This window comes from Erithacus rubecula (assembly GCF_903797595.1).
Source record: "Erithacus rubecula genome assembly, chromosome: 3".
In the NCBI taxonomy this organism is placed as follows: Eukaryota; Metazoa; Chordata; class Aves; order Passeriformes; family Muscicapidae; genus Erithacus; species Erithacus rubecula.
Genome location: NC_136689.1, coordinates 54,253,053 through 54,513,823, shown reverse-complemented (window position 1 = coordinate 54,513,823; position 260,771 = coordinate 54,253,053). Strand labels below are relative to the sequence as shown.

The 260,771-nt window shown below is 39.4% G+C and overlaps 2 protein-coding genes across 6 annotated transcripts; one reads left to right on the top strand and one right to left on the bottom strand.

The window, feature by feature from the left end:
• Positions 1 to 22,570: 22,570 nt before the first annotated feature.
• PDE1C (phosphodiesterase 1C) lies at positions 22,571 to 222,891 on the top strand. 5 transcript variants are annotated; one of them, XM_079301996.1, is made up of 18 exons: positions 22,571 to 22,800; positions 44,206 to 44,256; positions 54,811 to 54,982; positions 148,434 to 148,547; positions 149,072 to 149,254; positions 151,344 to 151,410; positions 153,403 to 153,519; positions 155,920 to 156,060; positions 163,390 to 163,490; positions 164,855 to 164,983; positions 170,604 to 170,705; positions 171,992 to 172,112; positions 181,311 to 181,392; positions 186,480 to 186,600; positions 187,776 to 187,951; positions 191,025 to 191,327; positions 194,632 to 194,706; positions 207,673 to 209,771. In XM_079301996.1, the coding sequence occupies exons 1-18, from the start codon at positions 22,716 to 22,718 to the stop codon at positions 207,684 to 207,686; spliced, it is 2,154 nt and encodes a 717-aa protein (XP_079158122.1). In that variant the 5' UTR covers positions 22,571 to 22,715; the 3' UTR covers positions 207,687 to 209,771. The 5 variants fall into 5 exon arrangements, with proteins under 5 accessions (XP_079158122.1, XP_079158119.1, XP_079158118.1 ...); XM_079301993.1 differs by lacking the exon at positions 207,673 to 209,771 and adding an exon at positions 220,968 to 222,891 and having other exon boundaries at positions 22,602 to 22,800; positions 191,031 to 191,327; XM_079301992.1 differs by lacking the exon at positions 207,673 to 209,771 and adding an exon at positions 220,968 to 222,891 and having other exon boundaries at positions 22,602 to 22,800.
• A 13,834-nt stretch (positions 222,892 to 236,725) lies between these two features.
• On the bottom strand, positions 236,726 to 255,418 carry PPP1R17 (protein phosphatase 1 regulatory subunit 17). Its single transcript, XM_079301118.1, has 6 exons — positions 254,852 to 255,418; positions 247,608 to 247,720; positions 244,594 to 244,743; positions 243,010 to 243,171; positions 238,199 to 238,457; positions 236,726 to 237,717 (listed from the first exon to the last, which is right to left on the bottom strand). Exons 2-5 carry the CDS (start codon positions 247,687 to 247,689, stop codon positions 238,378 to 238,380), a joined length of 474 nt encoding a protein of 157 aa, XP_079157244.1. The 5' UTR covers positions 247,690 to 247,720; positions 254,852 to 255,418; the 3' UTR covers positions 236,726 to 237,717; positions 238,199 to 238,377.
• Positions 255,419 to 260,771: the final 5,353 nt, after the last annotated feature.

Here is a 260,771-nt window from a genome sequence, read left to right as displayed (position 1 = left end):
AGGTAGCTGAAACTTCCAGGTGATAGTAAACAGACAAGCTGTGTGGGTTCTTCTCTATGAGGTACTGGCAGTTACCATTATTTTGCACAATTATACCAATGATGAAACATAAGAGTATCCAACTCATAGAAAGGCTACGGTGCAGAAACTCCACATGGTTCCAAATATAATTAAACAGTTGATAAACCACAGCAAGGTGGTTAATGAAATGCAGTCTCTTTTTTTCAGATATGTATATTTTGAAAATGTTGTATGTATGTGTTACTGTTTGAAATAAAATCTGCTTTTCTGAACTGAATGAGCTCCTGAGTATTTCTTATTTGAAATTGTTGAGTAGCTTAGTTTAGGAGCTCAACAGAAATTTTTGCTTCTGTTACTATTCTGTTCCTTTTTAGGAACTCTAACTCTAGTTTTGAAAATTTTGTTTAAGATCTGAAGTGTATCAGAAGGTTGTTCTGGTCTAAAAAGATGTGTCTATTTAAATATATAAGCTATTATTTTGGTTTTTCTTTTTTTTATTCCTTATAACACAATCAAGATGTCTGTTGCTCAGACTAGAACAGCAGTGATGCAGTGCCCAACTCTCTGGCTAGGTTCAAGGGCAGTGTTTTTATTGATGAATTAATGTGCAAGGCTGGTCAGGGCAAAATGCCAATGAGGCCTTATTTCTGATAATAGTGTGTTATATTTCCTAATGATCTCATAAGAAAGAGCTACAGGACCATTTTGCACCTATTCTCACCTGCAAATTGCTGTCTCCTACAGCCTTTATATATATTAGGAAGTGAGGTAAGAATCCATTAACTTATGGCAGTAAATATAGATCACGAGCCCACAGCTGCTGAATTCCTGAGATTTTCATGCTTTTTAGTGTCAGGTAGTAAATGCACCATGATGGAGGAGGAAGTAGGAGTGCTCTTGTCTGTTGGGTATGTAATTATTGGATTTTGGTCACAGTTGCACAATATTAAACCTTACATGTCATAAGTGACGAAACACTATGACTTGAGTGGTGAATGCACATGCTAGAGTGGTCTGAAGAAAAGGATTGTGCCCATCTTTATCATTTGCTTTTTGTGGTATTTCTTAATGAGTTTGTGAAGCTAAGCTTAAATCATAGAATAGGTTGTCTGTAAATTTCAGAGATGCAAAGGACTGTGACATAGGATTTAGGAAGTAGAGCAAGCTCAGAGTTCCTGTGATGCTAGGGCACTGAAGGGGCTGCCAAGAAACATCTGGATCTTTGAAAATGAGAGCAAGGAAAGCTTCTAAGTCCTGGTCACTCCTGGAGCTGGTCTCTTGAGGTTGAGGGTTTAGCTGCAGGAGAGGCTTAGGTGGTAGAGCAAGTGGAGAGCTCCAGTGTTGGTCAGCTAGTTGGACTAGGTAAGTGATGTAGGTTTATTCCAAAACAGCTTGCCTCTCTCCTCACCTCAGAACTCAATGACATTGAATAAAATGAGACCATTATTTGTCTGAAATACCAGGTGTTTTTTTAGCTCTAAATCTCTTAATGGTACAAATAGAAAAAAAGGATGCAAATGGAAAAGGGATTTTATTATATGGTGAGGATTTTGTTCTTTTTTCCCCCTGTATCCTTCAGAACCAACACCCACAAGCATTAACACAATGCACGCGTGTAGGTGGGAGCAGGCTGATGAGTTCTTCAGTTTAACTTGAAAAAAACCCTTGCAGTGTGGCAAAGAAAAGCCACCAAGAATAGCAGCAGAAATCCATGCCAAGCAGTCCATATTTCCTGAAAAGTGAGAATGTGGAGAATGAGGATCAGTACTGACCACACACAAATGTAAAAGAGGTGTGTAGTACTGTAGAATATTTTCAAAAGCATGACATGAGTAAATGGCAAGCACACTTTTTACTTTTCAGAACTTGCCCAGCTGTTGTTCTTGGCCAGGGATACATGACAAGTACTTGTATTGCATGCAGGAAGAGCTGAGATGCAACAGCTCCAGACAGTGCAGCAAGCCTGGAGCCCCTTTAGAGCTCAGGCTCTTTTGTGTAAGCAAGATTCCCCTGAGGAAATGGAGCTAAGGTAGAGCTGTGCTCACTCCCACTCCAAACTTGCATTGAGCAAGAGAAGCAGGACACAAGTTGATAGTGTAAGAGCAGCAGGTGTGCACTTGCCTGGCCACAGTGGGACTGGTGCTGTTGGAAGCCTGTAAATACAAGGTGGAGGACTGCCCTGATACTTTCTGCATGGGAGCCAGTGCTGCACTCTGGAGGGAGTGAGGGAACATGGTGATAGATTTGTTTGGTAAGACAAATACATAGCCCCAGGATTGATGGTTCTATTGAAAGGTTGCCAGGAGAAGATGAGGGCCAGCTTTCTGTCCTGACTCCTTTTGTGTGAGAACAGTTGCTGGACATTCTCAGTTTTGGAGTTGCACTTGAGGTGAGTTTGAGTGTGTGATGGTACTTTTAGCTGGCAAGGCAAGGACATGGCTCTAGCTGATGGTGCTGTTGAACAGGGACAGAGGGGAGGTAAAAGCCAACAACAGCTTTCTCTCCTGGCACCTTTAGTGTGGGACCCATTGCTGGACAATTTTAATTCTGCAGCTGGGCACTGTGGAGACTGAGATAGTGATGGTGCCCTTACTTTGCAAGGGAAATGCATAACAGTAATGTTTTTTGTGCTGAGAAAAGTCCTGCCAGAGGAACACCAAGGTCAGCAATACCAACACCTCTCTGTTCTGGCACAATTTGTGTGGAAGGAGTTACTAGGCATTTTCAGTTTTGGAACTCCTGCAATTTTTATTCTCTCAAAACATTTCTCCTCTCAGAAGGGATTTCTGTAGCTAACTGTACACATTCTACTCCTGAGAGTTATTAATAAAGAAATCTTAATAAAGAAACCTGTCCCAGCAGGGACAGTCCTGTCCTCGCTGTGCACCTTTGCACCTGGCTCACAGATCATTTTCACCAGGCGTGATCTGGAATGTGGGCAGATACAAACCCAAGAGTTTTATCTTGCCTACTTTACTTTTAAAATTCTGATTGTGTGATTATTGCATTAATTTTGTCCAGAGTATCTGAAATAATTTACCATGCAATTTTGAACACAGCATGAATATATATAATTATAATTTACTCTTAGAAGAGAGAAAATCAGTGAGGTCAACTCTCTCTCTCTCCCCCTCCCACCTCTCTCCTGGCACATTTCTCTGTGTGAGCCATGGCTGGAAATGTTCAGTTTAGATTCAGGCTGCAAGAGTGCCCCAAGGCCACTGTATGTAGAACTGAGAAGGAAAGCATATAGCACCGTTCTATTCTAGGTCTGGTGGCAGTGTCATCTGAGTATGCTCTTCCTTGCTCAGGCCCTACCTCATGGCTGATGCACTGTGTCACACAGCCTGGAAACCTGCACGTTCCCTCAAGCTCTAGGTACCAGCGGGGTCTCACTCTTACAGATACCCAAAACCTTGAAACATTCAACAGCTGCTTCCACACAAGTCCTACAGACTCTGCCAGGTGTACATGTGATTCTACCTTCCCTTCTGTACCACATGTGCTCTCCATGTCACAGAGGCCACAACAAAACTGCACAGCTTTTCCACTTTGAAAAATGGAATGCACCAAGACAGGAAGCTTTTGCTGACCTGGCCCCTTGCCTTTTCCTCACAGCCTTTCATCTTTGGAGCAAGCACTGAAGCTATGCATTTGGCTTCCCAGACGAGTGCACTGTTGTATTCTCAAGAGTCCGATATGTGTCAGGAAGGGCAAACTCCTTCTGTCGAAATGCACTGATGCTCTGAGCTTTCCTTCCCATTCTCTGTTGTGCTTACCAGCATGATCTACTCTGAAAACTTTCCAGCTACTTCTCACATGGATAAATGTGCCAGGAGAAAAACTTTGCTCGACCTTGCCCCTTACATTCAGAAACATCAATTCGCTCCATCCTGCAAACCTCACTCTCACCGCCCACCTTCCCCCCCAAACCCCCAATGCCCTGTGGCCCCAATCCCCCAGGGCTTGCCCTTCCCCATGGTGCTCCATGGGAGCTGCTCAGAGATGCACCGAGGGCACTCAGTCCCAAAGAGAGTCTGATGTGCTTCCCACATAGAAAAATGTCCTATTCTTTCTGTCTTTAAGCTTTTCAGAAAACCCTTTTTAAACTGATGGAGATTTGGGACTCTGAGAGAATTAAAGTTGGTGATCCTACTTTTAGGTGAGATTTAATTTGCAGTGCAGCATGCTCTTTTCACATTGTAGAGGGTTTAAGAAAAAATAAGAGCTACTTTTTTTCATGGGTACAAATTTGGAAATTGAAAGCCAGTAAGTTCTCCATATTTGGGGGAATTTTATATTAGACTTGGACTTAGGTGCTTTGCATTTAGTTGTTTGCTGGTAAGTAGGGAACATTTTGTTTATTAAGTCCATCTAGTCGAGGTTTCCTATGTTGTTGTTCATCATCAGCACTAGATAGCGCTGTGTAAACACATAATCCCCCAATGTGCAAATTCATATTCTCCAAATATGAAAGTGGCACTCAAACAACATACATGTATGTTTTTCTGACCTTCTTGGTCCATGTGCAGAGTCTTAAGTGCAGCACACTCAAATGGGCAGTTATATGTGCTAAATATGTTTTGTAACTCTTAGAGAGACAGTATTTTGTAACTCTTAGAGTGAAGTATTTGACAAAAAAATAACTCTTGCAAGTGCCAAGTGAGAAAGTTGTTGCTAGCTCTACCCTTAGCTGCATCTATTGAATTGCAGCACACAGCCTTTTATCTTTGCTTTCCTTCTGAGATCTATGAAGTACATAATCCTTGAGTCTCGCAGAGTCAGGATGCAGCGTTTCCAGTGAAACTACCACTGAAATTTGATTCCACCTCCAAAATTCTGTGCATCCAAGGATTGCTCCCAGAAAGTTTGAGTTATTATGTACTTCGAGCAGCCTCTCAATTGTACTATAAATACTGCGTCTATACACTTTCCTTCCTATGGAAAAAAACAACTTAATCCTTCTCTTCTAGGAGTCAACCATCAAAATTTACATTCTACTCCTGAAATTCAATATATTCAAGTATTTTTCTCAAGAGAAAATCTGCCAGAATAAAATGGTCTTGCCTGTTATTACCCCCTGGCCTTTCCTTCTTTTGTCAGTGTTCTTTAACATTTTTGTTTTGCTCATTTCTTATATATATATTTAGAGAATATTAAATTATTCTTAAGGCTTACAAGATGGATTCAGTTAATAAAAATGGTCTCTGGGACCATTTATATTAATAAAGCATCTGCTACCCTTTCCTCTAAGAATCACCATGGACAGCATCATGTTCCTTCTGCCATGTTTCTTTGCAATTACTGCACATTTGGCACATATTTGGTTGTTACTCCTCTCTCTCTAGCTACTTTGTCTTGTTTGAGTTGGTTGTCTTTGTTATTATAGATGGCTATAACCCAGAAGTTTCAGATCTCCCTAGCAATATGGTCATTAATGCAAGCTGTACAGTCACTTGATTCACATACAAAGAAGGCCAGCATGGAACTGTGAATGCTACATGTTGGGACATCACAGCATTCTGCCATATATGATCTGTTGCTCCTACTTATATTGCCTTAAACATCTAATTTTCTTAATAAAAAATAAATAAATATCATCTTATGGATCTTGAAAGTCTTCAGATCTCATAAGATCTGAAGCATGTGATTATCCTCTCATATTAACAGAGCTTTACACTGTATATGCTTAAAGAGGATTATTCTTAAAGGCTTGGCTTATTCACTGCTATAATATGATGTTTTCAAACACTTTTCTAAACAGGTGAAACTTAATAGTGCAATTCTTGTACACCTCTTTAAGCAGTGGGGAAATTGATTTTGATTTTTGTTCTATTGGTTCGGATTTATAATTGAGAAGAGAATCAGTACTGGTCACACGGTAGTTACTAAGAACTATTTTTAGGTAATACTTTTCTGTTTAAACACATTTTGCTGAAGTTCTAAATCCTTTGTTTTGGTTTCCCTGTCAGGGAGAGATGACTATTTACCAAGGGAGGTTGCAGCAGGTGTAAATGGGTGAAACCTTCCATGTCTTTTCCACATGTTAATTTGTATATGTAGAAGGTCTGCTTTCTTTTAGTACACAATGCCTCTCTTTTTTTGGTTTAGGAAATGATTATTTGGGAATATTTGTAGTTTCACACAAGCTTTATCTTTGAAATACACAGGAATTTTAGACATAGACTTTTATTAAACAGAAAGTAGCTTTCTGTTAAAAAATATCTTCTGATTTAATACATGATTTTTTATTCTACTGTCACTACATTTTCTTGAGGCTTTTCCTCAAGCAATTGTACTATCTTTATTGACAGTCTCGTGAAACAGTGGTCTTGAGTCTTTTATATAGAATCCCAATCAATTACAGTTCTTTTCTTGTCCCAGTACACTAATCTTCACAGCATGGTTTTTGTTTGGAAGCAGCTCACAGACCAGGTAGAGATCTCTGATCAGTTTGTCACTCGTGTCTCACAAGTGACTTAAATAGAAAATATCATAGGAATGATTTAATGATTTTAATTACCGTTTTGCTGGTTTCCCCCCGTCCCCTAGTCATTCAAAGTAGTTAGCTCCTCTCTTTGAAAATGCTGATAACTGAATTAATAAACCAAGTAAATAATGAATTCTTCTCCTAACACCTGGTGTTCAACTGGTTTTATTCCTATTGGTACACATAAGCAGGAAAGACTTTCTGATAAATTAAATATCCTTTAAATACCCTTTTTTCTCAGAAAGCAAAAATGTAGTTTGCTACCACCTGAATACACGAGTCATTAATGAAGAAATCACAACTTGCAGAACATCTAGTGCTCTGAATAGTACTATTTGCTGGCAGTTTTTCTCTCTTTTTCTCTAGTACAAAATGAACTAGTAAAAGGGTGACAGGAAGATTATTCAGCACTGAGAAGCAATAAAAACATGTCAGGAAACAGAACAGAATAGAACTAAAGTTTCTCTGTACAGCTTTGTCTGTGTCTTATGTCCTTCATCGTCTTCCCTTGTTCTGTATCTTTTTGGAATAGCAATGTACAGAAGGTTGTGGGCAGACTTCTGGTGCTCTAGAGAGAATTGTGCCTGCTTATCAGACAAGGGCCAGCCTGTGGTTTGGCCAGTTCTTGGGGCTGAAGCCACTGAAGGGAGCAATTCTGGCACATGGCAGATCAGTGGCCAAAGGCTGGGTCTGGGTCTGCATGTTATTAACACCTAAACCTCTCCATCTCTGAGATGTGAGAACTGGCTACACACTGGGCAGGGTCTAAGGTGGAGACTTATGGCCAATGTGTGAGCAGAGAAAGCAGATGAAGTTATTTTGTGTGGGTGAGGCTGAGTAGTTAAAAGGTGGACACATCCCAGGAATAATTTGGGCTTCCTGAATGGACCACTTGGGGTCCCCCATCTGTAAATTAATTAGTAAACTCCAGTTTGATCGGTCTGAATTCATTTCTTAGAGCTGGCGTAGGTATTTCAGTGTGTGGCAATTAAACAGCTGAAAAGAGAATGGTAAAAGTTGAATGCAGCCTTTTGCTAATGGTCCTCCAGAGTGTTAAACAGGAATTGTTTGCTTAAACTATGACTGGTCCCTTGTGAGTAGCTTCAGCCTATTAATTGGTCTATAGATGTTATTCTCCTGGTTTTATTTAGTTCTCAGTAAGACAGAGAGAGAGGGAGAAGTTACATGGCATACTTCCTATTATTTTTTCAATTTTTTTCATATGTCAGGGTTTTCTATGCTCTTCAGAGAACATTGAACTTTAATAAATGCAAGGACAGAACGAAATAACTCTGAAATTTATTTTGTCAGAGATTAGGAGAGAAATGAAAAAATATTTTCTTTGTCTATAAATGCAATAAAAAAAAAATTGTATTACCTGCTGCGATTTTGGATTGTTTTCCAAACATACATAGCATCCCTCCTCACTAGGAAAGCATTGCTATCCCTGTTTTATATTAAAGGCTAGATGTCAGAAAAAACTCTGAAAGTCTCTGCTACCCAGACTTGAATTTTTGCTCTCGTTGAGGGCTACAGAGCACTTTCTCTTGTGCCACTTCTCTTGAAATGCTTTCAAGCACAAAGTAACCCTTTCAGAAAGTCAATTACACCATTCAAGGCAGAGTATAATTGGACTCAAAAAGCTTGTCTGGCCAATTCAGTCATTATTTAAAGGAGTGAGGAAGAAAAGAGGCTGGGCAGTGGATATTCTTCATTTGGCCATGAATATGGAGTGTGGTAAGGGGATTTGCTGTGTTGGTGTGACAAATGTGATGAAATCCTAATTCTTTCTTCCACTGACTCTGCTTTTAGAATGTGTGTCCAGCTCAGCTGAGGAGAAAACCCAGGGGCCTGAACACTACATCTTTGTATCCTAATGTTCCACCCTAGGTGGGAAGCAAGGCCTGTTGCCTGTGAAGGGCAGATTGACTGTTCATAGTGGAAAATTCAGCAGCTGACATACCTGAGCTTCATTCCCAGCAGTGCCCTGAACTCCTCCAGCTGGTTACTCATTATCTTCTGTACCAGTGAAAGCCCCTGGGCAGAGTGAGGCTACGTCTCCTGGGAAGGGAAGACAACATCAGCCCTGGGTTCAAAGAAATGGGGAGTGTGAACAGTATAGAACCCAACCTGGTTGCTCTTCTGCAGAGTGGTCTAAGACCTTCTAGTTAGAGCTCTCTGTTACTGTGAGGTTTTTTAATTCCCTCATTGCCACGGTTACACTGCAATTCCCTTCCTCAAAAAAAACTCCCAATAATTACACTTGATCTCCTAAGTTGATAACTATGGATCATTTTGTTCAGCTTCAGCTGTAAGGGGTAAGGGTCAAGCAATCTGAAGACAAGGGTGTTGGAGAAAGCTTCTGTTGAGGCATTAATATCTGCAGATAATTTGCAATGAAATCTTATAATTTATAAAATTTGTTGGTTAACTCAGTAGTCCTTTAACATACTGTGGACCTGAAGACTGCAAATTCACTCTGCAGAACCCAGCCAGTGTGTGTTCCTGTTAATGCTGTGCGCTTTTATGTGGGTCATGGGGCAATAACATATATGGTTTACTTAGTTTATTTACATCATATGGTGTTGGACACCATAAAGCTGATTTTGTGCATTAGATGAACAGTCATGTATGAAAGTTTATAATCAGGTAAAAATCTTCTGTAATTGAAGAAGCAAACCCTTTTTTTTTTCCCCTGCTTTTTTGTTGTTACAAAAACTTAATAAAAAAAGTAGCACATTTATCCTACTTATTTTCATAATGATAATTCTTGCTTGGAGTCTTTTCTTGCAAGGTATTGAATGCTCTGGCTGTAATCCAGCAAGATTTAGGCAAGCAATAGAACTCTAAAGTTATAAGTTGTCATACTTTGTTGAAACCATTTTAGTGCTTAAAGAGCGCAGGTGCATTAAGTGCTTTGCTGGATTGAAGCCAGAATGCAAAGAGTTATCCAAGCTCAAATCCTTAATTAACAAATTGATTCAAAGCAGTTCTTGTATCCAAGGCAACAATAGCAATGAGATGGTTGGGTACTGAACTCACTCAGGGCATCTAAGGACAATGTGTTTTGTTAAAATATGGTTAAACATGGCTAGGTATGGTTTGCTGTAATCTGTTCTTCTCAAACAGGCAAAATCTGGCTTGATGATTGTGTGTTTATGAATACAAATGAAATGATAGATATAAACATTTATGGAGTTTTACTATTTGTTTACTAGCTTAATATATGTCTTTATATTACTACTTCAAAGGTTAGGGTATTTTTCTATTTGATTAGAAGGTCTTTTTCCTTAGAAGGATGTTACTGAACCTCTATATGATTTGAGAGACTTTTAAATGGATGCTTCTTTTGTCTCTCCTTCCTGGATTTTGTTTAAATTGAGAAAACTTTCTCATTTATTCTCTAAGATTCAATTTATCTCTATTATGCTAAACTATTAAGTAATCCAAAACTATTTAAATATTGGACAAATAGTGATAGGCCCTCCTTTTTCTGTGACTTTGCACCTGAACAGGTGATCAACCCTGGCAAACAGATGCATCCCCTGATAGAAAGGCACCTTATGCCTTGCCAACTGCAATGAAAATCAGCAGCTTCTCAGCCTGTGCTGGGGCCTGGCCACAGCGCCTATTGGGGCACAGTTCAGCACTCTCAGAGGACTGCAGCAGAGGCAGGAACCCAAACTGCCTTTGAGGATACTATAGCTGAGACAGGGACTCAAACTACAGCAACTACAATAATTGCTCTAGTAGTGAAAAAGAAAAAATGGACAAGGCAACCTATGCATCTGTATCATCCTCCTTTCTGTATATTTAAAGAAGTTCTTAATTTTGGAGACTTTCTCATGGGGTTTTTTTGGGCAGGGTTTCTGTTTTGTTTTGTTTTTCATATAACTAGCATCACAGTTCATAAGAAGCAGAAAACTGAACTAGTTATTCAGTAATTTCCTCCAAATGCTCATCTGCTTTACAATAGCTAAAACATAGTTAATCTCAATGGCCAAGAGTCCAGTAGACTTGACTGATAAACGTCATGGTAGGCTCTTCCACAGTTATGTATTCTGTAATGGAAAACAGCGTGCAATCTTTACCTGGTGTTTTCCAAGCTAGCCATTTTAGGATTGTTCTGTCTGTGGTTGTATGTCTTGTACAGTAGATCTGTCTGATTTGCTGTTGATGTTGCACAGCATCAGGATTGTCTCGTGAAGCACTGCACAGTGGCCACGCTGCTGGTTCCTGCTGCTATAACCTCATCTTCAGCTAGCGAATAGTTAGAAAAACAGTACCCAAAATAACAAGGCTGCTTTAGAGATGATTCAAAACCCAGTGGCTCCTCTTGTCCAACTTGTATTTTAGCGTTTGTAGTTTATTTTTCAATCTTTTCCCCAGACTTGCTGTTGCTGATGGAATTTGAGGCCCAGTGTAAGATACTCAGACAATGGGCCCATTTCATTCTGTACAACTGCAAAAGTCCAAAAATTGAGATTGGTACAAGAAAGGGAATTTACAAAAAAAAAGAAAGTGCATGTCTCTTCCAGGTGCTAGAGATCAGCTGCAAAAAGACTTTGATCTTAAACTACTACAGTGGAGGATCAATTTATTGAGATTGGGAGGCAATTGTAGCATTTATACAAAAATTGTCATAACTGGAGGTTGCTGTGTAATACCAGATATATGGTAGTTTCTGCTGAAGGTGATGGGAGTTAGGTTTCTTTCTTTTTGTTCCATTTTACTTATAGAATTTTTTCCCATAAATTGCTAGGAAAGACTAATGACTGAGTACTTAAGAAAAACAAAAGAAGTGGCCAAGCTCAGAAGAGGAGAGCATCTGGTTTCACTTCTCTTATCTGGGCAGAGATACCTCCTGGATTGGGCTGATAAAGGACAAAAGATGGAGCTGGGGCAGCTTCTCTCTCTCTCTCTCTCTCTCTCTCTCTCTCTCTCTCTCTCTCTCTGCTTCAGAGGCAGATGGTCAGACCTTCTGCTTGGGAAAAGGAATTTGCTGCCACTGCTGGACCCCAGCCCACAGCTGCTTCTTCTGTGGGGTGAGTTTCTGCTTGTGAGAGCAGCCACAGAACTGGGACCATATTAACACTCACCCCACTAAAAAAAAGGGACCTATCGCCATCTGCTTGGGTGTTCGGGATCCTGAGCTTGCCTCTCCCCGCCCTGCTGGGAGCTGTCCCTGCTGTTTCTTTACCACTGCTCTGAGTTTTTCGCTGCACTGTAGCCCCACAGCCCCTGCCTACCAAGACACCCTGCCCTCCCAGCTTGCTGCTCCCATGTCCTGCTGGGGCACTGGGACCGACTGCCCCAGGGGTTTGTGAACCAAATCCTCTCTCCCATTCCTTCCCATCTGGGCTGAGCCGCCATCGCCGTGAGCTGCCGAGCCCACGCCACAGCGCCCCCTGCAGGCGCGGGGGAATCATCGCACCCGCCCTGCCCGGCCGGGAGCCACCAGCGCCCCTGGCGGCTGTGACCGGAACTGCACCAGAGGGGAAAGCGCCCCACAGCCCACAGAAGGCTGGCACTGCACATGGGGGGTTTCTGTTTGTTGTTAATGCTGCAGTTGTTGTTGTTTGCTTTATTATACACACTAGTAAAGAACCATTATTCCTATTCTCATATCTTTGCCTGAGAGCCCCTTAGTTTCAAAATTACAATAATTTGGAGGGAAGAGGTTTCCATTTTCCATTCCAAGGGAGGATCCTGCCTTCCTCAGCAGACACCTGTCTTTCAAACCAAGACAGAAGGCCTGTGATATGAAGAAAGCATATAGCTATATATTAACATTTCTCTGCTGGTGAGTAGTTTGACTAGGGAGCAGAAAGCTACTGAAAACTTGAAATTTGGATGTTAGGGATTTCTATCTGTGAAATGGCCTGAAATAAAAGCCAGGTAATTTATTTGCTTTTCTCTTTTCTTTTATTGTTTGATAAGCTGCTGAATTCTTGCAGTGCAGAGAATGGTACTACTCATTGAGTGAAACAAATTACTCAGGGGGAGACATGGGACAAAATGGGTGAAAATCAACTCTTCATAGAGCCCTTATTTTAGTATCTTAGTGATTTCCATCCCAAGTAGAAAAATGTGCAAGGACAAGATTGTGGAGGATGAAGACGTGAAAGAAGCTAATAAGAGGATAGAACTCAAAAGTGCTCCTGGAAGCATGGAAAACAGACAACGTGAAAGAGTGTAGGAAGAAAGGAGGCATTATGATCCTCCCCAGTGTGGTGGGATTGAGGAATGGCAAGCCACTGGTTAGGGGCTACAACTGTGCAGGCACTAAAACCAGTGACTCAGAAGTTACCCCAAGGTGCCTCATTCCAGGTAGTTATCACAGATAAGAATTTTGTTCTCTGCAATATACACTAATATGATTGCTGTTTTGTGCATTGGGGACTGAATAAAACTTCTATAATATTTACTGTCTTGTGACATTAAGATGACTATTGAGGGCAGAATGAAGAACAAGGGAACTCTGCTAGGTGAACATACATGATATAAAATATACCAAACAACTGACAGCTGCTTATGCTTTGCTACTGTGTGAATGGTTATTTTTCTGGTTTGGTGATTCACTAAACCAAGCAGGTTCACCTGTTCTCTTTAGAGGGAAGTGAAGTCATGACAGATCTCTTGAAAGCTACTTTGTCATGAGCAAAATATATAATGAGGAAGTCTATGCATTGGTCTATGCCAAAGTGGTGACCATATATGCATATGGAAGTTGATGGTAAAATTTTGGCAGTGATACAGCTACATTAGCACTGCATAAAGCTGGAATATTAGTTCAATGAAGAGAAGCCTGGACAAGGAATCAGGTCTTAAGTCCAGCACTGGCAATGTAAAGAGTTTGGACTGAAGTATGTTCAAGGTTGAAGGTCTAGGAGTAGTTTAAACAATGAAAGCATAGAAAATCTTACATATTTTAGCCTCTTAGTCCCTACATCAAATGAGTTGCTCATATTCTTCCAGTTGACTCCCCTAACACCTATTTTTTTCTCTTTTGAGAATAGTGTATTTTAAAATTAAATAGCCACCATGCCTGTTCTGTAATTAAACATTGGCCACTACTTATTTACGGTACTTATTTGCTACTATGCCTTCAAGGTCATTCCCTACATCCCTGTGCAGTCTGCCAAAACAGTCCAGCCATCTGCCCTGTTGTAAGTAGCTACACATCTTTTTAACATTGTTATTCCACAGCAAAATCCAACACAAATGTTTAGTAGATGTAGGCAGCTCCTGCACAATCTTAAAATAAAAGCAGAATTTAAGATGGAAAAAACTAATTGAAGCAGTTACAGTTGCCCATGTTGGTGGTTTTTTTTTTTTTCAAGTGACAAATTTTAAGAAGAGGGACATAATTTGGTTTTTTTTTGGTCTTTTTTTCCCCTCTTTTTTATTACTTTTTAAAAATTTTTAAACTTTTTAAAAATCCCTCCTTTTTCTTTCCTTCTCCTTTAGAAAATACTTTGACATATATCAGTGTGGTAAAAAGCTGGATTTATATCCATCTTTGGAAGAACATTGGTATGTAGTGTGGGGTCAATTTATTTTTCAGGCTTTTAGTGGAACTGTGTGGGCTGAGATGGGATGGGGTTGAGCTGTGAGCTGTGGAATGAACCTGCAGAAGCACATGGGAACACAAAGGAGCATACGGGTGGCAGCACAGAGAGGCACATGGCAGCACAAAGAGACACATGGCAGCACAAAGAGACACATGGCAGCACAAAGGAGCACATGGCAGCACAGAGAGGCTCGTCTCTGCCTGACCTTGGGGTGAAGAGGTCTCACAGGGCAGAGCCCTGCAGGATAGGACCCTGCTGGAAGCTGACTGACAGGTGAACAGGGTGTGATCACCCCACAGAAGGACATTTAGAACATGGTTGCTGATATGAACACACGAGATAGGTCATGTAGTGAGAAATGCCATGTAAAGAAATACTGTGCCTTGACAAAGTGTATAAAACCAGGTCATTTCTTGAATAAACGACTCAGATTCCCTGCCGGTCACTGAATCCATTCATCAATTATTCACAGAACTCGAAGAAATTATGAAATTGAGGTTTTAAAGAGAGGTGGGTAATAGTTCCTTTTCCTTTTTAATTTGCACTTCACCTGCAGGGTGAAAACCACATCTTGAACAAAGAAAATAAAGTAACTTAGTTTTAGATGATGTCTTTTCCTCTTCTGTGTTTTTAAAAAAATCACATTTAACCACTTATTCAGGATTATCTTATTTGTTTGTTGTGGTTTTCCTAGGCTCTTAAGCATTAACAATATCTGCATTGTGCAAGTGCTTGTGGATCCTGTTGTTATATTACACACTTGTAGGACAAAGCAGCTAGCTCATGTTGCACTGAGATGTGCTTTTCATCTCTTCACATGATTCTAGAGATGGGGCTTGAAGAATGGTGGGGAAGTGAAGATGCAAAGTATTTGAACTCTGAGGATGCAAATTAATACTGACAGTGAATGTTTAGAACACCAGAACCCCTTTAGGGTTGCATATGGTAAAGTAATGCTGGGTATTTACTTAAATTAAACTGTGTATTTATTTAAATTATTATTAAATAATACTGGGTATTTATATTTATTATATATGAGACAAGTTAGATTTTGTCAAGTTCAGTGTTCATGATCTTATAATCATAGTAGTTTAGAGAGAAGGGAAAAAATGCTTCTTGGACATATTGTCTCACAAACCTTGGTGGATAAGCTTAGAACTACTTGTATAAACAAGTTTAAATGCATGCTTCTTGTTTGGAGACTATGGAAAATTAGTTTGAGATTTTAGGGAGTAGAGATGCTGAGTCAGTTATTAAAAAACTCTTCAAGCCTCTGCCCCAAATCAAAACCAAAACCCATCACCAAACAACAACCAAAACCTCCTATAGCTGTTAGGTATTTGGGGTAGATGCTCAGGGATGGGCAGAAGTGTTCAAGTCCTGTAAAAGTTAATGGGAAGTAAATGCTTCACTCCTTTTAAATCTAATAATAACTTTTTGCAAACCTATTGTTTACCAAAATGAGTTGCATTTGAATGGGTTGGTCACAGAAGACCCTGAAGCAGTCCTGAAAATTTTATTTCTTTCTCTTCTGTGCCACATACAACCCTTTCACTCACCCTTTATTGGTGTGCTGTAGACTATTACAGCCTGCAGCTGAAGTATAAAAATTTCTTTGCCAGCTCTAAAATACTATGCCCTTCTGGCGAAACAATCAACAAAGCAAATAGCAAATGAACTTGAAGATTTGAAACTGTATCCTTAAATATTTAATGATCACAGTCTATAAAATATAAAATATGTCTGACTGACTTTAGAATGCCTTCAGCAGAATGTAGCTTTGGGATTGAAGGTGAAATTAAGGAAAGCATTATAGGCAGGGTTATATACTTCTGCTCAGAAACTGAATTGTAATACAGAATAGGGAATCAAACCAACAGCAGTAACCACTGGTTAGACTTTAGAATATGGTTACTTCTATCAGCCCATAAGATGTGACCATATCTGTTCTGGACTCCTGCTCCTACAGGCAGCAGTGGAAGTAGTGGTATCTTGCTATCACCTTAAAATATTTGCTCTTCTTCATGTCTGTAGGTAATGAATCAATGAGGTCTATTTGGAATCTTATCCTAGATATATCCTTTTCTACTGGCTATTATGATATCCATGAGTATGTGGTTAGTGCATGTGCTGAACTTTTCTCTGCCAAAGTTTGAATGAGTGTCTTCTTCTATGCCTTGACACCACTCTATAAGAGGCCTAGCATTTCTAGTGTGGCAAAATCTATGCTCTTTTTATTATAGTTTTGATATCAGGAGAATCATATTTAAATAGTGTGCTGAACAAGACCAAAGAAATAAAATGAAAACATAAAGTCAAATGAAATCTGATGAAGCAGCACTGTTCAGACAAAACTGGAATTAGAGCATTAAAATGTTTTGCAGTTGAAACTATATTATTTTTTAAAACTCTCACCCCCAAAAGGAGAAAATTTTAATTCAAAAAATGAAACTACACCTGGAAGCAGGGCTGCTTTTGGCCTTCATGGTACTAGGGACTGCAAGTTACTGTGTGAAGGAAATACATAGGAATAAATGTATCTATGAGAATCTTTAAGGCCTTCAAATTAACTTTTCCTGCTAGAGCTTCTTTCCCATTGTTTACCTTTGCAAATGGCCAGACCAGATGCTCCTTCACCACTTTGCTTTTCCTGATTGCAAGTTGAACTGGAAAGCTATATGATTACAATAGCTGGCACTGTTTCATTTTTACTGGACACAGGACAAAAGATGGGCATCACTGCTGTTAGCAAATTGCATCTAGTTTGAAAAGGATCAGAATTACAATATTATTGTTGGCAGGCAATCTGAAGAAAGTGTAAGCTATTACTGGTCATCCTGATGTTCAGCTTAAGCCTCTTCACTAAACTACCTTTTCCAGCTCTCAGATGTTTCACTCTCTCTGGGTGTTTAAGAAAGAGCTTCTCTAGAGAGTTATTCAGATCCTAGGAGCTCCAACTCCCCTTTGGGACTCCCAGCTCACTGCAGTGGGGGTCACAGGGTTCCTCATTTAGGCAACTCGGCCAAGTGCCTGAAACTACATGGTGTAGATTCCTCCTGTCCTTCTTAAGAGAATAATGCATTTTCTCTGAGCTGCAGAGCTGCTTGAAATAGTTAAGGTGAAGTCCAAGCTCAAAATAATATTGCAATTGTTTTTTTTCTTTTCCTGTGCCTGGTACTTACTGGATGAGTTTTGATTTTCATCCATGGTGTGAAGTCACTTTAAATAGCACAAAATGTGTGTTTATTGGGAAGTATAAAGTAGCATAAACCAAGAAAATACTCCAGAAAACTGAAGACTTTTTCCAGCTTGTGGCAAGGAAGAAAATGCCCAAAGCAAGCAGAAAACATCAGTACAGCTGATGTTAAATAGCTATTATTAACAAGTCAGATTGCCTTCTGGCTGCCACACCTAAAAATAACTTAAATGTGGTGAGTACTCCCAACAATGACAACCTCTGATAACACCACCACAACATGCAGATGGAATGCTTCTAGGAAATGGTAAAAGCTTTTAGGGAAGATTAGCATCTCTGCATAAACAACCTGTAATACCTAAGCTCATTGTTGATTGTGAGAAATACACCAAACACCTCAGGTGATTGCAGCTGAATTTCTTCTCTGAAGTTGGAAATTTTCTTAAAAGATTTATCAATTTTTAGAGCATCATGCCCAGGCGTATAACCCTTCTTTGGGATATAAATGTTTTCAGGTGACATTGATACTACTGGTGAGACAGCCTTCTAAAACTTCTCTGAAAATATATGCTTGTTGAAATTATTCAATTCAAGTTTGTGGAAATTCAGTGGTGGAATCAATATTTTCAAAGACAGGAGCTTCCTGGTGCTTCTGTGGTGTCTCTCACTGGAATCTACTGTCTCAGAGGTTCCTTACCACTAGAAATCCTGCATGGTGGGGATGCCTCTGCCACCCATGTGATCACTCCTCACCTTTGGATTCATAGCCAGAAGGCTCCAGAATTGATACCTGAATATTAGGCTAAAGAGCAAGCAGGTAGTGAGAAGGAGAAAGGTTAAAAAAAAACCAATAGCAGGAAGAGTTCATGTGATATTTAGTTAAGCTGTAGACCTCTCTTATGGAGGATGCTGAGGTGCCAAAATTTAAGTTAATTTGAACACACAGAATATACAGACAATCCATGGGGTACCCAAATTGGTGGTGATTAGGTACTGAGTATCACCACAGTCTGCCTCGTTCTTGATAATTTTAAACATCTTCATAATTTTTGAAGTATTTAATTTTGGGCACTGATGGAGATATGATACAGAGCTTGATAAAGGGCACTATTTTCAATGGACCTTAGGTCTTATTCAGGGTGGCTGTATTTGTTTTTTCTTAGTATTTTTCTTAGTATTAAAAGTCAAGTTGTCCATTGATTTAGGATACCAGAGACCATTCTGAAAAGAGAAAAATTCAGAGATCCTAATTCTGATAATTTTAGTGACTGGCACTACAAAAGCAAAATGGGTACCTGAGACCTAAATTTATCACTGCTCCTGTGAAATCTGCTTGTGCTAGGAACAAAGTAAAGAGGAGCACAGACATGAAAAACCAGGAGGATAGAGTTTCAGCCCTGTTGAAGTGGGTGGCAATTTTACCTTTGTCATTTGTGGAGCTTGGATTTTATTTAATGCTCTCATTTTTCATTTCTCACACTACATGAGCCAGGAGACACAAGACTGAGAGAACAAACTATGCCTTTAGTTAATACAAAGAAGTATTTCTTCATCTAAAATAATCGTGGTTATTTTAGATTATATTTGGAAAGTGTAAATTCAATAAAAAATCTTTTAGTCCTGCTGAGGCAAATTTACATCAATAGTATGTCTTTTCATACTGAAGGGCAGAAAAAGACTGGTTAGAAATAGGAAGTGCTTCTTATTTGTTATGGGTGGCTGTTTTTCCACCACTTTCTCCAATATTTATTTTGGAGATTTGGATGTGATAGAAAAGATGTGTATTAATGTCTTTACAAATAATTTGGTGGGTAAGGGTGTTAACTTCTTTAAAATGAGTCCAGGCTTTGAGTAGCAAGATGTTTCCAGGCCCAGAGAGTTTGGCTCCTGAAAGAGACAGGGGTCTGCACAAGCCTGAACTTCTGAATGTTGGGATAAAATAAAAATTTCAAGGGGAGAATGGAGCAGGTGGTTCAAGAAGGCTGTACCTTCCTAGTACCTCAGCCAATGGGGAAAGGAAGAAGGCAACAATAGCTGAGAGTTGGGATAAGAGGGAGGCTGCAACCTCTGAAACCCTGAGTGAGAGAGAGAAAACCCTGTGGGCATGTGCCCAAATGAACTCACTCCCTTTATTTAGATAAAATTGAAGGACTCCTTTGTCTCCTTTTTGGACATAAATCTCTGGTGTCTGTGGATTTTCCTGACAGATTGGTATTTGGTTTAATTTGAGATGATCATTGGTTAAAATAGACTTCCTGAAAACATGCAAATTCTTCTACACATAGGAAAGTAAAAGGCAAAATATCAAAGTAATGTTGTTTTATGGGCTGCCAAATCAAAAGTTATCATATGGACTGTGTTTTTTTAACAGAAATAATAAGAAATATTTTTTTATTCACATTGTGCTTTTCACCTTAAAGAATGTTCAGGTAGTTTACAAATGACACATATTTTGCTCTACATGACAGTGAACTACAGCCACAAGAAGTGCCTGGTAATCTGTATTGGTACTTCCCAGCAGAGGAAGGTAAACCACCTGTACCTTGGATGAATCTGTAGGCAGCAGAGAGAGTTTAATGGCTTACACAGCTCTTACATACCCTATTCAAAAGACTCTGCATTCAAACCTGGTTGGCTGTGAATGGCTACCAAATGCTTGTGTCCATAGTCAGGGATTGGCTCTCTGAAGCCAAACCTCTCCTCCTTTCAGGTTTCACAGACCGACTGTTTTGCTGTCATTGCGGGATTTAAATGCAGGCTTGAGTCCAGCCAAGAACTGAACAGCAAAATGCAAAGAATCAGATAGGATCAGGTATCAAGCTTCTGATACAACTTGGTAATTCTTTGAGCAGCAGGATTAAATTTTAACTCGAGCTGGGGATAAACTGTTTTATTCTTGGAAATCTTGCAGGTCAAAACCTTTCTCTTTTCCCCCCAATGTGATTACTCTGTGGTTTTGAATGGAGGGAGCATCCCTCTGCAACCAGCCAGTTAAGGGCTCTCTCCAACAGTATGGATAATCTGGCTTCTAAACTTATTTGATCACTTTACCCTCCTGAGTGACTGTCTTTATTCTTTGTGGTGCAAATGTTCACTTTGACCTAAATGGGCTACTCAAACTACTGCAAATGTTTGAATTAGCATTAGTTGGACCTTGAACAAGTATCATAAGGTAACTCCAGGGTTCTTGGCCACACAATGGCCAGACCATTTTCTCTCTGGCAATCTGGATAAACTGGCTAAAACACCAGTGAAGATCAGAAATGAGCATCACAGCACTAGCTTGGTGTTCTGGATACTCTTCTGAGAAGAGGAATGAAGATATAATTTTCCTGCTTGTGTGAGTACATGGTCCAAAGCCAAGGAGGAAACAGGGCTGTCTCTACCTGCCTTTTTTTTTAGAAAAACATTTCTCCTCCAACTTAAAAACCTGACTAAAACTTCATCAAATCATCACTGGTGTCTTCTCACAATTTTTATTTATGAATAAATGTTTTATGGCTTAAGGAATAAAATGGTGACAGCAAATAATTAAAATTTTAAAAAATGCCAAACCTGATAGTTCCAAAATATTGAAACTGTTAGGGTTCCTTACCTTTAATTTAGGTAACATTTAGCTCTCCATGCTTTTGCTGTCTGAGGAAGAGCATTGGTGCTTATATGACCAGTGACAGACAAAATCATTCCTTAAAAATATTTTATACTTGATTATTTTCCTACCTTCTTTTGGAGAGGCAGCTATGTGATAGATTTCAATAAACTGCATGAGCAGTCTTCATTGCAGTGGCTATGAAATGTCTACAAAGAGCAGCAACTCTTTTAAATTCCAGAACTATTACCTACACTTTTCATGTCAAAAATAATTGAAGGTGCAAGTGTTGGAAATGTTATATGTAAGTAGCTGTTTTTTTTTTCAAAACAATGACTTATTAAAAAAGCCCAGCAAACACTCACTGCTAGAAGCCCTTTTCTTAATGAACTTGTCTTATATTATTGAACATCCAAATAAATAATTAAAAGAAGTTAACAAAAGAAAGTTCTATTTTGCTGAGGCTCTCCACTATGGTAGAACTAAGTGAAATTTAAATTAACTGCTGAAGTTCAATAGTGATTCTCTTTCATCCTTTGAAGAGAGGGAATTAAAAAAGTGCAGCATTCCTATCTGACTTAAGCTTTTGTTGAGAAATCAAGGTAGGGTTGAGGTTTATATCTTAAACATGACCACATTTGCTGGTATTTTGTAAACCTTCAGGAGTGCATAGAGCAAGCTTTTAGTAAACTCTGTCCTGGCTGTTATTTTGATGACAGTCTTCTTGAAACCTAGTGTTTCCAGGTGGTTTTGATCCAGACCAATGCAAAACTTGATGCATTTATGTGGAATTTACGATTTTTCTCAGGAACATAAAAATTGGAACATTTCAATAGCACATCTATAGTTTTAACCTATATTACAAGAAAAAGAATTGCACAGATTTATGTGTACTTAATGAAATCATTGAGATGTTGACAGTGTTTTCTTAGGTGCTTACTCAAAACTTTGGCTTGCAGCTGGCCTTCTTGTGAAAACTTTGCTAGTCTTTACTCTTAATTTTGTCTATTCTTAGGATTTGCTTGCCTTTTTCAGTGGATTGCTTGCACATGCTCTGAGTAAACATTTCTAAACATTATTAGGGAAAAAACCTGCAGACATGAGTTTACAAACCATGATAAACAACAAGGAGAAGGAAGAGTTTGGAAGGCTGTTTTGTGTGTATGCATGAACATTTTGCTCAGTTTATCAACATTACTGCTAAATTACATAGTTTCTCTGTGTTCTTCTTCACTGATAATCTCTAGTTCTGTGCTCTCAATTAGGTTTCTAGAGACTTGCTGTTTACATAAGTAGCAAATGATTGATGGTGTAATGTATTTGTGTTGATTCATTATATCTTGAATTATTAAAACATACTGCTTCTGTTTTAAGTGCTGAAATCTGAGCACAATTTGCTGCAAGTCAGAAATCCCTAAGAGTAAGAGAAGCCACAGAAACTGATTGCAGCATAGCAGGGAATACAGGGAGCCTCAGTGGGTAGATAACAGCAAAATCTAACCCTTTTTCTTTTTCTGTGTGCTGCCTCCTACGCAGAGATTTGACAGCTACGGCTGGCTTATTGACTTGGTAGTCTAGCACTAATTGACTGCCAGCTTTGATAGGGGAGCCTCTAACCAGCTGAACTCTGAGCTGGCATGTAGGTAACTTGCCAATGAGAGTGTTTGGGGGAGGAGAAAATTCTTGGGTGCACGCCTCTCAGATCTGGCTCCCTGCAAGAAGATGTGAGGCTTGGTGTGTGTGCTGTCACAGGCAGATACTCAAGGGCAGCTAAGAGGGAGCTCGAGTGCTCTGCTTCCACCAGGGAGAGAAAGGCAGCTGCTGGAAGTACAAGCTGGCAGGATCATGACAGACCCAAGTAGCAGAAAGGAAGCATTTAAAAAATGCCGGAGTGCTACATTCAGTATTGATGGCTATAACTTTACAATTGGTGAGCCTGATTTAATTTGTCTTCTTTAATCTATTTTCTTTCTTTTCTTTCTTTCCTGTCTTTCTTAGTAGTTCCAGTAAGTACAAGACCAGCTGTTGTCAACTGCCATTTCTCAATATATGCCTGTAAAAATACAAATGCCCTGAAATTTTTGCCTGCATTGGTTTTGCATTCTGTCTTCTGTATTTTCTTTTCCCCAAGAAACCCGCCTTTGATATGCAGCCACTCTACATCCTTTTGCTGGGTTTTGGCACAGGTTCACCAAGATGTTTGCAGTACTTTTGTTTTGGAACCTTACCTCAGGAAAGCCTGGGCTCCAGGGCTGCAGGTTTCCAGCTTGCTAACTGCATTTCCTTCCTATGAGCCCAGAATGTCATTCTTGGGAGCCTTGGCTTTTATTGTTTACTTAGCCAGTATTTTCAAATTCTGTAATTTTTTGTCATTTCTCATTTTGCACAAAGATACATATGTAACAGTTTGCAAACAGAAAAATAAACTTGCTGAGGCAATGAGAAATATTGAGGAAATTTAGGATGGATTGCTGTGGTTGTTAGGAGAGTGCTGTTTCATGTTTATATTTGCTGTCTTAGGGAAAAGTGAGGCTTCTCAAAGTGAAAGAGCTTTTTCCAATAGATTTGGTACACAAAATTTGAGGATTCTCTGAGCAGACTGCTTTGCTTTAAATGTTAATTTTACTAGGGTATGTGTATATATATCTGTACCCCTATACATTATATACCTATACCCTATACCCCATATAGATCTTAGAAGTAAAACAAGCTTACATCCCATTTGAATTTTTAGATTAAATCCAAGTTAAAGCATATGGATACCTTACTTGTAATAATCAATAAAAATTCCTGCTGAATACCTCTAAGAAGAGAGAGATTCCACCTCCTTGCCATTGTGAAATCAGAAAAGTTTTTCCTGGGTGATACTAACATAATTGGACCAGAATTTAATATTATAATGATGGATACAAGCTTTTATTGGTGTGGAGGGAGACACTCATCTAGTCCTTTGATTGGATAATTTGTTTTGTGATCATTAACATCATACAAACATAAAGCTTGTTTAAAAAACTTGGAGATGTGTTTCATTAAACTATCTTTACATAGTTGAAATATCTTAACTATCTGTTAATGTTCATATAGCACTTTAAAGGTGAAACTGGCAGGCCAATGCTACTTTTAAAATTTCTTTCTCTAATGGGAAGGCCCTCCACAGGTTGTTGCAATATGTTCACTTTTGCACCCCCTATCTTAATCTCTTCCACTCTTATTAGTAGTGGGGTTTTATCAGTTTGTGTCAGTCTGGTGGATGAACATTTTCTTTTTATTTGGATGTGGGGTTATGGGCACTTTTTTTTGTTGTTGTTTTGTGGTTTTTTTTTTGGTTTTTTTTTGGTTTTTTTTGTTTTTTTTTTTTTGGGTATTTTTTGTTTGGTTTGGTTTTTCGGCGTTTTTTTGGTGTTGAGTGTTTTGTTTTGTTTTTTTTTAAATTCATGAACAAACCAGCAGGATTGCTGGGTTTATTGCTCTGCTGTCTTTATTGCTGCTCATGCTCACAGTGCAACTGGACCAATTTTAGGATTAAATGACTCAGGGTTTAGAACTGAAAGTTGTCTTGGGTAATAAAAAACGTTACTCTATTTCATATCTATCTGTGCCCAAAACTAGTTGCTGTCTCTAAGGTTTGCAGGTCTGGAGCTGGATCATGGGGCAGGCAGGTGTGGTACATTTAAAAGGTTGGAGCACACAAGGTAGAGACCCTTTTTTCACCTTTTGGCTTGCTTGCCACACTTCTTGGCTTTCACCTTAAAGCTGAGCTAGAGTGGGCAGAGGCTTCCCTTTTATGTTCTCTTTTGTGTGGTAGCATTTTGCTTAAGGCAGAGGTTGTTTCGGGGTGATGGTGTTGCATTTTGGCTATAGAAGCAGCGGAAAGGATAATGCAACATAGTGCTTTGTTTAATGGAGAAGAAAAAAAGAGCTTTATTTAAAGAAACACTATAGTTATATAGGGTAGTTCGTGCAAAACAGAATAGGAAAGGCTCATTGGTCCAAGAGGCAACACCTCTTTGAAAACATACTTTCTGCCAAACATCACATCTCCAGCAGGTGTTTATGTAACTGTTATAATTTCTTGTCCTTGAGCAAATTTCTTGTCCTGAGAAACCCGAGGCTCCAAGGTGCTTTTTCCCTGGCTCCCAGCAGTATCCAGAGACATGAGGGGGCAGGAGTTCTGGGCTAGCCACCCAGAAAAACAGCATTTCAGCAATCAAAAACTGTTTCAGAGTGAAGCTTGCAAACCTCTGCTGGCAGTGCAAAGCTTGAGCTGGTCCCTCACCAGGCCACACCGTGTCAATTCCAGATGTTTCTCTCTGCCCACAGCACACCAGTGGCTCAGGGGACAGCAGCACCAACATGGTGGAGCGCAGTGGGAGGCAGAAGGAAGAGAAGGAAGTGGAGAGAGGTGGAGCTGACCCCCGCATGTGCTGGGAATTCCCGTGTGACAACAGAACTGCTTTGTAAGCTCCTGCTTTCCCAGGAGGGTTTGCTGCCACGCTTTCCCCTCTCTCTCCCAAACCATGTGGCTGCTGCCAAATGCTGCCATCTTGGCCAGATGCCATTTTGGCTTTGTCTCCCTACATGTGGTGGATGCCATCTCAAAAGGGGTACTTCACCATTTTGGGTTTCTTTTTGTTCTCAGGGAATTCCTAAGATTGGCCAATTTTGTACCTAGTGATTATTTACTGCTGTTTTTTGCTGTTGGAGTTTTGCTTGCTAGTAAACTGTTATTTTTTCACTTATATCTACTTGGAATTAATTTCTCGTTATTGGTGGAAAGGGATTGATTAAAACAGTGGAGGAGAACTCATGTTAAGATTGATCCCCTTTATATTGTCTTAAAGCAAGACTCAGGTTTTTGTTGCTTCTTAGCACAGTTGTTGCATTGGAGCTCCTGTGCTACTTTCTTTGGTGTGCATCTCTATTTGATGCACACAGTGTATTGATTCTATGATCTGTGTATTATATAACATTTATTTTTATATCTGGGCAAGTGTGCATTGTACTGAATGACATAACTGTAAAAACTTTGTAAACATGCTATGCAGTATCACCAGCACTGTGTGGTAGACAGACCTAAACAATTAATGTATTTGTTAATCATCTATCCAAGAAACCCCATAGTGCATCAGGGATGGGTTTGAATGTCTTTTTTTCCATCAGATGAGAATTCTGCTTTTTGCGTCCTGACATTTTTTAGAAGTTCTTGGGAAATGTTGAGCTGCTGCATCTGCTACTGTAGTATTAGCTGAGAGAGAAGGCTGATACCTTTGAGGAACAGGGAAATATTAGTTTGAGAGAAAGTAACTTTCCTTTGGGTGCAAAATGAATCATAGTAGTTCTCATGCAACACTCGCAAATTATTGTCCAACTCTGTTCCAGACAGAGTGGGAACAAGACACAGGGAGTTTGGGTAGGTCCATGATGAAATATCTGTACTATTAGAGGTAAAACATGGTTAAACTGTAACTTCTGTCTTCACTATCATAACCTCTAGCAGCATTTTTGAGAGCACTGGAGAAGGATGTTTGGTCATTCCATTGCTTTTTTGGTGTACCTGGCAGTGTACTGTTTGCAATTGGTCTCAATGGTTTTAAACATCTTTTTCTACCTAAATAACCTGATGAAGAGAAGATATTTTGCATTGATTCACATTTATACTAACTTCTAAGAAATCATGACCTTCAGAGTGTTTTGAAAACTGATTACTGACCATGAGACTATGAAAATTTTAATGAAAACATTTAATGGAAAATTTTAATGGAAGACCTGGGCCTAACATTGAACATGAAAGTATGAGGGCAGAGAAGAAGCCTGGTGCAAGAAGAGCTGCTTGCTGAAGGCTTGTAGTTAGATAGCCTTGTGTCTCTGGTGTTGGCCAGCATATGCTTATAGAGCAGAGCAAACTAGCAGCTTCTCAACTACTCTAATTATCACCTTAGCTGCTGACCACAGTGGTTTTGGGACATGACAGTCAAGTTGGGACACATTGGTATGGGAACTGTACACTTCCCAAGGACTTTACAGATCCCTGCAGAAGAGAGGGATGTTCAGTACCAGAAAGGCAAATACAGGGTGACAATACTTGTGTCTGAAGAAACAAGGTAGTTGCAAATCCTTTTCTTCCAGATGCAACTGTTTTAACAGAGACTCTGAGGAGGACTGGGATGCACTCGCCCAGTGAGGATTTTGAATATTCCACTTTTATGGACTTCTTGCACTGGTAGTTGGTGGAAAGATTGAAGCCACACTGTGAGCCATTTAGTGAGACTACTCAAGAACTGGAATAATGCAACTTAATTTGCTCTAGGAAGTTCAGTCTGTCTCAGCTGAAGGCTTCAAGATCTTGATTTACCATGGTTTATGTCATCAAATTTCAGTGTACATGAAGTTTTGTATACACAAGATACTGTATTTGATCTCTTGTTTGACTTTGGCTAAGTTTTTCTCCACTAAAACATAACAGAGAGGAAGTTAAGGCCTTTTTTCCCCCTGTGGATTGTCTTATCACTGCTATGCAAATGAGAGACTATTAACTCAGAATGCCAGTTAAGTGTTGTACAAGTTGCTGTTGTAATTGACTTTGTAGAGGTTGGTCCACTGTTTTTAAACCTGGGAAAAATGATAAACACAAAATTAACAAGAAGATATTTTCCTTCTATGACGGAGTGCTTAATTTCAGTAAAACTCCAATTTTCTGCTATTTATATCCAGAACCATCTGGCAGCACTGTTTGTCCTAGCCAATGTATAAAATAAACATTTAAAAATAGATTTGTAGAATGAAGTGAAGTGATGAGGAGTTCTGCTGTAACTTGGGTGTTTTGGAGAGGAAGGATGTGGTACTGAAACACTCAGTCTAACTCATAGCAGTTATTTATAAATCTTGTAGGTAACTCTCTGTATGAAAACACTCTCTTATACTTTCAACATGCAAAAGCTGTCCCTCCAGTTAGTATGGAAGCCCTGATTTTTGTTTTGTGATGATTTTTTATTCAAACACAAGGTGCAAATAGGGCAGAAGGTGGAGACACCTGGCTGGAGATGAGGATACCTATGCTCTTTGTGCTGGATCCTAGACCAAAAATTTGTCCCCACATCCAGAAATGCAACCAGGGCTCTTTTACAGACAATGAATGATGGTTACTCCCTACAGGGAGGAGCCCAATCCTACCATGATGAGAAATAACATTGTCTCTGCTTTTTTTCCTCTCTGATCTTTGGTAAACTATTCCTGTTCCCGGTGCTATCTGAATTGATATAAAGGTATTAATTTAAAAATTCATATTTTCTAGAATCCCTAAATTTCAAAATAAATAAAGAGGCATAAACTCTTCTGTGCCTTTTGAGCTCAGTTTTAGGCAGGCTGGCAGCCAGGCCTGTCCCTGAACAGGCAGACTCTAATAGGGAGAACCTTCTCTCAAGACAGTTCCTTCTCCCATGCTGAAAGCCAGAGGTCTTCCTCCTCCTCCTTCTCCTCCTGCTGAGGATCAAAGTCTAGGAGCTTTCAAACTAACTGTCTATAGGGATTTGTGTTATTTTGCTGCAAATTTTCTGTTTTAAATCCTTATGGTCTACTAATTGGTCTATTGTTTTGATGTAATGTAAACACAAGCTCATTTTTTCTAGTTCTGTAGCTTTGCATGACTAAGAAAGCAAAAGGCTCCTGGACATATAATTCACTTATTTGTGTACTAGTACAAATCAAATCAAGGGGCAGAATCCTGACCAGCAGTAAATATTCATCACTCCACTGCAGTCAGGAGAACTGCAATGATTTAAATGAGCAAAGGACCTGTTCTGTTCTTTTCCAGTTAAGTAAAAGTTGCTGTATGTTAGAGAAGGAATTGCCCTACATACAAAGTAGGCAAATAATGCAGCTTTTCCATGGCTTGATTGCAAGAACTTTGTCAAGGTTGTGCTGATATGATTTTGCTCCCTATTTCTCTTTGCCAGGTGACAGAGCTTATATCTAACCAACCTGCTCCAAATTTCTAATAGCTACAGGCTTGGAATTTTTAGGACTGAGAAATGAACCTTCATGATTGTATCCAACAGCTTTGTTCTGTAACTGCATGGAAAGTTAGAGATGTGGTGCAGGGAAGGATGCAGTAATTACTGAATAGATGCACTTAATGAAGTCTCTACTGGTTTCCCAGCTGGTAAGTAGAGTGGTTCACTGGAACAACATGAAACAGTCACTTGGGTCATTATGTCACATCCTCCCTCTTGTTGTCATAGCAGCTGCAGTCAGTCTCCTGAAAATTTTTCTTAGGTGCAAACATCATCTCTCCATTAAATGGCAGTACATGGTTTGTCTCTTGATGCTACTGCTGCATGATGATACATTTAATGTCTGTTGATTTAGCACCCTTTCCAATCATCTCAGTCCTGTTTCTCACTGTTGTGCAGAGTGATGAAACCTGCCAAGTGTATCGGGAAAGGAGAGAGGGTAGACAACTGGCTCAGTCAGTACCACTTAATTCAATTTCAACTCCAAGGACTTAAAGTAGATTTTTCAAGTAGATTTAAAGCTGGAGATGAGGATAATGATTATGGATTCTGGATTAATGTTGCATGTCCTTTCTCTTTTAGTATTGATAGTCAATCATTATTAGGAGTCAAAGTGTTCCAAAATCAAATTTTACTTGTTTCTTCCCCACATACATGGGTAGCTGAGGTCCTTGTAGTTCTCCTATATGGCATGCTGATTACTTTTTATGGACTAAGTTTTTCATATTCTTTCTTTGCTTTCTGTTTTTGGGTATTGCATTCTTGAACTGTGGTAATGGATGTGGTACCCAAATTTTGTGCTAGTGTTTTCTTCTTTATATTTTATAATTTGCTCTCTTTTATTTTGTACTTTGTGAGTGCCAGTGTGATTTAGTTTGAATGGAGTCAATTGAAAACTAGGCTTTCTTGCTCTGGTACCTACACACAGCTAATCACATATAGAGAATTTCCAGGAAATTTGTTTTATTGCTCAAGTTGAGCAAGTCATTTAACACCTTTGGAAACAGACTTGAAGTAGAGATTATAAATATATTCACTTTCTCTGAAACTACTTACAGTAACTTTTGCTCTTTTTGTTTGTTTTTTTTTAAATGGATCTTTAGATGAAGACAAGTGATTTACACATATGAGGCAGACAGCCTTAAGGTAACCGAAAATGAGATTTTCATTCAAGCCATGATTCTGTTGTTGGACTTGCACATGAAACCTTTCTAAAGTAACAGGAAGTAACATCTGCACCAGCAGCTTATGATGCGGTGTAGTGTTACTGCATGGTATGGTTGACTTGCTGTATTGAATATTAATGAGAGGTTTATTTGCCAGGATTATCTTCTTTTGTAGTTTTTTGCATATGTTGTTCATTGTGAGAAACCCTTCCTATTTGCTCCACCTGGCAGGTGAGCCAAAGCAGCATTAGGTTTGTTAGATCAGATTTGATTTCATGGGCTGAAGGTGGAAAATCCTGCCCTGTTCTTGACCTGCTCTTTGAAGCACAGGTAAAATGTAGAGAGTTTGTTCATATCCTGGTTTTAAGGTTATGCAGTACTCCAGGGCAGTATTTATTACTCAGATATTTGGACTCCTGAATGGAATCCTAAAAATCTCCTTAAGTCCGTTGTATCTGATCCCATGCTGCTTAAAAAGTATATGAAGTGTGCATGCACTGGTGCCAAAGTGTTTATGTGGAAATCCTCAGCAACAACTGTGCAGTGACATTGATTGAAGGCAGCTGGAAACTCAGTGCACTGCCATTAATTGAACCACTTTTGCAATATTTCTAGAGTCACTGAACTGTTCTCATTCAACCTCTTGTTCCTGAGACAGTGCACAGAAGAGTGAGAGGGGAGGATTCTCTGATAATTAAAAGTGAGTTGCTGAAGAGTTAAGGAGAGGAATTATGATGAAGCCTCTTCAAAAAAGAGGTTGTAGTGCTCCTTTTCTACTGCCCAAGCAAACCTACTGGTGTTGGTAGATGAAAAAGCAGTAAACTTCAGGGCATTTTCAGCCAGAGCTGATGTACTTGAGCTGTGAATCCACACTGCTGTGTGGCATGTCCAATAATCACCCTTACAAGGTTCCTGTGATTAAAGGCGCTAGCAGGTCTTCTTCTTGTCTCTCTGTCAGCATGCAGATGAAATGTTGATGTTATTGGCAAAGAAAGATGTTTCTTAGGCCTCATTTTAAATATACATGTGTGGGATTGTTTGACTTTATGGAAACAGAAAGATAAAAGAACTATGCAGCAATTGTACAAAAAAATTAGGAGAATTACAAATGTCCAAGGGTAAAGAGAAGAGAAGACCTGGGATTTAAAGAATATGCAGACATATTGTAAAGGAGTTGTAAGGTCATCATTCACACTTAATTGCCTTCCTTGTTTAACTCTTTTGTGCCATTGGCTTTTTGAATTTCATGGGGAAACATTAGAAGGGATGTGTAGGAAAAGAAGAATGGGAAAAACTACATGTTCAGAAATAGATATAGGTGTCCTCCAAGGGAAACACAGAACAAGGTGTGGACTTCCTGGCACATGCTTCCTCAAGTACTATCTAGATGTGCTCTGGGTGCCCTCTGGGCTTGGATGATGCCTGAGGCCCTTTCCTGTCCAGGAAGGGAGGTAGAGCAGGCATCAGAGGAACTTCCTGAGAAGTCCCATTCACAGCCATAGGGCTAAATCTGGATCCCCTGGGACTTCTGAATGAAATAGAAGGGCAAAGGAAATGGTGTATAATGAGTCCATGTTGAAAACAATGGGATTATTGCCTTGTAAACACAAGTATTTTGTAAATAAAACTTCCAGAGACTGCATGTTTTGAAGTTCCTTTAAAGTGAACTCTCCTAGGAGCTGAGAGACAGAGCCCACAGCATGCTACTGTTCTGCAGAGTAGGACCTGTTCATATGTAGGAAGATATCTGATGAAAACCTGATTGGGCTAAGTGATGATCCCAGGGGTGCATACAGATAAAAAATGAGAATAGGAAATAAAATTATGCAGATAATTTCCAAATTCTGCAAATATGAAAACAGTGAGTTCATCTCTTGAGAAAGAAAACTCAGAAATGCCTATTGCCTTTCTCAGTTGTCTCTTTGTCTGGCAAAATAGCAGTAGTTAACAGGAATAGTAGTTCAGCATTTATACAATATGTTAGTTGCAGCACAGAAATGTATCCAACTAAAGAAAAAAAAATGCAGTCAGGTTAGCCATGTTTCTTTTTTGGTAAATCAACTAGCATGAAATGCTTGTCTTTATGAACTGCCACAGAAATCAGTCCAGGCTCTTGAGTATTGCAGTCTTTGTGTAGGGGGAGATGAAAGATGATGTATGTCCTAAAAGTATGTCCTATTCACCTAATGTATATAGAAGAGACAATGCAGAGGAAGATCACAAGAGCTGGCAGGTTTTTTAAGAGCCTATGAACTCTCAAGGAGTCTGTCTGCTCAGTGCATCTTGTAGCTGTTGCAAAAGGTGAAGGTGTACAGAATCACAGAGTGGTTAAGGGTGCAAAAGACTTCTGGATCATGCTTGATGCCCCTTCTCAAGCGTACCGACCTATACCAGAATTGCCTAAGACCATGTCCAGATGGCTTTTTAATATCTTCAATTCTGGAGCCTCCAAAAGCTTCTGAGCAACTTGTGCCAGTAGTTGGACAAACTTGCAGCAAGAAAAAAGAGGTGTTTCTCTGTGTTCAGAGGGAACATCCTGTTCTTCAGTGTGTGCACATTGCCTTTGGTCCTGTCACTGGGTACCACTGTAAAGAGCCTGTCTGTCCTTTCTGCATTCCAGTCCTACAGATATATCTACACACTTAGGAGATCCCCCTAATCTTTCTCTTCTCCAGGTTGAAGAGTCTCAGCTCTTTAACTTTGCTTATCCATGAGGTGCTTTCATTAGCTTTGTTGGCTTGTGGTGGACTCTCTCCAGTGTCTCCATCTCTCTCTTGCTCAGGGAACTACAGACTTAGACCCAGCACTCCAAGTGTGTCCTGATCAGTGCTGCATGGTAGGGAAGTATCACCTCCATTGACTTGCTGGCAATACTTAATGAAGCCCAGGACACTGTTAACTGCCTTTGCTGCTAAGGCAAGTTGCTGGCTCGTGTTCAAGCCCTGTTCACTGTCTTACCCATTTCCAAAGCCAAGCTTTACACTTTGGTGTATGTGTGTGACAGACATACTGTGACATCCCCTCTCCTTTATGAACTTCTGGGCCAGATAGGAAACTGTGGCATTGCACAGTGTACTAGTTCCCTTCAGGTGTCCAGCTGGAAAATGCATTTTCAGGCTGCACTCCTGTAGCTCCTCTCTAGCCTTGAAATGCCTCCTCCCATGGCACTGGGTTATGCAGGACAGGTGTGCACGTCTGTGCTGTAATTGCTGTTGAGGGAATCAATCTAACACTGTGTGACCTCTTGTGTTCTGTTTTGTGGCACATATTTGGCAGAATCAGGGCAGTTGAAAACAATCCAGGGCAATCAGGAGTGAAAGTCAAATGCAAAGTACTATGGTTAGATTTCTTATCCTTTGAATGTTCCTGTCACTGCAAATGTAACCTAAGACACATTTGCTATGCATACAAAGGATCTAGCTCTCTTAATTCTTCAGGAACAACTCGTTTACACCTGGCTGCACTAAGATCATAAAGAGGCATGCTGGTTTTGATAGTTATCAGAACCTTTCTGTCTTCACAGTGGATGAGCTTTACAAAAGCTCCGAATTAAGTGGCAGGTGAGGCTCTGCTGTCAGGTGTGAACACGAGCTCTTAACTTACGTCTCTGTCATCCTTAAAAGTAGGACTTGCCCTTCCAAAGCATCCCTTACTTCGGTGTCTTAGTTCTAACATAGAGTAATGCATCTATCAGTCTTATATTTCTAGGTAACAGAAGTGCTTGTTTGGCTGACTGAGGATGCAATTGTGTCGCTGTCAATTTAAGTATCTATTAATAAAGTGCTCTGGAGTTACTGTATTTTTCCCCATGCTAGGAATAATTTGATTTGATGCTGTATTAGAGCTGGCAGGTACTCGAGGTTAAGAAGGTTTGTTGCTCTGTGATGGTTACGGGATCCTTTATTTTGAAAGCGAGTTCCTTTGATGAACAGGAAACCCCAAACCTCACACATATCAGAGGCTGAACTTCTGGTCTAGCATTCTTTTAGCTGTGCACAGGTCAGTGAGTTGGTTTGTTTTTGTTTTTGTTTTTTTTTTTTTTTTTTAAGGATCATTGTATTTTATCCCTGCAACACACATAATTTCCTTTTTTTGTGTATGTACAGCAAGGGGATAGATGTGCCTGCGAGAAATTAGCTGCTATTATAAATTTCAGATCCTAAGGGTCACAGCCACAAGAGCTTATTGTCCAACTGTGCTCTAACAATGGAAACATTTTTCCATGGTAACTTTGTAATGAATCTGCTTGAGAACCTTTCCAGGAAGAACTTTTCCGCCTCAGATTAGGCATTTATGAGGTTGAGCTCTGCTGCTGTAGCTGCGACTGCACGTGGTGTAACTGGTAGTTTATATGCAGCCCAACTATATTCAAGGGGCGAATCTCGAGCATGATCTGTACAACCTGCATATCCAGGTGAGGGCAGGATTTCACTTAATTTAAGGCATCATCAGCTGAGGTAATCATGTTGGTTTTCTTTATATGAAGAAAAATAAATTCTTTAAAGGTGTTGTTCATCTGACTTATTTTGGACAACAATCTTGGGCTGAGCTGGATCATGCCCTATAAGTGACATCTTCTTTCTATTTTCTATAAAGGGACTTGGATAACTGTATCACACTTGTCAATATCTGTGTCTGTAGAAATACCTGGATCTGTGTCTGCCCCTCTCACTCTCCATATACTTTTTTAATCTAGAGGTCTAGAAAATATGCTTCAGTAAAAAAAGAGTAGGGTGAGCAATAAATAGTCTGTCAAAGATAAAATGAGGGACACTCATGCAACTGTTTTCAAAGTCATAAGTCTTCTGAGAAGAAGGGAAAAGTGATCAAACTGAACAAAAGTAATGGGTTGAATACTTCTAGTAATGATAGTGAGACACTGATGTTTCACTGAGAATTACTGAGTATCTACTTTTTTATTTTGAAACATTACACAATTGATTTCATTTTCTGCAAGTCTGCAAGTTCCAGCCTTCTGCTTGAACAGAAAGTTCCTTACTGATATTATTTTTTCTGTTGTCATGACCACACATGTTTTTGCACCCTCACTTTGTTTCTCAACAATGTAAAAAACCCCAATCAAACAGGTTTTTCTTTTTCTTTTATGTTCATTAAATTTTTTTCCTCTTTCATTGTAAAGGGATTTTATAAGCAAGGGCTTCTGTGTTGGGGTTTTCTGAGGGAGTGGTTGCCAAAGATTTTTGTCCACCTAGAATACAAAAAGTGTGATACAGTCTTTGAATAGAAATAAATTCTGAAGAAGATGGTTACAATATCAAAAGAGAACTAAAAAAAAGTGTATTTAGTATCTATAAACTAAAGTCCCTCATTGGACATAAGGGGGGATGCCACATGAAAAGGGGATGTTTCCCTGACCTTTAATGGGGAGATGTACTTGATCCTTATTTTGATTTAATTCGGCCCCAGTGCCCCAGGAAATTTGAGAACCTTGTGCCCAAGCAGTCTGTCAGCATCCTGTTAGGGGGACTCTTCAGAGAGCAGTTCTGCTGGGTTGGAGGGTAATTTAACAGACTTAGAGAAATACACCAAAACAGCATATGGGACACTCCTCAGTGGGTTTTCCTCTTTGCCTGAGTATGTTATTCACTGCTGCCTGTGAAGGACTCACACTAACAGTGTGGGGAATAACATTCCTTATTAATGTAAAATTGTCACAGATCAGTGGTAGTATCTGACTGCAAAAACATATTCAAAGTAATACACAGACAAGCTCTAATCCTCAGCAAAAGTATTCAGTGTGCATAGAGTATGATTCTTATCCTACAGGGGAGAAGACAGTTTCAGCCCATCAACTGATCTGAGCAGTTATGGCGGAGTCTTCCTTAACCTTGCTCCCATTCTCTACCTACTTTTATACTCTTTTTTTGTATTTTCCCCTCATTCTTCACTTACTTTTATAGTATTTCTTTGTGTTTAGGTGCTTGAGTGACTCTAGTCATGCATACATTTGTTACAGATTGGTGTAAAATTATCTTGCTTTGCTTTTAAAGATACAGCCAGAAAGAATATTGAGCACATGCCCAGTGAGGTGTAGTTGTACCTTGGAGATGGATAACTTTGGGATGGTTAACATTACAATTAGGCTTTAATGAACCATGTTCATCTGAGGAGAGTGATTTCCTTGCAGCTGTTGGCTCAGCAGCAGGACACCTTCCTCTATATCCCCTAGTTAATAGGTATTTTGTGGTTTATTAGCTGAAGAGTACCACTGAGTTCCCCTCCCTGCAAGGATTTCAACAGTGACTGGCCCCAGTGATTCCACTCCACCCTCCATTCCTTCCCACTTAGCAGGAGCTGGGAGTTGCAGGTCACATGTGTAGGGAATCATCACCGTTTTGAGCATGACAACTGTATCCCATCCTGGGAGAAACAACTATATTTTACCCTATAATTTCCATAACTTTATAACTTCTGTTAGGATGAAAATATAACTTCTCAGTTTCTTCTAATTTTAATCCCTAGCCAGCTTTCCACAGGGGAGATTTCACATGGTTCTTAGCTATCAGCAATAGTGCTATTAAAAATAAGTTAAAAACCTCTTTCTCACTCCTCTGGTTTTCCGGTTGTATTAATAGGAGTATCAATCAGTGAGATAATTAGAAATGTGACACTGAATGTTCTTACTCTGTGTATTGCTTTTTTGCCCCTTCTTACCAGCAGAAGTGAGTCAGTCAGACAAAAGTTTTTTGAGCAGGTCAAGGTGTTTCAAACCACTGGTACCATTGAAAGTAGTTCTGCCATTTGCCTTCAATATGTTTCTGCTTTCTCATCACCTTCAGCCACTGTGGAGAGTACTGTGTCTGGGAAAGGCACCAAAACCAGGAATTGATCTTGGATAAAATCAATGTCTTTGCTTTTCTTTCAGTGTCATCTTGGAGCAGATTAGGAAATAAATGCAAGATGAAAGGACAGGACTGCCTCTTTTGGTCACTAATGTCAAGTATTGGTGAAAGCAGGAATCCAGTTGAATGATACTTGTTTATTTTGACTACTTTGTGGTCAGTAGTTGCTACCTTGCTCAGTAGTTGACATATTTTATTAACTTTGCCAAGGGTGCCGTTTAAATATCATTCTTCTAATTACAAAGTATAACTTAGGGAACAAATTATACTATAACAAGAAAGTACATTTTGATCTTCCTTTGTTTTCATCAAGGCATCTTCTGAAAACCAAGGACACTTGACATTCTTTTAATGATTTTAGAGTGGTGGTGGAAATTGCTAAATAAATCCAGCTATTACACATGGGCTTGCCATCTCTTGTCTTCCATGTGCTTACAGATGAAGCAGTATTTAGATTCATTGAAGTGACCTCCTGTTATTTGGAGAGCAAGTAATTTGCTAGTTGACTCACTTAAAGGAAATTTAGCAATTGAGATGACAATTGTGGATGTTACTATTCTGTTGGGTACAGAGCTACTTCAGACCATAGTTTTTAGCATTCCAAATACAGCTGAATTTCTTCTTGAAAGAAAAGAAAAAGATATTATCCTGCTTACAAATGTGTAGGTCATAAATGGTATGATTTTGTTTTTGACAGCCAAGTTCTGACATTGTGTCTCTTAAGCTTTATTTTCCTGTGTGCTTTTTAAAACAAAGCAGATATGTTAAAAATGGTGAAAATGTAATTTCAATTTTGTCCATTGCCCTCTGTTATTTTTCTGTTTGACCCAGAGAACAGTTGCACAACTTGATCTTGGTGAGGATATGCTCATTTCTGCAATACTTGGGTTTCCTCAGAGATTAACCTCTGATTTCTGGATTGCTAGCCCAAAATTTACTGTGCGTTGGTGCAAGCTTTTAATCAATGTGACATAATTTTATTTTCTTAAAACATTTATCTTTCAAACTCCTTTTTCAATTCAGAGTCCCAGTGTGAGAGCAGGAGGTGAGTGCAAAATCCAATGGCATGTATTCTGAAATACTTTGAATGTTATACTTTGTAATTTAAGACTTTCTGACCTTCATCCTTTCTGAGTACTTTTCTTGCCTCAGGTGTCTAAAATTCACAGGTATTATGCATCAACATTTAGAACATCACATGGAGCAAAGATTTACAATCTGGATCCTCCTTACAGAGGAAACAAAGTGGCAGGGAGGGAAACCACTGAAATTGCTCCCACATGTTAAAACCTCAGAAAGACAAATGTATGGGAAGGTCAAAACCTTTTCTTAAACTGGAGACCACAAACCTCTTGTTCATTACAGTGAATGAGGAGATGATAGTGAAACTTGGAGAAAAACAGATTTATGTAGAGGACTTGCTTCTGGGATAGTAGAACATCTTTGTGCAGAGCAATCAGGCACACTTTATGCATCAAAGGCTATTAAATATATGTGATGGAATGTTGACTATGAATGTTGCAGATGGGGCAGACTGGAAGTTTTGGAGAGGGGTAATAGAATTGTACAGGCACCCTCTAATGAGTAGCTGGTGGACTGTGTTGGTTTTGTGTGGCCTAGTTTTGGTAGTGGGGAGCCATAGAGGGATGAAGATATGTTGCCAGGGTTCCCAATGCTTTGGAACACCCTGCCTGGAGAGGAAAGGGTTCTTGCTCCCAAAGATGAGGTCAGTCTGAGGTCATTTGGCCACTCTTAGAAGTCCCTGTGCTGGCCTTATGTTGACAGAGAATGGGGCTTGGGCATCTTCAGGGAGATAGTGGGATGATGATAAAGCAGGTCTTGCCCACGTGCTGAGGGAGCAGCTGGCCACTAGTGCTGGGATTAGAAAGGAATTTTCCCTCTGGACAGATTGGCACTGGTCCTCAGGGGTTTTTGCCTTCTTTTGCAGCATTGAGCATAACTACTGGTCAGGCCTCCTCCAATCCCTTTTGGCTAGGTTGCTGCCTGCTGCTCATGCACCAGGAGGGTGATCTGTCATGATATGGAGCTGTGGGAAGGAATGGTTTTTGGTTTTTATCCCCTCAAGGTGAGCTAGCAAGGGTTTCCAGGTTTTTTTGCCCTCCTCTGTTGCACTGAGCACATGCACTTGCCATTTTGACCAGGTGCTGGCAACTTATGCTTCATGCCTCACATCCCTGCACAAGGGGGCAAGTTTGGAGTGATGATATGACTTGATGTCATCATGTCTACATATATATGACTACTTCATAAATGGTGACTACATTTAAGAACTATATGTGATAGACAAGCCAGTATCTAAAAACCAGATGAGTTGCTGATCTGAACCAGACTAAGGCAGTTTGGTGGTCTGTCACAGATGGCATCCAGAAGTATAGGATGATAAACTTATTTTTGGAGACAGGGAAAGGAAGGGAATGGAAAAGAAGGCTCAAGGAAAGTACTGAAGAAAGGTGCTTCTGCAGATTCTCACTCACCTTGTGCACTTTATTCAAGTCTGTGTCAATCAGACTGGGGTATCTGGGCATCCTATGTCAGCAATTGCTCATGGAGTGATATAGGAAACGACACAAACATTTGATTTTTGTTCTGCATCGTTTCTTCCAGATGAACAAAATAGTCTCTCTGTTGAGGACTATATCCAGTGCTGATAGCTCAAAGTGCAGCTGCAATGCAAGATTCAGGTTGTGCCCTGGGAGAAAGAAAAAGTTGGGAGCTCCAGTCTATAAGCTATGAGCTGGCTCTAATGCTTTGCCTAGAATCCTGTGGTTCTGGCCATGGAGAGAGGTATCCTGTCACCCAGAGACTCTCCAAGAGCCAATGAAGATTAGAAGTCTGCAGAATAAATATCTATATTGGAATGGGCTCACAGACTGTAAGGGGTATATGTTATGTCCTGGTCACTCAAACCTAGGGCTAAACCAAGGTTCTTTTGCTCTGGGTAGACACAAAGGAAAAATTCCAACCAGATATTCTCAAGAGGTAAAAATACACAGAAGTTTATGGGCAAACCATAGAAAGTTAAGGGACATTCGTAAAAGAATAAATACTACATAACACCACATCACAGCATAGACAGCCCAGTGAACATAGAAAATCTTGCAATCCAATTGCAAAGTTACACTCAGTAAGAAGAGAGAAGAAGAAAGGGAGGAAAACAGAGAGACAGGTAAGATAGAGGAACACAGGCATAGCTGCCAGCTCCTGGGTTCCAGTGATGTAGAACTCTAAGGTGAAGGTAAGGTTAAAGGACAACAGGCTTGCCTTGTGGTCAGACTTCTTTAGAAGCCTTGGTCCATCTGGACCCTCTTTTCAGGTGGGACTTAGGGTCTCTCAGCCACTCAGGGACTGGATTAGGCAAAACTGGACGACCTCCAGTGATACTGTGGGGCTGAGGGATATGAGGGGCAGGGGACTGCCTCACAAAGACAAGGTCTGACTCATCCCCAACTGTGATACATAAATAGATGAGACCCACCAGCAGAGAGAGAGTGAATCTGAGTGAACCTAAGGTTTATTCAGGGGCATCAATATATATATCTTTGCTCCTAAGAGCTTTTTTTTGGTTACAGCTTACAGACATGATCACAATCCTACAATAAATCTGTCCTCTTGACATTTTCAGTTGTTCTCTCCAAAGCCATGGAAAAGGAATGTGAAGAGTGTGTGTCTATGTGTGTTCTTTAACTCATTCCTTACACCAACACCTGTTAATCCAACATGCAACCACATATTTCAAGCTCCCAAGCTGTTTCAAAACAGATTGCCTTTTCCAGTCTCAGACAGTATAAAAGCTCAAGGATTTCTTTGTTTAGGATCCCTTCTGAGAGACACCTGCCTTAGGCTTTTATTGTGTTGCTACACCATGATTAAATTATTAGTTTTACTAAATTAGTAGACATCTGGGACTTTGCTATGGGAAACCAAGGGTTGAACAGGTGAGGAAAATTTGTCTGACAGTGTGAGTGTGGGGAATCAAGTCAGTTCACTGGAGCTGTTCACTGCTGCAAAGAGACTTCAGTTCCAGTAGTGATGGTCTGGGATGGTGGGAGCATGACTGGGTGGTCAGACAGGAAAGTTTTCTTAACATCTCAGTTATGCAGGAATGTACCTGGGTCTTGGTACAGGGGAAATATAACTAAAAAAGAGCAAGGGGTGCAATGTGAGAGAAATATAAACACACTTGATGACTGTACTTCAACTCCCCACTGAGATTCCTCAAACCTCCCTCCCTCCCTCCCTCCCTCCCTCCCTCCCTCCCTCCCTCCCTCCCTCCCTCCCTCCCTCCCTCCCTCCCTCCCTCCCTCCCTCCCTCCCTCCCTCCCTCCCTCCCTCCCTCCCTCCCTCCCTCCCTCCCTCTTCCTCACTGTGATGGCTGGAGATGGGAATTGAAGGCCCAAAAGGCCAAGTTAATGGGTTGAGATAAGATAAATTTACAGTAAACAGCAATGACATAAGAAAATGAGTAGTAACAACAACAATAACAAAAGGGTACAAAGGAGAGAGTGATTCACATGCAGAAATGCTCACCATGGAGCTTGTGACCTGACCACAGCCACACCATATCACCCTTCCCTTTGGCTCAGGACTGGCACCATCCAAAGAACCAGCATTACCGCACTGCTGCAGCTGCTACACTTGCTTCCTCAGGAGAAAGTCGCTTTCCCCCACCCCAGCAATGATGTGAGGTGGTATAGAATAACCTTCATGTCCTAGCCATGCCCCCTCCCACTGACTGCAAAACATTTACTCTGTCCTGGCTGCAAGCAGGACCGCTATGACTTTAGAAAATTGACCAGGATTTCCACAGTAAAAACTGCATCAAGTAGAATCTTCTAAGATTTTCACAGTGAGCAAATGCAGAAATGCTCTTTGCTTCTGAATCCTTTCCCTTGCTTACAAAAAACATTGTGTCTGGGCAATTCCCAGGCAGGGAATTGCTCAATTGTACCAGGAATATTCATAGTAATGCAGATTTAGTATCCCCTGTGTTTCTGTCCTGATCTTGCTGTATAGTTCACATTGCACCTTTGTTCTGCATGGCTGCGTTCTAGATGGAAGAGTTTTACTCTGTATGTGGCACCATCTGATGTCATTGGAAAGCACTGCCAATTGAAAACAGACCTGTGCATCCTGGAACTGGAAAATATTAATATTTTAGGGGTTAATGAGACCTGTTGAGCTGGGTGCTGTGAATCTGGGAGCTGAGCTGCCAAACACAGATCCTAGGTGAAGCACTCTTGTTGTAACAACCTGGAAGGTGGCACAAAATTAAGACCTGAAGGCTCTGGTGACCAGGGAGTGCCATCTCTCATCAAAGTGGAGGAACTACTCCAAGGCAAATAATAACACAGTTAAAAGATCCTTAGCAGGCCTATCTAATTGTTCACTTGATGCTACAATTAAGATATCAGTGCATATTATGAATTTGCCCAGTCTCCGCTGTGAAAGAGACACCTAGGACCCCAGAAGAGACTGGCTGGTGATCTCCCAGCCTACCCCTGCAAAGTGTCATCTCTGAGTTAAAGACAGACTAGCCTTGAGCTTTACATATTTGCTATAGCAATATTTTCTGGTTCTTGATGTAATGGATCCATTTGATACCAGCTCTATGGAGGATGCTGCCCCCTTTCCTTCATGCTATCAATTCAGGGCCCTTGCTCTGGCCAGCCTGGTGAGTTTCCTAGGCTGATACAGGCATGCAGTATCTTAAGGCTACCATCTGCTGGCTAATGGGAGCAAAATGAGCCAGTGATTTGTTAAGTCCCTCTGTTCACTGAAGTGAGTGCTAGAGTCACCTTAATCAGCAGATGGAGATTTAAGGGCAAGTAAGAAAGCTGCAGTGGATATGGGTATTAAATAATGCCAAATTTAAACTGACTGTTATAAGACTTGACAGAAGAATTAAATTTTATCAAAGCCTTTTCTGACTTCAAAAGATCCATTGCAGTTTAATTGACATTATCTTGCCAGGAACCTGTGAGTCTCAGTTCTGATCTTTTGCATCCTTTAATGGATTTTATTTGCTTGGTTGGTCTAGAAAACAGCATTTTCAAAGAAAGGAAAGAATTCACCAAGTTTCTATGTGCCCTTATACTCTCTTCCCTATGTGCCTATCAGTGTTGTTCCTCATGATTATTTTAGCTACAAAAAAAAAAAAAAAAAAGTCATGGATAGTAACTATTCTGCTTGGAAAATCCTGTCTTTTTCAACTGTAGTTTAATGTTGGGAGAATTCTGCAGAGTTGATTATGAATATTTAATTTATTTAGATGCAATAATCTTACTTTTTTATTACCATACTCATTAATGCAACAGGTGTTACTGCAAACAGTCTTTTCTCCTATTCTTGTGGGTAGCCCAAAATGATACAGTATTCCATATCTATCTGTTCCCAAAAATTGTTCCTGTCTCTTTGGGAGCCTGCAGCCAGAAAATGGCACCAGGATGGTCGTGGGGCTGTTGCTGTGGTCCCTTTCCAAGTCTGAGGTGGGGAGCAGAGAGCCATCTCCCTCTCCTGGCAGTGTTTGCTGAAGGCTCTGCTTTGGAATGGGTTGCTTTGGGCTGACAACAATAGCCACCCGGAAAATTTGCATTTCACAATCAAAAACTGTTTCAGAGTGAACTTTGCCAAATCTATGAGCAGCACAAAGCTTGAGCTGGTCCCTGCTGCCTGTGGGCTGCTTCTTCCCCCTGACACTCCCCAGCAAGGAGGAGCAGCCCCAATCCCAGTAGAGTGCAGTGGGTGGAAGTGGGAGATAATGGGCAGCAGAGCTGACTCCGTACACGCTGGAAATTTCCATCTCCCACTAGAACTGCTTCGTAAACTCTGCCTTCATGGGAGGTTCTTTTTGTCCATCATTTTTCCCCCTTTGTTTCCCAGACAGCACAGCCAATTTGGGTGCCATTTTCCCTTTGTATTTCAAGCCACACAGGAGTCTGTGGGGGTCGCCATCTTGGAAGAAAGGATTACTCCACCATTCAATTCCCTGAGTTTGTGAAATTTAATGATTTTGTATCTAGTGATAATTTACTGTTACTTTTTTCCTGTTGCTGTTTTGCTTGTCATTAAATGTATTTTTTCACTTACATCTACTCATATTTATTTCTTAATGGTGGAAATGGATGGATTGAAACTAAAGGGAGTAATTTTAGAGTGTTTACTACTTTAAATTTTCTTAAACCAAGACACCTATATATGCATAAAAATTCATATTATCATTAATCTTACTGTAACAATAATTTTTAATGCATTTTTTCTCTGTATTTTCTTTTTTCAGTTGCAAATGAGACAGGTGACAAACATCCACATCCGCTTTTACAATTTGCCCGTAAGTAGCCTTTTTCCTTCTAACTGATTGATTTCTATACTGACTGTAAAAATAAAAAAAATAATAATTCTTTTAATATCGTATTGTGTCTGCCCTGTATTATGTGTAATTTACAGTAGTAAACTGAGGAACCACAGTATTTGTTTGGAAAAGTCACCTACAGAAATTCACTCTTACTGAACAGAGTTGAGGCAAATTTAAAGTAATGGAGGGCATTTTGGCCTTACTATTATTTCAAGCATAAAATGTTATAAATATCTCAAAGCCACTGAAGTTCACTGAAGTTGTGCTTACGAAGAGCTTTGTGTCAAATCTTAGAAATAATATATGAAAAATATTATTAAACCTTACTGGTATCTCTTTTATCACTTTGCTTTGCGCAAAAACATCAAAAACTAAAACTATGGCTTGGGATTTGGAATAACTGACCCAAATTTGAATAAAAAGGAGGAGTATATTTGGTGATATAACACCAACTGACCATGGCTGTGACCGTATGAATTACTTGAAAAATAGGATAGAATATGTAGAAATCAGGATAAAAATAGGACATCCAAACCATAATACATGGAGTTTCATGGTGATTTGTGATCACTTAGCAGGGAAAAATTTTCCATTATGAAAAGGAGGTGAGCATTTGTCATCATCATGGGCAGTGCAGCTCAGAACATTAAAATAATTTACATTTACGGTGCAGTATTTTGAACAGTCACAGGATGGCATTCTGAGCCTCTATCTCAGCTGTAAGGTAATGTACCCATCTTCCACAGGGTACAATAAAGTGGGGGGGAAACATTTCTGCAAATGTTTATACTTATTCACAAGGATTTGAAATTAAAGTTGTTGAGAACTACACCTAGTGCAGGTAGCTTGGTGGGCAGCTGTAGTGCAAGCTGCACATTGTGCTGGGATGGCAGGAGCCAGTAGGAGCCCCAGGCAATAAGCCATGAACACCTGAACAACAGCAAAGAACTCTTGCAGAACAAAGGGCGTGGTGACTTGGCACTAGCCAGGTGACTGGCCATGAAGAGACATGTGGGAGCCTATGGCTCAGCAGAAAGACCTCAGACAATCGAGCACATGGACTGTAAAGGTATAAAAGCCCAGAGACTAGTTGGTTCAAGATCTGTCCTCCTCAACACCCAGCTCAAGCTGGCTTTTTCTGTCTGTACCAGACAGAAAGGATCTGGATGTCTGACACTGCTATGGGAAACCTGTGTCCAAGCAGGTAAGGAGGTCTTCTCTGACTATATGAGAGTGCTGTGTGTAGGGAGTCAAGCAGGGCAGCTTATCAGAGCTGGCTGCTGTGAAGGGGCTTTGGTCCCAGCAGCGAAAATCTCAGGTGGTGGGAGTGTGGCTGCTGGAGTGAATCCAGAATGGTCAGACAGGAAAGTTTCCTTGCAAACACTACGGGATGTTTTGTGGGTCTGGCAGAACTTGGTTCAGAGAGAAAAGGCTGAGTTGTTTATACTTAAGAAAAACTGAGAAAACCAAACACCATCAAGAAAACAACCCAACTACTTCTGGAAATTATTTGTGCCAGTAAAAACTCATGAGCCTTTTACAAGATTATGTGCAAAACTTTTCAAAATAGTGAGCTGTAAACAGTCTTTTAATGTACGATTCCTTCAAGAGTCTAACCTAAAGGTCTATTTGACATATTTGTGGGTTTCTTAAAGGATTTTCTTCATTCAAAACTAACAAATAAGCAATCAGTATAAAGATGAAACATTTTTGGTGAGCACACAAAACCTTAGCTGAAGTGGTTGTTCACTTTCATCTATTGCTACTTTGTGCACATGGAGCCCCTTCCAAAAGATAGATTTGGGGAGACCTGCTTGTAAAGGAACACTCATCTTCAAATATCTGGTATTTTTGTCTTAAATTTTGTGAATTCAGATTTAGATATAATTATCTGGGTATTTATTGTTGGGGTGTAAACTTATAACACTATGCCAAGACTGGGTTTTCAGAAGTGAACATCAGCAGAAGCAGCATATTTTTTGTATGAGACTTTCTGTGAACTATTACTTGCTAATAATAATTATATCTTATGTATAGTTTTTAAAAGCACATTTTTCTACATGTATATTAGGTAAGAGAATAATAAACATGCAAATAATATTTGAAGACTTCCTCCAGAATAAGAATTGTTGTAGTTGCTCTCAAGGAGATTTGATTAATTCTATTCCTAAATGGGGGCATCACCTGTGACCCAGTTTAGTAGCATAGTCACAGCAGGAGGAAGGATTTTCATTTTTCAAAATGATGTTATTTATATTAATTTGGGAAGCATTGTTTTATTTTCTTCTAGGGGAGGAGGCTAATGTGCAAAGAGTACTGCAATATGCAAAGAGATAAGAAAATGCTTTGAATTTCTGTTGTGGCTTTCAAGAGGTAAAGCTAGCGAATCTGCAGAGAATTTTGGCACTTACTGCACTGCAGTTAAAGTATAACATTATTGGTTGTTGCTCAACATGTGGATGACTTATTAGAAAATAGGGGTGAGAATGTTTGTACGCTGGATGCTATACATTTAGATATTGCCCTAGCAAAGAAGGGACAGCCTGCCCCTCAAACCTTCTAAACTTCAGCTCTCTCAAAATAAAGTTACAATATTTAATCTTTATTTTGTAAAGGGACTGTGAATGACAGACTGTCGTGTTCCACTGTGGGGAGCTGTGAGGTGTTCTTTTAAAAATATGTGGTCAGGGATGAAATTAATTCAAACGAGACAAACATTGCATCTGTAACTATAAAACTAAAGGAAAAAGGACTTGCCTAAACAAAAGAGGGCTAGAAAAGACGTGAAAGAAGGAAGGAAAATGGAAAAGGAGTGGAGGAGAGAGAGAAAGGGAGAGGAGACAGAGAGGGAAAGAGGAGAGCTTTGCCCCCTGTGAACTGGGAAGTGCAGTTAGTGTCCCTGCTCGGGGTGGTGCTCACTGCCTACCCTGCCCCGCCCTGCCCTGCCCTGTCCTATCCTGCCCCATCTCAGGATGGTGATCCCTGTCCTGCCCTGTCCTGCCCTGCCCTGTCCCTGCTCGGGGCGGTGTTTGCAGCCTGTCCTGCTCTGTCCTACCCTGCCCAGCCTTGCCCTGCCCTGCCCCGTCCTACTCTGCTCAGCCTTGCCCTGCCCTGCCCTGCCCTGCCCTGTCCCGGCTCGGGGCGGTGCTCGCTGCCCTGCCCTGCCCTGTCCTGTCCTTCTCTGTCCTACCCTACCCTGCCTCACCCTGCCCTGCCCTGCCCTGCCCTGCCCTGCCCTGCCCTGTCCCGGCTCGGAGCAGTGCTCGCTGCCTGGCCTGCCCTGTCCTTCCCCTTCCTGCACCACCCTGCCCTCCCCTGTTGCGGCTCGGGACGGTGCTCGCTGCCTGCTCTGCCCTGCCCTGTCCTGCCCTGTCCCAGCTCGGGGCGCTGCTCGCTGCCCGCCCTGCCCGGGATGCTCCGAACGAGCCCGCGGGGATCTCGGAGAGAGCGCGGGCAGCTGCCAGAGGGCTCGGAGCGGAGCTGCAGGACCCTGGACAGGGACACCGCGAGGATCCGGGGCCGGGCTGAAAGCAGGGAGCTCGGCAGGGACATGGGGCAAAAGGCAGGGCGGCGGTCAGGGACACGGGGAGGCAGGACAGGAGGGAGGGCGAGCAAGAGCCAGCGAGGGCAGGAGAGCCAAAGACAGCCTGGGACCAGGGTAAAGGAGGGAGCGAGCAAACCAATAAACACTGCTTGAACCCCAGCTAGTAGCAGTGAGCCCCTAGCCCCTCTCAAATTCTGCCCGTGGACAGGAGACCAGTCCAACCTTTCTTTGCCTTCTATTGGTGGAGAACTTTAATGACCTGTTTGGAGAAGCCCCTCTACAGTGTCTCCTACTGACTGCCTAATATGAGGTGTTGCCAGATGAAGCCTCAGAGATGAGGCTTCCCCCACTCCTGGTTGCCTCCTGCAAGCTGTATGTGTGCACTCGCTCCCTCCACATACCTCTGACAACCACAACAACCAGGGTTGAGGCAAACTAAATTGGCTGAATCAAAACTATATTGGCTCCTCACACAGACCCAGAAAGAATAGAGGCCATAATTAAACTCCCATGTCTGGTTGTGAAAAAGCAGGTGTGAGAATTTCTAGGAGCTGTGGGACTTTGTTGGCTGTGAATTCCTGCACTGGGAGAATTGATTAAGTCTCTGAGAAGACCAACAATGAAGAGTTAGAGCCTATTGCATGGTGCTCAATGAGAGCTTTTAAAGCTATCAAAGGACTTTTGGAACCTTTGGCATCTGCTTCAGCTCTCAGACTCCCTGATTAGATCAATCCCCTTTAGTCTGTAAGTACATTAACATGAAGTGTAGCCAGTGGACTTCACTATAAACCAGTTGTATATTACTCAGTTCAACTAGATCCAGTTGCAGTGGGATCACCAGCCTATACCAAATGAGTGGCAGAAAGAGCAACAGTATTGGAGAAGAGCTGCCTCCTTATCCTGAATCATTCTGAAATAATCCATATCCCAGGTAAGCTGGAAATAATGTTGACACATTATGCAACCCAAGCTTTATGGACGCAATGGGCACATAGATATGAACTAGTCCTCCTAATGGTCACTAACTTTATCTCAAAAAGCTGTAACACCTAGAATTCGGCAAGTGTAATAACTTTGCCTGATGATTTGAGGCTGCACCTTGAATCCTTGCTATAAGAAAGTCATTGAAGTTCTAGAACATGGCCAAAGAAGGGCTTCATTAGGCTGGTGAAGGATTTGAAGCACAAGCCTTATAAGCAGCAGCTGAGGGAGTTGGGGTTATTTAGCTGGAAGAAATGGAGGCTAAGAGGCTCCAGAGGCTTTATTAGTCTCTACAGCTACCTGAAAGAAGGCTGTACTGACATGGGGATTGATCTCTTTTTACCAGTAGTAAGTAACCAGATGAGAGAAAATGGCCTTAAGTTGTGCTAGTGAATAATTACATTAGATAGTAGGAAAAATTTCTTTACTGATAAGATAGTCAGGTACTAGAACAGGCTGCCCAGAAAAATTCTGGAATCACCATCCTGAGAAGTGGTCAAAAAACATGTAGATGTGGTACTCAAGGGCCTGGTTTAATGGTTTACGTGGCAATGCTTGATTAATGGCTGGACTTGATGGTCTTTCCCAGCCTTAAAGATTTTGTGATGGAGAGCATCACCGTTGTGAACAAGTGGTGTATTTCAGGTGAAACACAGATTGAGTTAACTGATGTTGTGTTAAGTACACAACAATGTTAAGTACATATGCTGTTGGCATATGAATGCAAAACACACAAGCTGAGAGCAAAATGAATCTGTTTATTGCAGAGTTAAGACAGTTACACACTTAGTGTGAGAATCTTTGTTCAGTCCTTCACACACAACCCGGCTGCAGGCCTGTGATAAATCCATCAGCCTGACAGTTTGTTAGTTTTCTCAAGGTTTGCAGGCTTCAAAGAAACAGGATGCCTTTCCTGTTCTCGGATAGCGTGTAATCTACTTTCTTATGTGATCCCAGGAATTTTTTGCAGTGTCAGGCTTGTTTCTTTCTCACATAACCCAGACCTAGTTGCTTTTGTGAATGTTTCATTCTACTACCTGCAAGGACAGTCATGGCCTGGGTGCACTGTGGTAAACCAGGGACAAGTAATAGAAGCAGAACCACTCCCAGCAAAGATAAGCATGCAGGGAGCAGAACTTCTAGTCTTGTGTCATGCAGCACACCTGAGAAGAGGGTCAGGAAGTTAACATCTATACAGACTTGCAGAATACTTTTGGGCTGTGTCACACATCAAGAATATAATGGAGAAAACAGGGATTTTTCACATTAGCAGGAAGAGACTATCTAATGGAGAGCAAATATGCAATTTACTATAATCAGTCAAGTTATCTCTAGAAACTGACCAGCCCACATCAGAAGTATTACAGAAACTGGAAGAGGGAATCCTGCAAAGGCTGCAGCCAGGCAGTCTCTAATGCAATGTAACATTGACTCTGGTGGTTGACCAGAGTGAATGGCTAAATTTGGGACACGAGAAGACTACTTATGAGAAGGGCTGCTCAACAGAAAAGCCAGTGGGAAAAGTGGGAGGAAACTCGAAATAATGATGGAATATAGTCAATTAGAGCAAAACCAATTCTGCCAAATAAAAATTTAATTACCATAACTAGATGAAAAACACACAGGATAATGACAGTGTAACCCACTTAGTTTGTCTTGGAAAGCCAGTGGATGTAATCTTTTTTGGGTTTCAGCAAAGCTTTTGATACTCTCTCTCACAGGATCCTTCTTGACAAAATGTCCAGTATACAACTGAATAATCAAGTTACACTCTGGATGAGAAACTGGCTCACAAGTCAGACACAAAGTGTTGTAGGGAATGCAGTAACATCTGACTAGTGACCTCTCTAATGGTGTTCTTCAGGGCTCAATCCTCAGCCCAATTTTCTTCATTAAGGACTTAGATGCAGGACTTGAGGGAATATTATGTAAGTTTGCTGATGCCCCTAAACTGACAGGAGTTGTTGACTCCCTTGAGGGCAGAGAGGCCCTGCAGAGAGCCCTTGGCAAATTTAAAGACTGAGCATGGTGTAAGGCCCCCAAAACTGGCTTGATAAGCCACTTAAATGGGCTTACTGTTTTTAAAATATTTGGAGTTAGATGTGTGGGAGATATACCAGCAAGATATTATCAAAAGGTCAAAACAGCAAAGAAACTTTACTGGCAACTTCAGAAAATCATAGAATTTCAGCAAAAGACTAAAGTAGCATTCAATCAACATAAAACATTTCACCAAGCAATAACTTAGCCCATTCAACTTAGCAAACTCCAAACCTATCTGATTTTATTTTATTAAAAACTCTGACAACAGGGAATTAGAAGAAGGAGAAGATAGAGAAAGAGTGAAAAAGATAGGGAAAATAGCAAATATAGAGCCAGTCCTGGTTCCAGAAGTGTTCCACTGAGAGAAATTCCAAGAGGAAGTAGGGTCAAGTCATGTGCATGCCTCAAATTGTGGGTTAAGTACCCCTTGGCTTTACTGGGCCCTTTCCTGAGGTGGGGCTTCTGGTCATCTGACTACACTGGGCTGAGATTTGGGCTCCAAGGGTGGGTTGTAGCACACTGCCTCCAGTGTGCCAGGGGTTGCCAGCCACTGTGGGGCTGGAATAAAGGTCCACAGGGATGGGGTGTGTGAAGCAGGGCCACCACCTCATCAAAGCAAGGCCCAACCTTCCTATTCCCTGGCATGTGCCTGAAATATTTTGAGTCTGCAATCCTTCCAGTCTCTCACACCAGGCAGCTCTGGTTGTGTGTATACATCAGAGAATGACAGTTTGGAGAGCAGTGCTGCAGAAAGTGACCTTGGACAATGGCCAGTTGATTATGAGTCAGCAGTGTGCTTTAGAGGAATGGAGGGCCAACTGTGTTGGGGTTTAATGGGTTTTAATGGGGTTTAATGGGGTTTAATGCAGTTTCCATTAAGCACAGCATTGCCATCCCTTCAAAGGAAAAGATTGTCCTGCTCTACTCTGCTCTGGTGAGACCTCAGTACTGTGTGTGGTTTTGGGGACTGCAATATAAAAAAGACATTAAGCTATCAGAGAGGTCCCCAAGAATGGTGAAAAGTCTGGAGAGAAAGCCTTAGGAAGAGGGACTGAGATCACTTGGCTTGTTTTCCCTGGAGAAGAGGAAACACAGGGGAGACCTCATTTCACTCTTCAACATCCTCATGAAGGAAGGGGAGGGGCAGGCAGTGATCTCTTCACTCTTGTGACCAGTGACAGGACTTGAGGAAATGGCATGAAGCTGAGTCCAGGGAGATTTAGGTTAGCTATCAGGAAAAGGTTTTTTACCCAGAGGAAAAAGTGTCAGATCGGTTCCCTAGGAAAGTAATCCAGCACCAAACCTCTCTGAGTTCCAGAAGTGTTTGATCAATACTCTGAGGCATGTGGTGTAATCCTTGGGACTGTCCTGTACAGGGCCAGGAGTTGGACTCAATGATCCTGATGGGTCCCTGCCAAATCAGGATGTTCTATGATTCTAAATGGCCCTACTGTTTTAGAGTGTTCCTATTTTGCTGTTAAAATCTTTGGTTAGGAAAATTGGATACACCATTCTTACATCAAATGAATAATGAATAACCAATCAGCTGGGCAATAACTAACTCTGGAGAATGCTTTTCTGTATTGATAATTATTTAAGCACTTGTGCACAAGTAATCTTGTACTCTGCCCTATGAAAAATCTCTTAGCATTAATTTTGCTCTGCTTGTTACTTGTAATAATGTTGTATATAAAAGTAGTGGTCAAATATCTTGAAAGGTTTTTCTTTTCCCTTTTAAAGTATTAGCAGGTGTGCTTAATAAAATAAAGTGAAGTCTGTTGAGGACTATACCTAGTGCAGGTAGCCTGGTGTGCAAGTTAAAGCTTGTGGCTGTGGGGTAATAGAGAGCCCCAGGCAACAAGACATGGCCATTTCCACAAAAAGGAGTGTGGAGACCTGGGCCATAGTCCAGTGAGGGGAGGATAGTCAGGGTAGCCAGTCACTCTTGCAGGAGCCAGTGAAGGACGAGAAGACCTCAGAATAAATATCAGCATTGAAATGGGTGCATAGACTGTAAGGATAAAAACCCCAGGGATTTCTATTTTGGGGCACCTTCCTAGAGGCTTCAGCTGTCATAATGTTGAGCACCATGGGAATCAGGTGTGCTATGGGAAACGTGGGGACAAGCTGGTGAGGGAAATCTCTGACTGTGTGATTGTGATGTAAGTAGTGAGTCAAGTGGGGTGCTGTCAATTCACTGGAGCTGTCCTCTGCAAAGGGGCTTCAGTTCCAGCAATGAAAGTCTTGGATGGTTGGAGTGTGAGTGGTTCCTGGATGGTTAGACAGAAAAGCTTCCTAAACAGTTGACGAAAGAACAGTCATAGCATTACAGGCCCTTGAATAATAATATTGTATAGATATTGCATTTATTTCTGCTGTTATTGTATAGTTATTACTTGGCTTTGGACTACCTGGTGTGAGAAGTTATATTTCTAGGTATTGTAGCACAGGGCTTGGCACAGAATCTCAAGGCTACCTGTAACTCTGGGTAAGCATAGTTCTTGTACATTAGGTAGCTGCTTCTATTTAAAACCAAAGAAGAGTATGGAGTTTTCCTGATTATCTGGAAAATTGTCTGAATATAACTAGGGAATGAGGAAAGTAGATGAGAATTATTAGTGATCTTCTCTCTTTGTAACATTTAGACTGTGTGAAAATAAGATATTTAAGACAATCAACAAAAAAAATAGTGCTGCTGGCTCCTGTCCACAGCAGCAGATATTACTGCTTCTGGCAGCATAGTTTTTTTGTGATTTATTCTCCTGAGGCATGGGATAACAGCTCTTCTGGTTGGTTTTGTCTTGTATATTTAGTGTGTATTGCATAAAAAGTAGTCCTTAATCCATGTAACAGGTCCACTGGATAATTGATCTGAAAGCTGGGAAAATATTAGAAAATTCTAGCTGTATAGTCCCTAATTAAAATCTGTTGCTGACTTCAGAGGTACCCCATTTTCCAGATTTTAAAAATATTTTGCATATTGCTATAAAGCTCTTGGAGGATGACTACTAGCAGTGCTGGTTTGTATTACTGTTTTGTAGTGTGGTAAGACTTGCTGCACCTCTGTTGTGGGAATTCTGAAATAATAATCAGCATTTCAGTACCTACCTGTTCTTATTTGGTCTGCTAGTTCAGTCATGTATAATTCTATAATGCTTGAAAATTAGAATATAAATTAGAATATTAGAGGTGTTCAGTACGGAAGTATTGCTGGGATTGCTGGGAGAAGTGCCTGATTTATTCAGAAACTCTTTGGAAATATTTAAAAATGTGAAACAGACACTTTACAAAATTTAAGTCATGTATTGTCTTCTGAGGCATGGTGGAAAACTGACTGAAGTATGCTACTTGCACTTTGTAGGTGGAACCAGACTTACAAATAAGGATGTATTCTCTGAATGACGTGCAAGAGCCACTTGATGGCACTTCTAAATAAATGTAAAAAACAAAGAAAATCCATAGAAATATTTTGGCATTTGAATGTCTACTGTGAAAAGCTGAAAATTTGTCAGAAAAGAAATATATTTTCTGGTACTAATCTTGTGGTCATAGTTTATCTATAATTTAACCACTACTAACTAGTCTAAAGAGTGTCAATGATGAGTATTTTATTGATTTGGTACTTTGATTTTTTGCCAGTTCTTTGGCTAAAGACCCACATCAACTCATACTAAGTTAAACCTTAAGTGTGATGTAGTGAGGATGTTTTTTACTGAGATGTGAAAGCCTCATGCTCTATAATAAAATATTTTTATGTGAAGTATTACAGTTTTTCCTTTGGAATGACCCTAATATTTGTGCTTATTTCCACTTCTGACTTTTTTTTTCAGGTTTTCAGGCTTATTTCCAAACTGTGGTCATGCAAAGGTAAATTGATAGCAGACCACCTTTGCTTTTCAGAATTCTGACACACTGGGCAATAAACCTATGAATTTATTTTCCTTCTCATTCTGTTTTTTCAGGGTCTAAATCACAAAACTGCTTGTGGAACTCAATTATGGGTGGGATCACCAGCAACCGCAAGGAAAGGCCAAAGCTGACCATTGTCAACGACCCCAGACCTCCTGCAGAAATTTTAGCAGAGGAACTGCCACCAGTGGACAGTCCTGAGGCATTGGTGAAAACATCTTTCAGGTCTGATTGATATGAGTTTACTTCATTTATCTTCGAGAAGATATCTTTTTAAGATTAAATCTGCAGTGTGGGTTTGATGACAGAAATTGATACCGAAAGATTCTGTAATGCTGCATATCTTTGTATTGAAAAAGAGTGCAAAATGAAATACATAAATAATATTGCCTGGATTTGCCTTTAATTTCTTACACTTCATTAGCCCCCCTAAAAGATTATTTACTAGGCAGAAACTGTGTAACTAGTCAAAATAATATGCAAAACCAGCTCATTATATGAAGATGTCTTTGAAGGTTGGTATTGTTTCATTTGAAGGTTGGTATTGTTTCATTGGGAAGTGGTGTAATGATGAATAATTGAACTTTAGGTCAGATCATGTGCTTCATTGATGCAAGGGTGAGTTAGAGCTTTTCCTATTGATGTAATGACTTGAGAATTTGAGCATTACTATATGATGGGGAAGACTCTGGCCAGGGACTTGCAAAAAAGTGATTTCTGCTGTTTGTAGAGTGATATAGCTATGTTTTTGAAGTGGGATATATATATTGCTGTGTTTTCCACTGTTTTATTTATTGCTGTGGATGTGCAGTTGCCATATGTTTCTTGGAAACATGTTTTCTGAAAATTGCCTCTCAAAGCAAGGTAAAATAGAGAAGCCATAGGGCATACAATGCATTTTTGACTGAACTGTGAAAAATAGTGTTATCCCAAAAAAAGCAAAGTGAGTGGCAGAATTTATGTTTTTTGATCTTATTTTTTGATTGTTGAAAATGCATGCTCTACTTTTCTTTTGTATTAAATATATCTGTGTTTAAAATAATGTTCCTTGTTTTAGATAAATTTCTCTTACTACAGTGATTTTGATTATACCTGAGTCTGTGAAGCTTATTTCACTCTTCATACAATTATTATTTTGAAGATACTTGATTGAGTCATTATATTAGGTAGTAATTTCAGGTGTTTGCTCATACTGCTTGATGTTTATGTTTAAAAGCATAATAACATAAAGTGAGTTTATGCCAGTCTATGTAAGTAACCCTGTAATTTCATAGTGGATTTTAATTTGTTAGTATTCATATTTAAATGATTCAGGACAAGGGTTTCAGAACCTGGATCCTCCTTTTATGATGAACTGTGGTATTTAATGAATGAAAACTTTGTATCTCTGATATTTAAGTCTATGATTTCAAGAGCTCTAAGTATTTGTCAGCTTTTACTTCTGATAACAATATATGGGCAGCAGCATTCATTACATTGCCATTGTGAAGATAATTTCAAACATTTAATGCAGCAAAATAGTGTCATTGCATGTTAAGTGGTATAGTATAATAAGGACTGATGTGTTGGAAAATGTAATTTAACAAAACAGCTTTGCTAATACTGGTTGAAAGGCTTTAAAAACATCACAGAATCTTTTTATTATGTCAACATAGATATTACTGTATAATGTGGCATTTTGGGGGGATTTATAGATGGAAGTACAAGCAAGTTGTTGTTACAAAATAAATAGCAAATGCCTAGTTTTCCAAGGAAACAAAACCTTGTGTATGCTGGAGAACACTGAACACACATCTCTTGTGTGCATGAAATATTAGAAGGAGAGTGGGGAAGCAAAGCATTTCCCTCTGTAAATGAATATCAGGTTCATGACCACCTGAGGAATGTGATTCTACTTAAGTCCATGGGACTTAGCAAAATGCATTGCAAGAATTGGCCAATGTAATTGCCAGCCAGCTGTCCATGATGTTCAAGAAATTTGGGCAGTGAAGTGGGACCCAGGTGAAAAAGAGATACATTGTACCCATCTCAGAAAAGGGTAGAAAGGAGAATCCTGGGAACTACCAGCCTCTCTATCTCATCTCTGTGCTTGGGAAAATCATGGAACAGATCCTCCTAGAAGCCATGCTAAAGCATGTGAAAAGGAGGTGAGTTGAGACAACCAGCACAGTTTCACCAAAGTAAAGTTTTGCCTGATTTAGAAACCTTAGTGACCTTATTTGACAGAATGATTTCATCAGTGAGCAAGGGAAGGGTCTAATCGGGGTTTAGGAAAAATCTATCTGGATTTATTTAAGGCCTCTGTTATGGTTTTCCACAACATCTTCTCTCTAAATTGGAGAGATGGATTTGCTGGGGAAGCTGTTCACTGGAGGAGGAATTGGTTTGACAGTCACATCCACAGGGTAATCAACAGCTTGGGGATCCAATACGAGCTCCTGAGGGAGGTGTCCATATGGAGGCCAGTGCTGCTTAATGTCTTAATGATCAGGGACTTATACAAAGGGATTGAGTGCACCCTCAGTGCTCTACAAGGTTCAAAAGCTCAAATGCCAGGTTCTGCACCTGGCTTGAGGCTACTCCCAGTACCATACCAGCTGGAGGGTGTAAAAATTGACAGCAGCCTTGCAGAGAAGGACTTGGGGAAGTTCTGTTGGATAACAATGATCAGAGGGATGGAACACCTCTCCTAAGAGGAAAGGTAAAAGAATTGGAGATGCTCAGCCTGGTGAAAAGAAGGCTCCAGAGACACTTCTTCGTCATCTTACAGTACTTAAAGGGGGCTTATAAGAAAGATAGGGACACACTTTTCACTAGGTCCTCTTGTTACAGGACAAGGGATAATGGTTTAAACTGAAGGGGTGTCAATTTAGATTAGCTAGAAGGAAGAAAATTGATATACTATACAAATGGTGAAACACTGGAACAGTTGCCTAGAGAGACAGTAGATGTCTCATCCCTAGAAACATTTAAGGTCAGGTTGGACTGAATTCTGAGCAACCTGATTTAATTGAAGATGTTCCTGGGGCTGGGCCAGATGACCTTTAAAAAATCTCTTTCAACTCACACTATTTTAAAAATAAATAAATAAAAATCTATAAAACCATAGAACATATGGTTTTAAGGTGGTGCCAATGGGAATAACAGCTATGAGCCTTACTTCACTGTCTTGTCTGAGTCATAGCAAGAGCCTTTTTCCAGTCACTTAAGAGAGAGAGACCTGCAGGACTTCTCCTTTACCTCCTTTCACATTTTGAGACTCTGAGCATCAAAGCTTGACTGTGTCTACTTTAAGCAGTATGTGGGGAATGAAAATTGGAGAGGGAGGTCATGTTGTGCAGGACAGCTGTGACTATTCAAAGGCTAACTGATGGGTAGAACAAAGCTCACATCGTCTCCTTGCTGGGTGTCAATATTTGTTTCTGCCTGTTTTATTTGAATGAAAAAAACCAAAAACCCAACACACACACAAATAAGAGACATGAGTAAATCACTGCACAAAGCTGAGCATGTGAAATATACTTTCTTGTTGTATTTTAAACTCATCTACAACAGATCCAGGTCGCACTTATCATTAAAACATTGTTTGTCTCCCTTTTATCATGTTTCCCTTCTAGGTTCATGTTATGCTTTGTGAAAGCAATGTGCCCATTTCTTGTAGATTGAGATTTACAAGTCAGAAGGGGAATTAGAGGAGAAAGACTATCCAAAGGCTGCATTTTCTCCTTATCTTTGTGTGTATCCACATGGAGTCCAAGAAGGTGTTTTTTAGGCAGTCAAAATAGAAATGCTTTTTTTTTTTTTTTTTTTTTTTTTTTTTTTTTTTTTTTTTTTGATATCACTGTCTTCTTCTACTTCATAGGATAAGTATATAATTGATGATAAGCTAAGACAGTGACTTGTGGTTGTTCTAACAGAACTGTGCCTCCGAATAGCAGGGAAAAAAACATTTCTGAAATGGAAATAACAGTTTGAGCTGAAGTGAGCTGATCCTCTATGGATAAACAAAGGGGTCAGAAGGTCCTAGTTTGAGGACTGTCCAATGCCTGTCCGTGACCACACTTCTCTGCCTGGTGTATATCACTGAGCATTTGTTTTGTAGCTGTGCAAGATTTCCAGTTCTGATTTGGCCAGCATCATATCAACTTGACCTTGACATGGATAGATTATGTGGGGGACCTGACACACAGAGAGGGTAGATATATTTTTAAAGCCAAATGTTGTATACTTGTATGAGCATGAATGTCTGTGTGACATTAATGTATACAAGACAGTTCCAGGGACTGTTAGTTGCCTGACTTAGTGAATTTGCCAGCCCAGGCTTCCCTTCAGATTTATAGAAGAAACTACCTATGGGTGGGAAGTTGTGTATAGGAAAATACATGAATTTAAGTACAGTCTTTATTTTGATAAGGAAGTGTTTAATAAAGTATAACTTAGTTATCTTTACCATGAGAGTTTAATAGCCTCTAAATACTAATACCAAACTGGTATGGCTTGCAATTCCTGTTGCCATAATTTTTAGCCTGGCTTCCTAAGGCAAACTATCTTTTGTGTCCTGAGCAGTGTAATTCCTCTGGAAATGTCCACCCAAGGAGACTTGATGTGTATGTGCAGACGCCTGAGGTGTCCTGGGATTTCTGAAGTGTTATGGCTGCAAGGCAGCAGGAACATTTCTTTCCTGCAGTTTGATGTAGAGGCTGCATGCTGTAATTTCAGAAACATAATACCACACTATAGATTTTTGCAGGTAGCAAATCTGACCCAGGCACTATTCTGCTCATTGCTCTTTCAGGCAATAATGGGGCAAAGGAACAGATCTTCATAACCATATATAATCTGTGGGTTTTCCTTATGGGCAATGAAAGGATTCACCTTCATATTTTTAAGGTTTTCTATTTGTGTGTTTTTCCATCCAAACTGAAATTTCAGTCATGCTAAAGCATCCTTTTAACTTCTCTGGGAATGTAAAGGTGTTTACCTGGGCACTTATTGCACACCTTGGGACATAGTGCTTGGCTCAAGAGTGAAAGACCCGTGATGCAAATGAGCATCCCACTGGCAGATTTACAGATGAGAGATATTTTGAAGTTGCATATATGACTGGACTGCTCTAAAATTTAGAGCTCATGTTTAAAAATAGAAATAATGAGTACAATGTAAAGCAATTATAATTATAAAAATGAAGGATCTTGCCTAACTGGCTTACTAGTGACAGAGTGTTATGGTCTCGTTTTTAAAGTTATTAAAAATGCCTCTGCCCAAATTAAGGTGCAAATGAGACCATATGCCAAAGTCAATAGTATGGATTTTATTTGATAGTGAATGGAGGGAGGGGGTGGGGGGAGAGAGAGAGTGAGAGAGAGAAAGAAATTGAGAAGAGATGGGGTGACAGAGAGAATGACAGAGACAGATTAAAGAAAAAATCACCACTCTGTGGATCCCAGTGGTGTTCTATTAATCCTCTCCAGCTGGTCTTCTGGGTGGTCTTGGTCCCTCAAAAAGCACAGAATCCAGTGGATTAAGATGCTCAGGCTGGATGGGAATGCCCAGGTACCTCCCTGGTGGGGGAGAGGAGGGAGTGCAGTGTGACAGAGTCTCTTGAAGCAAACTCTGGATCTGTTACATCCCTTTCATCATGTGCAGTCCTGTAGTGCAAGGCCTCAGGAATAAGTCTGGGAGTGTCTTGGGGGGTCATTGATGGATTATGACACCCCTCAGATGCCTCCCAGGTGAGTGTCCTGTGGATGTGGCCTGTGGGGCTGGGGTTTCACAGCTGGGCTGGTTTGTGTAAGGGAATATGGATATTCAGTGCCTCTGACCAGAGGTTGCACCACACCCCCAAAACCTCCTCCTCCCCCCTCAGTTGGGGGAATTCTGTGTAAACTTGGCTGTGGTGTCCCCCACACCAAACCCAGCCAGGAATGACTTTCTACTGTGTTTGGCTTTCTTATGGATGCATTCCTTTTCCTCAGCCTTGTTTGTTTCTCCCTAGACCTGAGATGATTGTCCCCTTTATCTTATCTGGGTGGCTTATCTCATAGTCCAAAGTTCCAGTCAGGCATCTTCAAGGGCTTCTGTGGTTGTCTTTATACAGGTTTTGCTATAATGGGTAAAACCCCCTCATAACAGTGTTTAAGGCATGAAACATTTCAGTCTCTGACACAGAGGTGTAAGGAAAAAATAAAACAAATCGCAAATTAATGAGTTAGCACTTCATTGTGTAGTAAACAGATCATCAATCTGTGCTGATTCACGTTTATCTATTATTCATGTACAGAACCTCACACTCTTCAGAGTGCATTCAAGATGGCCACCCTTTCAATCTGTATTACAGTATAATCTTTGTATTAGTCACACAGCAATAATTTGAAATAACTTTCTGGATCAGTGAAAGCAGCATTGTAATCTAATATTTCTCATGTCATCTTCTCTGGAAATAGACTATACAAGGTGAGTTGCAGTGAAGCTTATACTCAGCTGAGTGAGTAGGTGTTATACTTGTTTTCTCACATTGAGATGTGTTTCCTCAGCTGTGAAATAAATAACTGATTATTTACGAGGAAGACATGCATATGTGTTTTATGAATTACAGGACAGGAAGTTCCATGCTGCTGGGTAGCAGTGTACTGACAAAATATAGCACATATTGCCAATAATAGTTCTGCTAACTTTATGACTGGAAAACTTCCTTTCAACAATTGCAATCTGGGTTTCATAAGGAAAAAAGAAGCTGTCAGTGCAGAGTGAAGTATTTTAAATGCAAAATTATATGCAAATGTTTTTCCTTTGGTGGGAGGTCTACAAGAAGACTTGTTGGCATTTACTTTCCTGATAATTTAGTCTGGAAAAACAAACAAAAGCCAGTTAAGCCAAAATATCTTCTAAGAGGATCCTCTAATAGACTAATAGACTCATCTTTGTCAAGTGTGTATAAATGAAGAAAGGACTGTTAAATACTCATCTCAAAAGAGGAGTCCTCTAAGCTGCAGGTATTTTCAAACAGTAATATAAGTGGCAATTCTTGCTTTTGAAGAGAATGTTCCAATTTCAAAGGGCAAGTCCTCTTCTTTTTTCTTCTTTCTCACACAGTAAATTCACTGTATCATGTATTAGTCTCATGCTTTGTCTATGCTTTGGATAGACAATACGGCATTCATCTTGGATGCACAAAATGAGACTCGTGTCATACCTCATTAGCACAGGTATTATCTCACAAATTCCATATTCTATATGTGCAGGTACCATGGGAATCACATGAATAGCTAGGGTTTGACTAGTTAATGCTGACAGTGAGATGGTATTCAAAGAAAGCTGTAATGAAAATTGTTTTAATAAGTTACTTCACATGGAGATGCATTTCTGAAGGAGTGAGTGTTGATAAGCAATACAAGTACTTAGGACAGTGTATAACAAAAGTCCCTTTATGTATAGAGTTTGTTGCACATATACCTGTTAGAACCTACACATCAGGTAATCTTAGCAGAGCATGAGCTAAAGCAGTCTATTTTTATACTTTTTTAAAACACAAAAAGTAGTTTTTGTTAATTCATCAATATTTTAATTAATTTTAGAACTTAGGATCTCTGCATTGCATTGGTTTTCAAGCCAAAGAGGGCAAGGCTAATCTACAAATATTTATCTTCAACAACCTACTAATACTACCTACATCACGTTTCATGATATCCAATCTAATTATGAAACATCTGTGATGAAGGCTGCATAACATCTTGCCTTAAATACAGTTTTACAAAAACAAGACCAGTTTAGGAATACTGATGATGATATTTAGAGGTTGTCAATGACGTTTTGCTTACTGAAGGAGACATGCAAGACCATGCTGTGGTCTTCATCTTACATGAAGATATTGTAAGTGTACAAAGGTGAAATAGTTCTGTACCCTCTGAGGGTGTTCTGTGGTAACTCTAGTAATATAAGAAATAGTTATATTCATTTAGCAGTGCAGTTTTTCTTTCTCAAAGAAGATGCTGTTGCCTCATAATGGAGGAGTCCTAGTTAGATAATGGCCCAACATTTTGAAACTTGTGGCAAAGATCTGCTAGTGCAAATACTTAATCTACAAGCAATACTTGGTGGGAGTGTGTTGGTGCCTCTATGTGCAGTGGACAGTGCTGACAGCACCCTGCTTCTTTGGCAGAGAATTGGGCTGTTTATCTTTGCACATGTTTTGTCTGAGATATTTTTAGAGGAAGCTAATTTCAAAATGCAGTGCTGTGCTTGGATATGCTGGTGAAGTACCTTATGGCTTTTCCTTCCTCTGTAAAGAGAAGCAGGTGACAGTGCAGGGCAGAGTGCTGTGCATAGGGTAGCTGTGTAAGCAGGGGGTGATATGACAGTGAGCCTTCTGCCTGCATGCTCCTTCCCAAAGTGTGCCCCTGTTCACAGGTCTCCAGAGGCAAGTGTGGCGTGGAGGCTGCAGTTCCTGTTCCCTTGAGCTTCTCATGCACTGCTACATCTGCATTCCTTGCTGCTCCCTTAGATCCCCTTTGCAAACCTCATGTCTCTTACACATCCTCTTCCAGAGTGCTTCACAGAGGGGAAATCTTCCCACCCTTCTCCTCCCAGAAGGCAGAAGGGGAGTGGTAATATAGATGATAGTCACTAAATGTAGACTTGCCCAGGGAGTCACAATCTCACATGCCTTTGCAATTCCCACTGGCTGGCATCCCCTTCTTCTTCCCCCCTTCTAGGGTTCCACACTTCTCAAAAATCAAAAGCTCAAGCTCAAAAATCTTGTCCTCTTTCAGCTCCAGCTCCTGGCACAGATTTCCAATACTTATCTATCAGCTGTACTTACAAAAAAAATTCATTCATAAAAGACCCCAGTAGCTAACCCAGTAGCTTAAAAGAGATGACCAGGATGAGCAAGATGGACCACTGTAGACTTTCTCAAACCCTTGTTTTTAATTTGAAAAAGATGCTGTGATAGACGTGTCAGACTCTGAAGAGGAACATCGCTGCTATGGAAGAAAGTGCTTCAGAAGTATGAGGCAACTGGAGCCTGCCTAAGCAACATTTGTCCAAGGGAAAAGATTATGAGCAAAGGAGTATCTGTTGTATGGTGTATCTGAGTATGGAGACCTCTCTGGGGTTGTATTTATCACAGGGTCACTTACTGTTTTGTTTCCAGTCTTCATGCTTTTAGAGGAGTAGGAAACCAATGGTGCTTTGGATTACATTTCACACCTTGATTTCTTGTTTTTTTCTTTCATATAATCTGCACTAAAAAAGTGCAGTCTAGGCTTAAACAAGGGCTATTTTTCTCCTGGAGGCTGATGTAATTCTCTCTTTATATACTCCCTTTATATACTGAGCATGATGTTGTATGGTATTAAACATCCCTTTGGTCAGTTTGGGTCACCTGTCCTGGCTGTGCCTTCTCCCAAGCTTCCATGCACCCACAACTTGCCATCTCTATATTATCAGCACTCTCTTCAGCACCACTATGAAAACATTTAATTTTACCACATACAAAAACAGCACTTTTGCATTAGCATTCATGTGTCAAGATTTGAAAATACGTAACCACACAACAGACTCCAGGGTTCAACACGAGAAAAGGTTTTTCTGAAAATCAAGTTTCCTTTACAGTGCAGGAATACATTTTCCTTTTGACTGTTGTGGGAACTGGAAATCCAGTAACTTGCCTGGCAGTACTGATTTTGGGCTAGATTTCTTCACCCTTACACTGAACACCTTATTTCAGAGGGCTTGCTTGTGAAACTAGCAGTACTGCTCACATAGGATACTCAGATGATGATGTTCTGTTCAGTAGAGGAGGCAGAACCATTCCTTCTGACGCTCCTTGAGCTATTGCTTTATTTGTAAAGAAGCACTTTCATTCCCATTTGCTGTTTACTTTGTGGAATTTATTTATTAAAAGTGAAATGAGTGCTTTGTGGAAAACAGAATACTGGGGAAAATATTTATCTTCCTGTCATCCTTGGGAATCCATTTCTCACAGTATTGCAATTCATTGTTTTCTCTGGCTGAAGAAATGGTATTATTATATTTAAGATAAATGCTGAAATGATATATCCATTAAATAAAATTTACATAGCATGTCTCAATATATGCTGTCTTTTACCCAGGAAAATCAGAATGTACCTTCTGAAAAACAATGTAGTTGTAGAAGACTTCATTTATTCCTAAATAGAACTAAGTATGCTTTCAACCTAAAGCTTTGTCTAAGTTAATTGCACTTCTCTAAAATATAATATTTTCATGTTAGCAATAATGAACAGAAGCAGATAAAGAGCACTATGCCCAAATGAAATCATAGGGTTGATTTTCAGGTAGGAATACTGAATTTGGTAAAATTACAAATATTCCTGCATAACTGGGTTAGTATCTTTCTTATTGCTTCTGGATCACTTGCTATGCCACTAGAATGGTGACAATAGGTGTTTTCTGCCCTTGGGGTATCAGTGTTGGAAGAATGGCTGGAGGAATCCTAAGACTTCTGGATCCATTGCTGGGATCACTGTACGAAAAGATTTTCCTAAATTTATCCTTTTAAACCCAACAAGTCTGTGTTTTAAAAATACCTATCAGATGTGGTACCATATGATAAATATAATAGGAATTATAAAGGAAAACTTTACTCTCTTAGATACATTATAATGATATTTCATTATTCGTAACAAGTGAACTCGTCTTAAATTTGAGCATCTGTAGTTTCAAAGGAAACTATATCACATGGGCTGCCTTTCTGAGAGTTCATAATGATAAAATACAACACAAATCTGTTTTACCTCAGTAGCATCTTCCCTAGCTAACATGCCCAGGTAAACAACAAACACGTTATCTGAGGCACCACATGTTTGCTTGAGATTCCTCCAGTACTTACTGAAGCCAAGAGAATATTTGAAAGATGAGCTGATGTTTCTAACTCTGAATTTTCCCCTGGCATTATTTGCTGTTCAATGTGAAAAAAAACTTTTTATAGGCTGCCATGCATAAAGAAATGTTTGCACAATTTCAAAATACTGGGACAGATGACCGGGCACACCAGGAATTTAATTTCATTGGTAGGACTTTCTTGATTACTTTTTAGCTGCTTTGAGCTTCTTAAAAGGACTGGGAAAACAAATGTTCTGCTGAACCTCTTCCCATGTATTTTATAGATCTGAGGACATGGTATGAGATGCAAACTACTTGGTGGCTCTTGTGCCAAGCCTCAGCTGCTTTCCACCTGCAGCTAGGCTTCAGCACTGTCAACAGTAAATGAACTCCCATAGGGGGATGCATGAAGCCAGCAGAAATTCCTGCAAGGAGAGGGAGATTAAAAATAAAAATCTCTTGGAGTTCTGCCCCATCCTCAATGTTTGGGGGTGCATAAGCAGTCCAAACATCTCCCACCTCCTTTTTGTGTCACATAGTCATTGTAGGCACCAACATAGGTTCTTCAGCTAGGTACATTCATCAGGGACTAGTTATTCCTTCCCTTCTCAAGAGGCACTTTGTATCTTACCTTCTCCGACTTTTGCAATGAAATCATAGCTGTCTTTATTGCTTCTTGCCTTGGTATCAAAGCTTTGGCAGTGGAGGGACTGTTGTGAAAAGGGCACCTACTTACCACATAGTGATCCTCATGTAAACAGCTCAGGAGATTATATGATAATGTTACATGTGACTGCAGTGTTCACTCCACCTGATCAGAGCCTCAGGCAGTCCAATTCCTTTACATGAGCCTGGCAGTCTGTGCTGGGATACTTGTGTCCCTTTCCAGTGACTAGGCCCTGCAGTTTCTGTAATCTAAGGGCCATAGAACATGAATAAACATCATCTACAAAAGTTATATGTGTTTGACATAAATAGTTACTAACTGGAAAATGTAATGCAATTATCTTAAAAATGCCTCAATCAGCATTCAGCAGAAGTGATGTTAGTCCCTCACTTGGTAATAGTCATGTGTAGCCTTATGAAAAGTCCAGCTTCAAAGTGCTATGCTGTAGAAAAGAGTGTGGAAAAAAACCAAGAAATATTAAGAAAGAAGGAGAGGTTTATACTGGAGAAAGGTTCAACCTCTTAACTTTGTGCAGGGAAAGGGGATAAAACCCAAAACCACCCTGGTTTAAATTACCTTTTTTACTCGAAGAAATGGTAGATGTTACAGGTTAGCACAGTCTTGTCTTATTACACCAGTTTTCTTTGCCTCCTTATTTGCACCTCTCCATCTATGATTTAGGACTGATGCAGTCTGAAGGAAGCAGGCTTTTCACAGTTTTAATGCATTTAGCAGCCACTACAGTTAGTGGGGCTAGAGGCTGGTACAGAACTAACACCAAGACCCCCATGGCAAATCATCTGCTACCCCATCTGTCTGCCCAAGACTTAGTGACACATTAGGGTCCTGGGGCCTTGTGGCTGCATTTCAAGCTTCAAAGCTCATTAACTTGGCAATTAGTGGAAAATGGTTTGGCATCTTGCAGACCCTGCCTAGTATATTCTGGGTTGGGATTTGACGGTTTTTTTCAAGAGTCTACCCAATGATTGACCAACTGTGTCTGCAATTATATACCTCTGTGAACTAACTTCCTTCTCAGCTGAGAACTGTTATATAATGTGTTTGAATTTTGTAGTGTCATTGAAAATATCTCTCACTTCAAAAAGTAATACAAGTCTTGCAAGGAGGGGTATTCAGTGATGGGAATTGCAGAGGGAAGAGAGAGAGAGGAAAATACTCATACTCAAGATACTGGTAGGAAGGATGTTTAGGTAAATATTTCAATTTAAAGCTTTTGTACTGTCTGATTGTCACACTGTATATAAACACCAGGCTACTCTGATTTAAGATGCTGTTGCAGAAAAAAATCTTAGGTCATCTTGTGAGTCATCTCCAAATTTTATTTCCACCTATGGCTTCCAGGAATAGAAGAAGGAGGAACCTTCTGCAAGTTCTTGTGTGCTGGTGTGCTGTGCTGGCTTTGTCCTGTGCCTTTTTGCTGCTGCTTAAAGTCAGTACTCAAGAGTTATTTTTTTTCTCCCAAATATAGTATCTATTAAATTTTACACAGTATAATATCTTCCTGGTGTTACAGAATATACTTCTGTCTCCTTATCATGTAACAGATTAGAAGACATATAAGGCTGAAAAATAATTTCTGATATAGCTATGAAGTAATATAGAAATGAAAGCATCTCAAAATTTATGAGGAAAATGATTGCTCTAAGTGGTGTGTCAAACCCAGTTTGACTACCTGTGCAGTATGCTTGTGGGAAAGCTATGTTTTTGATAAAGAGAGAAAAGGGATCTTACCAAGGTAACAGTTATAAATTTATTGGTAAAGTGGTGAGACCAATCTGTTCTTTGCTTTATGTTACTGTGAAGTACAGTTTGGTTTACTTGACAGATAAGGAAACTGAGGAAAAAATATAAAATATATTTGAAATTAATGCAGTGTTATTTTACTACCTCTTATGAAACTGTCCATCTGTGCTTGTTTTCTTAAAGATGCCTGTATGATTAAAAAAGGCCATATGGGGTCTTCATGTCAGACTGGGATTAAAGTTCAGCATGAATACTGAACAGGTTTTTTGGGGTGAACAACCTGCACTTAGATGCAGACTTTGTCAGTCTTAAGCTACTAGGAAATTTAGTTTTGAATCTCACAAACTGTTAGGGTAAATACATATAAGGAAAAACCAAAAGGAAGCAAGCATTTAATAAGTGCCAGTATCAAATTAAATTCTCCATATCTCCTCACCCAGCTCGATTCTCTCACCTCCCTAATTTCCTTCTATGTGTCCAAATTTGTCAAATCAGTCCGCCAGCCAGAAGTTACAGTCTGCAGTAGGAAAAGGAGAATGAGCCCTTATATTGGTGGTCAGAGCACGTGCCTGGGACAGAGTGACATGGCTTTAGAGCCCTGCTCCGAGGATTATTCAGGTATTCCTCACAAAGCAGAATAGCTGCAATGGGAAAGACTGAGGAAGAGATACTTCTGAGGGAGGGATGAGCTCTTTTTCAATGTGCTAGACTTTCTTCAAATCCCTACATGGAGTGAGGAAGTACAAGTGAAAAAGAGGCCTTTCCCATTGATCAAAACAAGCTGCCCACCCCATTCCCCACAGTATCAAGTTTAAAGTGCAAGGAGAGAACAGAGGTAATTGCACCCTTTTCTTCCTTGTTTTCCAGTCTGCACGTTCATTTCAGTAAGATTCCTCCACTTTTTTTTCCAACTAAGAAAAGCTTTTATTACTTTAGACAAGCCGTCTTGATCTTTCGTGGAAATAAAATCAAATCAATGATATGTCAAGACTTTAAGCTAACAATGCTTTTTTCTTGAAAGTCATCTTCCTTTATATGTTTGTGTTAACTTCTTCCAGACAATATCATACAGTCATAGAATGTCCTGAGTTGGAAGGGACTCCCAGTCAAAGTCCAATTCCTGCCTTGTACAGAACAGCCCAAAAATTACACCGCATGCCTGAGAACATTGTCTAAAAGCTTCTTGAATTCTGGCAGGAATGGTGCTGTGATTGCTTCCCTGGGGAGCTTATTTTAGTGCCCAGCCACCCTCTGGGCAAAGAACCTTTTCCTACCATATCACCTAAACCTCCCCTCCACAGCTTCATGCCATTCTCCTGGGTCTTGTCACTGGTAACCAGAGAGAAGAGATCAGTGCTTACCACTGTACTTAACCTCAACTCGATGATGATGTGTCTGATGGACCCTAGTACACAAGTGGCCCTGCTGACTGCCAGGGCACTGCTGAATCATATTAAACTTGATGCTGGTCAGGACCCTTTTCAGCAAACCCTCCAGGATTGCCCTATCTCAGGTACAGAATCTGGCCCTTGTCTTTTTTAAACTTCATATAGTTGATGATTGCTCAGCCCTCTAATTTGTCAAGGTTTCTCTGCAGTGTCTCTCTGCCTTTGAGGGAGTAAATAGGTCCTCCCAATTAATTATCTTCATCAAACTTAGCATCCCTTCAAGTCCTGCCTCCAAGTAATTAATGACGATGTTTATAAGAACTGGGCCTAAGATAGAGCCCTGTGGAACCCCACTAAGACTGGTCATGAGCCTAGTGTAGCCTCATTCATGCTTTGTGCCTGACCTGCGATCCAGTTGTTTAAATAGGATATTTTTACCCAGCTGTGTGCTGGGCATTTTGTCCAGAAGCATCCTATGAGAGACTATATCAAAAGCCTTACTGAAATCCAAAAAGATTACATCAACTGGCTTCCCTTGATCAACTAGCTGGATTACCTAGTAGATGCAGAGTGCTCCATATACTCTTAAAAATACAGCTATCACCCACACTTTTCCCCTTCTAAATATTATTACAGTTAGAGGATATATGCTGCTCATTTTTTTCCCAAAATTTTTACACATTGACGCTGCAAAAATGTGAAATATAAATACTCCTGATATGAACTGAAACTTGCAAAGAAACAAGATTCATGATCATAGAGGTTCTTTTGCCAGCCTTGGTTTTTATGAGGCGGAGGTAATTTGCAGCAATATCTGATTACTGCAGGAAATACAGGTCATCATATTTAATGAACTGGAGCTGTAGATGTATTACAGCTTCCATCTGTCACTTTTGATTAATATAGAGCACTGAAATGGAATGGAAATAAAGAGCAATGCAATCAAGGACATCTGGGGTATGGGAGGTATTGGGAGCTGCTACCATCCACCATGGTCACTTTGCACTGTTTCTTAAGTTTAGAGCTGTCTTGACATGTGGCACTAAAATATCATATTACTCCAAACATCTAGATCTTCTACCTCATGTACACTGACATGCTCAAGACTGTTTTTCAGCAGCTGTGAATCAACTAAGGGAGCTGAGGAGTGGCAGGGGAGTGGCAAAGGGCATTTAATTCCAGGACCGTTGCTGTACTGGGACAGGAATTGGACATCTGTAACTGCAATGAAAACAACCTGTACCAGTCATTATAGAAAGTCAGCATTCACGCACTGTGTCATAATAGGGTTAGAATTATGTTTTTCATGTCAGTCCAAAATTTGTACCATAAGGGCCTGATGAAAGAGGCCCTCAGCTGCTGCCTTGGGTCCCTGTTCTGATGAAAGGCAGACTCTCAAGCACTGAAGAACAGTGGCCCAACCTCAACCAGCTCTGGCTTCACTCTAGAGAATGAAGAGATATTATAAAATTCACTCTGAAACTGTTTTGAATTATGAAATGAAGCTTCTTAGTTTGCTACTGCTCTGTTGCTTGGGAAAAAAGAAAGAAAGAAAACCAGCGGGGAGCCTCCACCCATGTTGCCTCAGCTCTGCTTCCCTGCAAGAGCAAAAGGGTAAAAGAAAGAGCCAAGAGGCAAGAGAGAGCTCCGCTTGAGTGTCCTTAAAAAGCCTGGGCAACTCGCGGCCCCGTGGTTGTGTTTCCAGCTGCACTTCTGGGTCTTAAAGAGACTGTAGCAATATTTGGCACAGATAGATACAAATACATTTTGGTTTATGCAGGACTGCAATTTACCCAATTCAGTAGCTGTTAAAGGCATTTCTTTTGTGACCACAGCTGGAAAAGCGTCATCATCTCCTTCATACTGCTATTCAGTTTTAAGGTCTTAACTTTTCTATATCCAATTGCTCTAAGAGCTTTTTGGCTTCTTTTATTTCTTTTTGAAAGTAGAGAGACTCGTCATGGACTGCTTTAGAATTCATTGCTTACAGATGCTCAACTAGAGCTGTTCTGAGTCTCTCTGAGTGGCACTAATGCTCTTCTGATTGATCTCAGAGTCCTTTGACTAAATCTCGCAAAGAAAGTATATAATCTCTGCCTCCTTGCTGGTTCTTTGTGATTTTTCCTTTACAGCAGCACTTGATGCCACCCCAAGTATAGCACAAACAATGATTTCGTCTTTCCTTTTTGCATTTTTCCTTTGGCCCATATACTAGTAATGCAACCAGCTGTCACCTGTTCATCATCTCAATTAGCATCCACTCCAAACATTAAACGTCTCCAGGAGAAAAAGCAAAACATTAGTCTTACCCTGGTCCTCCTGGGTAACCATTTTTCCTTCAATATCCCTCAGAGGGAGATGATTGGTCCCCACCAGGCAGGAGAAAGAGCAGTAAAAGTTTGGTCAACCTCCATTAGAGGAGGACCATGCTTGCTGCATGGGAAGAAGAATGCTAAAAGTTTGGTTCAGTTTGCTAAATGGCACTTTGGGTCAGAGAATGGTGTCCTGTCCATGACTCCAATTAAAATGTTGCAATTTGATAGATGTTAAAGTCCTCTACTCAAATTAAGGTGCAAAAGAGACCAAATGTGGGTTCAGCAATTCTGACTTTATTTTGCAAAATTAATTGTAAAAGGGGGAGAGAGGGAGGGGGAGAGACAGAGAGAATGGAGGGAGGGAAGCAGGGGGGAAAGAAAGGAGGGAGGGATGGCGAGGAAGAGAGATATTACAAGAAGAAGATAGTACCCCAGACCCAGTAGAGTCCCAGTGGTCCTTCAGTGCCCTGAACTTCTCAGTGGTGGGGTCCCTCAGATTCACTCCCTGAGTAATTTTTATTTGCATGAAGAGCAAAGGTAAGTTTTCAGTTCTTCATATAGCCTGCTAGGTGAAAGTAGGAGTGGTTTCACTGTGGTGCATGCTTGGGACTTAATTTGGAGATCATTAGAGGTCTGCTGTGGGGAGCATATACTGCAATGGGGTGAAAAGTATCAGCTTTGTCCTGCTAATGCAAACTCAGAACTAAGTAGTTTAAATTAATTTACGTGATATAAAGCAGTGTGAACACATTCTAGAAGGTAGCTTGTGATCTGAGGAAGAAATTGCCACTCCAAAGAAATCCATATATCTCTGAGAAAAAAAATCTACAATATTTCCCTTTACTATCCTTCTGCACTGTAGACTCTTAAATCCTTTCATGCTAGAACCATTCCTAGCATTCCACCATCTCGTTTCTGTGTAATACCAAGACCTTGCAGTTCACATTCAGGGATGTATAGGCTATTCACAGGGATATTAATGTAGCATCCACTTTTAAAAATCTGCTCCATCTTATGCACTTCAGGATCATGTGAAAGTTATACTGTGTTTTCTACATCTCCCTGCTTGAGGTCCTCACTGGTGATGGGTGAAGTAGCAGTATAATCTCAGTGTTGGGACCTTAAACTTACAGCTTGACATGATACCAAAACTCCCAAAGGTCAATGTTAGCTTTTTGTCCTATTCCCTGTACTATTTGGTGTGTCCGGTTTGTTCTGCACCTTGTGTGCTGTGACCGCATCTCCACCTGTTCTCATCTGAATTATGGAGCAAAAATGTTGGTGAGAGTTTAGGCTTTGCCTTCTTACCCTTCCCTATTCTCTGTCTCCTCCTGAGGAGTTGCTAGGAGAAACAGCTGATGCTACAACCTGAGGTCCTTCACATAAGATTGTGTTAGAGGCATCAGAGACAATGCAGGAGATTTTGGTCCTGCTCTGCATTCATGAGGAGCAGTGCCCTTGAAGGGACTGCTTCCCTTCCTCTCCAGCAAGACCTGACCAGTCCAGTCCTTTCCCACAGATTGCAGAGCTGTTATTGAGCCCTTCCAAGGGTCATGGGAGAAGTAGAAGCCTAGACAAGCCTCAGGTTTTGACACCAGTAAAAGTTTAATGAATCACTCTTGTCCACAAGTTCTAAGGATGGCACATCATATCTATTTATAAAAATTATTTTTTTATTAAACAGACAAGAGATAGCAGATAAAGCAAAGTATACAAGTAAAGAACTACTATTAGATTACAGCATAAGATACAACACTGCAGTATATCAAGGTACCTATAGTTAAGATACCAAAAGAAATAGTATTGACTAGGAGTTGAATGCAACTTATCACCAAAATGACAATAATGTTGACATATTCCTTCACTTCACCCCTGGAAAGTAACTGCAAAGAAGGCATCCCTACTCATGGGAAATGATCCATACCTTTCCAGGAAAATGTATAAAAATTTCTGCTTTGTGAAAGTTTGGTGTGGCTTTTGTACTTTGTAAAGCGAATGGTTGTCAGTCAGAAATCCAACTTTCTTGTTGTCACTTCAACAGCAAAAATGTTTATTGGTTGTTGGAACGTTCCAGACCAGTGTTAATCTCCTGGCACCAAAGTGACTCACTAGAGGACGACTTCTCCTCTTTGAGTTACCTGACTGTTTCACAAGATAAGCTCTTGTTAAGGCTGGTGAGATGCCCTGCTATACCCAGGCTTTTGGTAGTCACATACACAGTGGCACTTTTTTAGACAGAAAATTGTGAGTTTCTTTGCAATTCTTTGTCCATCTGCCAGAGGAAGTGGGATCACTGAATATAATAGTAACTTTTTCTTTCTTAAAGAAAAATGAAATGCAGCAAAGAAAAACTAAATTTGCAAAGGAAAGGATGGGGACTTCTTAATTTATTTAAAAAAGGGTCCATGTTGTAACAGGGTTTTTTTGTGAACAAATTGATATTATTCTGCAGTTGCCTGAGTTCCTCAAAGGGATTTGGGTTACTTCATTGCTTTGCTCTTTCCCTACACCACACTTTGTGAATTAACTGCTTCTTCCTCTGATGTAGTATATCAATATCTGTCAGTGTAACAGTGGAGTTGAGAGTCCTACAATCCTGATCTTGCAAATACTTAAAATTTTGAAATTAATATACATGATTAAAAATTGTGTTGAACTTTGCTATTAGGATCAGAGGCTATATTGATGCCTTGGGGATGATTTATGATCTCATCCCATTTTTGGAGTCTTTGATCTGCTTTGCTCTGTTTTGTGCCCAGGGTGGTTGCTGTCCCCTCCCCACCCCCATCCTCCCTGGCTCTAGAGCTGTCACAATGAATGGAAGTGGAGCTGGGGTTTCTGGGGAGATTGGAGGGTGGGGGGACAGGCAGTCTTGTCTCTTCCTGCAGGCAGTTGGACTGGACACACATGACTGGTATCTCTGACCAGGAATCCTGCTGTGGGTTTTGCCTGGTTCTCTTTAGTTTTGTTTTGCTTTGGCACTGTGGCTGAGTTTGCCAGTTGGGCTTCTTTTGTTGCTTTGCTGTCAGGAAGCCCAAAGCCAATTCATGCTCTGCCTGGGGGGGCTGCCCCCACCCTCTGCACAGCCGGCATCTGAAGAACCAGCTTTTCTCAGCTGGTGAGAAAAGCCTGAGGAGCCTTTTACTGTGTTTGGGAGCCAGACTGCTACCACCCAATCCCCACCATACCTCTGCCATTGCTCTGGGTTTGTGCTACACTTTGTGCATTTCATCCTCTGCCTGTCAGGAGGTCCTGACCTTCCAGCTTACTCTTCCAGAGGTTTGCTGCTACAGCGTCTTTTGCTGTCTAGAGGGAGCACTGGGATTGGCCCCCAGAGGTTCGTAGAAGAAGCCCATTCTCTAGCCCTTGCTGCCAGCTGTGCCAGCCATCGCTGTATGCTACCGCACCACAACGCCCCCTGCAGGTGCGGGGGAATCATCGCACCCGCCCTGCCCGGCCGGGAGCCACCAGCGCCCCTGGCGGCTGTGACCAGAACTGCACCAGAGGGGAAAGCGCCCCACAGCCCAGAGAAGGCTGGCACTGAGCCTGGGGCTCTGTTTGGTGTGCATGCTGTAGCTGTTGTTTGCCTTGTTACACATACTAGTAATGAACTATTATTCCTATTCCCATATCTTTGCCTGAAAGCTCCTTAATTTCAAAATTACAACAATTAGGAGGGAAGGGGGTCACATTTTCCATTCTGAGAGAGGCTCTTGCCTTATCCTTAGCAGATACCTGTTTTTCCAACCAAGCTGATTAGAAATAAATGTATTGACTAATTCTATAAGGCATGATTTCACTCTAGAACCTTGCTGTCATTTAGCATTGTTAATGGCAATATGTTCTCATCTGGAATAGTAATGGACATTTGTGCATGGACACAGACAATTTTTTTCATCCAGAAGTCTTTGCAAGGAGTGGTGCATTTGACAATGCATGTAGAAGTTCCTATAGATTATAATTTTGTACTGCAAAAGTTAGGGAAAAAAGCTCATATAAGAAACTGATTGATAGAGTGTGGGGAGCTGTTGTTATTATTGGAAGCTCTGAAGTTAATTTCTTTTAAATGAGCATTTTTAACAGTTGCTACACTAGTAGCAAGCAAGTCACACCTATAGGGACTGTATACCACTGTCCCTCAGAAAGGAGTTTGTGGCCTTCTCCGATAGGGTTTTGTAGCCCCCTGTAAGGTATCACAAGGGTGATTGCTAGCTATGCTTCTACACTGTTGGTTTTGTTACGGGGAGGTTGAAACTACATCTTGAAATGGTTTTGAACTAATTTCTTATTCAGTTAAAGAAATAAATTTTTTTTAAAAAGAGTTCTAATCCATATGTCCAAGTGTTTGCTTCTTGAGTTGAGCTTGCAGTTAATTTTATTTTTCCTTTATTAATAATTTATTAATAATGCTTAAGCAGTCTGCAGTCTGCATGCATCACTTTTGTGTTGCTCCTCCTTGTTGGTGATTTATTTTTATTAACACTTGTTTAAAGCATGTATTTGTATTGCAGATGCTGAAGACTTTATTATGTTAACTCTTTTTATGTCATATACTTTGGACATAGTTATGTCTCTGGCAGCAATCTGCACATATCGTTGATTCACAAGTCTTCCTGCATGGGGAGAATATAAGAGCCAGGAAACAGCAATAATTATTTTAGTACTATAGTGACACAGGAGATTTAAAAAAAAATACACCTATTTGATTTTTTTCAGAATAAGGTTTTTTTTTTTTTTTCTGTGCCTTTTTAATCTTCTGGAAAAAGTGATATATATAATTTAATACTTGAGGGCTCCATATTGTACTTCTAAGGAAATAATACTTGAGAGAAGCTGGCATCAAGAAAGCAGTACAGTCTAGACATCCTGCTAGACATGCAGTCATGGGACTTCTTCCAGTTGAATTCCAGAGTCTGATCTTCCTGCCATGGTGGGAATTTATTCCTTTTTTAGAAGATAAATGCTCTATGCTTTTAAGAAGACACTCCACATGTGATGACACTGGGCTCAAATAGGCAATTGTTCAGGTTAAAATACTGTATTTACACCAGTTTTAACTAGCCCTGCTGATGCTGAAAATGACTCTAGATAAAGTTCCCACCAGGTACTGCAAGTGTATTCGGAGTAAAAAAGGTTAGATAGTTTTTTGAGCAGACTTTTTCTTTTGGGCAGCATGTAGATGTGAGTATGTGCTTAGTTGCCTGAAACCCGGAGGGGCCTTTCTATGCACTGTGTCAGCTAATGGTATTTGAAAATGAAATGCACGTAGTGGACACTCACCTAGGTTCATGGTTGAAAGCTAATTCCAGGGTACTTAATGAATAAGTGCTTCCAGAAAATGATTATTCAATATATTTGGCAAGTGCTGTATGCCTTTGTATGAAACAACTAACTCACTGCACTAGCTCCTGAGCAATAAATAATTCTGTATATTCTACTTCAAACAGACTTCAGGAAGCTGGAAAGGTTTTTACAGATCTATGCATGCAGACTTGCTTTACATTTGAGCTCCTGGGTATTTCTTTCAGATATTTCACAATATAATTAGAAATTATAATCCTGTTAAAATAAGACTTAGAATCATAGGATTGTTTGGATTGAAAGATGACCATGTTCCAACCCCTCTACCCTGTGAATGGGAACCTTCCACTGGACAAGGTGGGTAAAATGATTTGCAGCCCAGAAAGCCAACTGTATACTGGAGTGCATCATAAGAAACATAGCCAGCAGGTTGAGGGAGAGGGTTCTGTCCCCGAATCTGCTTCCATAAGATCCCACAGAAGTACTGTGTTGAACCCTGGAGTTCTCAAGCACAGGAAACACATGGGCCTGTTGGAGCAGGCCCAGAGAAGAGTGGCAAAAATCATCACAAGGATGGAGCACCTCTCCTTATGAGGAAAGGCTGAAAGAACTGGAGTTGTTCAGCCTGGAGAAAAGAAAGGTCTGGGGATATCTCACTGTGGCATTTTAGTACTTAAAGGGGGCTTGTAAGAAAGATAGGGACACACTTTTCAGTCTGTGCTGTAAGCAAAATTTTCAGTCATAATATTGATGGAATTGACCCAGCAGAAGAGCAGGAACTGTGATTTGAGCAAGTAGCAGGGACTTTTCCTGGCCAAATGGTGAAGTTGTTCAGTAGATGAAAGCCAATAGGCCTTTTGAATTATTGCTTAAATGGGATTGTTTAATTGCACTTCAATACAAGTGAGAAGAGTGGAGTTCCTCCAAGAGTTCTCTGTGTCCTAATATGATCAATCTTAGCTGAAAAGCAGGACTAAAACTAATATCCAAAAAAACCCCAAAAAACCCAATGGGCAAACCAAAGACTAGGTTATATATAATTTTGTTTCCTTCTTTTGTATTAACACAATTATGTAATTTAAATCCAGGGGACTTTACAGCTTTAAAGGCTGGGCTCCTTGTTACAATTTTGAGCCTTTTGAGTTAATATGCAGACAAAACATCTATTTGTTTGACCCAACAAGAAGAAGTGACCAGCCTGCTTTGATGGCAATTTAATACTGGCATGTGAAAACGCATTCATATATATATTAGGAAATTAGACATGCAAATTTTATTGTCTAAGACATAACTGAAATATAGTACATTACATTTCTTAAGCTACTCACTGAATTGTTAGTGAAAAAATAAACAAATGAATTCCATTATCTCATGTTTCTGCAGAAACTGAGAGGTTATTTTAAGGTGAGGTGTGGCATATCCTGACATTCGTTATTTCTCTACAATTTACTTGGACACTAAACTGAGGATAAATCAGAACAGCAGGTAGTATCCATTCTAATAATTATTTCTGCATGTGGTAGAAAAAGTTGTCCGCTTCCTTTAAGCACACTTGCAGACGAATTGTTGCAGCAAAATGCTTTTTCTAGGCTGTGATTAAAAGCACAAGTCACAATTTGTCAGATCATTTGAGTTGGAATTGCTCAGGCTCTTCTACTGCCTCCATTTCAGTACACTTCATAAGGGACTATAAAGCTGCTAGAATGAAGGCAGGGCTGGTGAAAAGAGGGAATTTCCTCTTCTTTCTGGCCAAACATATACTTCTACTTAGTAGAAGGCTTCTAGAAAACCCTTTGGATAGTTACAAGGCAGTGCCATGAAAGACTCTCTGGAGAAGGAACCAATATGAAATCAATGGCAACTGGTAACCAGCTGCATGTGGGAGCCAATGAATAGGTTTGCAATGCATTCACTGGTCTTTGGGACAATTAAGATGATTTAATTATGAGTAAAGGTTTTAAATACTGCATGAAATCTGTTTAATACGTATAGGCTGAGATTTATGCAGCATGAATTTACACTGAATCCAGTTTCTGACAAGATTCACAAGGAGTTTTATTAATATTTGTTGGTTTTACAGTGCAGTGGATGCATTACAGACAGGCCAAATCTAAGCACTGTTCTATTGGCACAACAAACCTCAAATCATGCCTGTATACTTGGAGTGCCAGTGCATATTTATCACTTATCATTAAAAATGCAGTATTTTCAGAGTCCATGGGTAATATATTTAGCTAAAAAATCAATACAATAATTATTTGAGCAGAAGATGGGAGAATAAAACTACTTCATACTGGTGCTGGAGATGGAAATGCCTCATGGTAGCCAGAGCAATAATTAAAATGGGATATTGCTTGCAAAAGAAATGTAATTTCCAACTTTTTTACTTCCTAATATCAGTTTCACGTGTGTTTGATTGAATGTGTGGAAATTAAACCAAATGATTAACATGAGACTCCATTTCTAGGCTTTGTACCATTATGCACCTTATCTACTCTGGTTGCTAAGCTGAGTAGTCTAACATGAAAAGAGATTAATATCTCTGAAGAGTCCTCATGAAAGACCTTGGTGTGCAGTGTGGTCTATATGATGCAGTATGAAAATAGGTTTGGTCACATATCTACAAGTTTTCTCAAACTGTTGCCATGTATCAGATGTGCATAGAGCTGTTAGTGTACTTTTATACTGTCTCTTTTTAAACTTTTGGTGCTAGCCTTTTTTACCTTAACATTCTTGTTAAGTCTTGTCCAGTCTTGAGCTTTTACTCAAAACACACACATATTCATGTATGCAGATACAATTTTAGCTTCTGTGCAGCTGGTCACAACTGACATGTAGAAAAATCATAGTTCCAGTCTTGATAAACATTTAAAACAATGGGAATCCAAAAGCAATAATAATCCTTTTAGGAAATACTGAGTTATGATGGTGGCAGATGCTTCATGCATATAATTCAAATATTTTCTAACTGGTGAACCAATGGCTACTAAACATATTTTTTAATAGTCAAGGTAGCAGGGGAGAATGAAATACATTAAGGCATGAATGAAGCTAGTAGATACTTCTTTGAACTGCACAGTTCATATGGATTTATGACACTGAATAATATTTATCTGGAAGAAAGTCAAACAACCCACTTCTCTCTCACAGATAGATCTATTACTTAAGGAAAATAGTGCAAAAGTTTCTTGATTCAGAAGTGATTTAATTGTAGTCTTCTTTCTTATTAAAATACCTCTCCAGGCTCATTTTTTAAATGTTGCAGCATGTACAGTAAAATACTCAATTTTTCCTCAGTTGTAACCTAGATAAGTAATTTCACAAGCCACTTGTGCAGAGTTCCAAAATCTTTTCACATTGGCAATGCAGTGATTTTACTTGAGAGCTCTTCAAAACATAGTTTTCCATTTCCCCCCCCCTTTTTATAATTTTGCCCCTTCCCTACTGCATTGCAGATGCAATTGTTTTGTCTATATGTGAAAGTACAGAGATTTTTATGTATTGGACCTATATGGTGAAACTGAGGCATCTGAAGAGGACATTCATAGTTGATGTTCTGGATATTCTTCCACAGGATTTGTCTGAGACCTTTCTACATATTTTCTGCTGCTTCGGACATGCAGGTGAACAGTGACACTGACATTGAAAGTGAGCAAAAATGGTGGAGTCCAGACCTGTAAGGAAGAAAACTTTGCCAAATCAAAACTTTACCAATAAGCTGTGAGAGGGAGATTAGTGATGGTGATTCACTTGTACTGTGTATAGGAAATATTATGGTAATAATTTTTTTATGACCTCTCCTGTCTATTGCTTCAATTCTTAAATTCTTAAATCTGTTTGGTGGTGACCAAATTTGCACTAATGTGCAGTGGAAATGGGGAAACATGTTAGATGAGAGTGTGGACAAAATATTGCTGAAGTCTGACTTAATGGACCTAATTTAAATGAACATTTAAATAGAAATTGCAGCAATTAGCTTAAATGAGGGTTTAGGAATATCTCTTGTTCTTCCAGTGCAGGATTAGTCATGAAGTATGACTTAGCAAATTTTTAGTTATTGATAACTTTTGATGTTGCCAGGTAAATGCCATAAGACAGTGGTGAATATTATGGGTGAAGTGGAGATGGTAAATAATTTGTGATCTTCTGACAGTGCTTTGAAAAGTCAGTTTAAAACTCAGTCCTTATAGATGGAGAATGAACACTATGATTTTTAGATAACATGCTGCACAATTTATTTTAAACATCCACTGGAATGGATGTTTAATGGAATGGATGTTTAATGGAAGTATAAGGATTTTATCTTAAGTCAGTGAGTTTTCTTTCACAATGTGGACCTGTAACATTGAGAGGGTGATAAACAAACACAAAAGGGAGATTGTAGATCTCTTGCTGTTAAGAAAGCTCTTTATCTATATGCTGTTTATTTATAATATGCAGTGTCCAGAATTTCCTAGATATTCATGTTCTTTGCAGGATGTTAGTTGGTCTATTTTAGGATATTTTTCTGTTCAGCATGATAGTGAAAAGAGGAAACAGCAGTACAAAGCCCATGTAATTTCTCTGAACTATAGAGGCAATCAAATCCCCTAGCACGTTATGTCTGAATGGGCACATGCCTGTGAAACATTCTGGTCAGAGGAGACACCATCCCCTTTTCCAGAAGACAAGGAGGATTTAGTTTCACAGTAGCAGGATGGAGGGTATAAATTGCCTTTGAATCTTATGTTGTGTGCATCCTGAAGTGTGGATGCCTGTTACTTGCCTGCAGAAGAGGACCACTTCAACCCTTTCTCAAACTGTTCTGCAATATTGTTTCCCTGGTGTGACCAACCTCTTTATTTGGAAAGCATCTGGAGTCTGTTCAGCTACCTCCATATATGTGTTTTGCTTGACAAAACTTGCTATGACATTTTCCTGGGTTTTTTAAAAAATATTTATTATAAATGTTACTGGCTTTAAGCAGTGCAAGAATCAGTAATTCCAGAAAGACTAGTTGCAGCACAAGAGGATGGGGAACATGCCACTACAGTAAATTGCTTCAGCTACCTGCAGGCTCACAAAAGTCTTATTTTCATCTAAGGGAAAAGGTAATTCAGGTGTTGAGGACAGACCTTTCCTCCTTCTAGCAGAAGACAACATATGAAAAGGGTGGAAGTTCAAAAACCCTTAAGCTGTTCAAGGCAGCTCAGCCATTGGAGCTGAGAAAAGAGTGGTGTCTCAGGAACACCTTTGAAGACTTTGAAGCAGCACCTTCTGTGAAGTAAAGAGTAATTTGTACTGATAAACTATTTACTAACTTATTTCCTCTCCTCCCAGAAGAGAAACTCCTGTTACCTTTTTTCCCTCTCAGAAGAGTGTGTTGCTCTAAGCTGATTGTCCTCCCCTGTGGAAGTCCATCCAAGACCTCTCTGCAGAGGCATTGACATCTTCAGGGCACAAGTCTTGGCATGGGTTGCTGGGTGTAACCTGCTGTCTACATAACCCCTGTCTAGCTTGGAGAAACTTCATCTCCAAGAAAGTGAGGTGGGAATTTTCTTTTGTGCTGTACCAGCTGGGAGACTTTTTCAGAAACTCAGTGCTGTGGTACAAGTCTTCCAAGATGTACTCAGGATTTGTTTATTTCCTTTTGCTGTTGTGGGAAATTGTTCCTCTAAAGGTAAGGTTTGCTGTTGTTTTTTTTTTCCTGGCATTCACCTCTTATAACTAACAGAGCACTGCAATCCTTTTTAGCCTTCCTTTTGCTCTGTTGAGGCAGCTGATTCTTTAGGGTTTTCATAAGCAAGCACAAGTAGGAAAGATAGGTCAGCTGTGGCAGTGAAGAATACTGTGAAAGGTAATTTACCCAACATCCTCATTTTACTTTAAATCATGTCCCAGCTTGCATTGCAGCTCTCTGTTCCACTGCCTGTTTTTCCAAAAAAATTGAAATTGAGGGCTTCATGAACAGATGTGCTGGATCTACCACATTTGTGTGATAGTAGGGAGTGGATTGAGGAAGGAGACCAGGTTAATCAGCAATGATCCAATGTTGCAAATAGGTGTTGCTTTTTTATTTACTTTCTCTCATACTTTCCTCTGAGCTCTGACACACTCCTGGTACCCAGTCTGGAAAACTGCTGAGAACAGATAGTAATCTTCCATTTTGAGTGTCACTTCAGTAAAAGGTCCCTGTACATTGTAGATACCTGCACTTCTCTGATGATGGTGTTCTGGGCTCCCTGGTTTCAGAGAAATATGGTCTTGCATTTTGCAGAGTGGTTTTGTATTTTGCTTCTACTTTGTGCTTCCACTTCCACTCCTGTCCAATGCATGCTATTCATAGAAAAGCAATGGAAATGTTAATTTAATTGGGGATTTTGGAGTAGAAAAGAATCTACATAAGGTCCTGAAACTAACATGTATTAGTTAGTCTGCAGTCTGCCAGAGATGGTTATTTAAATAAACCTGACTTGGCTATGTCTGCCAACAAAGGCAAGTGGAGCAATCAGAGGTGGATACCTATCTCCCCCAGGAGAAGGGAAAGAACAGCATTTGGGCTCCCTAGTCTCAAAAAGCAATGGTAATGCAAGATGGCAGCTGGGGAATCTTCTCTTTGCACAGCAACTTGGCAGATTTTAAAAAGAAAACAATGGGGGGAATTTGAAGTCTGGTTTATAAATGACTTCCATACACTTTTAAGTTGATAAAATTCAGTTTTATATGTTTTTATATATATTTATATAGATATTCCATGATAGATTCTTTTTTCCTAACTCTGAAAAGGATAATATATGATGTGTTAGAATTTCTGTCTTAATTCAAACAAGAGCTAAACATATATATTAAATGTAACATGTTCATAGTGCAGGGGGCAGTATTGGCCTGTATAATACTATGTGATTTGTGTACGAGACACAGACAAGTGAAAACTCTCCCATTTCCATCTCTCAAATATATAAGTAGTGATTAAAAAACCCTCTGAGGCAGCTTCATGCTTGTTTTGAATAAACTTTGCTGTTTATTCAATCCCTTTGAAGATGTGAGGGATGACTTGGGGCACAAAACTCTGTGAGAAAGATGTGTAGAGTCTTCAGGTCCTCAAAACTTTATACTTTGACCTCATTGAATGTTGGTGAAAAAGGGGAAAAAAAAAAAAAAAGGGAAAAGCTAGAAAACTAGTCTTGTTTATTCCTTTAATTAGGTATTTCTTTTAAATAATTAGTTGATTGGATTACTACTCACATCTAACCTCTTTAGCACAGAACTTTCATAGCCAAGTTTTCAAGCTCTCCTCTTTCTTTTTTTGCAAAGCATTTTATAAAGCTCCTCTCTCCTTAAACATAACTCCTCATTCATGCTTTTTCCTTAGACTGCCATGTATAGTCATTCTGGTGCTGTGGAGACCATTAAAGAAAAACAGATTTTCAAAATTGCCCTTCAAGAGTGATGGCCCTTTTGTCAAAGTTGCAGTACTCTGAGTGAGTAGAATTGGAATCTTTTTGTTGCTATCACAATGCCATGGCTTAAGTAATAACTTCAGCTGTCATCTGTGTAGAAAATTTCTCATTGGTAAGCTTCCTAAGCTGAAGAAGGTTTCTGCATGTTTTCTTAAATCAGCAGCTCTGAGTCAAAAGGGACAGACCACAAAAGAGGCGTGCTTTTGTCTTACTGATAATATTTTTAATAGCATTTGACAGAAAACTTCTGGCCAGTCAGTAGAGCTTTTAATCAACGCTGTCAGCTTGATTGACTTGACTCAATGGAAGTTTAAATGAACAGCACCTTTCCACCAAATTAATCAGTGCCTTTTTTGTTTGGTGCTGATTATTTTACTGTTAATTTTGTAAATTTTTTTTTTTTGTCTAATTTCTTAGATAGAAAGCTAAAATTAGTCTTTGTCTGATACTGCTGCTTGAAATTCTCCACAGTATGCCTAGTCCTGGTGGCAGTCTGATGCTAACACATTATTAAGATGCAGGGAATGCTGCAGTATTCTTAAGTGTCTTATCTTCTGGTGCATCAGTACTTATATATACATAGTTCACTGTTTTTGAAACTTTTTTTGGAAGTGTGGCATTCTCTGGGTCAGCTGTGTCTGTGCTAGTTCTGGACAGAAAAGATAAAACTATCCTTAATTACTGAGAGTAACAGAAATCACAATTCCTCAGCCCTGAGGAAAGTGGATAAGTGCTTATAGTTAAAGATAGTTAGTAGTCTCTTCAGCTGCTACTCCTTGGCTATCTTTAGCCCTTGCAGCCTTTTCTTCCAACTCTCTATTAATGGCTGTGTGGCTATGGGGTGAGTCAGTTGCCATCAAAACCCTACAGTCTAACTTTGAACAGAAAAAGAGATGAAATTTCACTTGGAAGCCACTGTTTAAGAAGCACTAGATCGACTTTAATAAAACTAGAAGGTGAAACTGTGTAAATATCTGCTATCACACTCTTATACCTCCACATGAAGAATAAATAGGGACAATGCAATTCAGTGACATAGCTGAGATTCTTTCCCTTCTCTTAACTCCCTTCCAAAGAAAACAAACAAAAAGTTGTTTTTAACTGGAAAGGAACAAGAAGCTATTTCCTGCTAGGATAAGGATTAGGAAAAAAATCTGCCTAGTTTATTTTGGCATTAGCAGAATTAGAAGACATGTCAATGTTTTACAACTGTTTGAATATAGAATTAGCAAAACATTTTGAAATATGTTACTGGCTGACTCATCACACTGGCATAATTGAAGTTCGGGGATCCAACTCAGAATTACAAAAAAGAAAAGCCAGACAAATACTCTGCTGCAATTTTGGTTTCAGGCATTAGTGGTAAGAGAATAAAATAGATTCTGGATTATTTATACATGGACAGATATATGAATACTTTGTAGTTGTACTAATTATAGAACTTGTTTCAATATTCACACAGGCCATATGTAGGGATCACAATAGACAATATATCAATACATTTCCAGTATCTCATGCTAGCCCTTCAGCATGGGATAACTTCTCTGTTTTTGTTGCAGTCCAGCAAGTACTTTAGATAGCTTGCTGTCGGAAATGATTGCTTCAGTTTGTTCTTGCTCACTGAAGTGCTATTTCTGTCTTGGAAGCATTTTTGGATGCATTTCAGTGGGCCTTTTGATTGGTACTCCTGTACCTGCTTAGCTCTGATGAAAGTAAGGTCTCTGATCTTTCTCACTGTTTTTCTAGTCTTTGTTTAAAAAATGTAAAAAAAGAAACTATAGGTGCCTTTAAGGAATTTTGCTGCTGAGAAGTTTAACATGAGGACAGAGTCTAATTTGCAGCCACATGTGTCAGAGGTGGCTTTGAATTCTCCATGGACTATTCATGAAATACTTGTACCACCATCCTGAGAAAGGCAGACCTACACCTAGACTCCCTGGTACCTTGTTTTACAGTGATGCCTGTCCTCATGGGGGCACAGTGTGGATTCTACTCTTCTCAGCTGCCTTTTACCACCTCTCTGCTGAATGTCAGCATCCTCCTACATCTTCGGTCCTTCAGAACTGAAAGAAATACTTGTAATTAACACCCTTCCTGCACAGGGCTCAATCTAAAGGCTTTTAATGTGGATGGTGACTACTGTCCTCAACTGAGAAAGTGGAGGAAAAGAGGGCAAAGCCTCAATTTTCCCAAATCTGTGTGCTGTGATAAAGGAGACAATCAGTGAAGGGTATAACTGGCCTGCCTGGGACCTCCATCTCTCTATCCCATTGCTCTTTATTCCTTGCTATCACTGGCAGTGTTGACCTAGTGATCTAGGAAGTGAGTGTCTGAGCTGGCTGAGAGGGGTGTCCCAGCTTGTCTCCTACAGGCAAGCAGAGCAGGGAAGAAGGCTGCTTCCAGGGCTCAGGGAGGAATCATCCTGTGCTGGACCTCATTCCAGGTAACAGCAGCAGCAGAGGGAAATCCAGTCTCTGACTCGAGTTAGACCTGTTTGAAGACAACAGCTGTGTCCTGGACCCCTCCTGAAACTCCTAAGAGATAGGTTGGGGAAGTACTTGGATACAAAAAAAAATTACTAGGATTAGTTCAGTTGATTAGAGCATGGGACTTCTGATGCCAAGGTTGTGGGGTTTGAGCCTCATGTGGGCCATTCACTTAGGAGTTTGATCCTTGTGGGTGCCTTCCAATTCAGAATATTCTGTGATTTTGTGATTCCAGGGATAAAGTTTGTACAGCTGTTGCTTCAGCCATAGGGGCTTGTAGGGATATATACATAGTGCTGTGTGCCCTACCAGCTTGTCATCACCTGCATAAGGCTGAACAAAAGATGTTTCTGACAGGCAGGTGGACTTCTGCTCATCTGAGCTCCTCTCTGCTTTAAAGACATGGCTAATCCACCAGAAGGCAGGTTAGTGCTTGTATCCATCAAATGGCAGTCATGGTAGTCACACTCTTTAAGTAGAGTGAAACCAAATTTGGTTGCCTACAACTTGTTGCCTCAATGCAGCAATGAATGCAAGAACTCAAAGAGTGCTGCTACTTGACCTGTAAACTTTGTCTTCTTGGAAGTTGCTCTCTCACCATGAGGTGAGCTGTAAGTTTAAGGAAAAGGCAAGCAATATGATACGCATTCATGTCAGATACTTATGGCACAAGTTCATAATATTTTACAGTCACTGTCTTGATGTTTACTATTTTGATGGCTTCTCTCACAAAATCAGACCACCAGGACTTAAACAAGAAAGGGAATCTCAAACTTCAGCTCAAACCTAGTGCTATCAATATTCTTCATTCCCTTTTATCCTTGTTACTTCCTCTGTACCTTAAAATCAAATGTGAAAAAAAGACAACATATTTTGTAACTGCTTTACTCACCACCAAAAGGCTTGGTGATGTGTGCAGCATGTTTAATGGTGGGCATCAGTGTAATGGAAAGTAGCAAAAGCAGTGAAGAATAGCCCTGTGTTCTGTTATCACTACAGGAGGAATGTAAGAAGATAATATGCCCCAAACTTTTGTCAGAAAATGGCTTGCTATGACTGCTCCTGCAGTTCTTTGTATCATTCAAAAGAGGTTCCTAGAGCAAACATACTGGCTTGTCCTTTGTAATCCACAAGGGGAAAGAGGACCCCCTAGAGAATTATTCATGTTTTTACCTCCAATAAGCTATCCCTTTTCTTTAATGTGTACCAACTTGACTCAGCTGCTTTCTGGTTATAGTTGAGGATTTTACTCAACTGCAGAGAGCTGCTAATGTTAACAATTGCAGCAGCACTCTAACTGGGTAACTCCTTAAGGACTATTCCTAGGAAAGGATTGAAACTGCTTAGAGTGAATTTGGCACCTAGCAATAGGAAGAGTAACATTCATTATACAAAGAGCTTTCTGAAAAGCAGCATCAAGTACTTTAGAGACCTGCTTTGGACCTAGCACCACAGACATACTGGTGAATGCTATGGCAAAGAAGAGGTGACCTTCTCCAGGTCACAGGCTACCTGGCTGTCTGAGGTGCTAATTCTTTTGCTGCAGGCTCTGCTTCTCAAAAGACAGTTTTTGCAATATGCAACAAAATGTGTTAAGGCTGAGACAATATTTTGACAGTTAGTTTCCCTCTGCTCTGATGGCTTTGGCTGAAAGCACCACATCAATAACATTAACTAAAGAGAAGTGTGCAGACATCTTGGCAGAGTTTGAGGGATGACTGATTGGGCTGGTGCAGTGGAAGAAATCCCCATTCTCCCTCGTGCTCAGAGCATGAACCCTGCAGGAGCAGAGGAGAATGTCCCTGGGGGTCGGTATGGGGATGCTCCAGGGGAGCTGGAGGCAGGCATACTATGGCAAAACTGAGTTTTAGCCTCCACTGTGCAAACCTCTTACTCAAAGATGCTGATACATCTGTGACTAATGTGTTGGACTTGATCTCTCTTCAGTGTACTGACTTCCCTTCTGAGCACTTTCGAGCATTGGCACTTTACTGATTTGTTTATTTTAAAAGTGGATTTTGTCCCTGCTGAAGCCTTACAGCCCCTGCTGTGCGACACTCTCTCAGGAGAGCAGACTGACTGCAATGAAGTACATAGCTGTTTGCCAGAAGTGAGTGGCTCACTTTCTGTTATTTCCCTTTTTCTTTTTTTTTTTTTTTTTTTTCAGTCAATGATTTTTCCCTGCTTGGGTTTTTAATCATAGCCAGTTTTTCTCCAATAGCCTGTTCTCCCTCATGTGTCTGTGGATATGCGTGCACATGGGAGAGAGGGAAGCAAAGAGGGAGGCAGAGAGTGAAACAATTCTTGGGCTATGTTGACAGATGAATTCTTCCACAGTTGTTCAGGTTCCAAGCCTGTCGGCAGCACTGCTGGTAAGTGGGAGCAAATACGGGTTAGGGAGGGGAGGGCGAGGCTGCCCTGGTGGGGGCTGGACCGAGAGGGGCCTGTGCAGTGCCTGGCACAGCAACAGGCAGCATGGTGAGGAGAGCTGCAGCCCTGGGGACCCCTGCAGCCACCACACTGCCCACAGCAGCCCCTGCACACACAGCTCTCTTGTCAGCAAGGGATTTTCCTCCCCTCCTCCCTTAATAAAGATCCCTCAGCTGCTATTATGGGTTGTATCCTTGGCTTATTGTGGAAGCAAAACGAAACAAAAAACAAAGGGAAAAAAAATCTGCGTGGTTTTGCAATCTGGAGATGAGCCTTTGATCCTCTTGCTCAGCCCGAGGATGGTGGCATGCTGGCACAGCTGCCCCCTGTCTACACCTGAGCTCTCCAGGGCTGCCTACACAGTTCCCTTTGCAGGGATGGGGGAGAGGTGTGTGCCAGAAATGTTCACTGCTCCCCACCAGCGTTAAAGGTGGAGAGAGAGAGTGTGTGTGTGTGTGTGTGTGTGTGTGTGTGTGTGTGTGTGTGTGTGTGTGTTGAGGCAGCAGCCGTCCTTGCAGAGCTTTAACCAAAGTGGTAACCTGCAGCTATGGAGTCACCGACTAAGGAAATTGAAGAATTTGAGAACAACTCTCTGAAATACCTACAGCCAGAGCAAATAGAGAAAATCTGGCTTCGTCTCCGAGGCTTGTAAGTAGTACTTTTCTTTTCATCTCCTCCAATTTCCTCCCACTGTCAAAATTATTGTAGCACTTTATTTTTTCTTCTTGTTGTACTTTGAAAATCTCCCAGCAGTTTCCACACCTGTTCTCCAAAAATAAAGTGACTTTATCTTAGCAAAAGATCAATTTACTTCCTTAAATTGAGCTGCTTCTTACATTAAACATTTTCTTAGCAAAAAGATCAATTTACTTCCTTAAATTGAACTGCTTCTTACATTGAACATTTTGTGGAAATGCAGAAATGCCATTAATGTAGCATTTTAAGATACAAGCAGTTACTGGAATTACTTCAGGTGTTATACTAGAAAAGTTTTGTTATAGCCTGAATGATACTTTATTGAATCCTGTGTTTTCAGTAATCTTACCCTTAGCTGCAGCATAGAGACTTTTCCCCCACTGCAATGTACACCATTTCTAGCACTGACAGGATGCATAAGGACAAAATAGGCAGAGAAAGCACAATTGGAAAATATTTCCAATAGCATTTGTAATGGCAGCAAATTAATCTTCCACTGATTTGATAGTACTTATTAATTTATATGTTAAGCCTGACTTGCCATGAGATGACTGTATAATGCCTCCTGAGTAGAAAAAAGTATCTGTGCTTAAAGAACTTGGCACTGCAGGAAAGAAAAAGCTGTATTGTCTGCCTAGCTTATTTAGAAACAATGTTTGGTGTTTTTCATATTCTCAGAATGTAAAATTCTGTCAACCATTTGGCCATCATTTCTTGGCCATGGCAAAGAGGAGTGTTACCATGTTAAACTACAACCCTTCCTGTGCTCAGGACTGTTTATGTTTGTACATTTTTTCTTCTGCCTCACATGTTAGAGTTATTAAAATTTCAGCCTCAAGGGAAAGGCAGGGGGAAAGGGGCCAAGGAGATTGGGAAACAGCAGAAGCAAAAAACGAAGAAAGAGTAGGCCAATAGTTAGAAATAAGCAGGTCCAAGTTAAACTTGAGTTGCTTTTTGGGTGTTATTTGTGTGTGCAACTATGGTATAGCCAAAACTTCTGTAGGACTTCAAGCAATATAAGAGATACGACTTAACGTGTTTCTTTCAAAGCATCCTTCCAGGAAGCCTGTTTTTTGAAGGAACCTGATCAAAGTAGCTGACAGCTGTCTTGTGAGACTTCCTACTAGAAGACCCACACTAAACAAACCCTCTATTAGGACTTCTTGAATTTCTGTTCAATACAGAGTTTAGGAGCGTGCTGATTTGGATTCTACCTGAAGTTCATAGAAAAGTAGCATTTTTGTTCAGGACTTCTGCAGTTAGTACAAGGCAGTGCCTGTATATTATGCATCAAGCTTGGGTCTCTTCTACCTTTTAGAAAGTTAGAATAACTGTAAGGCTTATTCTAGATATGTAATAACTAAACCTCACACTGTTTTTCAGTATAACCCTCTTGGTCATCACTGTGTATGAGTGTAACAAATGTCCCTTCTTCCAAGTTTCAAGATTGCCTAAAGAGGAGATAATTTTTTTTTTCTGTACAATTCTTAATCACTCAATGAAAATGGAAAAGAAATTTTTCCATTTCCAGTATTTTGTGGAGGCTTAGTGCATCCATATACACCAAACTGAGGTAGTGCATCCATATACACCAAACTGAGGTTTGGCATAATATTTCATAATTTTTCTTGTCTGTCTTTATGCATGCCTATACATGTAAGAAGAACAATCAGATGTGCACAACCCTCTTAGTTGAAGCTTAAATAAGAGACTTCATCCTAGAGAGGATAAATACTACTTGAGAAAATACCTCTCTCCTCTGCCACTAGTAAACTGACAGCCATATTTCACTGGAATTACTCACAAAGCACAACACTGCTATCAGCACAGTGTTACACAGGCACTGAGAGCATGCTGCTGGCTGAAGCTACCTGAGGAGTTGTAGTCTGCAGCAGGCAGATATCCAGTAGATAACTGGATACTGGGAAGGGCTGTGTTGATTTAAACAATCTGAGGTCTCAGCATTGTGTTGGACATCTCCTTGGTTGGACTTCACCTGTGGCAGCTCTGGTATTTTCCTCTCCTCTTTCCACCCCCAGTGCCAGCTGGTATGTTTATTCACAAAGATTTTGTGGTTAAAACAATTTTCATCACCTGACTTTCCTAGGGGGCAAGGGAGAGGTGATTTTTCACCCCTTCATAGCCTGCTTGTGTTATGGGTTATGTTTTGAAAGGAATGGAAACTCAAAGGCTGCAAAGTAGTGGTTAAGTTGAAGTCTTTTCAGATGCCCTTAATTTTCTGCTGAAGCAAGTCTGGTGAGGGGTTTTTTTTGTCATGTTCCTGATATTGTTCTGTCTTGCAGGATGGCTGGCCTCTGGGGGTTTGGGCTTGAAATGTGTATTTTCAAGGTAAAGGAATGTCTTTTGGATGATGGAGAAGAACAGACTTTTGTGAGGCTGAGGTGTCTGAGGGTGTCTGTTGCAACATGAGTCACATTTTGCTGTAAAAGACAGAGAAGTTATTGAATTTGTCTCTGGAGTGAAAGGGTTTACTTCTCCCTCCTGTTTTGTATCGCTCCAAAATGTGGTTTAGTCAGGACAGCACAGTTGCTTTATAAGCACAGCAGTGTGAGGTAGTGGTTGTTAAGCCATGCACAAGTTTCTTCTGCTTTTACTGTTTAAGAACAGTACTGCATGTGCTGTGTAATGGTACTCAGGATGATCTCTTCCACAACCTTGCCCAGAACCAAGGTTAGGCTTGACAGGCCTGTAGTTCCCCAGATCATCCTTCTCACCCTTTTTGTAGATGGACTTTACATTTACTAATTTCCAGTCAGCTGGGACTTTTCTGGCAAACCAGGTGTTTTGTTTAACCCCAGTCAGCATTCCAGCACCACACAGCCACTTGCTTACTCCCTGCACCAGCAGGATCAGGGACAGAATTAGAGGGGGTAAAAGCTAGAAAACTCCTGAGTTGAGACAAAGACAGTTTAATAGGGAAAGCAAAAGCTGTGACACAGAAGCAAGACAAAACAAGAAATTAATTAATTGTTTCCCAAAGGCAGGCAGGTGTTCAGACACCTCCAGGAGACCAGGCCCCCATCACATGTAATGGTTCCTTGGAAAGACAAAAGCTGTCACTCCAGATGTCCCATATTTCTCCCTTCCCTCTCTTTATATACTGAGCATGATGTCATATAGTATGGAATGTCTCTTTGGCCACTTTGGGTCACCTGCCCCTGCTCCCCTCAATTTCTTTTGCTACCTCCCCACTGGCAGAGCATAGGACAAGAGAAAAAAACAAAACCCCTTGACTTATGATAAACATGACTTGGGGAAAACCCAAAATGTCAGTGTGTTATCAATACCCTTCTCATTTTGAATCCAAAACAGCACTCTTAACAGCTACTGAAATTAACACTATCCTAGACAAAGCCAGGACACCAGGACTGCTGGCAGATGACTGAAAGTGGTTTGGCAAGTGGTTTGCAGTTCCCTCATTATTCTGTGGTGGACTCACACACTTGTAAGGGTGTAATTGGAATAGCAGATCACTAACCATCTCCTCCTGGATTATGGGGACTTCACCCATCTCCCAATTATCAACTTCCAGCTTAGGGAGCTGGGTATCCTGAGGACAACTGGTCTTGATACTGAAGACTGAGGTAAAAAAAGCATTAAGTACCTCTTCCTTTCACCTGTCACTACACTACCCTCTGCATTCAACAGATGGAGACAGTCCTTGACCCTCCGTTTGCTGCCAATGTATTTGTTGTTTTTAACCATAGTGGCCAAATCAAGTTCTAGTTGGGCTTTGGCCCTTCTAGTCTTCTTCCCACATGACCCTGCAACATCACTGTACTTGTCCCAAAAAACCTCACCCTCCTTCCAGAAGTGATATATTCTATTTTTTTCCCCTAAGGTCAAAAAAAAGTTCTCTGTTTAACCAAGTTGGTCTTTTTCCCTGACAACTTGTCTTCATACACATGGGGACAGCCTGCTACTGAATATTTAACAGTCCATTTTAAAGAACATACAGCATTCCTTCACCCTTCAAGGCTCACAAAATCTCTGTCAATCAATGTCCTAAACAGATCTGTGTACAGCATCCAGCTCTAGGGCCCCCAATATCAGAAGGACATAGACTGCTGGAGCATCAGAGGAAGCCATAAGGATAACCAGAGGGATGGAGCATGTCTCCTGTGAAGACAGACTGAGAGAGTTGGGGTTGTTCAGCCTGAAGAAGAGAAGGCTCCAGGGAGACCTTATAGCAGCCTTCCAGTACCAAGGGCTTATAATGATGGGATAAGGGGTAATGGCTTTAAACTTCTAGAGAGAAAGTTTAGTTACAAGGAAGAAATTCTTCACTATGACAATGGTGAAACGTGTTGCACAGAGAAGTTGTGGATACACTATCCCTGGAAGTGTTCAAGGCCAGAATGGACAGGGCTTTGAATCCCTGATCTAGTGAAAGGTCTCCCAACCCATGGCAGGCTGGTTGGACTAGGTGATCCTTAAGGTCTTTCAACCCAAACCATTCTGTGATTGCAAAAAGCAGTCTCTGAACTGTGACATGAATGGGATGTTTGAAATTGAACTCACTAAGAAGTTTGGTGGGCAGATAAGGTATAGACATATGTAAAGCAGTGTCATTGAAAACTTCATGGTTTTACTGAAAATCTGGAACAGTATAGAGAGTTTATGGCATATCCTTATCTTCCTCTGCAAAGCACCCTGCATCCTGTCAACAGTGAAGAGGTCTGAATGATCAGTCTTGCATAAGACCAACTTCTTCTTAAAGTAAATGATGAAGAATCTTCCAATGAAGATTTCATTGGAAAAATATGAGCTTTGGCAACTGAAGATGATCTGGCAAATGTTAGGGTGTCCCTGCTGAGTTACCTGGTTGCCCATCTTATCTGAATGTGCTTTACAATATTTTTAGAATTCCTTAGTTGAAAAATGTCACAAAGGGAACAGCTGGTTCTACCTGTCATAGTATACTGATATGATTAAATTTTATTTATGTGGCCATCATAAACAGGAAAACAGAGAACTCTTCAATTCCAGAAGCACAGTCTGGACTTTGTCCCTCAATATTTTAGCTCACAGAAGACATTAGGGTTTAAAAAAGTCCTACATAAAAGACCACTTTGTTAGTAAGTGTGTAAATATGTCAGTTTTCAAGGGGAAAATAAAAATATACTAATTAGTTTCTGGAGGCGAGAGTCTCAAATGCTTTCTTCGGTCTTGGTTTCAGACGTCCTGAATGTCCAGAGTTTCTAGGTTTGAATTGAAGTCCTGTTTGCCCTGAGAGCAGAACAGAGCTACCTTCAATCACATTTAAGTGCAGCTGCTGCCACCCTTTTTCTCTTTTGGCTTTCTTGATGGACATAGAGAGGAAATACATGCCAAAGAAGAATGTTAGAAAACCTCTCTATAGACACCTTAGGTCCAAGTTTCCCTTTTATTATGGTTGTCACAGTTCACAGAAGGATTAGGAAAGTCTCATTTGTCAGCAAGTGGATGCTGGGTATGTGCTGGAGGCAGCAGTGCAGCCTAGAGATTCCTGGTTTGAGTGAGCTGTGGGTATGGATGTCTTGATTAATTTTAGTTTCCAGGGTGTGGTTGATCTATAATAGTGTTCTTCATGTAGAGTGAAGAAGGGCTCAATTTTATCAGCAGGCTAACATGTAAGTTAGTCTTATTTCCTACTGCCTGTGGTATAGTCCATGAAGGAGCAATGGGAACAAGAGAAGTGTTGTCAGCTTCTAGTCTCATGCCTGACAAATGGACAGAGGAAAGAATATATTCAAATAAGTAAAAGAACAGGACCTTCAGAAAAAGGCAATAAAAAGCAATGCTGTTTGTAACTGCATTTATTCAGTAGACTGATACATTTTGCCAGATACATTTTGCCAGAGTCATTCTGTGACTTTGTTTCACAGACTGACTTTCTTTTGAATCTTATCTCAATATGTGCGTCCTGTAAATAATGAAAGAGGGAAGAGTTTGTGTTAAATAGTAAAATGTTGACCAAGCAATAATACACACTGTTATTTTCCATAATTATAAAACAGCTTTTATTCTTCTGAAGATAGTACAAATGAAATATATTCATTTCAAGTCCCAAATGTCATAAACTCACCACAGTCTTTCACAGAAGAAGGAGTCTCCCGTTGTAATATTATATTCAGTGCTTTTCAAGTATCGTTCTTATGAAGCTTGCAGTCCTGCAACAAATGAAAAAAGTTATGTTTACGAAGATGAACTTAAACCTTAAGTCAAAGTGAAATTAAGGGTCTATGTCTGAAATTCTTTTTTATAACTGTCTTGGTAGGATAGGAGTCCATATAGAAAAAAGCAAAACCTGATGGAAGACATCACTGAAAAATCCTCTGCATGTGTTTTAAAAGCTGTGAGGAGAGGTCCTCTCATAATCTGACAGCTTTTGTTGGATTCAAACACTGTATTAAATCCAGCTCAGACCTTGAAAGGATTTTTATTTAATGTGTTTTTGCTTCTTCCTGCAATCCACACAAAAATTTCCAGTTCCAGTCCTTTTGTCTTGTTTCCTCAAAAATCTCTTCAGATTCTTCAAAATCCTAGAAAAGGCCTGACTCTGATCCTGACTGGTAGGTGAGGAAAGCTCAAGGTTCACATATTAGGGTTGACCCAGTAAAAACTACAGAAACAGTGAAATCTTTACAAATGCAAATTGCTCTCAAAAAACTGGGAATTTGGATAAATCAGAGCTTTTCTAGAAGGGCTTGTTTCATAAGGTTTCATAAGGATTCATAAGGTTGTTTCTGATCTCCTAAACTGTGCTGTATTAGAAAGCATTGATACCAATGTGTTTTCAGGGCTGAAATTAGAATGCAGCTCCTGGTCTTCAGTGTGGTGTTGTTGGTGGTGTTTTGTTGCTGTTGTTTGGGATTTTTGGTTGTTTTTTTTTTTGTTTGTTTTTAAATTTGCTTTTTCTTTGATAAAACTGTGTCTCTGCCAAGAATTCCAATTCATGTCACAGCAGTCTGACTTGCCTTCTTTGGGAGGACTTCCATACCTGTCACTCAGTTACATGGGATGCAGGAGTTCACATGAGCTTAGGTATGCAGCAGGAAAAGATTGTCTTGATCTTTCTTGTCAAGAGAGATATAGGAGACAGTTTAGTTTTTAAGATGAATGTAGAAATGTATGACAACAATATATGTACAAACATCCTGAATGGCTGTTTGTGTCACTTGGGTCACAGGGCAATAGCTGTAGGGTGATTAGGGGTGATTTCTTACAATAATTGAGATAGGTACTTTTCATGCACAAAACTCCTAGCCAAGACAGAAAGCTTCACAATATCCATCTGTAGCATGAATCCTAGCTAGGTGCAAAGCTCATTTCAGCACTAAGATTAGCACAAGTTGGATGTAAAATCTATGCAATTTATAACAGCTAAGGTTATACAGTGCCCTTGAGCTATGGCTGTGGCAGGCAGGGCCAAGGAACAGAGGTAGAGCATCCTTACAAGGCTGAGCAGTTCAGAGGGTTGCTGTAAACAATTCTCAGATCACAGTTCCTCCCATGCCTCTTGTGGAGCAGCTGGTTTTCAGGGATTCACTAATAATAAGCAGTTACTGGTATCTGTTGAGCAATGAGTCTGAATACACAATTTACATATGCTTCTCTACACATATTGATGCAGCAGGGACAGTTATAGCCAGATGGAATAACTGTCCTTTTCCAGACTTGCTTGAAAAGTAAAAGGAGAGGAAGCTGTGGGAATTGAGACTGGGAAGGGAGAACTGGGAGATCATCTACAAAAGAGCATACTGACTCATAGAAAAGTTGGAGAGGACAACCAGACAGAGCCTTGTAAAAAAATTAGAAATTAAGAAAAGGGTGTTGGTGGGAAAAGATGTAATCCTGTGAGTTCTTCAGATTCCTACATGTAAACACTTGCTAGATTTATTTACTTCCAGATTGAAATAGTTCACAGCCCAACATATACACAAGTTATTTAGGAGTTTGAGTTCTGCTGGAAATCACAGTGACAAGGACTGGTTTAAGAGCATTTGAAAATGTGACCCATCTGTAGCATTTTTTGCATCTCTCAGATTTTAGTGAAGGCCTTGAAGGAAAGCCTGGTTTCTGCAAGAACACCACTGGTTGCAACTGCTGCCCAAAATACTTCTGTGTTATGTTCTATGCATGACTTTGTTGAGAAGAATGAGGATCTCTTCTTTAGGAGGCCACTGTTTTGTTTTGTTAGAGAAAGAGGGAAACTTATTTGGTACCTTGGCCATGTTTTTGCTGTATTATCTGTCAAAATTCTTCCTCCCATGTGTTCCCATTAACACTGTCTGGGCAGTTATTTTTTCTCTTCTGTCATTACACTAGTTTTATATGTGCAGAGAGCCTGCAGATTTGGATGCACTTTGACTGGAGGTGTAGAGGTAGTTCATATTGTACAGTCTTCAAAGTGCCTTTCTGAGAAAGGCTTTTGCATAAATGCTCAGCAATCTCTTAAAGACTTGTTTCTAATTAGCTGTACTGCAGTGAATATCTTGCAAACGGAGAAGAATGTAATTTCTGAGTTGTGTAAATTTGCTGAAAAACTTAACGTAAATTATCATAATCATCCTAGCTAGCCTCACATTCTATGAAGTGTCAAATTTCAGTTTGAATAACCTATTTACCTTATGAAGGCATGTCTGCTCCTCTTCTGGGCCAGAGGCTCCTCCCTTACAGCAACCAAGCTTTTAAAAGCCAGATTTGCTGTCCCAACCATGGCACCTGGTATGCAGAAAGGACAGGACTTACTTATTTAAATACATCTTTATATCTGAGGCTTCTGAAGACATATCCCACTCCTTCCCCCATAGTTTCTGTGCCATCTAGATACTTGTGAGACAGCTGATATCAGCATGGAGGTAGGGTCTCAAGAAATAAAAATCCTGCACAGCCCCCTTAATTCTCTGTGTATATGCTCAGCACCTGTTCACATCTACTCACCTGCCCATCCCAGTTCTCTCTCCCAAAATTTCCTCCTGTGTGGCAAGATATTCCCATGTTGAGACCACAGGACAGTGTTTTTGAGCTTGCAGATGGTAGTACTGCCACCTCTCTCCCCGCTTTCCTCACTTCCTTCCCTTTACCCTTATCTCTAACTCAGTGGAGTCAGCTGTGTGCCGTCACATCTGTGTCATTTGTGCCTAGGGAGGGGAGGAACAAAAGATGGGCAACCTTCTTTACTCTCTGCAAAAATAGTGTTGTATCAATACAGAAATGGGGTGAAGTAAGCAACAGGCATCCTTCAAAAGATGATGAACCCTGCTGCAACCATCAATTTTGAAGATAGGAGTCTCTATTAAACCCTTCTCCTCTGCAAACACACTTTCACTAGCTATTCCAGAAACCCATCATCATTCACGTTATTTTCCTCTGTAATGTCTGCTCCTGAAAACATGCAGATTTCTAGGAAGCCTAGAGAAAGAGCATTGGCTCTCCATGAGAAGTTTAAAAGTTGCATTTTCCTAAGAGTGACATTAATTATCTGGCCTGCTAGTGAAGAAGCGTTATTAGACAGCAGCAGTCCTGAGTTGCTACACAAAATAGTGTTGCTAAAGGGTTTGAATAATTTTCAAAGTCTACCATGCTGCTGAAGGAGGGAAAGTTTGAAGGTTGGGATTGGGAAGTGAACCTTCTTTTGGAAAGGGAACACTGCATCTTTGTGTAGGATTTTTTTTTTCCCAGTGTATAGGCTTGTTCAACAGTAATCCAAGTGTTTTAGATTGTAACCCAGAGGAAAAGATCTGGCACAAACCCATGAGATTTAAAATTCTGCGTCACACCAGCTGTCTGTTAACAGACAGAAGGGGTAGGTTGTGTTTGGGGGGAGGAAGATTGGAGGGGGAAACAGTAACAAGCAACATTTAGATCTAAAAATAGCAACAAATAGATTTACTCCAGCTTAGAGCTAGATGCAAATTTGTTTAGTGACTCTACGCACACAGCTTGTCAGGCCTGATATAATTCCATTCTATGTTTCCTGTCTTTGTATTTCCCCCAGAGCATGAACAATGATTCCCCCTCCCCATTTTCATGCATGCTATAACATCACAGAGCCATCCTGCACGAGAAAAGCTGGACAGCTGACAGCTGGCTCCTACAGAATCTGAATATGTTTTACATGGTAGTGATGATTAAAGTAAGTTTTTAACCTATACATGCTTGTTTCTTTCAGGGTCTAACAGATTTTTCCCACTGGGAGAGTAGAATTCATGCTAAGCAATGTTAAGTACTTCATGACACATCATGACACATCAATTTTTTGCTCTGCAAAGTTCTGCTTTGTCTTATTCACAGTACACTCCTTGTGTTGATTCATTTTCATTACTTTCTTCTTAGTGAACAGCTAAATATAGCTAAAGGATGTCCAGTAAAGACTATGTATATCCCTTTTCTGAGACACCTAGCAAGGACGAGGCATCCCACTTGTTGACATTAGTTGTTGCCATGTAAGCACACTGTGCAGCACATTTATGCTCCACACAGCGGTGGGAGGTATTCTTCCTTCTTGGCCCCTCTGATCCCATTGTGCACTAAGTGCCACATTGTCTTCCAGTGGGAGAGACTACAGAACAAGCATGCTGAGGTACCAACTATCCTGTACTTTTTAGGTCATCAACTTTACTAATTTCAAAGCTAAAAGTTCCATAAATAATTTGTACTGGCCACCTAGATAGTAGAACTCAGCCAGGCTAAATATATTTCTATTTTTCCAATAATAAATATGTGGAGGTCATATACTATAATGGTTTGTCTGTTTTTGTTTTTGTTTTTTGTTTGTTTTTTTGTTTTTTTGGTTTTGTTTTGTTTTTTTGGTTTTTTTTTTGGTTTTTTTGTTTTTTTTGGGGGGTGGGGTGGGGTGTTTTTTGGGGTTTTTTTTTGTTTTTTTTTCCAGAGAATGAATACTGAGAGCTGCTCTATTTTCTTTTTAGACCATAGGACCTAATTTTCCTGAAATGTACTTTCCTGTAACTGGATTTTCATGAGCCTGCATTTCTCTTGAGAATGTGATTTGCATGAAATACAAGAGAATTTGCTTGTTGTGTGCTGTGAAAAAGCAGAATGAGCAGTAGATCACATTTGTTCAAAAGGGTTAGATTTTCAGGTGCAGTCTAATTTTCTATTTTACTTCATATTTTTCTTCAGCTGAATCCACACCAAATACAATAGCAGAAGCTTTTTGATGTTGTTGTGGTTGGTTTTCTTTGTTTATGGTTTTGGGTGTTTCGTTTGGTCTTTTGCATGAGAAGTGATGGAAAACAGAGTACAGAAGAAGAACCTCAAAATCTCAGTAGTTGTACTGGCTATGTACAAAATCTACATGAGTGAAATAATATTTTTAGAAGTTTTTAGAGCAAAATTTGCTGACTTCTTTTGCAGTTAAGAAGCCAAAAGCCCAGTCAAGTCTGTTTTCCAGTACAAAGCCATTTCAGTAGTGAATTTGAATTGACTCTTCTGATTTGGTGGTACTGAAATCTTTGGTGATAAAGCTGAAGCACTAAGTTTTCCCTGCAGTGTTTCCTCTGCTCCTTGCAGATCCTTGTACCTCAACCTGCAGACCCTTGTACTTTACCTGTCTTGCTCAAAACCATCCTAAGCACACAGTATTCAATACAGATAAATTAAATAAACATTTCCTATGTTTCTTTTTCTTCTCTTTCAGTATACATACTGTACTGTGAAAAAATACACTGAAGTTAACTTTCCTCTTCTGATAGCTGGTGTTATTTATCAAAGTTTGAGCCAGCCATGATTGCTGAAATGAAGCTAAACAAAATTATGTCAGTTGATCATAAATAATTTTTATGTCAGTGGAAAATAATGTATCTTTTAACTAATACAGCTCTCACACTAGTGCTTGAATAAAAGTATTATAATTACATATAGCCCTGTCCAAGGTCAGGAGGTTGCTTTGGAAGATAAGATCTGGCCATGGGTTGTGTTTGTAGTGCCAAATAGTCCAAGTCAATTGTATTCTTATTATCTGCAGGACCAGATCTCAAGAGCAACTCCCTTCTTACAAGTCTCCTTTCCCCCTCCTTCTTTCCCCCTCCCCATTCTTGAACCTTGCTTAGCTAGGGAGTTGGTACCCAGCACTCTATGTGAAAAATGGAGGAATTTGAACTCCAATGCAATTAAAGATCATCATCTCTCAAAACAGCATATATATAATAACATTGTTAAACTCAGCCCACTCAGATCATATCCATAACAACCATTTGCAATACCTGTAGGCTCTGTTCACTCTTTACTAAAGGGGTAGAGATGTCAGCTGTCTTGATCTTTTACTGTGGAAGAAATTCCTGACTGACTGTGATCACAGAGGCTATTTTGTAAGAAGAATTTAAACTTGTTGCCTTTCCAGTTGTGATTAACATCTACTCAGTACACATATTAGACATGAAATGAGCAAGTAGGATACTGGTTTCTAAGCCACAGGTAAGAGCCCCACAATAGCAAAAGTCACAGCTAAGCAGAGGCAGAACAAAATACATCAACTGATTTTAGGTCCTAATGATTGCAATCATTTTCAAAGCTGTAAGTTTCTTTTTTGTTGTTCTTTAGAAAACTTGCTAGTTAGACTGCTGAAATCCAATGGTCAGTCAGATGAACTAAAATTTGTTAAAATCGTATTTTCTTGGACAAAATCAGACTACATTTTCTGGCTTAGAATTACTTACATATATTATGTACTAACTGTGACCTGTTGATTTTCTTACCTGTCTTGTTTCTATTTCTCCTGAAATCATTCTAACAGTTTCAGGTTGTGAGCACTTCTTTTCATTGTGTACCTCCACCATGCGTACCCATACTTCAGAGCACACAGGCTTTTCTAATCCACTTCAAATGAGGCAAGTGACTGCCTCATCCTCTCTTGATTTCAGGATGTCCCCATGTAGTTCAGGGCCCAATTTTAAAATGATTACCCTCATTTTTTAAAAAATTCCACATAAACCCTCTCATCAAATTTCAAGTGTCAGCTGAAATTTTGCCTTCTTTTCTCATCCAGTTCTTACTGTTTCTTCTTCTGTGCCATTAATAGTCTCTGAGAATGTATTGTTTTTAACATAGCACAGTCTTCTGATAAACAGCCCATGTGGCAGCAAAAAATAAATTACTTTTTTGTTGTTGTTGTTATTTACTGGAGTGTGAATAAAACAAGAAAGGGCCTTATTCTGTTTAAATTAAAGAATTAAAAATCTGTCAGGAACTGATGGCATGATACTATCAGTAAAGTCTGGTCCTCTCAATGTATTTCTGAGCTCTGGTCAGGGCTTCCATGGGATCCTGTGCTTTGCCAGATGCTTAGTCTGTGCTGGGAGATTGGGGTCTTGTGAGTTGATTTATACTTGGTTATTAATATAGACTTTGGTAATGTAACATAAATGCATCTCTAATCCCGTGGTGATGATGATTACTTGGTAATGCACTGGGTGATTGAGAATATTGAGCTGCTGGGAGAGAAGATTTTCAATTTATTTAAGTGATCCCGTCAGTCAACTTGATCTGAGCCTCCAGCCACCTCTCCTTTGGAGTGATGCACGGAGGGACAGTGCCTGCCCCCAATACAAACTGCTGTGCCACTGACCAGAGATGGCACCTGCACCTCTGAGATGGGAAATGCTCTGAAATCCTTCTGTCTAGACGTGGTCACCAAGGGAAAATCCTGGGAATTCTGGACCCATGAGCTGGAAGGGCCTGGGGGCAAGAGCTGATTGGCTCTTACAGAAAAAGATACTAGAGGGATATAATTCAGAAAAAACATAGATTCACCAATGGGAAAAAAGGAGCAGAAAAAAATCTCCCAGATTTGTAGACAGACATTTTTCCATTTTGCCAAATTTCATTGTTTATTTCACTGTTGGTTTGCTAAACTACAAAATAGGATTTTAACGGTGCTATCTTAACACCAATTTTAATATCAGAAGCCCAGCTCTGTCAGGAAAGAAAGAAAAAAGGACCTGAGAGAATGTATGTGCTATGATATGGATATTTCACTCCAGTAAGGTGGCTTTTTTTTCTCTGTTTCCAAATGAGGTGGTCATAGGAGCCCTGCAGGAAGCAGAGATTATTAGCCCTAGCTGGTGTGAGCTCGAATGCAGTGGGACTTCGCTATTAAAGGACATTATCATGTGCTTTTGTTAACAGATGACTAAGCTTCCCCCTCACATCTTACACATGCTAATTATAAACCTTTTTAAATATAGGAGGAAAAATCCTTCTTTCTCCTTGAGCCTATGCACAACTAATTTTAAGTATTAGCTTGTGGCAACTGTTTTCCTAAACATTTGATGCTCCTCTGAAGAAATAGCTTTTGCAATATGATCATCTTCAGGCAGGAGGAACGTTCCCTTTTCTCTAATCAAGCTTTACAGGGTCCGTGACAACACTAAGGGCATGGCAGGCAAGCTCTGATGAGGTTTGCTGCATCAGCTGAAGGAGTTAATGTTCTGGTAGTTTTTCTTCTCTGCAGAATGGGTACTAAGGAGTGTACTTCAGATGTGGCAGTACAAAACCTGACATCTTTGCCAAAAGTCACCATTGTTGGTAGTTTAAGCCAAAAGGTTGAACCTTGCACTGAGTCAACTGATGCCCAGAGGTGTCCTTGTGTCTGTCAGCTGGGCTGTGAGGGTGCTGACTTGTGGCAGAGCACCACATACAAGGCAGCTGGTGCCAATAACTTTTTTAATCACTGCAGCAGATTTATTTTTTCCTAGTATATTGGTGCCCTAAAAAGTTGTTGCCCTCTTTTTACTAGGAAACACAGATCAGCTTGAAAACACACACTCTGCTAAATCTAGACTTGTGCACTCTCAGCTGGTGGTACAGAGCAAGGCCACTGAGTTTTAGGGACTTCAAAAGATCTACCTGGCTTATTAAAATGCCTTGACTACCTGTGTGTACTCTCTGAACTCACTGCAATGGCCAAGCAAACAAAACACATTAGATGAAGCCACTGTGAGTGCTGATTGTAGGTTTTGGCCTTAAAATCGAGCCATTCCACCTCAGCAGGCAAAGGACTTCCTTCTGGCACTTCTCATTGCTGAGCTGGGAAGTATCAACCCGTTGAAATGTGTCATCTGCATTCAAATGTGTGTACCTTAGGCCATCAATCACACATCCACCAACTGGTGGCCTAAGTCTCATCACTTCTGTGAAGGGAGAAGCCTGCAGAGGCTTTTTCCAAGATACAGCCCCTAATCTCTAGTAGAGTGTGAGCAGAGCATGAGATTCTTATTAAGTTTCAAATTTTAGTATAGATTTTTAGGAATGAAACTAGGCTAAGATCCTCCTATTACTTCTGCAGCTCCTACAAATTTATCAATATTCTGAAAATATGCCATTAATACCAAATCCTGTGGAATGAATGTGGAACAACACCATATTAACCAAACCACTATTATGAGTACAAATAATTAAATGTTTAGGTTTGTTTTTCAGAGGCTGTTTAGGAGTGAAATAGCAATTAATATAGCTAGTTGATATTATGGTTTGTATGATTATGGGGCAAAACTAGGTCAGCTGACAGAGTTACTTAATTCCCCCAACCCCTCTGTCCTCACTTCTTGCTGTATTCTACTCAGTTGTACTAACTCACTCAACTCTCTCAGAAGACTAAGAGAACATCACTACCAAATGCAGAAACAGATTTTGTGTTTATATTATGTTTTCTTCATTTCCTAGATGCAGAGGAAGGGCAGGAGCATTTTTGCAAAAACTCTAATGTAATGTTACTTGGGCTCAAGTCATGAATTGTTGTGCAAAACCCTATATAGTTAAAACCACAACCCTGATGACCTGTAGACAAATTATTGGAAAAGTGCCTGAAGGTGAAATAGAAGGAAAAACAATTTGGCTGAGGGTGCACTGGAATTAAATGGCAAAATTAGAAATATAACCCTGGGAATAGGCTACATTGAAGAAGATGATGGGCATCAAAGCACAAAGAGAAATTTTTTATGTCTATTTATTTCAACGGGAATTAAGTGGCCATACAGCTGTAGAAATTAAATACCTTCAAAAATCTGTCCTGATTTTATTTTGGGCCAGTATGCTGTCTTTATTTCTCTAGGTACGAAAGAGAATTATCCTCAGAAGAGAAGATACTGAAGTAGTTGTCTCAACATTCTTGTTAACTTTATGGTTTCTGAGTTAAAAAAAATCATCTCACCTACCACTTCAATAACAAAATATTTATTTTAAGTGTCTTACTGCTTTTTTTTTTTTTTTTTTTGCTTTTTTTTTTTTTTTTTTTATCCTTGGGCTCTAGCAGCCTTCTCAGACTAGGACTGCTAGGACTGACTCACTTCATACTAGACTCCTGCAAGTGTAACTGCATTAAGTTGAGTCAAGTTATTTTTAGTTTACACTGATTGTATAGGGCCTACCTAGTGTGAGTCACTAGCTAATTCTCTTCACCATGAAAAAAAAATCTACTTTGTTCTAATTAATTTTTTTAGTGTAAGCTAAATATAAACCTCTAAATGTATCATTACACAGCCAATGACAGGAATTGAATGGATGTGGCAGTCCAAGTGTGATGTGTGCAGTGAGAAAAGAAACTGAACTTACACAGATTTGGTCATATCAACAAGCCTCTTTTCAGGCATGAGCACAGGGTGGCCCACAGATGTGGAAAGCTGTAACATTACCTCCTTTAAATTCTTTCTCTCCTGGGAAAGAGGTTTAGCTTGGGTTTGCTCAAAATTGAAAAGTCCCTTGGGCTTGACTGGAAGTCTACCTGTTTCCAGGCTTATCGTAGAGCTTCTGCTAAAAGCAATTTCATAGATAGTTTCTCTCTCCATAGACTCATCCTGGGGACATAAATCAAGATATCTTGTCCCACACATTTGTTTTTTTAAAAAACAACCAAACAAAACCCCTCATAACAAATCAACCCCCCAAAAAAACCCAAAAAACTGCAAACCCAAACAAATGTAAATCCACCCCCTCCAGTTTTCTCTTGTTAATGTTAATGTGATTGCTAATTCAAGCCAGTTTCTGATCCTGACTGTGGTATTGAAGAAGTACTTTCTAATTCCTTTGTTTCCAGTGCTCTCATTTAATTAAGGGCATGTCTAAGTGGTGGTCTGCAACCATAAAGAAGATAGATCTTGAAATTGTGTTTCCAAAAACAAACTGAATACAATATTTAAAGTTAAATGTTGTCAACACCATCTTTTTAAAATGTGGTCCGTAGCACTGTTAGACCTTGTTTTATGAAATGTTGGAAGTTCAAGGCTACAGAATTTTTTTCCTGGACATCAGAATTTGCTAATGGTGTTCCTTTTAAAGTATGTGCATGCAGTGTGATATTGAATCTATAGACAAGTGTACTTCCAGTAACATGCTCTTCAAGTGTAAATTGCAAATTCAATCAGTTCTTGGAAAAGCAGTCACTAACTTGGTGCATGTAAACCTTAACTGTGATTGGACTGCAGGTGTGAAAACTGCAACAATAAAAAACTCTGTGTAAGTTTTTAAAAATTTCTATGACTTTGGCAATTTATTATTTTTCTTAGTGCTGTCATCTGTGATAGCACATCTTTCTAATGTATTAAAAATATTCTTGTATGAAAGGAACATTAAAGGTCTAACTGATCAGAAAAGTCATGTTATTAATCAAATGTAAAGAACACTCTAAGACTGGAGTTAATGAATTTTCTCTTTGCTCAAATGTCTGAAAGAGTAACACTTTATAATGTTATATGAAGTTGCTAACCAATGAAGATAAAAATAGTTCTGACACTGTTGGAATGAGCCATAAGAGCCTCTCAGAGGAAAGAAATAACTTGCAAATAATTTAATTTTAAAACTTAAACAAATTTGGATTTCTTGGGAATAAAATATTTTAATTAGTGTGGATTAGAATGGCCAACCAGATGGGCTGTTTTTCACCAGTTGTTTTTATTTTTTTGCCAGAAAACATAATGAAGTTCTGTATTTGTCAGAGTATAAACTTCCCAATGCACATTCTTCAAAGTGAAAGTTCTACTTTTCATCCTTCTGAAATGAAAATGAAGAATTCTCATAGAATAAGATTTGTCCAGTTGGGTTTCTGATTTTATGTGTCAACATTCTTAATGTCAGTAAGCTATAAACTTGATACTGCTATGAATATTTGCTCTATTACTTCTTTGCATAATTTCAAGTTTAAATAAATAATTTTCACACAGTAAATTGTAAATGAAATATTTTTTAAAATATCTATTCAATATTTGTATGATTCCAACATGATCAGAATAGACAAGTGGGTACAACCACAAGTACAATTTGTAAAGATATTTGTTGGGTGAAACATTTTACAGTGAGGAGACATTATTCATAGCTCTTGTTAAGTAGAAAATATCACTACATTCCTTTTTGCCATGATTCTTATTTGTAAGGAAAGTTACTCCTTGTTTAGGCTTCCTAGGTCCACCCTAGGTGCAATTTTCCACATGCAATAGTATCAGAAATCAAAAAGTATACTTGATGGTAATAACCATAGGCCTATTTTAACAATATTACCTATCTATTGAAAATGTTGGCAATATCTCTTAGTGTATTGCTAAATAACAGGGCACACCTCATCATAGTCCACATTGAAACTTGTTTCAGTCACTACATGTGAAGTTTAAATACCGTTAGTTTTACTTTGGAACATAAATGCAGAGCTGAGTTCAAGTAAATTAATGCCCTGCTTTGGCAGCCTCTGTGCAAAGCCTTTGGAAACAGCTGCAGAAGCAGCAGCTCACAGACAACACACAGTGCTGATACATCCCTGCAGGTAGCTGCATATCCATAGAGATAGCTGTGCAGGAAGGGGTGTATTGCCTTTTTGTGTATTGCCTTACTCTGCATTGGCAGCCTGTGTCATCAAAATCCACCATGCTAGGAAGAGTAAGGGGTTTACAGCCTTTGCTATGATTGATGTGGTGTAAGCACTGGGGTAGAGAAGAAGTCCCATATGCTCATCTGCTCTTGCCATTCCTAGTCCTGGGTCTAGGTCTGTAAGGTCTCAAGGTAGGTGCCACGAAGTGGAGCTCTGTGGTAGCTGTGGAATTTGTACCTGGCTCTGTGGAATTTACTTGAGTAGAAAACTTGCTAGGATCTAGGCTTTCTTTTTAGAGAAAGACTGCTCTAAAACCACTAGGGTTTTCCACTGGGTGACCACAGACAATATGGTTGGATACATTCCCTCAATTCATGTTAAGGGGATTTTAAATAGATCTTATCTTTCTTCTCTGTTGAATGAGACACACAAACATTACAGCTAGTAAGTACAAGTAAGTTTCTGACACTTGGACTTCCTGCTGAGTCATTCAGAATAATAAATAATTTTTTCCTAGTTACAGCAACCCTTTCTCACAATAAAGGGCAGTATGTGCATACAAGCAAACACAATTTTTTCTCCTCAATTTAGTGTCAACCACCACTGAAGTTAGTAGAAGGGAATGGCTACATCAGGTTTGGGACAATCTTATGACAGAAGTGACTTCACTGAATCGTTCCTGATTTCTCACCCTCTCCTTTTTCCTCCTTGCCTGTTAAGCTTCTCATCATAGTTGTTCTCATTTTGTTCTTTTCCTGCAGGAGAAAATATAAGAAAACATCACAGAGGTAAGAGTAAATCGCAGAGGACTGGAAGGCATTTGTGAGTCATCATTCTCTTTTTGTTAGGGGGTTTGAAAGAGAATTTTCCTGTTATTGGGTTGGTGTTTTTTTCTTTTTTTTCCTGGGGAAATGCTATTCTACTGATTGTTTCCTCCTTTGAAGGACCACCTTGTGCTGTTGTTGTTCCCAATCTCCTTTGCTGTTAATGGTAGTCCTCCCCTCTGATGTTAGAGGTAGTTCTCTCTGAGTACGGACAGAAATATTTGTCATTGAAGGTGAAATCCCAATAAACATCACATAGTTTCTTTACAAGATCTGCTGGTTCTAACTTGTATTGCTTGCTGATTCTGTAATAACAAAATGAATGGCAGACTCGTAGAGTTACTAATAATCTGTCATTGCAGTTTACTAAAGGAAAATATGAATCTTGTTAATTAAGGGTCCATATTGCAGCCTCCAGATGTACTTAGTCCTTTCTTGTAGGAGGCAGGCTCAATGGCGGTTTTTGACAGATAAAATTTTCTTGCTTTGGAACCCTTGAGTGTGCTGGCAGATGAGCCAATGTGATGCTTTGATCATAGGCACCACTCCTGTTTGCTATCACCCTTTGCTGATGATTATTGCTCTAATGGAGCAGTGACAGGACAGGCTGCATGTGTGCAAGAAACTGGTGTGGTGGCTTGAGTCACAGACAAGGTGGATTTAAGCTATGAGAGCTTAGTGAAAAATACTGATTTGGAGATTTCTGTGCTGATCTGTGTAAGAGGGCATTGGATAATGTAAGACACAAGAACAGGGAGAAAGTAAATATGCTCCCAGGGTTTTTTTCCAAATATGGGGCTGACACTGTAGTTTTGTTTTGCAGTTCTACTTTTCTCCCCATTTTCCTTGCTGCTGCCATGACTGTTAATTAATTATGAACGTATCTCTGGCCACAGGCCTTCAGCTGCTGCAAGAAAATTGTTTCCAGAATGAATGATTGAACTGTGTTTGTGTGTATTTGTGAGTGCCTTGGTCTACTTGCATTGTCAACACACTGCATTGAGTATTGTGTCTTATTTAGGTATCTTTTCTGTGTGCATGATTGTGAATATTAGTGAGATATTCAGCATCTCTTTTCTATGAGAGACTGTAAGCCTCTGAAGAGTGATGTGAATATATTCTACAAGTCCAATACATTCTTGTGTTGATGATGTACAAAGAATACAATATGTTTTGTGCCCAGTGGGATTTTGAAATTTCTGGTTTTTTCTCTTACTCTTACACATGTCAGCTGCCTGCCTGATTGTGTGCATCCTTGCAAATGGTTTCATGACCTTCTGATTTCTGAAATGATGTGAGCTCTGCAGAGGCCAAGAGGCCGCTCCAGGCATATGGCAACTGCTGAGCAGCTGTTCTTGATAACCTTGCCCAGTGGTGCTGACTGCTGGCCCAGAGGGCAATGTAGCACAATGGGCTAACTGTTATTTATGTCTGGGAACCACACACAGGCAGCACCTAGGAAAACCTAGATGGCCATAAGGTTCTGCCTTGAATTTTCCCCCTGCTGAGTGATTAATTACAATGCTAAATGGAAAATTGCACCTACTGCCACCTGTGCAAAACATCCAGCGAAAAGAAGTGGTAGGACAGCAGTTCACTTAAAGTCTGGTTTTAAGTAACATCTCTTGAGTTGGTAATTCCAGCAATATGCATAAACTGATGACTTGGCTTATGTTTCCACCTTCAGTTCTCACATTTGAGAGTTGTAGGTTTTCTTTTTGCCATTGATATGTTTTTTTAAAAACAATCTTTGTGCTTCCTACATCACTGGGCTCTGAGGGTGTCTGAATTAAAATCATCTACTACTTGCTTTTACATCTTCCTTTTGTTTCTATTTGGGGAGTGTTATCACATAAAAATATCTACACGATAATAGCAGCAGCTAGACAGGAGAAACACTACTGTCCCTTGTAGCTTGCAGAGAGTGTAAACAATTTCCTCTGAATGCAGACCTGTTCAGAAGGAAAATCAAATATATGTAAGAAAATAAATGAGGTACACAAGAAAATGTAATGAGAAAGAGCTGAGCTACAATCTGAGCCAGCCTAAAAGTGTAACTAGAAATGACAAACAGTGACTTTCACATTAATCATTCTGTTAATTGAGTTAACCTGAATGCTTTTGTAACAATAATATATCGGTATGATTTTCCTCATAAACTTGGAAGTTTCACATCTATCTAGACAACTCTAACTTCATTAGTCCCAACCTGAATTGCAGCTGAGCTACTGAATGTGATGTAGATTAATCACAGCAACACCAGAGAAGTGGGATATTTAATCTGAACTCAGGGCATTTTATCATTCCACTGTCTAGTTCTCTTTGTAAACAGTAAATAGCTTACTTAACAAGGTGAACAGCAGATAGCTTGCTAGAAAGGAAGCCAAAGCTCTGAACTTCCAGGTCATCAGTTGTTTTTGATTTTTATGGGGTTTTTTGTTTTTTTTTTTTTTCACTTCTGAGACCTCAGTCATGAGGTCAGTTTGATTTGACTGTTGGGATGCCCAGTTGTCCTGAAGACTGCCAGGTTTGGGCTGTCATGTATTTCTAGGAGATACTCAGCATCTTCAGCTTCTTGGAACATTAAAAGGGAAAGGAGCATCTCAAGTCCCTCTTGGCAATCTCCTCCTAGGTTAGGTTTATCCTCTTGGGTGAATTCAGCTTGTGCAGGCAATCTGGCACTTCTAAAGACTCACTGAATACCAATTATTGTCACAAAATTTGTCAGATATATAATCTGTGTTAGTTTACATGGCATAAATTTTCCATAAATATTAGAGTCTACAGTCATGGATTTTTATTCCATCAGTAACACAGAATTGCATATGTTGCTCTTTTTATTTAGCTGCATGTTGGTTAATTTCACAGTTTAATTTTCTATTAAGATGCTAATGTTTCTTTTACAGTGACCTTATTTTAGACAAAAGCCAAGAAAAAGGAGTCCTGATATTTTATCAGGGGTCTTCTAACATCTTATTGAATTATTTCTCAAGTGACCATGCAGGCTGGCCATTAACTCGTCATAACTTGTCAAGTTGCATCTTCTTCTGGTGCCTCTAATCTCCTTATCTTCCAATTTGCGATTCTGTTGCACTTGGTAGCTGGCAGAGCCTAGGAAATCAAAAAAACCCTAGATGCAGGATAAACATTACTTAGCAACAACCAAAACATTGTGTTACCTATACTCTTCTCATACTACAGCCAAGACATAGCACTTCAGCTGCTACTAGAAATTAACACGAATATTAACTGTCCCAGCTGAAAGCATATCTTGAGTGTAACTTCACAGATGAGGCCTAAAGCTTCACCAAATCCAGCTACTCAGGCTAAGCAAGTGAAGCCAAGAAGACTAAATCCACACAGTATTATAACTGTGTGTAACTCATTCTACTTCAAATGTACCTATGCTAAAGATGTAGTATATCTCAGCAGGAAATGTAACCAAAGGGTCTTGGAAATATGACTTTGGCTCTGAAACAGCATCCTAATGGCTCTGAAAAAATAATAATGTGGTTTCTTCAAAAGATATTGTATTCTGATTAAGAAAGGTTGACACCTGATACAAACCACACGGCCAGAATATCAAGACTTCCCTAATCTTCAGAAGGATTTTGTTTTTTCTACTTCAGACAATAAGGCAGGAAACTCATGAGCAGAGATATTTTCCATCCCCTTTCCCATTTTCTTATTCTTTCTCATATACGTATGTTCTTCTTAGTTCCAGCTTGCTTCGGCATTTGGTTAATATATTCTTGGAGAAATATATTTATGCTAGTGTGGGGCACAATAGATGAAACTATAAATGTAATGCTGTTACTTACAAAGTAAGTGGAAAAGTGTGATTTCCCCCAAATTGAGTGGAATCATCAGGGTTGCTTATGCTGAGACCTCTGTAGGTTAAAACAATCCACTGTCACTTTTGAAATATTATTGCCTTGAAAGTCTCATTTTAAGTTAATCTTAAAGTTCTGGCATTTACTTCCTGTGAGAAAACTCTGTGCTGGGATTAATCTCATCCTTGAATGCTGTTAGGCACACTGAAGAGGTCTTTATTGGAATGGAGCATCAGTGCTCTCTCAAAGCTGGTTGTTTGAGTAAGGATGTTGTCACAGAATGACTAAAGCTGGAAGAGACCATAGTGGGTCATCTGTCCCAACTTCCCTGCTCAAGCAGGGTCATCTTAGAGTACATGGCAAAGGATTGGGAGTATATGGTTGTTCAATATCTTCTGCAAGGGAGAGTCCACACTCTCTCTGGTCAATCTATTGCAGTGTGTAAAGTACAGTAACAGAAGTTCTTCTCATATGCAAGTGGATAGGTAGTTAATAAATTTTTTTCCATCAAGCATTTGTAGTGTATGAACTATAGGAACTTCTTGGCAGTTTTCAGTACTGGGTAATTACGGAAATCTGGTCATTTAAATGACTCTAGGATGAAGCATTTCAATGACTAGTTCAGACCTCCTAGGTCTTAGCTGTGTCTCAGATTTGCTTGAATTGATAATGAGTTGTTTTAATCCTTTGATTTAGTAGTCAGACATTGGGGAGGAGTGGGAGGTAAGTAGGAAAGAGGTAGAAAGAACAAAATTGTCAGTGACTGACATTATCTTGGCAGTTAATATGAGAACATGCTTTTAGTTGGGGACATCCTTAGAGGGCAGGTGATGTGACCGAAGTCCTGTATAAGCTTCCAGCCTTCAAAATCTCTCACTTCTTAAGGGTTTGTGTCCCTTGCAAATGATGAAGAGTGAATCCTAAGGCATTTTGTTTAAAAATCTATCAAATGCAAGGGCATTTATCTTTGCTGAGAGAGCTTGCCCTAGGAGAGAATCAGCTATCTCCTGGCAACAGATTATTTTCTCAAGAGAAATCTCTCAACTTTTAGTGTGAATTACACTTGAAACCCACTGGTATCGGTTTTGGCTGGGATAGAATTAATTTTTCTCTTAGTAGCTGGTACAGTGCTGTGTTTTGGATTTAGTATAAGAACAGTGTTGATAACACACTGCTGTTTTAATTGTTGCTAAGTAATGCTTCCTTTAGAACAAGGACTTTTCAGTTTGTCATGCTCTGACAGTGAGGAGGTCTACAAAAACCTGTGAAGGAGCAGAGCCAGGACAGCTGATGCAAACTAGCCAAATGGATATCCCACACCAGACAACATTATGTTCAATATATAAACTGGAAGGAGTTAGCCAGGAGCTGCTGATCACTGCTTTGCAATAGCCTTGACATCAGTCCATTGGTGATGAGCAATGGCATTACTTATTTCTCTTGGGTCTTGTTTCTTTATTTCTTATTCTTATTTTTATTTTATTATTTTATATCTTTATATCAATTATTAAAGCGTTCCTGTCTCAATCCACAACTTCTACCTTTATACTAGTTCTCCTCCCCATCCCACTGAAGGGATCAAGAGTGAGGAGACTGAGTAAACATCTGTATAGTACTTAAGTTGACAGCTGGGGTTAAACCATAACCAGATACTAAAAGCCTTATCAAATCAGTGAAAACTATAAACCCTCTTCTCTCATTTCCACATCAGAAAGTCTATCAGCTTGATTTCTACTGATTTAACTCTGTGTTTACTTCAAAATATTGGCAGTAAACTATCCAAGTATTTTTTCCTCCCAACAAATGCATTTTGTCTTGCCCATTTTGAGATGATAACTTGGGGATGGAATTTACTTTAATTAGATGACAGGTGAAGAAGTTCTTTGTGCAGTTTCTACATAGATACTGCACTCTGAGCAAAAGGATTTATCACTGTTTTCACATTAAGGTGAAAGCATCTATGATAGTCTCATCTGAAAACATTGTCAGATCCATACTGAGTGCCATGCCTTCTCCAGAAAAACAGGGTAGCATGGTTAATAATGTATTTTGATAGGCTGGCTTCCAAGTGTTAACAGCAAATATGGAAAATAAGCCTTATTTAGAACCAAGTATTTGGGCTTCCTTTGTGTGTGCGTTAGTTTAAAAAGGAATGACACATTAAATATTTGATAGATGTTTCAGTGAGCACCACCACAGAGAGGAGTAAGAAGCAATTTATTGTAGCTTTTGCCTGGTATATCTCCTTTCCTCAATCCCATCCATCTACTGATTTCTTAGAAGAGATCCAGACCCTATTACAGAACTTCATGTGTATGTTTCCAGGGTTTGAATTCCTATTATGCTCCAATGGATGATGATGTTAGATTTTCATTATGCAGAAGAATAATTGTTCTCCTGCCTGAGGAGAAGGTTCTCCATCAGAAAGTTCCATTTGTTGATATAGTTAGCTGCACATGTTATGCTCTCAAGGGCTTAATAAAATGTCTCAGGTGGATATAAATTAATCGTGGATTATCTGTTCGACCATACCTAACGATGTGCCTAACTGTGTGGGTTGTGTAAGTGGGTACATGCCACAACGGGTACATTATAGATGAATCTAGATTTATTAAAACTTGATTCTAAGATCTCAGGAATACGATTTGATACATTCATTTCCCCAAAGATTGTAGCATGGATTTTTCATGTATAGTTTTACTTCCCCCCCCCCCCCCCCCCCCCCCCCACCCCCCCCCCCCCCCCCACCCCCCCCCCCCCCCCCCCCCCCCCCCCCCCCCCCCCCCCCCCCCCCCCCCCCCCCCCCCCCCCCCCCCCCCCCCCCCCCCCCCCCCCCCCCCCCCCCCCCCCCCCCCCCCCCCCCCCCCCCACCCCCCCCCCCCCCACCCCCCCCCCCCCCCCCCCCACCCCCCCCCCCCCCCCCCCACCCCCCCCCCCCCCCCCCCCCCCCCCCCCCCACCCCCACCCCCCCCCCCACCCCCCCCCCCCCCCCCCACCCCCCCACCAGGCAGATTTTGGAAATAATTATGGTACAGGAGTGCTCTGTTTTCTCCATGAGAGCAGGATTTTGAACATCTGGACCTCCAATGGCTGGTCCAGGAAAACTCTTTTTAATATTAGTGCTTTTATCAATGCAGCTAACTTATTGCTAATAATTCTGATTCATAGAATACTTAATAACACATGTCCCCTCACCTAGCTACATCATATCTTCAGAGAGGCTATATAACAATTGCCTGAACATAATAGAAGCACTGCATAGTGTGTTCTGAGGTTATTGCTCTAATATATGCAAGTAGCTTATTTCTGAGCTGCTGTGCAACACATAGAGATTTAGTGGTGCATGTAATTAAGGTTCAAACTTTGGAACCTGAATTGACTAATGCTTCCATAAACCAAAATTTCAGCTTGTTTTAATTCTTGTATTGTTAATACAAGCTATTTTTAAAAGAGGAAAAAAAATATTGCTGTTCTCTTACGTTATCTGAAACAATGCTTCATGCAGTATAGAGAATGCTGTTTGAACTTGTTCATCAGTGATACATTCTAGGCTTGTGAAACCTTTGTCTTATTAGGCTGTTTTTGAGAGTCTAGCATGTTAGCAGTAATGAGTGGATAGGATGAAATAGTTATTTCCTGGATTTTTCCTTGTTCTTTCTGGGAAAATTTTGCTGAAGATAGCACTACTTTGATTTTTAATGAAAAACAAAATAAAATTTTAAGAAGTAAAAGATGCTGACAACATTTCAATAATTCCATACATGCAATCTATGTATTCCAATTATTTGTCTGCCAAAGGCTGGTTTAAAGTTCTAGGCTTTTACACTATCAAAACAGATACTACTATAACTGAGTTCCACATGAGCTGGTAATTTCCCTGGAGGTTTTTTCAGCTATCTAATAACATTTATACAAATTCCAGTGTACTGACCTAAAGATTTCTTCTCCACTTCTGTCTCTTAATGAAGACAGAAATGCTTATCTGCTACTGACTGCAAGAACTGTGTGACACACACCCCAGCACAGAGATGGTCCAGTAATTTGTATCTTGTAGTTTGTGAAATAAGTCATTGGCATTGGAGCATCTGGTTAAGCCCTGCAAAATGCAACGCATGTTGATTTTCATGGGAATACTCAAGGAATATGCAGGTGCAGGAGACTCAGCTAATTTACAACAGCTGCCTGAACCAAACTCATTCTAGGTTATGACTAAGCAGAGTGATGGGGAAAAAAAAATTGGACTACAAATGCTGCATATGTATGGGTAAAGAAATGAGTTTGATTTCCTGGGCAGCCAGTCCCAGCACCTTTTGGTAGGAGCTGTTCATGTTCTGAAAAGCAATTAGTTTGTTGCTGCTTTTTTGCTTGTCTGGCTAAGCCATGCAAATGGTTGTACTTCAGCTTTCAGACTGCAGTTGCAATTATTTTTTTCTTTCACCTGGCAATACCGTGGATATTTTCAGATTGTGGTGACAAAATCTCCTTCTGTAAGTTTCTGCACTAATAAACAGTCACAGCATCACAGAAACTCAGAAGGAAGATGAAAGGGACCACAGCAGGTCATCAGGCCCAGCCTCCCTACTCAAGCAGGGTCATCATAGAGTATATAGAAAAGGACTGTGTGCAGGTGGTTCTTCAATGTCTTCTGCAAGGGAGATTCCACACCATCTCTGATCAATCTATTGCAGTGTGTGGTCACCCACACAGTAAAGAAGTTCTTCTTCATGCTGGTGGAACTTCCTGTGCATCAGTTTCTGCCCATTGCCTCTAGTCATGCTTCTTGTTCCCACCGAGAAGAGCCTGGTTCCACTCTCTTCTCTCTGTCCCTTCAGATACTTATAGACCTTGATCATGTCACCTCTCAGATGTCTCATCTTGAGGCTGATGAGGTCTCCCTCAGCCTATCCTTGTAAGAGATGCTCCAGTCCCTTAATGATATTTGTTGGCTTGGACCTGTGGTTATCAAGTTTGACTTGGTGTTCTGTAACCCAATCCTCCTTGACCAAGGGAAGGTCCTCCTTCCAACATTTGTGACCCTAATTCTCCTGGATCAGAGATCCCTGAGGGCTGGTCTTTTCAGTGAGGTTGATCTGACATTCCCTGTTGCCAGGGTTCCCCCTTCATTTAGCAACAGGCCCACATTATCTTTTTTTTTTCCCCTTTTGTTATTGATGTATTTGAAGAAGTCTTTCTTGACAAGCTTGGCCAGATTTAATTCCAGATGAGCCACTTGTAATGTACTGAATATTTAACAACTCATGGTAAGCTACTGAACTTGGCTCAGGAATTTAATAGAAGCTCTTTCCCTGTACACATGCCCATTGCATGATCTCTCACATACCTTCCTCACTGAGAATACTGAATATATGACAGTGGCTTTGTGAGAACATGCTGAGACTCACAGTTTAAAACTAGGGGGAAAAGAACTGTTTCCTATAAATAATCTTGATTCCATGTATGTAAAGTATTTAAAATACATTAATTTAGACATAAGGAAGTATTACACAAATGCTGAACTGGGATGGATGAATAAATAAATGCATGAACATTAGAATAATGTCTTGACTTTTCATCATCATTGCCAAACCTTCAAAGTAGAAGCACAGTCATGTAAATAGGTGAAAATAAAGGACAGTTAAAGTTGTTCGTCTTCAAATTTTGCTCATTTTCAGCCCAAGAAGACTTAAGGAGAAATATTTGCATAGCTAAAGAGTGAAATTTTCACCATACAATCTCTCTAAAAAATAGCTCAGCTGCTCTTATACAAACTATTTTAAAAATTACTTAAATATCATTAACCTGAATATAATATTTATTCTGTATTGTAACCTGAAAGTGGAATTTTAAACCTCTGTACATTAAACTAATGCACATCTCTTAACTCATTTCAAAGTCATAAATGCAGCAGAATAAAAATTTGAAGCGTGTAGAAGAAAAAACTATAAATATAAATATACATGTGTGACATGTGCATGAGAAGTCTAACTGTTTCTCAGTTTCTCCCACAGGACAAGGGAAATGCTTCTTGAAAGCGCTTGAACTCCAGTTTTTCATTAGGGACGTATCCACTAATATATAGGTGTTTTTTTAAATTTACATGCTTTTTTAGTCAATCTAAGATATATAGATGCTTGTGTTAATATGTGATAACACACACCACACATTGGAAGCACAGGGCTTCACTTTCTTCCTGACTATACTCACAAAGCATATGTTGTCTTTCACTAACACTTGCCTTGTTGTCTCACTGCAAAAATGATTTGCACAATAAATGGCACATTGCAAGTGACAGCCCGCAGGCTTCAACCAGTCCTTTTTTGACAATTATCTCCGGCGGTGAGGAAGCAGTCTATTAGTAACCCGGTATTATAAAAAAGGACTTATTTAGGAGTGAAATAGAATTGTGAGCAAATTTTTTTAACTCAAAGTGTTTCCTACAAATTCAGTTTGTAGGATTATGACAAAATAACCCAATGAAATTGTACAATATGAAGCTGTGGTTAGAATGTGAACCAGCCCTGAGGACACATCCTTCTTTGTCTTGTGGTGGGAGAAGGAAGGTGCTCTTTGGCTTCCTAACCCTCTCTCCTGCCACTTCTCTGTCAGGAAGCTGTTCTTGATCACAGGTGTGCAGTAGCTCCTTGATGGGAGTATCGCAGGACAGCGAGTCATCAGAGCCAACAGCTAGGCCAACGCCTGGTCAAGAGACAAAAGCTCAGATGGCTCTGGTGTCTTTCCTGTGATGCCTTTGGTCATGGGACAAGTGCTGAGAGGCTCGAGAGGTCTGAAGATGGCTCCAGGGTGAGGCTTGGTGGATGCTTGGACATGTAAAAGGACTTTGTGAGGCTTTAATATGCAGGGGGATGTGGAAAGGCAGGATGGATGGTGTGAAGCCAGCAGGATGAGATACAAGAAAACCAAGCATGGTCCAGTCTGTGTGTCCCAAGAAGTCCCAACATTGCAAAAAGCTGGGGGCAGAACAGCTAGAAGGCTTAGCAGCAGAGAAAGCTCTGATGATGCTGGCCAAGAGTGGCTAAACTTGAGCTGGTGTGTGCCCAGGTGGGCAAGGAGGCCAGCGGCCCCGTGGCCTGCTGTGCCAGCACTGGTGTGGCCAGCAGGACCAGGGTGGTGACTGTCCCTGTGTGCAGGGCACTGGGGAGGTCACAGCTCCAGTGCTGTGTGCACGTGTGTGCCCCTGTAGAGATGAAATTAGTGTAGGATGTCTCTGCCTGAATCAAGGTGCCAAGGAGACCATCGATCACAGTTAACAACGAGGATTTTATTGAACAGGAGATGTGGGGTAGAGAGATATGGGTGGGAAAGATGAGGGTGAGAAGCAAAGGGCAAAATCAGGATCTGGAATCTCCAGGGTTAGCTGGCACCTTAGGGCATGGTGCTGGTGCTGGCAGCCGGGCTCACTCCTCTGGCTGCCCCCTGAGGCAGCCAAAGGAGAAAAGGCGGTGCATAGGGACACATAGGGAGGGAAGCAGACCAGAGACCCTGTAATCCTGGGGGAAGTCATCAGTGACCTGTGCAGCCACTCCAAGATGTCTGTGTGTCTGGCCCAGAGTGCCCCAGTGGTTTTGATGTTGCCCAATGGAAGAAGTCACTAAGTCAGTGTCCCAAAATATTCTCCCTCTGCTCTGACCTGATTCACTTTATTCTCTATGAAGTCCTGGGCTTCCTTCAGGAGATCTATTCAACTTGTGGTGGTCTTCCATGCTGCTTTTTTTATGCAGTTTGGCTATAATTGCCCAAAGTCCTTCGTCAAGGTATCTAAGCTATGAACCATTAACATTTCAGTCTCTAGTTGTGGGCCATAATGGACTCAATGGCAGTCGGACACCTAGTTATCTGCAATGACTGTCAAAGAGTCCCAAAATGTTCCCTTACATACAGTGTTACGTCATGCATCATGAATCTCTCCACCCTGAGGACGTACTGGGCATTTCCACCTCAACTCAAGCCTATATATTCTTTGGGCTCAGGGACTTGTGTCACCTCTAAGCCATTTTTTAGGTGCTGGATAGGGTCCAGAGTATTATCGGCAATGAAGCTGGTAAAGGGTCTGAAATATGTGTCCTATGAAGAGCAGCTGAGGGAGCTGTGGTTGTTTAGTATGGAGAAGAGGCTCAGAAGTGACCTTAGCATTCTCTACAAGTACCTTGAAAGGAAATTTTAGCCAAATGGGGGTCAGTCTCTTCTACCAGGCAACCAGAAACTGGACAAGAGACACAGTCTTAAGCTGCACCAGAGGAGGTTTAGGTTGGAAATTCTTTTTATAAAAAAATTCTGTAAGATTAAGACTAGTTTTTTGTATTTCCTTTCTGTTTCAGGTATACAGGATTATTAGGGAAAATTAACTCCTCTTCAGTAACTGTGCAAGCAATAATTTGTTGTTATTCAGATATGAATTTGATTCAGCTGAGTGATTAGTAGAGAACATGTGCGTGAATTCCAAAGGGAAATGCATTAGATCTAAAAAATGTGTTGGGTTTTCGTTTTTTTTTTGTTTGTAGAAAGGGGAAATTGATGAGAAAAAAGGTTGGCACTCTATTGAAAATCACAGATGATCCTACACTATTTCAATTTAATTTTAGAGCCTGGAAACATTTTCATTAAAACCATTTTGAAAGCAAGAAGCAGTCTCAGGGTTGAATATCTCATGTATCTCATTATCCAGTGCTGGTTGGTAGAAGGATGAAATGAAAAGGAGAGCAAACTGAGGCCAAGGGAAAGAAGAGGGTTTTAGGCTAGATGAAAAGGAAAAGTGATGTTTTGAATGTTTAACTCAGTTTTCTCATGGGTTTTCTGGATGTTTTAAATGAATTCAGTCATTTGGGCTTGATGGATTGTTTTACAAAGTACTTGGAAATGTCAAAGCTCGTAACTCCAGAAAATTACCATGGAAATGATTTTTTATGTTTCTAATAGGCTGTGGCTTTGAGTGAGACTGAGTTGTCTCATTCAGGCTCCCTGCTATCTTCATACTTGTGTATTCCTATCTCTGCATAAAGAGGCTTCATGCAGAGTGGGGAATTTTGCAAACACAGCAGAATGTCAGAACCTGGCTCTTACCTTTTTCATGTTTTGGTTTCTGTTTAGTATTTTGATGTGTGATTTTGTAAGGTGCTTATTGTCTCCAATCCAAAGTATGTCACAGTATGGTCTTTGGGAAGAGAAGGGGAATAGTTATTCAACCTATTTTTGGTATGAACTGTTGTTAGGTGATTGTAATCAGATTGCATCATCTTTGAAAGGAGGATTATGAAGAAGAATTTTACACAGTGAAAGACTGATAACTATGCAGACATTCTAGCAATTTTCTGCTTTGGGATGTATCAAATTAAGTATTTATCCAAATAACAGTCTCAATGTGTTGGAGAGAGGTGACTGCTAAAATAGAAGATAACTGTCTTGTACTTGTACTGGTCTGGACAAAATACCATGAGTAACTGCAATATTAATGGCCTGTGATGTAACGAGTCTGAAAGGAGAGGTAGTATATTTTAATAGACAGAAAGGTGACAGAATATATGCAATCCCTTAGAAAAACAAGTCTGCTGTCAGGTACATTCTCTACCCTTACCTCTTCATTCATCTGTTACAGCTGCAAAACATTACTTTCACAATCCAGAATAATCAGTACCTTTATATCAGTAAACTTAAGTGGAGTTTAGCTATTTTACATTGGCTGAGAATACAGTTGCAGACATTTTGTATTATACTAATCATATATTAGGCACTGCCTCATTCCAGCTTTTTGATGGAAACAGGGTTAGACTTTTGGTTTTGAGAGTGAAAAGCATTGCAGATAAAACTGCCACTGATTGCTAAGAAAAGGGAATCAGATGCTATCAGGAATAACTGCATACCACCAGGAGACTTAAAATATTGGAAGGAGTTGTCTCTCCCAGGGGAGTTTTTTAGTGGCTGAACTAGTATTCTGGCAAGACACGTGATGAACTCTCCTGGGCACATCTCTGACTCACGAACCAAGCCAGGTTCCAGGTCTGAGCACTGCCTTTTTTTCACCATTTATGAATAATGATTTTTATGAATCATTATTCATAATGATTCACATCTACTAGTTTTAATCAAGTAAATTGAAAAATCACTATTAATCTAGTAAAATGATTACTGTTTGACTGATGTACATAGGCTGTGGTAGTAAACTTTTGAATTCATAGTTGCCTATGTAGCTGCTTAGCTCTTTTCTATCTTGTGTCATTAATTTTACTGTTGTGCTTTTATTCTAGTCATCCATTTCAGCTGGCAAATATTGAGTCATAGGGAGATGGTTCTGATTTATTTAATGGATACAAAAAGATGCTAGTGCAATAATCATCAGATATAATAAATATTTATCAAAGTCATACCACTGTACATTTTCAGCTAAGGTAAAAGTTTAAATTTCCCCCTTAAAACATGTAATCATTAGAGTTCAGTGACCAAAAAATCTCATGAGAACCATAAAATAATATCTACAAATAAATAAAAGTATCAGTTCCAAAAATTTCTCTGTGATTTCTTCTGCAAGGAAATGTCTTCAGTCATGGATGTCAAAATTATTGGCGATGCATGTGACAATAGGTGAATGGTGTAAAGTGTAAATAGACATGATATCTTGGTTTGAAAGACAGGTGTCTGCTGAGGAAGGCAGGAGCCTCCCTTCGAATGGAAAATGTAAACTCCTTCTCTCTGAATTATTACAATTTTGAAACTTAGGGGCTCTCAGACAAAGATATCAGGAAAGGGATTAACAGTTCTTTACTAGTGTGTATATGGATAACAACACCAGCACAGCAAACAGAAAGAAACCCCCCAGGCGCAGTGCCAGCCTTCTCTGGGCTGTGGGGCGCTTTCCCCTCTGGTGCAGTTCCAGTCACAGCCGCCAGGGGTGCTGGTGGCTCCCGGCCGGGCAGGGCGGGTGCCATGATTCCCCCGCGCCTGCAGGGGGCGCTGTGGCGCGGGCTCGGCAGCTCATGGCGATGGCGGCTCAGCCCAGATGGGAAGGGATGGGAGAGAGGATTTGGTTCACAAACCCATGGGGCAGTCAGTCCCAGTGCCCCAGCAGGACATGGGAACAGCAAGCTGGGATTGCAGGATGTCTTGGCAGGCAGGGGTTGTGGGGCTACAGTGCAGCGAAAAACTCAGAGCAGTGGTAAAGAAAGAGTGGGGGCAGCTCCCAGCAGGGCAGGGAGAGGCAAGCTTAGGATCCCGAGCAGAGCAGATGGTGATAGGTCCCTTTTTTTAGGTGATAACGAGGTCCCAGTTCAGTGGCTGTTCTCACAACAGCTTGGAAGCTCACCCCAAGGCAGAAGAAGCAGCTCTGGACTTGGCTCTGGCAGCAGCAGCAAATTCCTTTCCCCTGAGTTTGGCCACTCCTTTTGTTTTTCTTAATGTTTCCTAGCAACTTATGGAAAAATTTTATAGGTCAAAAGGAACAAAAGGAAAGCAACCTAACTCCTTACACATGGCATTGCAGAGTGGGCACAGAGCAGGAGTGTTGTGCTGAGCAGATGTCATTGGGAAGGTTAGGACCACAGCCCACCATTCTCTCCTTGGCATTAGACTTTTGTGCCCAGAATCTTCACACCTGACCACAGCTCATTCTTTTGAGAGATGGGCGTAAACACATGCAGCTTGGAAAGCTAGCTGGGCATTGGTTATGTTTGTTGAAGAGTAGATCTGCTGAACAGGCTGGTGAAAAGCTGCTTTGTTGTGATGGTCTTTTTCTTGCCTGCTGTTTAGTTAAAAGGTTGTTGTGTCTGCGCATCTTCAACTCATCTCCAGTATTCTGCAAAGCACATGTGCTAGCTGGCTATTGTTTGGGTGGTTTTAGCACAGATAATAGAAGTAGTTACAGCTGGGGAAATAACTGCATCCACGTTTATAATGAACAATATCACTGCAAATGTATTAGGTGCTTTCTGGTGTGGATTCTGTCCTGAAGACCCAAGAGGGAAAAGGCCTACCTACGTTCAGAGTAGTGGCAGGCTCATGTCACCTTAGGTACACAATTTTCCTTCCTTCATTTGATTCACTATCTTTCTCCATTTTGCTTTCAGACAAGAATGCATGTCCATTAGCTGTGCAGTGAGTTAACAATACTGATAGGCAAAAGCTTAATAGACAGTGCTCTCTGGAATTGTGGAAATAATGCCCCTTGGGAAAAAAAGATAATACTTCTGAGCATGGACTTAGTCCTTCTGTATTCTGAATCATCATGCAAAGCAATATATGCTGTTTTTATACACTTTTTTTTCTACACTGTATTGAGGAAAAAAGGGATATTGAAAAGCACTTGGACAATTCACTACAGTTTATAACATCAAAACACAAAAATAGTTTTGCTGAGTTAAGTTTGTTACATTTTATGAATCCTCCTTTCTCACATAAATAGTGTTATGATTAAAGATCTGTTTCTCTGCCTTTACAGGCTGTGTTGCTCTTGCTGACCTCTTTTTAATTGTCCATACCAAATAATTCACAGAGGCTGTGAAAGATTAAAGAATAAAATGAATAAATGTTTTGCAGCTGTGAACATTTCATGCTCGGAAGAGTCCTTGCTATTTAGGCAAATGGTATTCTGAAAGCAATCACTTCTACTTTTTGCCAACCCAATTCTGGGAGGTACCAAATAGCACTGATGCTGCTGGGATCAGCCTTTATGATGCCATATGCCAGCCAATTATCCCAGTGTCATTAGGCACAGAACTAGTGTTTTCCACATGTTCAGATCATGCAATTAGCTTGCTTATGCGACACAGAATAGCAGCATAGCCAGCAAGAGTCAGAGGCTAGGTGCAGTTTGTCCAGCCAACTTTCATTTTGACAGGAAATAGAAGCTATTCTGATGGTAGCTGCCACAACTGGAAGTGGAAGCTCTTCTCACTGTGTTGGTCTGAGTTTGCCATACTCACAGAAAAATTTTGATAGAAAGCGACATTTGTAAGCCATGCATATCATGGCTGTATCTCTACTCCCCCAAATGTGATGTCATGCACAAACTCAGATAGGATGGTTGCATCTAATAAGCCAAATCACTTATAATCATCTGGAATAGCTATACCACCAACATCATGCTCTTGGTGTCTTGGGTTTGGCCATGCCTATGCTGCATTCAGAATGGACTAATTTCTCCTATCTCGAGTGAATTTAGAGCCTGTTTTGGGAGAAGTATATCATTGCAGCTGGACTTTCCTAGTACCCAAATTTAAAGTAGATCTGCTGTAGCATGAAAACACACACAGAGTGAGTTGGGGTTTGATGCACAGGAACTAGAAAAATACAGTACTTTCCTGAGACAGGCTGGTATTTTTTCTGAGCAATACTCACATTTTTTCTCCTTGTGGGTTGCTTTTTTTCTCATTTCCCTTTGAATACCATCTAGCTTTATGGGGAAGGGAGAAGATCTAAGGGATCCTTCTTTAATACTGCTGTGAGTATTGGAGGAGAGGATTCAAATTTGTTGAAGTTGTAGATGAATGATTCTGAGGTGCAGAAAGAGGAAAATGGAAACACTAGTGTGAAATGCAATCTCTGAAATACAATCTCTGTCAGTGGATCCTAATATTGCCTGAGAGAATGTTCTACAAACATGTTTGTGGAGTTTTCTGCTTAAAGGGATTTCTGGCAAAAAAAGCTGCTGACCACGTTTTCATCTTTGCTTGCCTCCATGTTCCAAGTGGGGTTATAGAAAAGTTCTCTGCAATTCATTCATCTAAAAATTGCAGCAAAATTTAGCCTGAGATTAAACAAATTCTGAAACCAGTAATAAGTGTTTGGTAAACTATGCAGGAAAGGCAAGTCTTCCAGGTCTCCAACTAAAATCAGCAGGAAGAGAGGCAGAAGTTCCAGAATCACAGAATGGGTAAGGCTGGAAGGGGTCAAAGTGGGTCATCTGGTCCAACCTCCCTGTTTAAGCATGGTTTTCTTAGAGCACATTGTACAGAATTGCATCCAGACAGTTCTTGTGTGTTTCCAGTGAGGAAGACTTCCCAGCCTCTCTGGGCAATCTATTCCAGTGCATGGTCACCAACACTCCTCATATTCAAGGTGAACTTCCTGTGAATTAGTTCCTGTCTGTTGCCTCCTATTGCTTGACATCACCAAGAGGAGCTTTGTTCCAGTCTCTTGTCACCCTCTCTTCAGATGCTTATATACATTAACAAGGTCCCTTCTCAGTCATCTCTTCTCAGCTCTGAACAGGCCCAGGTGTCTCACCCTACTGTTGTAGGAGAGGTGCTCCACTCCCTTAATCATACTTGTTGACTGCCACTGGACCCACTTCAGGATCCTTATGTTTCTTGTCCTGAGGAGCCCAGAACTGGACACAGCGCTTCAGATGTGGCCTCACCAGAGCTGAGTCGAGAGGCAGGATCACCTCCCTCCACCTGCTGGCAATGCTCTTCCTAATGTACCTCAGGATGCCATTGGCCTTCTTGGCCACAAGGGCTCACTGCTGGCTCCTTGACAGCTTGTTGTCCACCAAGAGCTAATTAAGTTTCTCCTGCTGTTTCTGTTTTTCCAAAGGAGGAACCTTCTCCTTCCCTCTTGATTATGGCTAACAATGTTCATTATGCCAAAGGTGGCTTTTGTGAATCTACCCTCAGCCCTCATGATATACAGTTACCACAGCTCTGTTTTTGGACTGTCTGGGTTGTAGTAAGAGAAGGCACAGGCTCCTTGTTCCTTCAGTGGACCCACTCTTTGTCAGGCCATGTTGATTTTTGTTTTTCTCTGAGCTGTTTGCCTCTACTTTACTGTTTAATAATGGAAAGCTGATGTATAAAAAAGAGCAGTTGTATCATAATTGTATAAAGTCCCATTTATTTCTATGTTCCTAGAGAACACCCAATTTCTTGTTATACTTTTGCTTCCATTGCTCATTATAAGAATATATATTTTTAATATATTCTTATTATATATCACCTAGACACTGTAGTTATTATTTATTTCTGAGCATAATAATTTGAATAATTAACCTAAATAAAATTTAAGTCTGAATTACAGGCTTTAATGTCTTTATTAAACAATTTGATGTTTATGTGCTACATGTACTGAGGAGGCCACCAAATTTACAGACTCCAACCTGATGAGAACAAAGCAAAAGTAAACCAAATTTTGGTAAGGGAATATGACTTTGCAATGAGACTATGTGAACTATGACAAAGCTAGCTCTTTTTCACACTAATTCCACGTCTCCACCCTGAGTTCAGGTCTCTTATCTTCTGCTGCTGACACACTTGAAAATCTTTCTTTCTGGTTAAAATCATATGAATAATTAGGCTATTTTTTCCCTTTTTATTTCTTTAGCCAAATAAAAATGTGTTTGGAGAAAAAGTAATTTTCCTAAGCCCCGAAGGGAAGCATTTGGCTTTTGGACCTATGTTGTTCCAAAAAGACAGTGGACTTTTGTTTTTAGTGGACATGAAATTTTTTTTCCTTTAGAAATAATGTATCACTGACTTATGAGAATTTTTTGTTTATATTATGGCATATTTCAAATTGACCAGAATTTCACATCCGTTTTCTTGATCTGGAACACTGATTAAATGAATTATCTGTTCCAAGGGATTTCCCTGCTCTTCTGCTAATACTTGAGCCACACACGCCTTACAAAGCCACTAACATGTTATAGGAGTCTTCTCACCCATTTGATGTACTGAGTCACTTTCTTTACAATGTCTCTATGCAGCTCCTCAGGAGCTGCTCTGACCACTTGTGGGACATCTTTTTTTTTTTTTTTTTTTTTTTTTTTTTTTTTTTTAATAGCAATGAAGATGAAAAGCCTGACAGGTGTGGAAAATCTCTGAACATTCTCTTTCTCACCTCTAGGCTGAGGAGAGAAAGGTGGCCACAATACAGGTTTCCCCACACTGCACCATTCCCAGAGGTGGGCTGATTCCATCATTTTAGTCATAAAAATATTGGGAACTAAACAAAAATATGTGTTCCTTTCTCATCTTGTGGTAGGTCTCTAATATTTTCTTCTCACTTATTAATCACATATTCAATTTTCTAATTCGATTACTTTGCTTTCTAATTTTTCATTACATGCTCCCCTTTTCATATTTGGCCAAATGAATTATTATACATTATACTATTCAGTAGCCTGTGTGGGAAATTCATAATATTAGCTTATGATTGGGAAAGGGACTCTGAAATTACATTATAGGTTTTCCTTACTTGTCAATTCTCAGTGTCTCCCCTATCAAATTACTCCATATGTAAATGGAAAGATTTTCTGCAAATCAAACTGCATGTTTTTCAACTATTGCTGTCTGTCCTGCAATCTCCATGACAAGCTGGTGCAAAGACTTGCCTGTTGAGATTTCAGACATGCAAAAATACAAGATAGATTCTTGTTGGATGCCTTCTGTTTTCCTGTACCCCTGGGGATGAGTTGCAATTTTATAAGTGAACACAAGAAAAATGGATAGAGGCATTAAAAGCCAGCAAAAAATAACAGACTTTGAAAAGTAAGTATACTCTTATATTAATCCACATGCAAGTGAACATTTAGATATAGATTAGTGAGATGCAAACCAAAAAATGAGTATGACAACCACAGACTTTAACAACTTGCTGAATTATCAACTTTACCACCCCTATGTGTATCCAGATTTGAGCCACCTGCCTACAAATGAAGAGTAGGGTCCCAGCAAGATGTAGATGATGCCAAAAATAGGGACAGTTGGGAGCCCTGAACATGAGAGTTTGGAACATTTCAGGTTCTTTTTCCATAGCTGGTTTTTTTTTTCCATTCAAAGCTCTGATCCTGAGTGGCCCCGCAGCTGGATGCCCAAAGCAGGGGGGATATAGCAATACACACTGTGAGGGCCTGAAAGTCATGAGGGGGGTGCAGATGAGGTTATTTGAAAAATGGCCAGCTGCAGGTCATGTCTTTTTAACATATTTGTCTGACTTTTGAGGGCATTCAGCCTACCCATGAAGCCTTCATGGGAGCTGTTTAGTGTGACTACACATCTTGCTCTCATTCTGATGAAAGCACCACCCCAATTCCATTGTAGGTATGCTTAGTGACTATATATTCTATGCTTCCATATCTGATATAAGTACAATCTTCTCATAAATATGTGGTCTTTAAAGTGCATGTAAATATCTGCACTTTATGACCATTAAAATTAGCTTTAAGTCCACCCTGGGCAGAGAAGTTAATATTAATAAATCTATTAAGCCTGTGTGTTTTCCCCTAAAGTTCAGAAAAGTTCAGAGTGTGCTTGGTTCTGCAACAAACTTGGAGGGCTTAATGTTTATAAAGACCCCTTATCCATTCTTCCAGAACCCCATTGATCCTTTCAGATCTAGTAATTTGTGAAGATATTAGCACCCATTTGTCCTATCAATTTATACAGCATTTCTCATTTAGGCTTTTGAGGTGATTGTTAAATGCCTCGTTCATGTTAGCTGTGTGCAGCCAGCTGTTAGACTAGCATTTTTGAGGATGTAGATCACTGTTGAGTAACACACCTAATGCAGTTAACTCAGTGTGCAAGTGGTAGGTTGTACCCTGGGTAGTTGGCAGGACCCCTGTATTTATATTTAGTGACAAGAAAATATTTCATATTTTTATAATGTGGCAGTAAAAGAAAAAGATAGTCTCAGGCCTTGAAGAAGCCATTGTTGAAGTCCCCGTGTAGAGTACTGCACCATCCATACTGAAGAAATTTGGAACAAACACAAAGACAGGTAGATGTAGGCTCTAAGATAAAAGCTTAGAGTGAATGTGATTGATGCCACTAAGTACCTCAGAGAAGTAAATGCAAGAAAGAGAGAGGAGTCATTTGAGCTGATGTACAATATTACTGAAATAAAAGGTTTTTCCTGGCCAAGAATAATATTTAACCTGAAAAATGATGGTGGTAACCACCACAGCAAGGAGGTTCAGGAAATGATTTCTCAGAAGTAATGGAGGGCCAGACATGGTAGTTGTCAGATGGACTTGACATGTTTGAGAGAGAAAATCTCATATCTGATAAGGTGGTAGTTTATGCCAGTGGATGACTGATTTCAGCTCAGTGATTTCTTTTTATTCTATGTTCACCCTGATGTATCTGATTTAGAAAGCAGTTAAGAATGGGAAGAGCACTGTCATGCACACTGATGCTACTTCACTGCTATAAAAATATTTTTTCAACCTAATGATTCATAATTCCCCAGTGGAGGGATAGAGTAGAGCCAGAGTGGTTTTGTGTACTCTAATCTTGTATTACTGGGAACATAATAGTAATTACCAATGAAAAAGAAAATATTTTATATTCTTCATTATGGCCACAAAATTTTCAGTCATTTGAGATAAATGAATCATTACACCTGCTGGAATCTGTGTGGGCAGAGATGGTTTGAAATAATGTCTATCTTACCCATTTATGTGTCATACAGGCTTTTGCCCTCTGAAGTAGATTCTATTGCTTCCAGCATGTGTTCCCACCTTCTGGAAGAAGTGCAATTTCTGTTTAACATTAATGTTTCTGTACAAGAACATTAAATTATAAGATCCAGATTTTTTTGCTGTAGTTACTATTATCTTGAAATTTAAAATTTCAGAAGACAATGGAATAAGGCTATTCCAATAATCTCTGAAGCATCAAAGTTAGAAATTACTGACTCATTTCAGAGAACTTTAGCAGAAGGACACATCACCGATCTGTTTAAATGCAATTTGAATTGGTACTGTGCAGGGAAAATTTCTGTTCCCATGAAAAAATGGATGATTTGTTTATAGTTTCTTTCCTCAATAAAGATTATGTTACAATTAGTACATTTTGTTCTGAGAAAGCAGAAAGAAATTTTTCTCCCCAGTACCTCCCACCCCTACAATAGGTATAGTTTGACAAAGATCTGTGGAAGATCAAGAAGAATGAGCTTAGTTTGGTTATGAAAAAATGCCACAGGAGAACAGTGGATTTGGCAAGTGGAGAAGGCAGAAGACAGCAGAAGTCAACCCTCAGGTTTACTGGTGGGGAAGAAAAATGAAAGAGTTGGTGGGGAGATGGACAAAAAGAAAGGACAGGTAATTTTGAATCTCTTATTTTGGGGGAAACCCTCTGTGGACATTATACTGGAGCAAGAGGGGAGGACTTGCAAAGAAAAGGTACTGAAAAGGGTACCTCAGATTATATGGGTGTGAGAAACAGAGTTACTTAGTGTAGAAAATAGCAGGCCAGAAGGAGGGAATGTCCATCGTTTGCTGGAAGTTGTTGGTTTGCTCTGGGATTTCCCTGAGGGATAACTGAGTATATCCAAGAACTGAGACAGAGACCGTGTATGTCAAGGGAATAAGTAAGAACTAGTGACTGGTGGGACAGGTACTGAAAAATTATAGAAATAGCCTATCTTTAGCAAAGAAACTTTGCAGAGTGTTGTTATCCTGGATATAATAATTCCAGATTGATACCCTCCAGTGACAGACAGTGTCTGCACTTACTGCAGGTACACATGCCAGAGACTTTCACTCATTGTTTACCATGAGTAAATGAAGATTGCTTTCTGAGTTGTTTCTTTAATTGACAGTTATCAAATGAATTTCACTTTTCATGTTGTTTAGTTAAATTATATCTGATATGTCTTCTCTAGACTTTCAATTGCATGAACACTTTTCTTTCCTCTATTCTTAAGTGTGAGAGGAAATCATAACTTCCATGATCACTCCTCAGCCTAAAACATGCAAGTGGAACTTTATGTGATCTTCTCCTTAGTGGTGTGTGAGAGGTTTAAATTCTTATGAAAGAAGGTTTTATTGTGAAGAGTCGGTTAACTGTGAGGAAGAGAGATTTGGGCAGGGTGGTATTTTATGGAGCAGTAACCAGTGAGTTGTAAAGGTATGTGTTATGAATGAGTGAGATTGCTTAAAAGATCATTGGTAAGGGTATAAGCAAAAAGATTATTAAATATTAACTGACAGCATGATGTTTGTTGGCAAGATTCAGTCTACAACTTACTAGATAGGGGCATACTAAGGAAAAAACACAATGAAACAAAATCCAGTCTGTGTGTGTGACAAAAGGACAGTAAAGACAAGGATAAAAAGGAATATGTCCTAAAAGTGTAATAATGCTCAAACTTAACAGTACTTAACCTTAACTTATATCTTAACCTTAACAATTTAACAAAGGAACAACACAGCTTCAACCTAACTTAACTTATAACATAACTTATAACTTGACCATAACTATTTAACAGAAGAATAACACTTAACAGCATTTAACCTAACCTGTAGGTTAAACTTAGCAACTTAGAAAAGAACAACACTTAACAACATTTTACTTAGCTATTAATTTATGACTTATACTCACAGGTCTAATTTACTTAGATATCTAAGATACTTAAAAATCTAGGAAAGCAGTATTTCTCCCAGCTTTGCTATAGCATATGCACATGTGCGTGCACACAGATGTAAAGAGTCAGTGCAAACAAGGTACCTATGAAAAATTCCCCTTGAAGGTAAATGAAATACTCACCTTGCCCTTGTATCTTCCCAATGAGTGAAGGGTTGAATATCGAGGAGTGAAGATACTGGCCCAGGATTCTTCATGGTTCATTGATCCTCCAAGTACAAAAACTTGAGTGCTCACTAGCTCTGAGAGGTGTCCCACTCAGATGGAAACTGCTGGTCACCATATGCTGTGGTCCAGGAGAGCCCAAAGGGTCTCATTTTGGCTGCTTTTTCAAGCAGCCAAAATCTTTTGCAAAGATTTCAGACAGGTCTGTTCTCTCTGCAGTGTCAGGTTGATCAATTAGGTGTCATCCTCTGTCTGTCAACAGACAACTTGTCCATGGACTAGACCATTGACTGACTGAAGCTCCAGGTAGTGGAGGAGTTTCAACTCTCAGCAACTGACCAACTTTATTCTGTACAGCTCAAAAAGTTCAGATCAAGGAACCCTCAGTTTACTAATACCAGTGTTTTATACCTTGTTGCAGTCATCTCTGTGTAATACATATTTTTCAAACTAGAGTAACAAATGCATTCAGTGTTCAATATCACAGTGGAGGGAATGAATTCTTCTGAGCTAACAAACTTGTCATCAGTGATAATGGCTTTTGTGTTACAACTATGTTGTCACTGGGATATACAGTGCGACCCACACACATCCTGCTGTTTACTTGGCATGAAATTTAAATCCAGTAATTCTTAAGAAAGCATAGGTTAGTAGAGAGCGTAGTAAGAATTAGGTACTATTAGTTGTATAAGTAATGGTTCAAACTTACAAGTTTCTGCTGACCTGACACATTAAGTTATGACTCAACTTCTGCTCAGACACCTTTTAATTAAAAAATGTAGACACAAAAACTGAATGCAAACCTCAAACATGTCAAGAAATTAGTAATGTCACTGAGACAGCCAATTCCTTAGTAATACCCATAAATTCTGGTGTCTCTGCAGCTCTGTTTTTCTAAGATAATTAAAAATCATCTTTGTACTGCATCTTTCTATCATCTTCTATGCTTAGGGAGATGCAGAGGTTTCTTTTAAAATACAGGAACTTCATAGTTTTTTAAAAAAGAAAGAGGTCTAAAGATTTATTTTGAGATTTGTTTTTAATCCTGGGACCTGCTCCTTGACCCAGGAAAGTCATTTGCTTACTCTCCTCTCTGTGGAGGATTTACTCATCAGGGCTGTCTCATTGAGATCAGTGCTGCCTCTTGTTTCCATGCTGATGGACCTGGTTCAAGGTCAGCTGGGACCACACAGTCCTGGAAGGTGGAAGCATTTGTTCATCAGCTGAGGGAATTGCAACAGGAAGCAGTTGGGAGCCAGATAGTTGTAAGGCTGCTCTACTGTGTGGTCAGAAATACTAAGTGATTGGCTTGACATAAAACACAGCTATATAGAGAAGAATTTTTTCCACCTGTACTTATTTTTTGTTTGTTTTTAAATGAGTTGTTAATTTTTGCCCAACACCGCAAAACTGAATGGAAATATGAAAACAGGTATTTCTAAAGGAGATATTTCTATGGAATTTAGAGAAAGAAAAATGTTAGGTTAAATCTGTGCTTACACTTGCCTTAATCTGGTGATTTCAGTGGTGTCCTTCTGTTCTCTGATGATTTGTGGAATACACAGTGTTTCATGTTGTAGATAACTCCAGCTCAAAGCTGGGACATGTTGGTTTTAATAAAATGCATCTAATCCTTAGAGCCATTTAACATCTGGAAAGCAAGTTGTTAAAAACCTAAAGTACATTTAATCCTGTGAGCTGCTCAGAGGCTAGAAGAGGAGCTTTTTCTTTATGGAGTGCTTGAAAGATGTGAACTCCTGTGATATTTAGTCTGGAGTGCTATTCAGGTTGTTAGGATTGTCTACCAGGTGCTGGATGAAAATGTTTATAGCATTGTCTATAATTTTCTTCATTTAACATATGTATAACTAATATATATATATATTTAGAAACAGAGAAAGATAATGAGTTTAAGAATAAATAAGCATTCTTTTTCAGAGTACACAAATAGAAAATGTGAGAATATATGAACATGTACACTGAAGATTTTTCCCTGCATGTATATTATTTTCCTGGTTAATGAAAAGGACTTTGATCTTCTCATCAATATATTCATAATCTGTGGATTCAAACCACTTGGTTGGTCAATATATTTTTTATTTTTACTCTAGCAAAAAGCTAAAAACTAAGAGCCCTTTGATTTGTTTTATTCAACAGCAGTATGTAATTCTCAAACCCTCCAGTCAGACTTGAAGACATTCATCTCATTAGAAGTCAGACACATAGGTGAACACAACATAAAACAGTATTTTTAATTCACTCTTCACATTGCTAAGATGAGCCTGTCTTCCTTCTCAAAATTTATCTTTTCACTACTTTATTAATCATGATTGCACACAAAATTGCACAGCCTGTTTTTTGACATCTTTCTTAAATTGATTTCGCTGTTATAGCCTCTACTCAAGCTTTCTGTTTGCTTCCTTTCAAATTATAGTTTATATTAGGGATACACTGCTATAAAACCTTCTCTAAAAATGAGGTTTAGAATTGTGTGATACGTAGTAAATACACTTTTACTCCATCTATGCTACAGAGAATTTGTTAATATTTTTCAAAATGTATTTGATAATACATTTTGCCAAAAAAAGTGTTTTGTTTTGTTGTGTAGGAAGTAGGGAAGCAAGAAAGATTAAATGTCTTAGCACTTAGAAAATAAACTTCAATATTTTTAAAAGTTGCACAAAGAGATATATAAAAATTATTCACAGTGTCATGGAATCAACTATGTTGGAAAAGATCTTTGAGATCATCAAGTCCAATCTATCACCTAACTCCATCTTGCCAACTAGACCATGACACTGTGCCATATCCAGTCTTAAAGACCTCCAGGGATGGTGACTCCAACCACCTCTCTCACCAGCTCATTCCAATGCCCAATCACTCTTTCTGTGAAGATCTTCTTCCTAATGCCCAAGATAAGCTTCTCCATGTGCATCTTAAAGCTTTGTCCTCTTGTCCTGTTGCTGGTTTCCTGGGAGAAGAGACTGACCTCCACTTGGCTACAACAATTTTAGGCAGTTGTAGAGAGTGAAAAGAGAGAGTGAGAAGATCTCCCCTGAGCCTCCTTTTCTCCACCTCCCCCAGCCACCCCTCACTGGACTTGTGTTCCAGACCCTTCACCAGCCTTGTTGCCCTTCTCTGGACATGCTGCAGCATCTCAACATCCTTCCCAAATTGAGTGGCCCAAAACTGGACACAGCACTCAAGGTGTGGCCTCACCAGTGCTGAGTACAGGGTAAGAATCACTTCCCTGCTCCTGCTGGCCACACTATCGCTGATACAGGCCAGGATATACCATTGGCCTTCTTGGCCATGTGTGCTCATGTTCAATCTGCCATCAGCCAGTCCTCTCACGTCCCTTTCTGCCTGGCCTCTCTTCTCCCACTCTGTCCCTGTCCTGTAGTGCTGCAGGGGGTTATTGGGGCCAAAGTGCAGGACCCAGCACTTAATCTTGTTAAACTTCATATTTTTGGATTCAGTCCATCTGTTTTGTCCAGGTCCCTCTGCAGAGCTTCCTGCCCTCCAGCCGATTGGTATTCACACCCACCTTGGTGTCATCTGCAAATCTGCTAATGGTAGACTCAATCCCTTCATCCAGATCATCAGTAAAGATATTAAACAGGACTGGGCCCAACACAGATCCCTGTGGACACCACTAGTGACTGACCACTGACTGTATGTGGCACCATTCACCTCCACTCTCTGGGCTCTGCCATCCCACCATTCTTAACCCAGCACAGACTGCTCCTGTCTAAGCCATGGGCTGCCAGCTTTTCCAGTTATTCCATAGGAGACAGTGTCAAAGGCTTTGCAAAGTCCAGGTAGACAATATCCACACTGCAGCCAGGTGGGTCACCTGGTCATAAAAAGAGATCAGGTTGGTTAGTCATGGCTGGCTTCTCCTAAATTCATGCTGGCTGGGTCTGATCCCTGGGCTGTCCTGTAGGTCCAGCCTGATTGCACTCAAGATGAACTGTTCCATATCTGTGCTGACTGGCCTGTAGTTCCATGGATCCTCCTTTTGGCCCTTCTTATGGATGGTCCTCATACTGGCCAGCTGCCAGTCATCTGGGACCTCCCTGATGATGATAAATGATGGAGAGCAGCTTGATGAGCCAGCTCCCTCATCACTCAGGATGAATCCCAACAGGTTCCATAGACTTGTGAGCATCAAAGTGGTCGCTAACAGCTTCCTCTTGGATTACAGGAGATCTATTCTGCTCCCTGTCCTTGTCTACTAGCTCAGGAGGCCAGTTGTCCTGAGGAACACCTGCCTTACGGTTGAAAATGGAGGAAAATGTTTTAAGTACCTCAGCCTGTTCCTCACCTTTGATAACAATATTCCCTGCCATGTCCAATAAAGGTTTAAGGTTCTCTTCGCCCCTCCTTTTCCTATCTATGTGTTTATAAAACTGTTTTTATTATCCTTTACAGAAGTGACCATGTTAAGTTCTAATTGAGCTTTTGCCTCTAATTTTCTTTCTACATAGCTAACGACACACTTAAACACTTCCTGATTTGTCTGCCCCTTTTTCTGGACTGGCATGTCTTCTTTTTTCCCCTGGCTTCCTTCAAAAGCCCCCTTCCCATCCAGGCCGGTCATTTCCTCTGTCAGCTCATCTTTCAATACATAGGAAGTGCCTGCTCCAGCCCCATGAAGATTTTTCTGAAAGTGTATCTGTTCTTCCTGGATCCCCTTGTTTTAAGGGCTATTTTGCATGATACTCTCTGAATCAGCATCCTGAATAGGCCAAAGTCTCTTCCTGAACAGCATGTAGCCATCCACGGCAGCACTGCTGTCAGGCAAGTCATCCCACCACGTTTCCGTGATGGCAACTACATCACAGCTTTCCTGCTGTACCGTGGCTTCCAGCTCCTCCTGTTTGTTACCCCTGCTGTGTGCATTAGTGTACATGCACCTCAGCTGGGCTGCTGATTTCACCCCTGGCTCTGGCTTACCACCCTTATTCTCCTCTCTGGAGACCCTAGCTTAATCCCCTTTCCTCTTCAAACCTAGTTCAAAACCCTCTCAATCAGATCAGCCAACTCATGGGCTAGAATCCTTTGGTCTTTAATTATGACTTCTGTTCTATTTTTCATAATGGAAAGACAACAATGCACCAATATAATCAGTAGTGATTAAATTTGGGGCAAGAATAATGTGGGGTTTTTAATGGAATTTAAAGCTCTTATTAACCTGTAGAAGTGTGTTCAACCAAGTTGTTAACCAGGAGAGTTTCGTGACAAGTAAATCTGACATGGCAGGCTAGGAAAATATATTGCTTTATTCTGAATATTTCACTCTAGAAATATGATAGAGAACATAAAGGAAAGTGTCCTGGTTTGAAAGGACAGGTGTCTGCCAGTAAGGGCAGATGTTTCCCTTTGGAATAGAGACTTTGGTTCCACTCCCCCCCCCCCAAGTATTATAATTGTTTGAATCAAGGACTCTGAGGCAGAGATAAGGGGGTGGGAATAACAGCTCTTTTACTAATATATCTAACTATACAAACAGAAAACAATAACAGTTAATATTGCTAACAGAACGAAATAGATAACTCGGTGTCAGTCCCTTTAGATGCAAGTACGCTGTTTCTGTGTTTAGTCCACAGCCCGGATCTGCTGAGAGCAGACGGGAACGGAGGCAGGAGGGAGGGGGGAGGGGCAGCAGCGGCCACGCCGGTCTCGGGCGGGAACGGGCTCATCCTCACCGAGGGCGGCGGCTCCTCGCTCACCGTGTGTGTCTGGGGGATCAGCTGTGTCCGCAGAGGCAGGAGGCTGGAACGGGGCAGATGCAGGGCAGGTGATCGCAGAGGGTCTGGCTCTCCTGTGCTCGGCCGCGTGGCTGAACGATCCCGCGCGTCCTCCTCCGAGTTCGCCAGAAACCCGAGTGCCCTCCCAGAAGCCTCAGAGGCCCCTCCGGGAGCCGTTCCCACCCACCCCTTTGTCTGGACTCATCAGACACCCTGGGTGTAACCCGGCCAGATCCATTGGCATGATAATGGGAAAAATTCTTGCAATTGACACAGTAATAGAAAAAACAGTCAACCCCCAACAGAAAGATTATTTGTTAAGTTTACAGTGAAAAGTGCTTTTAAAATTGTTTTTTGCTAGTCTTTTCTGCTTGAGGAAACAAGAAGTCTTTTTCTCAGTTATAATGAAATACATCTTCAAATAGGGTTTTCTTCTACCTATACAAAATGGATCTTTTCCAGCTAAGACACATCAGTTTTTCTATATGTAATATAAAAGAAAATTTATGTCCCCTGGAAAAAGTAAAATTTTAGTACAGAGGTTAATTATTAGCTGTGGATATATTACTGTTTTAACTTGCAGGCTTTGCCATCAGGAGGGGAGGCAGAAAGCAATCTGCTCATGGGATAAAAGAACAGGTATAGTGTTAAGAACAACAGTGGGAAGACACAGTGATAAAGACCTCATGTTTGGGAGTACAACAACAACCAAATACCTAATCTTAGAAGCACAGTACAAAAGTGAACATAATTTTTTAAACCTTTGAAGGAAAATGGGTCAAAATATCAATAGAAGGAGCTTATGTAAAGAATACATAACACAAACAGATTGGGAAGGTTTTATCCCTTTTTGCTAGTGCATTTTATTGCAGTAGGTTTCTGCTGCTGAATTTCTAGTGTTAAAAATGTATGGGGATAAACATTACACCCAAGAAAGACTGGTTTCATGTGGCTTTGGGGCCTCTTATTGGACAGATATAGCATCCAAAATCATTGCAGGCTTTTTTATGTCTTTAAAGCATTCACAGTATCACTGCTGCTTGGAAGTCCCAAAGTTTAGTAAAGGTTGTGCTAGTACTGACATCTCTCTCATTCTTTTTCTGTATACAGCTACTACTCAAAACTTTGAAAGTCTCTAACCATTTACTCAAAAGGGTGATCACATCACCTGTATATAAGCACCCATGTTTTAAAAGGAAAAGGGTAGTATCTTTAATAGACCATTTAGAGAAAAGTATTTGAGAACTGAGGTTTTTTGGTGTTAATAGAATACTTTCCCTTCATCTTGATCCAATAAAATATGTTTCTTCTCAGCCTCAAAACCTCACCTGCAGCAGGATGATTGCACTTTGATTGGTGTAGGAAAATTAAGAATTATCACAATATCATTTTTCAGGACAAAAAGGAGTAAAATTGGTAATGATGTGAGGTGGTACAGAATAACCTCCAGTTTCTAACCATGTTTCTTCTTAGTTACTGCAAAAATCATCCCTGTCCTTGCTGGAATCAGGACAAGTTTCAAGTTACCTTCCTAACCATAGACTCCTAGATCAGGTTGCTCAGAGCCCCCATCCAACGGCACTCTTAATGTTTCAAGTATGGATCATGCACAACTTCTCTGGACAACCTGCTCCAGTACCTCACACCCTCACAGTAAAGAATTTCTTCTGTATGTCTAACTCAAATTTCTACCCTTTGAACCCATTACTCCTTGTTTTATCTCTAGATGGAGCTCCTGATGAAGGGTCCCTCTCTGGCTTTTCTGTAGGTCCCCTTCAGATAATGGAAGGTTGCTATGAGGTCTCTATGCAGTCTTCTCTTCTCCAGGCTGAACAGCCCTGACTTTCTCAGCCTGTCTTCATACGGGAAGTACTCTAGTCCCCTTATCAATTTTTGTGGCCCCCCTCTGAACTTGTTCCAGCCATTCCATCTTATGCTGAGGGCACTAGAACTATGCAGTATTCCAGGTGGTGTTTCTCAAAACCAGGGTATGGGGAGAATCACTTCCTTTGACCTGCTGGCTGTGCTCCTTGTGATCCAGCCCAGGACTGAATTGGCTTTCTAGGCTGTGAACACACAATGGTGGCTCATGTGGAGTTTTTCATCACCTGTCACAGCCAAGCCGGTCTTCACAGACTGCTCTCAATCACATCTCTGCCCAGCCTCTAGGTACTCCTGTGATCGCCTCAACACAGATGTCGGACCTCACATTTTAATTTGTTGAACTTCATGAGGTTTGCATTGGCCCACCTCTCAAGCCTGTTGGTTATTCCTTCCCTCCTTCATATTCACTGCACTGCCACAGAGCTTGATGTCATCAGTGAGCTTGCTGAAGGTGCCCCAACCTCACTGTCCATGTTGCCAACAAAGATGTTGAACAGTGTCAGGCCCAACATTAATTCCTGAGGCGTACCACTTGTCACTGGTTTCCATGTGGACAATGAGCCATTATCACAACACTATTTGGGTGCAGCCATCCAGCTAAGTCTTTATCCGCTGAGTGTTCCACCCATCAAATTCATGTCTGTCCAGTTTAGAGACAAGGAAGTCATGTGGGACAGTGTTGAGTGCTTTGCATGAGTCCAGGTAGACAATGTCAGTTGCTTTGCCCCTATCCAACTCTGCAGCCTTGTCATAGAAAGCCAACAAACTTGTCAGACATAATTTCCCCTTAGTGAAGCCATGTTGGTTATCACCAGTCATCTCTTTGTTTACCAACATATTTTCCAGGAGAATATGCCCCTTGATCTTGCCTGGCACAGATGTGAGACTGACTTTTCTGTAGTTCCTTGGGTCTTCCACTTTCCATTTTTTAAATAGAGATTATATTTCCCATTTTATTTTTCAGTCTGTTATGGTTTGATACTGGCCAGATGCCAGACACCCACACAAGTTGTTTGCTCACTCTTCTCTGCTATAATTGGGCATAGCTCAGCAGGTTCAAATTTGAAGATACAAGGTAAATTTATTATTAACACAGTCGGAGGAGGATAATGAGAAGTAAAATAAGCATTTAAAACACAATTTTCCCCCCAGCCCCTCCATCTTTCCCACCAATGGTGCAGGGAGACAGGGTGTGGGGTTTGGGTCAGTTTGTCACTTGAGATCTTCTGTTTGCTCAGAGAGAGGAGTCTTTACTCTGCCATGTCATGAGGTCCCTCCTAGGGGCAAAGAGTCTTCCCAAAACTGTTGTGGTGTGGGTCACTTGTCTACAGATTGCAGTCCTCAAAGGATGAGGCTGCTCTAGCTTGGAAGCAAGGATTGTCTCTATCTCTGGGAGCAGGGGCCCTCTCTGTCTCTATTCAGGTCTCCCACTGAATCACAGCTTTCTCTAGCACTCACCCATTCCAGCGTAAGCACTTTTCCCATGGGCTGTGAGTGGATCTCTGCATCCCCCATGGACTTACTAATCATGGATTACAGGGGGACAGTTTGTTTCACCACAGTCCTCACCAGGGCTTGCAGAGGAATTTGGACTCTGATGCTTGAAGTACCTCCTCCCTCTCCTTTTTTTTCCACTGACCTTGGTGTCTCCATGTTGTTTTCTCTCCCATGTCCTCATTTTCTCCTCTTCTCTGACTAGAAGAAAAACTGCTGTTCATAGATACCATCGCCAACAAGTTCCACTAATTCAAAGATTCTTGCAAGATCCTGCAAAGCCAAGAGGTCTATCTCATCTAGGGCAGGCAAGGCCTGCTGAGGGCCATGCCAAGATGGCATCACTACTGGCTGTGCCAGGATTATTTTTTTTTTCCCTAAATATGTCATCACGGAGGCATTACCAACCTCTCTAATTGGGCTAGCAGCATGTCCATCTTCAGAAACATCAGGGATTGGCTCTGTCAGACACGATGGGAGCTTCCAGCAACTTCTCACAGAACCTACCCTGGTGCCCTTATCCCTCCCTCCACCTCACTACCAAAAAAACAGGCTGTGAAAAATCAACATACAGTCATCAAGAACTTCACCTGACTGCCACAACTTCTCAAATATGGTGGAGAGTAGCTTAGCAACTTCATCTACCAGTTTCCTTATGACCCACAGATGAATGTCATCAGATCCCATAGATTTGTGTGAATTCTGGTTCCTTAGATGATCTTGAATTTGATTCCCTCCTACGGTAGGCTTAGGGTCTTCATTCTCCCAGCATTTTCCTTTCATGACTTGGGTGGGGGGGCTGGGAGCACTTGCTGACTGAGACATAGAATTCATTGAGAATCTCAGTCTTCTCCATATTCCAGGCTTATCCAGGTAGCCAGGTCTCCCACTTCCTTCATGGGAAGGACCCACATTATCCCTAGCAATTTTTTTATTAGCAAGATACCTATAGAAGCTCTTTGTATTATCTCTGTCTAGACTCAATTCTAACAAGGCTTTAGCTTGTCTTTGCTTCTACCTTCTGTAACCTTTTTTTTTTATTTCTGCGGTGCTCAGCAGCTCATTATCCATGTATGGATGCCTCTTGGCATTTTTGCCCCATGTACTGTTGTTGAGATGCATCGTTCCTGGCCTTGGAGGACAAGATCCTTGTCAATTAGCCAGTGTTCTAGAGCCCCTCTGCTTTCCAGGGCACTAACACAGGGGACTCTATGACACAGGTCCCCAAAGATACCAGAATCTGCTCTTCTTAGTGCAGGGCAGGTGATCTTACTGAGTATGGCTTTATTATATGTATCATGTATTATGCATTTATTGGATATTAAATATATTTATGGGCAATTTCTTTCAGGTGCCTATTTTTAAAGCTGTAAGTTAAACATTGTTAGATTTGTGTCTGATGTGTTATAATGGAGGGGTTTTTGTATTAAAAGACCATGGTGGTTTGAAAATGCTTATATCTGGAAGATTGCATTTGTTGTCTTTGGATGTCATTGTCAGAAAATTCAATGATTGTATTGTGTTTGAGCAGTTTCCCTGAAAAACTAATTCACACTCATATCTGAAAAAGACCTAGTCTGCCAAAAGAAAGTCTTGCTTTGGGAAATACCAATTAGAAGATTGCTGGTTATGAAAAAAAGAATATAGCAGCCTTTCTTTCTCTCCCACGTCTGAAATTTATTCTTGCTGAGCTCTCACATTTATTCAGTGGAATGAGTCATCTCACCTCATCTTAGCCATCTGAAACCACAATGACCACCCAAAATAATCTCCTGGCTCACTTCTCTCTTCAGTGGGGGAAGACAGGCATATTGAAGAGGCAGTGCACCCTTTCGTGAAGGAAGTATATGACAGGCAGATGGTTTATCATTGATATCCATCTCCAGTGACTTCCATGAGCATCTGTTTACCTGATTTCTATAAAAGGTTCATGCTAGGTGAAGCAGTTGACTGGAATTAAAAAAAAAACAAAAACCAAAACATGACCAATCCTTCAACTGCTTATATTTTCTCATTCCATTCCCAGAATTCAGAACCTGAGAATGGGGGAGGTGTTTGCATGTTGGAGGAGTGCACATCCTTTAAGAGTTTTCAGTAGCAGAAGAGGGAGACAATGAAAATTTACAGGACCTGGTGCTAAGGAAGTGCCTAGGCTGTTGTTTTATTGCAAATCCTTCAGTAAGCCAAAGGTTGCTAAAGCTTTCACTGCAGGACTTCCTTCAATAGGCATGAAGGAATTTATAAATGGGAAGCAAAAAGGTAAATGATGCCATTTCACTTATGGTTGACTAATGTTGCCAGAAGTTTATCTGACCCAAGGGGAGTTGAAACAAACTTTTTACCATACTGCCAAGTCCACCAAATTTTTCATTGTTGCACTTTCATGCTTGTAATAATAATAATAAAAATTGATTACTAAAAATTTTTAATGTTTGTAATTTTGTTCAAAGGAAGAAGGATATTTCAGGAAACATGGAGAAGGCAAAGCAATTACTTGGGAAATTGCATATAAATGTTTTGGATTAAAAATGCCAGTGTAGCAGTACTGTGTTTGCTGTTAGTAAATATGTTTTTATTTCCTCTGAATGTTGTGACTTGCAGTTTTTGGTATACAAAAGTAGTGACATAAGATACCTATACAGCCTAATAAAAATTAATTGGGTCACATGCTATCAGTTATTCTATTTTCAATTTAATTTTGAGTATTACTATATGAGTTGCCTTTCTAGGTTGTGTCTTCCTCAGTGGTGTATACATTGTAAATATATGCAGAGCCTTACATTAAGATGTGGCAGACTGTAGAATAAATAATACCTGCTATTGTAAAAAAAAAGATGGTGAGCTTCTGGGTTACTTCCTGTGTATGCTGTACCTCTCCCACCAATCCTCTGTTGGAATGGGTTTCAGCGGTTTGCTGTGCAAACTGGGGAGACATCTGTCTGCCCAGCTGACTGAAACTACTGCTCATGTGCACTGCATGCATAACCACATGTAGTCTGCTCTGGATACTTTTGGACAGTGTTGAGTATCCTGTGTACTTGCTTTACAGGTTTTTTTTACCCCCCAACAGGCAGACAAATATTGTTGCAGGGCATCTGTCAGACCCTTTATGTGCTTATGCTTAGATAGTCTGCACATGCTCTCTAACTCTGATATGATTCTCAGAATATCAGATTCACGCCTATTTCTGTGTAGAAATTCTTTTATATGATTCACTGCTTCTCAAACTTAGTAAGTATTTCTTACCAGTAATTATGGTGGTTTTACTGAGGAGGGTGAGGAATGTGCTGAAGATCAGAAAGTAGGATTTTGTCTTTCAGTTCAGCAGATGTTCATCTTCTGAACTTTAGGAGCAACTCTTCATCTTTTTGTGTGTGTATATTGAAGCTGGCTTTTATACAGTCAGGTCTACTTCTGATTACTATTTTGTTAATTTATAAAGTTTGTTGTTGATTTTACTTTTTTTTTTTTTTTTTTAAAGGCCATTTGAGCTGGCTCTCAAAGGACTGTTATCACAAATTAGTTGGTCTTAGAGCTGACTGCTAAGGCCATTGAGTCCTGCTGTTAACCCAGCACTGCCAAGCTCTCACTCAATAGTGTTTCTAAATGCTACAGGTGAATTTGATAGAATTTCAAAATTATTTCAGTCCCCTTAAGCAGAATTTTTCAGCTAAAAATTTGCCTGGATTCCCTTCAGTCCATTTAGGACTATTAAAAACCTAAACAGATACATGGAATACATTAAAGGCAAACTATCATCAGGCTCTTATTTAGTACAATTAATTGGGAGCAGCTGCTGTGACTGAATCAGCAATAGTTAGAGATAATGGATGGTAAGACAAAGACAGTGTAATTTTTTCACATGATAGTGTGAGAAACAACAGCACTTCTGTTTTTCTAAATGATTGATGCACACAGTACTTTGCATAATCTTTGATGAAGAATGTTGGTTCCATGAAACAATCATTACTTGCTGTGCTATTATTGAACATGTATTTTGAATGAGTTGCAGCATAAAGCTGCCAGATACTCAGATCAATTAAATGAAAGTCAGGAAGAGCCAAAGGTCATGTTCTTTCTGTAATGTTGTCTCCTGTGGCTTGTGTGCAATGTTTCTGGTAGCTAGTTAAGGAGTCATATCCGCAGATTCCACATACATGGAATGAAGAAATGAGGAGTATATGAAGCAATGCTCATTATTTTGGATGTGAAAGTTGTGAGTTCTGTTTAATATACTTGGGATAGTCTAAAAGGTGGCTGCTTGATCTTATGAAAATCATAGCATTTCCTAACCTTGTATAGTATTTCTACAGCACTAAGTATACTCTAACAGATTTTTGCATGTGTACATCAAAAACACACATAACAGTCATTTGTTAACAGCTACTATTCAAGAAGCTCCTTCTTCTGGCTGTGTTGAAATCGTCCTCTCTTAGCTCCCATGTTAAATTTCAAGTGATTTCTATTTTCACTTATTTCACTTTAGTTTTGAGTAGGGAACAGAAAGCTGATCAATGGAAGTGACTGTCCTGCCCTGCTCTGCACTGGTATGGCCTCACCTTGAGTAGTGTGTGCAGTTTTGCACACCACAATATAAGGAAGATTTTAAACTATTAGAAAGTGTCCGTATGAAGACCACAAGTATGGTGAAAGGTCTGCAGGGGAAGCCTTATGAAGACTGATTGAGACCATGTGATTTGTTCAGATTGGAGAAGACTAAGAGGAGATATGTCATTGCAGTCTTCAACAATCTCACATGGAGAAGTGGAGGGGCAGATACTGATCTCTTCACTTTCATGACTAGTGACTCAAGGAGTCTCAGTTCAGAAGCCCTTGGGCAATGCTCTTAGACTTATGGGGTGATTCTGTTTAGGATCAAAGGCTGGACTCAGTGATACTGATGAGTCTCTTCGAATTCAGCTTGTTCTGTCATTGTATGATTTGTATGATTGTATGATTCTGTGATAACTCAGGGACTTACGTACATTTCCCTGGCATCATTGTGACTGATCTTTGAAAAGTAATTTTTGTTCTTTTCATATATCAACATGAAAAAAACTTCAAAAAACATGTAGACTTCCAAAAGTTTTCACCTGTCAAGGTGTATACTAGGTCTCATCCTGGGAACTGACATTCACTCTCAACCTATTTTGCTTTCTACTAATCTGATTTTTGTTTTCCTTGTTTTTAGACTGCGGTCTTTGGTAAAGCAATTAGAGAGAGGAGAAGCTTCAGTGGTAGATCTAAAGAAGAATTTGGAATATGCAGCAACTGTTCTTGAGTCAGTATACATTGATGAAACGAGGTGAGCTAACTACAGACATCAGCACTCTTATATCTAGCACCAGTTGTAATTTACATGTCAATTGTGAAAGGTGGTTGAGCCAAGATTTATTTCTCCTAGACATTATGGTTTTAATCATTAGAACATTGTATTCTGTGCAAAACAGATCTTCAATCCTTAATTTAAAATCTTCTTTAAGTTTCCTGGGACAGGGAAGGAGATCAAAACCAACCATAAATGTAATATACTTTTCTCAGAGAAATTTTTTTCATAGTCATTGTGTGTAGCTTTTTCTGACAGTTTCTAAATTTCTACTCAACTGTTTCTTCTGAATAATGTTAAATTTTTCACTTGCATGATGTCTTTGAAATTAAAAAAAAAATTTACTCATGACAGAGGTAAGACATTGCAGAGGAGTTCCCCCTCTTGGTTACATGCTATTTACCCAGTGATAAATGGATGGGAATATAGGTGAGTTTCTTTATTTGTTAATGATGTTGTAGTGCTCTCTAAGGAAGTCCTCTTCTGTTTCCTCATCCTTCTAGACGCTTACTGGACACAGAGGATGAGCTCAGTGACATCCGGTCTGACTCTGTGCCCTCAGAGGTCCGTGACTGGCTGGCTTCCACCTTCACACGGCAAATGGGGATGATGCTCAAAAGGACTGAGGAAAAGCCCCGGTTCAGGAGTATCGTCCATGCAGTGCAAGCTGGGATATTTGTGGAAAGGTAAAGTGTCATGTAATTACTTCGCTCTAGTAACTACCCAGGACTGCAGATTTCATCTGTGGTATGTGATGGCACAATGATAGGAGGTGGAGGGAAAGTGCCTTAGGCCAGAAGACCTCCAAGAAGTAGTAGAAGACTACTGAATGAAGAACACATTAATGTGCTTCTGTTGATGTTCCTACACAGATCTGGGTAACACCTAGAAACTTGGGATTTATAACAGATTGCAGACTGAAACAATACCTATTCCTCTGTTCTTACTATAGTACAGATGTAATAGCACACTTGGTATAATTTTCTTGGACAATATCCACTTCTGCACAGTCCTAGGTCAAGAATGACAGCATTTAAAATTTGGTCAGATCAAACTCTCCCTTTCTTCCATTTACCTCTGTGGTCTAATACTTCTTATGAAGAAGTGCTAAGATACAGAACAAAATCCTTTACCATATTATTACTGGAATGAACTACAGATCAAAACTGATGTGAAAATTTTGGAACTCAGAGAGGGTTTAAAAAAAGCCATTGAGTCCTCTCAGCCTTCCCTCTTGTTATTTATATCACAACCTGTTGCTAAAACTGATTTTACCTTTTTGACCTTTTAAAACTTTCATTAATTTCAATTAGGACTTCAAATCTTAGTTTTTCTTGTCAAGTGACCACTCTTCACTGACCTTCTTTGTTTGAGCCAGATGAAGGGCTGGCATATGTGAAACTGGAGACAGCAGCTCTCAGATCTCTAATTTTGTAACAGCAAAATCCAGGAGGTTATGCAGATCAGACAGCGGACCACAATCCACACAGACACACAGAAGCCTCCTTTGTCATGACTATAGCCAATCTTTTTGTCTGTGCCCCAAAGTTACTGCATATGTAATAATTTCTCCTTGGGATAGATTTCTCCAAGGTTTGACAGGCTACTTGTGAATTAACTTTCACTCGCAGAGGGGGGGACTTGCTCAACAAGAAATAAAGGCAGGAAGCTGGCTTAGTAGGCTGTTTTCCAGCTGACCTGGATCACTGTGACCCGAAGAAGGACGTGTTCAGATATAATATGGCACTAAAGGAGGGTTGTGACTGTCCTGAGCTTAGGGAAATGGGTTCTGCCTCAATTGGCTCTTAAGAAAATGCAATGGAGCTTCTGACTAGAGAAAGGAAGAGAGAAGAAATTCTGTTTGGGAATGGGTGATTACAAGTCTCCAAAGGGGAATGACTTTATTCAGGTCTGAGTGCAGAAGATGACAAAGAAAAATGGCAGTGAAAGAAGACTTTGCACAGGATCATTTCAGATGGGAGAAAAGAGCTTTCCATCATTTCCTTTTAGTCCTACAGTGCTTTAGAGCAAATAAAGGGTGATCTGTGGAAAAACATTCTAGCTATGACAGAGTTTCTGCATGCACCAAGTCCTATTAAACACAGAGTATCCTGAAAACAACTTTAAAAACTTGCACACACTTTACAATCTCTTTAAAATATACTTTATAATCAAGTTTAAAATCAGGTAGATTACATACTTTTGAAAATATGGTTACAGGTATTGATTACTGCCTTTTTCTTTTTTTCTCACACCCTGAAACACACACACATGGCAAACACCCAAAAGGTTTTATACCAATCTTGAAAACATGCAGACAAAAGTAACAGCTATATCACACTGGAGTTGATTCATTGCATACAAATGGTTTCTGAAGTACACTCAGAGTTAACTTGCATGTGGGCCATCAAGGACTAAAGCAACATAAAGGTCAGTGCAGTTATGTGCAGTGGAAAATGGGAACATTTTGTTTAGTTGAGTGTAGCCTTTCAATCTGATGAAAACCTGGTACTGGCAAATTCTTTGTTATGTTCAGCTTGGTAACCAAGCTATGAGATACTGGGGAGTGTGCAATCTCCAATTAAGCTATACAATAAGAATAGTATTGATAATATTGGGCAAGTTAGGAACATAATGGAAGGAAAAAAGATCCATATTCCAGTAAGGGTTTTCTGGGCTATAACGGTCTGTTGTTTTATGAGTTTTGCTGCTTGTTTGATTTATTTTTCCATTTAATTCTATTTACATGTTGCTTTATCTATTTCATCTTTGTAGAATGTACAGGCGTACTTCAAATATGGTCGGCTTGAGCTACCCACCAGCTGTAATTGGAGTGCTAAAGGTAAACCCAATAAAAAGGTGTGGAAGGAGAGATTGTACAAAGCATCAAAATAATTATGTGATATTGGACATGATAAAGGAGGGGGGGGGTCTTAATACTTAGCCTTTCCTTCTCTCTGAATTCAGTTAGTTCACATACATGAATCATTTAACTGCCCTAAAGGATTATCCTTTCAATAAAAGAAAGAATAAAATTCAAGACTGCAGCCATTTTCAGGTTGTGAGGTTGCAATTCTGTTCTAGATTACAGTGATTAAAATGAAGAATAGGAATCACAACATTCTGCAAGGAAGAAAGAAAACACAGATGGAGAGAGAGGGAGAAGGAAAAGGCAATTTCCTGCATTGTTCAGCTTTAGGTCTTCAAAGTGGCAATCACTTTATGAAAATGAACTCCTCTGTGAGTTTTGAGGTTTCAGAGTGAAAACAATTAGTCAGAAGTAGTCTAAAAAATAAACAAAGCTTCAATCCATGGGCCAATTGCAAGATTCTTAATTTAGTCAGGAGTTATCAAAACTACAAACAGAAGTTGGCAACCAGCTTCCTACACAGCAGCTTTGCAGATTACATGTTACATGCAGTTCAACCATGCCATGTCATGGTGAAGAAAGGTGATATAGTGGGACAGTACACAGGGCTATTAAGTGTAAAACTCATTAAGAAATCTTGCAGCATTTCTCCACACTAGAAAGATTTACAGTTAGGGTTTCCTTTTCATTTTGAATAGTAGAACTCATCAAAAGATCTGGAGGAATTGCAAGAATGATGAACATGCCTTTCATATACAGAATCAAAGTGTCCACCCACACCTTTTTCTAACTGCATGTTGACAAATGCTAGATTCATTCCTGCAAATGGGATGTAAATTCATTGTTCCTTTGCAACTACACTCCATAGCCAGCTTATGAGGGAAGATATCTATAATGATACCTCTTCTCCTGAGGAACTCAGCAGTAACAAGACAAAGACTCATCACCTACTCTCAGCTGATTTGAGCCATCTAGAATTCCTCCCTTTTTTCTATGTCTTCAAATGATTAGGTTGTAAAAAGAAGTGATCATTTTAGAGGAAGTTAAAATAAACCAGTAACAACAAGGTCATTGACTAATTTTGCTCAGAGTGAAATAGCACCTACCTGGTCACTGTGCACTCTAGAATATTTTTTTTTTCCAAAACTCTTTTGAGAACATGTCTTTACCTGGATGTTTTTGGGCTTGGTAATGGATTTGGTTGAAATGGGAGTTGCTTTGAAGAAATCAAAACAGGCTCCCTAGCAAAGTAGTCACAGTACCAAGCCTGATGCAGTTCAAGAAGCTAGTAAACAGAGCATTTAGAAAGAATTAGTATTTCTCTTCATCTCTTGCTAGATAATAAATGGTGTCACCTCTCTTCTTAGCCTTCCCTAACACTTGAGATTTGAACTCAAACTTCTGCAAGAAGGTTAGACGTTAAACTTTAGATGTCGGAGCTGAGAAGTGAATTTCCCTTATTGATCTCTTGATTGACCAGCCTGCAGCACTAGTATGTCATTTACACCTGACTGTAATTTTCCCAATTAGAATTAGATATTTAATTTACTGTTATAGAGGTTGGAATTTTATATATTTGTTAGCACTTAATGTATCATATCAGCCCAAATAGGAACCATTTCAATGTCTCAGATACTAAAGCAAAACAGGATCTTTTAGGTTTTGTCCTTAGGTGATTAAATTCTGGTGTAGACAATGGCAATATTTAGAATAAACAAACAACATACATGTTCTTAATGGATGCTTCTCAAACACAAGTCACACAATGCTGATAAGTATACTGATGCTATGAGTACATTGATGATTCTACATTGGTTAAATGGATTATGAAGAATTTATTGAAAAAAGAAACTATACATTTATATCACTACTGTAATCCTCGAATTGTGAGAGAAATTAAAGAAATTGAATGATCATGGTAAAAATGGTGACCATATTAATAGTCTTTTCTACCCACTCTTGCAGAATGTAGATGAATGGTCCTTTGATGTATTTGCACTAAATGATGCCAGTGGGGATCATGCACTGAAATTCATTTTCTATGAACTACTCACACGCTATGATCTGATCAACCGTTTCAAGGTCAGTAGTTAGAAGATGGCTATCTTTATTCACTTTGAATTTTGTTCAACTTCCCTCTCATCCTGTTTTTTTCAATCAAAAATGCAATTTTAGTAATCTTTGAAGAATTTGTAAATACTGCACTTTCCCTAACAAGCAAGATGTGATGTAAGTAGTACTTTCAATTGCAGTGAAGCACCATGAGCTAGCTGGGGTTCCAAATGAAATCCATGGGAAATACTGCATTTGATCCTCTGAGAATGGTGGTGTCATCTTCCTGAGCTTTATAGGACCCTCAAGCAGGCAGGCACAAAAGAAAACAAGAGAATATGAAAGCAAATTCAAATTCATTCCAATGAGATTGGCCAGCAAGTCAAAGGAGGTGATTCTACTCCCAACTTTGCTCTCATGAGACCTCATTTGGAGTACTGCATCCAGGTCATCCAGGTCATCCAGGTCTGGAGTTCTCAGCACAGGAAAGACATGGACCTGTTGGAGCCATTGTAGAGGAGGCCACAGGAATGATCAGAGAGCTGGAGCACCTTTCCTGTGAAGAAAGGCCAACAGAGTTAGTGTTGTTAAGCCTGGAGAACAGAAGGTTTTGGGGATTGTTTATTGCAGCCTTCTGGTACTTAAAGGGGACCCGTAAGAAAGATGGGGGAAAGCATTTTAGCAGAGCCTGATGCAGTAGGACAAGGGATAATGATTTTAAACTAAAAGAGGATAGATTTAGACTAGATTTAAACATTTCCATTTCCCAGGGGTACCCACTCACTTTGACAGGAATGATGTCTAGATTCCATAATTTTTCAGGAACTGCCTATGCCTAATGAGACATTAAGGTGTTTACTCAAAGCTATCCTCTGCTTATATGTACCTAAGAGGAGAAAAGCAATGATCTTTCATATGGAAACCTTAGTGTTTAATGTATCTCCTGTCTGAGCAGATGAAACTGGAGAACCCATGTTGCCAGTTACATGCATTACCATCTGGATAGTCTCCTTTCTAGAAATCCCCTGAATTGCATTTCGTCAGGTAATTTCAGTTACTCTTGGAGTCAGGAAAACATGGCAATCCCATAGGATCTGTAGGCTGGATTTTGCTTTAAAACCCAGAGGTCTGATAAATGATAGTCCTCTTGAGTATATAACATTTGCTATATAATGTATTTTCTTGGAAAATCTTAAATGTGAATAGTTATTGTAGTGATTCTTGTGGAAATTATTGTATGACTTTTATTTATTAAGTAGGTCAATTTGGAAGTTGTTAATTAACATTGCACTTTTGGGGTAACAGGTGTGGGTTGTTGGGGAAATGGTAGATTGTCCTGTGCAGGGTATTTGATTGGGTTTTTTACATATTGTATGTTTTGATGGTTTACATATTATGTGTTTTGCAACAGTGGTAGGTGTTTTTTGCACCACTTCATTAGTGGTTTGTCTGGAGTCTCTTCTGCTTTCACTCAGAGCCAGGATTAAAAAATACACAAATGAAACAGATTTTCTTCTGTTCAGGCTTGGTTGTTTACTAAATCTTATCAAAAGCACAGAACGTTCAGCAACACTTCTGGCCACCAGATAGAAGCGAGCAAAATGGAGCGAGATCCAGCTGCTACAAGGCCTCTTAAAGCTAAACAGTCCAATAAAGAAATAAAACCTATATTATTTATACTTTTAACCCAATAACTAAATTCCCACGACTTTCAGTGTGGCACCAACTGTTCAACCAGAAACTGTTACCTGAAACTATGAAGAAGAAGGAAGATGAGCACCGAATGAGACACCACCCAAAATCCTCTATCTTGTTCCATTCTTACTACTATATTATGAAAACCTCTGATTTAAAACCCTTCACCATGTGAAAGCACATACTTCTATTTAACTACACACCTGTGATTTCAACTCCATCACTCAAATTTGGAAGTCTTCTCCAAGGCCTCAGGTCAAAAGCAGTGTTCTCCAGGGATCAGTGCCAGAAAGCACAGAAAGCTCAAAAACCACAGGTTTTTGGGATCCAACAAATAGTAAAGCAGAGATATATTCCAGTGGGTTATGAAGGTAACAGACAGTTGCTTGTAATCTATTTAGAAATATTTCTCCATGGCAATCAATTCAGCTGTTGCTGTTACTTGTGTGTTCCAGACAACATTTTATAGTATACTTATTTCTGTGTATTTGTTTGTGGGAATGATTCACATGAAATGTAATTATGAATGGAAAAAACACTTTGAAGTAGTAACCTGAATTCTCTCTCTCTCTCAAGTGACTGTTTCAATTGTAATAGCATTTTGTTTGTCTGTGAAGTAAAGACAGCTATTTGAGAGCCTCTTATCAAAATACTCCTGTCTGAATGCTAGCCATTAAAGCTGGGGGTTTTTGTTTTTTATTCTTTCTTTTTTTAATTCTGTGATGCTTTACTTAGATTCCCATTTCTGCCTTGGTGTCGTTTGTGGAAGCTCTGGAAGTTGGCTACAGCAAACACAAAAATCCTTATCACAACCTAATGCATGCTGCAGATGTCACACAGACAGTCCATTACCTCCTTTTCAAGACAGGAACAGTGGTAAGTAAAAGACTTGTCATTCTGGATATATAGTGAGTTTACAACAGATTCTGCTTATTAATGAGATAATGATTATCCACAGTAGAACCTGTTTTCACTGTGGACACACTTAATTTGATATGGCTGGGCTAGTAAAGGTAAAGACTTTGGATTATTTAGGAACAGAGGGTAAGTGAAGTTGTTGATAACTCTTTTAACAGTGATCTAAAGAGGATAATGAGAAACCCAAGCTTGGTTTTTCACTCTGCCATGGATCTTGTGTGAATCTGCCAACACACATTTGCTGGAATTAATTTCACCTAATATGTAGAATCATATTGTCTAAGCTTTCTTCTTAAGGTAGGGAGACAGTACATTCAAATGATAATTCATTCCACGTATCTGAGCATAACAAGTGCTGGAATCTGGAAATGCTGATCTTCATCCACCTCTCTACAGCAAAATTATCTGGATTGCCTTGTTCAGAAACCTATGGACAGCTGAAGTCTGACAACAATGCCAGGAATGGGTAGAGGGCTGAAAAAGAAACAGTGCACAATCTGTTCCCACAGTGGTTCTCAAGACAAACAGTAGAAATGCATGAGAATGGACTAGAGAAAATGAAGGAAGATATATTCCAGACTGAAGATCAACCATTGCAGTTTGGATTCAGCTGGGGGCTCAGAAAGTTGCTGGACCACACCACTGGGGAGAATAAGTAGCAGGGAAAATTCAAAGTGTTTAGGATACATATGTGTTCATTCTCTTCTTCCTCCTGGTTACCGTCAGAAAAAGGAACAAAATTACCTTTAGTCTGATTCTGTGGAGCAGATGTTTTCCACACATGATTTGCCTCACTTTTTCCATGCATCTAATTTGCCCTTGCTCTTGCATGGGCAGAAGTGTAGAGGCAAAGGTGACACTGAAAGGAGGTTAATCTGTTAAATGTTTAATAGTTATCTCCTGTTATATCATGGCCATTCAGTGATTACTCTGTTTGTGGCTAGTACTTGAATATGTGTAATTCTGCTCTATTACACTTCATTTCCCTGAGGTCCTTTCACTAACCAGTGTACAGTTCCAGGGTCATGGAATCTTTGCAGTGCAGAGCAGAGCAGACATATGAACCCAGGCCAGCAGATGTTGAGGCTCTTGCTGCAGCTCAGGCCCTCTTGAACACTCATCAATTTTTACAAACTCTGTATCTGAAACCATTGAAAAAAGATAAGGAAAAATCACGTGCCTCAGCCCAAACAAATTCCAACACTCTCTCTCTCATGCAATGAGCACCTTTGATCAGCTATACAAAATCACTGTTAAATCTGTCTGTCAGCATCACTCGTGGTGATATTTGTATGCTGATGGTACCTTTTTCTGTGCAGCTCAATAAGAAACCCAAAAAAATGCTGCCACCAGTGTCTGCTGGGTGATGGAGTACAGACAGAGAGGTACAAGCTAGCAAGGCATAGTGCAGCTCTTGCTATGTCTTTTAGGCTACTTTCAACAACCATAGAGTTGCTCACACTTAGAACTATATTTTGTGTATATGATCTGCATTTTTGCAGTTCCTTGATTGCCACACAGGTGTTGCTTCCAATTCTGAAGCCAGAACTGGATGCTATTCCTTGAGGAGTCACACACTCCACTGCTTCCTGTAGACATCCCAAATCTCCTGTGTTGAATGCAGATTGCACTTGTGAATTTCAGTCACACTGCAATTAGAGCAGTAAATGCTGATGTTTATCAGAAGACCATTTGGAAAGAGTAGGTGCTATCTGTCTCAAGAGCTGATTCAGAAAGGCTGATCCTAATGGAAGTTGTCCCTTGCTTCTGATTGTGCCTGAAGTAAAGAGGATTTAGGTCAGAATTGTGGCTAATACAGTTACCTACTTAAAATCTCCTGTGAGATACTAAATTGGTCACTGTTGCTTTTCGGACCGTTAGTTAATGAAAATGCACTGTAAACTGCAATCACTAAAAACAGGTGCAATGTTGAGTAATGTGAATTGTGTTCTAGTGGTGAGGAATTCCCTTTTTCTCCTCAAACCATGGAAGAAGGGCAGTTTTCATGTGAGGCTACTCTGCTCCAGAAGGTTACTGGGTTAAAGCAGCTGACCAAATGTAGCTGACCTCCATCCTATGTAGTTCAGAACTACCTTTTTTCCCATCTTGCTGCTTCTTGATCTGTTAGTCATTTAGCAGCAACTCAGATTGAGTCATTCAGTGAATGAATTACTACTATTTCATTCTAGCCTGTGATGCACCAGTGCTGAATGGGATTTCCTATCCTGTCTCTGAATGCAATAAAGCAAGGAAAGTGTTAAAAAAGAGAGAACCAGAAGGACCTGAAAATACATGAATAAGCATGACAGAAATTTGGACATTTTTCTTCTGAGAGAATGCAGTGGACTAGAAAGAAAGAAAAAAACAAACCCAAAATAAACCCCCAAAGCCAAACTAAACCAACCTCTGTTTCAGAGGAAGAGGAGAGCTGAAATCACAGAATCAACCAGATTGGAAAATACCTTTGAGATCATTGAGTCCAACCTATGACTTAACACTACCTTTTCAACTAGACCATGGCACTGAGTGCTACATCCAGTCTTTTCGTAAACACCTTCAGGGATGGTGACTTCAACACCTCCCTTGGCAGCCCATTCCAATGCCCAGTCATTTTCTGTGAAGAACTTCTTCCTAATATCCAGCCTACACCTCTGCTGGTGCAACTTCAGGCTGCTCTTGTCTTATAGGTCGTTGCCTGGGAGAAGAGACTGACCCCCACCTGGTTGCTGCCTGCTTTGAGAGTTATAGAGTCAAATGATCTCTCTCCTGAGCCTTCTTTTCTCGATGCTAAACAACGCCCGCTCCCCCAGCCACCCCTCACTGGACTTGTGTTCCAGACCCTTCACCAGCCTTGTTGCCCTTCTCTGGACATGCTCCAGCATCTTAACATCCTTCCTAAACTGAGGGGCCCAGAACTGGACACAGCACTCAAGGTGTGGCCTCACCAGGGCTGAGTACAGGGTAAGAATCACTTCCCTGGTCCTGCTGGCCACACTATTCCTGATCCAGGACAGGATGCCATTGGCCTTCTTGGCCACCAGGACACACTGCTGGCTCATGTTCAGCTGGCTGTCAACCAGTACCCCCAGGTTCCTTTCTGCCTGGGCACTGTCCAGCCACAATGTCCCCATGTATTCTTACCGCAATTAGCTACACACACAATAGCCCATGCAAACCAGTATGATGGAGCTGTAGACCAGAGGAGTGTCTTCTGCTTCCCAGGAATATTCCCAAGCACTAATCATTCCCACACCCAAATAAATATCTGCAATTTGGTTTAGCATCTAATATAGCACAATAGGAAAGCACTCCACAAACTCACAGCACTGCGACATTTCAGCTGTGTTTCTCTTGTTTGAATGCTTTTGTAAACTTTGGTTTTAGGTTTTATCTTTCTTCTTTGTTTTCATCTCACCCTCCCTAAACTATACAACCAAACTCAAAGTGCATAGATCAGTGCAGTTTGAAAATGAGAAGTCCTCAGTCTTAATGTTCTGCTCACAGCAGGGCTAGTTTCTTACACGCATAGTGTGTTCACACACAGTAAAGAAACATAAGGGGCATTTTCCTCTTTCCAGGACTTGCTCACATCAGTATCTTATAATTACTGTAGTATGTATAGTTCTTTAGTTCATCACTTCTACAATGTTTATGTATGCAACTTGGACATGCTAGAACACAAGATTTTGATTTGAGAAGTGTGTTAGGGCTATTGGTTTAATTCTCACCAACGGGATGAAAACCAGTTGTGAAAAATTTGCATACGAAAATAGTAAAAAAACCCCTAATTTTTCTTGCTAACTAGTTATTTGTAATGTGGAAAAAAGTTGCTTTTTCACATTTAAATAGTCTATATAGTTAAAATTTGTTCCAGTCTTAAAAGTAAGAAACACATTTCTGGTTTGTCTTCATATGGTTCATTGGTTTTTTTCATGCTCCCTGTTATTTATGAACTCACTGAAGAGTTTTATTTCATCCCTCTTATTTTTTTTTTAAATATTTTCGATTCAGTCTTCTTTCCCTCTCCTTTTGTAAAATTTCATCAGCTTTCCTCTTATTTTTTCCCTAAGGATGATGCTTTGGAGTTAGTTTTTTATACTTTATTGTATGGACTACAAAGTTTTTGTCTCTCTCATAGAGAAAATGTTGAAAGAGAATTTGGAAGTAATCTGATGTTTATCTCATAGAGGATTCGCATACAAGCATGATATGCAGGAACAGCTTCCAAGAGCTGACATACTTTTTGCTCATTTTGTTCCTTCCTTTATTTAACTCAGTTGTTCAGCTCTGATTATTACTTTCTTTGGTGTTGTTTTCTGATTTATCTTATAACTGTTTGGAAATACCATGATCTCTTTTTTAAGAGATCTCTTTTTAACCTAGACAATGATGGGAAAATTGTAAAGCTTAAGAATTCTTTCTCTGATACTGACAAGAATTGCAGGAGACCATTTCCTGTAGCAGACCTGAAAACTGAAAGTGCAGGACTTCTGTCACATCTTTTAGCACTGAAGAGAGATAATTTTCTCCACTAGCCTATTGCAATTAATAAGCAGATCATCATAAACTTTGAAAGTAATACCTACTTTAAAATAAAAGCTAATTAACTCTTGGGAAGGAAACTAGTTAATTACTTACATTGTAGCAATTTTTTGGAAATGCTTTTTTTTGGTAAGATTTGGAAACACTACTCTTTGCTCTTCCTTCTTCTTTCTATATTCATCAATCCTTTTGCTTACATGCAAATTAGCTACCCTAATAGCTAATGCTTCACATTTGTTGTATGTTTCTGAAAGGCAATCGTGCTTCCTTGCCCTTTTTTTTCATTCTGGAAGCCAATACTTGGTATTTCATGCTTTTTACACTCCACCATTTCTGACTTCCTAGCATCATAGAAAGTTTGATACAATTTTATTCTGGATTGGTTTTGTCAGAAAATCAAAAAAAAATCAAAACCATTCACATTTCCTTGCTCTTTTCATCTTTTGTGACACTGTTCTGCTGTTCTTTGTGGTTTTGTTCTTTAAAAATTATCTCTCTGTCTCCAAGATGAAATCCACTACAAAGCAGAGAAATGTAAGGTCAGCACTTTGATGGAGATTGCATCCATTCTCTGCAGGCTCTTTGTCATCTTGTTTGTTTTCACTTGCAAGGTTGTGGCAGGAAAAAGGGACTAAGAGGTTCCAGTTAATTACTTCCTTGTGTTACTTACAAGTCAATTTTGACTTTGTTCTACTTACACTGCTTTATTTATTACCAACAATTAACAGCTCTAATTCCAGTTTTATTCTGAGTGATCTTCCTGGAATGCTGTTATGATTCTTAATACTGCTAATACAAGATACTGCTAATAATGAGATCTAATGCACCCTATTTTAAAGCCTACCTTACCCAAAATTGTTCAACAAGTGATGCTTTGGTAAGGTATGCAAGTCAGCACTTTTCCTGTATGTGTCTTAAGAGACAAGGTAGGAAGCCTCAAACACTAAGGCTCATTGCCTCAGTGATACTTTAAGACTTGGGTCATGAGATCTTGTTAGTGTGGGAATTTTCAGATGCCGTCCAGATGGTCTGAAGTGGATGTGTTGGACTACCTGAATGTGTTCTGAATAAGTTCTGTACAGGCTTGCTCTGGCTGTTTCTGAGCACTCGTGCCCTGATTTTTTTAATATCATTTGCAGTCTCTCTTTTTAGTCATGGCAGACCCCTGTTAGCAATGAAACTCCAGATCTAGACATGTAGCCTGGAAACCCTAGCTACACTTTTTGCCCCATTGCAGTTGTTAGAAGTTGTTGCTTGAAAATTGAATTAAAGTTTTTAATAATTTGGAAATAATTCCTATTCACAAGTCACACCAGGAAACAAAATTGACTATCTCCAGCATCAGTGCTCTCCAGGCATGTCCTGGATCAATTGTGTAGATATGAGAAAACAGTGAAATTTTGGTTTCTGATAATTTCTTGCACTCCTCACCATCCTGTCTCTCTTGCTATGAAAAAAGAAAAAAAATAAAAAAAGAAGAAAAAAAAAGAAAATCCCAAAACAAACAAAAAGAAAGAACCCAATCCCAAGAACTATCTTGTTTATGGCCAGCAGCATTGTGTGAAATATCTCTGGGCTATGTTTTCAAATGACATCCTTAATTTAAGAGAATCTTAAATACTGAGACTTGTTCCATTCTTCACTGGTTATGCAGAGATGACTGTGAAACACAGATAAAGAGCTAGACAGGTCGCTGTGTGCAGAGTCCCAATGTTACCTGTGCTTCCCTGCACATGCTTAACACACTAGTGGTGGCCCCTAAGCTATAGTAGATGTCTAGAATAGATTTGAATAAATATACTGAATAATGTAATATATTTGAATAATATATTTGAATAAAAAGGCAGTTTTTATATGAATGTCTGCCAAAATGTTTGCAGGATGACAGTGAGGTGTTACAGAAGTATTTGGCAATCACAGTGGTAAATGCTTTTTCTAAATGTAATACATTTAAGCATATAATACAAATATTTACAGTATCTACAGTATCTAAAACCTCTGACTCCAAAGTGCTTGATGTAAACAACCTTCCTTGTGGGCTACCAGCAAAAAGCAGACAATAAAATGATTTGTTGACTCAGATAAAAATTATTAAAACCATCTACAATGAATAACAAATAATTTATAAATCTAAGGCAAAAGCGACTTAAGCATTGTAAAATAAAGCTTTGACTCGGGAATTAGAAAAAATCCCACAAACTTGAGGGCTTTCTCAAGTATTTTTAAAAATTATAAATAAATAACAGGATGTTAATATTCTGATGTTATCTTCCTTATTCTCCTCATGATTCAGACTTTTAGTTTTCTAAAAAATAGTGACATTCTTCTGTATCTGATTCTCTGCTACTCAGGTAAACTGAACTGAAAATACATGTTATGTGTTTACCTGCACATCTATAACCCAGTTCCCATTGATGAACCCTGATTTTCTTGAGTTTTCCTTGTTTCTCTTCTTCAAACATTGATCCTTCAGAAGGGCACTTTTCCCCTTGTTCTGCCTTAAACCTTTTTATCTCCTGAAACAATTTTGCTGAAATTCATTTTATTTAGATGAAGGTCCAGGATGAACACTGGTTTGGCTTTTTTGAATCAACCAGAGAAGTTTGCTTTAAAACAGCTGGTAACTGCAGAGGAAATATAATGACATGCAACACTGACTGTCAACAAAGGATAAAGAACTTACCTTAGAAGACAAAAGCCTGAGAAAATGACAACTTACCTGATTGTGCTGTAATCTCTTTTCAGCATTGGCTCACAGAGCTGGAGATCTTCGCAATGATTTTTGCAGCTGCCATACATGACTATGAACACACTGGAACCACCAACAATTTTCACATCCAAACACGGTGAGGCCACTGTAAATCATGATGAAGGGTTGGGAAATAGAGGGAGAAACCTTTGGAGAAAAACAGCACAGCCACCTTAGAAAAGTGTAGAAACTTCTGCTTTCAAGTGTTACATGAGGAAAGTTCACTTTCTCAGGTTACATTTAATTTTCTCTTGTTCAAGCATTCACAATGGAATTCATGTACTCTAAATTCATGAGCATTGTTTCATGTTAATAACCAGGAAAAGCAAAGTTCCAAAAAAATTTTCATGTAAAGTTTTCAAAGACAAATGGCTGTATAGAGTGATGTATTTAGATAAAGTTTTGAAGGAGATCCTGTAATTTTACAATTTTTTCTCCTTGTTGAATTTGAAGAATCAAAAATTATCAGCATAAATTAGGTATTCAGCTGTTTTTGTTGCATTCATCAGTGAACATGAACACTACACATACTATTTTTGCTTGAGTGGAAAACCACACCTGCAGTACCAGGATATGCTTGCCTCTACCTAATCATGGAAATACTTTTTTAAAGCATCATAAGTTGCTAGAGTGTCATTAACTGATCACAAACTAGGCTGTACCATTGTATTTTATAAAGCTTTTGGGATGATGGAAGAGAGGAAAATAAGATAAAGATGGCAGCAAAATTCAGAAGTGTGCAAAGATTATAAAGTCTCTAGTTTTAGTGATAATTTGGCGTCTATTGTCTGTGTATTATTTTGACAATAGGAGTGTATTGGTAGAAATGCCAAAATGTTTAAATGCCCACAGCTGACAGTACACACTTGGGCATTTCTAAGATGCATTGCAATTAAATTAGGTTACATGTCTGTCATTAAAATAGATGTCTGTAGTGTGTTAGCTGAACCTTTCTGTGCACCAGTAATGGTTTCTAGGATAAAGCACACATATGAACAGTAAAAACTGGGAATGTAGAAAGAAGTCTCTGTCTCTATTCGGGTGAAGCTACACTACTCTTCTTACAGCTTCATGCATACAGGAATTAGGGATCTGCTGTACTTTCCAAATACTTATAAAAAATATTCTAGGAAGGACAGTCTTAATTTAATTTTTCTAACATTGAACATCAGATGCTGTGAAGTGTCAGATGATAAAAGCTTACACACCTCTCACAGCTTTCAGCACTTGTTTTCAAGTACATTACAAGACAATTAGGTGTCTCACATCTGGTGAAAGATTTTGAAGTATTCTTTAGATTTCTTTTACTGTGGAACAGCAATTAACAAAGTATTACAAGTACTCTTAAAATGCTCACATCTGTTCTATAGACTTAATTGCTGTAGCTGATCAATAGAAAACTTCAGAGTCTCTCTAGACAGGGAAGAAACAACCTTTCTTATGTTTTCTTTTAAATGCTAGGTCAGACTCAGCCATTCTATATAATGACCGGTCTGTGCTTGAAAATCACCATGTTAGTGCGGCGTATCGTCTTCTGCAAGATGATGAAGAGATGAATATTTTGTCTAATCTCTCAAAGGATGATTGGAGGTAAAAATTAACATGGTGTCTCCCTAGGAATATTGCAGCATCATCATTGACTAGTATTACCTTGTTTGAATAGCAATATGCATTTTTGTACATTATGTATTAGTCTTTCTATGCTACAAGATAAAGAACTTTAAAGATGTTTGTCTTATTTATTCCTGCTTTCAATTTTCACTTCTGATAGTGAGCCTAGCCTTTGTGACAATGGGCTAGAGTATACAAATTTTCTCCCATATAATTATTAAGTATCACAGAGACACTCTTTGTATACATATAATTGAGTGTAGAGCTAGCCTGCTGTTTCTTTGTCCTAAAGCATAAATATAACCTTTATCTACTTTAACACTTCCTGGCTGGAAATTATGAATGGGATTTAATGCAAAACACAATCCAGTCCAGGGAGCACAGACCTACTACATATACTTAGGAGATTTAAGAAGCCATAATTTAAAATTAGCCTCATGAAATATATAATTAATGTGCCAAAATGATCCCATTGTTAACTTTCTAATAGCAGACAGTTCAAAGTGATGACAGTTTTCTGTTTTTATGGGGTTTTGTGAATTTCAAGGGGTGATAATTTAAAAACATCCTAGTGTGCTGGACAGGAGGAATCCAGCCCCATGGTCTTTTTAATGAGAGAGGAAGCAACTTATGAAATCCTATGTTATACACAGTGACTTCTACATATTCTTAAATATAACATAGTGCTGAGGAGTTTTTAAATCTAATTTTAACAGAATTGTGGGGAAACAAGCCTGTCCCTGGGGCTGGCTTCTACCAAGATGGTCAGTGAAGGCTCTGCTTGCTAAACTATTTAGCCTGATTTTCCTACTTATTTCAACTTTTTGACAGTGATATGATCCTATAGCCAAACACCAGCAACTAACAATGCTGATTTCAGTCGATAGGAGTGCTGTGGAGGAGTGTCCTGAAAACTCCATATATGAAATACTGTCATGGTGGGCAGCAAGAAGGAACAGAAAGAAAATAACTCCACTGAGATATCAAAACCTTTTTTAGGTACAGATGGAAATGACTTGTCAAATATTGACAGAAAATTACTGCTTCATTTAATGTTGGTGAGGAAACATAAGGAACTAAGTGACTAGAAGCATCAGGCTTAGAGCCACTGTCTACAAGGAGCAGCTACGGTTTTTAGTGGATTAGCTAATTGAGTTTGCTTCATTGCATGATACTGACTTAAGTAAATGGTCTGCTTTTGAGCTTTAAACTGTTTAAAACTTTTGATTGTATCAAAGCCAGTTCCAGATATTTCTCATTGATTCTGTAGTGCCAGTATATGTGTTCTGTTGATACAATGTTCTTAGAACCAAAGTTTCAAAATTAACCCATCTGTTTTAAAAACATATTGTAACTGCTTGAGCAGAAAAATTCAGTGGTTTGGATAGCTTATTTGTTCTCTCTCAAGTATGATTTTATAGCTGGTGATCAAGCAGCAGTGTTGCAGAATAAAAAGCATTGTCTGGAAATGCTGTAATTCCAAAACATTGATTTCTAAGTGTTTTTGGTTTTGACTATGAAATCACATAGGCAAACATTTGGGAAGCACTGTAAACATCAACTGACTTCAGCAAAATCTCAAGTATTGAAAAATAAAGTCCAAGAAGCCCAGAGTTTCCTCATTCTAGGACTCAAAATATGACCCTCAGTGTTGAAGGATGCTTTGGGCAACTAATAAGATGTGCCCAAATCAAACTTCACTTTTTTAGACTGATAAATCTCCCTCTGCAAAAGGCCTGAGTGATGTTTTTGGAATATAAATTGAGTACCTTTCTGAGCTGAGCTCTTCTTTTTTCACATTACTAAGAAATGAAGACTTGATGATCTGCATACCTAGATATCTTTATGGATTTTATAATTTTTTGTATTCAGTATCTAATTGTATCTAATTGTATCTAATTGGGGAATGTATTTTCAGGAAAGATATATAGAAAATTAGAGACACATTTCTTAGTTGAAAAATACATGGCCATGGGTTTTGTAAGGAAAGCAGATGAGAGTGGAAGAGAACTTTTGGGTTACAGACATGAAGAAAAGAGTTGAATGCTTAAACTACTTTTTCTTTCCCCCACAGAGAAATATGTATATTAATCTGGTGCTTATTAAATATTTGAAAATTAATTGAATTGCTGCCTTTTATGAATCCCATTTGTGCAAGTTATTAAATGAAAAAAACTATAACTATAGTTAACTAAAACTATAGTTGGATTTTTACTGTCTTTTAGGAGAAAGAGAGAGAGAGAGAGAGAGAGGATGTAGCTGGGGAGGAGGTACTGAAGAGCACTGTTATTTTCCTTTAATGAAAAACATTGTGGATTATGAAGATCTCAGGACATCTTTTCCGTATTCCTACCATACTTGATATTATGATGCCACATGACCAGGAGTAAAACAAGATTAATTTAGTTCTTAAAGTGCCAATGGAAGTTTATCTCCAGGGTATTTCCTGGGTCTGAGTTGATAGGCAAGCTATCTTTATTGAAAAATGTTTTGATATGACCACATTTGTGAATACTTAACGTGATGCATTTGTGGCTTTCTCAAAGAGATTAATTCAAGTATGTGTCCAAACTTACCAGTTTGATATAGCAGGCATATTATAGGGGCATAATCATCTTTCCTTTTTCACCAGCTTGCACTATTTCTTATTTTCTTATTATACAGTTTTTTGTTGCCTACATTTTAAAGAGCTGGACAATTTTTCTGTAGTCAAGTTGTGGAAGAAATTACTCAGAAAAGTTAGTATTTAAATGAATTAACATTTATTCTTCATGACCTTCTTCCTTAACACAAAACTGTGTTTGAATACTACAGAATAAATGAGAAAAAGATATTACACAAATACCTAGGGGATATCTGACTTTATTGTCTCACTGGTAACAAGAAGAGAGGGCTGAATTTGCCTGCCTGTTCAACATTTATCAATAATAATATTTATAAAGCGAAATATTCATTGCTATGGTTTGGATTGTTTTTTTTGACAGTAGCAATGTGTTGATATTTAGAAGTAGTGCAGCCTCTTCTCTTACCTGATTTCTTTGAGTTTGTCAAATATTTCTCTAAAGAACAATTGGAAACTTTTTCAGTTGACTTGCTTTTCCTCTGCTTTTATATACTGTGCTTCTCTAATAGAATGATGTTGGCCCAGATGAAAAACAGATCACTCTGAAAGTATGTAATGTAACATATTAACATGCTTCTTGTAATTACTAGAATAATTAAATATAGTCAAGAGATACTTCAGTGGAAAACATCTTGTAAAATATTTCCAGGGTCTATTTAGACAGAGCTGCTAGGCAGCATGCAGGGTGCAGCACCATAATGTGTAGTGTAGACTTTGAAGATTATTTCAGAAACAAGATCGTCAGAGCAAAAATAACAGATGTGTGTATTCTAGGCTCTAATCTGACTCAGATGCAAAACCAAGAAATTGATAAATATCTATCTTCCATTCAGTCAGTAATGAATTTCAGCATTATATCAACTTAGCACCAAATGCACAAATTTATAATCTTCTAATGTTACATCTTTTGAGATCTTCCATGCATTGCCTCTAACTTTTACCTATTAATTTTCAAAGTTACATGCTGTTTAGATGCCTGTTGTTTGAAGTGACAAATAAGAACTTTTCAGTAGTGAAATCCTTTATTTTTTGCCATCTCTGGAGTATTTTTCATCTCTGTTTCGGAGAAAAAGATGATCTGAAATATGTGTAGAGGTCAGAGAATGTGCATGTTTCAGATTTACATTTATGAATGGGAAAGTAGTATTTGTGTGCTTACAAGCATATGTACATTCTTGCACAGCAATCACTGACTCATGTGCCTGAATGAAGCCCTTTGCTTTTATTTCCTAGTGCAATAAGTTATGCCTGAAGTAACCCATGCAGAGCAGTATGGTGGAGTATGTAGTCCAGAGGATGTAGTGAAAAGTCTGCTGTTTCCCAGCATTAATTTTTCCCACAGCATTATCACACTATATGCTTGTAAAAGTATATTTATGTGCATTTGGGTTCTTCTCTCTTGGTTGTTTTAACAGAGATGTTTGTGCAGCTGGAAACCGAGCAGGACTGGGGGGAGGGGGGGATTAAAAAAAATAAATAATCCATCATATAATTTTTTGTTATATGCTGTTAATTATATAACTGATTGTACTTATGGGTTGGGAGGAGGAGGTGAAGGGGGTGAAGACCATGGCCAGCTGATACCATCAGTGTTGCAGAACTCTGGTAGTGAGGCATCACTATGTGCCACCCATGAGACTAGATAAGGATAGCAGTCTTGGGTCTGTACACAGTTGAGTGCAGCTACTATAGCCAAGAGAGGAATCATCACAATGGATTTCATGAGACATTCATAAAAAGGAGAATAGTGATTTATTTTTAAATTAATGCTGACCCATTTCTGAATCTTCCAAATCCTGAGTATGCTAAACTTGAACTCTTCTTCCTCTGTTAATCTGTAGAGACTTGCTCAGAGAGAAAGAGAAAAGAAATTTGTATTGTGTGCTAGATCATAATATTCTGGTATTTTAAACCATTTAGGCCATCCATATCCTCTTCAGAGAAATTTCAATTGGAGACTAAACTAGTGTTGTAATACTACTACTAATGATGATGATGATAATTATAATAAGAATAATGAAAATATGAGAGAGAGAGAAATAACATCTGAGGGAAGCAAACAATGAACACTGTTCACTACCTGCTGACTGATGCCTAGTCTATCACCAAGCAGTGATCACTGGCTGCAGTTTATGTATTGGGCATGATGTTCTATGGTATAGAGCCTGCCTTTGGCCAGTTTGGATCAACTGCCCTGGCTATGCTCTCTCCCAGCTTACTCTGCTCACTGTCAGAGTATGGGAAACTCAAAAGTCTGTGATTTGGAGTAAGTACTTATCAACAACAAAATCATCAGTGTGTTATCAACATTATTATCATATTAAATGCAAAACACTGTACCAGCTAAGAAGAAAATTAACTGTAGCCCAAAAAACCAAACCAAAACAAAAAACAAAACTAAAACAACAAAAAACCCCCAAAACAGGACAGAAAGTTTGCTTAACAAAATCTTATACAGGAATAGTTTGAATAAATAATAGTAGGGAAGTACTGCAGGTTCTCAAAAGTCTTTATTTCATATATGTATCATATATACTAGGTTATTTTTTTAATGTGGTGGTTTTCCACCATATGATTCAATTTTAAATGTTCATATTGACCAGTTGAATCAGGTTTCCTGATTCTGAGGCTTTAAACACTCTTCTCCCTTCCTTCTAAGAATGCCCTAGAAAATAAAACAATTTAAGAAGTTTGTACTTAATTGAAAAAGGAGTACTAATACCAATGTGCTCTTCAGAAAACATCTAATATTTTTCTCACTGAGGATTAGCCACCTAGCTTCATTTGCATTCCTCTCATTTCTGTGTTTGTGCAGAAAATCCTTCATCCTCTTCCCCATCCCTGAAAGAAGAATAAAGAGTTACATACAAAAGCATTGCTGTCAATAATTTGCAGACAAAAGAAGCTGGAGTGTGTCTGATGCTGTTTTTTGTGCTTCTCTTTCCTTTCTGCTCTCGTGGTGATGCTATCCAAAAGGGAATTTAGAGCTCTAGTCATTGAGATGGTGTTGGCTACCGACATGTCCTGTCACTTCCAGCAAATCAAAGCTATGAAGAATGCTTTGCAGCAACCAGAAGGGTGAGTCACTTCACAACATAGTGCAGTGAGGGGGCTGCATTTCAGCTGGTGCTTTGTCAGTGTTTGACTTCAAAAGTGCCTCTCCAGAGGCCCTTTCTTTCTTTGATATCTACAGCAATTTTCTTTCTGCTGTTGAATTTTGAATTAATTCACTTAGAGAGGGGTGAGCACATGTCTATGTGCACATCTATATTCTGTGCTGGTGGCCCAAAATTTTTCAAATGTCAACATTGTTGGGACCAGCCTGACTGGGCATTTCCCTGGTGGGTATCACCAAAGACATGATTCATTAGAGTGATCTTTATAATTGAGTATGACTTATAAGTTATTAGACCTGCAGAACATAACTTACACTTTGCCCTTATGCAGCTGGTAACAGCTGTCACCCCTGGAAGGGGCCTGCTTCATAACCATAGAACAGATGAAAACTTGAGATCCTCTGAGGGAAGGACTGGAAAATAACAGATGGAGCAGTATGGGGGAAGCCTTTTCTTCTTCACAGTATGCCACTGGGAGCTGTAATATTTTGTCCACAGCTCTTCCCCAAAAAATTCCTTCTATATTGCTCTGTGCAATGGTCAGTTTTTTCACCCTGGACACAGTTATGTCCAGAGTCTCCCAGAATTATACCATTATATCAGAACTACACCTATATCAGGGCAGGGCGTGGCTAGCCACCTGATCCCCTCAGAAGCTACAACTCTTTAAACCATTTTAGATAGCCAAAGAGCAGAATTAAGTAATGAAAACACCCATACCAAGAAAACATTTTTTACTGGGTTCTTGGGCTAATCTCTTAGGTTATGGTCGTAAGAAATCACCATCATTTTTTTTCTGTTAAATCAGGGTTCCCTTCTGTACACACACTAGTTTTCTATCAGTAAAACATTTATTGGTTATTGTGTAGACTTGTCAGAGCCCCAGAGATCCCCGCTGTTCATTACAGTGGGATGATAGGGACCATCTTTTCTTCTGAGTTGCATAAAATACAGCAATGATGAAATGGGGAGCCAAGCAGCTCTTCAAGACTGCTAATGTGGACAAGCAAGCCTGGAAAGTTGCTGAGCAAGGCTGGGCAATATTTCTTTTTGCATTTCTTAGTATCTCTTTTAAAACAGGAGTAATGTATGTTGGAGAAATAAGACAGTCTTGCAGAGTTGTCTGATTTTATGATCAGGGAAACCACTTCAAAATAAAGATTCTAGTTACCTTTCTTTCCTGTAGGTAAGATTTTTGATGTTCCTCCCTGCAAGAGCAGACAATTAATTTTTTTGATCCTTTTTCAGAATTGACAAGCCGAAAGCCTTATCACTGTTATTGCATACAGCAGATATCAGTCATCCAGCCAAGGCCTGGGATCTCCATCATCGCTGGACCATGTCTCTGCTAGAGGAGTTCTTCAGACAGGTAAAGCTAGGGAAGTTACTTTCTTTTCTGCAGTTCAGAGGGAGCATGTAGGATTGAGTAAGGTAGTAGGAAAATATTAACACAGTTATGTTGCTTTTTCTCTGATGTTTTTAAGAGCCTTCTAAATAATATGAATCTTTCTCCTCTAGCACCATTAGCACTGGCTAGTATCCCTCTTAGGAAGTTAGTGTCTGATACATTCCCTAGAAACATTACCTACATAGTAGAAATCCTAATTTGGGAAGCTATGATGCCTTTCAAATTAAGATGGAATATATGTCACTCTACTTATTTCTAGAACCATAAAACCATGTTTACTTTATTGTACATGTATATGTACTTTATAGAACTCTAGTGACATTGTTGTGACATTGTGGATGTGAAAAAGGCTTAGTTTGCCCTTACTTTAAAAGAAGTAATCAAAATTATAGTTCATAGTGGACCACTTGTTGACACACCCACAAATCAGTGAACTCTGTGTGATGGATATAAGGTTCTCAAATTATTAATAAAAAACATTTAAATTTTTTTTTTAAAAAGGGTAAAAGTAAATGGATCACTTAAGGAATGTATAGGATACCTTTCTCCACTATGAATTACTAACCTGAGCAGTGCTAGCCAATAATTTCATGTTGTATAGTAAATCTAAGTGCAAAAGGGAAAAATATGACAATTCTTTAAGAGTTCTGACAATTTAAAAAAAATGGTTTCTGATTTTAAAGTCACTGCAGTAATCCCCACACCCACCCCCTTTTTTTTTTTTTTTTTTTTTTTTTTACAAGGATATTGCTAAAATTTGCTTTGAAATTAATCCTTTGGTTTGTTTTTCAAACCAAGAATCATTTTACTGGGTGGAAGCCAATAGCTCATACCTGCAACTGATTCTGTCTTACCACCTAAGAGGCTCTTGCAAGTCAGATGATTTTAACATTAATTTTAGGGGAAAATCCGTGCATATTTATGCTTTTCTAGCTCAAAGTTATACTAGATGTGTTAAAATGCATGACTGCCAAGGACTTGTGAGGGACTTGTGAGGGAATTAAGATTACCTCATAGTAAGATGTGAGACCATGAAACCTCCAAGTTTTGATTTATTTTACACATGTAATAAAGATAAAACTATTATTTTATATATTTGAAAGAGTATTTTAATTTCATCCAACAAATTCTACTTTAGTTTTGTATGATGATTAACAACTTTTAGATGAAACTATATATAAAACTTGTATTCTAATTCCAAATTCAGATGCAGTATTAATTTCCTCTTCAGGAAAACCATTAAGCTTACCATGAAGCATGGATTTGTGTTCATTGAAGTTATTTAGTGCTAGATCAATGAGTACATCCCTACTTGACATTAGAAAAAAACACACACACTTCTCACAAATTGATGTCCTAGTTCTGGCCAGGACAGGGTTAATTTTTGCAGTGGCCAGGAGGTGGCATGGCTAGGACCTGGAGGTTGTTCTATTCCATTTCACTTTATTTTCCAGGGATATAGGAGGGGCTGTTTTATGGGTTGGGATGATATTGCATGTGAATCACTACCTCTCTCTTGAACTTTCTTATCTTATTGCTGTTTCCAGTAGATCATTGTTATTTCAGTTGCTAACTTTTACATCTTGTGCCTCCAATTGTCCTCCCAGACCATTGCAGGGGGAGAGTGAGAGAAAGGGGAAGACAGGAGTAAGTGAGTAGAACATGGTTTAGAGTTTTTGGTGGGAGCACTACACTGAAGAATACCATTCCTAAACCAAAACAGTCTAGTTTGGCACCCACTATTGGTCCTCAAAGAGTTGAGATAACATCAGATATCACCACAGAGTGTTGGAAAAAAAATGCACCTAAGCATTAGTTTTACTGTGTATGGAGCCACTGGTGACAGTGTTGCTTGGTCTGTTCACAAGGTTGCTACCTAACCCTGTTAGTGAAGCCATGCAGCTGGGATCCCTGTCCCAGGATGTGGGCATTGACAAAGGGATTGGGAAGAGGACAGAAACTCTTAGCCTCTGGAGCAACTCCCATCAAGTGTGAGAGAAAGGTATTAATTCCCACAACTATGTTCTAGTAGTCAAGTAGTCAAGCAGGGGGAAAGCTGTGGAGAGCTGTATCCAGTATCTGAGAGAATTAGCTGGTGACCTATAGAATTAGGAGGTAACCTATAAAGATTCAAATACAGGCAGTCCCTTGTAGACTCAGATCAGGTCCAGCTTACACAATCCATGGCAGAAGTTTGTATGCAGCACACCATTGTTGTACACCCACTCATTAGCATTGATGTCAATGAAAGGAATACAACAAAGAGGGTTACAGGTGACTACACTACTATGGCAAGATGAAATTTTTTTTTTCCTTCCTGACTGTGGACAGACTCAAAAGATTCAAGCATATTAGAGAGGAAATGTCCTATGCCCCTCCAGTATGGACCACAGTCTATTGGAAGCATGCACTCACTGGCTCAAGAGAAAGGGTACACACCATGACATAACATGCAGTTTTACTCAACCACAGAGAAGATATGAGAAAGTTGCATGGAAAACCCACCTCTGCCTTAGCAGCACAGGTGTGTAAATTGAGAGTGATGGATTGAGAGAGCTGGTGTGAACTACCACAGGAAATTCTTCAAGGATAAATGCTGCTCCAGTTTCCAGTGGGCAAGTTGTCAGACACGATGGAATGGAATGTCACTTCTGATCCTCTTGAAAGGACATCCAATATCTACAAGACACGAATGATGACTGCTATGACTAGAACTAGAGGGACTCTGCCTCCAGCAGGAGGAAAGTGACAACTGATCTATTGGACTATGTGGATCTGATGGCTTTGTGCATCAGACCTGCAAGAGTAATAAGGCTTTGTTTGACACTGGCACAGAGTGTACCCTGATGCCATCAAGATCTATAGGAGCAGAACCTATCTCTGTTTCAGGGGTGACAGGAGGATCCCAACAGCTGACAAGACTGGACCCTGAGGTGAGCCTGATTGGGAATGAATGGCACAATCACCCCATTCTGACAGGCCCAGAGACCCCACTGACCCTTGGCATAGATTATCTAAGGAGATAGTACTTCAAGGACCCAAGAGGGCATCATTGGGCTTTTGGGATAGCTGATATGGAGGCTGAGGAAATTAGACAGCTGAACACCTTGCCTGGTCTCTCAAAGGACCCTTCTGCTGTGGGACTGGTGAAGGTCAGAGAACAACAGGTACCAGTCACCACCACAACAGTGCATCATCAACAACACTGCACCAACTGGATTCTGTGACCCTCATCCATGCGATGATTCCCAAACTGGAGAGCCAGTGGGTGGTCAGTAAGGCTCACTCACCCTTTAATAGCCCCATATGGTCAGTGTAAGTCCAGTAGAGACTGTGAGTGGACTATCATGGTCTGGACAATGTCACACCACTACTGAGAGCTGCTATGATGGATATGTTGGAACTTGAGGATGATCTGGAGTCCAAGGCAGCAAAATGTTGCCACCATGTACATTGCTAGTGCATTTTTCTCCATTTCTTTGTCAAGAGAGTGCAGGCTTTTACCTGGTGGGGTGTCCTATATGCCTGGAACTGATGGCCCCAGGGGTGGGAGCACATCCCCTCTATTTGACATGGGCTGATCCAAACTAAACTTGAAGAGGGTGAGACTCCAGAATACTTGCAACCTGTTGATGACATTATTGTGTGGCACAACACAGCAGAGGGAGTTTTTTGAGAAAAAAAAGGAAGATAATCCACATCCTTCTGAAGGTGTATTTTGCCAAAAATCAAAGTCAAGGGACCTGCCCAGAAATATCAGTTTTTAGGAATAAAATAGCAAGATGAATTGATCCAGTGGATGTGGTCAACAAAACAGCAGTTATGTCCCCACCAGCCACCAAGAAGGAAACACAAACTTTCCTCAGTAGTGTGGGTTTTTGAATGATGCATATTCCAGATTACAGTCAGATAGTAAACCCTCTCTATCAAATGACCCAGAAGAAGAAACATTTCAAGTGGGGTCCTGAACAGCAAGCTTTGTAACAAATTAAACAGGACATTCCTTGGGAGCGATAGGCCAAGTTAGGAAAGGACAAAATGTGAAAAATACGCTGTACACTGCAGCAGGACACATGGACCTTCCTGGAATCTCTGGCAATGGAGTCTGGAATACAAAGGATATGAGTCCTGTTATACCTCAACTGAAAAAAAGGTACTGGCAATTTATGATGGAGTTCAAACTGCTTCAGAAGGGATTGTCACTGACGCACAGCTCCTCCTGGCACCCTGGTAGCCTGTTCTGGGCTGGATGCTTAAAAGGAAAACCCTTTTCACACAACATGCTTCAGATGCATGCAAAGTTATTTGTGCTGATCACTCAGAAAGCTCAAACAGAAACCCCAAATTGCCCAGGGATATTGGCCTGAAGGCAAAATCACAAATCATGGATTGGCCTCAAGGCAAGAATTTTAGACTATCATCATCATTGGAGGAGGAAAAGATGATGTTCTGAAGAGGTCCCATCATATATAATCAGCGACCAGAAAATGAAAAGTCATATGTACTCTTTACTGATGGTTCTGCTGTATTGTAGGAATATACCAAAAATCAGAAGCTGCTGTATGGAGTTCTGTGTGATGAGTTGCAGAAATTAGACAAGGTGGATTTAGGTTGCAGAGCTGTAAGATGTCCAGCTGGCTTTAGATTTTTCTGAATGAGAGAAATGGCAGCACTCTACATCTATACTGACTTGTAGATGGTAAAAAATACTTTGTGGGGGTGGCCCACAGAACAATGGGAAAAGACCAGTTGTCTGTGTGGAGTAAACCCATCCAGAATGATGGAATGTTCTGAAATGAGGAAAGGCACTGCTACCTGGCTTGTAAAACTGAGTCATGTAGTTCCAAGTGTAGCCAAGAATCGGGCTACTGAAGAGCAACACAACAATGGATAGATGGATTGAGCTGCCAGTATTAAAGTTCTGGGTGGGTCTGGATTGCCAGAATAAGGGTGAATTATTTTCTGGCTCAGTGGGACCCATGATGTCTCGGGTCACCAAGGAAGAGATGCAACAGGGAGGAGATGGGTTTGTGATTGAGGGTAGACATAGCCATGAATCCTGTCTCTCAGGTTATCCACAGCTGTAAAATATGCACTGCAGTCAAGCAGGCCAAGTGGATAAAGTCTCTGTGGTATGGAGGACAATGGCTGAAATATAAATGTGTGGAGGCCTGGGAGGTTGATTACATCACACTCTTTCAAACCCACCAAGAAAGTACTATGTATTTACAGTGGTGGAAACAACCACTGGAGATGTGCTCCATGCCTCAAGTCACTTGCTGAAATGCCATCTTGGGCCTTGAAAAACAAGTTCTGTGGCAACATGACACCCCAGAAAGAATTGAGTCAGACAACAGGACTAATTTTAAAAATCACTTCATAGACAGCTGGGCCAGACAGCACAGTATGCAGTGGGTGTATCATATTCACTATCATGCATCAGCCTCTGGGAACATTGAATGGTACAATTGGCTGTTAAAAACCATACTGAAAGCCATAGGTGGTGGGACATTCAAACATTGGGATCTACATTTTCTGGAGGCCATCTGGTTAGTCCACACTAGAGGCTTTGCTAATTGAGCTCCCCCTGTGCAATTAAAACTTCCACATACCATACAAGGGGACAAATTCCCTGTGGTGCATATGAGGAATATGTTTGGAAAGACAGTTTGGCTTAGTTCTGCCTCAAGCAAATGTGGGATTGTTTTGCTCAAGGATTTGGGTGCACTTGGTGCGTAATGCGGAGTGACTAGGAAACTCTATGTATACCACAAAAGGATCTGATTTTTGGGTGAGAACAGTCTGTAATGTTGAACTGTATACTGCTGGCTGCTGAATGACACTACCACTGTGTGCCATAACCATCATGGACCATGGATATGAACTGCTCCAGACACATCAGTTGTGAACTCCTGATGCAGCTTGGAACCACCCAACAGCACATCAGCCCTCCTGCCCTGGAAGACACCTAGGATGGATAGAACCCACAGTCATGGACTAAATGAACTCAACAGGCATCTTGGAGGGATGGCCATTAACTACAAAAATGATAATAGTGCTTATAAATACATACATACTTTTATTTTTGTGTGTATATATGTATATAGTTGGAAAGTGTAGGATCTGGGCATAATGCAAGTGGTATAGAATAAAGAATTACCCTGAACAGGGTAATTTTCACAGAAGCCAGAGGAGGCATGGCTAGGACCTGGAGGTTATTCTATACCACTTCACACAATTTTTCTGGGATGGGGGAAGGGCTTTCTTCTGAGTTGGGATAATGAGGCAGTGGTCAGATTGTTCTCCATGCTGAGCATATGCATGTGAATCACTTGCTGTTCTCTTGTACAGCTTTGCTATTCATATTGTTCCTATTATTATTTGTTTTCTTATCTCATTGATGTTTCCAGGAGATTGTTCTAAAGTTATGATCTGTATCTTTTATGTGCCTTCAATTCTCCTTTCCAGCTCACTGCAGGGGGAGGGGAATGGGTGATTGGGAGCAAGTGGCTAGTGAATTGTTTTGAGGTTTTTAGTGGGAGCACTAAATTGGAGAACACCATCTCTAAACCATCATACCATCACTAGCCAAGGGGATATGGTTGCAAGGAACTTGCTTGACCTAGGATTGGACATTTATTTCCTTATGGTAACTTACTGCAGACCCTCTCCTCTCCTCTCCTCTCTCCTCTCCTCTCCTCTCCTCTCCTCTCCTCTCCTCTCCTCTCCTCTCCTCTCCTCTCCTCTCCTCTCCTCTCCTCTCCTCTCCTCTCCTCTCCTCTCCTCTCCTCTCCTCTCCTCTCCTCTCCTCTCCTCTCCTCTCCTCTCCTCTCCTCTCCTCTCCTCTCCTCTCCTCTCCTCTCCTCTCCTCTCCTCTCCTCTCCTCTCCTCTCCTCTCCTCCTCTCCTCTCCTCTCCTCTCCTCTCCTCTCCTCTCCTCCCTCTCCTCTCCTCTCCTCTCCTCTCCTCTCCTCTCCTCTCCTCCTCTCCTCTCCTCTCCTCTCCTCTCCTCTCCTCTCCTCTCCCTCTCCTCTCCTCTCCTCTCCTCTCCTCTCCTCTCCTCTCCTCTCCTCTCCTCCCTCTCCTCTCCTCTCCTCTCCTCTCCTCTCCTCTCCTCTCCTCTCCTCTCCTCTCCTCTCCTCTCCTCTCCTCTCCTCTCCTCTCCTCTCCTCTCCTCTCCTCTCCTCTCCTCTCCTCTCCTCTCCTCTCCTCTCCTCTCTCTCGCATGACTTAACCTATATCAGAAAAGATCCCCAGCTCTGTTGATTTCCCAGAATTTTGAGATGTGACATGTTACAGGTCTTCACACATCAAGTGACCATGCTGTAGACATGAAAGATTCTAAGTGGAATACTGATTTTTTATACTCAACATCTATGAGCATCTCTTCAAGCAAACATCTTCCCTTAATTAATTATTCCTACAAATGTGTTTTAGCTAGCCATTAGGGTGCTGCTCAAACAGTTCAGAAACCAAGTGTCTCTCTGAGCAGTCACAAAGACAGGTAGGTGTTCTTTTCCAAGACAATGAGACACTGGCTTTTAGAAGGTCTAAGGAGCAAGAGAAGAATTATGAGGTGGCATTGAGAGATACTTATTCTGAGTGACACAGTTGACACAGTAAAGGAATATTACTTGGAAATGCTTCTGTGTTTAGTGTGTTTTACCTTGATATTTGTATATCAGGCTCCTAAATTAAATTAGAATTTTCCTATAGTAGAAGGATACTATTGCTTGTTGTTCTATATAAAATCCTAACAGAACTCTTGCCCCTCATTTTATGTATGTTATATTAACAAAAATAAGAATTCAGCTGTTCTTATATCCACAGAAGCTTTTCTTTGCTTAATTTCCTGAATATTTCAGCTTCTATTTGACATTTGTCAGAACAGTAACAAGAAGTTCAACACAATTATAGTAAGCTGTGAATTTAAATATTTTACAGTATATTTAACACACTAGTTAAACTGTGGGGAGTACTGCAGCTATGTCATCCTATACATATCTTCTCAACATAAAGCAATGTTATAGAGTGACTGAACTAAATTAAAGGGCCTTTTGAAACACATGACTTGAAAAACTGGAAAATTGAGGAATATTGAGTTATAACAGTTGGTATTCTACATTGTGATGCTAGAAATGGACTTTCAGTTCTGAGGGCTGGTGGCATGTTTGGATGTTGTGGATTATGTTTTCCCAGGTGTATGATCTTACATTTGTCCTTGTTGAACTTCATCAACTTTCTTGTGAGCCCACTCTTCCAGCCCATCCAGGTCTACCTGCAGATTGAACTCTCCTTTTAGAAGTGTTCCATTTTCCACTTGGTTTGGTAACATCAGCAGCCAGGATACACTTGATCCCATCATCCAGATCACTTATAAAGATATTAAACAGCATTGGGTCCTGTATTGACCACTGGAGTATACTGCTTGTGACAGGTTGCTAGTTTGAAAAGAAGCTATTTACCACCACATGCTGACAGATCCTGTCAGCCAATTCCACCTGCTACACTTGATTGTATGCCACTTGTCTAAACTGTAACACATCAGTGTCTTTAGGAGGAGGCTATTGGAAACCATATCAAAATTCTTGGAGAACTTCAGGTAGACAATGTCCATGGCCTGTCCCACATCAACCAACCAGGTTACTTTCTCATAGAAAACTATTGGTGTTTTCTTTGGAAAAAATCACTTATCTGCATCCAGCCAGACTTATCTAAAAGATTAAAAAAGACACGCAAAGAAGTGCAAGCCCTGAAAAATCTTTCTGACACTGATGTTTTCTCGTGAAAGATTTGTTCTGAAAACTGAGCTCTCTGGAAAACAATGAGAAAAAAAACCAAAAAAACCGAGAGGCATTCTTGTGCTCAAGTGATTTTTAGTTGGTGCATATAAGTACCAAGCAAGCAGGGAAAGTTCTAATGAAAAGTCATTGGAATCATGATGCTTAATTCACCAACTTCTCCTTGGACTACAGCTTTTCTAGTGAGATTCAAATTCTCCACAATTTATATTTAAAAAAAAACAAACCCAAACAATCTAAACAAAATCCAAACTTAATGAAAGAAAGTAAAATGAGAGGCTTTTATAATTGTAACATAATATATGAAAAGTGCAATGTGTCTTGTCTTTTAAAATTTTCTTCTCAATTTTTTTCTCCAGGGTGACAAAGAAGCAGAACTAGGGCTGCCCTTCTCTCCTCTGTGTGATCGGAAATCTACAATGGTTGCTCAGTCTCAAATAGGTATGTCCTTTTTGATGCATGTAAAGTTGCATTTTAAAAAAACAACTTCATCTTCTCAATAAGATCCTAGTGACCATATAATTTGAGAGAAAAAAAAAGAGAGGAAATAAGGCACAATGGCGTTATTTTCTCCAGATCAAAAATTCAAAGAAGAGGGATTAAATTTATGGTGCTGGTTCCATACAGTAACCAAATTACCTCTAAAGTGTCTGCAGAAATATCTACAGTATCTGGTTATGACACTTAGTCCATGATTTTGTGAGCTGTGAAGACAGGGTACACATGAGAATATCATGTGAATGAGAGTCATTGGTCTATATGAAAATGTAATGTCAGTTCTTTTGGTGACCTGGACAAAACAATTTATTCCTTTCACCCTTTCCCTCCCAATGCTTTAAACCTACCATTATTTTTCACAGAAGCCAAGCAACTAGCAAACTTTTTTCTGTGCCACCCATTCAGAAAAAGGTATCTTTTTACAGACACACCAAAAAACCTAGTGCTTTCTCTACCTTTCCTTCAGTTAGTGAGGGAAAAAGTAGGGGAAGGATGAGGCAACACACCTCACATTTAGTGAAAGAACAAGAGGGGGTGGGTCTAAGTAAAGTAAAACTGTTCAGGGACCTTGGTGCAATAAGGAGAACATGGAAAAGGTGGCTTTGAGGTGGATTTTTGTACCTTGAAAGTAAATGAAGTAAATAGAACATATTCCACCTCACTGGAGAATAGGTAACCAAATGGAATAAAAGAAGAAAGATTACATGGACACTAAAATTGAGAGAACTGAGAAAAACAGAAAGACAGAAAATATGTTAAAGAAAGCAAACAAAAAATTTGAAGCAAGAAATTTCTCTCAAAGAATGAAACAAAGATTTCTCTGAATCTAGGAAAGTACAGATTCATATCTTTGGCTAAGAGTTGTTTCTGTTTAAAATTATTTCATTGTTCCTGGTAGGCAAGCCATTTTCTCAGAGACAGCATCCCAGATTTTTCTGGCTTTGGAAATTCAGAAAATTCACCTAAGAATCTGAGTTTGAAGAGCCCTATACAAGCCTGGCCTGGTTACCTGGTTACTCTGGAGCAATAACCTACCATACAACCGTGTGTTCTGCCAGTAGCTCGGTGGAGGAAAGCAGGAACAAACTTGAAGTGCTGCAGTCTTAGCTAAAACTCATGTTGAAGACTCCTGGACACAGGCTAATTGCTGTGCTGTGGGAGAAGATAAACTCTCCCTCACTGGTAGCTGTGAGGGAAAGCACAGGTGGATACTTCTCCTACACATCTGTTTTATCAGCTTTCAGATATGCTCCTCATTTACAAAGAAGAGTTGCTGTGCCTTCTCCAGCGTCCCTCTACACTGGGTTGTGTGTGCTTGGGAACCAGTTTTCTGGTCCTCTCCTTTTGTGCTCCTTTGCTCAGAAAGACCAGAAGAGGAAAGAAACTTCTATTCTGACACCCCTTCTTTCAAGACACTGCAAAATTACTGTTATACTAAACCATCAGAAATACAATTTATTTTAGAGACACTTGTCAGTAGGCAAAGGCAGGGTTATTTAGTCATGCACTCTTTCATTTGTGCACTTTAGTAATAAAACTGAAATTAATAGATTACTCTTTATTTTTGCCTTTTACCATTACAAAATTATTAATTTCTCAGTCTGTTGCACATTTTGACAGTGTCTTTCTTTAACGCCCCTTTTCCTGAATTGCAGCCACCTGTTTTATGGCTATCTGCTGAGATAAGACTTTCAAAGTTGAAGCTAGACTCTCAGACAAATAATCTCCTTTCATCATTTATTTGCCCCATTAGTAACCTCAAAAAATCTTTATTGGAATAGTAATTACATTTCTTTGCTTTATTAAGTTCTACTGAGTTCCAAATTGTGCCATTATATAGTTGGACTTGACGAGCTTAGAGGTCCTTTCCAACCTTAGTGAGTCTATGATTGTCTTCTGCACCAAGCAGCCATCAATTCTCACAAATTAAAAAACCTTTGTTCCTTGTGAAATAAAACAGGGCTTTTGGTTCTATCAAGGACACAGTCTAGAAATCATGTTCTGGTGGCTCAACTTCTTTGTAGTTGCTGGTTTGGTGCTGTAAGGTCACTGTAGATGCAACAACAGTGGGCACACATTTTCATTAATGAAAGCTTTTCACAAATGCATACTGAAGATTTTGGAAGTATGGACTTCTTACATCCAACAGAAAAAAACTCCTCAAAGGAAAGAATGCGTCTCTCCTGTTGTGTCAGGTTATGAAAAAATTGTTCAGTTTAAACTAATAAATAAAATTCCCATAAATATAAATCACTGAACTTTATTTTGAAAACCTATTAATGTTAACTATAATGGCCAATTTATCATCCTTTTTCTTATTCAATAGAATGAGTACGGCAAATATTCCTGTACCATAGTGAAGTACAGAAATTGGGAGAGATTTTTGTTGGGAAGTCAAGATGTTTGTCAGAGTGGTGGAGAGAAAAAAAACTGGAAAGAAAATCAGACCAAGACTTTAATATTTTCCAAGAAGCATATCAGAAACTAAAAATTCTCTGGTTTAAACTTGTCTTACTTGGTTTAAGCTTGTCTTACTGATGATCAGCCTTTATTGCCTCTTTTGCAGCTTATAAATGCAACAGCATGCTTTTATTTTGTCCTTTTACTGTCAAGAAATAAAAATGCACTTTCAGAAAACATTGGATAAAGGCTGATGGGTGCATGCTGCTGATTTTCTCTTATGGTGGATTTTAGAGAAACTGTCCTCTACCCAATTTCTTCTATGTTGATGTTCACAGGTATAATGAATGAACACTAGGCATATGCCTGGAATTCACTCAGCGTGCAGCATTAACTGGTAAAGTCATCTTAGTCTCTGGGGTACAGAAATGTTTATCATGCTCATTCTATTGAAGGAGAAAAAGAATGATAAACTGGTCATTAGCACTAATAGGTTTTAAAACTCAGGCTCATTATTTGATATTCAGTGTTTTCAGTAGCAGACTAAATTACTGTATTTAAATCTCAGTGTCTTCAGGTAAAGAGTAAGAGCACACAAGGAGGGGGAGGCATGTTGGAATATGGCAAACGTTACATAATTTTAATAAAGTAATAATTTCTTTTTCTACAACAGCAGATTATGATTCCAACTTTATTATAACCCCTTTTTTAAGGTAACATAGTCAAATAGATTATTCATGTTATAGGGAATAGAAGAAAAAAAGCCACTTAGCAAAGAAAAATTGTCCTACGAATTTCAGTTTGTTAGTTTTAAATTTTGTTTTATTTGAGTGGGCCCTTTTGGCACCTGTGCTCATCTCTGTTGATGAGATGCAAGACTTCTCACAGGGAAAACTTGATTCTTAAACACAACTGTTCAATGTGTTTTTGTGCAACTGTTCAGTATCCCACAAAACAGATCCTGCCTCCTTGCTGCTGAATTAGTGGCACATTCATGTGTCTGGTGTCAGAGATTTGTGTGTCTCAGGGTTGTTAGGGGTGAAGGAGCAAGTGGCAGTGGTACTACTTGCTGAGCAGAATGACAAGCTACTATGACTTGGGTTTCTTTGGTCATTAAGAGGTAAATAAGTTTTTGAATCAAGGGGAAGAGAAGAGACATACAGACAGACAGACACAAAAATGTGTAAATCAAGTTCTCATTATCCTTAGGATTTCTGTGGCACACTTAACACGTTTTCGGCCATTAAAATTTTCAGTGCTTAAAAAAAATGATATTAAGTTTGCTGGGATTATCTAAATTGTGATCTAGCACACAATTTCCTGTTATACTGCTTGCATTCTGATTAACTACCTGGGAATTCTTTCTTTCCTAAATTTTAACAGATAAGACTGACCCACTGTTACGGAGGCACATGATTCACATCTTCAGATAAAACTGCATGTGTCTCCAGATTTACAAAATGTTACTTGAAAGTAATATTTTGAATTTGATTGGCATGAAAATACACCTAATAATCTATCCTTTTAAAAATTTAGCAAAAATATGGGGAGGGAAATTGAACTAGGAGGATGCTCAATTGCTCCACGCTCAAGACGTGAATGGAAGCATCTATGAATTCAGGTGCCTGAACCACATTACCTCTTCTTTTATTGTTCAGTTATCACCTAGAATCACCAGTATCATAGAAACATATCATGATCTAGTCAGAGAAATTACAATATTATTAATGAATAATAAATTGTTGATAATTAAAAATATCTAAAAATTAATCGTAGAGATTTGTAACGGTAGTAATTGTAACCTGGACTCCAGTGTGCCCTAGGAGGGATTAAGGATTTAGTTGTTTTCTTGGCTACCTGCAGTACTAAGTAATTTCATAAGTGAAGTGCTAAAAGAATTAGAGAAATGTGCAAGCTCCTGTAAGCTACTCACTTCCACATTTTATTCATGCAATTTGAATCTTCATTCATCTCAAGACCTTTTGATCACAGGGCTCTTCAGTCTGCATTTCCTAACATTCAGATCAGAGCCATATTCATCTCTGTCAAACTGAATACTGGAAATATTTGGATCTTTATTATTTTTTCCTTTTTTTCTTAAATTAAAAATTGCTGGGAAAGCATCTAGATCTGTTTTATTATCAACAAGAAAAAGTTGGTCAAGCACTGAGGAGAGAGAATTCACAGCAAGATATTGATAAGCAGTGAGGGAGGTTTAAGCTTACTGATATTATTACTGTTATAATTATTTTCTTTTTTGAGAGAGTTCTTCTTTGAAGGTGAACTTTTTTTAAGTTTTATCAAAATCTACGTGGAATTTGATTTCAGTATCATACTACTCCTCTTATAAAACAAATCTTGATGATTCTGTTTATGTTTGCCAGAGTCTCTTTCTAATGTTTAAGTAGGCATTTTTATTATTTAAAATCTTTTATTTCATGCTATATTGAGAGTCTTGGGTCAGGGATTAATGTATAATTCATTTTTTCCTTTCTAGCATGTGCCTATTCCTCTTTCAAAGTATAATTTTTTAACTGTCATTTACAGCGTGGTCATCTGTATTCTCTGAAGCATGGACTCCACATAAATCCTGCTCTTGTCTGCTTGACTCTGCTTGTGTTTCTGCTCAGGTTTCATTGATTTCATTGTGGAACCCACCTTTACTGTGCTGAGCGACATGACAGAGAAAATTGTGACTCCCCTAATTGATGAAGCTTCCCACTCTGGCCTGTCTGGATTTAGGCGTTCCAGGTGAATAACCTTGCACCCTCTCCCTTCATCTGCACTAGCTGCCCATGCAATTAGCTGCCCTGGTTTGCCTCTACAGTGTATATCTTTCTTGTGGCTTGAAGACTCACATCTCCATTGCCAACACCACAGCTCACCTTGTGAGGTGACTTTGTGCAAGGAAAGTCCAGCCTGGAGGAGATCCAAGAGAGAGGAGGGTGGCGTCAGCCTGAGCCATAGCTTCTAAGGCCAGGAGCACAAATGGTTGTAGCCATGTAATCAGATACACTCTCAGTGCTCTATTAGTCACTAATGTCAGAGAAAGGTAATGAGAGTAATTGGGAGGCACTTGCTTCTTCATGACTGGAAGTATAAATGGGATTGAAACACAAATGATAGCTGGAAGGAATAAGCACACTTTTGTGACAGTATTTAGGATCATGCAAATGTGTGAACCACCACAATTACCTGGAGTTTAGGTGCAGGAAACCTTGGCCCATTCAACCTGCACTGCTGTTTTAGAGATACTGCTCTTTTATTAGTTTAATTTGCAGGGCACATCTTGGGATTCAAATCCCACATGGCTAGTGCTCCCTAGAGTAGGGCTATCAAGTCAGGATTCACTGTCCCAGGTGACTTCTTTGCTCTTGGGCAAATGATGACCAAATGCTAATATTGTTCTCTGTCAGTAACCTTGCTGCCTTTATTAAAATGTTCAAAACTAATCAAAAGTCAGCTGTAGGATCTGTAACAGAAGTTAATGTCTGAGCCTCAGCTGAGGTTACCAAGCTCTTGACAGAGATTGACCTGTGCCTAATACCTCCCATTGGTGAAATTTAGGAGACTCCTCCTGTGATGTATTTGATTTCTAGAATTGCCCAAGTTTCCAGTAATATTTAGGGAGTGGAGATACACGAAAAAGGTAGTTACAGCAGTTTGAGTGATTCTATTTCTCAGTGAGAATGAATGCCATGAAACAGACAGGCAAAAGCAGCCCTTTATTTCTAATACTGGCTCAGGTTGTACTCTTTGCTTTAACATTGGTTGGACTGAGGTGGGAGAGAGGGGAAGGATAAGGGATTCAAGATTAGTTTTTCCAGCAAATTCTGTTATCTGACTTTCAACCATTACTTTTTCTTAGCTGTATTTGAGTGTATGGGATGCTGATTTCTTCTGTGTTTTGTGATATTGTGTCCCAGTTTGAATAGCATTAGTCCCTCTGAAGTTAAAAGATCAAGTGTCAAGAGCACTGGATCGGAAGGAAGTGCCTCACTCAACTGCTCCATACTCACCGTGGACTTCAAAGGTTTTAAAGACACCTGGACTGAGGTGGTGCAGCAGAACAGGGAGAAATGGAAAGCACAAGCCACCAAAGGTAACAGCCAGGCTTCTTAGTGAAAGAATAAAATTCTGTTGTCCTCTTCTTCTTCAAGCTTATCTTCAATCTAATAATTCTCAAATTGTTTGTTTGAATGAATCCACCTATTGAATTCAATAACCCACTCTGAATTCAGAAAGATAGGGACATTGTGACTCAGCTGTGACTTATATTCTTCTAAGGCAGTGTAAGTGTACATAATAAAGAAGATATGAACAATGGGAGGAGGAAAGATGTAAAGGGAATTCCCCTAAAGTCACAAATCAGATTCAGTGGATGCAAGAGTAGTTGGAATCATATTTATAAATATAAGTTTATCAATTGTTCATTGTTCAGGTTGAAAGAGGGTGTTAGTTTTAGACATGGATGATAGTTAAGGGGAGAAGGACAGGATATTCTCTATTCACATCTGGTTTCATATTTCTGGTGATAACGTGGAAAATTATTTAGGAACTAAGTTGAAATTGTGTGTGATGACATCAGTCTGGGAAGCACTGCAAACATTTCAGAAGAACATGAGGGCTGTGTTGGCTGAAGGTTGACCAGGGTTTAATACTGTCATTAAATTGAAAAAACATCTCAACCAACATCCCACCACCACTGAAAAAACCCAACAAAGCAAAGCAAAGCAAAGCAAAAGCAAAGCAAACAAAGCAGCACTCCCCCTACATATATAATAAAAAAACCCACAGAACACTTTGCTTCTATGACCCCTTCTTATCTTTTCAGCAGTAACAAAGCCCTCAATGCTATTCTGTTTCCAGTTTTGGCCATTGCAGTTGAAAAGAACATGTGAACCAGTTATAGTCAATGCAGAGTACAGCAATGAAAATGATGATAACTTGTTTATCATCAATAAAGTGTATAGCTGAAAGCAGATTTTTGAAGACTACTGCAGTTGCAAAATATGGAAACTTTTTTTATTCAAATACTCTGGATCATTAAGAGGAGAAAAAATTGGCAGGTTATTATAGAGATTATTATAATGTCTAGTAAGTTAGACATTAGCAAATCTCTATTATTGGAGTTCTTTTGGAAATACTAAGAGCCATATTTTGAGAATTATTTAGGTAAAATTGTCCTTTAGCTCAAGGGTATGGATGATTGCCCAAGATATCCTAGAACCCTTAGGTGATTTAGACGAGATTTGGAGAAAAAAAAAGGAGGAATTTTTAATTTCTTTTTCTTTCCTTCATGAAACTGTGATACAATTTATTCTCTTATCTGAATGGTTGTTGCTCTATCCCTTATTTAATGGAGTTTTTTTGTTTTATATAAATGGAAAGAGTTTGATTTTAATGTATTATGTGGCTGTGACTTTAGGGATTTGGCATAATTCTCCAAAGTGCCAGAGCAGATTTTCCCTCTCCAACTGCAAGACTGTCTAAAGGTTCAGGAAATCATGCATTATTCAAAACAAGTTTTCCTTTGTGATTAAAACTTGCCATTAAGGAAAAACACTTTCCAGGAACATGAAAACAAAACCATAACTCAAAATCTGTTTATGTTCCAGGGACTTTTTTTTTTTTTTTGATTGGTTGGTTTTGTTTGTTTATTTGTTTGTGTTTGGATGTTTGTGTGTTGAGGGATTTTTTTGTTTGTTTCTGTTTTGTTGTGGTTTTTATTTGTTTATTTATTATCTAGCAATTCCTTATAGGCCAAATTTAAACTAATCAAACAAGCAAAACATTTAACATGTTCAGTGTCTTTCAGTAGAGGTGTGTTGAGTGAATGAAGTTATGATACAGGTAACAAGTTTTAAGAATTTAATATCAACATGTACCATGTGTATTTTCTTCATTAAGCATAAACTGTATAAAAATCCTATGTGCAAGACAGACCTGTGGGGGACTTCTACATAATTTCTGTGTTTCTAGGTTCATTTAGCAGTACAAGCATGCATATTTTTTTAATCCTGAATGAGTTATACAAACATATGACCCAGCATACCTTTGTATGGGCTAAGGACTAAGGAACTGTTGTTGGACTCCAGCTCCATCAGTGTCCTTGCTCAGCTGCTATTTTCTCTTGACCTGTAGCAGGTTTCTGCACCACCTTCCTTGCCTGTCTCATAGCAAGGCCTACCACACAGCAGGGGCTTAAACTGCTGACCCTTGACAAACTGGTGTCTTGCAGTCAAGATGCATTGCCAATAAAAATAATTTTTATTAATAGAATACAGAAAAAGTACTGTTTGTTGGCAGTAAATTGAAGTTGGGGATCAGAAAGGAAGGAACATATTATTGCTAGCTTTGTAGCTAATATTATTAAATTATTTGTAAAGAGATTTGTAAAAATAAAAGATTTCTCACATTGTGTGGGAAAAGTGAGTTTATTACCAATTGGGTCGCTGTTTTGTTTTGTTTTGTTTTGTTTTTTTACCTAAATGATCATCATTAAAGAGCAACAAACAAAAGAACTGACTAGACAAATGCTTTGTACTTTAATGTACAAAGCACCATTTTGAAAAAGTATTTTCTGACACTACTTTTGACAAGAGACACTTATTCAATGGTGTTGTAGCAAGCCAAATTCTCCTGAGACAAAGAAACTTGTGGTTCAGATGCAGAATAAAGCTTTTATTTTTTACAGATCCCTAAGTGAGAGGAATCCTTTGGCATGCCATAAGACCCTGACATTAGTTCAGTTGGTTGGGTACAGGTTTGACCTCTGTATGGCCCATTCCCTCTAGAGTTGCACTTTATGGATCCCTTTAAACTCAGAATATTCTATGAAATCTGTGAGACACACTTACAGTCTTCAGTAGCTAGCATATCTTTTTGCTGCTTAAGAATTTTGGAAAACCGCTTTATCAAAAGTGATCTTTAAATGGTAAGAAAAGGACATGTACATAAAATACATTTAGGAGAATCAGGGGTTTATTTCAGAATATTTTATTAAATGTCCTCCTATATTCTTTTCTGTTGTCAAGTCACTTCCTATATTTATCTAAGTAAATTTGTTTCCATATGAAAAGCTAAAGTAAACTTAGATACTGAGTGAGTTGTTCTTGTCAAATTGACTGAGAGTCATGATTTCTTTCCTTGTTTGGCATCTCTCTTTGCTGAAGATGCAGAAGAAAAAGCCAAAAAAGAAGCAGAGGAAAATGCTTCTCAGGGAACAGATGAAAAGGAAAGACATGAACGGGATGGGAAGCCAAGTGAAGATCTCACAGAAGCAAAATCAGAAAAGAGCAAAGAACCAAATTCTGGAGAAAGCAAAAGTGCAGATTCCAGTAAGAATCCCATAAATGACATTTGGCAAAGTGGTATGAGCAAACATGAAGCCTATCAAGGGAAAAATGCACCTAGGACAGATAAGAAAATGGATCTTCATCATACTGTGGGAGAAGAGAAACAGCATGTTCAGAATGGTGAGTTCTCTTCTACTGAAACATAAAACCAGCCCTAAAAACAGTATCTCACCTTTGTAATGGGGGAACCTGATGTCCCGAAAAAGCATTCCTGAGGCCAGAGTCTCTTCCTGAACATAGGCATAGTCACCTATATATGGGAATCAGAAACTAAATTAAATTCCAAGCAATGTTCTTCTATAGATGGGATTCACCATTCCTGCTTGGAAAAAAAGAAAAAATAGTTTTTTCAAGGAACTGAAGTAGCCTCTTACAATACACAGCATGGAAAGCTGAAACAAATATTCATATTCCTGCTTCATTGAACCTCTTCATTGCTTGAAGACAAGAGAGAAGCCAAAGTTGGCTTATAAACTCATTTTAAAGCAAATTAAAAGCATCTTTGATTTGAGCCTCAGATCAAAATATGTTTTGAAACAGCGAATTTTTTTCTCCTCTCTTTTATTTTAGGATTTATTTTACCTATCTTTCCTTTGTTTGGTTTATTTTTTTTATAAGGACAATCACTAGCCTTTATTTCTTGAGGGTTTTTTTTGACAGAAGTTTTATTCCAGATTTTTAAACCTGCTAAAGAACTGAGTTAAAATAAGAATCCCATTTTGCACCCCCCAAAAAAGGTTGGAAAAAAGTTTGCAAATTCCATTAAACATTAAAAAAACTTATTAAACCTAACAGAAGAGATAATTTGTCTCTTGGCCATTGCACTGTCCTTTCCTGCACAGCTCCTTCTTCCTGGAGCCAATATCAAAAAATGCCAGTACAGCCACATGTATCTTGTCACACACTCGGTTCATATTGTGCAGTCCAAAAGTAGTGGAAAACCACTTGGAAGCCTCCTCTTAGAAAAAGACTGAAGGAGCATTTAGGCTTTGAAATTCCATGCTCAGGAGTGAGTTTAGATGGCAGGAGATGCAGATACTCTGTTTAAAACATTCCTGATATCATTCTCAGGGTCACTGGCCTTTCTCAGTAATTCCTTCTCAATTAGGGGTGTTTTTAGATTGGAAGGGCTGTGGGAATCAAAGCTGTCATTCTTGCTAATGCATGGGATTTTTCTTCAGATAGTGTTACATGTGTGAACAGGAATGGGCCCCTCAGGAATATGAAAAGGTCAGGTACATACAAAATGTGAGTTAGACTGCACCAGACTTTTCTTCTGTAATCCTTTGTTTTGCATGCTTCTAACAATAGGGAATTAAGTGTGCTCTAATGATTTTGCTAGTTCTTTTTTTGGCAGTGTCTCTCTGCTACAGGTGTCAAAAGTACTCTGAAAGGAAATATAATGACTTCTGAAAATTAGTGTCTTCCTCAGGAAAAAAAATTCTGCTTCTTTTTTTATGGGATGAAGGCTTTATGAGGAACAATCACTGCAGGGTCTCTGGGGACTGATGAAATCTTAACATTGATATCTCTAAATTTACCACAGCTTTCTTTATGCCTATATGTTAATATCTCATCTAATGTATTTGTCTCATTATTTCTCTGCCTCTGTAATCCCTTTCAAAAAGATCATTATGATCATTATTCTGCTCTGCTGCTGGCAATATGACAGAGTAGATATTACATTACTCAAAAGTCCCCTTTTCATGATATTCACTGAAAGTTCAGAAATTGTGTTATCAGAGGAGTTTAAATTCTCTGTCATACACTGCCCTGTGCTTTCTTTGAGAGACTGAACTCTGAAACAGTGCATGTGTAGATAGATGATCAGAATTTTTTCCTGCACACACTTAGGGTCAAGCAACTTGTTTATGCAATGGTCGAAAAAAGCTTTGTTGGTTCATCATTACCATCAGCAAGAATACTTTTGTTCTTGCTTACCTTGTGAAACATACCTGTTTCAGTTCCTGAAGACTGCACCCTTTTTTTCTAAGACCACCTTCATCAAACAGACAGCTAAACCCTGCTGGATCTGCTCATAATCTCACTGTACAAACACCCCAAGTCAGTGGCAATGTGATCAGCTGAGGAGGGTGCTGCCTGTCCTGAATCATCTTGTGTTCTTTTTTTTCACACACACAGTGAGCTTAGAAAGATAAACATGAAAAAATTTGAATAAAGACTGAACAGAAAATGCTTTGGTTCCATCTTGTTAAATATTTTGTGGTTTGAAAATAATTCCTTTTTTGTGCTATGATGAAGCTTATTTGGAGAGAGAGATTGATCCACTACCATCCAAGAATAATGAATATGCTAATGGTTAATGCACACTGTGGAAGACGAAGACCTCATTTCTCTACAATTCTTCTTTTTTTGAGCTGTTCCAAAAATAAATATCCATTGCCCATGAGTATTTTGAAGGCAGATCATATCCTCTTTAACACTTAATACCTTTAATCTTGATCCAAAGGCTAGGAAGTAGTTATAGTACCAAAAATAGTAATACAAATGGAATAAGCATCACTGTAATACAGCCTCACATTTACAACATTCTGAAGAGAGGCTTTTACAGCTTTTTTGTGGTGAGGTGTGCATCACAGAAGGAAAAAGACCTTTCTTGCTGTTTGGACACTGCAGCTGGAATAGCTCTGTTCTGCTACAGCTTTCCATTTGACTTTCTGTTTGATCTAGCATTTGGCATTCTCATTTGATGAAGGGATGGTCAAGAAATGTCTGATGTGCTTTGCTGTATGGGTAATAGAGGATGGAAAAAAGAGTCACTCTTGGCTGACATTCATAACATGCACCCCATCTTAAGTTACTATTTTCATTCTGCATTGCTCTGCCAAAGGTGTTTAGTTTTTGGTCTGCTACATAGACTCTAAAAGCAATGATCAGTGCTAGGATGATTGTTCCCTGATACCAGCACAAATGAATCTGTTGGTAAAGGTGTCTGATAAGAGAAACTAAGGCAAAATTACATAGGCCTGTTCAGGGTATCTAAGATGGTTTTTAAAACAGACACTAATGATGAAGCCTTGCAGGATCTTATTTCTTTGGAGAGCATAAACCTTTCAGACTCCTGATTCTGAAATGAAACTTATGATGAAGTTTTTAATGGCCTACATGCAATCAGAGGAATTGTGAGTTTTGCATACGAACTTTAAAAGGTTTTGATAATTGGAAGAAATTTATAAGTAGATTTTAAAACTTGCTTATCCATCAGAGTTGGGTAATTTTTTTTCTGGCACTTTGTTCTGTGAAAATGTTTAAATTAAGTTCTTTTTAAACTCAGACCTTCCCTCCTAAGAGCAACATCTCCTTTGGGTGTTGTGATTTAATTGACTTACAAGCATTAAAATACACTCTGCATGCATTAAAATGCTTATAGTGTTTCTGGTTGTTTCTTATTACTTCTTTCTAGGTGAATTAAAGGAAGACAACAAATTGGACAGAAAAGATGAGTTTACTGTGGGGAATGAATCAAAGAAAACAGATGGTAAGGACAACATTTTATTGCATTTTTGACACACATTTTTATATGCAATCCATTGTTTCCTAAACTTGTAAAACCAAAAAGGTTTTGTGGTAAACAGAAAAAAACTTAACAGAAAGAGTCATTAGATTTGAAAAAAGCCATTGAAGCATTCTGGGGGAAAATCATTCATTTCACATAATGCCTAGTACCACTTAGTTCTGCTGGTAAGCCTTATCCATCAATTTTTGTGCAGTGCCTGAAAGAAAAATCCTGGATTATTAGAGCTGCTTAATAGGAAATGCAGATTTGTGAGATTCTATCCTCCTGACTTTCTTCGGGCTGTATTCTGCTGTCTGTAAGGACAGGATGCATTGGACATGAAGAAAACAGACTGAAGAAAAATGCTGCACAAGAGGTTCTATTAAGGATGCTATTGAAAAAGGAAGCTGCTAAAACATTTTTGAACTGCAGCAATCCCAAGTGACAGGGTGGTTTCATGGGCATCTGGGAATAATTTCAAGTAAGTCTGGCCTAGTGTAGAAGTCCACAGACATTTTAGCAGCCTCAGAAATTTGGAAAACATTTCTAAGTTCTGCAGTGTGTTTACACTTTTGTACTTCCTCACCTGTGTACCACAGGTCTATGGGATGGTATCGGAACCCACATTGCTTCAAGGACAATTGCTGAATTATTAGGTAGCAAAATAAATGCAAACAAAATTTCTAGCATTTTCTTTGTGTATGTATCAGTGAAATTCACTGAAATGTAATTATTCCTAAATATAAATAATACAGTACTTTGTTTTGATGGTCAAAACCATCAAAATTATTTAAATTGCTACTGCTCTAGCAGAGTGGTAAATAGGAAGAAAATATAATACCTCAACTGAACACGTAGAGAATTTCATCTAGAAGCATGTATTAATTTCAGAAACATAATTATGTAGTTTTTCTTAAGAGATCCCTTAGTAAAAACTGCTTAGAAATTTTCAGTTCTTTTATTAAGAGAACTAGTTATTTATATACTTGAGTTAAATGTCTGTCAGGAAAACACTCTTTAACAAGTACCAGTCACATCTCTTACTGCAGTCATGCAGAAACCAAGCACAAATACTGAAATAACATGTGACTCCTCAGATTTTCAGGAGTAGGTGCAGTTCCATATGTAACTATCAAGATTCCAGAAAGATTAATGTGCAGAATGGCTGCTCTCCCTACTCTAGAGGGTGATGCCTGAGCAACACTTGTGCTGGAAGACTGTTTCCCTGCAGGACCAGGTGAATGTAGAAACACTGGGTTTTTTAGGAGCACTCAAGAGCACCAGCCCAGCCAAGAGAGTAGATCCATGACTCTCTAACCTTGAGGAAAAGTTACATTTGAAGGCCTTCACTCTGAATTTTTAAAAAAGATTAAGGCCACATATTTATTTGGGCTGGAGGACCAAGTAATGAATGAGTCATATGAACCTGAAGATTGAGGATGTGAATTTAGTTCTTTGCAAGTTGCTTGTCTTTGGTGTTGTTTATATTTGTTATTCATTGTCCTATAAGAGATAGATAGCTAAGTTCATCTCTCAGGGAAAAGGCCAGTGCCATGGGACCAGTTGATTACAGTGAATAAGCAACTCTAACCATGCAAAAACAATTTGTAGGCAGACTGTTTCTCATTCGGATTATAGCTAATTATTTAATTGATAAAAATCAGAAAAAAAATAATATGAATTATGCACTTTAGAAATAAAAGCACTACAATGGTGCTTTTGCTTTGCCAAATACTGCACAACCTGTTCTGTCTGTCCATTACCCACTCCAGAGCAAATCTCTTTACCAGCCATATGAGGGGTGTGGAGAAAGAAAAATTATCTATGGATAATACATAACTGTTTGCAGACTACTGAAATGTTTGCTCAAACATATGCTTTCTCTTGTGCCAGTGCATGGTCTTTCACTAGTCACATACTGGAAAAAATATTTAAGAATTAGAAAGATTGAGATTATGGCTATAATGTGCTCACCACATGTAATTTGGTGGGTGAAACTCAGCCTGGACTTTTTTCAGGGTCATGTGTATTTGAGTTTTACAACCTCTGTTCTGTTTTTGGGTTTTACAACCTCTGTTCAGTGTGTAGCTGTGGAGTATTTGTATTAAACAGGCCCATTTATGTAACATAACATGAAAGCTTCAGCTTTCTCACCCTACCCTCTTGCATCAGCTGAAGTCTTGAACCCAACTGACAACACTCTTCCTGCTGCACAGGCATCCTGCCCCAGAAAAGAAAGCTGCAGACTGTATTTTGGATAAATCTTTGTAGGATATGTATCCAAGTTGCTTTTAAAATGATATGCAAAAGCAGCTATTGTAATATCTCCTTACAGGCATACATACATGCCAAAATTATTCTAATATGTTTATCCTTCTGCTGCATAGGGAACATAGTGTCTAGAGAGATGTAGAATAGCTAGCCATATTGACATAAAGATGTTGAAACTACATGTCTACCCTGTAGTCACAGGTGTGAAATGCAGTTTCTGTTTCAGTAACCTTGAAGCTCCCAAAAAATACTCAAATGGGAATGCCTCCAGGAACAATGATCAAGCTCACTGAGAGTGTGAGGAACTATGTGTCTAGCCAGACCTTTGTATAACTAGCCATACCAAAGCCAACTGCAATAAAACTAGTCTGAGCAGTTTGAGTTTGAGAATAGCTATGTAAGTTGCAGCCATATCTTTCATTTCAGACATAACTGCTTCAAAATCTTGTACAAGTCTCTTGAATACAGACTAGTCTTCTTCTCATGTTAATCTGATCTTCAGATTACTGTTATTGATTTGATTGTTTTATTTTCTGTGGAAGATACTGACCTTTTTCTCAGTTTCAAGAAAATTAATATGGGGTTGCCATTTCCCAAATAAAAATACATCCCTGTCAGAGACATAATCAGCACGAGCAGTTCATCAATTGTTTCCTGTGAGATAGAACACTGTTAAATCATTTTGGGAAACTGAATTTTCTCATGTGAAATCATTCCTTGGAAACTCTTTGAATGGAAAATTTTAAGCAGCCCCATGGACATAATTTTTCTTTACATTCCAAACTTTGTTTTTTTGAAATAATTAATTTTTCTACTAAAACTAACAGCAAGTGAGAAAAATTTTCTTCCCCATTATAGACTCGATATAATAAAAAAATTTTTTACAGTAATGGTGACAAAAGACTGGAACATTATGTCCATTGAGGTGGTAGAAACCTCATTCCTGAAAACATTCAAGGTCAGGTTGAACAGAGCTCTGAGCAACCTGATCTAGTTGTAGATGTCCCTGCTCATTGCTGTGGAGTTGGATGAGATGAACTTTAAAGGTCCCTTTTCAACTCAAACTATTCTGTCTGTAGGATCCTATGATTAAGACTGTCACAGGTTATTTCTACCACGTCCTCCTTTTTTTTTTTTTTTTTTTTCTCACTGGGAAAAGATTCTGTAATGTTAATGCAAAGTTTTCAGTGTAACTTCTTGTTTTGGGGAAGGCACAATCCATTCAATCAAATATACTCCCTCAGCTACCAATTGCAGACAAATAAAAGGTTCCCTTTTTTGTGTGTTTGTCCTAGGAACGTATTACTCTAATGGTAACATGCATGTTTTAGCACAGAAATATACAGGATATTTGCTTCTTCAACAGCTCTACATAAGTGAAAGCCTAATGTGCTCTGGCTCTCTGCTGAGCAGGGCTGCCACCTCATGGTCAAATAAAAAAAACCCTGTGTTTTGACAGATCTGCTTCAGCACTGCATTCTTCTATGCAGTGCAACACAATAGAATAGAATATAGTCACTTGTAATAGAATGTAATATAATAATACATGTAGCCTTTTTAATATACAGACTGTATTTCAGAGATGGAGGTTTAAGCTTTCTTTATTTTGATCTTATAAAGATACAATTTTGCTTATCAGTAGTTAAAGGCTTTTCCTTTGAGTTCTGTACATTGCCCATACCAACACATAGAGTTGCCTTTCAGTCTTAATTTTTCTTAGTAATGATTTCTTGATCAGGAAGTGAAAATTTCTCTGGTTATTAAATTAAAGTCTTCATTTCTTTCTGTCCCAGTTGTCCCAAAAATCAAGTGGCAAAGCAGCTGGCACAGAATGTTATCTGACAATGCCTTTGGTATAGGAACATGGTAGTGAGAAGACACCATGATGAGGGCTCCACAATTATTCAGAGAGAGTTGAATTAACAGGATTCTTCCCAGCTTCATTTGTCAAGACTTCTCAACCATTTAATGTTGCCTGTCTTTGCAGCCTTCTGCAAGATGCAATTTTTGTATGTGCCAGTACAGCCAAGACCACTACATAGCAATGAACACTAAGTAGACTTCTGATGAAATCCTGCTTACTTAATATTCACAATTCTGATGCTGTTTTAAAACAGGTTACTCAAATGTATAAATAATGAGGTTTTGTCTATGTCTCCTTGAGAGAAGTAAAAAGGTAAATTATAGGTCATATAAATAATGGTGCCATTTCTAATTGTTTTGAAAGATAAGTTGATCTCTCCATTATTGTCAGAAGCAAAAAGTCCATTTCATTTTTTAAGGCAAACACATATTTCTCCTTGCTGCTTGATAGTGCTCTTCATATTATGTGTCATAATCCAGCAACATAGTCAAATTGGAATGACTGTAGTCTAAGTCTACTCACTAAAGACATTTGCCTTCCTTTTTTCACTTCTTTTTTATGGTCTGTTACTTCAATTACATAAATTGCTATGGCCTCAAGCTACAAATCAGAAAAATTTGCTTTTTTTTTCTGGAAAAACTTGCTTATAACATGAAGGCATTTTGCCTTCCAAAAAGATGTATTTCACTGTAATTTATCTCTGCGAACAATTGTTCCATAGTATTGCAGTATAGGATAACTGGGGGTTGGAACAGCTTCTTGTGCTTTTTGAAATTATTTTTGTGCTCTTTTGAAAGAAACAGTTTGTTGAATTTGGCAAGTGGCACCTGAGGCAAGCTGGAATTTGCATAGAAGAATGCATTCTGAAGAAGGTTTTATGCAGTTTTAATAGCAGATGAATATGATTTTTGAAGCTAAGTGAAAAATACATTGTTAGTTTTTCTGCACGGCAAACAGTACATCACCATGGTATGCATGCTTGGTGAAAATACAGGGAATATGTAGAAAGGTATCTTTTATAACTATGCAGATGATTTTGCAACATGTCAGTTTTGTGTGTGTTTGTAAGTCTTACAGAAAGCACCTGTTTTTCCTTTGGGACTTTCACGTGTCTCTTTTTTAGCTTGCTTTATATTATTCATAGGAGCCTAGATATATGGTCTTTAGGATGCTGGATTGCTTTTTGATTCTATTTACATGAAGTCACAGGTATATGTGACAAGATGAAAAATTGGGAATTCCATTTGTTTTGATTTAAGTAAATACTTGGAATATTCATAGTGAAAAAAAAATCCTCACTGGAGGCAACGTAACCAGGACTTTTTGAGTAGTTACCTGTATGGAACATTTTTCCATGTTATGTTTGGTCCTTTACATATAGTTCTGCTCAGAGATGGCAGATGGTTGCATTGTTCCTCAGGGATAACATTCATGGTGCTAGAGACATAGAGGAATGTGTAACTTACACAGTGCACTGCAGAAATTCTTCCTTTATTTTGCACCATCGATTAATTTATTGCACCAGTCAGGGAATACAGCTGTGATATTGTTTCTATTAGAGTCCTTATCCCATTTAGGAAAATTTGTCTGTGCAATGATGTATAGAAATTTTCCACTTCAGCAAGAGGAGAGTCCTCCTTGCTCCCAGCTGCAAAAATTATGTTTGGTACAGTGATAGTCAGGCTTCTTTTTCCTGATGTAACACTTAGTCCTGAAAGAGAAATAAGATTGTGTCTTCTCATGAGAAGAAGGGAGAATATGAAATGGCTCTTCAAAACACATTGGTGACATTTAGATTGCATCTTCAATAACTCACTGAATAACTAGCTTCCAATATGAGCAGGAATCAGATATGGTAAACATAAAAGTTTTGTTTTAGTTAGATTAAAAGCTCAACTTGATCTTTTATTTTCTTTTTATTTACCCTGCTCTCTCCACAAAACTGCAATCTCCAACAGACATTTTGCTATGTAAGAAATACACCAATTCCTTGTGTCTGACCCAGAGCTAGGCATTATCCTAATTTTTTTTTAGTCACTTAGCCCAGTGCTTATTACAAAATTCTAATTCACATATGTGGCTGAAAACTTTGGCTTTGATTATCCTTCTTCCTGAGGATGGTTATATTTGATTTGCATGGTAGCATTTTGGTAGTGGGAATGGCTGGAGGGGTGGTTTCTCTTAAAACCTGCTAGAAGCTTCCCTCATGTCTGACAGACAATCCCAGCCAGCTCCAAGACAGACCCACCCAGCAAGGCCAAGCCCATCAGCAGCTTATGAGAAGTCCTCCCCATGAGGAGCAAGGAGCAGCAGGGACAATATTTGAGTAACTGACTCTAACCCCCGTTCTCTGTCCTCATGTGCCCTGTGGAGGAATAGGTAGAGAATCAGGAATAAAGCCCAGGAAGGAGGGAGGGATGGAACACATGTGTTTTAAGGTTTGGTTTTACTTCAAATTAGTCTACTCTGATTTCATTAAAAAATTAAATCAATTTTTCCAAGTCAAGTGTGTTTTACCTGTTACAGTAATTGGTGAATGATCTCTCCCTGCCTTTATCTCAAAATCCTTTCCTTATATATTCTCTCCCCATGTCCAGGTTAGGAGAGGAGTGATAGAGTAGCACGTTATGTCCAGCCAAGGTCAACCCACCTCACAAGTCATTCCCCTTGCTTTTTGAAAAGGACTGGGGTTTTTATTTTCATCCACAATAGAACATTTCTTTATGAAAACAATGATCTAGCTTTTACCCTAAACATAGGCAGAGGTTTAAATTATATTTGATTATCAAATATAGAATAACCTTTTGCACTTAATCTTTTTGCACCTAATCTTCTAGGTGGCTTTACCTAGTAAGTATCTAATTACTTTCATGCACACTTTATTCAGGAAACTCAATCATTCCACTTTGCCAGTGTATTTATTATCTTTTTATCTGCTTTTATATATTTCCATAATATGCTGGTAGGCAAATAGCATATTAAACCAAAACTTATCTCTTTCATCACTGATATTATCCTAGGTCAAGTGGAGTGGAAGCTGTCAAACATAAAACTCAACATCAGTGTGAAAAGGACTGGAAATTGTTTGGCTTCATGAATGATTGAGGCACAATTATGTGCCAAAGCTCCAAAACCAGGATGCGTTCTATGCTAATGCTATTTCTCCTTATAGAAAAACTAATGTTATGCTTTTGAGTCGTATGCTAAATTGATGTTATTTAAATTCACTTACTAAACAAGTATTCAAACCTTTTTTCCCCAAGATAATTTATTCTTGTTTTCCCTTGCTTTAAAGAGAATGCAAGCACCTTCAAATATCATTTTGTTTTCTTCAAAAATACTAATCACTTAAAATTTTTTTATCCCTTAGATAACAGAGATGAATTAACTTATGATGCATATTTCTTCTTTATTTCACTGATCTTCTGAAGTTTGCTTCTAAGGGCTCATACATCTCATACATCAGAAGAAAGAAAGTACAATAACTATATAGAATGTATTTCTCCATAGTCTCAATTATCTTTGAAAAGACTTTCAAATGGCTTTAGTAGGAGACAGGATCATCCACTGCAGAGAACTGAGTACTTAGATTTCAACATCTTTGTTCTATTTTGAACACTAGAAATAGCTTCAGTGGTCCTTTTCGGGTGGAAAAGCTACAAATTATGACTGAGCCCACTTTCACACTCATGGGGATAAGAAATACCCATGTTTGACGCAAAAGGCTTAAAAAAAAAAAAAAAAGCTATTTTTTTAAATCCTGTAAGATGCTGAGTGAGTCCACAAAAGAATTAAAAAGTAACTTAAAGTGGTAGATTTGATAATCTCTCTCAGCAACTGCAAAAGTGAAAAGGACTGAATCATAGATTATGTGAGATGCAGTTACTCAGACTACTATTTCACCCAATTGTGCACTGCATCAGTAATACTTGTTTTGTGATATCAAAGGCCAAACAAGAAGTTGCAATTTTTTTTATCATTTCACTCAGTGCTTGGATGGAGCCAGGTTTGGTGGTGGACAAGAGCTTCCAGTAAATAATCTCATTTTTAAAAACTATGCTTTTATTTAGTAGGGGTGGAAGCTACTTTCAACCAATATGCCAGCTTTGCTATGAGCACTTGAAAAACTTTACTGTGTTAGACCAAAACTCCCTTTACCTCTCCATCACCTGCATGTCAACATTTCACAGCAGAGATCTTAAGAAAAAACAAAATTAGAGCAATGGATGTACCTCACTACAGCTTTTGTGTTCCAGAGGGCCAAGGGAGATGTCAAATTTCTGACTTGGATACACTCTGATGGATTTTTCTTCCATTACTTTGTCTAATTATCTTTTTAACTCTGGTACTTTTGTGTACTGGGCACTGAGGCAATACTATTTAAAATTTACTTACGCATTATGTGATAAATCCTATGTTTTTATTCTAAATTTACTGTTTGATAAGTTTGTTTGGTAATTCCCTTCTTGGATTGTGAGAAACAGTGAGTAATTGTTCCCTTTCACATTCTTGGTGCCACTAATAATTGCATTTACTTTGTATTAGATTCTCTCTGGAATTCTGTTTCTTGGCTAAAGAGTCATAGCACATGAACTTTGTGTATTGAACTTTCCTTCAAGGGCAACCCTTTTGCTATCTGCTATGTTAGGATGCAACACTGACAGTCTGTCTTACACGTTTATTGCAATGTGGCAAGAGAATCTGAGTTTTATAAATATGAGATATTTATAAATAAATATCTCATAAATAAATAATACAAATAAATATGAGATAGAAAGATAGATAAATATCTCATTTCCATCTATATTTTCAATAGCATAGTAATGAATAATTGTGCTGTTATCTTGTGCTTCCGTCAGAATTAAGAATGGTTGTAATACTTCAGAAATTTGAGCAGAGAAAACAAGGACCATGCAAGGACTTTCATTCACAGGGATTGAAGCAGGCTAAATAGTTTGTGAAAAAAGTGCCAAAACCCCTGTCCAAAGGATCTTTAATCCACTCCACCTTGTCCTGCAGTCTGCATTCAGCATTTATTTTTTTAGAAAAGAAAAGAGGTTTTTCTTTTAAATGCAATTTGAAAACCATAGGGCTTGGTTTTGTCCTTATAACCTGGCCTGGCACTGAATGCCACTGGAGGTGCCTGTCTTGGTTTAGAAGACAAGTGTCTGCCAAGGAAGGTGGGAAGCTTCCTGAGATGGAAAATATGACTCCTCCCTTCCCCTAAAATTATTATAACTTTGAAATTATGGTGCTTTCAGGCAAAGAAATAGGAAAAGGAATTGCAGTTCTTTACTAATATATATATATATATATATATATATATATATATATATATATATATATATATGTATAACAAGACAAATAACAACAACTGTAGCATTGACAACAAACAGAGCCCCAGGCGCAGTGCCAGCCTTCTCTGGGCTGTGGGGCGCTTTCCCCTCTGGTGCAGTTCTGGTCACAGCCGCCAGGGGCGCTGGTGGCTCCCGGCCGGGCAGGGTGGGTGCGATGATTCCCCCGCGCCTGCAGGGGGCGCTGTGGCGCGGGCCCAGCCCCTCTCTCCACACGGCAATGGCGGCACAGCCGGGAGAAGGGATGGAAAGGAGTTTCCCTTCCAAAACTTATGGGGAGCAGCCGGTCTCAGCACCTCTTTGGTCTGCTGGTCTGTAGGAGGAACCTTGGAGCAGCAGGCTGTAACAGCAGAGACAAACACACCCCAGGATGGCAAACAAAGTGTAGCAAAACCTCAGACCTATAGCTGGAGCAGCAGTAATCCAAGTGGATGAGCGGTGTAAAGTTAATTAAAAAAAAAAAAAAAAGAAAAAAAAGAAGAAACATCCTAACTTCAACAGTGTCCTAGGCACTGTTGTGTTTTTGGCAACTGGAGAGGAAGAGGTGGAGGTAAAATGCAGGCATTTACCTGGAGCACATAGCTGGCTGCCATCAGAAGCAGTGGTGAGAGAGATCAACTCTCCACTTCCAGCTGGTGCAACCAGCATCACATCTGTGATTTATGCTTGGTGAAGAGCAGGAGTCAATACAGAACAGATGTTTCTTAATTAGTCTAAACTCTCACCTTAATCTAAATGCTTCTGTGTGTCCTCTGTGTTGAGAGAGCAAGTTTTGAAAGTTTGATCTGGAGCAGATTTTGAAAGTTTGAATTAGGCAGGCAGAATAAATGCAAACTGTTAAAATGGATAGCTCTTCTAAGACTTTGGACTCTATCATTAAGAGAGATTAATTACTATGCAAAACTGACAGTCAGCTTTGTTGCTGCATGGGTATACTCATACACTTAGTAATTCTGTGTGAAGAAAAAGACAAACTGCAGTGTGTTTCCATTTCCGTATGTCAGTCTGTATAGATATATAGCTTCATAATCCAGCAGGCAGAAGTTAAAAATGTCTTGATATAAACTAGGAATTGATAGCAGAAATGAACTCACAGTATCACAACATGGAAAAGTAGTAGAAGTCACTGGCATTTATATTAATGATCAAAGTGAAGGCCAGTACTCAACCTTGATAAACAATGTAAGTTCATCTGTGACACTGAAGGACTGAGATGTGTATTCAGGCAAGGTTATTTCAAATAATGATATTCAATATATGCTAAGTAGACTACTTAAAGTTTTGGGTATTCTGAGCACTGCATATTCATTCTTTTTCTCTTTCAACTACCTCTGTTGATATATGCTAGTATTTGCACTAAATCTATTGTATTTAAATGAGAAGGATGCTGAATCACATCCAAAGCTAGGGTAGTTGAAGGAAAGTTCTATTATATCCAATGTGAAATTTGGCTAGAAAACCAGAACATCTGCTCCACCAAGAAGAAAAAAATTCAAAGCAAGTTCTATGCTGGTATGTTCTTACTGTAACAGATTATGTAGCTTTTTACAGAAGTAAAAAGTTATCACAGAAGTTAAGGGGCTGGAATGAACCTTAAAGATCATCTAGTCTTAACCTCCCCTGCATCTACCACTATACCAGGTTGCTCAAGGTCTTAGCCAGTCTGGCTTTGAACATGCCAGGTTGGAACCTCCAGCCTTTTTGGGTTGGCTCAGTTCTCCACAGACAGGGAACTTCCAGAGAATGGAGAATACTTTGCATTTTCCCTTGTTTGATTAGTAGGAATGGGAGGGGTTAAAGTTCTTCTAAGTGTAGATGGCATAGGGAGAGAAGCATGGGTTAAGTGGTACTCCAAGCTCTGTGTCAGATCCCTGGTGTGATTCTGCAAATCCTTTAAGAAGTTAAAAAGTACTTAATGCTCAAATATGTCATTTAGTCCACCTGCCCCAAATAATTACCCTTCCTTCTGAGTCAGTCTTTTATCTTTAAAATGTGGCTAATTATAAGTGCCATGGGATTGTTATGATCCTGTTAATGACAGTAAATCAGGCTGAATGTTTCAGTTGGGAAACATCACGGAAATGTGGTACTGTTGTTATGGCTGTTAGTATTGCCTGTTGTTGATTATGCTGGAAATGTGACAACTCAGTCTAAATAAATCAAACAAAATGTTGAAAGCCCAGTTCTTTAAAATGGTGTTGTAGAATTGCATCAATGAGCAAGAATTTGTAGTAAATTTTGTAGGGGACCATCCTGAAAGGAAAGGCTCCCCTGGTATCTGTGTGGTAGAAAATACCAACTCACTAGTAGATCTGTGCAGCCACTGTATACATTCATCCCAGACAATCCAGCAGCAAAGATCCAAAGATCTTTGTTTTTGCAGTAAGGTACTAAAAGATGTTTTGATGCAATAATGTCTTCCAAGGCATGCCCAGCCCTACAGGTAAATTCATCAGTTCTTAGGCTGAATCTCCTTGGTTGAGAGACTCTTTCAAATGTCCTTTCAAACTCTGCTGATTGAAGTATTGTCAGAATCACAGCACCTAAACAGGGTGCCAGGTGTACTCAGGGAGCTGGTTAGAACAGCCAGTATAGAGTAAAATATTCATGTTCCTGCTTGAGGATTTTCCAGAGGATTTCTAGAGATGGTTATGAGAGAAATTGGATAGACCGTCCTCTTTAATTAGAAACAGTCCATTTTCACTAGAAATAATAAAAAACTTTTCTTTTCTATACTTCTTTCTCAAGGACATCTGTTTATTGTGAAGATGCACTTGTAGTATGACTGGACAGAAAACAGTTGTGTTTCTATATGCAGAATAATATTAGTCAAACATAGCCTAATCATGAGGCCAAGGGACTATAAATATTTGACAGAAGAGTCAAGCAGATTGTAAACATAACATATTTTGTTATGTCTTTGTTGCCTCTCCATACTTAAAGCTATGTCTTTTACTGTAAACTCAATGGGAGAAAAGAGCTTTTAAAGCGTAGTGTTCTTTTGTGTTTGGAGCATTTTCTTTTCTTCATTTCAGACCACATGTACGACATTCTTACCTTCATAAGCAAAAAGGTGCTGGAAAAGCTGTTGATCAAAGATGATCAGAGAGCCCTACAGCAAAGAAACCTATTAAAATGTCTTGATCTAAGCATGCTGGGCTCCATTACGTGATCTTCTTGATGACTAAGTCTGAATTCTAGCTGGATTAGTCTGATCATAATAGATTTCAATTCGTTTAGGACAGAATGATATTTCCAGTTGTGCCCATAAGAGGTACTGCCTTGGCATGCCTCACCTTGTACCCTTTCAACAGTTAAACAAAGCTTCACTGCTTGCAGAAATGAGGCTGTCTAAAGTGATACCCTTATTTTACTTTCCCAGATTACCTACCCCTTGGACAAAGTAGAGAAAGGCAGCATTTGACACTTTTTCTTTTTTTTTGTATTTTTTTTTTCCAGATACGGAAGAGTAAAAATATATTTTAAAAGAGACTGCAAATCTCTTTCATCATTTTATCTGACCTTCTTCATTCCTGTTCTCCTACTCCTGCAAAGACCACTTTCTGGGAAAAGTATTAAGCAACTTTCGAAACACTCCTCCTCTCACTGGCTACTTCATAGCTTATGACTCTGGGTTCAAGGGTGGGGGCCTTGTTTTTTTGTTAATTTTGTTTGTTTGTTCATGCATGTATGTTTTTTATTGTTGGTTTTTCTGGAAGGTTTTTTTGTTAAAAGATCACATTATGATTTCATGATGCAAATGGTTCTATTTTCCTGGACAGGTTAAGCAAATAGAAGAAAAGTATTCTTCAAAAGCTGTTTTTGCCTTTGCTATTTCTCAGCTTGTGAAACCAACACTAGGACGATGCAAAAGAATACAAAAGAAAAAATCCCACAACAATTCCTTGATAATAATTCTCTTTTTCTTTTCACTGAAAGCCTTTTCCAATTGCTGGTAGACAGAATTTGACATGAGTTTTACCCCTGAAGAACATTTTATTAATAAGAATGGTGAATTTATAGTGCCATTTGACTATTTCATGGGATTTGATATCTTTTTCAGGTAATACAATGATAGAAAAATGTTTTTCTTTCTAAACAGCCACCAGACTCCCTCAACCCTTGATTTTGTTCTCTATTTGCAGTTAGGAAAAGAATAAGCCATGAAAGCAATATTCTCTTGGGGCAAATTTTGTTGTCAGACTCTGAGCACATGTATTAATGTATTGTGTGATGTGCCTGTGCAACCTGATATTGCAGAAAATTATCTATTTCCTACATTTTTTCACGGCCCTCTAGCAATAGCTGTTTGTCTGACCTGAAGATCTAGGAGGAGAGGGGCATCAGGCAATCACATGGATCAATTCTTACTTTCATCTCAGTTTGAAGTCTTTCTTCACTGACTGAATGGACAGTCCAATGAAAAGAAAAAGCATTATTGGATAAGGATGGACACAAAAAAAACAAAATAAGAATGTATGAGGAACATCAAGCCTGTTTGTGTTTCTGGCTTGGGATCTTAATAGGAATCCAGCTAATTGTAAGCAATTTTGACTGTTTATATGAAAGTCAAGACATGTACATACACATACAACTATTTTTGCAAAATAGCTGGCTGTTCAAGATGAGATCTTGCTGTATTACTTTGTATACATTGTTATGTATTTTTTAAGGAGTCATACTCATGGATTTTTTCTATGTAAAGAAAACGCAAAACATTGGCTTAGGAACATAAATCTTTAGTATTTCCTTTTCATGTTCAAAAGCCCAGAACTTTGCAACCAAAATTTGTGTCTCTGCTCCTTCCTAAACTCCGCATATATAGGGAGGAGCATCCTGTGAAACTAGCAAAAATTGCAGCAATAAGCTTAGACTAAATCCATTTTAAAAGTGAACACATTCTTACTTAAAAGTGTTTAGTATCTGGGATTTTCATTATTGAGGCTGAAGATGTTGTAAGGGGTTTTTTGTACTCCAGTTTAAATTTTTCAAAGCCAGAGATTTAGATTATTTTCATGCTGTGTGAAGGTTGCACTTCAATCGTGTTTTCAGAAAGAAGTACAAAAATAATTCTTGAAGTTTCTAGAACTCTCAATTATCTTCAATGAACCACCACATTTAAATGAAATGGAAGGGTACATGATCTTCTCATTTGTGAGTTTGTGGTTCAGTAGTAGTTCTGGTGTAAATTCTGAGAAAAGTGAAGGGCTGGGATGACAGTGGCTCCACCATCCACACTGAGCATGTACCATGTTGTGGCAGTCTATGTCACCTCTTACCATCTTTTTTTTATTCCCTTTGCCCCTTCTCCATCAGCATTCAGTGCCAATGAGAGTAGTAGGATATGAGTTCCAGCCCTGAGCAGGTTCTTTGGAGACACACTGATGAAATAACAATAATGCTGAATAAATACCAGAGTGGTTGAGAGACTGTGCTTAGTTAGACTTCTTGGAGTCAGGGAGAATATACCCTAACAGAGTATTTGGTCAGAGGTGCAGAGCGATTTAGTCAATATTTAAGTTACTCTTACCTTTTACAGTGGCTAAAGATGCCTTAGATTATGCACAGTACAAAAATAATATCTTTTGAAAAAACTATATTTTTTTCTTTACCTGTTTCTAATATATTTCCTCTTTCTTTCTTTCTTTCTTTCTTTCTTTCTTTCTTTCTTTCTTTCTTTCTTTCTTTCTTTCTTTCTTTCTTTCTTTCTTTCTTTCTTTCTTTCTTTCTTTCTTTCTTTCTTTCTTTCTTTCTTTCTTTCTTTCTTTCTTTCTTTCTTTCTTTCTTTCTTTCTTTCTTTCTTTCTCACTCTTTCTTTCTTTCTTTCTCACTCTTTCTTTCTCACTCTTTCTTTCTCTCCTTTCTTTCTTTCTTTCTTTCTTTCTTTCTTTCTTTCTTTCTTTCTTTCTTTCTTTCTTTCTTTCTTTCTTTCTTTCTTTCTTTCTTTCTTTCTTTCTTTCTTTCTTTCTTTCTTTCTTTCTTTCTTTCTTTCTTTCTTTTCTTTCTTTCTTTCTTTCTTTCTTTCTCTTCTTTCTTTCTTTCTTTCTTTCTTTCTTTCTTTCTTTCTTTCTTTCTTTCTTTCTTTCTTTCTTTCTTTCTTTCTTTCTTTCTTTCTTTCTTTCTTTCTTTCTCTCTCTCTCTTTCTTTCTCAATTCATAGATGGTCAGCCCTTGTTTATCATGCACTGGCACAAAGGTATGAAATCAGGCTGGAAAATGTCCTTGAATATTCAGGTTATTCACTACTGACAGGAGCTAATAAAGGAAGTGGTAGATTTGATATCTCTTGGGGGCTGCAAATCAGACTTGCCATTCTATAAGAGATGCTATAGGGAAAGTTACTGATCTCAGCACACAGGTGTACAGCAAAATGCTTTTTAATACACAGACAGTCAGAGATAGATCTAACGTCTCCTCCTTTTAAATTATTTGTGTTAAGCTATAGTGGATTATTAGCATTTTTTAGATTATTTTTGTTGTCATTTTAAAAAACACATGCATTCTATTAGCTGGGAAAATATATAAAATGAAAGTGAAATCTAGAAATCAAAACCCTACAAAGAGACTGGGCCAGGTGAATGCATCTGTTGTGGGGTTGCCTCCTTACTTAGCCCCCTCACCTTCCTGAAACACCCTGCAGCCTTGTGCTGGTGCATCATGAGCCAAAGTATGGTATGTTTAGACACCTCCCAGTTAAACTAGAGATCAGCCACTGTGCAAATGTGTAAAAAAACAATAAAAAATAATAATAAAAAAATACATAGCTGCTTTCTCTTATTTTATTCCACAAAGGAATAAATCAAAAACTGGGAAAGGATTAGGTGTTCATCAGCTAATGGCCTATAGTGTTAGAAAGGATTTCTGTTTTACATCTTTACCTAACTTTTCCCAGGTGTATAGAAATTACGTTTCCAGATGCCTTTCTTTTCCACCATCAGGAAGACTACACAAGCAAAGAATAAGCCAGAAGTTCTGCAAATATTGGATCAGTACCATTTGCCTCATGCTGAAATTTTACAGAATTATATGGGAGCTCTCATCTGTAGGCACAAAGCAGACTTCTGGTGCCAGAGTGCTTTTTTGCAGAGGGCAGCACAGGATGCTGTATGATAAAGATGACACTCTTCCACCTCTGCACAGAGACTGCTGGTGCTCTCAGAAAGCTCTGCCTAGCTGAAAGAACACCACATGCCTTATGCTTCCCAGAAACTGATGTGTAATTTGAGAGGGAGAATCTAGGCACTTCCCCCTCCTAAAACAGAGAGGATGTCATTGGAAGCATCAGTGTTTTGTTCGTTATCTGGGACTGGTGTTCAGGGAAGTAGCAGACCTTGGACTCATGGTGATATAGTGCTTGGATTCCTGAACACACTATAGAAAAAATGTGTCAATATGTTTTCAGAGGATCAAAGTATTAGAATAGTTTGGGTTGAAAGGGACATAGAGGATATATAAAAGCCATCTATTCCAAACCCTCCTGCAATGTGCAGGGACATTTTCCATTAAGTCAGGTTGCTCAAAGCCTCATCCAACCTGATCTTGAATGCTCTCAGGGTTGGAGCATCTATTGCCTCTCTGGGCAACCTGCTCTAGTGTCTCACCAGCATATTAGTGTTTTATTGTGTTCTGATAATTATTTAAATGGCTCAGAGGGCAACAGATTAGGGATGTCACTTATATTTCCCATGTTCAAGAAAAAATATAGATAAGGGAAGCCAACCTTTTTATTTTTCCCTGGTAAAAAAATAGGTAGTAAATTTAAAAAAAAAAAAAAAAAAAGAAATTTTGCAAATTTTTATAGATTTAAAACATTTCAGATTAGTCAATCTAAGCAGCCTGAAGCTAGCTGCAGCCTTTTGTACAGCTCAGGCTGGAGTATACACATTCTTATTTATACAGTAGGATGTTTAACATCAGAGTGAATCTGACATTTGGGGATCTGGTTCCTGATGGGTGAATTAAGGAAGCAAATACCTTTTTCTAGGTGTTTCTCTTTTCACACATAAATTTTGTGGTTGGACAGACGCTTTCCAAAATGTAGTTGGTTATGCTACAGAAGAAATGGTATGTGGTGGTGTTTTTTGCAAACTATCCTTTGAGTATGAAAATGTTTGCCTGTTTATTTCTAATGTTTGCATTACGAAGTCTTACAAGTTCAGTCTGGAAGCAAATATATATCAAATTACACAGCTGATAATCTATGCTGCTTTGTAATCAGAAGATTCATAAATTCACCTAGGTAAAGGTAAATGCTACTGAATTTGCTGTTAGTTCTTGCAATTTCTACAATGCCTCCCAAATCTGTCTTTTAATTGAAAAGTGCACTTGCCTATTCAAATTAGTAAAGATAGACCTGACAATTATAGTATTTATTTTTCTTTAGCTAGAATAAAATAGTGTATTTCCAGGAGCTTGTGAGATGGTCTTAAATATTTGTTTTCTCATTTTCCCTTACATTTCATTTTAAAACAATGAAATTACTCCTCCTGTGACGATCTTTACCACAGGTTAAACATTTATACTCAGAAAATGAGAGCATTTTCTTTATCCTTTTTTCTTGAAGTCCTTTTCTTTTACACTTTTTAAATCCATCACCTCAATAATTAAAAACAGAATGATAATTTGCTTTCATGTGTTGAACCAGTGGTGATCTCAGAGCTTTACTGGCATGGTATCTGAACATCATCATTCCAAAGCAGAAACATGCTGGCTGAAGAAGAGAAGGAGCCCTGTGGCACTGTCTACATGCAAATTACTCCAAGGACCCAACATCAGTGCTGGCCAGATAGAAAGGAGGAAAAAACTTGGTGCTTTCACTTTTCATAATTCATCTCCCTCTGAAGTGAGTACAGAGGATTTCCCCATTTTTGTTGCCCACAACATGAGCAGGTCTTCTCAGTCCCAGGTTAGTGTCAGTTGTGCATCCCAATATGAGGCTTCTCCTGCTCCCATGGGTAGGCAAGTTTTGTGATCCCAGATATCCCTTTTCATGTCTGACTACTGTGTAAAAGTGAGATCAGCAGAAGCAGCACAGGTGACCACTGCCAATGCCATTATTTTCTGTTAAAATTAAATGCTGTGCTGTGCACTTCCACTTGATGAGACTGTGTCCTGTCACTGAAACATCTCTTTTGATCCCTAGTAAGCACAGAGAATTCTGGTCTGTACCCAAGCAGGGCTGGGATGCAGACCTGTTTGAGGCACCAGCTCACCCGGCTCTGAGGACTTAACCATTATTAGACTTAAGTCTAATAATAGACTTATTCTACCTTATCAGGTAGAATAAAGCAAGTACTTCCAAGGAAGCTGGCTGAGGGCCTGAAACTCAGTTTTAGCAAGTTTATTTACCCTCATACTGAAGTTCAAGACAGCACACACAAGTTTCATAGTACACTCTTGGCATTTTGTATTATTTTGGTCTCTTCCAAGCACATATGTATTATAACCTGGGTTTAGATACTATCCAGTGGCAGGAGGAATATACAATGGAATAATTCCTTTGTCTTTGCTGGTGGTTGTAGGAGTGCACCTCTCAGACTAAATTATTTACGCCATTGGGGTTTTCTAGCAATAAAATTTAGCAGTAGAATGACAGAGTAATCATTTTGCTTTTCTTCTTGCTTTGGTGATATTTTTATACACTTCTATATGCAGTTATAAAAAATCCTTACTGTTGCTCTTGTACTGTTCTTGTTAGGTTTTCACCAGGTCTTCTGGTTTTCTACAGGCCCAGATTCTCACAGTAATATTTCACTACCCTTTTCTCCTCCCTATTCTTACTTGAGAGATGAAAGTAATTGCATTCACAAATAAAAAATGGAAAACCAAAATGAATGACACCAAGTAGTGGCAAATGTTCTCAATTGTTCTGGAATGAATTTTTAACAATATGTATTTATTGTTAGTTTTTGATTTGAAAGAAGAGGCTTGTGGTCTCTAAAACTTTTTTCAACATTTTCAGTTTTTCTGTAACTGAGTTTGTGTATTTTGATCCTATTACCAAATATAAACAATGAGATCTCTCCTTCATTTGAATTCAAGCTGTAGAAGGGTTAATTTTTTTTTCTTTTTTCATGCTTTTTACATCTGATACAGGCATGGTGCTTGCTGTTTACTTTTCAGCATCTGGCTCCCCAGAGAGTCCTAGTAATAATCAAGCATTTTTTTAAGCATAGTGGGAAGATTGCTTGGACAGCTGTTATTTCTTACCACTTCCCCCCTGGGAGAAGTTAGTGTCATTACCAATGTAATTTCTAAAGACAGGGAAACTGAGGCAGAGAATTCAACTAGCTTATTTAAGAACCCTGAGGTAAATCTCACCTTTCCACTTTTCTCTTGTCTGAAATCACAGTCTGTGAGAATATCTACATCAAGAATGGCACACTGCAGTTCAGCAGCCTCTAGCTCAGCAGCTTTAGACAAGTTATCAGTTATACTATAACTTGTTGGTTTCTCCTAAGATCCTTTATTGGGAATTTTTGTCTGTCCTCACTGGTGCCAGTTTCTGTTTAACTTTGTGATTGTTGAGTCAGGATAGTCTCAGCATTCTTGAACATCAAAAGCATCTTGATCCCCCTTCTCCATCTACCTCTGATAACTTTTGCAAATAGGGGAAAGGTAAAGCTGCCCACTTAGGCAGAACATCCTTCTAAAGAGGCTACTACTTTGGATCACCCAGGATTTTCTTGCTGGTGGCATTTGGAAGTCTTGCTCTTTGGAGAGATCTTGGAGAGGTCTTGCTTTTTGAAGAAAAACATTGTTTTAAAGCAAAATTGAGGAATGAAACATTCATGTCTCACTACACCTATAATTCTCATATAATGTAAACAAGTCTAATATTAAAACTAACTCATTTTTATACCTGTTAGCATATTTGCATGGGTCCTTTGTTTATTTTTAATGAGCAATGATTACACAGGACTTTTCATTAATTTCACCCATTCTATTCCACCTTTAACCCATTGATCTGTTAATGAGAACCTGCAAACAGCAAATTGCACATCCTTTATGTGCAGTACTTCCTCTGAGCCTGCAGACCACCATTGTCATAAGCAGATCAGGGGTATAAATGCAGAAGATTTGGCATAAAGCTTTAAGGCCCAAACAACTTGCTCAATGAGGTTTTGAACAGGGCTTAGGGCTGCTCATGTACTCTGTGTTAGATGCACTGCAGAAATATTGACAAGATGTTCTCAAGAGGTTAAAATAACAAAAAATACTTTACTAGCAGCTTCAGAATATCAGAGAAATTTGGCAAGAGGTTTAGTACAAAATTCAATCAATGAAATACTTCTCAAAGCATTCACTTGGCCATTCAACTTAGGAAATTCTAAGCCCATTCTATCTTAAGTTACCCAAAAATTCTAAGTAGAGAGAATAAGAAAGATAAACAGAGAAAATAAAAAAATATAGAAAAGCACACACCTAACTACCAGATTCTGATTTCCAGTTGTGTTTAGATACAAATTCCAAGAAGTGGTAGGATGAAGACGTGATTGCCTGGTGTTTGACCTTAAATCCCCCTAGGCCTTCCTGGACCCATTCCTCCTGTTATGACTTCTGGTCATTTGGCCACTCAGGACTTTGAACTGGGGCTCCAGAGGTGGGTGAGAAGCAGTGCCCCCAGGAATTGGCAGGTTTTGCCAGGCTGGGATACAGGCTCCAGGGGGTAGGGTGTACAGGGTAGTACATTGCCTTGCCAGGGCAAGGCTCAACCTGTGCTTTTCTCCACATATGCATCCCAAAATGTCTCGAGACATCAGTCTTTCCATTTCTCACAAACTACCAAGTACAGTACCTTCATTATGACTTGCTAAATGACCTTGCTCAAATTCTTATTATGTGCCCAGTTTCTTCATTTGTTTGGGAATGATAAAATTTAATCCCCTTTAAACATATCTCCCTACATAGGGATCTGTTTTGATTAGAAAAATAGTAGTAGGGAGGATCTACTGTCAAAAGAAGGGAGCAACCAACCTAATAGTGTTTGCTTTTTGCAAAAAGACACTGTAGATTTGTTGCCAGTCATTCCTTGCTTCCAATAGCAACACTCACTGTGAGAATATCACATTAAATTATAGGAAGGTGCCTTCTGTCTGGCACTTCCAGAAACAACTACCCTGCCTTTTATCTCTCTCTCTTCCACCTACTGCCTCAGTGTATGTTTTGGCATACACATATTTTGGGTTAGGGACAGAGCAGAGGTTTTCCTGACTTGGATATTTTAACACTTGTAACTTCCTACCCATGCCCTGTTTCTGTGGCTTATACAACAATCTGTTTGCCCTGGTATGCTTTGCAAATCAGCCCTTTCTGTGCAGTTATTTACAGTACATGCTGGGGAGTAGATAATAGTACAATGTTTTTCATGCATGTAGTCCAGTGCTGATGACATATTTTATTTACAGCCATTATTGTGTTGTTCCTCTATGCTGTATATATATATATATCTTGTTTTGGGATGGTTGCTTTTGCTGGAAGCAACAACTAAACATGTAGTTGAGAAACAGTCTGCTGTTAACACACAAACACACACACACATACACACACAATTTTCTAATTGAGTGCATGTCTTTGTCTTGCTTTTTTTTTTTTTTGGTGCAAATTGCACTCAGCATCTTGAATTAAAAGGGACAGCTTTATCACATTTTGTTTAATATCACTTCTAAAGGAGTGAGGGTGACCAAAAAAGGAATGTGTGTCTGTGTGTGTATGATCCCATCCATCTCTTTGCCAGCAGGTTGGTCAGTGTGCCTCACTGTTTAATTTTGAATCTGTACCTTTGGAAATTTTAAGTGTAAGAGAGGAATAATCACCCAAGAAGTCACACAGCTGGTGAAATTTTAAGGGGTGAGGTAGCTGCATACACGAGAGAGCCCTGACAGTGTTCCTCTTGTCCACTTGACTTGACCACTGGTGAAACCAGAGTCTACTGGCAATTTAACAGCATATCACAGCACCTTAGGGAGCCCAGAGGCCATGGCACATCTCCTGCCTCTTGGAATGACTCCTTTTACTGAGTGCAAAGAGTTTGAACTAAACATTTCTCCAAGGCACCTGAACTAAGTGTGATAAGAAAGCTCAGTAGGGGTATTGATGTACCAGGTTATTATTATTTTCTATCACTGAGTGACCATACTTTCATTTCTGTGGCTTAGAAACATTTGGAGGTCTATGGCCATGGAAGTGCACATAAGCCTCAGTGTCTGGGACCAGCCTTACCCAAGACCCCCATCATCTTCTGCCAAGGATCCAGAGCTGACCCCAGCTCAGCCTGGGACTTTCAGTCCCTGTCTGAGCCCTGATGCAGGTGTGTCTATCTCTGTCCCCATGTCCTGGGTGGGCCTGGAACTTGAACTGCAGAGAGCTGCTTTCCAGGATGGAGCCCTCAAACCTAGATCTTAGCTTGTCATACAGAATTCTAGGAGTAACACTGTTTTATTTCTATCTATTTCTATTTCTATTTCTAGTTCTATTTCTAGTTCTATTTCTAGTTCTGTTTCTAGTTCTAGTTCTAATTCTAGTTCTAGTTTCTATTTATTTTTCTTTCTACTTCTATTTATATTTCTTTCTATTTCTATTCCCTGTGCACCATGAATAAATGGTGAAAAGCAATTTAATTTGCCTGAAATGCCATGGGTTTTTCAGCACCAAAAATGCTTTCAAGGACACATACCATAATAGCAACAATTGGAATCAGGATTCTATTTTTGGGCTTATTTTTTTTTATTTTTCTGAAACAATCTCACAGCTCCTGCTCACAAGTGTTAACACAATGTCCATGTGTAGCCAGGAGCTGGGTGATGTATCTTAGTTTAGTTTGAAAAAACATCCATTGCATTCTGTCAGTCTAACAGAGCCACAGAAAGCAGCAGAAGGAATATAAACCCTGTTTCATGAGGAGAATGTGAATAACTAGTTTCAGTAACAATCACACAAAGAAAGAAGACAAAAGAAGAATGGATGTGGGGCACAACAGGCTACCTTCATGGTGCATGAGCAGCAGGCAGCAACCTGGCCAAAAGGGACTGGAGAAGCCTGACCAGGCTTCAGGTTTGATAGGTTCTGGTTTGATACTGCAGAGGAAGGCAAAATACCCCAGGGATGAGTGCAAATTGCCCATGTGGAAAATTGCTTCTTGACCCCAGCATTAGAGGTTGACCATTCCCTGAGCATGTGAGAAAAATCCACTTCCACATCATCCCACAGGTTGGTCATTCCTCCCAGGAGATGTCCAAACCCTACTCTTCCTCAGACTGGAGTTATCTCAGAGGCCACAGGCCCTTGTGGGGGAAGAACTCTTCCCATGCCTGGCAGGACACCAGTGGGTGCTGCAAAGCACTTGGAACCCTGGTAGCATCTCTGCATCCCATTTCTTACAGCTTCTGCCTGGCTCCACAGGGGATGACAGAGAAGAGCTCTCTAGTGTCATAGCAACTGACCAAGAAATAGCTGCATTTGGACTTTCGTCTCATTGGATGAAAGTGAATTTTGTATAACCACAGATTTTCTTAACACTCTTAGGAGACTGAGTCTCTCCAAATTTAGACCATTTCTTGAACCACTCTAACGAAACACAGTCTTGGTTCTCCAGCTTCTCTGTCCTGCAGATCTTTCTGATAATTACAGCCGAAAACTCCTTTCTTGACAAAGACTGCAGAAGGGAGAAAGATGATTTTTGCCAGCAGACTAGGCTCGCTGTTTATATGCAGTTGTCTACTAAGCATCAGCTCTGAGATTCATTCTTTCATCTGGTATGCAAATCAAGGCTTGATGTAGACACAGCCCTGGTGATTTTATCCATTGGCATCTCTCTAAAAATCAAAGAAGGAGTTGTACCTAAGAAGAGTTAAGGGGAAATACTGTGTGCAGGCTACCCTGGCCAAATCTGAAGTTTCATCTATAAGATGGTGGGTTACACATCCCACCAGTCAGAGGAAACGGGTGACTTAGCACTCAGCCTGCTTGGTGAGTTAGTGCCTGGACAGCACACAGTCTATCTTCTTGTGATGCTACTTGTGTAACTATTCTAGTCTACACTGGCACTACCAACATACTAAATATGTTTTCGTTGCTTCCATTGCCTTGATGATAGCAGTCATGATCTCAAAAAATAAATATTTTCCCTAAATTAAAAGAAAAAAATATTTACATCACTCCATATGTGAAGGTCCTGAGAATCACAACAGTTTGAAGCCCCTTATAAAAACCCTGTGAGGTAAGTATTGTCATTTTTATTCCTGTTTTACATGCAGAGATACTGGAGTGAAAGTTATAGGCCAGGTAACACAAGAAGTCAGTGAGAAGTCTGGGAACACAATTCCAGAGAGTCCTGGCAGAGTCTTCTGCTCATCACTTTGATGCACTGAAGTCCTAAGAAGTTAAATGTCATGAATCCCCTTTATCTACTTCTCTATGAAGATGATAAACGTTACTGTCACTGTTTTGGATAAACCCCCTTAAATCTACTACCAAAGTCATCTCTTCTGGCAAAATCTCCAATGAAATTACTGGTAACAATAAACATTTCTCCCCACTGAGCAATGGAAAATCCAATAACAATTTGGCTGAATCCATGCTGAGTACAGAAAATGGAACTAATATTACAAGTGAATGTTCCTCAAAGAATTCTTCTGGTTACTTTTCAATGTTTTAATCAATGTGAAACTAATCTACTTGAGAACAGGAAGGATTATGACTATGCAGAAATCTGGATGCATGTCTCTAAAGTTCAGAAAATCCATAGCTTTTTGTTTCCCAAGACATTCTGGGCTATCATTAATCATTCAAGGAGTTTAGCAAGATGGGAGTGTGACTGTTGTAGCATTTGGATTGGTGATGTTAGCTAGCTCAGTTAGCACAGTGGAATCTTTTTTGCTTCTTAGGATTCCTGCTAAGGGCAGTGACTTTTCTTTTAAAATCCTTATCACACATTAATTATTCAATTGGTTATTTTGCAAATAATAACTAAGCATAAGATGAAAATATTTTGATCATGGTCATGTTTAATTGTTGAGAATATCTATGTAAAGAGGTAAGAAAGCACAATGTAGGTTCAAATAAACAGTCAAGAAGTTGAGAATGGTCAGATTCATGTGTAGACCACTTTGAACTTTCACAGTGGACTGAACTTTATTGGAAAATCAGAAAAAATGCCTCAGACCCACCAATTGCTGAATTCTGGGAACATTATCTCAATTCAGATTTATTTCCTTAAAATTACCTTGACCAACAATGTTTCTAAAACAATGGAGTGTTTCACTGTATATATGTAGATAGGTAAGTATAAAGTTGCTTATTCATTTTTCTTCATAGTTCAATCTTCATGTTCATCAATCTTCATAGCTTTGGCAGATTCATCTAATTGTCTAACTGTTATTTTTTAACCACAAGAATGCTCTTTCCTACATGTCTGGATGTGGTCTGCTAAGATGTCAGAATAAGGGCATGATTTCAACATCCAGTATTCTGTAGTGATTAATTGCCCTACTTTCAATTTTGGAGATGCCTATGTTTCATTTTACATCTATATTTATGATTTATGTTTTTAAACCTTTTTTTTTCTATGAACTTTTTTCCAACTGTCTGTAACTACCCACTAACCCAAAAGAATGCTGTGTCTCAGGCTGAGAAACCCTCCTTTGCATAGACAGGCTGTGCTGGGTGGGATGATACAGCATCTGAGGAATCCATTTCTTCTCCACAGGTGAGTGAAAGCTAGGCACATTAACCATCACTGTTCTTTGTCACCACCAGCCATCAAACCTCAAGTGCATCACCTCAGGAGGCCTGCTCACAACCCAGGAGACAATTTGCCTGCCTTACACAAGAAACTGGAGGAACGTCCGGTGCGAGGTAAGGTGTTTGATGAGAGGGGAAGAATGAAGAAGATTCAGCATATTTCCCAGACTTGGAATAGGAAATAGCAGAAGAGATAAAGAAGCTTCTTCTGGAATGGCAGTCAAAGAACATTGTGGAATAATTGCACAGGCCATACTACATTGACAGCAGCTGCAATTCTAACTAAAACCAAGTGTATAATTTTACTATACTAGAATGGACATTTTGCTAGAAATTACTTCAATAGTCTTATTATTGTAGCATATACTCACTTAGTACTAAAATATTGGTCTGTTACTCTGAAAGAATTACATGCACAAAGTAATTGTATGTGACTTACCTCCTGTCAAATTAAGTCAATGCTTTCCTAGATTGTTGGTTTCCTTATGATGTTCTCAATGTGACCTTTGCCTACCACTGTTAAAACAACTATTTCAGACAGCATGGGAAGTTTTTTTCTTGCCTAACAGCACTGGGAATAAATGTCTCCTGTCACAATGTGAAAGATATTCAGGAGGATGAAGGTAGGAGGCTGGAGTACAAAGAGTTCTGTCACTTCACTCACTAGAAAAAGGACCTATAGCACAATATTAAAATTGTTCTTTGCTCAAATTCTGTTTAACATTAAATAGCACTGATTGTCTTTTATTGCATTAATTTAGTTGAATTTGATCCCATGCATTCTTTCAGTAAACAGTGTCCCATGGGCCTGAGATTCACAGTTGAACATGTCCCTTGTGAAAAAGTTCCTCTTGCCCCAGATTTTGCACTTTGACAAACAGTGGCAAATAGTTCTCTGTCCTCTTTCCCCAAGCCCCTGGTGGCTGACACATGACCTCAACTGCCCTTTTGCAATCCTCTTTCTACTTTTCTCACAGGCAAACCTTCTCTACTTTTCATTTTCCTTGCTGCTCTTCTCTATATCCTTCTTGGTTTTAATCTCATTTTGAAAGAAGAGAACAAGCACTGCATGCTGCTCAAGTTGCAGGTATACCAGAAATGTTTAGAATAATGTAATTACACTTTCTGTTTTACCTTCCATGCTTTTCTGAATGGATTTTAAGGCTGTACTTTCATTTTTGAACCTTCTTGAGGGTTGAACAGTAGTTTCTGTAGAATTTGTTATAAAAATCCTAATCAATGTTTAGCCCAAGTACACACTTGGACTTGTGGAGTTAAATGTTGCTCTCCGTATATGCATCTTTCTGCACTAACCAACACTGAATTGGTGGATTTGCCAACTACAGTGAAGTAAGCTGCTGCTGTTGCTTCTTTTCTACTTCTTCACTTTTTTCTTCATTTCTGTTCCCCACTTGCTTTCTTCTTCCAACAACAACATTTCCAAATTACATCTTCTGGAGAAGGTCACTGAATCGCAGAAGCAACAATCCTTCTTTACCATGAATTCTGACTCTTTGATCACACTTTTAAATTTATTTATGCATTTTTATTTTTCTCCCCATTGTTAGCTAGTTTTTTACCCATCTTAAGATCATATGTTGCAATCCTCTTTTAATCCATGACAACTCAGTAGCAATGACATTCTTTTGATCAAGACCTTGGAAAAATGGAGAAAACCATTGTTAGCTCCTCCAAGGAGTGTCAAGATTTGTAAAGTAGAATTTCTTATACAGAAACCTGTCTGAACACACTTTAAGTATTCTTGTTAGAAGTATCCCTGCCACCTACCAATTCCATTATTTCTGTTTCTAAAAATTTGCTGACTATTAATTAGCGTGGTTATATACTACAAGTTTGTGATTGTATTCAACATTAAAACTGCACCGGCTGGTACCACTGGTGCATGACAGTCATATTAAAATCAAGGCTGGTTGTCACATGAAAAGAGCCAAGATATTTTTCCAGTGCTACAGATGCCCTTCACTCCATTAAGAGAGGACCAGTACAATTCCAGGTGCACCCCTCAAGATCTCACACCTTTTTACAATATTTTGCTGGACATCTTCACTGCCCAAGTACTCTGATGTCACCATGTTTCAGTTATTTTCATCCTTTGTGCTTCATGTTTGTGATGTTGGCTTCCACCACCACCAGAACTTGTGACTTCAGAAGCAGGGCTGGGTCACTGCCTAAACACAGTGCTGAAAGGAATGCACTTTAAAGGCTCCTGCTTATGGAATGTGATATATCTCCAGGGATTTTCTAAGAACTGTGTTTTGCTTGTAGAATTCCCTAAAATGTTTTACTCAAATAGTCTGTATACTGCATATATTGTATCCATATATATGTATATGTGCAAAATTACATTCTCTTTCCGAACACATTTTCTGTCTGTGTCATTTCTTCCCCATAGGACACTCTACCTAACAGAGTTCTGCATGTGGACAGCAAGTGGACAGCATTCGGTCACTTGTAGTGGATGAAAGAGAAACCTCTTTTTGTTCCTTTATTATTATCATCAATAGTTTATTTGTGTTATCACTATTCTGTGTCTTACAAAGGAAGAGATTTTTGTCTTTGGTCTCCTGGTCCACTCTCTCTTCTTTGCCATGAGGCAGAGATAAGCTGTCACCTTGAATGTCCTGCTATGTAGTCAAGGCACAGGGTAATGAATTGACATATATATGAGGTGTCATCACAGACTCTGAGAATGGTTTGGATTGAAAGGGACCTTAAATATCATCTCATTCCAACCCCTCTTACATGAGCAGGGACATCTTCCACATGGGCAGGGTCCCATCTAGGCTTACCTTGAACACTTTCTGGGATGGAGTATCCACAGCGTCTCTGGACAAACTGTGCCAATGCCTCTCCATTCAAAGTGTTTATGCCTAATATCCAATCTGGACCTACTCTCTCTGTTTAAATCCATTCACCCTTGTCCTGTCACTACATGCCTTTTTAGAAAGTCCCTCTTCAGCTTTCTTGTAGGTCTGCTTTAGGTATTGGAAGGTGCTAAAATGTTGTCTTGAAGCTTTCTCTTGTCCAGGACAAGCAACCACACCTCTCTCAGTCTGTCTTCTTAGGAGAGGTTCTTCAGTGCTCTGAACATCTCCCAGGCCATCCTCTGGACCTGCTCTAACAGGTCCATGTTCTTCCTGAGAGATGGACTCAGCACTGCAGGTGGGATCTTAGCAGAGCAGGACAGGAGGGTAGAATCACCTCTTACCTGCTGGCCACGCAGATTGTGATGCAGCCCTTGGACATGGTTGGCTTTCTGGACTGCACTTCCAGCCTCTCATCCACCAGCACCCTCTATTCCTTCTCAGCAGGGCTGCACATGATCTGTTCATTGCCCAGTTTGTATTGATACCAAGTGCAGCACCTTGCACTTGGTCTTGTTGAAGGTCATGAGGTTCACATGAGGCCACTTCTCAAGCTTCTACAGGTCCCTCTGGGTGGCATCCTGTCGTCCAGGAGTGTCAGCTGCACCACTCAGCTTGTTGAGTCATGGGGAGTGCCTATGGCTTCTAAAATTTAATGGAGTTATGATCAGGTTCCTTTGCTCTCACTTTTCCTTCAGCTAAATCCATGCTGTGCTGAGCTGCTGTTTAATAGAGTCATCTCCAGAAAGTGACTGCTCACCCAAGTGGTTCAGAGGCACTGTTTGATTTGTTTTTTTCCTGGAGAAGGTGAAAAATGCTGCCAGACACTCACTGGTATTGAAAAGATATCTCAGAATATCTCCAAAGCCTGAGGCTTTTGGCAGAAATGAAATAGTGGAAGAGAGAGGATGTTTGTGCAGACAGCTTTTACTGAATACCAGATGCTTCACAAAAATAATTCCCAAACTTAGTTGTGTTGATGGCATTCAGCCTGATGTATAGAAATGTGTGATGAAATGAATGGGCTCATCCACTCAGTCCAACCCTGACATCTAGTGTGCAACAATGGGAAATTTTCCACAGATAGTCTGTGTTTTTTGAAAGGGGACCACCTTTGCAGTGCGCTCAGCTTTATTCTGTATTTATGATTTCTGAGATTAACCCTTGCTCCCAGCATAGAAAAAAGTCCATCCCTCTTGGCAAGCTTTACTGTCATTGGCATATGATGCTGTTGTAAACTTTTTATCAATAAGTCATTGCAACTATCAACACTTGAAAATTGAATATGTTCTTCTCTTTATTCCATTATTGAACTGAGTCTTAACTGTAATCCCTGGGTTGCTTAGCTGTGGAAAAAAAAAAAAAAAAAGGGGTTTTGGTGCTTTGTTATTTGAAGAGTTCTTATATATATATTTTTTCTTTTTAAGGAAAGGATTAAAATCTGAAATAAAATCTGAGTGTTAAAACCCACAGTTAATGAGGCATAGAAGGACTTTTTTGAGTATTCACTTCTTATGATTTGAGTGTTTCCTGAGAGCTCCTCATTGCTTCATTACTCTGGCACCCTATTGTCATGGCTTTAAAACTAACTTACTGTGAACTTTTTGTGAATGTTTAACTTCATGTGACATCACTTCACTACCACTAACTTTTTTTCTAATCTCTCACAGACCTGCTGAGCACTTCTGGACAGCTCTCTTGATATGGGCTGTAGTCACAGAATCACTAAGGCTGGGTCGTGGTTCTGGAGTTTGCAGGTTCATATATAATCCACTGAGGCAGGTTATAAAGGGCTGTGTCCAGTTTGGTTGTAAAAATCTCCTCCAAAGGTGGACATTACAATCTTTCTAATGGAGGATCAAAAGCCAAAATCATGGAGTAGAAACTGCCTTTAAATGTTCACTCTTTCTATCTGTAGATCTACATTGCCAAAATTTTGTTATTTATGCTTGCACCACCTCACTTTTTCTGGGAGGGAGAATGTAAAGAACAGAATAATATCTGTTTAGGAGCTTACCTAGATACAAGCAAGAACCGAAATTTTATTGTACTTCATTAACCTGCATTTTTGGCATTTGCTTGTAGATTTTGCTATTGCTGGGCAGTTTCTCTGCATACAAGAATACTGCCATGTGTAAAAAGTGTCATCTCAAAAGGTGGGAATTGCATATAAAATACAGGAAGATAATATCTTATAATATCTAAGTGTATCAATTAATTTTGGTCAAAGCATTGTACAATTATCAATTTGTTAACCAGTAAGACAAAATTTCAACCAGAATAAATTCAATGTAAGTTTTGCTAAACTCAGTGCATGCAAATTCTGCTTTATCTATGAATATAGTGTGAGTTTACAACCATCATGAATATTGCTTTGTATTTGTTTCACATAACCTATGAACCTAATATTTAGCACTACAAAAATGCCCAACCCCTTAAGATGGGTGATGGGCTTTCTGTAACCCATAGTTTAAATTTGTTAAGGTGTAAAGCCATTATATTCCTTAGTCCCAACTTTAATGTAACTGGAGACCTGTATCTTAGTTTCTAGGTAGAGGGTAATTGGTAATTTGCTTCAAAACTATTTGCCATTAGCAATCTCCTGACTGCAATCGATTTTATTCACTGATTGAAGCACTTATTTGCCCCATGAAGGCTTGAAGTGGTTGTTCAAAGTTCAGTTTGAGTGTGCCATTTTTGAACAGAGGCTTGTTCTGCCACCACATCGGGGGTGAAGTTTCTGCTAAAACTGGCTCAATGACTTTGAAAGGTGCTCTTAAAATTAGTGATTGTTGGTGGATAGTTTCCTCTGCTTCCTGAAAAGCAGTATCAACCACAAATAAGCCCTTTTCCCAGGTAGAGTATTGTTTTTCTGAATTTTTAAAACTGCAGTAATGAAATCTTATGGGCCTGGTAAGACTATTAGGTCCTTTCTGCCGTAAGTGTAATACAGTCCAGAGCTTGCAAATTCCCAGTCAATTTGTACTGGATTAGTAGGGTTTATAGAATCTAGTTGTTGGTCTGTATTGTCTTCAAAAATTAGGAGTTGTAGGGTCCTGTTGTGGAGGGGGTCCAATCCCACTTTGCCTTTTTCCATAGTAGATCATATCAGTGCCTTGCAATTATTGAAAAATCAGGAATGTGTTTCCTTCAAAAAATCAGCAAGCCTGAAGCATGCTGCAGGTCTTTCTAGTCTCTGGCATTTTAATTTGATCTAGGTGGGTGAGGGTTGTCAGGGGGAATACAGACCACTCCTCCTTTGCCCCAGATTCCCAGGAATTTTACTTCTTGAGCAGTGGGTCATACTTTTTCAGCACAAATATATAAGTCCAGGGACTCTGAATGCTTAATAATGTCTGTTCATGTTGATTGTTCAGGTGAAATTTCATCTTTTGCTACCTAAATGTCATCATTATATGCTTTTACTCCCAGTGCAGGAGGAAGGAGTGGCAATTCTTGTGCCAGTGCATAATCTGTTAGAGTGGGTGAGTGTTTAAACCACTGTGGGAAGTGGATGAAAGCGTATTGCTGGCCCTCCAGTAAAATGCTCCTGATCCTCTTCCTGCCGGCCTACCATAAAAAACATATCCTTGACATCAATAGGGACCATAATTTTATTAGCCTGTTCTTGTATAGTAGCTATCAGCTCAACAATATTTGGGATTGCTGCAGTGAGAGGCCCCAAATTTGAGTTAAGATATCAGTAGTCCACTGTCAGTCTCCAATTGCTATTTGGCTTGTGGGTTGTCAGATAGGAGGATTGTAAGAAGAATGTGTTGCAATCACTCTTCTCCTTTCTTTCAAATCTCCAATAACTGAGGTGATTCCTTTGCTCTCTCACAAGAGTAAGGGGTTAGGCTTGGCATTGGTTACTGGGGAGGGGAAAAAGAAGGGCAGAACTTAGTAAACACAGATGTTGGGTTTTCATCCCAAAATCCCATATTTTTCCTTCTTCTTAGTCCAAGACCTTCCCTTTAGGAGGACTAGCCCCAGTAAATCTGTAGGAAATTTACCCAAATCCATTAGATTTTCTACTGCTTTCTCCTCTCTTGGTAACCAGCATCTTACCTTAGCTATTGTCTGGGGTTGTGTGTATCCAAAATTATCCACAAGTATACCTTGACATAAGGGGGTGTTTCCACATGAAGAGGCATCTTCATTTTTAAGGGCAGACATTTGAGCACCAGTATCTACTAGAAAAGTTAAGGGGATTTTGTGGAGACCAATAGGACAGGTTATTAGTAAGTCTCCTCTGGAATTTTTGGTTAGCTCTTTGTCCCCTGATTTACCTACTGGGGATAAAGATAGGAGTTTTCTGTCACATGCCCTTCCTCTGATCCCTTGAGGGAAGGAGTGCTAGCAGGGATAACTTTTAATGCTATCTACCCTTTGCTGGCCATTCTCAAATTAACATCTCTAATTTATTAGTGGGTTGGCCATCCATTAGGGTTTTTGGGGTCCCTTTTTGTAAGTCCACATTCCACAGGGCATTTCTTTTTCCTTGTGTTCTTCCCTATGTTAGCTTGTCCTCCTTGTCCAGGGGAGGACATTACCTTTTGGATTCTTACTGGAGGCACAGTTGCTGTGTACTCTGTGTGCTGAATTGATTTAAAATCAACTTGAAGATATTGGGTCATATTTTCTTCCATAATTAATTCTTGTGCCACCTACCCCCAGGTCCAAATTTTAGTTTTTTCTCAGTTATGGTTAGAGGTAATAGCTGCCTCCAAGATGACTACAAATCTTTCCCCATTCATGAGGCTTTCTATTTGTCCTTTTAGCTGGATGCCTATGAAGAAAATATGTTAACAATCCAAGAATGGAGAGATTTGATGGAAAGGTAAAGTGCCAGTTACTAACCAATTAATTGAATGACAAGAAAACCACGAACCAACCAGAGTTGAACAGATCTGTGAAAACTGTAGAGAAATAAGTATGTGAATAAAGAATGGGCTTCCCTGCTTGAAGAAACTGAGTTCTGTCTGCCTATTATTGCAACAGGTCACCCCAAATAAGAGACACGCCAAACATACTCAGCATCAGATTCTTTAAGGGTTTGGCTATATTCCTTTTTTAGTTTAACCAATTCAGTAGCTATATACAAGATTTCTTTCATGGCTATGTAAGGTATGTCATCATCCAAATCCTGATATATGTATTCTGTTTTAATTAAGGGACAAAGTGAGACTGGCAGTTCTCTGATTGATTATGCAAAGATTTTAAGTGAGAGAGGGGATATATTTCTTTGGATAGCTCCAGCTCTAACTCACTTTCTGGTTTCACTTGTTGATCTGAAATGCAGCTCCTCTCAGAGCAAAGGGGTGTAGTTTTCTGATTTCTTATCTCTACCTGGAGGAGGTAAGTGTTAGCCTGATCCTTCTCTAGTTGCAGTTGTGACTGCAACTTTGGTTTGGTTTGGTTTGGTTTAACCAAACCTTGTAAATAAACAATAATTTCCATATCAGCATTTTGTTGGTGCTCTTTGTGTTCAACTGCAGCTAAGACAACAGCACCTTAGACAGAACAAATAATAGGTTTTCCTTTATCTTTTTTTTACTTGTGCCCTGCATGCAGAGTAGATATTAGATCAACAATTGTCTGCATATTACACCAGTAATTTCATGCCCTTGCCTGGAGGAGACAGTTTGGCATCAAATTCATCCAACAAATTGACCAGAGTTTGTGCATTATGTTTCATGTTACCACAAAAATGTGGTAGATTTTTCTGGAGGGTACCTTGTATGATTTCTAAATGAATCCCTTATCTCTGGAAAAATATTTTATGAAGTTACATCACAAAGGTGAAGTGATTGTTTCCAGAGAACACCTTGTATAAATTAAAGCTAATTTTAAAATTTGAATTTTTCACCTTAGAAAGACACCTTGTGTACATTTCATAAAAGACACACACCCATGGGTGATCATTCCTGAGAGGCAGCTTGTTTAAATTATTTTCCAATGTCCCACTCCTTACACCTCAGGAGCACCTTATTTTAAACCCTTAACCATAGTTACACACCTCACTTTTGAGGGGCACCTTGGCACCTTGCATTAATTTCATCAAAAAGCGAACAGCCACAATTTTTTATAAAGCACTTTACTTACCAAAAAAAAAAAAAAAAAAAAAAAAAAAAAAGTCACAAGGGTATTCTGCTTTGTTTCTCTAACACAAAATGATAAATTATAAAAATTAGCAATTTATTGATTCTTTTGGAATCAGCACTCTAGTTTTAAGGGATTTGAGTCCCATGATTAAATGTTAAAATCCACTTATTTATGGAGGAACATTCATCTTTGTGATTTGCAGAAAGAACTTCATGTTTGAATATTCCCCAAAACATAATGAAAACTGAAAAGAAGCTTAATTCTGGTACAAAAAAAAAAAAAAAAAAAAATCATTTTATTAACTGTAAAAGAGGCAGAGAGAAAGGGGAAAGTAGCGAAAAGGTGGAAAAAACCGAAGGAGACTTTACAAGTATAGGATAGTTTACCAACCACACTTGCTACCTTCTCACTGAGGGGAGTGGGGGGCAAAGCAGTTTTTGCCTTTTTTTCTTCTCTCCTACTTGAAGTAGCTTATATGGTTTTCCAGTCTTGAGGGTTAGCAGCTTAGTTGGAATGCACTTACCTTCTGAAAAGTAGATGCAGCATGTGGTCCCTGCAGCTGACTTTGGTCCACTCTTGGGGATGCAGGAGGCAGGAGCAGAGGAGGGTTTCCACAAGTCACAGCGTGTGTCACTGCAGGTTACTGTTTTCCCCAAGCTGATGGCGTCCAAGGCTTGGTGGTGTCTCAGCTTTATGTTCTTTTTGCAGCAGTGAAAAAGCTTGGAAGGCAGCAGGGGAGGGGGGGAGGAGGAAGGTGAAGGCCACAATTTCTGTCATTCCCTTCCTCACCTCTAGCTTTGTACAGGTTTTGCCTTTCTTTTCATGGATCTCAAGGCAGGCTGCTCTTAGTACTCAGGTGGTCAAATAGACAATGATAATGATGAAGCCCTTTTTGAGGCACTAGTTTTGCTACCAGGTCCTTACAGCTGCTTGCTAGGAACACTACAAAACCTCCTATTTACTTAATTGATGTGAAAAATTACTTTTAATTGCTCATGTCGGTCTTGGGTGGAAAAAAAATAATACTGAATTGGCAGGCTGTGAATATGCCTTTTTTTAAAGGAAACAGCAGCATTCTTCTGTCTGGGCTTCAATTTCATCAATACAGGGATGGTAAATTAGGCTGCTGTGCCATTAGAGATGTCACTCAGACTGTAACTCCTCTTTGCTGAGCAATATACAGCACTAGGCTTAAAGGATGCTCTTTTTTTTATATTTTTTTTTTTTTTTAATTTTAAATGCAGTGTCAGCATTTCCCAGGCTTGGAAACAAATCCTTTTCAGAGAACTAAAGTCAGTCACATCATATGCTTTGCTTCATATGCTTCTGCTTTGTATTGTTAAGCCACTTCATGTGTAAACATGTAGATTTCCATGGCTAATCCATTGCTGAGGTTAATTTGAATCTTTTCAGGACTCCACACTCCACTCTTGCTGTATTGTGCTGTCTTGGGTCTGCAGAGATAGAGTTCATTTTCCCTTAGCAGCCCTCACAGTGCTGTGCTTTGCATTGGTAGCTGGAAAGATGTTGATAACACACCAGTGTTTTGTCTGCTGCTGAGGAGCACAGGCACAACATTGGCACTGTCTCTCTAACATTCTCTCCCATGCCTACTATCAAGGGATTGGGAAGTGGCCAAGGTTAACCCACTACAGTCTTTCTGGCACCCTATGTTTGGTGTGAGACAAAAGCAGTAATATCTAAGTGTACCTATTTATAAATAGAACTTACTGAGTAGCAAGCTTCTGTGCAGGACATGGAGTTTGTCAGATGCATTGCTTATCTCTCTGTTTTGCTGGGTTTGAGAACATGTAAATACAAACAGTGGCTCTGTGCTTTGCCTTTACACTGATGACCTTGTTATGCTGGGGGAGTTATCTTCAGTGAACAATGAAGGAATAAACCTCCTTCTCCCTGCATTGATTCACTGATGTGAATGCTTTTATAATGCAGTCTTCCACAGTCTTTTCTCATACTTATGTAAGCTGTTTATGTAATACTCTTAATAATATCAACTGATACTGCTGGTTCACTATGGAGTTTTTGGAATCTGGTGCCATCCTAATGTAAGAGAAAATGAATTTTGGTGAGGAGATATTGAAATCTGCCCTCAGGCATCCAGTTTCTGGGTGGCAGGGTGCATGGAAGGATTTGAGTATGTTTCTAGGGCGATTATCCCTAAAACCCTAGAACCCTAAAGCCTGGGACTTTACGCCTGAACAGGTGATCAACCTAGAAAAGCTGGCCCATCAATTGATAGAAAGGTCTGTTGCCTACCCCAATGAACCCCAACAGGTTCTCAGCCTGTACTGGGGCCTGGCCTGTGCTCACTGAACCACAGTTCAGCACTCTCAGAGGACTGTACTTGTGGCAGGAACCCAAACTGCATTTGAGGACACTGCAACTGAGACAAGGACTCAAACCACAGCAACTAAAGTAATTACCCAGTAGGGGGAAGGGGAAAAAAAGGACAAGGTGAGTTACAGGCCCATACCATAGATCAGTAAGGGAGGAAGAAGAAGAAGAAGAAAGAAGAAGAAGAAGAAGAAGAAGAAGAAGAAGAAGAAGAAGAAGAAGAAGAAGAAGAAGAAGAAGAAGAAGAAGAAGAAGAAGAAAGAAGAAGAAGAAGAAGAAGAAGACAAAGAAGAAGAAGAAGAAGAAGAAGAAGAAGAAGAAGAAGAAGAAGAAGAAGAAGAAGAAGAAAAAGAAGAAGAGTGAAAGAAACGATCACTCACTTTAACATTTTCAAAGATTTATTAAACCTCAATAAACACAGCAAAGGACTGAATATGGAAAAAGGGCAGCTCTGGGACCGTCACCCTCTGCCATGTGCTCACCCACAAAAATGGCTGCTCTGCTTTTTATACCCCTGGTGTTGCATCAGCCAACCCTGACCCCTCCCAAAATCCATCAGTCAACTTTTCTTCACCATTCATTGGTGGAGACTTTCTTGTAACTTGTTTGGAGGTGAGGTGTTGTCATGCCATGCCTCCCAGCAGAGAACTTTCCCCATTCCAAACTGTCTCATGGGAAGGGCACATGGGCACACCCTCTGTCCACATGTCCTGACAACCCTGACAAGGCTGTCCAGTGACAGCAATACAGAGGGGGGAAAGGGGACTATGGGGAGAACAAAGGATATCTAAACAACAAGCTACAAAAACATAACTATACATCAATAAAACATCTCTTAACATACACACAATATTCATCCCTTAAGTGCAAGAGCCAACCATTGCATTACCCATCTACAAGAAGTAGAAGTAGAAGTAGAAGTAGAAGGAGAGGAGAGGAGAGGAGAGGAGAGGAGAGGAGAGGAGAGGAGAGGAGAGGAGAGGAGAGGAGAGGAGAGGAGAGGAGAGGAGAGGAGAGGAGAGGAGAGGAGAGGAGAGGAGAGGAGAGGAGAGGAGAGGAGAGGAGAGGAGAGGAGAGGAGAGGAGAGGAGAGGAGAGATGGAAGAAGAAGGAACTTCAACAGCGGACCCTTCAACACAGAGATTGAAAGGAGTGACGCAAATCAAACAGGAAATCCAAGTTTCTCTGACCTCATCAGAACTTTGAGACTTGTAAAAAGACTACAGCCCCCAGTCAGATAAGCAGATTTCTTTGTTGCTGGGATAATGGAGCCAACGGTCAGCAATTACATGGTCATGAAATCCAACAGCTGGGATCCCTTGCTAGAGATCAGGAAGCTGAAATAGGAATTTGAAAAGAAGGAGCAATTCACAGCCTATATAGACAGCTCCTCTCAAGAGTGAGACCATTTAAAGAAGATCTTTTAAGATAGTTTAGGGAAGCCCCACTATTTTCTATAGACTGATCCAGACTGCACAGGATCAGGATGGAGTTCCAGAACACTTGCAATGCCTTGATGATATCATTGTGTGGGGCAATACAGTAGAAGTTTTTGAAAAAGGAAAGAAAACAATTCAAATACTTCTGAAAGCTGGTCTTGCCATAAAAAAAGTGAAGTAGAGGGAACTGCCCAGGAGATCCAATACTTGGGAATAAAATGGCAGGATGGATACCATCATGTGCCTTTGGATGTGGTTAACAATGTGGCAACTCTGTCTCCACCAGCTAACAAGGAGGAAAAACAAGTTTTTCTAGGCCTTCTGGTGTTACTGGAGAATGCATATTCCAGGTTATAATCAACTTGTTAGCCCCCTCTACAAAGTGTCCTTGAAGAAGAACCAATTTGAGTGGGTCCTTGAGCATGAATAGGCCTGTGAGCAGATCAGACAGGAAATAGCTTGTGTGGTAGCTCCTGGGCCTGTTTGGACAGGATCAGCCATGTGAAATGTACTCTACAGTGCATGGTCTCACCTGGAGCCTCTGACAAAGAACATCAGGAGAAACCCAAGGTCAAGGTTTTAGAGCCGAGATTATTGAGGATCAGAAGCCCACCATACTCCAACTGAAAAGGAGATATTAACAGCCTCTGAGGAGGTTTGAACAACCTCAGAAAGTTTTTGGAACTGTCTCCTTTTGGTTCTGTGATTGCCTGTACTATGCTGGATGTTCAAAGGAAATATCCCTTCAACATATGCAACCAGCACTGCATGGAGCCAGTGGGCAGCACTGATTACACAACAGGCCTGAATGGAAAAAGCCAGTTTCCCAGGAATACTGGAAGAGATTATGGACTAGCCAAAAGGAAGAGATTTTTGTGCATTGCCTGAATGGTGACTTGTGCCCAATAAGCACCACCATACAACAAGCATGAACATGAAAGAGTCTATGCCCTGTTTACTGATGGATCCTGCTTGTGATAGGAAATCCTCAGATATGGAAAGCTGCTTCTGGAGTCCTCCCACAAGGAGTCATTGATGCTGCTGAGGGGAAGGTGAGTTGAGGCAATTTGCAGAAGCAAAAGCCATCCCACTAGCCCTTGAGATTGGTGAAAACTCAAGAAAAGCAGCCTGTGCTTTCTTTATTGACTCCTGGATGGAGCTAATGGCCTATGGGGGGTAGCTGCAGCAGTGGAAGAAAACCAGTTGATGATGAAAGGGTAAACCCATCTGGGCTGCTGTGTTGTGGCAGGACATTGCTGCATGGGTAGAAAACATGACTCTGAAAGAATGTCATGTAGACAGTCACATGCCCAAAAATCATGTCACTGGAGAACACCAAAATAGTGAATCAATATAAAAGGCTGCCAAAATTGGAATAGCTCAGTTGGACCTAGTCTGGGAGAGAAAGACTGAGCTATTTCATGGGCCCATGAAACATCAGGATACATGGGAAGGGATGCAATATATAGGTGGGCTTGTGATTAAGGGGTGGACCTGGCTATGGAGGCTATCACATTGATTATTCATAAATGTGAAATATGCACTACAATCAATTGAGCCACATGAGTAAAATCTTAGAATTGAGGATGGTAGCTGGGTTTCCAGAATGGTGAAGCGTGGAAAATTGACTACATTGGATCACTGCCGTGAACATGCCAAGGCAAGAGCTACATATTCACCATGGTAGAGGCCACAACTGGTTGGCTGGAAACATAACCTATAAACCATGGCACTGCTTGAAACACTATCTTAGGCCTTGAGAAACACATTGTGTGGTGACATGGTACCCAGAGACAATCAAATCAGACAATGGGAGTAATTTTCAAACTAATCTTGCAAATTCTTGAGCAAATAAACATGGCATTAAGAGGATATCACATCCTCTATCACCCACAAGCCTCTGGAAAATTTGAGAGTTATAATGGACTGCTGAACACTATGTTAATGGTGTTAAGGTAACTGGGCATGGAAGCATTAGGATGCAAATTTAGCAGAAGCCTAATCTGGTTAACAAGAGCAGGCCTGCTGACCACCTGGTCCTACCCAAACAAAACCCTTCCATACTGTGGGTGGAGATAAGGTCCCTTACTACACACAGAGAAGTGGCTAGGGAAGTTGGTGTGTATTTCTCCTTCCATGGGAAAAGACAAACAAACCCATTTGTGGGATTTCTTTACCCAAGGACCAAGATGTATTTGGTGGGTAATGTGGAATAATGGGGAGACTAACTGTGTGACTCAAGGAAGTTTAACCCTGGGGAGAAAATAATTTGTGGCATAAAATTGTGCTGCTTCTCCTGTCTTGACCACCTATCCTGATGGAATGGAGCCCAAGTGGATCTGGAGGGATGGAGGAAGCCAATGAAAAGGGAAATCAATATCAATTAATGAAAGGATAGGGGATAGTAATAATCAAAATGTATATTGGGTATAGAGAATGGTTTAAGGATGTAGTTTAAGTTGTATATATTCCAGTAATGAGAAATATAATGGAACAATTGGAAGATATATACATTATGTGGGATCTGAGTAGGTCAGAAATGGTATGGAATAAGAGGTGGAGATTGTATTGGGGCTGACAGAGTTCATTTTCCCTTAGCAGCCCTCATGGTGCTGTGCTTTGCATTGGTAGCTGGAAAGATGTTGATAACACACCAGTGTTTTGTCTGCAGCTGAGCAGCACTGGCACAGCATTGGCACTGTCTCTCTAACATTCTCTCCCATGCCTCCTGTCAAGGGATTGGGAGTGGGCAAGATCCTGGGAGGGGACACAATAGGCCAAAACAGGTGACCCAAATAAACCATAGGGATATTCCATACCATGTAACATCAGCTCAGATACAAAAGCTATGGAACAGGGGAGGAATGGGGGACATTCGTTGTGTTACCATTTTTGCCTTCTGTAGCAACCTCTCCAGAAATGTGTGCTGAAGCCCTGCTTCCTGGGAAGTGGCTGAATATTGTTTGCTGATGGGAAGTAAATACTAATTGTTTTTCCTTTTGCTTATGCATGCATAAACTGTTGCTTTTCTTTTTTGTTTTTCCCCTTGCTTCTGTAAACAGCTATTAGCTGTTTTGCATCTTATTTTCTCTCCACTGTCCTGCTGTAAATGCACTGAAAATATTCACCAACTTCACTGGTAAAGGTAGACCTGAGTCATGCATATTTATTGTCATATACCTTTTGTGGCATACTTTACTGTGGATCTTATATTAATATTTTTGATTTTATTGTTTATATTTTAAATATTATCTCACTGGCAGATTAATAGGATAAAAACATGTACACTTTCTAGATTAAGAGACATCCCATTAATCATATAGCAGACCTCTTGTACAATTTAATATGCAATTATTTATTGTAAGCTCGTTGGCTACACCTTGAGAGCATATGTTCACATATATTTGAGAATGGACTGAAAAATGCTGGGTCAGTCAGAGTGGAAAATGGACTCCAAACTAGTATGGTCTTCTGATGTCTGTCTAAGTGAGTTAAAAAGATAACTAAATTCAGATAATCTTCAGCATCCCTGCTCAGTTCCCTAAGGGTTCAGCTGGCAGTGCTACTCCATCTAGCCCAGGCAAGCACGAAGTGTCCAGTTCTATAATTTTTTTTTTTTTAAATAAAATATTCTACAAATACCCATCTCTCTACAAATGCTGAAGGCTGTAGCTGGCTGTGAAAACAATTCTTGTTTGAATCATTGAGGTAAACTATTAAAAAATTCACATGATGCTCTTCTACATTGCAGTAAGCACATGCCATTGAGTAACATTATTCCTTTTACTCAATTTTTACCTTCCTGGTATGACTTTGAATCTTTACAACCTCTCCTAACTGATTACCTAGGACTCAATTTAAAAAGCAGATGTGAAAAGGAATTATTTGGAGCAAAAAGATCAGCTATCCAGCTATTTAATCTTTCACCAAGGCAGTGGAGACAATTGTCTACACTGCTGTCACAGGCAGGTGTTGCACTTCCCTAGTGTTTCTCCTCTGAGATCTCTGCCCTCCATCCTCTTTGATGAGACCCCTTAGGTGTAATTTTAATTCTACAATAAATCTATATTTTCCTCGCTACAGACACAAGTCACGAGCAGATACAGTCAGAGGAAATTTTTGCTTTGCATTTCATGGACTCTGGAGTTGAATCCTGGCCCTCTCACCTTCTTTATCTATCCCATCAGCTCTGCACGTGGGAATTTTTACTGTGGTCAGTGTTATTCCAGGAAAGGAAAGCTGGACAAATGAGGTGAAGTGTCAGGCAAAAAAAAAACAATTTGTATAATTAGTTGATGTTTTGCTACTGTGCACTACCACTTCTAGTGCCAGGTATTTATGAGTACCATACTGCACAAAGCTAGAGCTGATCTGAAGTGGATTCCTCACTCACAAAAATGGTAGGAAGCCACTTGTAGTAAACCAACAGAATCCTTCAACCCTGTGCAACTGAAATTTCTGACATTCATCTCCAATGAAGCTTGCTGGGAATTATAAGATGCAGATAAGCACTTGATAATAGTTTAAATTCAGGTGTAAAATTGAGAAAATTATTTATAAAGATGAAAGATCTTTTTTAATGTGCTGCCACTTTGAATGACCCATGATTATTTACACTGTATTATTGAAATATCACTGTAATCTAACTGTGAATTGTGTCTCCATCCTTTTCTTCATCTTCCATAATCACTGTTTGTTCTTCTTCTGTAAACAGCTTAGTGCCTTGAAAAGAGAAGAGTACAAAAAACAAACAATGAAAAAAAAGGTGAAAAGGGGAGTTGATTTAACACATTACTTTCTAGAAAATATCAGCCTAAAGAGAATTTTTCAGTTCTCTCTTACTTCTTAATTTTAATGTAATTTTCCAACATCATGTGAGTTTTCTTTTTGGCTTTTCAGTCTCCTAATACGTACTGAACTAGAGTTGAATCACTGAATTTTTAGCTAAAATTATTAAGCACTCTTAAATCTAGCATATTTTTGTTACCTGTAAAAAAAGACCCTGAAGTTTCATTTGGAAACCCATTTGTTAGAAGGGTTTGGGTAGCTAAACAGGGGAAAGAGCTTGCATGATGAAGCAAATACCATAATTAATCTTTGTGATGGACATGCATGCTTTCTCTCTGTATATAGCTGTATTACTTAGGTTTTGCAAGTGCAGGTGACAAAAGAGACATGTTAAAATACCCACATGACAAGTGCCATCTCCACTGAAATAATATCACATCAATAAATTGCAAAAGCTACTGAATTAAGAGCAATGTGAAAATAGACTTGGATTGTAGGTCTCACCTCCCACAAACCTGTCTCTTCTCCTTTCTCTGTCTTTCTCTTTTTCTCTCTTAAACCACTAAGTCTGCCCTTTAAGGATTTGGAGGCCTTTATATAATACCAAGGTATAACAAATATTGTAACTACTTTCCACACTAAAAGATAAGTAAGTGTGATGTAAGAACAACGAATCAGGTACAAAATATTGACCTATACTGCCCTTTTAAGTTAGCTCCTGCTTCATTTATACACAGTTCTTGTGAACTGGTTGCAGCAGCACTAAAAGATAAACTGAAAGGTATAAATTAATGTTCATTTGAAACACGAAGGACTTAGTTTGTTCAAGCAGCAATTAAATAACTATTGTTGTTAAATGCAAAAATGATGCCATTTTATGGATATGGATGTAAATATTCCCCACACAGACTTTTATTCCTATAGGCAACCTAGGCAAATATATACAAGGGGTTTTTTTCCTATTGTCTGTGGGGTTTGAGTTGTGTGTGCTTCAAAGGGTTACTTGTTGTTGGTTTTTACATCCTGGACCATTTGAGGGACAGGTAAAACATAGCTAATAAGTGCTCAAAATGTGCCTTCAAATGTGTGACAAAATTCTATCTATGTGCATTTGCTATTGAGGGAGTCACAGAAACTGATGCAATTTTCAGGTTTTTTTTCAATTATACCTTCAATGACACTTTGTTGTGAAGCCACCATCAAACACTTGGGATGGAGTCAAAGCAGCCTGCTAAGGTGCTGCCTCTTTGCACAGAACTTTTAATATCCTGTATTCTGGATCTGTTTTCCAGTGATTAACTACCTGTGGCAGACTTGTGCCTGTATCAGACAAAGTAACCTATGTATTTAAATGTCTGAATTGCATTCCTTCCTGTTCCAAGGATGCATATTTACTTTTCAAGGTACATACCTATGTACATCATTCTGCTGGTTGAAATTCACCAGTGATGCCTCCCTGATTTGCTATGAGCAGCCTTTGGTTGAAGGCTGGCCCAACATTTACTACTTATTTACTTTTAGATTTATTCCATCCAGTAGCACACACAAAGAAACTAAGTTTTTGTGGAACTGCCATGCAAAACAGAACCTGAATTATAGACTTGGAGACCCAAGAAGACCCAGCAGGACTATGTGAGCTAGGTAAATATAGACAAACCGTTCTGTCCTGTCTCCTTGCTATTGGTCTTGCTGGAGTAAGCAGCCCTCAGTGCTACATGGTGTTGATGCCTTGCAGGGGCTACACCCAAGATGAATGGCAGTCACAGGATTTTCAAACAGATATGAGTCTATTTGCATATTAGGGGTTAATTCTCCAATTACAGCTTCAGGTAATGAAGCCATATTCCCTCAGCTGGCTCCTCCCCAGTTCACTTTTGTTTATACTTTTTGGCGTCTGAGGCTGTGGTGTGTCCTTGGATCACAGGCCCAGAGGGATTCTTTTGTCTAACAAAAATGTGGAGATTTAAATGGAGTTTAACGTTATGCACTAATGAAGTACAGGATTTGAAAAATATGAAAGCTAAAATCTTAAGGTTTCAGTATCTTTGCGACCTGCAAATGGGAATTGTCACTATTTCTAATATTTCCCCTTCAGATCCCCTGCAAACCACTTTTAGATACCAATGCAAGAAACTCCACTTAATTCTAGTAAAAGAGCTTAATTAATAGAGTATTCTCTTGAACTGCTGTCCACAAAAATACTTTGTTGCAAATGCAGCTAAAATGGCAGATGTGCTATCCCTCTTTGTTTTGACCAGCACACTTAGGATAGTCCCTCTCCCTTTTGGGTGGTCTGAGAGATTTTCTGTCACAAATAGAAGTAAGTCAAATGTACCATGTAAAATGAAAAAAATTAATGTATCCGCAGGGTGGCATGTGCTACAGGTGAGAAGCAGAATCAGTTTTACACCTTGCAAACACCCAATCCAATTAGGAAATGCAGATAAAGAAAGGGGACTACTAAATTAGTCATCTGAAATCTCCTCTACAAGGGTCAGGCTTCTAAATGTATTCAGCCTTCAAACTTCGGAAGTGGTACAGTTCATGTAATGCCATGTCCATACAAATGAGTCATAAGCAGATGTCTCCTTCAGTAGCAAGCTCTCCTTCAGTCAGCCAACACTTTATCTTTCTGAAGGGATTAGACCAGAAGACAGAATATAATCAGATTTCTAATGGTCTTTTTTTTTTTTTTTTTTTCCATATCACTTGACAGTAAATGGCTTGAATCTGATCCAAGCCTGTAGTCAGCTCTGGAGCACTCTATTGCCACTCCCACTTAGCATTATATAGTCCATTAACCAAACTGATGGTCTTCAGGCCTGTGGGTTTGAGCTTGAATGTAAATGCATGTGTAAATATGGGAATGCAGTTCCTGGAATGAGACTGACTGAGGTTTCCTAATCAAATGAGAGATAACTAGCAAAACCAGTTTCAAGCCTTCATTCTCTCTCATAGCCTAGAAAACCAGTTAAGGTGGCTGCTTTAGGAAAATATCACATCCCCATTGAAAACCTCTGGGTGAGAAGAATTGAAGTTTAACCATTTACCTCTTGCCTTCCCAACTAAACCTAAAAATTGCAAGTACTTGCAAATTCTGTTGGAAAATTATGACTAGATTGTATTTATCCTCTGTTTTCTTTAGCCAGATCCCTTGGCAGATATTAACAGAACAACCTAACAATCCTTAAAATAGATCTGCAGGATGAATTGCATTTCATAATACACACAGCTAAGAAACAGAGGTAGGGAGGCTAAGTGATTTATTTAAACAGCAAACAGAAAAAGACTAACTTACAAGTGTTTCCCAAATCAAACATGCTTCTCATTCTTTTAAACCCAGAACTTCCAAACTGCATTCAGTAAAGCACATTTTCTTCACAAGTGATATGGGGCATCATATAAAAGAAAAAAAACTTTCCCCATGTTATGCAAATCACTACTATTTTGACTTCCCGTTTTTATGCCCTTTCCATTGTTTTGCATTAAAATGCTGATTTGTCCTTGAAATTACTGGTGGTCCATGGAAAGTTTATAACCTGAATCTCTGGGCTATATCCCTATCTGAGCTTTGAATCTTGAACTCTACTGGCTTTCATCAGTTAGCAAAGTGATTCACTGGTAATGATCTTGCTATTGATTGTGGTAAGCATCTGACTCAGTACTAATATGGGTCCGTCTGAGAGCTGGGCACCTCTGTTTGGGGTCCTACATTTTGGCTGGCTCTAGCATCTGCTCTAAAAAGGATGGTTTATGTGCTATAACTAGGTAAACAGAATTACATAAATACACTTTTCCTTCATCACTTCTTAATTTAAATAAGAGAGGGAACGTGATCATAAAGCACAGTGCAGCTTTATTTAGTGTTCATTCCTGAACTCTTGTTCTTGACTTTACCCAAAATGCAGGTTAGCTCTATTCAAATGATCTGTGGTAGAGCTTCCCCTTCCCCTTCCCCTTCCCCTTCCCCTTCCCCATTCCCCTGTTATGTAGCACATATTGCATGTCATGCCAGAAGCACAGAATTATCTTTAAGGTGCTGCTAATGAGAAGTTCATCACCACTTGGCTTCCTTAATGAATGTCAGGGACTGCATAATGAAGTGGGGACTAATCAGCACAGCTTTGCTCCATGTAGTTTGAGGCATGTTAGTGCTGGTGACCTAAACTTTTCTGTGTGCTTAGGTTTGAAAAGCAGGGCAGTAGTTGGCTGTTCAGAAAAGTAGGATTGCAGTTTGCAAGAGATGATGAAGTGACAAAATGCCTTTTCATTCTCCCTATCCTTTCTATCCCCAATACTTGAACATGGGATTTGTATTGGACTTCTCATGAACTCCCACTATTATACACTTAGACCAAATAGGTGCAGTTCAAGAATTGCTAAGTACACTGAGCAGAAAGCAACCTCCATTCAGCCTTGCAAGTATACCTCTGACACTAGCCACTTTTTGCTGCCTCTTAGGAGGATCTTTACCTAAGTTTCTTACCTATTATCAAAGGTGGGATGTGTATTGCAGGTGTATCTTTTCTTCTGGGCTTTTTCTGCTCCAGTTCAGTGATTGGAGTGACTGGACTCACCCACTCTCTCTGTGACTTCTCAGTGATACCATACCTTTTCAGCAGATTTTCAGATGAGTCTGAAACTATGCCTGTAAGCAAGCAATAAAGAAAATGCTACTTTAGCCTGTTTTCATTGAAGAAATTATCACCTGTGTAGCTCTCTCAAAGACTACTCTGAACTACAGTGGCACAACTGCATGATCTGCTGCATGATGTACCTACCCTACATTTCTTTCAAATTAATTATTTCCCATAGGCTCTGGAAAATGATGCTATCAGGTCAGCTAGCTTTTGATTGTGCATAATACACTAAACTGCAGCCCATCAGAAATTGTGGGACAGATAAGTGTAATCTCCTATTCCAGAACTTTAGACATCTTACCACAGTAGCTTAATCACATAAATGCTGAAGAGGTTCTTTGTGAGCAATGTGGCCACACAGAAGTGGCTGTTTTAACTAGTGAAAGAATGTTTTCTTTTTGATATGACAATTGCAGAAAGAAAACACAGTTCTCCAGCCTCTGAGATGTTCTTCTTTAAGAGAGAATTGCTGATGGAAGATGCATGTGGAAACTGAACAGAATAAAATGCAGTATCTGAATTACAAATACTGGAAAATCCCAGTTGCTTGTTTTTGACTTGGTGAACTTTTGCAGATATACAGAGAAGCATACAAGTTACTGGCTAACTCCTCTGTGTATGTGCAGCATAAGAAGAACTCAATAATGTAAGAGCACAACTCTCTTACTGGAGATTATAACAAGGAATGCTTGTTAGCTGACAAACATTTATTCCCATTGCCATCTTAGATCATTAGGTTTCAGTGGCAGTCTCCTGCTTATTCTTCCCTTCTCCAGGTGCTGGAATTTGGCTCTCAAACATCTCTATTTGCGCCACAGCAGGGAACATCCTACAAGAAGCCCTTTCATCGCTGCAATGTTTTCTGGCTTCCTGAAACACCTACCCTTTGCCAATGCCCCCATAAACACATGAGCCCTGAGATTTCCAAGAGGAGCATCCTGCAGGTGGCTTGTGTGCTTGTCTGGTCTACTCCCAGTCTCACCCCCAGCCTCCCTCTGTGTACTGGATACAAGTTTCACGAGAAAGTGCAGGGGCTGGACTTGATCCTTTTTGATTTTGGGCCATATCCAATTGGGACATCTACTATGGCTCAGCAGCTGCCAATAAATACATATAATTTCATACATAAATGTAACACTGTTTATCAGCAACACTGTGAGCTCCATGAGAGCATGTTTTTCAGGGCATAAACCTATCCACCTGGGTATTCCCAGAAGTAAGACCAAACCTTTCAACTAACATGGAATGTGTTTGAGAAAGTCAGACTTTCTGTACACCTGCCTTCCTAGGTGCCCATGCATGAAGCTGTGTTCCTGTCTGCATCCTAGGGGACATAACTGAATAATAATAACAACATTGTACAGACTTCCACCCTGCTTCAGTCCCCAGAGATGAACTGGGGTTTCAAAGTTGAGAGATTTACTGCTCACCTGTTAGAGGTAGTGGAGTGAAAGCTGGTGTATCTTTTCTCTTTGGCTTCTTTTGCTCCTGTTCAGTCTTTTGGGAAGCTGTGAGAGCTTTACCTTTTCTTGGCTTTTTTTTGAGATCACAGCTCTTAATCAGCTGCTCTGAAAGATCTTCTGCAGGGAAAAATTATAAAAGAAATTGAAACTTAGGGGAGGTAAAAAAAAACATGATGAAGAGAATCACTTTGATAATTGTGCTTAAATCCAAGCAAATGAAAATGCCCAAAAAGAAAAATCTCTTAAATATTTAGAAAGCCAACAAAAGAGGGCTCTTGTGCCATACTACATGGGAGTCAATTGACTTAGGTAGTCTTTATGTGTGGCTGGCAGTAGACATAAAACAGAGAGAGCTCTGGGCAGCTTGTGTTTGCATGTCAGAGGGGAGGCTGCACCGTTGTGTACAGAGGTTCTATGGCCACCCCTGTTTCATCCACTGGTAACTGTGTGGATTGTATCTTCAAGAGTTACAAGACCAGTTTTGTGAAGGAAGTTTTACTTATATAGGGTCAGTCTGAGGTAGTGGTAAAATGAACCAGTCAGTATATTGTTCCCTCCACAAGTTAACTTTATTTCCAGAACTACTGAGCAATTGGTATTTGCTTTTTGTTTACGTAACATTACACTGGATTTTTGTTTTTCCTTTAAAACAATCCTTTACTCAGATGACTCAGAGGGTCAACATGGCTTTTTCTGCAAGGGTCTGTATTTCTGGGAGCTTTTGCAAGCTGAAAATACTGAAAATAGTACATCCCCCTCCCTCAGCTCCTCTGTAGGCCTGCTCTACAATCTCAGCAGCTCCTGATAAGCCTTGGCTAAATCAGCTGAGCAGTGAAGTGCCCCTGAACTGTGCCAGTTATGCAGTGAAGCATCCATGACCATACTGGGAGCTCTTATATGGGCAAGGTAGGAACTATTCCAACCATACCAGGAATGTCAGCAGTCCCACCAAGGCAAGGATCAAAGGATGAGCATAATAATAATGCTTCTTAGCCTTGGCAAGTAATTTACCTCAGTCATAGCCCACCTGAAATGGTACCATTGTTATGTGACCTTTTGATAAAATGAGTCATAGGCTGATAGTGTAATAGTACTGTTTTTACTGCACTTTTTGGGAAAAATCACCTTGTGATTCCACAAACAGCAGTGCTAAGTAAGGCTGCTTGAGCTCTCCTGGAACACAGTGGGTCTCCGAGTGGGATGCATCTTGGAGCTTGCAAGCCCTCAAATTTGCAATATTTGAAAAAGTGTTGCTGACAATAAGTTTTTGTTGTCAGCAAGGCCCCACATACATACTCCTTGAGGTGCAGCCCATGCCAGTTGAGAAGCACTGAGGGATTTGATATGAGTATTGCACCGAGCCTGAGGGAAATTCTTCATAGGTACCTTTACACTAGCAGATTTTCACATGGTCATGCAAGTGAATGGATTATGGTATGAATGTTGTTATTTAGAGTATATAATTAACTCACTGTTATAATTTCAGCAAATCCTACTGAATGATTTTTAACATATTAAATTAGTCAATGATTAAGTGTTTTTGTGCCCATTTCTTATATCCATATCCTCTGCACCCTTACTCTCTGGCATCCCCAGTCTTCATGTAAATCATTCCAAATTGCTTCAAACTCAATTTACTTATGTATACTTGGTCTACATAGTAAGTAATCAAATGAACCTTGCCACATGCCTCTGTTAAAGCTGCATTTTCATGAAATCATATTAAACCCTGCTTTTTGCCAATAACCTTGATGATGATTCTTTAAGGATTTTAACCACTCGTTTGTGAACCTCTCATTAGTATCAACACAGAAACCATGTTCTGAATTCTCAAAAGCTGCTTGTTTGCCTTCAGCTGGGCTCCCCACCTTGTTATCCAACCTCTGACTGCAGACTTGGATGCAAGCATGACGTGATTCCAGACTTTCTTACACTATTTAAGGCAGCTGTTATGTCTGTGAGCCTGCAGATAGATGTGGAAGGATGGCCTCCAAGTTAAGTCCCTGGAGATGTGGAGGATTTTTTTCTGGCTTTCACAGACTTTCTTCATAGTCCTAATGAGCTCATTTACCCTCTCACTGCCTCAGTTTTCCAACAGTATAATGAAACACATTCTGTATATATTTAAATAAGCAATTTCATCGACCAACTATGTTCGGTATACCAGCAGTTGTATAAATGGTGTCTGTGGCTAGAAATGCCACGTAGCAGAGAGAACTAGGATACTATCCTTGCAGTACAAACAAACAAAATTTATAAAACCTGTGGTGAGACTGGTTTTTTTTTTTTTTTAACAAGGAAATGAAATTGCATTTGTGTTTAATTATTGTTATCACTAAGGTAACAACAAGCAAACAGATTTTTCTTTCCGTGTTGCTGAATCTTCAGGACAATTTTGTAAGATAAGGGTGAAATCATAGCACTTGAAGCAAAAGACCATGAATATGCAAAAAGCATATCTATCAAGTACATAGTCTGGTAGTCAAGATCATGACAAAGCAAAGACAGCCTTGGTATGCTCATTGTAAAAGTTGTATGAAGTAGCTTCAATAAAGGAAACTAATGATGAAGGAGAAAACATTTTTAGAAAGCTGTCTCGATGGCAAAAGGAATGCTTGAAATCTTTTACTCAAATTGCACATGGAAGGTATAATTAGGGAAAGCTCAGCTATATTCTAGCTTTCATTTTACTGTGGTATAAATGAAGAAACTGCTCTTTACCAGGGAAAAGATCAATGACTCTTTTTCCTTTCCCTTTTTTAATTAACTTCACTCTAGAGTTTCAGCTGATATTTATACGCAGGAAAAATGCTCTCTGTCTTTCCATCTGGCACGACAAGTCTCAGCAGAAGGTGTAATCCATCTGTTTTCATGGGGGGTTAGTTGTATCGCTGGAGGGGAAAAATGGACACTGGACAGGACTTGATGCTGTGAAGGCAACACCCCTCATTAGTGCAATGGCATCATCAAATGACATTTACCTAAATGGTTACACTGGGAATCTTGCTTGTCCAGTCTGTCGTCTGGGATATCAAGTGGCTGAACACACTCTGTTGACATCATTGAAAGAGGCTTTTCTCCTCCTATAAAGATACTAAACCACATTAAAAAAAAAAAAAAAAAAAAAATCAGTAGCATGGCATAAAACAGACATATTGGTGTTACCTAATAGCTAATGAGGAGTTCTTGTCTTCCAGCAGTCTGTTGACCTGATTTTTTACTCACACATGCTGAGATGCACTTATTCACTGCCTTACACACACAGTAACCTGTTTTTCCACCTACCTTGCTGTAAGCAACCCCCACTAGCATGGAGTGGCTCTACAGAAAAACATACTTTTTTTTTTTTTTTTTTTTTTTAGCATACAGAAAGTGCTATCTCATACACTAAGTCCTATCTTACACCAAGTAAATGCTGAGGAATTGGATATTTTGTTCTGGTTTTCTTCTCCATTTTTTTCTCAACTATAAACTAAGGATCATATTTGCTATTTATTATATCAACCAACTTTAATCATGAATTCTGTTGACTTAATGATGTAAATCCAGGTCCGCTAAGAGACCTTGTATACCCCAGAAAATCCAGGTGTAAAGTGCCTCAGAAAGATGGCCAGTGGCCACAGACCCCAAAGCCATCATGAAGTAAATTACTCATCACTTTGGTAAGACCATGGGAGCCCATTTCACACACTGTTTAAGTGTTCATGCTCTGTAAGTCTCACTGGATTGCTGTTTGGGCTATTTTATCCCCCTTTGCCTATAGCTGCAGTGGGTGTTGAAGCCCATCCTCACTTATCCTCCTACCTGAGCTTTCCCAGCACCTTGCAAGCTGAGATTTGATCCTGGGGCTGCCACCACAGAAAAAAGAGAATTAGACCACTTTTCACTGATGATCATTTATATGGTTGCTTAGCAGAAACTCATCAGAATGACAAAAGCAACGTTAAAGGGAAACAACCTTCAACCTGAAGGTGCAGTCCAAGCGATCTTGGTATCTGCCTTCATCCAGCAACAGCTGTGGTAGTTTCTTACTCATAACCTCTGTTCTCCATTTTCAGGGAATAAGAGCAGACTGTGACTTCCTTATAAGGAGGAGAAAGGCAATGAGGAAAATAAAAAAATCTGGTGACATTATGAATAGTAGATGAAAGAAGTAATTGGGGGAAAAAAATAGAGGAAGGGGAGGTAGAGAAAGAAAGGCAAATAAAAGAGAAAGGTAAGAAAAGATGCAGCTGGAGAATAACAGTGAAAAGGAAGATGGGAAAATAGGAGACTAAACTGTGGGAGTTTGGTTTTATCTTGCTGGAGGAAACAAAATTACCTTATTATTTCTCTGTAAATTGCAATGGTTGTTTGCTGACAAGAAGCAGAACAGTAGGGGAGTTAATCTCATTTCCATGACTAAATTTGCATCTATGTAAAGAACAATTAACCCTTGAGCAAAATCCAGTCACAGAAATAGTTACAAAAGAAGGTAGGAAAGTTTGCACTGATGTAGTTCTTCAGTGGATGGAAACACATCTTAAATGCCAGTGATTAAAAAATAAATGTAGTAACACTGCTTTATGAAAGGATGTGGGGGTTTAGATGAGCCCTTGCCTTTTGCTCAGGCCTCTGGCAGCAGGCAGTAGCTTTATTGAGGTGGCCAGCCTCCAAAGCCCACTCTCATTCACATGTTCTTTGATAATGGCTGATTCAGTCAATTGTAGAATGAATTCTTTATTTAATAGACAGAAAACTAACAGACATAAGACTTAAACTAACACTACACAGGATTAAAGACAAAAGGAAAGAGACTACTAGAGACATATACAGAGTGAGGTTAAAGGTACCTATTAATGTTACAACTACAGGAAATAATATAACTTAGGATTCAATGTATATTACCATCCAGCTGTTGGTGGGGCACACATTGAGATCCTTTCCCTCAATCCCCAGGGAAGTAACCACAGATTTGTGTCCAAGGTCTGGAGAGAAGCCTCCCACACTTTCAGTGTGTGTGTAAAAGGTTTTTGCCTCTGTGATAATTTGTGTGTCTTTTATAGTTTATACTATACAGTGTCTCTCAGTCAAGAATACTTCCTTTATCTTTTCCCACATCTCCTCTCCGGACTCAGATGTTGATTCTTAGCTGAGGTCTGAGCCCTTCTGGCTCCAGGGATGTGCCCCTGCTGGGCCTTCCAGGTTTTATCTTTATGGACCAGCTGTCAGTGTTAGAGAGGAGGGAGGGATAGAGGTCCTGCCACAACTGCCTGGCAACATCAAATTTGACTCATGTCAACATCAAAAAACGACCTTGAGTGGTACTGTACATATGGGATTAATTCCCTTGTGTTTCACTATTTAAAATTTACAAAAAAAAATTAATATTATGCAAATTGTTAAAATCTTACTGAATCAGGACTAGATGAGGGATTTCACCTCCAAATATTCACTATAGAAATGTCCCAGTCCAGCCTCACACCCGTACTAAAGTGTTATACTGCCTGAAGGCTCATTTGCCTTCACTGCAAGAAAAATCCTTCACTTGGGAAGACTACAGAAAGAAATCTTTGAAGGCACCTTAACATGGTTGCTCTGTTTATTCACTGTATTAGTAAGCTATAGCTGTGATTTAAAATGAAGCAGACAATTTTATTTAACACAAAACTTATTATCTGGCCATATGAAGGCTTGCACTACACTTTATGATTTGAGGGAGTTTTATTCTTCAATGCCATTTGATTTCATTGGATTTGATTAGGGTATGCTAGCTAAATATTATGACTGTAGGTAAAATATTATTTTCTGAAAAACACTCTGTTTACACGGTTTCAGTAAAGTCACAGATATTATTTCTGACACTATGGACATTTTGTTTTTAACATGTCTTGAGGCAAAAAAGACTGAGGATAGCCAAATTTAAATTTAAATTGGTAGTATATGATATTTACTGGAAATGGCTTATAAAATATAGTTAAATTTGGTTAGATTTCAATAAGTTGTTTCATTGAATTATTTCACTCAATAAAATTTAAGCTTTGCAAAGAGACTTAATACAGGATTTCTTCATTACTTTCTCTAAATATGATAGTTTGGAAAATATTATTCTAAAATATACCTCTTAGATCTATGTTCATATTTTCATGGTTACACATGCCAAGCCCTTGGCATCTTCAGTGCTTTAAAATTCTGCTTTACAGGTTAACTTCTGACACTCCCCTTCCTTTTCTTTTCTTTTGTAAGTCTGCCCTGAGGCCAGCATTGCCTTGCTTACCAAAGAACAGCATTTTGTGACAGTCTGTGTGACAAAAGAACAGAAAGACGAACATTACCAAAATATACCCTGGATTTTGGTATCTTGGGAGTATATGCATTGTGTATGGCATGTGAACCTGTGAGTGCTGCTACATTCTGTCAGTATGGATTACACTCAGAGCTCTCCTTCAAAGGAAAGTTGCTGTATGTGACCATTGTAATGGTGCATTCCCAAACCACTAAAATCAGTTCCTGCCACTGAGGAAATAGTTTCCCCAGTAACATTTTACATAGGTAGGTAGCCTGCTATGGGGACTGTATGAAGCCATTAATATGGCTTTACAAACTGAAGCATGTTCTCAGATTTTCATGTATTAGGTGCAACACTTTTCCTCATATTAGCATATTAGCATAGTTTGCACTCTCTGCTGCCATCAGTCACCTTGGTAGCAAATGCTATTCATAGGATGAAGTAAAGTTTTGGTTTTTTTTCTTGCACTCTGTTATGTCTCTTGGCATAATGATCCACATTCATCCTTTTTGCATCTGTAGTGGTTACATTGGAGGGCTTATTCACACACAATAGAAGATAATTCCTGCGATTATATAAATTTTCCTATATGATTTAGGATTCAGTTGTCATTTAGCCAGAGACTTTGGTACAGTGCAGCTAGGCTGTACCACCTTCTGCAGAGATATGTGCCTAAATGAGTCATCTCAAGTCTCTTATTTCTAGGAAAAGAGAGAGCTGATAGAGACAGCTGAAATGCTTTCCTAAAAGTTGAGGCAAGTTTTAGCTTTGTCTACATAGTTTTGTGTTGCTCCTTGCTAAAACTTTTGGCATGAAATTGGATTGGCTCTACTCACAGACAGAAGAGGGCAATGAATGAAAAGGCAGACTGAAAAGTGCAACTATTACTAAATCTGCTTCAGCCTCAGCTGAATGAAGTCTCATACTAAATCACTGTCATATGACACCAAGGCTCCTTTGGGCATACATCCTTATAAGATATTCAGATAAAAAATATCTAAACTTTTCACTTTCTGGATATCAGCTTTGGATTTTTAGGTAGGTTAAAGCACATACTAAGATTTTTTTCAAAATTCTCAGTTGCTGTACCCCCTTGATTAAAGTGCCCAAATAAAGTTATCACTCACTACCATACTCCTAAAGCACACAAATACTTGCAAGTAATATTATTACTTTCTTTGCTTAAATTTTTGGTTTCCATAACAAAATTCACTAATTCAACCAGTTCCAGGCTTCAATTAGGTAAAAATACTTTGCTAGAGACAGATAAAGAAACCTGCTTCGGTTTACTATTTGAATGCACAGTTGTTTTAATGTAGACATGTGTCACAGGTACTCATCTTGGAATTTAGGAAATACTCAGAACAGCTACTCTCACATGTTTATAAGATGATGTAAATCTTTCAAGGCCATCTGATAATGTGACATTTAAACCAACTTAAAATGAAATCTCATGAGAAAAACTTACCTTAGAAAACTAAAGCTTTGAGAACAAAACTAAAGTGCTGGACTTATTTTTCATTTGATCTTGAATTAGGCATGGAATTGCTTGGGGGGAAAAATCTCCATTTATTGTCTTCTCTAAGGGTTTGAAGGGTTGTAGGGGCTATGCAACTACATGGTGTTAGGTACTATGGATAGTTATAAATAATCTGAAGGGGCAATGCAGTTCTCATATGAGTCACACACAGGTGGTCATTCGTACCTATAAGATGGAGAAATGAAGTTCTGATATACAATTCTTATAAAAGTTTACAGGGGTTATGTGGGCATCAATGTCAATACTCCTTATCATTGTACATTAAGGCTTGTGGTTTCTCTGTATGTTGAATACTTAGAATTTATAAACTGGCCCTTTATAAGGTATCCACAGCCTGTGCCACTGAAGATTTCAGTAGACCGTGTGGTGCATGTGGTATTTTACGTGGATTTTTTGTTTCTACACGTGGGTGTTTTGTTTCTACAATTGACAAAATCCTGAAGAAAAACTTGCTAATTTCCAGGGCATGCATAATTATTAAACAAACCACTGGCATGTTGACAAGGATGCTAGATAAATAAAAATACTTTTGAGAGCATCCTTGTTGGCTGACAGCAGTCAATTTGAATTTAATTACTTAATTTTGATAGTTGGTAATAATGTTGCCACAGCAGCCTGTTTGGCCCTATGTACTTATCTTCTGAAGTTAGAGTAATTCCTAAGAATAGGGAGAAGCAGGGGCAGAAACAGAGGAAACCAAGGTCCTGGGGTGGTACAGCCTGCACCCTTGTTTGTCCTCATTCTCACAGGCGGAGCCTGGCCTTGCTGCTGCTGGTGTACTCAAATAGTTGGAAAGGGAAGTAAATAGGGAGTATCTCACAGGCTGCAGCCAAGTGCAGACACGAGGCAGAGGCTGGAGTTCATTAGTTACAGCCCAGTCTGGCTAAAAGCAGCATGTTGCTGCCCTGCCCAAAGAGCTGCTCTGGCATGAGGGTTTGCTCTTTAAGGCTGGAGCCTCTTCTCCCACCGAGCATGCACTTACAGTTCCCTGGTGGAGTTTGACCATTAAATTATTTTAAATTGGTGTGCCCCTTTCTGTCTAGTTGCAATGAGCACATAAGCAAGCAGGGACAGGTAGGCTCCCAGCACCCTTTCCTCCTCCTTTTTCCCTGCTCCTTAAACCCATGTGGGAGGCAAAGAGATTGACCTGCCATTCTTTCTGTAGCATGCTCCCTGTGGAAGACTCTGTAGTGTGAGTGGGCCCTTATTGGCTTGAAGTAATTTACAAATGCAGAAAGAAGGAATAAGATATTGGATGAAGCCATCTTGCAGACATCTGCCCTACACAGAAACCATGTGAAGCAGGTCAGGAGTCATGGGGAACAGTACAACATCTGGCTGCATTTGGCTTCTTCCATCTGCACTCAGCAGGCAGCCCTGGTACCTTTATCAGGAAATTTGTACCTTCACCCATACCCCAACCTATCCCAGCCCCATTCCAACTGCTTCCTAGCAAATCATATGAATGAAGCAAGATTACAGTGGTCAGAGTAGAAAATAGATGTCCTATGAGTAGAAAATCTCAGTGTTGCTGCTCTGCACTCCACACCTTTAATTACAAGTTTTACTACATGTTTAACATTATTCTATTAGAGAGATACTTTCCAGGATACACAAGACAGGTTAATGCTAATGGACAAAGTTTCTTCTTCAGTTATTTAGGCACTAGGCTGCTCTCCACAGGCATATTGTCAGATTAATCTGATTTTCACTTTTATAAAGCATATTTAAAATTTCTTAGCAAATACTTAGATATTTGAAAGCCTGATCTGAGTGCCTTCCTCTACCCAAAATTTTTGCCACTAATAATAGCATGGATGCAGAAGTGCCACAGGATTGTCTGGGAGTGGTTTCTTCTCACAGACAGTGTGCTTTGGGTGCTATTTCAGAAATTGTGGCTGGGTGGTGGACTGATTCCCACTACTAGTTTGTAAAAGAAAATTTTAAAATAAATAAAAATATTTATTTCCTAGATTTAAAAAAATGCGAATTTGCACAAGTTCTGGTTACGAAATCTTTGTCTTTGGACATCATAAAAAGACAGTCTTACCTAATTTTTTCCTTGAGGAACAAATTAACCCCTTGCACATGCCAGACTTAGGAGTGAGATAAGAAGTTCTTATACCAGTTCCCACTTTGCTGAGTTAAAATCTGGTTGTGAGCTGTCCCAGCAGTTAAAGTTAGTGCTTTAGTTTTCTCTGAAACACTTTCCTCCCCATCACCTTATCCACAAATCCCAGACTCAGTTTATTCTCAACTTTCCCCCCACGGGACCATCCCCAGCCCATTCCCGGCGCAGTGGGGACCCTGTGCTTTCTGTTCATCCCCAGAGCTGATAAGGCACAAAAAAAAAAGGAGAAGAAAAGGAAATCAAGAAGCCAACCAGCTGGGAGGCAAACTGTGGCTGAGGTACTTACTGAGCGGTGTGAGGTGGCAGGGAAGGTGCAGTTTGTCCTCGGGGCTCACTGGAGGATCTGTCTGGGCTGGGGCTGCTGCTGATGCTCTTGCCTGTTTATCTAGGGATAAGTGGAAGTTGTTGCTGTGGCAACACCACACTCAGGCGTCCTCCTGGAGCTAGAGACCAGCACCACTACTCCCTGCCCCACCAGCAGACTCTAGTCCTGTTTCCTTCCTCTTCCACAAGTTTCAGGGGCCAAAGGAGAGGCAACAAGATGCCTGGGAGACCAACAGTGCCTCAAGGCTGAGGCATTATTCTTCCCAGATGACCAAGAGCAAGAGATGCTGATGCCCTCAAAAAGGCAAGGGAGGATGTTAAAACTTTGGCACAGAGAGCCAAAAGGTGAGCTGCAGCTGCTGTGTCTGGAGCTGCAAAGAAAATCACAAAGGGAGGGACTAAGGCTGATGCCGTCAGGGACCCAGGGGAAAGTTGAGAATAAAAGTGAAGCAAGAAGGCAGGGCACACATCCAGGAGCAACACATAGCATGGAAACAGATGGGCACTGTCTCCAGCACTGGGGCTCAGTGATGACTGCATTTTTTGTGTGTTTATATAGCCACAACTGGTTATACAAGCATGGTGTTTATGGGGCCAGGCAGGGAGTTTTCCATGGCTACCAGTTGTTTGCTAGCGGAGACCAGTCTCTCCTATTTTAGCCCATGCCTTTGGATGGAAATGTTATTTCAGCTGAGGGAAAGAAATAAAAACATGCCTGACATTGGAAAAGCTCTGGAAGAAATACTCTAGTCTGTGGTGGGTCTGTGAACTGCCCCTCTCTAAGTATCCCTTTGGAACAAAAATGCCTTTGTCTATATAAACTGTGATGGCTCACAGTTGCTGTTTTCTTCTTTCCCCCCCTCATGGCAATTCAAAGTGCCAGTGTGCATGGCATACTTTCTTTCATAAACAGCATATTGTACAGAAAGCCCAAAGGGGCCAAGTGCTAATTGCCAGCCCTGCAAACTGTGCTACACCCTTGGATCCTTTACGTATCATATGTGGTTCTACAAAATGCCAAACATGTTAAATGCTCTAAAGGCACCACCTGAAAGAGCTGTGAGCTTTCTTCATCGGTGCCTGGGAGAGACAAGTATATTCACTGCCTTGCAAAGTGTAAGTCACCTGTGCTTTGTGTCTCAGTGGCCCACCTTTAAAAGCAAATTTTTAAAAGCTTAAAAGTTTTAAAAGCTTAAAATATTCTTTAAAAAATGGAGCAGAGGCTCCTAAGAATTTTTTTTGGCAAAGATTAATATTTCTAAGTTTAAAAAAGACCTAACAAAAAACCCCAAACCTCCAAATCACACAAAACCCAACCTTGCTTTTCATGAGTTGCTCACCTCCATCATTGTCCAGATCTCTCTGTTGCAATGAATTTTAAATTAAAAACTCTCCAATTTTCATTGAAATGTGTTTTACTTAGAAACACAATTATTTCATATTTTTTATGAAGTCAGAAAATCAGAATGAGGTGAATGAAATAAAGTGGTCAAGTCAGAAATATGTTTTGAAACTCAGCTGAAGATTGCCTTTTAATTGTCCCGATTGAAAAAGTCAGTCAGTCATTTATAGCACTAAAATATTCCCCGAGGACAAGAAAATAATTTCCTGTTCTAGCCACCAAATCCCAAAGTAGCTTTGGGAATTTTACAATATAGGTTTACTCAAAAGGAAAGCAGCCTATCAGCTATCTCAGCAAGATTACACATCCAGCCCTGGTCACCTTTTAGGTTTGTTAGTTGCCACGATGCCAGGAAACATTAACATCCCTACAGCATGTCTGTCACATTATCAGGGACATGGCGGATTTACTGTCAGATGTGGTCTTTTAAATGTTTACAGTTGTTGTCCTGCTTGTAAGAGGGCTGGGACTCCTGCCATCTTTCTAATCTTCTCTGTTCAGTTATCTCACAAACACTGGAAAATAGTCTGAGTTTGTAATAATCTGCACTTTAATCCTCTTCACATTTACACAAGTGCTCCCATCTTGGGAAAAGTAGTTCTTGGAAAACTGTTCATGTAATTAAAGATAAGCACATGCCCAAAAGTTTCCAGGCTAGTGCTTTAGAAGACAAGCAATGGAAAAGGAAAGTAGGAGAAGATATAGCAAAAAAATCAGGTAAATATGCACACACATATACATACACACATACATATATGTACATATGTGTATGCATGTGTGTATATTTAACCTTACTGTGCATTTGTTGTTGGTCACGGGTGTAGAGCAGGCCACGGGTGTGGATGGTACCTGCAGAGCCCAGAATGAATCTGCTGGAAAGGAGAGAACCAAGAGCACTAGAGATCACCAGTAAGTCATATCACAGGACCTTCCCATACAAACCCCTGTCTCTAAAGAGTTAAAGGTTGTCATTATCAGGAAGACCTGTTGCCTTAAAAATGACATAATTGTCACCTCTCTATCTACTGTAGATGGCTATGAAAATCTTACAAAACTAGTACATTAGTAACCTTTTGTACAATCCAAGACATATGTACCATTGTGGCTCTATGGGGGGTTGTTACATTAAGTTTACATTAAGGTAGGATTTTACTATCAACCCTGGCACTACTTTCAGATTAAATAAGAGGTGCTGATGAGGTGAAAGTGAAGTGCTGTTTTATTTTAACAGATTTTAGGTATCTGAAAACAATTAATGATTCAGCCTCAAGTCACTTCATGCAGTAGCATGTGGTTACATCCAATATAATATTTCATGTGAGAAAACTTAGGGCTCACACTCTCCTGATGTGCTTAAGCCCACCTTCAACCTATTCTCATATTGTGTGTGAAAGTATACTGTGCAGGACATAAAGGTTGTTCCAGATTTATGCTAACTCCTAAGCTGCTACATGCATGTTCGCATCCAAAGTATGTGGAAAATTAGAGAATTGTACCTTGTAAGGAACAATTTATTAATTTAGTCCCTTTATAAATGTTGCCATAGGTATAAAACAGACTACAGTTGTTTAAATAATTTACTTTGCTGCTACAACAGTTTGATCAATAGGTCAGTGGGCTGAGCTGGATTTTTAATCAAACAGATTGCCTCCTGTTCAGTCAACACTTGTCTTTGGCAGTTTTCCTTTAAGTTGTGGAGGTTAAAAGTGCAGAGGATCAAAACCTGCACTCGATCCAGCTCACTTTTCAGACTTGCTATTATAAACATTTATATTTCCCCCTATATGTAATTGCATATGCATATAGGGACACAAGTTGCATTTATCACAGACACAAACATAAAGATATGTCGTATTTCTGAAGAAGAAGGCTCAATGAAAATCATTGCCACATCCTGAAAAACAGCATGTTTGTTCCAGGTCCAAGAGGGAAATATTTTTTGTTTATTGTACCACTGAGTAAAGCCTTTAAGGCTGTAACACTAAGGCTCAGAGGAACTTGGGTTTATATCTACCCTGACAGATGACTCCTATGCAAATATCTTTTCTGCTGCCCCTACAAAGCTTAGGAGCATTACAAAGGAAACCTAAAAGTCTGGAAGACAATAGCCCCATTTAGAGTGGCAAAGGAAATTTCTATGTCATGAATCAGGGTCATGCCCAGATTCCCTGTGCAAAGCCAAGGAGAAAATATTACACTAAGCTGGCTTGAAAATGATTAGGGGTTAACCTGTGCTTTACATTTAGATTAAAAATAATAGCATTTTTTGATGTATCTAGTTTACAACAAAGTCTTCCTTCTTATTTCAGGAGAAGCAACCCAGGAGTAAACATGGAAAGAAAAAGATGTGGCTTTTCATGAGGGAGAAATATTTTCAAGTTTGATGCTTGTAAAGACACCAGTGCACAATTTTCATTAATCTCTATGTCACAGGGCTTTGGGAGAGTTAATTTTAGGGAAAGACAGATGTAAAATCCAGCAAATGGCAGATGGTAGTGAAAAACTATATTCCAGGGAGACTTAGAACAATGCCGTAGCAGATGACTTCTGACCCATGTAATTTGTGCTTCTCCTTATATCCATCACTCTTATGGAGCATGTAACAAGGTGAGAGCTGGGATGAGGCTAAAGCTGGCCTGTACCTCCTAGAGAAGTCTCTCTCCCTCCCTTTCCAGAGGCATTAGATCTGTAGAACTGCTCCTTTTCCTGGAGTTGCTGTTTCCCTATGTTCTTGCTATGGTTAATTATGTGTTGAGCCAGTACCTCCTTGTGTATGGATACAAAGGGGTTTGCCTGCTAAAACACTCTGGACTTGCCAAGATTACAAAATTTTCAACTCTACATCCAAGGATCTTTTCAAATCTTTAAGCATCATGGCCCTCCTGCACGTGGGGCTTAAAATATTAGATGGCTTCTAAAACACCACTGCATTCACTCTCCTTTTTAATACGCTCCACGTGGTCTACTTTATCTTATTAGACTAGAACCTGGAAAGAAAATTACTTTTGTGACTGGAAATTGCACATATGAGTGTGAGAAACATGGGTGCCTACAGCATATGCCTATTTCTCAGATTGGAGACAGAGACTCATTGGTAAACTTGGGCTGTCCATCAGGCTTTTTGTGCCTTGCAGCATGGTGACAAGAGTTGTAGATATCTGACACAGGCTGTGAACTTCCCTGGCAAAGAATATTTCTGCATTTGTTATCCAATAAACAATTTATTGAAAGATGAATAAACTAGACATGATTGAAACCACACCAAAGTTTATTACAGAGGACATGAAACGAAGCAAGGAGCAGAGTGATCCACAAAAGAGGGTTTTCAGCCTCTCAACCTCTTTGAGTTTCCAGTTTACTGCAAGCATCTTGAAAAATCCTTATTTGCTCTTTGTTCTTCACATTACAGCAGCAGCTCAAACATTTTGGTTTACTATCCTCTCATGAAATAAGACTGCATTGCTGTACTGACAAACTTTTGTGGGTGGCTCAGGTCTTCAGAAGGATATATGGCTGTTCAGCACTGCTCAGTCAGTGGCAAGCTGCAAGCTGCATCTTTTCATTTTTCAGTGCTTCCCCTCCACCCCCTGAGGTGTTTGGTTTTTTTCCTTAGAGCTTGAGAAAAAAATTTACAGTCTGAAGATTTCAGTGGATGAAAAACAGTAATAGTTTAATTGTTGCTGGCTAGAGAATATAAAGAATGAGATTTCAAGGGAGCAGTCTTCTACATGTCATGGCCTTGTTCTGGGTATCATCAGGGTCTACTCCAAGTCCTCACCTGGTCAGCTGGCTGGCCAATTGGAGCCATGATAGCCACCATGTAGTCCTGATTTCAGAGGAGAGTAGCTCCTCAGAAAGCTGTACAAAGAGCTTAGGGGGAAACAAGGGGATATTGCAACCTGTGCTGGTTCCTGGGAAATCTCAGCTAGTCCAGAGGACAGCACTGGTGATGCAGCAGTGGTGGCAGTCATGCAGGGCTTTTACCATTGTCTTCATCCTACATCCCTAGACTTTCAGACTGATGCTCCAGCCCATACAGCAAAATTGAGGGAAGAAGGAAGGAAGTGTGCTAGTAGTCCTTTCTTGATTCCTATGCTAAGCAGATTACTGCCTGCTACTCAGAGCAGTATGGTGTCCTCTGTCTGAGACCATCACTTCCATTACAGGAGATGGCACCAAGTAGATAATGCAAAGTATTTCTGAGGGAGAGAAGTACCCTTCCATTGGGTGGAATTTGAAAGCAAGTCTAAATTGCCCCTAATTTCACTGCCTGCATTTCAAACTTGCAGTAGTAATAGCAAAAAAGCTGTGTTAGTCCTTAGCATTTTATTTTATTTTTTTTTCTATAATTTCAATAGAAACTGAGCTCCCTGGAGGTCTGACAGCAAGCTGTTGAGCCCAGCATGGATACATTACATTTCATTCATTCGAGACATACAAGCTCTGCATCATGTGGGATTAGTGTAAATACATGCACAGA

What these genes read in the sequence shown, in the direction of transcription:
- PDE1C (XM_079301992.1), top strand. Translation starts at nt 22,716, where the DNA reads ATGACAGACCCAAGTAGCAGAAAGGAAGCATTTAAAAAATGCCGGAGT. An exon ending in ATCTGATCAACCGTTTCAAG is followed by an intron (nt 153,520 to 155,919) that starts GTCAGTAGTTAG and finishes TGCTTTACTTAG; the next exon opens with ATTCCCATTTCTGCCTTGGT. An exon ending in GAAAGCACAAGCCACCAAAG is followed by an intron (nt 187,952 to 191,024) that starts GTAACAGCCAGG and finishes TCTTTGCTGAAG; the next exon opens with ATGCAGAAGAAAAAGCCAAA.
- PPP1R17 (XM_079301118.1), bottom strand. Translation starts at nt 247,689, where the DNA reads ATGATGTCAACAGAGTGTGTTCAGCCACTTGATATCCCAGACGACAGA. An exon ending in CACTCCACTACCTCTAACAG is followed by an intron (nt 243,172 to 244,593) that starts GTGAGCAGTAAA and finishes GCTTGCTTACAG; the next exon opens with GCATAGTTTCAGACTCATCT. An exon ending in CATCCCACCTTTGATAATAG is followed by an intron (nt 238,458 to 243,009) that starts GTAAGAAACTTA and finishes TCTCTTTTCAAG; the next exon opens with GCACTAAGCTGTTTACAGAA.